Source organism: Centruroides vittatus, unplaced genomic scaffold (genome assembly GCF_030686945.1).
Source record: "Centruroides vittatus isolate TY-2023 unplaced genomic scaffold, ASM3068694v2 contig_400, whole genome shotgun sequence".
Lineage (NCBI taxonomy): Eukaryota > Metazoa > Arthropoda > Arachnida > Scorpiones > Buthidae > Centruroides > Centruroides vittatus.
The window spans coordinates 1,057,287-1,345,644 of record NW_027122215.1 but is presented as its reverse complement, the minus strand read 5'-3'; the positions used below and the strand labels follow the sequence as shown (position 1 = coordinate 1,345,644).

Genomic DNA, 288,358 nt, shown 5'->3' with positions numbered 1-288,358 from the left:
GCTAATTTCAGCATCAGTTCAGCTAATTTAGCATTCCATGGGATGATACAGCATTCAGCATTAAATTAATTTTTCATTTTAGTAGATATATCAAATGTAGAAGTGAAGGAAGAAGTTGAGAGGAAAAATGTTGGAATTCAAACTGACCAAATTGACCCACGATTCGTAACAGTAGAACCCGAACACCAAACAGAATCAACTATTTCTCAAAAACACTATTTACTTTTTGGTCTACTAATACTAATAATAGCCTTTATTTTTAATATGAACAATACAAAAGGTAATTCTTTAAATTATTGATTTTCTATTACCACTCTAAATGAAGTGATTAAAAACATATTTACTATAATTTCTAGAAAACACACCAGAAATTGCACTGCTACAAGATTTAAGTATCATGCTCAAAGAATTGTCTAGAGATGTGAAATGTCAAATGAGAGGGCTACAAAAATCTGTAAATTGATTTTTTTTTTACAAAATCAAATGAAATTTATATTATATAATAAATGTAATTCTAAAATTGTTTATTTAGGATGTTCTTTTTAATAAAATCTTAAATCGTAACGAAAACTTCACATCTTTAATGAGGGATATTACGGAAATGAAAGTGCAGGTTCAAAGATTGAATGAAGATATTAGTGTATTAAATTATAGTTTAATGGAAGAAAATCTAAAGGATTTACAGGATCGTAATGAAAATCTCACCAACGAAGTTAGGAAATTAAGAGAATTATTCAAGGATGGTTTAAATTACTGCATAGATAGCCAAGAAATGTTTTTATATTTAAATCATTCCATTTACAATAATATTCAAGAAAGGATTAACAGAAAACATTGTACATTGTTAAAACAATTAAACTTAAATGAAGAAGAATGCAAATCACTGAATGGCAGAGCTGAATCCAAAGTAGATATTAATTTGAAGAAAGAATCAAAGTTTAAAAATTGGGTTTTTGATAGGGCAAATGCTCGAAGCAAGAAACGAGATGTAAATAATCCACAGGATTGGCAGAGTAATCGTGCTCTCGGCAGAGATTTACTCCGGTGGGTAGATAAAGTATTATTTGCATGGCCATGAAAAATACTCTTAATAAAATAATCACTTGTATAAAGTAATATCTTTGAATTATTATGTTAATTTTGTCAATATGCTTGTAGAAAATTTATATTTTTGTTGATTTTTGCTATTAAGATTAATAAATATATTTCATATTCTGTTTAACAGATAATTTTTCATTATTTCAGCAATATTACCATTTTTTTATTTGTAACATTGATTTTGATGATGGTGCAAGGTTTATTATTTCTTTCTTATTATTATTTTAAAAGGTAATTCACAAATCATTCAATATATTTATAGAGAATATTTATCTATAAAACACATTTTATTTATTTATGTACTCTATAGTGAGCAGACAACAGAACCAAATGAATCATCGTTGAATCCTCCAGTTAGTATCAGAACAGTAACAGTTTACATTCGCAGGACATAATGGTAAATTACAATAAGGAAATCATTTTATCCAGCAATGGCCAAATTAAACTAGTTTTTTTATTACAAAATGTACTTCATTTCTTTCTTTTTAGTAAATAAAAATAAATTTGTTTTGTATATTTTGAGTTTTGTTAATCTGATAAATTTATGATATGCTAGACTGCTTTTATTGTTGGATTTAAGGAGAAGAAAATTATTACAGTAAATATTGCTAAGTTCCATCAGAAATGATGGGTAATCAATTGAATCTGACTTCAAAACAAAAGTATATCAATAGTTTAAATACCAACAAAATTTAATTTCAACTCTTGTTCCTGTGGGCACTGAGCTTCTTTTTCAGAGCCAATTGTGGTTCAGCCAGTCTCACAGTGGGGTAGTCAGATGTTGAGAGATCTGATATATAGTCAAACAATTAAAAATGTTTGAAGATCTAACCTGGATTCAAACCAAAACTCTACAGAGCAGCAGGTTGCTTTCTTTCCTGTCTTGGCCATCTGACATTGAATAATTATGAGAAAAATTTATTAACATATCTTCTGGTCTTGATTAATGATTCATAATGTCAATTGTGAATCATGTGGTTTTTTAATTGCAGCAATGCTGAATGAGCTTTTAGTTCCTATAATCTTTGAAAATATCAAGCAAACAGATCCTTTAATAATAATATACAGCATGTATCTGAACTCCTGTAACAAACTGGTAGGATGATAGTAGGGGCTAATACAAGCAACTTTGGTCTACGAACTGGAGATGCTGCATACTCCTTTAGGAGATACAGGGGGATAAACATTTGGTGCTGCTGCCCCTATTCACTACCTGTGAAACATGTCTGGGAAAGTGCAAGATGCAAAACTTGTTCACATCATATGAATACTAAATGCATAAAAATGTTTCAAAAACTGAAAGATTTGTGTTTTAAATCTCTGCTAAATAGATACAACTTTTCATGTGGCATAAGAAACATCAATTTTACAACAAACAAATTTATTGTTGTTTTTAACAGTTGTAAAAAGAAATAAAAGTTCACAATTATACAAACAAAAATTAAATTATGCAAATTTGTATGTTTGTGCCATTGACATGTTAATAAAAATGAAAATACAAAGTGTAACTGTGTAATATCAGTGCTCCTGCCAGTGGTACAGATCAGAAACGAAAGAGGTTAGGAAAAGGTTTTTTTTTACTTATTTATTTGCTTTTGTGAAACTTTTGCTGTTTACAGAAGGTACTCAAAATGATGGTTATTAACTTTGTTGCATCTTTGAACCATGTTATGGTACTGTACAATACATGTGGAAGAAAAGTCCTAAGATGTCCTAGATTTCAACTCTAATTGTTACAATTGCACTATTAGTTCCTCAGCAGAGTTGACTGGCATCTCATAGACAAGACTTTTCATGTGGCCCATAAAAAAGGAATTGACAAGTGTCACAGGGACCATATGTCCCTCTGTCCCTGAACATGTGGTTTAGGTGGTTTCAAATAACAAGACTGAACTATGCTAGCATCCCATTATGCTGGAAGCACATGCAATGTTAGGTGTTTAAGGTGATGTCTTTCAGAAGTCTAGGCAATGCTTCCTGCAGAAATGTCAAGTATAGTGTGCTATTGAGACAGGAAGGTAGCATATATATATGATTCCACTAGCCACTGCTCTACAATTCCTGTCCACACATTGATGGCAAACCAGCATTGGAATGCTCTGGAATGAGTGCAATAGGCAGATTTTCATAATCCTAAATCTGGTCATTCCATGAATTGAACAGGCTCTCAATGATAAATGATACCCTGTTCAAAAACAACACCAGCTTTGGAAATCTAGGTTCTTGCACTATTGGAGAACCGACAGAGCACAGACCTCTGAGTCAAATATCTGCCAGACACTCATATGGCTCATTACCAATATGAATAACTTGAATAACATACTGGTAATATACCAGTATGTTATTCAAGTGTTCGTGTATTTTTTAATTTATTTGCTGCACTATGTACCAAAACCTGGTCTTTAAAGTCTGGCATTTGAGTTCTCCTTGGCAGCCTCGGATTGCTCTATAATGAAACTGCCTGTTTAGCACAATCGTTGACACATGCAAATACCATGTGCATCAGAACTAGACAATGTGGGTAATAGTCAGGATACAGTTGCTGGGCAGCTCTCCCATTGTTGCCAAGTTTCATCATAAAAGTAGAGATATAAAAACAAGGACGCCACTTACTAAAAATAAACGAAAAACATAAAAACTGTCTATTGGCATTACTGGTAAATATGTTTAATTAACAAGTACGAGCACTTTCAACAGTACATAACTGTCTTCAGGTAATATGGCAGATGGAACATTATAAATCTAGAGATAGAACACATTTTCAAATTGCTCTTTGCACTTGCACATGAGCATCAAACATAGAAATTTAAAAATACAGAATTATACACCATTACAAAACAAACATATTGTATGATGGCAATAGTTAACAAAAATAACAGAATATACACAGAAATAATTGATAAAAATATAAAGAAAACAAAATGTAAACATGAGCCCCCTTTATCACCAGTATGTTCACATAACTGCATGGCATACAATTTTAGCAAATTGAACAATGCTCCATAGCTCTGGAATATCAAGAATGGGAGAGTTGCATGGGAACATTGATGTAATAAACAAAGATGGCATTTTACCTCTGCTAAATGGACATTGAGCATTGTGATAGTGGCACTTATATAATATGTGACTGGAGGGTCAATACCTCTTTGATGCCACGTCAGGATGACACCACTGATGTGTTATCAGAAGCCGCAACAATGAATTGTTTTTGTTAGAAACTAGATCATGAAAACAGTTGCGTGCATAAGCAATTGGATTCCGGGTGGAAGACTATGAGGCAGCACGACGGAAGTAGTGTACTTGGAGACAAGTTATACAAACACATATACCAGGGGTGGCCAACTTTTGTGTACATAAGATCTACTTTTTATCTTAAAAATGTGCCGCGATCGACTTGTTGTCGTAGGCAAGTGGCGAGGGGGGTGTGAAATACATACTATGTTTATACACTGTGCTTCAGTACGAGGTGCACTCCCACGAGCTATGGGTAGATAAGGAAAATATATGTTCAAAACTATCTTTTATTTTTTAAATCACTTATTAAGTTTTCAAGATATAAGCTCATAAAGAAATTAAATTTCCAGACCCAACTTTTGATATTTGCAGTTACGAGTTCATTCCGTACAGGCGGCACCTAAAAAAAATTGATTTTTCCACACTTTTAAGATAGATTTTTATTAACTTAAAATATAATTTAATTTTTTTTATCAATTACAATGTATAAATTGATCGGAAAAGGTAATTACTTTAGGAGAGCTACAAGAGTCCTACAAAAGTCATCATAAGAGTGCTTCAAGAGTGCCTTTGGAGTGCCTCGAGACAATTGCTTCAAGAGTGCTTTAAGAGTGCTTGGAACAGCGAAGTGGCTGATGTGAAAAATGCTTATGAAAGTATTAATCAGGAATGAAACAAAGAAGACATATTGCACATCAGAAGCAGTCAAAAGTGTGACAGAGAAATAACAGAATTTGACGTCATTATTAAAGGTAAAGGTACAAATAGCTGCAAACGTAATTGGACCTAATGGAACTGACGTTAAAAGTCCAATTGCAGCAAAGAGACGACGCAAATTTTACAGAACTATATTATTGCAAGCTCACCGTATCAGCGAAAACGCCTCTAGTTTGTAAGAATTACTTTATTTTTAATTTTATTTTTATTTTATTTTATTTATTTATTTATTTATTTTTTTTTGTTATGTTTTGTATATTATCTGTGCTCTGTGTTAAATCTGTTAATTGTCATTCTACTTGTAGTTGATGTCATGCTTGTATAGATTAGTAGTTATTATTGTGTTATTATTATTTATTATTTGTTATTACCTAGATGTTACTTTATTCTGGTTAAACAATTTTTCCTACTTGTAAATCATATATCCATTGTATCTCTGATGTGTTTTATCCGGTTATGTATTAACGGCACCGGTTATGTACCTATGGTATCTTTTAATTAAATAACTGAACTGAACTGAACTGTATAAATTGTGGTACTATTTGTTCGTAAACTTGAAAAACTTGTTATAAAACTTCACAGTACGGCTGATAATTTGATTATAAGATTTTACTTCCGCGATTTGTTTTTGGGCGAGGAAAATTTATCATGGAAGAATATAAGATTTTTAGACTTATTTTTTGCTAATCTATCAATAGCTCGCGGGAGTGCTCTTTGTACTGAAACACCCTGTATATCTACCTACGTAAAAAACAACGTAATTATTTAACGGGCCAAAAAACTCACGTCCAGGGGAATTAAAACAACACGAGTAATTATTAACAATATTTATTAATTCAAATTAGCTACTGATAAAGACAGATTTAAAATTTATTTTATTACGTTACATTAATGGGAGGACCGAGTTTTCACGTCTCTTACCAAGGAAACATAATTAGGTGTATATCCCGACAAAGATAATAATAATGATTCTTCGGTATGGGAATCAGTCAGGACAGAATGTTTAGTCTTCGTTAACTTTAAGTATGACAATGCCAATTCACACAGGTATGTAGTTCCGAAACAGGAATAAATATATTTGCTACATTTGGTGATACTGGGATATTTTTCTCAATTGACGTATTTCCAAAAATCCAAAAATATAGAGGTCTGTTGCCAAAAACGCTCACTTATCAAGTAAATAGATAGGTAAGAAAAGCCATAATTTAATTTAAAACATAAATAACAGGTACTTACATTTTAAACAAATGAAAAATTGAAACTCAAGGGTGTCACCGTGGATAAATAATAATGATTAATAATAATAATATTGTTAATACTAAAGAAAAGAAACTACCGCCTGACAGTATCAAATATTCAAGCTAAATAGCTGTGTTTTCTACGAGTCCAGTGATAACTGCATGCATATTGTTGCTTTTGCGCGTTACGTTCACGAGTTGCGTTCAGTTACAAGTGTAACACATTTAAGTCAAGACATCGCGAGCGATCGACCAAAATTGGCATTGTGATCGACTTGTTGGCCACCCCTGACATATACCCATTTATTTGTTCTTAAAAGTTTACACATAAGATTAGTAAACTAAGACTACTGAGTCAATTAGGAAATTCTAGGCATGTAGACACGATAACTCAATTGCGCATGAGAGAGAGAGTTCACGAGGATAAATACCTTGTAGAGGAGTAGGGATCTGGTGTTTGCAGGTTAGGTTGATAATATAAAAGTTCTTGAAGATAGTTCATATTCCATAAATCCACCATAGAAAGTGTGGTTGCAGACAAGAGGGGTGAAGTATCTGTAGCCAAGGTTGTGGAAATATCCATTTCCAATGCAAAGCCAATGTATCTGGCAATAGAGTAATTTGATGTTTCTGAAAGAAGTAACTGAAGCGCACACAAACAATTGACCCACTTGAGGAACTGGCAAAAACTGACTCAACTGGCTGGTAGTTGTCATATTAAATGACAAAATCATCAAGACAGCAGATCAGAAGGTCACAGGAAAGCATCTTTTTTGGCAACGAGAACTTAAAGGAAGATATACTCCCAGGTGTGAAAGTTGACAGATATCCTGGCCAACAAAGTTATATTATCATCTAATTTACGTTGTTTAAATAGAAGATCGGGTTCTCACATATATAATAAATTTAACCCAGTTAGTGTATTTTATAAAGGTATAATGTAAATCCAGACTTTTCAAAAAGTGTAACCCCATCTCTATCATTGCAAAGTATCTACACAATGTGGGATGGGGAGCTAGTAGTAGTATATACCCGAATTTTATAAAGGCATTCCATATACGTAAAGGGGGCCTTCTACCATTTTTCTCTGAATTATTCCATAAAATTATCTGTGAATAGCAAAATATATGCTTCACAGGAAAGTGAACATAGACATCAGCATCAAATGCTAATCCCCATATTTCCTAAGGAGTCTATGGCACCTTCATAGTACCAAAATTGCTTATATTGATCCATAATATCATCTCAATCAGTTTGTTACACAAGTTTAGATATAATCTATATAATTTCAAAATCCTTTATAGTTTGAGGGACAATTATATATTTTCAAAATTGCATAAGTAATCAAGTTATGTTAAGTTTTGAAAAAGGAAAAATTATTATTTTTGAATTCATATGCTTTCCTTTTTGGCATATTCTGTAAAATGTTCCTGCAGTTTTGAAATGTGATTTTAAACTCATCTAGGAAAGTAGCAATAATAAAGAATACATTTTGGTACAGAACCTGATATTTGTTGTTTTGTCTTTTTATAGAGGCAATAAATTTTATTCATTATTACTGTAATAAGTTGTTAGATGACAACATTTGTTTATAATAAAATATATCTTAAAGATTTTTAACATTTCATTCTTCTCTTATAATGTTACTTATTTGTTTAAATAGGTCCCATATTTCAGTTGTTTGAAATCGAAAAGTCTGGAATGAGCATTCCTACAATATATATATATATATATATATATAGAAATTTAAATGACAGAAGTTTCTTATAAAGTACTAGATTTATTATTTGATGAAATATTTCTCTTTCAATTGCAAATATGCTGATGACATAGTATGTGATTTATTTTATAGGTGGGGCCATCACCAAAATGCACTTTAACTAAAACAACATAATCATGATATGAAGTTAATTATAAATAAAGTTTACTAGTTACACAAATCATCATTACCTCATAATATAACAGCTTTCTTTATAAAAACAAACTATAGTCATCCCTTGATATTGTGTTCTTCTAACTAGCACCAAAGAATAATTTTGAATAGATCTTTATCATAAATATTTTATAATAGAGAACTTTTACAATTAAACATATGCTTTTGTGTTGTGAATGGCATCACAAAATCATGATTTTCAACCTCTCAGCCTCAAAACTATTATGTAGATGTCATTGCTAAATAATATACAGGTTAAACCTCTTTAATTCAGCATTTTGTGATCTGGCAACTCTTATGGTCTGTCACATTTTGAATCTGCCACTACTAGTTTGTAGATCTGTTGTCTGTTTATATGATTCAAAGAAAATTAATTAAGGAAAAACCAAAGTCACAATGCCAGGCTACAATTTTTAATCATCCTTTAATTGAAAGAAAAAAAAATCATGATTTCCAGTCCAGACCAGAAATTCATATGTAGTTAATTGGGATCTCTGGCCTCCAAGTTTTCCATATCTAGTACAAATTTTAATGATGCCTCACCTCTGTACATCATACTTCTCTTGATAAGAATCAAGTCATTCTGGTCATCTAACTGCACTGGAGAAAATTTTGAATTGAAATCACATTACTTCTGGTCTAGACCGGAAGTTCTATATAGTTAATCAAGGCCTCCGACCCATAAGTTTTCTATATCTAGTCTTGATTTTCATCTATCTAACTCCATTCTTTAGATTAATGAAGGACAGATATAGAGACAGACAGGTGGATGGACAATATTGGGAATTCATAGGTCTGCAATTTGAAAATTGCAGCCAAATAAGCTTATAGTTATGTAGGGTGATTTTCTTAGCCATCTTAAAGATCAGATTTTCTGTGAGGTAATGGCCATTCTCAGGTTGCTTCTTGATTTTGATCTGTATTCTGGATTGTTGAATCGAAATGCATTTATCACAATAAAGATACTGAAGAGAAGTAAATTAAGTTTTATTTAGTTATTTTTTAGTCTCTCTCTTTTAAAATAGTTTTGTCTCAGATAAACAGCCAGTAAAGAAGTTTGGATCTTAACAACTAACTACCTTTTTTTATATATTTACATAACAACCGAATGAGGTTTTTTTTAAAAAAGTTCTAAGTTTTATTTTATTACTTTTTAGTGTTTTCAAAACAATGTTTTCAGCCTAATTCATTAAGAATGGTGAGATAAATGAGAACCTTGCCCAAGCAGAGAAATATTAAAGAAGCAAAACACTAAAATTGATATTATATTCTACACAACATAAGCAGGATTACTAGCATTACTAGGATTTTATGAACTTGAAGTTCATAAAATCCTAATATGGATATACATCTTTACAATTTCTTATTTGTACAAAAATTAAACTAATTGTACTTGCTATGTGGTGTATATGTTTTGAAAGTTAACAAACTTTTTACTATTTGTTACTTATAGTAATTAAACATTACCTTCAAAATATTATATAAATTTATTTTATAATATGCTGAATTGCTTACGTATATAGCAAGTCTTGTGATTTTGAATCATTTTATACAGTCATATACAGGGTGTTCATAATTAAAGTTCACATTTCAAAAAGATATAACTCAGGAGCTGATCTTTCTGTGGTGGTGAAATTTTACACAAAAACAAAAATCTAGTTACAAAACTGGCACTGCTATACCCTAATGAATAACTCAAAACTCACAATACACGTGGTATGCTGTGTTGTCATGCAACAGTATACTTAATATGTTAACCTCCAAAAATCTGGCAATTTCAGTATGTTGCCAATAATGGAGGCCATATATTGATCATAGCCACACACTTTACCTTGTGTATCGCAAATTTTGAGTTATTCACTAGTGTTGCAGTACCACTTACTGCACTAGCAGACATTTTTGTAACTAACTTTTTTTTTCATTTTCAAATAAAATTCCATCACTATAGATGTCTGTGTGTAAAATATATCGTCATTTTGCTGATTACTTCCAGAGTTATAGCTTCTTGAAATGTGAACTTTAATTATGAACACACTGTATAGTATGAGTTACAAAAAGAAATGATTCAAAGTAAATCTTTTTATCAATTCTACTTTTTTTCAAAGCTTGCATTTGATTCTCACTTTAATTTATGTAAGAATCAATTAAATACTAAGCATGTCATTGAATGGATAGTAAAATTTAAGAACATTGAATTTATTTTATTGTGTAAAAACATCTAAACAAGAGAAAAAAAACTATGGTATTCCAAGATTTTAGATGTTTTACTAAATAAAATCATAAGCATCTGAACCAATTATATCAGAGTTGCATCTGTCATTTCACTAGTCTACATATTATAGTTTAACAATGAATGAACAGATGAGACATACACAATCATTGGAAAGATGCAGATTTAATGTAAGGATGTAAATATTTCTTCAGAACTTGCTATGATTAGAATCATTAAAAACTAAGCTCATCCAGAAAGTAAGTACTTGTTCGGGTATGTTGCAATTAGCACCAAGATATGACACATGCCTTAATTTGCATGGTGAATATGTCAAAAAGTAGTTTCAGGTATATACATTTTTCTGTAACAAAATACAAATGAAAACAAATTCCAAATCTTTTTTAATACCCAAATGGTATTTACTTTCTGGATGAGCTTAGTATTTTTGTCATTACCATGTTAAACTGCATATTAATTTTTCAAAGATTTGCTGTATAAATAATATTTCTTGATCATTGAAGATAAGGATAATGTAAGAAACTACTTTTCAGAGACAGACATGAGAAAACATTTTGTCTTTTAATGTCCAAATACTTTTCAGTCAGTCAAGTTCACCAGCAATGGCTTCCCCCTAACTGCAACTTTTGGTTTTAATAAGTTAAATGCCAGAGGAACTCAATGTTGTACACATTTTCAAAACTTTTTGTTTTCATAAACATTCTAAACTGTAAAAGTCAAAATAGGAAAATTTGTCTGTGTATCTATGTATCTACAAACACAAGAACAACCCACGACAAGAAAAGCAAAAAATATACCAGGAAGACTTCAGGCTCATAAGCTCTAACAGACACCATATGGACAGCCATTAAAAGATCTCTAGAGTATCTCACTGGCATATTTACTACAGAAGGAATCCTTCCATATATGGTCATCTAAGAAACAATAAAGATGAAGTAGAGCCTATGTATAAACCAGGTGTGTACAACATACCAATAAATGATAACAGGTTGGGCAGGTAATGGAATATATGGAGATCATTTCCTGGTCACTATTAACAAGAATCAAGGAGCATGCATACAACACATGAAGGAGACAACTCACTATTACAAACATCCATTTCCACCTTAAGATGTTTGGAACTGAGGATTTACAAAGCCAAGGGACCATTTCCAACTTAGAACAAAAAAAAAAAAAAAAAAAAAAAAAAAAAAAAAAAAATGCTTAGCAGTTACTACAATAAGGTCTGAACCCTAGTTCCACCCTACTCGACCAACCAAACCTTGTCCAAACTCAGGATGAAAAAGAAGAAAAGCCTGCCACTCCACTTCCAAGCTCCATTTTTTTTTTTTTTTTTGTTTCTTTCTTGTATGCCTAAAACTAGCTGACAATAGCATATACATTTGATATAATACAAATATATTATATAGTAATATATATTATGAATTATTGCCAAGTTATGGTTAAAGGTCATGTACAAAAAACATTCCTACTGCCTGCCATTTGATCACAATCAGTTGTAATGGCTCCTCCAAAGTATCCATATACATCATATATTATAAAATATAAAAATATAAAAACAGTAAGTAAAAGAGTTAAAATACTTGTAAAAAAAGCCAAACATATGGAACTTCAAAATGACATTATTGAATGTATTGGAAACACAGTTCAAGACAAAATAGAGGGAGAAGTAAAGAAGTCCAAATTTGTTGCAATCATGCTCAACGAAACAATAGATATTGCAAAACTATCTGAACTTTACACTGTTATTTGGTATGTATAAGAAGGGAAAATTGAGGAGAGATTTATTGGATTTACAAATGTTAGTAAGCAACCATATGTTTAAAGGGCTTTTAGATTTTGGATGTAAAGACAAATTAGTGGTGCAGGGTTATGATGGAGTTGCAACAGTAATTGATCATTCGAATAGTCTGCAGACTCTTGTAAAGATAAAATGCCCCAAAGCACTATTATGCACACACTTAACTTAATCTTCTCACAATCTGAATTTCATAAAAAATGCCTTGCATGCTTTCTTTTAAGACATTGAGTGGCCTTCAGTCATTTTTCTCACACACTACAAAGCATGTAAATGCATTGAAGAGTCAGAAGTGAAAAAGGATTTCCTACAGTTGTAAATATACGATGGAACTACAACTCAAGAATTGTGAATGTGATCTACGAAAATAAAACAGAGCTGATTAGTTTTTTGAAGATATTGTCCAGAAAAACAGAATGCTGATCATTCATAACTGCCAAAGAGTATTTAACATCTTTTAAGGATTTTAACTTCTAACTAATTTATACTTACCACAGATTTTTAACTTCTCTTTCTACCTGGAAATTTTCAGCCATATTTTTTCCCTTATTAATACATTGTTCAATATTCTCCAAACTAAAACTTGACATTAAGTACTGTATTGAGAAAGTGAAGGAAACAATTTATGTCTTCCAAGAAGCTCAAAATAACTTTGAAGAAATTTATGCAAATGTGAAAGAAAAATATGATATAATTGAACCACTGAGAAAGCATCACAGAGAAAATGAATTAGAAGACACTAGAATGAGATACTTGCATCTCTACAATGAGATTTCCGATACAATTGTTAGACAGATGCAAATAAGATTTAGTGATCTGAAAGAACTTCAATTATTGGAATTAATTGACTCAAAGAATGTTCAATTTTGAAAATTTGAGGAGTTAATGTCTGTGTACAGGTCATCAGGTTTCTCAAACAAAACAATGACTGAAATTAGGGAGTCTCCCAGAAATGTACCAAGTTAGCTGAAGAAGCATATACAGAAACACAAACACTTGTCTTGTGAGCACTTCTACAGTGGAATGCATGTTTTCTATATTAAAACTAATTAAAAAGCTATGTTCAAAACACTCAAGGTGGTGAGAGACTTTCCCAGCTTTCCTTGTTGTCAATTGAAAAAACTTTGATTAAAGATCTCCAAAGACAAAGAAATTTTTATGATCTTGTTATAGAAAAAGGAGTTAGGAAGATTCCATTAATATACAAATAAATAATGAAAGACTGCTACTAAATGTTGTACAATATTTTACTATTGTGAAAACCTACTGTGTTTTCCCCCACAAAATAAAATGAAAAAATTAAACATAATATGACAAAATGAAAGCTTTGTTTTTTCAGTGCTTGAGGTGTTTAAATAATAATTGTTATAATATACAAAACATGAGTTTTCTCATGTCTGGTCCCCTTTGAAAACCGTCACTGCATGCTGCTGGGTGGGATTGTGTGAAGATATCTTAAGTAAATAAACCAATGATCTATAGGTTTGTTTACTTTCACAGATTCTCCAGCACCTGACAGATGCTGTCCCCATGTCAAATTTTATTTTTATTTTTTATAAAATTAATTTGAGAAATGCTGAAAAATGTGCCACTCAAAACTTATGCTTGCTTTGTTAGTGCCTACAGCTAGCCCTGTTTACATACTTGCTAACTTGCACTGTTTAATTCATGTTGTGTGCAAGGTTTATCAAGGTTTATTAGTTCTATATTGCCCATACTCTCGGCATTGGTCCACCACAAGAGCCAGTGACTGCATGGGTAGTTTGAACCATTAGCCTTAGAGTTGCTTTACGACTGTTAAGTGCTGGACAGGGATAGTCTCGTCATCCAAGAAAGAGAGCAACAAGTCAGTTACGTAATGCTATCTGTAAACCACAGTCACTATCTAATGGTCTTAACAAATAAATGTAGATATAGAAAAAGTCTCTTATGGTTGAGAAAGGAAAAAATTCTTGTTGCTAAAAATATGAAAACTATCAGTTCTGATTAAAAGTAACTTACTCATATAGATATGAATTTAATTTCTATATGGGTGAGTGACTTTTACACTTACATATAAATGAGTTTCAACTGTTAAAAGATGGATACTAGTAGCTGGTCCAGCAAGAGGGTACAATTACTCCCTTGCACCTCCCTGACTGTATCACTGTCACATGAGATAAGATGTTTTTAAGCTGTATAAAAGATGCTCACAAGCAGAAAGCAACAGATCAACATCAAACTCAGTTAACAAACTTCTTTTATTAATGAAATGAATATTTTATTATTTTTTAAGCGAGTCAAAATGTATTGTTTATATCTCATTAACATAGTGATAATTTCCATAACTTAAAATTTCATTAACTCAAAAATTCTTCTTTATTTCTTCTATTTTGAGTTATTGAGTGTCAACTGTATAAAATTGCAAAAAATTAACTTGTTTGCTGCCTGAAATATGATATTTTTCAGAAAAAAATAAAACAAGTTAAATTTTCAATAAATTTATTTATATTTAAAATATGTATAGTTTATATTTATCATTACATTAAAATTTCTTTTTACATTGGATAATTAACATAGAGTAATAAATTATAAAAAAAGTCATAAAATTTTCATAACAAATTATATTGATTAATATTTATTATTAAATAAACAAACAGATGATTCTATAATGCTGACATGACAATCAATTTTTTAATTATAAAATAATAATAATAATAATAGTAATAGGATTCTTGTAATTAAATCATACATTAAAAATTAAAAATGCTAATTTATCCAATTTGTCCATAATAATTAAAATTAGAAAATATTTGTATATTAAAAGTAGTACTCACAACTTCTCACTATGCTTATACATTCATTTTCACATGCATAATAAATATATATATATATATTTAAATTATTAATATAGTAGAATAAGATTATGAATAAATTAACTATAGAGTAATTTAATAATTTATTAAAGTTGGTTCTCTTTTTTTGTGATTATGAAGAAAAATTATAAATTTGTTACATTAAGTTTTCAAATTATTGACTTCATAAATTAAAATATTCGGATCTGAATTATGAAGTAGCAGCTGTATTTTCTTTCTCCTTTAAACAAAAAAAAAAAAAAAAAAAAAATTTATTGGAAAAATACACTTGTAAAATTATTTTTTTGTTATGTTCTTCATAAAAACTACACTAAAATTCATAAAAGCATGTACAGTACAAGATATAGAATTTGAAATTAAAAACAGTTGATCTTATTTTTTAAATTAAAATTTTGGGAAAAATTAATATAATTGTACAGTGTAATTGTAAATTCTATCAGTAAACTTGATTTAATCTTTTTATATTAAGATGAGAAAGTGCATTTACTAGTTAAAATTCATAAGTTTAATAGAAACACCAAAAATTACAGTGAAATTGAGTTCACGACTCATCTCTTTATATCTCAGGATTGCAAATTGAACTTTAAGAACATCTGCTGTTTCGCTTTATTTTGAGACTCATCAGCCTCAATATGCAAATAAGGTGATAAAAATCTCTCTTGAGATGACAATTATAAAAATGATATTAATTTAGTAGTTATATATTAATATCTAATTTTAGTTTTTATTTTTAATTTAAGAATTTTAATTAATATATTTACTAGTGTTTGCAAAATTTATTGTTGTTATGAACATAAAAAGCTGAATTTCACAATACACTTTTTTAATTAATATGACGATTTTAGTCTCTGTAATCCAAATTCTTGGTAGACAAATCTCACAGCAATTTTCACAGCTTGTCTACCAAGAATTTGGATTACAGAGACTAAAATCGTCATATTAGCTAATATACAGCAAACCATTTATATACAATTTTTTAATGTTTATGAATTAAAAATTGTGTGTATCAATTTTATTTTTGTAGATAAACATATGTTGGGTTTATAATTAGTTACATATCTTCACATCTAACACACAAAAAATATGTTTTAAAAAAGAAATTAACCTTGTTTTAAAAACTTATTTTAAGTGTTCATCTTGAGTTTTCATTTCTATAATCGAATAACATTTAAATTTTCAAATAGACACTTTTTTCTTTAAATTAAATTTTCAAATAGTCACTTTTTTCTTTAAATATAACAAATATAAAATACTCTTGCTATGTTATTTAAGTATAACATGTTTCTCAAAGAATATATTTATTTCATATAGCAAATATTTGGATCTGTTAGATCCATTTTAGAATTTCTTATGAAGTTAAATACAATTTTAAACTTTTCATAAACAACAACAAAACTCTATCAATCTCTGACAATATATATAAATTTCTTTAGATCTGGCTTCTTTATATATAATGTTTAACTAATCCTTTAACAAGATTACATAGACAGACATTGATGAAATCACAAAACCATTGCATCAGATTAAAACTAAAGAATTCTGGAAGATCAAAAATTGAAAAATATTTTTAGCCGATACTAATTTTAATTTAAAATTTTAAACTCATTCAAATTTTCAAACTAACTTTAAAGATTTATTTTATGAAGTATAGCCAAATAAATACTTGCGAGTAACCTAACGAATTTGGTGATGCTTCAAGTCAAACTTGGAGCTATGAGCAAGTGGTGCAATAAGCACAATCAGCTCACAGCATCAACAAATTTGATTTGCAGTCATCAACCTTCTCATGCTATTTTATTGTCAATTATCTAAGAAATTGAAAATTGATGTTAAGGTTCCAGAAATATTAGATATTTAAATAACTATATTCCACAAGAAACATTGTTTAAATTGTTAATTTTATTAAACAAAATCGATAATCTTTAAAAAATATTGTATACAGTGATTTATTTACTTAAAATATTTTTGTTCTTATTAATAATTATGTATTATGCAATATATACAGTGTATATATATGTTGTATGTATGTATCCTTGATTTTGGACAACTCTCCCTTTTGTACATGATACTTTGACATCCCTATAACACTTTTTTATACACCAAATTTAAACTTTCGTACATTGTCAGACAACAAAGATTTTGAGTACAACGTAATGGCACTTTTATTTACTAGTTTTGGTTTCAATATCAAAATTATTTGTAAAAATTCATTTTTTTTTAATCTTTTATGGTTAATGTATGGTTTTAACATTTTGAATAATGTTTTATGCAATGTAATGTATTTGCTGTCAAAAACTAAAAGTTTTCTATTTTAATAAAAGATTTTATAACATGTCTTAGCTAACTGGGAAGCAAAATTCCCTCTTCATAGCATGCAATTCTACACCTCAGCTTCCAGACATTTTACTTTCATATATAACACCTTATTTTCAAAAACATATTAAATTCAAAAGTTTGGGACTGCCTATTTCAGATTTATTTTATAAATTTTCTTTAAAATTATATACACCCAACCTTCCCTCTTTTTGTGTGTGGTGGATATGTTCCAAAGAATATCATGTAAAAAGTATGGCACATGCATCCTGTAGAAAAATGCTTGATAGGAGCCACAACTTCAATCGTATGTAAAAGTAAGCAATTTACAAAAGAAACACCAGCTTTTTTATTCTAACATCATTTCTACATAAATATACTAAACACATGGTAGCATAGGAAACAGAAAATATACATACAGTACTGTACTGTGCTTAAAAAATATAAATGAACTCTTAATTTTAAGGAAAACAGTAACTTTTTTAACAAAGTTAATTAAAAAATTTTCAAACTAACTGATTTTTTACACAAAAAAAAAATTATGTAAAAAGAGGATTAGTTTTCTTTTGTCAACTGCATTATTTCAAAATTGCATAAAAATAGACCACGTAAAAAGAGGAATAGCATTATATGTTATGAATGTGATCATCGTATTATACATAAAATATTAAAATTTATAACTTTATTTTCTAATTTATAATAAGAATTTTTTTTTATTTATCTGATGTGATTTTATCTAAAATTACAGTAGAGCATTGTTTATCTGAAAGCCAAAAGCTTTCCAGTCGGACTGTGTTGTGCCGAATCTAACATTTTTGATACTAGATTAACTTCTAAAGTATAATTTTTTTGTTTTTATATTTTTCAATATATTTATTTTGTTTGTAAAAAAATAAAGAAATAATTTTTAATGATACAATAGCCTTGATTATTATTATAAAAATTTTTGTTAGGCTTAAAATCAATGAAAATTCAACACAAAGCAACACGCAATGGAGAAAATTTTCAACATGGGATAGGTTAATATATTTTTTCGTACATAATCAGTTATCCGAACAACCCCAGTCCCCAATTGATTCAGATAAACAATGCTCTACTGTATTTCTATAATCTAAAGAAAAGAAATTAGAAAAATATAGTTATAAATTTTATAAATCACATAGTCTTAAAAATAAAATAATTGATTTTAAATGGAAAATTTTACAACAATTTAATATAAAATTAATTTTATCTACAAATTTTTTGCTTTTGAAATTATCATAAAAAATTTTTTCTTATAAATACAAACTAGAAAAAAAAATTTTTAATTCAAATCATATTACCTGTTATTCTTCGTAAAATTTAGATCAGTTTTTATTTTAAATCTTTACGTGGATTTAACTTTAAGTTTGAAAATGATTTTGTATTTTTTGAGAGAGTATTTCTAAAAAGAAAAATTCATTATTATTAAAACTGTACATACACACACAATTTTTCATTTATAAAATATATTAATATAACTTTTTAATAGTTACATAAGTCATCAATTAAGGAATAAATATGTTTGGAAAACAAAAGGAAGGCAAAACATTTCTAATACTGGTATATTTTCATTTATAATGACAAACCAAAGATTATTAAGTTATAAAAATATCATTTGCTGAAGTTACAATTTCTGAAAATATCTTAAATAAAAAAACACATATTAATGTTAAAAAAATGCTTAATGAATCATCAAACACCTGATGCTGAGAAACGTTTATTAAACAAGCATTAACATTTTCGACCCAATATGATAGGCCACCTTCAGATGCAACTGAAATTCGAACATTTTTAACTTAACATTTAAATGACAGAACGTTCGAACACTTTTACATTTAAATTTAAAACAAAATACTAGATAAATTAACAAATAAATAATAAAATAAAACAAAATATGTTTGTTTAATAAATGTTTCTCAGCATCAGGTATTTGATGATTCATTAAGTATTTTAAAGAGCAAAATAGGATATTCAGTTAGTTAAAAAATGCTTTTATTTGCACACAATTATTGATATGCAAATATTATAGATGATATAAATCTGTTCCAAAAACCAACTTTTTGTTCAGTATGTTTAATTATAAAGTTTATCTTTCAAATGGAAGAACAGCATCTATAATGTTCACATTAGATCCTCTATAAAAAATAGAAATCTTACTCATTAACTGTTTCTATCATACTTAAATAAATTTATATATCACAATTTGACAAATGAATAAATGCAAATAACTGATAATACTGCAGTTTCCACTTTGTGATTTCATTACTTTACATTGATTCATAATCCTAAATGTTAGATCACGTTATACTTTTCATTTATTCTAAAATTATGTAAATTTAAGTTAAAAAAATATTGTGATTTACAATATTAAAAGATTTATTTTTTGTAGTTGTTATTTCTCATTCTATAAGGAAAATTTATATAGACAATTTACTCATCTTAAAGTTTACATACTTTTAAGATTTATAAAAGAACCAATTGTTCTTCAGAAATATTTTAACATAGGAGAATGAACTTTGTGTGTGTCAAAGGTACTGCATATTTCAAAAGGCGAGACAAATGAAAATTGTTAGTTGATAACAGTAACCATTAATAAAAATTTACCATTAATTGTACAGAAGTAAAAGATGTAGTTTTTTTCATTGTGTTAACAAAAATTATAGCAACTGACACTTATGTAGGCCACAGGGTGGCCTACATAAAAAAAAGCAAAGACCAAAGTCCACAAAATTAATTTACTAAAACGAAAAAATTGATAATTCAGCTACATCAACTTAACTTATTGATGTTAAGTGTGATGTATATTCTCAATCAAAAATTTTTTCATATTTCAAGAAGACCATTGACTAATCTTTTCTTCCATTATAGCACAAGACAATTCTATTTAGTAGATTTTGTACATCTCAAAATTTGCAAATACTGTTAATTGCAAAGGGCTATATACATTCCTACATCTTCAAATATAATCAAGAAAACTGCAGATAAAATTAAGAATTGAATAATTGACAAAATATCACAACATAGCTATAAAGCATTTAACCTAACACTAAGTAAGCAGATGTCTGTTAAAAATCACAGATAGATGAAAGTTAATGTCCATTTAAGTGATGATAAATTTTGGAACCTTGGATTATTCCATAATCATAGATCTATGCCTATTGACAAGTACTTAATTTTCATTAAAAATAAATTAAAAGAATTTGATATTTATTTCAGAAATATTGTATCAATTACTACAGATTGAGCTTTCGTGTAATGACAAAAGTAGGAAAATTGATGAAAGCAATTTATCGAATTTTCCTCACATAGAATAGTTGACTGTAATCAAAGTACATTTATACTAAACATAATTTAGAAGAAATCAACAAAGACCAGGAGCCTGCTGAATTAATTTAAACAGCTGATCATGACCGATAACAATGAAAATAATGATATGCCTTGTACTATCACTACTAAAGAATTCTCTAATGATTCTTTAATCAATGAAGAATTCAAATTAGAATCAAATATATAGTTGAGTTCTCTGATAGCAAAAATATTCATAACAGTAAAACTATTCCACAAATCAACTGAAACAATGATAATCTATGAATAAATGAAAATGACATTAAAAAAAATTTGGTAAAGACGTTTCATTAACAATAGATTCTAATACTCATCAGAGTAGTTTGTTGATTATGTTGAAATGTATTTTTGATGATTAAAAACTGTGTTAGTCTCATACAATAAATTTGAAATCAAATATTATCTTTACAGACAATGAGGTTACATTGCTAATACAATGTTAGCATTACAACCACTAAAAGTTCCTGTAGATGTATTATGTTGTAAAAATGTTAATTTGCATGTCGTGATGTTATATTTATGCTTGATGAACTAACAAATCAAAACACCTCTTTAAGTAATGAATTTAAAAATGCCTTATATATTATATAAAACAACAAACTTCTTATTCTGATTTTATGATTTTGATCTCAAGTACTCAAATGATGAAAACTATAGAATTTTTAATAAACTAACAAATCTATAATAATGAAGATGATAATAGTTAATTGAGCACATTTATAATAAACAATGAAACAGAAAATACTACTTAACTAAGTGAAATTAATGAAGCCAAATCCAGATTCAAGTGTAATTTATACTCCTTTAGCCTTCTGCATTTAAGGCAGCATGTAAGACCATGCAGAGAAGTCTTATACAGCCTTATTTCCCCCACCTATTTTTTGATAATGTCCAGCCACTTACTCTTTGAGTATTTTAACCTGACAAAAATGTTTTCTGTATTAATTTTGAGACACTCTTTGACTTTGTAATTTAAACTGTGCTTCTATCTTTCATAGAAGCAGACAGGATTTGGCCCCATGCAGGAGAGGGGTCATGGTTGTGTGGCAATTACACTATCAACTATAGTCAATAGTTACAAGCATTATTATTAAACATTTTCATGCAACTATTTTCTGAAAATAAACTAATTTAAATATACATCTAAGACTGATGACAAATAAATTATATTACCTCTTAATTTAAGCTATTTGGTCTATTACCAGTTTTTCATTTTTAGTTCAAATTAAATAACTAAAGAAGTCTTACTTTCATTTAATCAGTAATTTTTTCTCCCAGATATTTTTATCCTTTAATACCATGTAAACATGTAAACTGACCACTTCCTTATTGAATGCTACAAAACAGTAAGAGCAAAGGTTGCTACTGTGTTATAATCATAAACAAGTAAAATTTTTTAATAGGTAATAAATTAAACTGATCAAGTTTTTTTCTCAATTTTTTAAAACCAGTATCTTAAAAAATGGGTGGGAAGATTACTCAAGGTTGAAAATTACTCAAGTAAATAAGGTATTATCTTTATTGTAAAAATATTGTATATACAAATTATTATTTCAATATCATATTACAAGTTGCAACTAATTTACCTTTTAGTATCATTCAATTTATGAAAGATATTTATTGGTTTCTGATAGAAAAGCACTTGGTCAGATAATGGAAGAGTAGTCAATACATTTTTAGAATCTACAAATAATTCAAAACTTTTTGTTAAAAATTGTCTTATTTTATTAATACAGTAAGAAAATTTTTAAATCAAACCTTTTATATTATATTTCTTAAGAAGTTCAGTTTCATTTCCTGTTTTATATGTATGAGTATTCTTATTTGAAGTAATAAATGATTGCATTGTTGAAGTTTTGGATACAGATTGCTTTTGTTGGTAATTTAACAAGAAACTGGAATGGGCATTTGATATCGTTTGCAATTTAAATTTAGATTTTATATTTTCTTTTTTGGGAAGATAAGGCTGCTTCACCATTTCAAGTAATTTCTCTTTTTTAGCAGGAACTGATTGTCCAGAAATTGCTTTTAGCATAGACATCCTTGAAAGTCTTCTATGATCTTCCAATTCTTTTCTTAGACTTGTTATTTTTTCTATTTCTAATTCTTCTGTTGACTTGATGTGTTTCTTTAAATTAGTATTTTGTGATCTTCTATAAATAAAATTTTATATTAAATATCAACAATTTAGTAATAAAAATTTAAATAATGAGAAAATAAAAATTATAATTGATCAATTAATTAATGCAAAACACCAGCACATTGTAGGCTAAGTGACAAGCCTTAATTATGCCTCAAATGAGCAAGCCTGGCCCACACTAGAATTGATTATTAGTGTGAATGAGGAGGGAAAAATGCATAGAAGCCCAAAATTATAACCTATTTTAATAGGTTATAATTTTAGTTTACAAACCTCCATAATTATATAAACTTTATGTCATATGTCTAGTGGGTAATGATCTGGTAGTGGATCCTATGTATATTAGTCATCATTGGAATCTTCCATCTGTGATTAGCATTGAATTCCATATTACACAATTGCAGGATGGCAACAATATGAAAAGAACATCAGGGATTTATTGGTAATTAGAATGGAAGATTCCAATGACAGCTGATGCAAGTAGGATCTACTACCAGACTCTGAGAACCACTGTTGTGGAGTCAGACGTTTTTGGGCAGAGCTGGAGTTGATAAAATTCTTTCGACTCTAGTGACTCCAACCTCAAAGTTTACTATCAGTAAAATGCAAAGTAAGAAAAATATTTTTTAATTAACTAGTATTTAAAGAAGCCCACCAGTGGCTGAGCAGTTCTGTCACTAAACACTGGGAGTTCGGTCTCAGGTTCATCCCATGCTCGGACAAGCTGGCCACGTGGAGTTTTCTGGGTTTTCTCTACATTTGTAACACCTGAATAGGGGCCAGTTTCCCTTACAAGACCTTTCGGAAAGTATTTTCCCTCACATAACATCGCGCACCAGAGAAGGCAACAGGGAACCATTCTGGTTGTAACTTTCCCCAGGATACACCTTGGTGCCTTAACTAACCACTTATTAACCTGTGCCAGGAGCTTGCTGACGTCAGGTTTTCTGATATGGCACAGAGAGAGAGAGAGAGAGAGAGAGAGAATTTAAAGAAATTTCTTAGAAAATGGACACTTCGATAAATGTAGATATCAAAATGATATTAATTCATAAAGACCATTTCATAGGAAAAGGTTAAGCATATCTCACACAACATGCTCTATACTTTCAGAGAATAGTTTTTATTAATTTAAGACCCACCAATGACCAAGTGAATAAAACCACCAAACACCTGTAGTTACTTGACTTCCCAACACACCGGACTGAATATATATCGACTTACTTTAACCAAATAACCAGTGTTTATGTTCTATTATTGCAAACATTTTTGATGCCCTCTTCTTCAGGCTTCTACGCATATTCATTACAAGCTGGCCATTAAATTTCAGACTTTATTTGAAAGGTATTTAATTTGGGATACCAAATGTGCATGCGTTCCAAGACATTCAAATATCGAAAAATACAATGAGTTTTGAAATGCACATAGGTTCAATTTAAATTAAAATTTGATAGTGAAATTAAATGCTATTGTCCAGTAGGACCTGCCACGCCATAGAAAGGGACATATCTTCTTTAAAATTAATGCAGGCGGTCCTGCATTCAGCCTTAAATATTTCCATTACCTCCAACCATTTGAGGTGTTCCGGATGCAGAGTGGTGAGGATAGGGTCCATCACATAAGTTGACAGGGCTGTTGAACACTTATCATGTTGTATGTTGATTTATGTTGTAGTTAGTCATGGGATTGCACCTGGCAAGTAAACACTTATAATATAGCCTCAAAGCACTAAGCTTATCTTTACCAAAGATAAGCTCCCAACAAAAAATTTGACTTTCATTTTGGGTGCCATAATTTTTATATCTCAGATGTTTTACTTTGGTTATCAATTGTCTTTTTGACCGATTTAACTAATTAATTTTTTCACACTCTTTGATTGGTTTTTGAGGTATTTATAACTGTTATAGCTTCAATAACATAATTTGATTTTAAAACAGTCAGCAAAAAACAATGAAAAAAATAAAACAGATCAGAATCTAAATGCAACAAACTAAAAGAGGAAGAGAAAACTGAAAAATGTAATTATAATTAATAGGATTGTTTCAGCTTATTATTCACTGGTTTATGTTCTTGGGGCACAATTGCACCCATTGGTTTAAAGATGAGTGATTTTTATCCAAATTTCATATTTTAAAATTCAAAATTCTACTGTGTACTTCAGTTTAGTCAACTGCCACATTGGTAGGAAATTAACTATTCCTGCTAGTAGCCAGTGGGAGAAACTATTTTATGGACCAATTTATTACGTTCATCAAAATCATTATTTTTTGCATTTTATTGTATTTAATATTTTTTCTTGAAAATAATTAAATTTAAATCAATTTTTCAGAATTAGCTAATAAAAGTGGAATTCTTTTGGTTATTAAGATGTAGTGTGTTTCATTATGTACTCTAAAGTTTTCATTATATCCATTTTTTGATTCTCACCATCAATTTTAGTAGGACTTTTTAATAGAGAAATTTTACGTAAAAATATTCAGATACTCAGTGGTATCGTTCTTATAAAAGGAATCGCAGTGTGACATTTGAAAAAGGGTAAAGTTGGAGTCAGAGTCACACATTGCAAATTTGCCAAATCAGAGTCAGACTGTTTACCAACTCCACCACACTGCTGAGAACACAAATACATCATCAACCATAACAAGAGAACTGCTTTGGCCAATTATACAACAGTGCCCAGAGTGGCAGCAAATCTGAGTGATGCCAAATTGATAAAACAAGTTCTTAATGAACAATACCCAAGACATTTAGAAACCCTGGAGATATATAAAGTCTCTATAAAAGAAGTTTGCATAAACCAAGAGTACGAATCTTTATCAGCAGTCTGAGATTGTTTTATGATGACCCGAATAAGAATTTCAACTAAGGACTCACAATGTATTATAGCATATGAAAATTACTATTAGAAACATATAGATAAACCATCATACTCCGGAAGTTAGAAAATACACAGTCACAGAAAACCTAGTCATTACATCATTTTCAAAATTTAAAATCCATAGAAGACACATCATTATATAAGCTAGTATTCCAATTCAGAACATTGAAACTAGGAATCTTTGACAGACCTGAGGCAGGCATATCAAGGGAGCCAAAAAGGAAAACATTGCTGGAAAAGTACTCAAAGGTGTGTTTTTTGTGTGATTGAAGAAAATAGTTACTTCTAATCCTATGAACCAGTTTAAAATTGATAAGTTTCATTTCTTCTACAATCAGTTTTGATAAGTTACAGCTAGTATAAAATATTTAACAAACTATTTATGTTTTGATAGTTAAATTAAGTTTTAAGAAATTTAATTTCAAAATTTTTTAAATTGATCTACATCTATGACTGCAGGGTGTTGCATGTAAAATATTACAAGCTAATAACTCAACAACAACTTGACCAATGCAAATCATATTTTTTTCATTTTTTAGTGTATGGTTTCAAATTATGTTGTAAAAGGCTTTGTAATAATAATAATAATAATAAAATTATGTTTCTCTTTGCCCTCTTCCATGATGAGACAAGTCAAGAGTTTGCATTTCTTTCTTCATAAGTTAGACAACTGAAGCTTTGAATTGATTCAACCTGTTACAAGATATAACTGAAAACAATGCAAAATTACACTATTTTGTCTGTTTATTTTATAAGTGCTCAAATTATTAATTATTCATTTATAAACATTTAATTAATTTTTTTTCTTTTTTTACAAAACTAACTCTGCACAACATTTCAGTGATCACTGTAGTTCAGACTTTAACATGTTCTCTGTTTCATATCTTCTCTCATAGTAGGTGGTAGGAATATCACCTATTGTGTGAGAAGCTACTATTTTCCTTGTCATATCATCATAAAAATAATTGTGTGAAATTAGATAAACAAAAGAGCCATCAAACAAGTCCTCCAGGATACATCTGTCACCAAATTCTTGGTTTAATAATAGTGTATATATACAGGGTGGGCCAGCGAAAACGAAACGGCAGAGTGTTCGTGTTCGTCCAAGCAAAGCGCTCGGACAGGTCGATTTTACTCTCGAGGGGACATCTTTTGCAATAAAGTTTTTGCAATTCTGAATATTAACTAAACAAACATTTTTTTCGAAATAAATGTTTGTTTAGTTAATACAAAATAAATGAGTTTTTAAAATTTTTTGTTGTCTGTTGTATTCAGAATCGCAAAAACTTTATTGCAAAAGATGTCCCCTCGAGAGTAAAATCGACCTGTCGAGCGCTTTGCTTGGACGAACACGAACACTCTGTTGTTTCGTTTTCGCTGGCCCACCCTGTATATATATGTGTGTGTGTGTGTGTGTGTGTGTGGTGTGTGTGTGTGTGTGTGTGTGTGTGTGTGTGTGTGTGGTGTGTAACAAAATAATATAGATCACCATCTCCCTGACACCATACTTTCTCTTGTCAATTTAGTAGTACATCTTTTATAGTCAGTTACATGATAAGAGGGAACTGAAGAATTTGAAATACATTATTAAATATTGCTTTAGATGAGTTTCTTCTTTTTTGTATAATCCAAAAATACACACTTTTCTCTAGGATTCCATTTAGAATTTCAAAGCTTCCTGTTTCCCTATGAAAGAATGCAAGGAGCAACACAATTTCATCATTATTACAAATTCTTTAAAACCATTAAAAAAATAATAATAAATGAAAAAGAGTTTGCATCAGTCACGTTGTTCTTGAGTTATTAGCTTGTAACACTTTACATGGGACACCCTGTATATAGAAGAATAAACATTACATTTTATAAAAAATATTTATAAGTATCATACTTACTTCAAACATTCAGGAGTAATTATTTTAGAACTTTTTGGATAATTTGAAGTTTTAGATTTTTGTAAATTACTGAAGCTTCTTACATTACTTTCCTCATTTGTCTTGATTTTAGTTTTTGCAACATTTTTTTCTAACTTATTGGAATTTTGCAGTGTATGCATTTTTCCTAAACTTCCTTGGTTAACTTTTTGTTCAACTTTCCTTCTTGAGACAGCCTGAATATTCTTTATCACATCTTCCTGATTCTTCCTTTGCACAACTTTTTTGTTTGTGTTATTCTGTTGTATATGATTCTTTCCAAAATTTTTTGGATCATTTTTTTGTAAAAATTTTCTCTCTGAAATATTTGCTGTGTAGAGTTCATTATATTCAATTTAGTACTTTGTAAATTCTTCACAGCAGCATTCTGTAACTTGGATTTATTTGAAAGATTTTGTTTGCTGGTATTTTTTATCATTTCTTTCTTCATGACATTTTGTTGCACAGATTTTCCAGAAATATTTTCTTTGTTAATAATCTGTGCATTTTTATTTCTTAAAATATTTTTTTCTATAGGCCTCTTTGTCAGATTTTGATTTTTAGTTTGTAATACATTTCTGTTTTGAATGATAGAACATTTTATCTGATTTTCTTTATTCTTTTTCAAAATGACTTTTGAATTTAAAGGATCTTTAATTTTAATGATAGGATCTTTCAAATTTGAATTTTTCTGTTGTATATTTATTTTTAAAGTTACATGTGTATTTTTAGTGATATTTATATCATGAATACTATGAGACTGTTTTTCTTCTACATTATTATGATGAAGACATTTAATATTTTTCTGTAATTTAGGAATTTTACTACTGAATTTGGAATGAGAAGAATGTTTCTTTTTCTCTGAATTTTTTCTATAAAAGAATGGAATCTGTCAGAAAAATAAATAAGAAATCTATATTTTGATTTAAAACATTACTTACAATTTGATTAAATTTTTCTGATTGTCATTTGATGATTTTATTTCATTATTTAATTCATTCTTGAATTCAGACTCTATAGTTTATAAAAATATTAAAATAAATTAAATCAATTTCAACTACCAATTATCACAAATTAAAATATCTAAATTAAGAATAAATTTTTTATGTTTTACATGAGAAATTGTGCCAATAAATAATTACAATAACTTTTTATAATAAATTTAAATTTAAGATGTTTAAAAATGGTTTGTTAGCTTTAGTAAAACTCATAAGAGTATAAGCTAGCATTAAATTATAAAATTTGAAATTGTGCAAATCATTGAGGTGGGTGTTAGTGAAGCCTCTTTTATGTGACTTATAAAACTGAGTTCATTCTCAAAATTTGATTAAATTTTGTCATTTTACATAATATGAGACGAGGAATTTAAAATAAAAATCAGTGATCCATGATTTCATTTTTACGATACTCTGGTGTCAAAGTGACAATATGCAAGGTCACTAGCATAAGTGTGTGCAATTTTTTTTATTCTTTATTTTATATTCAATTCTTGCTAGTGCTTCAACTCAATTTTTAGTTCATGTTCAGACAGAAAATGAACTGTACCTAATAAAATCTTTAAGATATCATGCAAAGTTTCATAACAGATGAGACATATAAAAAATTTAATAACTACAGTAAAGTCCCGAAACTCAATTCTCAACAACTGGACATTTTGTAAAACTTGTCATGTCATGTCACTACACTATGAATATCACTAACTCAAAAGTAGCCACTGAATAGTCAATTGTTTTATTTTTTAAATAAAATTTAACTACAAATAGAAATAGTTACTAGTGGTACATAGTTAATACATATATGAATTTGTACATCTAATACCTTTATGAAAATTCCATTATTTAGACTAGAAGCATTGCTATGCCTAAAACTCATCACCTTCTCAGTTCATATTGACTGAGAAGGTGACGAGTTACTGAACATGATACAAGCTTAGCAAAATGCCAAGTTATCCAGAATTGAGTTTGTGGGACTCTCCTGTACTAAGATCAAAATGATACTATTTATTTTGGAAAAAATTAGCTTGACTTAGAATTATCCAATGGCAGCATTACTCATTAAATTAATGCTTTTATTGTTTTTGAGTAGTTCAAAATAAATTTTACAATCCAATACTCTACAGAGCAGGGTAGAAAACTTTCTTTAAACAGTAAACCAAATAAAATATCTCTAAAGTTATACCAAACCTCTTTTTATCTTTCTATGATTTTTAAGATTTTTTTTAGAATTATTAAAATGGTGTAAGAATGAAAAATTATCATAAACAGTTTTATATTATAGGAAAAACAAAATTCAAATTCAATATATTTTGTTTGTTATATACTGTATATTATATAAAGAATCATGGACTGAATTATACACATTCATGACCCAAAATTAGTCTGCAGGCCAACTTTGAGTCATAGTTTTCTGCTCCTGCAATAGTATGATGGTCTTTTTTTATTAAGAATTTTATTGTTGGAATAAAAGATGTATCTCATTTATATCATTGCTTTGTTATACTATTGACAGAATAAATGAAAGCATGTAAACTTTTGAGACAGTCTGATATATACTATTATATACACACAGTACCTCACTAAGTTGAACTGCATTAACTTAAAGCTGTCTACAGGTCCTCGGTACAAGAAGGCAGCAGTGGGCAACCTTTCTAAGTGTGCCAAAATTGCCAAACCTATGATGCAAAATTTTCTCACATGCCAACTGAAATTTTTGGAAGCCTATTATTATTTGGCCTAGTGACTAGATGAGGCTATAAGAAAGCTAGGTTTAGTGGATTTTCTGCTTGTCAGTATATCACAGAAGTAGGATATTTGTTTCCTTCTGTTACTGTTTACTATAACAGTTGACAGTGCTTGTTTCTTTATTGCATTTTTATTTAATATTGCTCTACTTAATAAAATTGTATTCTATTAATTTAAACTCAGTGAAAATGTCAGATACTGTATTTATTTAAGGTGAGCCCTGAGTTGTATGCTAGAAGAAAATCCTTGGTTTGCTAAGGGTTGCCAACTCTTGTTATAGGTTTTACTATATAATATGGTCTTGTTAAGTTAAAATTGTTGGTATATATAACTTGAACCTATTTTCCCATGTACTCTTCCACCCTTTGGTAAGTCCATGATTTCCATCTTTAGGCAATTAAGCTATGTTAAGCTAATTACGAATATAGGCAATTAAGATAAACACTATGGCTCCATGCTGAATACAACACCATGCCATTACAACTTCATGTCAACATTCTTTTACTGATATATGTAGCTGGTGTTCTGATTAGGACACAAGAGGACACCTTGACAGTGCACCATAAATTATATACAATTTTGTAATCATTCTGCAGTGATCACTCTGAAAAATTTTTTAAAAATTGCCAACCATTTTGCCAATTTTAAATTTTTTTGCCACTTTAAATTATTTACTTTAAATTACTTACTTACTTTAAATTACTTTAATACTTTAAAATTTAAAAGTAAGTAAATAATTTAAAATACTTTAAATTATTTACTTACTAATTAATGCAGGTGCTGATAGCCTTATCAGCTTGGAGTCTGGAAAGCAAAAGTGACACGGTAAGCTGTCACTTATAAATAGGAATCATTTTCCGAGCTCTGTTATAACATATATAACGGGGGAGTATGGCAATTGGTCAAAAAGTCACCCCCAAGATTTTTCTATTTTTGGACTTGGGACCTAGAAACATTGAGAAATGCAATATTTGGGGTTTTTTTCTTGTATGTATAGATGTTCATGTGTGCACGTGCATGCATGACACAATTTTGTTTACCCTCTTTGAAGCTTAATAACTCCTGTACTTTTTGTCAAAAATTTCTGAAATTTTGCAGGGAAGTTTGTGTATTAGGGGACTGATGATATTAAATTTTGGAGGTCAAAGGTCAACAGGGTGGAGAAATAAAGGTGGGGGTTGTATGTCATATCTCAAGTAGAGTTGGACTTAATGACGATTTTACTCGTTATTAGCATTTACAATTTTTTTATAAAACCCATCCCTACCTCAAAATTAAACTTTTTCCATTTTATAATAATTAAAAATATAAAAAGTTTTTAAATAAAATATCATAACAGATGGCACCACCAAAATTTTCAGTGTTGCTGGGAAAGTTAAGCAACTCGTTGCTGAATTTTTTAATAATTTTTTTAATGAATGATTCTGAATAACACATTTGATCACAATGCTTAAACAGTATTTCACAGGTTCTGTCATGTCAAAATATTTATGCTTTAGTCTAATGAAATAAGATCAAAGTGTAAAAAATGTCACCCCACAAAATTTCCCAAACTTTTGTCAGTCAATAAAAAACTCTCCAATCTGGAAACATTGGATGACATTCTTTGAAAACTGCCTTCTCAACGTCACTTCCTGCTTTCCTGTCTGAACTGGCTGCATAATGTCACGACATTGCTAAGTGTGTGTTATACAGGTATCACATCACACAGGAATGCAATATTCTGCTGTTTTTTTCCAAAGCATGCTTTGTGATTCAATTTTATGCTGAACATCAAAATAAGTGGACTAGGTATTTTATCACCAGTATTATAGTTTTATTGCCACTTTAATAAAAATATCACCAAGTGGCAATTTTGGCACTATTCAGTGCAACCCATTTTTGTGAACATGTTCTTGAGAAACAGCTTGATAATGGAAATTTGAGAAAAAACAAAGTATTAAACCCCTTTTACCCCCTTAAACTCTGACTTAATGAGGTTCTACTGTATGTAATGGTATATATATAAAAAAGTTGTATTTTAAAAACATAAAAAAAATATATATATATATAAAATAGTAGAACATGGTTAATTTGAAGTAAAATTGTGAGAAGTTTATGAAAAATCACCTGCAATATTGAGATATGAGATAAAATGTCTGTTTAGACACCAACATTGGTAGCATTGATTAGGAAATTCCAGAGTATAGTATTCAGTGTGTTTCTTAGCATCAACTTACTTAAAAATTTATTTTTAGCTTTAAGGACAGAGAAATTGAGAATGAGGGTAAACCACAGAACATGGGTAATACAAACCTGAAGATTCCACTACTTAATTAGTTTTTATTTCAAAGGCCAGTAAGTACAGGTATGGCAGTTTTAATACTAATGTTTTTTTTTTCACCAGGTAAACCTCTTAGCATGTTTAAATATAGTACTGTATATATATTATCTATAAAAAGACAATACAATACTGTTTTTGGAACATCTAAATAAATTGGTCATTTTGAACAACTTCCACTGCAATTTTTTGTGATTTTAGTTCCTAAAATACTGGCAAGACTGACAGTATTTATGATTGGACTTGTGTGTGGTTCAATTGTGTTAAACTATGTTTGTGGGTGTATGATGAAATTTTCTGTACACATTCCTATGTCTACGTATGTACTGTACACACGTTACTGTGAAAGACCGAAATCTGGCGAATGTCAGCATTCACACAGTTGTTTCGTGTATGTACAAAATATTTGCTAAATATCATTATTTCTCACTTACACCGACATTCAGCATGCACTGATGTGAATGTTGAATAAAAATATTGTTCCTAGTATTTAGTCGTGGAACACTTCTTTTTGCAATTACAGCATCTATAGCCTTGCCTTCCACTTCTTGAAATAATTGCAGCTGCTTCTCTCGGGGACATTTTTTACCTAACCTAATTTAACATTAATAATATTACCAAATATTCGGTTTTTCATATGTGTCGACATTCTCTAATTTTGGTCTTTCACGGTGACATATACACTAAACATACTGCACTGTATGCTTTTTTTTTATTTTTCATTATGTCTCTGTCCAAATCCATCCATTCTCAATACAAAATTAACAGTCAGCTCAACTATTCAAAATTTTGAGCTTTAAAAAAATGTAATAATAAAAGTACCATATATAACATTTAAAAACTATAATATAATACAATACCTGTACTGTACTGTACTGTACTGTAATGTAATTGTAATGAATACTAAAATAACTTTAGTTTACTGTTACAGTATTATATTTTATTTACCTATTTTTAATGCCAATATTCAAGCTTACCTAATTTGAATTTTTTTTGTGGTACCTTCAACTTCAAATTGTCCAAGTTCTCAAGTTCTACTATATATATATCATACATACATTATTATAATTATTATTTTGCTTTTCTAAATTTAAATTTATCTTTACCATTTTCATTAATACTGAATAGAGCACATTTCCATTCAGGATTATTTAAAGAATGTATATCCTCAAATGATTTATTCTCAGCAGATAAATGTGATGGTGGTGTAATATATTCACATGAAGTAACACTCTCTTCACTTTGTTTTCTGGAAACTAAAATTTTAAAAAATAGTTTTTATCATATTCAATTTTATTTTCATAATTTTATCTTCATTGTTTTTATACTATAAAAATCAAGATAATACAGGTTGACATTCTAAAATCTGGCCATAGATAATCCAGTTCCTTCAGATTTCCAGCATGGATTTCGGAGTGCATTTTCAAATTTACAGTGTTGGCGCACCACTGTATTCTGGAGGCACCTAACTAAAATTCTGTAGAACTGTTTTATTTAGTTGAACATTAAAATTTTGTTTACTTTAACTACTGTTTAATTTTCTTTCTTTAAAGGATTATATTTTCTGTTAAATATATACAGCATATATAACCATAAAAAAACCGGCATTTTCAAAAATCCAGCAACCTCCAGACCTGAGAGTGCTAGATTTTTGAATGTCAACCTGTATATTAAAAACATATTGTCTTGATTTTTCTCAATCATTTACATTTCATTTAATGAAATTTAAACAATAATTTATAAAGAATTCTTTTTTATTATAATAAATCAAAATGCATCTTTAAGTAAGTGACCTTAAGCACATACTGAATATACAAATCAACCATTTTATTTTAAATAATTTCTTTTTTGGAGTACTTTACCAAAGAAAAACTCCTAAGAAAAAAAATTTGACTCATCTAAATTGTCATAAGTTTTTACCTTGCACAATTTTTTACATTTCAAATGTTTTTGTTTGGATATCAATTCTTTTTTTGGTTAATGATTGTGTTATTACATCAAGACCTAAAACAATAACACAGTTCAGTTGGTGCTTGATGACAGCCTCCAGCTAAACACTTTCAATATACTGTTAGTAAAATTATTATAAAAGTTTCAGTTTGCATAAATTTAGCTTTTGTTATTCTGGATAACATTTTTAATGAAAATCATTCATTTTGATGCAATTTTATCCTTATAAGTACAGTACATGAAATTAAGCAATAAAAGTAAAATTGCTCTATGAGGAATCCTGTGAACTTTGACCTATCAACCCAGAAGTTTTGCAAGCATCTCACTGATAACAAGAAAGATTCAAGTTTAAAATTTGAGCTTTCTAGATATGTTAGTTTTTCTCTAGGAATGTCTGCAGTGTTGGATGAAGAATAAGAAAAAGAAAATAGTTTTTTTGGCAATTTTTGCACTTTTCAATTGCTTATATTTCAGCAATCCCTTTAAACAAAAATCTGAAATTTTGCAGACTACCTAAGAAAACCATTATACTTTGAATGAGATATTCAGAATTACTGTACTTTAGGCATTTGGGGACAGAGAAACCAACCCCTGAAAATTAGTAACTCTGATTCCTGTGTATACAGTATAGTCAGTCAATGACATGAATCTCAATCTACAATTTGTTAAATAATTAATACTCTGGAAACAAAGATTGAATAGGAGTCTAGGAAGTGTAACTGGCAATATCTCTGCACAGTAAGGAAGAGTTGCAAGTTCAAGTCCCACTCCAAGCCAATCTTTTCTTCTAGAATATTTTGAGTTTAATCTAAAAATTAAATTATCATCAGATGGCAACCAAACCACCTTTCTATAGACAAACCGCTTATAACTAATTATTAAATTAGCCTCGCCACAGCTTGATTTATATTCCAATTCATTTGGCATCATCAATTTGAATCAGGCTGATGTATATGCTATTATGTTTTCAAGCTGGTTTACAGCTCTTCATCAGGTTTAAACTTAAACATTAAGATTCCATCAAAGGAATATCAGTGTTCAGATATTGGTGTTTACTAGTATCCAAACACTGGCATTCCTTCATTAACATTTAGTCAAATTTATGTTGTTTTGAATAATTTTTTCTGATGTTATAACTTATAATATAATTATGTTAAATCTGTTAAAATTTATTTAAGTATAAACATTAACCAACTTTAAAGACTAAATGTAATATTCTATTTAAAAATGCATACAATTGTCAAATATCATCATTTACATTTATATACATTCTGTCAAATAAATAGTGGGAATTGTCTATTTTAAAAAGTCAGTAAAAGATATGAAAACAAACTTTTTGCTGTAAGTTAGCACTAGTGTACTTAATGTTCACATGAATTTATAGCATCATATGTCAACCAGTTTATTTACACCTGTTAGTTATGTCATTGAATGTGAAGTGTGCTTTGCAATTTTTAAAATGGACAAAAATATTGAACAAAGAGTTTGTCTAAAAGTTTGTGTTGCCAACGAAATTTCTTGTGCTGACTCATTGACAATGTTGCAGAAGGTGTATGGTGAGTCAGCTTTATCCAAAACACATGCATACAAGTAGTACAAAGCATTTAAAGATGGCCAAGAAGTAGTGAAAGACTTGCCTCATTCTGGTCGACCTTCAACATCTTTAACTGACAAAAACATCGAGAAAGTGAAGGAAATGGTAATGGAAAATTGTCATTCAAACTTGAGAGAGATGGCTCATAACCTAAACATGTCTCAAGAATCCGTTTGCACCATTTTAGTCAATGTTTTGGGCATGAGACGTGTCACAGCACTTGTTCTGAAGAAGTTGAATTTTCTTCAAAAAGAGCACTGGAAAAAGGTTGCTGAAACATGCTTAAATGAGCTAATTCAGACCCTACATTCATGAAACACATCATAACAGGTGACGAGACATGGGTTTATGAGTTTGACATGCAAACCAGCCAACAAGCTTTGGAATGGCGCTTCAAGAATGAGCCGAATCTGAAAAACCATGTCAAAGTCACCCAAAAATCAAAGTCATGTTGACTGTTTTCTTTGACTGCCACGGTGTTGCCACTTGGAATTTCTTCCAAAGGGACAAACAGTCAACAAACAATATTACCTGGCATTATGAGGCAATTCACCTCACAAGACATCCAAGAATTGTTCTTCCACAAATCTGGCCTTTGAGAGAGAATGTTTGCCAGAAAAGGGCAGATTTGTGGAAGAACAATTCTTGGATGTTTCACCATGATAACATGCTGTCTCACACACTGACCCTTGTAGGCAAATTTTTAACACAATGTATGTCATCAACCAAGCACTTTATTCACCAGATATGGCCCCATGTGACTTTTTACTTCTTCCCCAAACTCAAATTACCACTTTGTGGAAAATGTTTTGAGTTGATTGAAGAAATGAAACAAAATTCGCAGAGGGAGCTGCAGGCCACACCAGAAAGTGCTTATAAGAAGTGTTTTGATGACTGGATTGTTCGTTGGCAGAAGTGTTTTACATCAAATGGGACCTATTTTGAAGGCAACAAAATAAATTTGAATGATTAAACCAATATTTTGTATTTTATTTAACAATTCCCAGTATTTATTTGACAGAATGTATATAAATATATACATGCTCATACACACACTAGTTTTGTTTAACATGCATCATTTTTACAAGAAGTATGATTTATCTCATTTTAATTAAAAAAATTGCTGTCTTTAAGAATTTCACTGATAATTTTATATATTTCTAAATTTTTTAAATTTATTATACTGAAAATATAAGTTTTATCAATGTAATACATACCAATACTTTGAGATGGTCCAACATTTTCTTTATTAACAATGACTGATTTATCATTTCTTTTTTTCAAAATACCTTTAATATGATCTTCATGATCTATTTCTGAAAGTTAAAAAATTATTTCAGATTAACATAATTCATTTAGATTACATTATTTGAGGCCAAATGGCCTCCAAATTGATGATCATTTGGACCATAGCCATCAATTGTAACAGTGGTGATACTGTATCAGGCCTGGAAATCTATTTGAAATAACCTGAAAAATCTTTCTTTTCATTATGTTATGTAACCAAGGTGATGTACATGCCATTATCCAATTAATTTTTATGTTCCATCCACTTCAAATTTTTGTTCCATGTTTTGCTTGACAATAGAATGGCTGTAACCTAATGATGTGTTAGTTATTCAACTGCATATTTAATCAGTAAACAAACATGTTCGACCATTAAAAGCAGTCAAACATGTTTGTTTGACTGTTTACCAATTAAATATTTTTCTTTTGCTAAATTTTTCATGATATTACTTTTGTATATCATTTAAAAGCATTAATGGCATTAAAAATTAATAGGTTGCTTAATTTTAATAGATTTTATACAATACACAGTGGTATAAAATCTATTCACATTATATACACATTAAAAAAATAATTACTATTTGTCAGATTAATTAATAATGCAGGATGATAACTGCTTAGTATAAAATAAAGTTTACTTAAAACTTCTATATACATTTTTTTTCTTTAATTTTCTAATACAGTTAAACCTGTTTATCTCAAATCTCACAGGAACGAGGAAAAAAAATACAATCTGAGACATAGGGGTTCTTACACATTAAACAGTAATAGGTTTGATTACAGGTACAGTTTTTTATTAATATAATTGCAAGTACAGTACATATCTGTATTAGCTATAAATAAAACATTTTTGATATATCTTAATAGAAATAGTTTGTCAATAGTTTCTGATGCCTGACTTTCTGTGATGAACAAGATGCAAGCCAAACTTGTAGCCAATCTGAAAAAAGTAGTGTTACTTGCAACTACAGTATATACTGTATTGCTAAAGATGTTTCTCAACTACAATTTTATGCTACAAAAACATAGTCACTGAGTTTTGAATTTGTAATTGACACTTCAGTCTGTAATTTGAGATTGAGATTTTGGGAAAATTATTTGAGATAAACATGGAAAATATATTGAATTTAGGCTGAAAATGCAGGGAAAAAAATAAATTTCAAGACAAACATGTTTGAGATAGACAGATTAAACTGTATATCAATAAGGTCCCCCTTCAATGTAATGTTTCATCAAGAACAAATTCATGGTGTACAGTACTTCAAATCTCAAAATAAAAGTCACTGTCTTGATTTCTGGTTGAGCTTTATTTTTTTAGGTCTTGTCTCACCTTCTATTGTTCACTTTGCACTTCAACATAAACAGAATTCAACATTTCATAAATCTCAGACACCATCCTTCTTGAGTTTTACTAGAAACTTTACATTAAATTTTCTGTTCAGTCAAAAGATTACATTCATTTCAAATGATGGTTTTGACATGCTTACACTAAAAGTTCACAATAAAATCAATGATATAAAACTTCACACTTGTATCAGTAGATAACAAACATAGTGATTCATCCAGGCATCCACTGCAACTTTTCCAAGCAAAACAAAGGGATACACTCCCATTATCACAATTATTGCTTAAATCAAGCTAATCAAGCTTGTATCAGGTACATATATTACAGTACTTGTACTGTAATATTGAGTGAAATAGAAAGTAGAATTTTCTGATACTACTTAGAAATCAGCATCTGTTGTTTTTACATAGATAAAATATCTCTTAGACATTTTTTTCACTATATTCATTCAATGAAAAAAAATCCAATTATCCAATTTTCCAATCATCTATATCAGCGGTTGGCAACCTTTCTGACCTCACAGACCACTAAACTCACAATTTTGAATCCCACAGACCACTATCATGAATTTTTTTAAACGATACAAAATCTGTAGAATAACAATCATAAAAGTTCAATTTTACTATAATAATTATTAATATAAAACTTGCGTGTTTAATTATAACAAATTAATGCAAGCCTGAAGTTCATTGCTGCTTGTTTGAAATAAGTTTATGGATTCTTAGAGCTTTTCCACGAAGGATGACAATCTCACTCACAATATTGTTTATTGTTCATTATTTATTGATAACAGTCATTTCGTATTTGGTTTTAGATTCGAATAAAAATTCCCCATGAGTGAAAAAAAGCAACTAAGCATTTTGCATTTCTTTCGTAATAACCGTCAGTTGATCAATGTCCAAATTTTCTCGCAGACCGTTGATGATCCACGAACCTTCGGTTACCGACCGCTGATCTAGATCACCCGATCCCATGCAATTCAGATGGTTGAAGTCCTACTGTATGAGTATTTTGAAATTATAACAGCTATAATTATTAGTATCAACATATCTAAGAAGTTTTATGTATTTTAAATATATATTGTAACAAAAATTGTCTTGTTACTACAGTCCCACTAAAATACCATCTCAGTACTACATAAATCATTACATAACAGGATCCAGTTTTCCTTTGTAGTTGAAAACATCAGAGAGAGTAGACAATAGCATCTTCATTTATTGTAATTAACTTTGTATATGTAAACGGTTTCTGTAATATTTTTGTATATTAAGTCTTTTGCTTATAATTTACTTGATTTTGACAATAAAAAAGTCCTATCTCTCTACACCAGTAAAGCATTATCAAAGTATTTCTTCCTAATACAGTGACAACAAGTAATTTTACGATGTAACTTGTATTCATATTACATAAATCTTTAGCTTATAGCGACAATTGCGATAATTAAACTACCCAATTCTGTGTGTACGAGAACGGAGAAAGAGGATGGCCTACTTAGTACGAGTCATCCATCTCTGTCGACAAGCCTTGTATTATAGGTGGCGTTGCTTCAAGGCCCATAACGACAGACGAAGAAGAATTACCCTTGAACAGATGATTACTTACCAAAAAACAAATCAGCATCGTCGTCATCATCTAACGGCTTCCTAAAATCAACGTATTGCGGGCAATTAAACTCCCATTTAGCGCAATCATCCATATTTTCTTTCGTAAATATTCAGAAACGAATAAATAAAACATCTAACTCTCAAATCTTCCGCCAATTTTAAGAAATCGATAAACCGACCAATAGAATTGAATCTTTCATTTGATAATAAATTGACCAATAGGAAACCAGATATTAAAACAAAAGAAAAAATAAACTGTATATAGATGGCGCTCTTGAATTTTTATTATATATTTTTTTAAAAATCTATCGTCGATTGAGTTATATTATCGATTTCAAATCCATTCAGAATTATCGAATAATATACATGAAAATAATAAAAATGTCGATTAAATATTTTAATTCGTCTTCGACACTTATATTGCAAATAGAGTATATTAAATATTTTTAAAAATTATTCTATTTGCTTTGTACAGGATATCCCAAAAAATTTATGAACACTTCGATAATATATATATATATATATATATATATTTTAGTAGGAAACCTGTAATACTTAGAAGAGGCGGGCCGGATGGCCGAGCGGTCAAGGTGTCAGCCTACCGCTCTGGGGGACCCGGGATCGAATCCGAACTGAGCCAAATAATCCTCAGGAATTTTTCGGGGGTGGTCCGTTCGATTATGTCGTGCCCATCCCTCACCACCCGGTCACTACTCCATTGTGGGCCTGGCCGAACCCATAATGGACCTACTAAAAAAGGCCCTCTTAGTGCCCGCAGGGCGGAAAGAGTTTATAAAAAATAAATAAAAAACTCAGAAGAGGCAAACAATAGAAGATACTCTACAAGTTTACGTGGCTTTAAGTTGTTTCCGCTTTTCAATTATTAACCTTTAGATTTTTATGTCGTAAAAACAGCAAAATACTGGTATATATGTCTTTATGTTAAAAAATTAAAAGAATGTGTACACTTCACAGCTGAAATTTGTTTTATTTGTTTCACAAGGTGTACATTATTAAAAACTTTTCGTTTTTATTAAAGTTTCGTTCACTAATTAGCATTATTTCTGTAAAAAGTTTTTTTGATTTATTTTTAAACTCTTTCCGCCCTGTGGACACTAAGAGGGCCTCTTTTAGTAGGCCCAGTATGGTTTCGACCAGTCCCATAATGGGGCGACCGGTGGCGAAGGACGGGGCCCGACATATCTGAACGGACCACTCCCCGAAAAATTCCTGGGATTATTCGACCCATCCGGCCACAAAGTTTTCTGATTAAAAATAATAATAATAATAATTTTTTTTTGTCTGAATTAAAGGTCTCAGAGGAAAAGCTTTCTAAGTTGCACGATGTCGGAACGGGATTTCAGTTATTTTCGTACGTTCTATAGAAATTTCGTGATCAAGGAATTCATCAGAAAGAATTGTATCAGTATCTTGAAACTTCTGAAGATTCGCGTTCAGGATTCTTCTGAAGAACTCGCGTTAACTTTTTCAGTATTCTCTCTACTTCTCCAGTTAACAGACTCAGCACACCAGAAAAATATGATTTCGTACAGCAACCTTAATTAAAATGTGAACAAATAAGTTTGTGTTTCAAAAATACTTTTGAAAAGATGTTGGTATTCGTAAAGGATCAATAAAAAGTCCTGTTTTTACAAAATTGTCCTTCTATGCATCCTCCATTTTGAATTTTTCCTACAGGAATTGTCTTTCTTTCGCATCAGGTTATTTGGTAACCCTAACGTACAGTACAATACAATAGCGAGGTTGAGGCCGAAGTTTTCAACGCAAAAACGTGTACGTCAGACGTTCAGCGCCGCTTTCCTGTAAGCCTAGAAGTTTGACAATGGTGTTTGGAATGTCGAGCATGATTCCACTGACATTCCAAACGCCATTGTCAAACTTCTAGGCTTACAGAAAAGCGGCGCTGAACGTCTGACGTACACGTTTTTGCGTTGAAAACTTCGGCCTCAACCTCGCTATTATAATTTTTCGTAGTAGCGAGATCTTGTGAGCAGCTTTTCCACATTAGCAACTAATCGTTCGGTAATTCTTTGCTACGTTACATCATTTCCTGCGCACCGAAGAACTAGTACCAAAAAATAGGGGCATTTTATATACCATATTTACTTGCATATAAGATGAGGTTTTTATTCATTTATCACAGCTTCAAATTCCTAGTTCATCCTATACATGTGAGTGAAAGATTCTTTGTGTTTTTGCAAATAATTTTTGTGAACACTGTGTTTGCTTGGCAAAAAAGGTTCCTGATTGTCCAGCTTTACATGAACAAATTATGTTGTTATTTTACAAGATTTTTCCTTAAAGTTTAGTATGCCAGTAATTTTTGCGGGGCAATGTGTGCATTTATGTTCATTTGATATTTTACTTGCGATTAAACGAAATAAAATTAGAATTGTATTAACAAATCTAATTTTCTTTATTTTGATCTTTAAAGTCGCACCTCATCTTATATGCGAGTAAATACGATATGTATGTATGTGTATATATATATATATACATTTTTTTGCTAGGAGTTACTAAAATTTTGTTGTAAAATTTGTTATATTTATTTTATTGTACACTAATGCATACAGTGATGATGATATTAATATTTTTCTAATTATTTCAAGAAAAATCATTAAAACAAAATAGATTTACTACGCTAAGTTTCAGTAGATGTTAAGAACTAAATTTTAAAATTTTTAAAAATCAATTTTCGTTTAAATCTTTTGTACCATAACACGGCTTACTTTAGTTTATTTGTTGGTTTTAGCTTACAAACAAGCTTTAAAAAGAAAAAACAGAAAATTAAAAATGTTAATTTCAGTTTTTTGTTTTTAAAGTTTGTTTTTAAACTAAACCAACAAATAGTATTAAATCCATTCCATTGTATTTTTTATTTAGTTTGATTATAAAAAATCACAAATATATTTATTTTTACTTCTTATAAAATTAGATAAATAGATTTAAGTGGAAATTGGATAGTAGCTAAGAAGCTTTATTAACAACATTATTACTTGTATGCATTAGTTTTGAATAAAATAAATATACCAAATTTTACAGCAAAATTTTAACAATTCTTTTTAGCAAGAAAAAAATACACTCCAAAAAAACAGAATTCTAATAATCACTTTTGTTCTGAAATTGTTTCTTAAGTTTTCAGAAATCCTCTTGAACAATAACCTCCTGAATAGTAGACATGGCTACTATTCAAGAGAAGTTATTGTTCAAGCTGTGAGGACAAGGAGCAGTTCATACTGTATTTGAATGTGATTAATATTTACATAAAATATGTATATTCATATTATAATGTGTTGGATAACTCAGGAAAATTTCTTGTATAATTTTTGCATGTGATTTAACTGCAAATTTTTTCATTTAGGGTCATTTTCATCGATTTTCAGATTTTATTTTATTTTATTTTTTAATTACATTGCATTTGGCAAATGAAATCAGACATTTTTTTTAAATAGATAGTACAGGATAATATAAAGATTTTTAAAAACTTTTGAAATTGTCATCTTGTTCTAAATCAGTGAAATTACCATCTGAAAACTTTATTATTTTTTTCCATTTTAATGACTTGCCAAAAAATATTTTAATATACATCATCTTATGCGTGTGATTTTTTTATTTGTGATTCATGGCAAAGAAACAGTAATATAAAGAAAAGTTCAAAAATTACATTTTCCTACTATGGCCTTTGAAGAATCAATTTATTTCTGTTACATTTGGAAAAATATTTTTATGAAAAAGCAGTTGATTTGTATAATTACATGAAAATGACAAAAATGATTATTTTTTTCTTTAACTTTTTTAGATGTTTTAAGGATTATGTTTGATCTGCTGTATGATGAAGAACTAATATCAGAAGATGCTTTCACACAGTGGGAACAGAGTACTGATCCAGCTGAACAAGAAGGCAAAGGCGTAGCATTAAAATCCGTATCTTCTTTCTTTTCTTGGTTAAAACAAGCAGATGGAGATTTTTCAGAAGAGAACTGACTGATTAGGAAAATTAGAAATAAGAAAACTGCAGTGCACACAGCAAAGAGGGAGAATGTGGATTTATTGTGTTTTAACAATTTTACTCATTTATCCTTGTTAAAAGTATTGCTCACAGAGATCACATTTGTGTGACATACTTTGCAATGTGTAGTGCCTCCTTTCCTTTATTCCATTTTATCTGTTAGTTATTATAAACAGAAGAAATGGAAATTTTTTCCGTTCAGACCAGATGGATCATGTATACCTACAATTTTTTGACAAAGGGGGGTTGTTATGTTATGGGTCAAGCCCCTAAATTTTTTTACCCAAAACTTGTATTGTTGCTATGATATTCTTTATATATATACATTACAAGTAAATAAATAATTATATATATATATATATATATATATATATATATATATAATTATTTATTTACTTATGTATATATATATATATATATATATATATATATAAATATATCACCTTTATGTTCTTTCTGCAAGAACATTCCTGTTTGTCTTAGTATTCACTTTGAATGTATTCACTTTGTCTCATGAAGGAGAGACCTTTGATGCTTCCTTGCCAGACATGCTTGTGTTTATAGATTCAAATAGATGTTCAGCAGGAAGTGCAATTTTGCGTGAGTAAAATTTAGAACATATTTATATTTCTTCTCTTCATGACCAGGAAGAAAGAAACAATGTTGGAAATGAATTTCTTGCCTGTGAGAATAAATATTCAAAGAAAAAATAAAACAGTTATATACATTCTGTTGTAAATTGAAAGTTAGGTAGTTATTTAATTCTGATGTGTAAATTATTGCAAGCATTGTCCAGTTTCCATATTAAAAAATGTTTATAAATTTACGCATCTAACTGGGCAGCAGTTATTATTATGCCTGAGACGGTCTGTTATGCAACTGTACTCTTTGTGACCACTTGGAGTTATAATCATTAAAAGGAGACTGAACTGCATTATTTTTAATACCTGCCATCTTCTCAGTTCTCCATCTAATCTTTAAAATGACTGTGGAAACCGACTTACCTGTCGGAGAGGGTCACAAGCGTGTAATAGATGTAAAATGTGTACTCCTATTGTACATAAGGGAAAAACAAAGACTGAGACGTGGAAGACTGCTACGCGCTGATTGGTCCATCAGCGATTGCTACAATCCGTATAAAAGAAAAGGTTTTGGCGCAAAAGTCAAGTTTTTGCTGGAACTTCAAGGCGGATGTTTGTGTTTCGTCTACTTTTGCCGTGACGAGTGACGGGAGGAGTGTTCCGAGTAACTGTATCCGAAGTATACGTCGCAAGGTGTCTTTTCGACGGATCTGTTCAGGAATAGTGACTTTTGGAACTTTGACTGTTTGTGTGAATCTGCTTTGTAAACGTTGTAATTTTTGTGATTTGTAAATCTCGTAAACCTTGTAAGTTCATGTAACGTCAAATAGTTGTCATAAACGTTTTGTTTAATTTGAAAAGAGGTATTTAAAATTTGACTAACTTCAAGACCAATGAGTAAGAAAAGGTCAATTGAAGAGGTACAGTACATCGTAATTTTCAAGAAAAATGGGAATTGCAATATTTTTGTGTCCAAAACAAGAATAAAATATTATGCTTGATACGTAAAAACGCTATTTCAGTTCCTAAGGAATATAATCTTAAAAGGCACTATGACAGAAATCATAAAAGAAACTGACCAATACGTTGCAAAACTTCGTGAAGACAAATTGTCGGAATTGAAATCACTTCTTCAAAAACAACAAAGTGTATTCGTTTCGCGGATGCGATGTTAATTTAAAAATAAATGAAGAACTTTTGGAAATCATTCCTACGCATAATACAACCACTGGAGCTGATATTTTTGATGCACTTATGGAAGTTTTGAAGAAGTATAAGTTACCATTGGAAAAGTTGGTTTGTCTCGCAACTGATGGTGCACCTACCACGACCGGTATTACTAAAGGAGTTGTTGCAAGATTAAAAGAAACATGCAAACAGCATGGTAATAATAATTTTGAACATTTTCATTGTATTATTCACCAGCAAGTACTGCGCTCCAAAGTTTTAAATATCGGACATGTTTTAAAAATAGTCACCAAAATTGTAAATTATATTCAAGCACGTGGACTTAATAATCGTCAATTTGCTTCATTTCTGGAAGATATTGAATGTGAATACACCGATCTACCACATTATACGGAAGTTCGTTGGCTTTCGAGTCATAAAGTGCTAAAACGATTCTTCACATTGCTGGACGAAATCATAATTTTCTTGAAAACAAAAAATTATGAATGTGCTGAATTAAAAAATGGATAAAGGACCTGGCTTTCTCGGTTGATATTACGAGTCATCTTAATCAACTTAATCTTAAGCTTCGAGGCAAAAATCATGTTGTTACAACGCTATTTGATAATATTAACGCCTTCAAACAAAAATTGTCACTTTCGCAAAAACAAATAGCAAAAGAAAACTTGTCTCACTTTGAAAGCTGTCAATATCTATTGCCTAAATCACCTAAATTAAAATTTACAGAATATGCTCACCAAATTAAATTGTTAGAAACGGAATTCGATCGAAGATTTTCTGATTTTAAAAGCTGTGAATTACAATTTAGTCTTTTTACTTCGCCTCTATCTATCGATATTGAAACTGTTGATGAAAACTTACAAATGGAATTAATTGAAATCCAATGTGATAATTTGCTGAAGCAAAAATACATGGATGTTGGAATTCCAGATTTTTATACAGATTTATCTGTAGATCGGTTTCCTAAAATGTTATCGTTTGTTACCCGTATACTGGCTATGTTAGGAAGCACTTATTTATGCGAGCAACTATTTTCTTTAATGAAAAATAAAAATTCAGAAAGGTCGAGGTTAACCGATCAACATTTATCATCAGTTTTAAAAATTGCATCAGCTCAATATATTCAACCAAATTTTGATGACTCGCTTTGTGAAAAACGTTGTCAAATATCTTCTAAAAAGTAATATTAAACTGTGATTTTGTTTATTTTTTATTATAACTTTTATTTTTGTTTTTTATAAAAAATATAAAATATTTATAGTTTAAGTTTAAAAAATAATATGAAATATAAAATGTCTATGTACAGTACGTATAATATACAATACATTGAGTCTAATAAATACATAATCATTCTAAAAACCGTATTTTATTAATTTTTTGAACATTGAAAACATGCGGCCCCGACTTATACAAAATAGATCATGTGGCCGCAATATCATATGAGTTTGACATGCTGGGTTAGAGGAACACGAAGTCTGAAATTTCCAAAATTATATTCGTACAAGCAATGGTCTTGGAAAAGAGATATGGTAAAACATAAGCTATTATTCTGGCAATAGGGATAACCAGATAGTTGACATTTCATATGTCGATACGGATGCGAAATACTACCGCAAGTAAAACTAATGCAGTAATTAATTTTATTTATTAACCAGTAGTAAACTTTAGATTCAAGACCGGGAATGACTTGTACTTAATCTATAAATTTCTCCGGTTCGAAAATGGAGACGATTTCTTTCCAATATTCGCAAAAGACGTTTCTGGAGTTGTTGGTTGTCTTCCAATATTTCTTTAAAATATTCAAGTGCGTGCCTTTCTTCAATTTCGAATTCCTGCACCGACAGAAGAAACTGCAGCACTCATTTTCCTCTTGTTGAAATATGTCTTTCAAAAATTCTTAAAATATACAAAAGAAAATTCTTTAATTTTAAATAATCTTAAAATTATTTAATTTCTTAATTTAAATTATATAAATTCAATACTTTTTATGATGTGTCTTGCTTGTCTTTCTTCGAAATCGTATGAAAAAACTAAAATTATAGAGAATAAAACGACGAATAACCAAAATAATTCGAACGGATCATTCTTCTGCTCTTGTAAGTAAACAATATTGTAATTTGTTGATATAGTGATTGTTAAAGTAATAATTTATGTTTAATTGTTACGAAGTTCGAATGTTAAAAAATTTTTTTAAATTACAGATTGGAGGATTTCGCTTTCAGAATTAAATTGAATTGGATCGATGGAAGAAGATAGTGCAATACACGGATGATCATCCAAGGGATATATGCCACCTTCTGATAGAAAGCCTTCCGAGCTGACTTCTATACGAAGCTGGCTCCTATTGAGATAAAGAAAACCAGAAAAACTCTATGCGGCTAGGATGTTGGTCAGGCGCGAAAACTCGACCAACTATCAGTGTTCAGTGGTTTTATCCGCTCGCCCACTGATAGACCTCTTTCAAGTATCAGAAGGAATGGTGATGCAGCCTTTCGTTGTTTGTCGGAACAATACAGGACTATTTATTGCATAAATTAAAATGTTGCCAGCCGGATGTCCAAGGGGTTAAGGCGTCAGCCTGCCGCTCTGGGTACCCGAGATCTAATTAGGGCGATCGAAAAATTCCAAAATTTTTCGGGGTGGTCCGTCTCGGATATGTTGGATCCCATCCCTCAGTACTGGCCGAACTCACGATTGGCCTGAAAAAGGTCCTCTTAATGCCCACAGGGCGTGGGAAAAAAATAAATTAATGTCAAGTTCACAGATATGACGATTATTATTCCTTTTGTATTTTAAAATTTGTTCATATTAATATATCCGACAAAAAATATTTACGAAAATAACTAATAAATTTCTTCATTGTCGAACATGTTTCATTATTTGGCAATGAAGAAATTATGAGAAACAAAAAGAATGTAGGTTAATGCCATCGTCAGAATCTAATCAAAAATGCTTCGAAACCTAAGCAGAATTATATCAATATTACTGCAGTTTAGTTGATTAATTTACCGAGCTCGTCTAAATTATCTCGAAGATCAATTTTCTCGAGAATTTCTTTATTTTCCAGAATCCTATCACTAGACACAAATACGAGATGCCTTCAAACGCGCGCGCTCTCAAGCCACGGCGATTACCATTGGCTAGAGGACGGAGAAGTCCCAATCCGTTCGAGTTTGCTTCGCCTTAGAGTAAATGCTTAATACTTTGAGTCAGGTTTACAAGTTTACAGCGAAAGCGGCGAACGCTCGGCGGCGAAGAAGTAGAACATTATTCCATCAAAAGCGGTAGCGTTGGCGGCTACGCGTTAGAAGCCAATCGGAAACGCTAATACATCGGCCAATTATATGAACCGTCACACTTGCGAGTGCGGGATAGAATCTATCGTTTCGATGTCAGATGTAAGCTATGCAGCCGTTTACGCTCGTACTATCGCTTGTGTTTGTGGTCTAGCCATCGGTAGCAGCGTCCCGAAGTATCCGCTGCCACCGACGCCTCCCGGAAATCCGGTCAAAACGGCTGTCCTGGACGTTTCGGGAAATTCGACCAAAGGCCCGTCTCACTTTCTCCCACCCCAAAACGCGCGCTTTGTCCGACTCCGTCGACCTAGAGCGATGTCTTAGGGCTGTTTCACACTATGACCGACTAGACCGACCGGTCCGATCCGACCGATCCCATAATCGGACCGACTAGTAGTAAAAGCATTCACACTGACTTGTGAGTACGATTATATGTCGGTGGCCGACTCGTAAGGACCAATCGGAACGCGTGTTAGAAATCGTTTTAAGTTTTTCTAATTTTCAAAATATTTTTGTAATCTACCTGGTTAAACTTTGCGGATATAATCTTACTTCGTTTATAAATTCTTACGAAAAGTCTAAATAATACCATCTTTTCTCATTACGTCGATAATGTTTTTTAATATATATGTTAAAGTCATATATGTTCCCATATAAAATTTAAGCAGATATGAAAGAAATAAGGTACAAGGGAAATTTTAAATAAATTAGCAATATATATATAATGTAAAGTTATGTTTGATTGATTCGATAGTTTTCATATATCCAAAGTCTGATTGGTTGTAGTTTCGAAGCTTTCATTGGCTATAGCTCACCGACTGCTCCGACCCGACTACAAATATTTAACTTTTTAAATCTGTCCGACTGGAACGACCAGTCGGTGGGCCGACTGCTGTTGCCATGGCAACACGACTTGCAGTCGGACCGGTCGGTCCATTTGGTCATAGAGTGAAACAGCCCTTAGAGTGCGTCATATGGACGTGCCCGGCGCTCCAAGACCCGCAAACGACTGATGCGCCGATGACAGCGAAGGCGGCGAGCCTCTGTCATCTTTTTTTAATGTAAGGATAACAATTTGAAAGCACTCTTACGTCATTATCCTGGCGCGCAATATGACCGCGACAGTAATCTTTACACGCTTGTTGAAAGATAGCCGCGAGCCGGGTTTTGCGTAACTTTTTATCGACGAAAGTATTTAGAATTTACATAAAATTTCATTTGTTCAAATAAAATTAATTATATTTTAAATTTATCTATTTAAATTATTAATGTTTTTATACACATAAGCACAAAATTGTAATTACTTCTGTATAAATTCAAATTTTTAAACTTCGTAATATACAGTATTTTAACACGTTTAAAATAATTTACGTTTTAGATAATTTATTTATCCGAGCTTTATATATACATTATTTCTTTGTTTATTAATATTTAATATTATATAATTTTAATGTAAATTTAGAGGTTTTCAAAGAGATTAGTAGGCGTCGGAAGAATTAAACTTTTTTCATCCCCACGTGGTACCCTACTAAAACGCAGTTAAAAACGAAAAATTGCATCTAAAATATTACAGTAGAAGCCGAGTTCTTCTGGGTAAGCCTTAATCCTCTCCCTCTTCTCCGTGGGGAAATTTCGAAAAATCCCTTCTTAGTGTACGTTCTCGTGACGTACTGTACCATAACTGTGTACCAAATTTCAACTTTCAACTCCTAACCGTTTGGGGTCTGCGCTTATTATTATCATAAATTTTAATAATAATAATCAGCACAGTCGATTATTATTTTTTTTATTATTATTCCTGTGTAAATAATTAATAAAAGGAATAATAATCGACTGTGCTGATTATTATTATTATTAAAATTTTTAATTTATAAACAAACTGTTCAAACTTTTCTAGAAAAACTAAAATTTATTGTTGTATATTAAATATTTTTTATTAATAAAAATTTAAGATTTGTTTTAGTTTTTCACATTATTTAGTGTTGTTTTATTTATTGTTTTATATTTTTTGTGCGCTCTATTTCTTGTGGGAGAGAGAGGGAGCCCGATAAGAAGGAAATGTCTAGGGCCCCAAAGTGGATTAATCCGGCCCTGAATATAAACAAAGTTTAAGCAAACACATGAGAGAAAAACACGAAAAGGATTACAGCAAAGATAGTTTTAAAAATATTTAAATGTAGTTTGTGTTTAAGTGAATATCAGAAAAAAAATATTGTCAAATTTCGGCAAGGTACTGTACATGACATTTTTATATCTAATAATATTCAGACATAAAATTCATTTAGTGATTTTAAGGAATGGAAACAGAAATATGAAATGGAAAATATCATTAAGTACATTATAATGAGTGGTTCAAAAAGGAAAATTAAACCTAATAGTTTTATATATTACTAGCAGACCCGGCCACGCGTTGCTGTGGCTCAAAATGTATCTATTATAAATGTATAACGCCTCCCCGTGGGGGGAATTTCAAAAAATCCCTTCTTAGTGTACATTCTCTTGACGTACCCTATTAAAACGCAATCAAACACGCATCTAAAATAGTATAATAAAAGTCGAGTTCTTCACAGTAAGCCTTAATCCTGTCCCTCTCCCCCGCAGGGAAATATCGAAAAATCCATTTTTAGTGTATATTCTGTTGACGTAACCTATTAAAACGCAATTAAAAACGCAAAAAACCGCATCTAAAATAGTATAATAGAAGCCAAGTTTTTCACGGTAAGCCTTAATCCTGTCCCTCTCCGTCGCAAGGAAATATCGAAAAATCCCTTTTTAGTGTATATTCTGTTGACGTAACCTATTAAAATGCAATCAAAAACGCAAAAAACCGCATGTAAAATAGTATAATAGAAGCCGAGTTCTTCACGGTAAGCCTTAATCCCGTCCATTTCCCCCAGTAGGGGGAATTTAGACGTGTATATTATATACAAACACTTGCGTATTCGAATGCAACGTTGTGTCAAAATTCAAAAGGAATCGGTAGGAACAAACAAACGTTATATTTTATTTATATAGATAGATAGAAAATGATCTGCTTTAGTCCATTCTAACAGAAAAGCATAATGCCTCACAGAAAAGCCAACTTAGGTTGTCAGAAGTTAGCGCCATCTGTTGGACATGAAAGCCTTAATCCATATATAAATATATTTTTGAAAGGGGGGAAATAGTGGTCTTCACATATGCCACAAACCTTCGCGGGAGTGTATTAAACAACTTTCCAAAGTTTCATGGCAATCGGATAAATGGTGTGGTAATGCATGAAGGACAGACACACAGACACACACACAGACAGACATACATTCGTTTTTATATATATAGATAACTGTCATAGATCTGGTTATTTCTAAGTATCCTTTCCAAAATAATATCCAGACAATATTATGGTTGCGTATGTCATGTAAGTAATGAACTTATAATTAATGCAAACAGTAATGTTTTTAGGCTATATACTTATGTATATTACAGAACGTTCAATTACTACTAATAATAGCACTTCTCTCAGTGGAAAAATATCAAATTTTAAGACTTCCTGTGTTTTATTTTATTCGTAGTTTCATCTGATAATCTTACAATATTAATTTTTTATAGAATAGAGTTTATTTTTAGCAAGGTGTCTGTTCATAAATTTATTTTATTTTCACTTTTATCTAATAATTTCGAACAAAGCATTTATAATTTATAATTATGGATAAAAAACACAAGTATTGTACCGGTATATTTTAAACCCACAAACTACATTCCATTTTATTTAACGTGTAACGAGTTCGACAACGTTGACAGTATGACAAACAAATGATAAGCATATACTGTACTAATGCAGTACATTATTAAGCAGTAGCATTATTAATCAAGACTGAACAAAGACAAGACCCACGTGTAACCACGACAAATCCAATTCCCGCGACTGGTGCTGTTCGCCGTAGCGGCATAATTTAGAACTAAGATTGACTAGAGCTCTAGACCTTTGTACAAGGATGATGAAGCATTTTGTCCAATTTGTAACCAAACTCTGAATATTGCTTATAATGGGAAGACATCATTAGAGCAACATCTGGAAACAGATTGTCGCAAGAAAAATATTACATCAACTGGAAGCAATGTTCGGATTGAGAAATGTATTCCAGAATTGTAGAACGTCTCTGCCACACAGCCATACGTCATTTCAGCTTTAAACTTGTAGATTCACAAATAAATTGAACTCCAAAATTTTCAATGACTCGATAGTAGCAACGCGAATTTCTTCTGCCGGTTAATTAAAGGTGTTTGGCATCCTATTCATTAGAAAAGACATTACAGGTAGAAGAGTTAAAAAATATTCCATTCATAAAAATTACAACTGATAGTAGCAATCACAAAGATGCAAAGATATTTCCAGTTATAATTCATTATTTTATTCACAAAACTATTGGAATTGAATATAAACTTGTCCAGATGACATCAGTCTCAAACAAAAAAGCAGCTACCATTAAAGACTTGTTAACAAATACACTGAGAAAAATTAATTGTTCTCAAAAATGTGTTGCTTTTGAAGGAGACAACTGTAACAAATTTTGGGTCATGTGGACATGTCGGAAAAAATAATGTATTTGCATTGCTAAGACAAGACATTAAGCATTTAGAAGGTAGCAGATGTACAGTGCATATTGTATTCAGCATATTGTAGATTCTTTACTCATTGATATTAAGAGCATTCTTGTAAAAATTTTAAAATATTTTTCTATTTATACTGTCCAGGTTGAAAAGTTAAATATTATACTTATATGTATGACGGAAACACCATGTATTGTATATATTGCACTTCAGATGTGTTTGAAAGGCTTTATTTTAAATTAAAGATTTCCTTTGTTGTTGGAATTTTAGTACTTTTAATTTCATTAACTTTTTTCATTGAGAAATGAACCAGCAACGAGTTGCTCAATTTCTCGGCTACATTAAAAAGTTTGGTGGCTGTTATCATATTTTATTAAAATATTTCTTATATTTTTAACTATTATAAAATGGCAGAAAGCTGTAATTTTGGGGTATAGGCGAGTATTTTTTAAAAAATTGTAAATGCTAATAACGAGTAAAATCGTCACTAAGTCTGACCCTACCGACCCCCATTATCTTTCCATTCCTCGACCTTTAACCGCCAAAATTTGATGTCATCGATTACTTTAATAATCAAATCACCCTGCAAAATTTCAGAAATTTTGTTTGCCCACTTTCAAGCTTAAGCACCTTTTGTCGAACATTTCTGAAATTTGTGAATTACTAAGACATTCTGATAGCATTACCTGGCGTGCAAAGGGCCACAATCATTACAAATTCCTCTTTGGATTTTCAAAAATACAGATAACATTACTTTAGAATAAATGAATGATTCGACATTTTTATAATTTTATTTATTAGAAAACAGAAAGCATTATTTTAACTTAAAAAACATAAAGTAATCCTGTTTCTAATGAACATTATTATAATAAAATAATCCTTTCTGAAATATTTCTAATCGATTAATGTTTTTACGTAACGCGTGACGTAAAAATATTACGGAATCATAATACCTCACGCGTTCTAAACAATACATTCTAACAATACGTAACGAATTTTTAGAATGCATTTGGCGTTTTCTATTGTAGGAGGCTATTGTTAAACGTAAATTTGTTCTAAAGTTCCGCGTTTCTTTGAGATTTGAGAAAAAAATGTGATTAAGTAAACTTCAGTAATGTACGGGAGGCAGAAAGGGCTCTCTGTGTCGCCTTTCTCTTAGGCCCGCTCGAGTAGAGATGAAATTTCCCGTCGGCCTTTTTATTCGAGTTACTCTTTACTCTTTACTCAAACTAACTGTGTTCTGCATCCTTAAGGTTCGCTCGGATGAAGACGAAGACAGCAACCCGTTCTAATAAAGCCCGCGTAAGGCGAAGAGGCCCGCGTAGAGCGAAAAGGCCCGAGCAGGGCGAAGAGGCCCGCGTAGGGCGAAGAAGGAAGATACAAGAACGGGAGGATCCAAGGCTCCCTGTGTTTTGCATCTTTAGGCCCACTCGGGTGAGGACAAAAGACGGTGAGGCTTTTTGTGTTTCGTTTCTTTAAGGCCCGCTCGAGTGAAGAGGCCGATCGGAGATGGAGAAGGCTTTCTGTGTCCCGGTTTATTAAATCGCGCGCAGGGCGAGTATTTTTTTTATATTGTTTTTGGTTAATGAGGTTCGGTATGAGATTGAACTAAATTTTGTGACCCTAACGTGCATTTTATTACGACCAGGTGTATTTATAGATTTCCGTCTTTCTTTATTACTAGTTGTTGTAATATTGCATTTCTTAGTTCAGATAGTAATAATATAGTGAGTTTCGAATAGCTGAATTCAGAGGTAATTATGAATATTTTCATCGTGCGAGTTAGGAAGAATTCGACTCGACAAGTGATGTTCGTCACTTGTGGAGTTAGATTCTTTCCAACTCTTGGTGGAACTCTGTAGCAGCCACCTCCACGTGGTGAGTTCTGGGTTGTCGTTCGTCTGGTAATGACGAACGGCAGGCGAAGAGCTGCTCGTTCCATTTTATCCATTCGGCGCTGCTGCGCAGCTTTCTTATGCCGATTGACGTTGAAAACCCAAAGTGTTTTGGTGTTTCGTTGAAAAAGTCGAGTACAAAATCAAATTTAAACTTATTATAAACTGCTGATAAGTAATTTACAATTGCCCTTTTTGTGATTTATTAATTGTAAAATTGAAATATTTTGTTAAATATTTCAATTTTATTATATTAACTCAGGGTTTCTTGACGGAGTCGGTAGGGTCGATGAAAGTTTGCGGGAATGGCTAAAACTTTGCAAATATTTAAAATTTTACACAATTTTCCTGCTCTCAATAAATGCTTTTTAAAAATTATATCAGAGGTTATATTATATATAATATTGTATAATATACCACGTATAAAGTACATAACATTGAATGAGTGGACAGAAAAAATACTTTTTTAAAAGGGGACAATATACGAAAAAGATTAGGAACCCTTATCCTTGCATTTATGTTTTTAATTCCCGCACACAATGCCACCACCGAAAGAGTATTTATCTCAGTGGACAGATGAACGAAACAGAATGGCAATTGAAACAGTAAAAAGTCTGGTTATAGTGAAATTCAACTTCAACAATCGTAATTGTTTAGAATTTTACGATGAAATCTGAAGAAACAAATAACTGCTTAATTTTTGCATTTTTGTCAAGCCTCAAAACCATTTCCAAGGACTCTATTACTTCTATTCCAAATTTCCAGTTCCTGTATAGCCTTTAAAATACGAGAAAATGAGCTTTCTACCTATTTAAGATGTTACTAGTAATAACCATTTTTTGTGTAACTGGAATATGGCGAGTAACCTCTCGATTCAAGCTGTCTGTCACCTGTGTTAAAATTAAATATTTTTTTATAATTGTAATAAAATTAAACTAGAATATGCAATTATAAAAAACACATTTTTTTATAAATACAGTACATTCTACAAAATGTTGCTATAGAATAAAACTGCCTCTAAACAAATACTATACAAAGTTATGACTGATTGGCCGGATAACCAAGCGGTTAATTAAAGTGTCAACCTTGAGGTTTGAGAGATTCGAAAGCCAGGTGGGTCGAAAAAAACAACAGAAATTTTTCGGAAAACTGCAGGTGGCTAGCTCGTTGATGAGACTTGAATCCACGACCAGTGTTTGGCGGTTTTATCCACTCGGTCACTGGTAAGCATTAAGAATCTCATAGGGGTATTTTTTTTTTTTTTTTTTTTTTTAACTCTTTCCGCCCTGTGGGCACTAAGAGGGCCTCTTATAGTAGGCCCATTATGGGTTCGGCCAGGCCCACAATGGGGTGACCGGGTGGCGAGGGACGGGGCCCGACATATCCGAACGGACCACCCTCCGAAAAATTCCTGGGGATTTTTCGACTCGTTCGGATTCGATCCCGGGTCCCCCAGAGCGGTAGGCTGCCACCTTGACCGCTCGGCCATCCGGCCTCCTCATAGGGGTATTGTAACTAGTTACTCTGAAAAGTAACTAACTGCGATTCCTAATTAATTTTAAAAAGTAATTTAGTTAAATTACTTGTTTAATAAGTATTTTGATTAATTGTACAACTTTTACTGTTATTTTTCTTTTTCTTTGTAAACTGACCTCGCTTTTGTATCCTCAAAAGCAGCACCGGAAAGATAACAATTTTTTTTTTTAAATTATCTCAGCCGAGCTGGCCGAGGCAGTTAATGTCAGACTGCGGCTATGGGTGACCCGGGACCAGAACCGAGTTTTTAAGAACTTCGCGAATTTTCGGGGATGACCACTTCGGATATGTCGGTTCCCGTTCCTCAACACCGGCCGCTCCATTGTGAGCCTGGCTGAATCAACGATTGGCATGAAAAAAAGCTCTCTTAGTGTCCACAGAGCGGAGAGAGTTTTAAAATATCCATTACCTCTACAATTACATATCAAATCGCAAAATAGGAAGAAAATATTTCTAAAATATGATGTAACCAAAAAAAGTTCGCTCGAAAAAAAAATTGTAGACAAATAATTCTTTATGATGGAGAACATAAATTTACACTGTTTCCAAGATCATCCTTAGTCAGTTGAAGTTTTTTAATTAATGAAAGCATGGCTGGATGGCCGAGCAGTCAAGGTTAGCAGTCTGCCGCCCTGGGGGACCCGAGATCGAATCGGGACGGGTCGAAAAATCCCCAGAAATTTTTCGGGGGTGGTCCATCCGGATATGTCAGTCCCCGTCTTTCACCACCCAGCCGCCCTATTGTCGGCCTGGCCGAACCCATAATGGGCTTGTTATAAGAGGTCCTCTGAGTGCCCACAGGGCAGAGAGAGTTACAAAAACAATAAAGCATGAAATTTAATTTTTTAAAACTGTTTATTTTTCAAATTTAAGTTTTAAATATACAGTTGACAGCCAATGATATGCATATTTTCAACCACGGAATTGAGCGGGAAATCCAACAAAATCAGTTAGAAATCGTTCAACTGTTGATAATGGGTCAGAAATACGATTTAAAATTTAAATTATAAATTAATAAAACTCGTTAAAGATTTAAATGCTTAAGTTCGTTAACTTTGGGCCGATTTAAGTATATAAGTATAATAAGTTCAATTATATGTCAAAATCTGCAGTAAATATTTAACAACATTTTAGATATAACTGTATTTGTAAAAAACAATAATAATACTCAAATGAGCATGGCACATTGTAAAAAGTAACAGCATTGGTTTCGAAATTATTGAAGTTTTTCATAAAAGTTCATAGAATATTTTAAAGAACAAACTCTTCTCTGAGTGTCTTAATCCGCGAAACCGGCAACCCCGACGGCGACCGAGAAATCTTTATGTATCGTGGCAAAACAAAAGAACAAATTGTTGAATATAGTAAATGTCAAACAAAGATGATACAAATATCTATCTTGAGGAAACCGTGTTTTGTATTTTCGTTTCTTTTCTTTTCTTTCGAAGACACAATGTAGTGACGTAAACTTAAACACTGGGCGAATTTTTCATCCTTTTTATTCGGTTGGAACGCTTTTTTATTACATAACGCGTTTCGGGCCGATGCCCCTCTTCAGCCAACTAAACATTAAAAAGTGAGAGATGACTATATACAAATATTTAAAATAAATATCGTGACAGTATACATAATTAGTTTTTTAGAGGTTGTTACCTTCTAAATCCTGGTAAGAGCTTGTATACCGTTAAAAGCTGGTCCGTACCTCATTCGGTAGTTTAGACGGATGTAATAGTCCAAGGGTACGAATCTTGATAAAAATTCCATAAAAAAGGAAGGTTTAGTATCAATCTGTAGAGGTATACGGGGTTATTCTTTCACAAATCATATTCGTGAAACCATACCTGAGATTCGTCTTCCGGTGTGTTGTCTAACACTGAGCTCGTACTCCTCCACCTCAACTGCGGAGCACGATCTATTTTTAATTTGCATATGTCTGGTCGAGCATTAGCAGGGGAATGTTCCTTTTTTTTAATAGGTTTCTTTTCCGATAAAATTATTCGGGGGGTTTAGCGGTGATTTTTTTAGAACATAGCACGTGGCCATTGCTATTTTTTCCCGCTTTTAGTATTTTTAATATTTGTCGCTATGCAAATGACGTAACAGATCGTAAAACAGTTTTTTATTTTATAGTATTTTATTTTCGGCCCGAAACGCGTTATGTAATAAAAAAGCGTTCCAACCGAATAAAAAGGATGAAAAATTCGCCCAGTGTTTAAGTTTTTTTTTTTTTTTTTTTTTTTTTTTTAACTCTTTCCGCCCTGTGGGCACTAAGAGGGCCTCTTTTAGAAAGCCCATTATGGGTTCGGCCAGGCCCACAATGGGGCGACCGGGTGGTGAGGGACGGGGCCCGACATATTCGAACGGACCACCCCCCGAAAAATTCCTGGGATATTCGACCCGCTCGGATTCGATCCCGGGTCCCCCAGAGCGGTAGGCTGCCACCACTACATTGTGTCTTCGAAAGAAAAGAAAAGAAATGATACAAATATGTTAAACAAACTTGATGTTGCAGGTGTAATTTATAAATTATCTTGTACTTGTCCACAAACGAAGTCTTACGTTGGAGAAACCGGAAGGAAGTTGGAAACACGTTTAAAAGAGCACGAGGCAGCAATAAGATTAAAATGAGAAGAATCGCCGTGGTACCTACATTATAAAAATAAATTTTGTAAAATAGATAGAAATAATGTGAAAATACTTTATAAAAAGAAGATTGTTTAAAACGTAGAATAATAGAACATTTTTGTAGAAAAGAATATGCAAATTTAATTAACCTGAATGACGGACGGCCGGATGCCGAGCGGTAAAGGTGGCAGCCTACCGCTCTGGGGGACCGGGATCGAATCCGAACGGGTCGAATAATCCCCAGGAATTTTTCGGGGGTGGTCCGTTCGGATATGTCGGGCCCCGTCCCTCACCACCCGCTCACCCCATTGTGGGCCTGGCCGAACCCATAATGGGCCTACTAAAAGAGGCCCTCTTAGTGCCCACAGGGCGGAAAGAGTTAAAAAAAAAAAAAAAAAAGCAAAAAAACCTGAATGACGGTATGCAGATAGATGCATGCTGGGAAAACATCACCCAGCATAAAAGGAATGGGTTACCGAGACTCAACTACCCATTGATGAGGCGTTGCGAAATGCATGTGGTAAATGAAATAAAGAAGTTGATCAAAGTATAGCATTTTTTCGTTCTTTATTGTCTAAATAACTCACTCGAAGTCGGAGCTAAAGAGTAGTTTATTTTACTTGGATTATAACCTAAAGTTTTTTAGTGTTTTTAAAGAATTAATTTGTTTTAGTTGTGCTTGGTCTTAATACTGTATTTTATATTGTACGGGTATTATTCACCTGCTGAGATTGTATGGAAATTTGGCTCGGAGATTTGATCGATTGATGTGATATTTAATTTTTAAGTTCTTGAAAATTACAAGATTTGTTTTTTGATACAATAAATTTTGTTGTAATCCTGATGTCTTGCTTTACTCCAGAATCATAGCCAATCATGGGCCGAATTCGCAAACACTACGTTACTAAGAGAAATGTGTTTATTAAAGCAATTGATAATTTATTTCCAATTAATAATTAATTAACAACCCCAATATTGTATTATGCATTAATATTAATTGTAGTTAAACGCAAGCGTTTTCTTTTTACGAGAAGTACAGTCGTCATCTCAGCTTTTTTGTTGATGTTGATCGGAAGTATCAGCAACATTCTCATATTTTTTATTTTTATCATAAGAAATTGCTATAGATGACAAAATATGTTATTAATTAACTGATAATTTGTTTTAGCAGGTCACGTTTGTTCAGTCAAGTACCGAGCGACTGTTTGCCAAAATTTGTGTTCGAACACCGAATTGTTCGAGTACCGAGATATAGCCGTATTTCGTTCGTTATTTTACTCATGATTAAAAAAGTTTAATAACACTTATCTAAAAGTGTTTATAAACTTGTATTAAATACGAAGGTTAATCTATAAGTATAAAAACAAAACATAATGACGGTCTGAAAGCAACGACAACAGCATCGGTGAATAGAAGAGCTAGTGCAAGGAAGAAAAAATTATACTATCAGTTTTCATTAAAGCAAACCCGACAAAAGGCACAAAACAAACTGAAAATTTCAATATTCTAAAATCTATGGGCAAATTTTAGACGACACACGTGCTTGCTTGAATAAAAAGAAAATCGAATAACGGAGTTTACACTTAAAAATTGTGAAATTTTGTACGGATTTTCCAAACTGTGTCAGAGCGAAACCGAAAGTCGTATTTTACGTGGGATATCCCCAATTTTCCTACCGTGTTAGAGAGAAACCGTGTTGTAGAAGTTACCGTGTGGTATGAGAAATACCTGCAATTTAATGTTATTCCACTTTTAAACGAAAAACTATTATTTTGCCAATTTCTTTCAAACTTCACTTTCACTTCAGTTCCGTTCATACGGAGGTTCTAACCCTTGGTCTTATCCCCCAAAATTGACGCTCAAGCAAGTATGAAGCAGCCTATATGGCAATAAAGAGCTCTGGCACAGTTCTATGCTTACCAGATAATCACAAAACACTACCTCCATCCATATCTTCCCATCATACTCAATGTGCAAACTGAAAATCGTGAACACTATAATCGAATAACGGAGTTTACACTTAAAAATTGTGAAATTTTGTACGGATTTTCCAAACTGTGTCAGAGCGAAACCGAAAGTCGTATTTTACGTGGGATATCCCCAATTTTCCTACCGTGTTAGAGAGAAACCGTGTTGTAGAAGTTACCGTGTGGTATGAGGAATAACTGCAATTTAATGTTATTCCACTTTTAAACGAAAAACTATTATTTTGCCAATTTCTTTCAAACTTCACTTTCACTTCAGTTCCGTTCATACGGAGGTTCTAACCCTTTTTTATTTGTAATATATATACATAGGGTCTAACTCATAATCCCTCGAGTTAACTGGAAAAGACTCGTCTTAATTTCTTCCATATACACTCTGGTGAACGTATACCCTTCGAGTGTTATATTTGTTTAAATATTTCTTGTCGCTTCCCATTTTCTGCCGTCTTGTTTATTACTATCCACGTACAGAACCACCATATCGGCTCTTCAGTCCGATGGTCTTGATTTTGTAATTCTGGACTCGTCTACAATATATCAGACTTTCGGTTTCAACATCAACTGTTAAACTCAAAAATTCCTATCGACACATCGGAGAGGTCGCAACCGTCGTATTCAGCCTAAAACGTGAACGGCGGGTCGATAAATCCCCAGAAATTTTTCAAAGGATGGTCCGTCCGAATATGTCGGGCCCCGTCCCTCACCACTCGGTCGCCCCATTGTGGGACTGGTTAAACCCATAATAGGATTGCTTACGGCAGTGGCGTGCCGTCATTGGAAGCGGTGGAAGCAGCGCTTCCACCGAATTTTCTAAAATATAAATTTTCATATTTTAACGTAGTTTGAATTAATTAAAATTAATATTTTATTATAATTGCATTATGTATCTTATTACAAATTTCTATACTACATGTGAAATAAATGATAAGATTCAGTGGCGTGCCGTGTTTGATGGCAGGGAAGCTGCGTTGCTGTAAAAAGCCGACTTCTAGAGGCAATCAGTTAATTGCGCGTCAGTGATGGTCTAGGGCAGGGATGAGCAACCTGCGGTCCTCGGGCCGCATTCATATATTTTGCGGCCCGCGACGCATAAAATGTGAATAAATATATCAATTTTCCAGCTTAAGACAGTTCTCGATGAACAAAACCAGCTGCCATGATGCTTGCAAGTATGATGAAATATACGATAAGCACGAAGATCTTTAACGAGTTAGCAATACTGAAATACGAGCGAGATTTGTGCGCAGATAATTTCTTACCACACTAAATTTAACAGAAAAATTCATCACAAAACGATTATTTATGCTAATGTGTGAAATTCCATTTAATCCATGCAAGAAGTGTGATTACCAGAGCCCCTTCGGCCGCCAATTTAAAGTACTTTAATCTTTAAAATTGGCGTTTCCACTTCCCGGGACGAGGACCCAGGGGTTGGATTTGTGGGAAGCGAGTGTTCGGGTTGTTTCATTGTGTCGAATTACATACACAGAACGAGGCGCTTGATGTGTAAGTGCGTGAGTGCGAGAATTCGAGTAAAGGTTAAACGGTGTATATCTTCGTGTACAGTGATGTTATGTCCGTGTGTGTGTGTGTGCGTGTGATCGAAGAACATCTTCGGCATGTCTAAAAACAGAAAAACAGTAAATTACGTACGAGAATAAGATGTGTTGAAAATGAAACGAAAGAGATCTTACCATCGAAGACTTCGGAAAATATTCACTTTTACGATAAATGGCCACTTCGTCCTCTTCGTGGTAAAGTTGGGGAGGGAGAAGTATCTCCCTCCCAAATGTTCCTACAAAACACAAAGACAGTGAGAAAAGAAGAAGTTCATTCATTTATTATCTAAGGTCAACATTATTACCTGTATCAGCTAGTCTTTCTTCCCGAACAGTGTCATGAGGAGAGCGAAGGACCTGACCTAACCTAACCGGAAGCTCAATCCTCGTAACAGCTGTTTGGGAAGAAAGGTCGGTCAAATGTCACGTCCGGGTGGTCAGAATCGGGAGTCAAATCCGTTGTCGTCTATCGAGTGTCACGTTCGGGAGACAAGTCCGTGGGTCACGTCCGGGTAGGAGACAGTCACGTCCGGGAAAAGGTGTCGAGTCCGGGAGAAAAGTGTCGAATCCGGTCAGAATGTCGCATCCGGGTGCAAAGGACGAGTTGGGGAAAATCGAAGAGGATCACCGCCTAGGCCAAGGGAAACGCAGCCACCCGCAGCAACAAAACCGCGGTCCCTCGACTTCGGCGGCGCTCTCCTCCGATTCTTCCCCGTTCCGACTTCCGAAAGACGATGGCGACGACGTCGCGAGCGTGGACGAAGAGGCAGACAACCCGAACATACGAAGTAACAACGAAATCCGAGAAGCCTCGAAGGTGTTGTCACGCCGTACTTCTTCCACAACAAGGTCTGTGGCTGGCTGATCCCTGACGACCTTGGCCAAGTGGAATGGACTCAGAACTCTCCCGCCTCCGGGAGAGTGCCACGCCACACGCACTGGGGGAAGGTCGTCACCACCCGCTGCCTCTCGCTCGACGGTCTCCAACGACACCGAACATTCGGCAGAGACCAAGTCCACCACCGGATCCTCGAACGTCTCATCGGAGCCGTCCGAGGAACCCCCTCCCTCCGGCGCCACCGCATTCTTCCGTCGGAACCTCCGGCGAAACCACTCCAACATCTTCATTCTGAAAAAAAAAGTTTGCAATTAGTCGATTAAAACAAAAGCTTAAAAAAATTAATGTCTAAATTCTTCCGAGAAAAGCAAAATGCTCACCGCAGCTGCCTTTTTAAATCTAAAAGATTCGAATCCGAAGCGCAAACGGACGACCATCGAACGATGTGCCGAGATGTCTTCTGGGACCGATTAGCGCAGAAAAAGTCCAAGATTATACTCACGACGAATCGGAATTCGGATAGTTTGCGTTAGATCCTACCGGAAATTGCTAGAACGTTCCAACTGTATTTGCAGTAGAGACGACCGACCCGAAACGAAGAAACTCTCTTACGTGTAATTTGTATTTGTACGACAGTAAATTAAAGACACGCCGCACGTAGCCACGAGGAAAAGGCACTCGAGCCAGAGTCGTAACAAGTGTTTCCTTCTAGAGCAATTTACCCTAACGTGTACGTCACATAAACGCAACGACGGCATTTAAGAGTTTCGTACAAAGAAATTGCCAACGAGTCGACCAAAACACAAGAGAAACGTACGAAGAAGCGAAACGTGCCCACATCCCAACTCGCCATTCGGGACACGAACGTTTAACTGGCACAAAGCATTGGCAGATCGACTGTACTCAGAAAAGACCACCTCGTGGAAAGAGACAAAGAGCCTAAGGAAAAGAATTCTTTGTGTCCAGCCTGTATAGATAACTGTTAAGTGTATTAGTATTAGATGTGTTTGCAGACAATTTAATTCTGACAAAATAAGCCATTGAAAAGCGTTGTAAGTAGTACATAAATTGCATGGAAAAGTCGGAGGTCAAAGGGCGAAAGTTTTGACCTGTCCAAGGAACATCCCATGCTTCGGAATACGGTCTCCGTCCATCAATGTTACCAGAGTATATTTCAGTTAAAATTACGAGGAATTCTATTTAAACTTAGTATTAAATAATTTTTAATTGAATTTCTATAAATAATCCTTATTCTTTGACCGTGTTTATAAAATATAAAAGAATTAATTACGAAAATAAACCAATGAGCAAATACTTAATCCGTTTCCGGCGCTTCGGTCGCTTTCCAATGTGGCGGCTCGTTTAAAAGTCATTTGGGATCCTGATTCACAAGCGACGTCTGTTCGGAGAAAGAGCATACAAGGCTAACATCTCCATATAAACCAGGAAGAAGAAGAAGAATTCACAAGCGACGGCACAATTAAACGCAAATACGCCGGCCGATGTCGTCTTTGAAAGTTGGACTAAACGAAACGAAAATAAAATCTTACAGCTAGCTAAATTCTAATTAAAATCTTACTTGGTATAATGTAGGCGTCCAATGCGGCCGGATGGCCGAGCGGTCAAGGTGGCAGCCTACCGCTCTGGGGGACCCGGGATCGAATCCGAACGGGTCGAAAAATCCCCAGGAATTTTTCGGGGGGTGGTCCGTTCGGATATGTCGGGCCCCGTCCCTCACCACCCGGTCGCCCCATTGTGGGCCTGGCCGAACCCATAATGGGCCTACTAAAAGAGGCCCTCTTAGTGCCCACAGGGCGGAAAGAGTTAAAAAAAAAAAAAAATGTAGGCGTCCAAAAGTCTTCTTAAAACCACGTTCCGGTAGCAAAAAACACTGACGAAAGGCAAAAAACACAGCGAAAACAAGAGCACAGAGCGCACACGTCCGTCCGGCAAGCGAAAAACGTGCAAAGTGAGGCAAAATCGTGTTGCAACAATAGAAACGGCAATTGTTGCCGTTTCTATGGAGATTAGAAAGCGCCTAACGAATTCGAATGCGATTGACGTAATGGATTCTTTTTGAATTTTAAGGCTAAATATCTGCATTTTTTACGTTTCTATCCCCCGAGTGACGACGGATTGGGATCGAGAGACTCCCTACCACCCTCCGCCTTCGGTTTCCATTCTCCACAAGGGGTTAGAAGCAAGATTTTCTATAATCGAACGTCATCTTTACCTCGCCACCCCCAAAACTAGAACAAATCATTCCTCTCGTTCGTCCAGTATTCTCCGATCGACCGACAACGCTATTGTTACCAAATTTCCTAATATTTCGTTTGTTCAACGCCATTTTAAAAGCACATAAGGAAGAACATATAAAATTAACACGAAATAAACTTGAAAAATCTTTTAAAAAATATCATAAATCTTCCGATAAACTAATTCGAGCTTAAATTAATCCTTAAATTCTTCCGAGAAAAGTAAAATGCTCACCGCAGCTGCCTTTTTAAATCTAAAAGATTCGAATCCGAAGCGCAAACGGACGACCATCGAACGATGTCTTCTGGGACCGATTCTCCAAGTAATATTAAATAAATTCTTACGTCTAGGGTCAATATGGACTAAGACTTACCTCAAAAATCTTCAGTCTTCTCCGCAACAGTCCGCAAACCGCAAAAAAATCCAACGCAATCCAAGAGCACAAGAAAAGCACGTCCGACCACAACCAGAAACACAATCGAACTGCGAATCGTCATGCGTGACGTTTTTCGAACAAACGTTAAAAGACGCGTCAACAATGTTCGAATAACGTAAAAATTCGAATTTAAAAAATCAATTTTATTTTTTTTAATTAATTTATATATATATTTTTTTTCTTTTTAAATTTTGCTTCAGTCATTTTCTTGTGTTCGGAATTTGATAAATAAATTATCTTCTGCATTTACATAGTGCAGAATGTCCAACGTGGAGATCTTTTTCAATTCTACGTCTGGAGGCTTGACCATCTCCGAAAATCGCCCGAAATTCGTTTGAATAAACATCTTTTTCGTTCATTTTCGGCCATGGCGTGAAATAAATCAAATTCCTAGGATTTCGCCCAATATTATTTCGATTTTCGGAAAGATTTCTCGGTCGCCGTCGGGGTTGCCGGTTTCGCGGATTAATGTAACATCAAACTGGATAAAGTTAATATTAAAAATACCGAAAAACCTTTATAATACGGCCAAACGAAAATGAAGTCCGACACATAGGATTTTTTTTAAAGCCAGAAATTCGAGGAGAAAGAATGGTGGCTTGTCCCTGGCTCAATCTGTTTATCCTATGTGTCGGACTTCATTTTCGTTTGGCCGTATTATAAAGGTTTTTCGGTATTTTTAATATTAACTTTATCCAGTTTGATGTTGCATTAATTTTTATTTTTCGTTAGAATATTCACCGCTAGAAGTTATTCAGTGATTTTACTTAAAACAAGAAGTGTTGTTGAATTTAACCTTTAATTTCCAATTACATCAAAAATTCTCAAGCAGGCTTCATTCTGATTGCTACAGCAATATTTCTAGCACGTATGTATACTGTTTACTTTAACCATAACAGTATAAATCAGTGGTTTCCAAACTTTTTACTTACTGCGCACTTTAGTAGTTGTAAAAATATTTTGGCGCACTTTGTACATAAATTCGAAAATTTATTGAAAAGTGGTTTTAACGTGTATTAAGCAGCACAGCGATTGCATAAAGCTAGAAATGTGGATAACTTAAAATACAGGGAAGTTGTATTAACTTACCTGTATTCAATAAATAGCGAGGTTGAGGCCGAAGTTTTCAACGCGAAAACATGTACGTCGGACGTGCGTGCCGCTTTCCTGTAAGCCTAGAAGTTTGGCAATGGCGTTTGAAAAATCAGTGGGATCATGCTCGACATTTCAAACGCCATTGCCAAACTTCTAAGCTTACAGGAAAGCGGCACGCACGTCCGACGTACATGTTTTCGCGTTGAAAACTTCGGCCTCAACCTTTCTATTGAAACAAAATTATCAACGAGAAATACGCACTTAATGTTTCTTGACAACGTTTTCAATGCTGAGACGTATTTGAGAAAGACAAATCCTCATATATGATGTAAATAACTAAAATTTTCATTGAAACGACGTTATAAGCTACATGAACTTTCTTACGAATTTCACTTGGCATTTTTCAGATTTTTAAGTCTCTTTCGCGGCGCACGGTTTGGGAACGACTGGTATGTTAGGCGCAGTGGCGTAGCGTAGTGGGGGCGGCAGGGGCGGCCTGCCCCGGGCGGCACTTTTAGGGGGCGACATTTTTTCACAATAAATAATAATAATATCTTGTAAAAATTTGAACTATTTCATTTCATATTTTTATCGCACCTAATATTCGGACCGATTGAAATGAGCACGGAATTTTTCATTACTTATTCTGTGACGAAACTGGGGAATCTCCCTTTTTTAAATGAATGTATAATAATGACATTTTGCTCATTGTAGCGACTGATAACACCATCTGTACAGTACATCCCTACAAGTCAGTACTGTACTGACTTGTAGGGATTTCCCGTATTTTATTTAAGAGGGGGCGAAATTTTCCTCCGCTCGGGCGGCTGACACCTACGCTACGCCACTGGTTAGGCGTGCACATATATGGCAATTTACGATAACTGGTTTCATATGAAATACTTCTATATTAAAATATGGAAGGAAAATCATATATTTTGCAGACTGCTTCATAGAAAATTTCAAAATAGGTCGAGAATTTTTAAAAAACATTTTATCTACTTACTATTCAATAGTTTGCATTAGTCTTTTTAAATGCAGAATTTAAAATTTAGTCATTCGAAAAACGCATCGATTTAAAACACAAATTTCAAAGACGGTTGTTTTTGTTATTTTACAGCCGAAATTTGCAACGTTCTATAAGATAAAAAGGTTTACACAGTATTTAAAAAAAAAGGTAAAAGTTAAAAAAATTCTTTAAATATTTTTGCCACGTTCTCTATAACAAGTCAAACATTTCCTTTACTCTGTCTAGTTTCAGTTTAGCGCTTTCTCGCGTTTTTTCTCAACCACTTTTATTTAACCATGTTAAAACGGATACTTATTTTAAACTTCTACCATATTTCAGAATTTTTACATTAGTAAATGAGATAATTTCAATGAAATTCAACTTTTCAATCCACGTTTGTAAAAACGTTTTTACTCACGTAAGTTCTACATAATGTAGTTAGTGCAATTTCAAGAAAAATATGTAATAAACATTTTGCTCAATATTCTAAAGGTAAGAACTGAATTTTGTATTCATTATTCTTAACACTTTTTATCATTCAATTATTTATTGCACATTATGATGTGTATAATAAAATATGACAAAAGGTACTGTAAACATTTTAATATTTAATTAAATTTTAGAAAGATTTCCTTATACATTAATTTAAACACATTTTTTGCATAGTTTCTTCCAATCTAAAACACATCTATTTCATTTAGTACAAGCTTACTATATAAATGACACTTCAACTCCATCTATAATGAGCATAAGCTTTATTAGCTTCACAATTCCTATGAATGTCCTGCTTTTTCTTCACCACTTTTCCGGTATTATTCGATGCATCGATTAATTCTTTGGCTAATTGTTCGGTAAAACGTATTTTTCTGTCTTTTTCTTTGCCAGCCATCACCAACCATTTCATACCATAAAAGGTACCTTTACTCGGCTTAAGTGGTGTCGGCACTCTGTAATTGATTCCTCCTCTTTTCACTGATGTCAGGATAACAATAGGAGTAGAATTTTCCACAGCTCGATAGAGAATCTTCAGAGGGTCGCACTCTATAGAATCCCTACTTTCTTCTTTCGCCGAGTGATATTTTTCCAGTTGAATTCTTTTTATGCGTGTGAAAGTTTCATCCAACAACTCTCTAGCTAACACTTTATTACTGTATTTCATGATTGAATTAATGAATTTGTGTCTTAATGGATCATAGAAGACAGAACTAGTTTCGTAATTAGTAGCAGCTTTTACTGGACGAAAGGCAAGTTCACTTAATTTTCCTTCCTCTTTTAATTCTTTCTGATAATCTTTATCGTAAATAGGATCGATGTATATAGGAGGATAACGGTTCCATCTAACGCTATTCACAGAATTAAAATTACTAAACCAATTCAAAAATTCTTTACGAAAGTAAACATTTACCCTTCTCAGCGCCATGCTTGTACGATTTACCTTATCTTATTCGCCCCCTTGCGTCAAACATTATCCGCCCATTTATACTTTAATCGATTTTTAATTTATAAATAATATTTTAACGATTTGATGTAAAAATATTTAATTCGCTTACAAAAGATAATTTTAAAAAACATGAAACTAACAAATTATTATCTTTAAAACTCAAAACTTAAAAAAAAAGACGCGCAAGAAATCGACGTAACGTATAAAAATATTACCGGTCGAAAAACATTATAAAAAATAAAAAAAATTTATATAAGTTAGTTTTATATTGATAAAATTATTACATAAAATAAATAATTATATTTTAATACGAATTTTAAAATTAGAAAATTTTATTTGATAGGAAAATAATTCAGAATCGAGCGTGTCGTTGTTGTGGCGTGCGGGTTTTGACAAGACGCAGACGAAAGGTTTGTTTGCTTTTTTTGAATGGTAAATTAGATTTGAAAAAAAAAGATCTGATGAATGATAAAGCATATCAAAGTTACTATATCAATAATAACGTAAATGAAAGATAAAGTTCTTAAAGAATTGTTTTTAGTTGCACGTTAGAAATTTATCCCTAAGTGTCATCATGTCCATAAATGATTTGGTATTTTGGTCCTTAGTGATCGATGGCTTGATTTTTATAAAATTTTAATATTTTTCTACGTATTTTATATTTAATTAAACAACGCCAATTATATTATTAATATTAACATATTACATGGTGATTGTTGTGTATTTTTAATTTATAAACTTATAGCTATATATATATATATATATATATAAATTTTTTTTAAAATTTAAAATATATGCTTATATTTTGATATTGTTTTTTAAATTTTAAGTAATATATATGTATTGATTCTTGATATAATATTAAGATTAGCATTGAAAAGTAATTAAGGATTTTAAATGGAAAAATAATAATGCATTTTGTAAAATAATATTAAAGCAGTGCATGAAATTCTATATTTAAAGTATAGATTTTCAATATAACCATTGATAAGTGTCTACTGATTTATTTTAAGATCAAATAAGAAATTAGCTTTATTATATTGATGTTAGTTTCTTGTTTCTGCAATGTAAACTCATTGTTGAATTTCTTTTTGTTTAGTGTTTTGAATTTTATAAATCTTCTTACTCGAGATGATTTTAAATGCAATTTAAAATAAACTTTGGCACCCGTATTATATATTATTATTATTTATATCGTGATGAATATAAATATATATTTTAACTAAATTTAACTTCTGCTGTTGTGTATATGTATATAAAATAATAGAAGTTACTTTTTTATATACTGTAAATGTCCATATAAATAAATTTTCTTAAATGATGTAATACAATGTCTGAGTTTTGAAATGTAGTAAAAAATAAGAGACTGATTTATGAGTAAAATGTAATAAAATTATTTGAAATTTTTATATGTATTTAGTATCAATTTTTTGTGATTTCTGGAAGGATATGTTTTATTAGTGATATACAAACTAGCAAGAACCTGTCGAAATCGGCGGTGTTATTCGATTATACAATATAAAATACAATCAATGAGTTCGTTTAAAATTTGGCTTTCTACACAAAATCATTGGTATGGCAAATGTTTTCCGGTCCATCTTGCAGGTGATTTGTGTCAATCTGTTCTCCGGTACCATGTGACGCCTCGCACTGATCCTGTCTCTTGATGGCTTCTTTCAATTTTGCATCTGGATCCCAGGGTGGCAAATTAGCATTCTTAAGGCTGATCAACTTCAGCTGGTGGGGCTTTGGATTAGCAGTGATGATAATGGCAGCTTGCCTGTTGGCAATCACCTTCTGAGTAAAACTCTGACCTATCAACAGTAGGATGTTCGAATGTACTCTTCTTTTTGTGGGTGGGTTTGTTGAGAAATCTATCTATAGGTACTAAGTAGAGAATTGGACAGTTATAATCATATTTTGGTTTCATAATAATGGTAAAATAAAACAAAGATTGGCATTAAAAGTTGGTACTGTATTCAATATTAACAAAACTAATTTATTTGAAAAACGTCTATTGTCTTTTTTAGTGTTGAAAAGTATATGCATTTATTTTACTAATACATACTTTTTTACTACATATTCTAAAAAATGAAAATAGTTTAGTTCGAGAATAAAAGTGATTCTTAATTTAATTTTATTATTATTTAAATAGATAGTGAAAGTGTTTAAATATAAATAACCTCAACTAGACATAAATTTACCAATAAATCAGCAAAAATAAAACAAAAATAAATGTTTTTTTTTCTGTTTTAAATGGTCATCCTCAGGTTTGAAGAATGCAGATATAAACAAATGCATTTTTTAAAAATAGAACAGGAATTTAAAAGTTGTATATGTCATGAAATATGCACATGTTTAAATTTATTAAATTTAAAAATAAATGATGCAAAAAGACTTTTAATTCACATGTAATTAGCAAAAAAATTAGTAATTCAGAATAGAGTTTGAGCAATGGATTGTTCTAATAGATAAAAAACTAAATTGCTAGATGGTGCACAAGTGTCTGACATGTTTGTCTTGTAGACTTAACATTATTTGCCATTCTTTTGTGCTTGAATCAGTGCAGTTTTTCCAAATCTCTCTTCAGTAACATCATTTACTTGGTAAGAGCTTTAATTTGATACCTGAACTGTGTTTTTAGCCCCAGCTGTTTTATTTACTCAAACTAAGTCAGACAAACTGAAATCCTCTTTTAATTAATATATAGATATGAAATTGAAAGATAGTTTAAATTATTTTATGGTAATTAATACTTCATTACCAAAATGTATTTTTTTTTACACATACTCCAATGTAAAATATATTTTACTTGGATAATCCTGATAGCAAAAATTATTGAAATAAGTTTTATTGTTTATGAAATATATGCTTTTGAATTAAAAATGGGAAACACATTGCATTTGTTCTTACACCTCAGAAACAATAAAGTTATATAAAGATATCTGAAAACACTAGCACATAAAAATTAAAGCCATTGCTAGAGAAATAAGGTATCATTTCCAATAGATTGTATTGTACTGTAATTACATAGCAGAGCCGACTATTTTTTAGAGGTTCTCTTTTGTTTCAGCATGCCAAAATTGTCTGTGAATGTTCCTCCGATGGCTGTATAAAGTTAAAATTACAACTAATAATACTAAAAATCAGGATGACAAATTACTGTTGAATTTAATTCATTAGTGATTTATTTTCCTGGTTTTTAATATTATATGAAAAATGCATTTCAATAAACTCTTATTAAACAAGAAAAAAAACTAATATTTATTTCTGATATTTAAATAGCTATAAAATAATAAAAATTTTGTTAGGTAAGGATATTTAGAAAATTACTTTTAGAAAAAATAATTTATCATAAAGTACCAAGAATAGAATTTGCTATTTATTTATTAATCTGTAACACTTTTAGATATTTATTTTCCACCCTTATTAATTTCATTGTTTTATCACTTATCTTATAAAGAACAATTAATGAACAATCTTCAGTTTTCAAAAACTGAAAATTAAAGTTTGTTGTAAACTGTTAATTGTCAAGTAATAGTTAGGCATTTGCTAGGTATTAAATAATAAAAAAAAATGATAATATATTGAAGATGGAGAAGTAATTTCCAAAAAATTTTAGATTAATAAACAAATTGATATTGTTACAATTTTAATTCAAGTTTCGATCAATCAGTTTTTATAGTGCAGAAACTTGTTTGTAATATTTTTAAAATAAGTTATGTATATTATCATTGTTTATACTAGAAAAAGCATATAAATATGCACGATAAATTGCTGAGACAAAAGATCTTGAAAAATGTTTTATCCAAACAAAATTTTGAATCCTAAAATTATTTAATTGCCTGTGCTTTAGATTATATGTCCTTTTTAGAGTGCAATTGTTTGTATCATGAGATATTTTACATTACACTCTAATTATAAATCTTTGCAATTATTATTAATGCTCTCTAAAATATATAATAATAAGTAAAAATATGATGTAGTTACCAGGGTAAAATCTAAATAAATAAGATTATTTTCCATTATGGATATGAGTACTTGAGTTTAGCATTTGATTTTTACTTATGAGCATTGCATATACATATATGTTTTAGTATTGTATACTATTTGTTTTAGTGTAAGTTTATATGCATTTCAGTAGTTCTCAAATTTTATTTTCTTTGTGAATGCTGTTTTTAATAAAAAAAATTATTGAGTAAAACAACTTCAGGTTTTATTAAAGTAAATATGAAAGTTTTCAATGTTTTGATTATGACTTTTTGCCAAAAACCATAAAATTTCTTGAAATAAACATTTATAAATTATAATCAAGACAACAAATTATTTCATCAGCAATATAGTTACTGATTAATCAGTAAGAATGATTATATGAAGTACAATAAAATTATAAATTTTACTATGCATACTTTTACTAAACTTTGTAATAAACATTTTTCCATTTTAATGACTCAATTTGTAATATTTAAATGTTATAAACTAACATATGTTATGAATAATAATTAAACAAGAATTATTTGGGATATAGTCAGTTTATGAATTAACTTTGTTTATTTTTTAACATATAGTGCATCGAAATGCTGCCTGAAACAATATTATCTGAATGAATAAAAAATTACAGTAGCATGTTTTTTTAACTATGGTCAATTAAATTTTTAGTACTATTTCCATTTTGTTGTCTTCTGTATTGTCAGTTCTATAAAATTGAATATGTTATATGTAATATAAAAACATAACGAATGTTAGATATTATTGATGACTTTTGTTTTTCTAATTATAGTGATGAACTTCTAATACAGTCATAGAATTTTTTTGTATCTTTGATATCATCAAAACTATTTGATAGCTGTTCATGATTTATTTTGATTAGTATATCCAATAACACTAATACACCAACAACCTTTGTGTCCAGCAATTAGTTTATTCTGCATAAACTCTTTGACTGTGGACAGAGAGTACATCGGTGTTCATTTCTGAGGGAGAGAAAGAACACAAATCATATATCAAAAGAAAGTAACTAGTTACAGCTCTGGCAATCCATGCAATGGAACAGGCAGTTGATGTATGTATGTACTGTACACTTAAAGTATGCCAAGATCATTAAGCCAATACAGAACCTACACCATTTGAGATTATTAGAACAAATCGAGATTTACAAATCCATTCTCAAGGGCACTTCAATAAATTATAAGGACAATGATACCATCTCTCTACCTGAAGATTGGATTTTGAAATACAGCAATAAAACTTGAACAATGGTTAACTCCTTAAAACTCCTTCCATCCCACATGTGTGTTAAAACTTTATTTTTCATTTATTGGATAGTACTTCATGTGCGATAAACTTGATATCTAATAACAATAATAATTTTGTAGATACTCAGCAATTTTGGTAGCATCATTCTCACATAATTGAAACATAAGTTCCATCATTTTTTAAATAATTTCACCTTGAAATATGCTTTGTAGTAATTTTTCCTGAAGCTTAATTATAACTTTTAACTTTGTATTTTATGTATTGGAATTCTGTAATTCAGTTCTATTAGATTGGAATTTTGATGATGTTTTGTTCTTAAAAGCCCGACAATGGCCAGTAAAGAAGGCAAAAAACATTTGGCAGAATAAACTAATTGCTTGACATGAAGTCTGTTGATGTAAATATTAATAATTTCTAATTTGGATATTAGAAATTATTAATATTTCAGATTTCTATTAAATTATGATTTTTCAAATTGAGAAATCATAATCTTTTAATTTGTAAATTATAATAATTCTGAAAATAAAGTTAAAACTGAATTTTAATATTAAAGTAATCTTCCAATAACAAAGCATTAATCAATGTAAATAAAACTCACAAACCTTATTGTGCTTTGCATTTAATTGCAATAACTGTTACTAATGTTTTCGGTCCACACCTAGGACGTTCCTCAGGTAGAATTCCTTAAAAAATTGAATCTTGCCAATGTTAGCATTGTCTTGGAATGCATATAAAACTCTGATTAATTCAAATTCCAATGTTTTCTTTTAACATTTTTCATTCATTGACTATCCAATAAGATGTGTCTGCATTGTTTGCTATAATAAGGTTTATGAGTTTTATTTACTATGATACGCTTCTTGTCTAGTTTTCTTAATGGCTTGTGAGTACTAAGATTGGCTTTACTTTACTGCTAGACTTATTACACCACCACAGGACATAAAATTAGACTTAGAAAAACACTATTTTATTTTCAGAATGCATTTCGGACATGGAGTCCCTCATCAGCTTTTTTGCTACAAAAGTTTGTAGCAAAAAAGCTGATGAGGGACTCCAGTAATAAGTCTAGCAGTAAAGTAAAGCCAATCTTAGTACTCACAAGCCAGTTTTATTTACGTTTTAATATTGATTTATAAAAAGTGTAGATATTTTAAAACAAATTTTTGATATGATACAAATTCTTAATATTCTTATAACTTGATGTAAATAAAAAAACTGAATAGTGAAAATTGAAATACTGTATAAAACTTGCATTGAAATAGGATAAACTTATTTATATATATATCTCATTCTTTATAATTAAATTTGTCATTGAATATTGAGCATCAGTCTTAGCTACTTTAATCATCTTGAATTCATTTTGTTTAAACAAAATTAAAAAAGGAACAAGTCTTACATGTTAAAATAGAAATTTCTACATTTCTGTAAATTTCAGGTTGGAAGGAAGATAAAGATAATCATTGGAGATTTGTTAAATATAATATTGTAAATATGTTTCTAACCCATTAACTCGTGTGTATTCTGAGAAATTCTGTGCTGCATAACATATTTTTTTCCATTGTCTAAGCCAGGGATGGGAACCTTTTTCTATGTAAGGGCCACATTTTATAGTAGCAGCAATATACAATGTTGTTTTGCTGCTATGCAAATCATCCTGTTTGTTTATTGCAGAGATGTTATGCTGACATCTATAATTATTTAAAAGTACAAATTAGCAATTTAGATGTTAAAAAAAGTTACTTACTTTAATACAAATGAAAATTAATGAGAAATATGAGTTTTTTTCATTAATTTTCATTTTGGGTAGGCAAGTAACTGTAATTGTACTTTCTATATCATTTTTAATTTCTTTAATTGCAGCTATATGCTTAGTCTTTTCAAGTAAAATTCCTTTCTTTCATTTTGAAGGTTGAGAAAAAGCTATCAGTGTGGACTGGTTGAAAACTACATGTTAAAATTACATCAGGTGTTATTGACTGAAAGAGAAAAAATTACACTTCAGTTAATGAAAGTTGTTTTTTAATTATATGTTTTTATTTAAAACATTTAAAAACTGTAAGAATTTTCAATTGAAACATACCAATTAATTGATTCTCTGAGGAGAAAAATCCAAGAAATTCCTTTGGCTTTTTCTCCTATGTGTTATGTAAATATTTGCCACTCGGGTGATCATGATTGCACTTTGGGTCTATAAGGAATAACATACTTTTTTTCAGATATAAACAAACTTCCTGTTAGGGTAACCTGCATTTCATGAAATTATTTTTATGATATAGAGTTTATTATTTAAAAGTGCTTGAGAGGAAGAAATAAATTCATATATATATATATATATATATATGAATTTAATATATATATATATATATATATATATATATATATATATATGAGGTGGTAAGATTTATTGGGAAAGATTTGTAAGAGTGGTGGAATTTATGAAATGCACTAAACTGTAATTTCTGTTTTCCATGCATAATATTAATATTAATGAATAAGATTTTACTATTTTCAGCCTCATACTTAACAATAAATTTAATAGACAGGTCGGTATTATTTATGAAAGTTATAAACTCCCAGAACTCATGATCTGAACTTATGTAATGAGAGCATTATCTATATAAGAGGGCAAGCATAATATAAGAGGATTAAAGTCATTATCATCATAAAATAAGCAAAGCACATGAAACCAATCTCCAGCACAATTTGAGTAGTTGAATATTGAATTATCATCAGACTTCTGTTCAAACATATCGGAATTTATCTAACAAGTAAGATAGACAACAGTGGGACCACATTGAGAGACCTTGTTGTTAAAATATTTTATTGCTAAATACTAAGAAATTATTACTGATTATTAATTTCATGATTTTCATAATTAAAAGTGTTAATGTATTAAATGGATATTGGATGGATTGGATCGAATTTGAAAATCTTTGCTAAGTAACTTTGGTTGGAAGTAAATTTTTGGACAATAGTGTTCCCTCAAAAATTGTAAATTGAAGGGAACAAAGAAACATCAATTTAAAAGAATTTATAAGAATCTATACTGTTGTTATACAGTATATTTTAGACTTTTATCTTTGCATCCAAAATAGATGAGCAAACAGGTGTGTACCCATCCAGAATCTGCCAGAAAAAACGAAGAGAGTGCACTCAACATTATAGATGGGATGAGTATGCTTATTGACCAATGGCATAAGAGGCCATTGATGATATTTTGGAATGATGGAAATATATGATCTATTAAAAATGTTTAACATAAAAAACTTTTTTTTTTCTTTTTTTGAATTAAGTTTCAGTTAAGAATATATAATATATAACTTTGTAAATTGCTGTCCTAGTACAAGTAATTTTTTCTGCCTGAAATATGTAACTATTTTAGCAATTTATGCAGGATAATTAAAGTGATATATTAATAATGTTTATCAATTTTTATTAGTTTTATTTTTACACACTATATTTGTATTAAATTAAAACAATTTTATTGAAAACAAAAGAATATATACAATAGTCCCCACTGAACTTAAACACACCTTCCATACATTTCGGCATGCTTTGACTAGGTGTTCACATTCATCTGTCGTTATGGAATTATAGTTAGGATGGAAACTTTTAGTCCTTCAACTGACCGAGGGCATGTTTTTCGCAGATGTCTCCATAATGTTCCATACGTTCTCAATTGGTGAAAGATCTGGGCTGTTGGAATGCCAAGGAAGAACTTCTGTGTTCTATTCTGCAAGCCACTGTTTTGTTTTTCTGCTTGTATGACATGTGGCCCCATCTTGCTGAAAAATGCAGATTCTATTTGGATATAACTTTGCTATGACGGAAGTAAATACTGTTGTAGAATGTTAATGTATTGCTCTGAAGCAAGTGTTCCATCAACAAATGTCAACTGATCTATACCACTGGTACTCAAACATCCCTAAACCATTAAACTTCACTGAGCGGTATAACAACAATGGCTCATTAGCTTGACTGGCAGATTGAATGACAAGTTTGCTTTTGTCTGTTGCTGATAATTCAAAGTTTGATTTATCAGATCACAGAATTTCATGCCACTTTTGTTGAGAGTAGGAAAGATGTTCTTTGGCTTACTTTACCCATTTCTTCTTTTGATGTGCTGTTAGCAAAGGTTTTTCACATGCTTGCATAGAACTGGAAATGCATTTCTTGCAGTCTCCTGTGTGTTGTTGAAACAGATACAGTCTTTCTAGTTGTATCATTCCATATTATAGTTACATTCAATATCTGTGGCATGGTGGTTGTTTTTTATGATTCTTTTAAAATTCCTATCATCAACTTTTGAAGTTTTTCTCTGATGTCCAGCAGCTTTGTTAGGTATAACATGGCTGTGGTTAGTGTAATAAACAATAATCTGGTGCACTGTTGTCTTGCTTAGCATTAGCTCTTTTTTAATAGCTCTCTCAGACATGCCACGACTTTGTTTAGCAATGATAGCATTTCTTAAATCTTTGGAAACAGCTTTTTCACTGGTCTTGGTAGACAAAATGCAAAGGTTCGTAAATAAAACTAAAAAAGCATCTTATATCATTCACAGGATTACTGCAGGTTAAAGTGAGGCTAAAATAATCAGTTCTTTCAGAAATACTGCAATTGTAACATTATTTAAATACAAATTATCGGCTGATCTATGTTCATTGACATGGGTGATGCAGCGGTCTTTGTTTTTTGATGCCTGTGACTCGAGTTTGACTGATTCAATTTTGTTAAACTTGCAAGATTTGAAGTTGATATTTATCAAAAATAAAGATAACAGTAATTTATTTGTTTTAAATTATGTAAAACATTCATGCAATGAATCAAAGCTACTTTTTTTTAAACCTATTTATTGGATGACATGTTAACCGCGGTCTGGTCTAAGTTCAGTGGTGACTACTGTATACATACATATATATTACTTTCATAATTTGACGAAGTTTTAGTCTTTGGAAATTTATCTTGTAAATTTTTAATTTTGCAAAATTATAATGGTTAAAAATAGAATAATTACTATTTAAAAAGTATTTTTAAGTAAATTAATATATAAATAAACTGTCACAATAAAAATTTAAGACAAATTTAAATTACATAATATACAAGGGCAATTTGACTTCTGTTCAGAATTCAGTAATTATGGAATGGTAAATGTTACATAGTCCCAATTTATGTTTTTTTCTCTAGGTACACTGAGACTTCTCCCATTGTTTTGGCAACGATGTTATACCTGCAGAATAGTCTTTGGCTGGTGTTGGAACCACTTCATGATGAACTCTGATTTCAGAGAGTTTGTCATGCTAAAATCAAGAGAGATTTCAGAGTTATGGATGTCTTTCCTATTTCCTAAAGTGTCTTTCAAAGGACCAAACAGGTAATAATCACAGAGTGACAGATCTGGACTGTAGGACACATGATCCAAAATTCTCCAACGAAGGCCATTGATTACTTTCACCATGCTCAGGGCTGTGCTCTGACACCAGCAAAAGTCTTCAATTTTGCAGGCATAATATTGTTGCTAGAATAATGTGAGAAATGTCAACATATGGAGGGAAAGTATCTAGAGAAAAAAACATAAATTGGGATTTTATAACATACAATTCTGTAACATTACTGAAATTCTGAACCCTAGTATAAAATGTTAGAGAAGTAAAAAAGTGGGTGGCTAGATTGTGTTTCTTCTTCACATGTGCAGTACATCACTTCAACACCCCAGTTGACACAGCCTTAGCTGTGTCAACTGGGGTGTTGAAGTGTCAACTGGGGTGTTGTACTCAGTGACAACTTGCATGTGACATATTGGAGTCCTGGATATATGTGTTGTGCATGTGTTTTGCCTGGTGCCATATTTGTGATGTTCTCCTTTTAACCTCACCTGATACATGACAGAGTAACCAAACTTTAAATGGGAGAAAGTGTAAACTTTGAGTGGTTCACCAAATAAAGAGATACAGAGTAGTTAAATTTTACAACAGAATAAAACGAATTCGACAATTACAAAAAGAAAAAAAAAAAAAAATTACCACATAGCACTTAGAAGTGATGCTATGCAATGGTCAATAAAAATATCATAAAATGTTTATTTTTAGTTAGTACAATGATACACTGACCAAGTGTCATAGTTTGTTTTAATATACAATGGTGCCTCATATAACGTACTTAATCCGTTCCAGGTGCACATCCGTTAAGTGAAACGTCCGTTATACGAAACGCATTTTCCCATAGAAATACATGTTAAAACATCTAATTCGTTCCGCAGCATAAAATAACTGTACTGTATCATAAAAAAAATGAACATGGGGTGCGTTCTTTTATTTCTCCGCGTAACTCTGCGCGAGCGACATTCGTTTAAAAATTCCTGAGGAACGCGTTCCTAAATTCCAGTGGGAGTGCGCGCCGTCGAACAGCAAAAACGGCCGCTTGTCAGTGGCGTAGCGTGGGAGGAAAATTTCTCCGCCCCTTATTTAGGTATTTTTTACAAGATATTATTATTTTTTGTAAAATTTTGCCGTCTCCTATAAGTGCCGCCCGGGGCGGGCCGCCACTGCCGCTTGTAGCAGTAGTTTACGGTGGAAAGCAACATGGCGTCCTCCATGGCTCAGATAGTTTTGTTTCCGGGTCCATTATGTGGTTTTATGAATGAAAATTTAGAAATTGTGAAAGCGCGAGTTAGCGCACGCGGTGATGTAAGTGTCTTCATGAATTTTTTTCAAATGGTAGCTGGCGTTCTATTTTCTTTTTTTTTTTTTCTATTTTTAATTTTATGTTGAAACAGTCAAATTGCTGTGTTTTGCCTGTATGTCGTGCCAGTTGTAGATAGCAGTTGAATGGGTTCATGTCATAGTAATGTAAAGTTTACTGTATTTGTGATTGCTTGCAGTTCATGTTGTTAAGCATTTTATGTATGTTTATATGTGAGTATGTATTGGAGTACACTGAAACTTTGATGTCATGAAGATGAGGTTAATCAGAATAATGACTTCTGACTATGCTACCCAGTTTTTATCAAAAGGCATATTACATTTGGAATCATCATATGCTTAGATCTTTGTGTAGCTAGAAAGTGTTTCTTGTTTGTTAGTGTAAGGCAGGGGTCAGCAATCTTTTTTCATAAAGAGCCATTTTAAGAATTACAAGGGCTGTTCGGAAAGTTTGCGGCCTCAAATAGAACAACAAACAAAATAATGTTAAAACTTTTTTTATTTTTCAATATATAGTTTCCTTTATTAGCAATGCACTTATTCCATCGATGTTCTAGCTTTTTTATGCCATCACAATAGGTCGATTTGTCAAGGTGTGCAAAATACTCATTCACTTCAGAGATGACTTTGTCATTTGAGTGGAACCTCTTTCCAGCCAAAAATTTTTTTAGGTTTGGAAAAAGGTGGAAGTCACTGGGGGCCAAATCAGGTGAGTACGGTGGATGTGGAACTAATTGGAAGCGAAGTTTGTTTATCTTTTGTTCGGAGATTCTGGCGGAATATGCAGGTGCATTATCGTGGTGGAACGGAACCCTTTTTCTTCTTCAAGTGTTGCCTCTTTTCTTCGATTTCTTTCTTCAGTTTTTCCAAAAGTTCACAGTAATAGACAGCATTGATGGTCTTTCCTCTTTCTAGGTAGTCAATAAAGATGATGCCTTTAGCATCCCAAAAAACCGAAGCTATCACTTTCCCTGCTGATGGAACTGTTTTTGCCTTCTTTGGTGGTGGCGAACTGTGGTGTTTCCACTGCTTCGACTGTTCTTTTGTTTCAGGAGTGTAGTAATGGATCCACATTTCATCAGTAGTCACAAACCAATGCAAGAAATCCTGTGGATTTTTCTGATAGAAGTCCAAACACTCCTTTGACATCAAAGTGCGAACACAATTTTGCTCGGCGGTCAGCAGATGCAGCAACAAACTTGCTGAGACCTTCGTCATACCCAAATTTTCGGTTAAGATGTGGTGCACTCGGTCGACAGAGATGCCTGTTGTCTCAGCTATCTCATGCGTTTTCAAACGGTGATCTGCTAACACAAAATTGTGAACTTTGTTGATATTTTCTTCAGTGACAGCAGTTGACGGCCGTCCGCTGCAAGGGTCATCTTCCACACTCTCTCTGCCAGATTTAAAAAAGGCTGTCCATTTTTTCACAGTGTTGTACGAAGGAGCAGACTCTTCCAAAACTTCATCCATGTCACCTTTGATTTGAGATGGAGTCAACCCTTTTTTCGTCAGGTATTTTATGACCGCACGAGTCTCCATCTTCTCCATTTTTGACAAAGCACTTGCACACTAACTATCTGCTAAGCGGTCGTGGCAAAACTTTATTACAAATCAAGAGGAAATTGGTATTGTATCTTTAGCAAAGATGTCCGAATAATTCCCGCCAAAAATTAAATTGATCGCAGCGCCACATATAGGCAAGGCCGTGGAACTTTCCGAACAGCCCTTGTATATTTACCAAAATAATACTTACAGAGCCGCAAGTCAGCAACTTGAATTATGAAATATACATTTTTGAAAATTGAGCCAAAAAAATATATATATATATATATTTTTTTTTTTTGTTAAAATGGGTTTATTTGTGCTTTGCTTAAAGATGCTGTAATAAAATACACTGCAATTCAATTATTTATTATCAATGTTACAATAGTCATAATTATAAAATATAATTATTAATTTAAAGTAAAAAATAAGTGATTTTAAACATCTTTACATATAAATTAACATTTTTCTTTGGTCAAACAGTATGCTGGGATTTCAAATATTTTAAAATATATTTAACTTGTATGAATAATAAAATTAAAATAGAAAATTTCATAAAAAAATAAAAACAATACAGTCAAACCTGTTTTTATGCGCTCTTTTTATGTGCGATTTTTATTTGTGCGATTTTTTTAATGCGAATTTTTAATTTGTGCGGTATAGTTGGCGACTAGTCTCGTGCGATTCGTCATGTCTCATGTTGACTTATTATAGCTAAATAAACTTATTATAGCATAAATGCACTTATTATAGTAATATTATTGCATGAATATGCGAAAAATGAAATAATTTACTTTTTAAGTCAACAAAACACCACCTGGACAAAAATATGTAAAACAGACGATAGACCAGACGATGCAGTCAAGTGCTGACATCTGTTGTCAATAAATTCTATTTCGTACGGTTTTGAGTTATTTTCTATGTGAGACTTCTTTTATGCGGTCCCTATTGACCGCATAAAAAAAATATTTTTTTAATTGTGTTGCGAAAACTATTTTTTACAGCCATTCGTGAAGTTTCGTGCAAATTTTTTTTTAATGCGTCTTTTTTAATGCGGTCCCTATCCCCCGCATAAAAACAGGTTTGACTGTATATAGTTTCTAATGAGATTTTTGTTGCCAAATTTCTCGAGAAAGTTTTTCAAAATTCAGTAAATACGACATTACTTTCATTTTCAAACAAGACTGCAGACTCACACCGTTCAGCTGATTTCTTAGTTTATTTTTAATAAAATTCATGTTCGAAAATGTCTGTTCACAAAAATATAGTTGATCCGAAAATCGACAGAAGTCCAAATGCATAAGTTTTTAATTGAATGTAAGTATCAGGCAAACTGTTCCAAGTGTCAAAACCAACTCTTGATCTTGCCTTTTAAGATTTTCCATCTCAGACCATTTATGTTGTGCAGAAAAAGTAGATTTCTGTCTTTAAATTTTCTAATTCACTTTTAAGATTTACAAATTTTGAACTTCACATTTCCTTGATTTTTAAATCTGCTAGTTCTAGTTGAAAAACTGCTTGATCAATATTACTAAAAAGTGAAATATTCAAATCAATAGAATTGATTTCGAATGGTCTCAATAAAAACGATAAGGTTGCCTTTTTCTTTCTAAACTCTTTAAATCTCTCACCAAATTCCAATTTCATATTTACCACCATTTGTACAAAATATTTAAATCTATTGAAATATGATCCTGTTGATATTTCTTCAACATAGGAAAATGTAGCAATGTACTATTTTCTGCAGTAACAAACATAACTTTTGTTCAAAAGCAAGTACGTCTTCTAAAAGCAAAATAGCTGTATTTCCCTTCCCTTGCAGTTTCTTGTTCAGTGGGTTTAAAGGTGAGGTCATGTCTGTCATAAAATAAAATTTATGTAACCAATTGTGATTATTGAGCTCAATGTATTCAAGATCTTTTTGGTTTAAAAATAATTTTATTTCTTCAATGCAAGCAGAAAATTGCATTAACACTGCTCCTCTGGAAAGCCACCTTACTTTATTGTCTAAAAGAAGATCAGAATATTGGCCATTGACTTTGTTAAGAAGTTCACAAAATTACTGACGATATAGTGGTCTTGCCATTATTTTGTTCACAATTTGTACAACCGGGTCCACAACTAATGTCATTTCCTTTGGAAAACTTTGCTAATGAAGTGCCTCTTGATGGATTATGCAGTGAAAAGGAAAAACGTCATGTATAGTTTGTTTTTTAAATGTAGAAACGAAACATTTCTTTTCACCTTTTATACTTGGTGTTCCATCGGTTGCAATTGATACTATTTTATTAATATCAATATTTTTATTTTTCAAACAATTGTTAACAGAAGATTCTATATCCTTACCTCGAGTTTGTCCTGTAAGTGGCAGTATATCGAGTAACTCTTCTTGAGGTCCATCAGAGTTAACGTATCTACAAATAAGTACAACCTGTGCAATAACATATATACAATAAATGTAAAATTAAAAAAATGTATTAAAATAGTGAGAGCTTTTTTTGTTTGTAACAAACTTTTTGGTGGGGGTCGTCGATGTGAGGTTTTGAAAATTTGTAGGGGGTTGATGATCAAAAAACATTTGGCAAACTCTGATCTAACATAAGTTTGCAAGCCATCTGTGTCAGACTATATTAATTTACATCAAATTTTTTGACTAGAGATAGGTAGTTAGGCCACCATTTCATGATAAATTTAATTATAAGTAAATAAATTTTTAATTTAGAATGTTCTGGAAGGAAAAAATCAGCCTGGAGTTGGACTCAAATCTACAAGTCCTGCTTACTGTCTCAGATGCATTGTCAGTAATGCTACATGGATCTCTATCTGATATTCCTCCTGAACTATTATATTAATTAATTTAAATAATACCATACTGGCTGTTCATGGTACCAATTGGGTACAACTTTAGGTCCCATGGCCCTTCATGACTCTCAGCCAGCTATGGTGTATATAATAATTAATGTTAATAAAAAATTGGGTTAATGGATTTATTGTTTTATATATATAAAACAATAAATCCATTAATCCAATTTTTGATTAACATTAAACAATATCCCAGATTATTGTACTACGTTAAGGCTAATTTAATAATTAGATACAAAATGATTTGACTGGAGGTAGGCAATTAGGCTACCAAGTAGCTGGCTAAGAGCCATGCCTATCTCTACTCAAATTCTTTATATCTAATTATTAATATAACCCAATAATCTGGCAGATTGGCATTAATTAAAGATTAGATTAATCAATTTATTTCTACCATGCTTCAGCATGAAGAATATTTTGGTTACCTAAAATTGCAGTTTAATTTTGGTCATTAATAATGGAAATGATTTTTGTATGGTTTTATTCCAATTTTAAAGATTTTCTCCTGAAAGGAGTTAGTTAGAGGACTAGCATGACTCTCTTGCTAACAGGAAAAGTATGATGTACAGGGCTTGCTAACAAAAAAAGTATAATGTACTGTACCTCTGTACATTATACTTTTTTGTTAGCAAGCCCTGTTAGCAAGCCCAAGAGGCAAGGCACTATTAATTTGAGGTGGAGAGCACATATTTTAAATTAAATAACTTTTTAAAATATGATTAAAAATCATAGCCTGGCATTGTGATGATATCACAATAAATAATTGCTCGTGTAGATTATTACTTTTGTTATAATATATGATTTTAGTAATTTGCATGATTTACAAGAAGATTGATTTAATTAAATAAATGAATAAGTGAAAAATAGTCAGTGATCAACTCAGGTGAACTTACTTCTCTTTATTTGAGTAAGATTTCATAAAGTTTAAACAATTAATCTAAAAGTAATATAATAGCTATAAATTGATAAATTTTGAGCAGAAATATTTACTTTGGAGTATACTATTCTTATGTTATTTAGTTCTGTTTGTTACATTGCTTGATGATGTTGTTACTGCATGTTAAATCACAAGATCAATCACAAAAATGTTTTATTAAACCGTAATTATAGATTATAATTTCATTCAAATTTGAGAAACTACACAGAAGAAAAATGACTGAAGAAAAAGGAATATGATTTCTCTATTACTAAAGAAAATTTTAATGAATAGATTCTATTAAAATTTTACAAATTTTAGTAGAAATTATTCATTGAAAATTTCTTTCAAGATTGGTTCCAGTTTGATTTTTTTTTGGATTTATTTTCATTGGCACTTAGGATGTTGAATTTTTTAATATTTTTTTCAAGGCATTTCTTGAAGGTGCTGTTTTGTTGCCCTATTGTCCTTTTTCTCTTGCTGCAAGAGAAAAAGGACAATAGGGCAAAATCCCAAGCAAATCCTGAGATGGAATCTCAGGATTTGCTTGGGCAATCCTTCCTTGCTCATTCTTAGCATATTATCAATCAATTTCTATCCTTTATACAAAGCTGTAAGCAGCCATTTTTAATAATTTATTGAATTATGAATTTTAATATTTGTCAAAAGATTAATTAAGCCAAATGTTGTGTTAATGAATTTTTATCAACTTCTAACTTCCTTTCAACTATAACATATCTTCCTGAAATTGCTACTCATCCAAGGAAGTTTTTGTTAAAATTTAAGATTGGATGACAGTTGGGAACCACATTGGTGTATCAATACCTGACCAAATTTGGTCAGGTATTGATTCACTGATGAAAGGAAGAATATAAAAGAGAAACAACAAGAGGGAAGGAGGTTTACTCTCTCATCTGTCTAAAGGGTTCTCTCTTGTTCACCTCAGAGAGTTCCCATGTCTCTCAGTCTTTCCTAATTCACCTCAGAAAGTTCCCTTATTTGTCTCATTTGTCAGAGGATTGTATAGTGCTCTCTTTTTGTGAAGGATTACCTTCGAGGTGTTATAAGAGCGTTTTGCATCAATCAAGACTAAGATCTTCAATAAAGACTAAGATAGGTCAGCTATCAAGGATCATATTCATTTGGATGTCAGGTATCATCTTGCACTAGCAATTGTAAGTCTCCAAATTTGGAAAATATTACAAAATTTCCTATGAATGAACTGAAAAGTGTCCTCCTTCCTTTGTTTCCTTTGTACACCAGTAGGAAATAACAATTCTTGTGGCAGAGTCAACCTTTATCTGGAGGCTACTTCCCTGCCTTGGCATGCAAAACATTACAAATTATCCTCTTATGGCAGCAAAATCACTTATAAAAATTATACATTTAATAAAATTTACTACCAGGACAACAATTATAAATTTGAAAAAAAAATTACAAAATTTCCTATGGACAAACTCTAAAAGTGTCCCGGCAGTAAATTTTATTAAATGCATAATTTTTATAAGTGATTTTGCTGCCACAAGAGGATAAGTTGTAACGTTTTGCATGCTGAGGTGTGAAGTAGCCTCCTGGTAAAGATTGACTCTTCCACAAGAATTGTTATTTCCTGCTGGTGTATGAAGGGACGAAGGAAGAAGGACACTTTTAGAGTTTGTCCATAGGAAAGTTTGTAATTTTTTCCAAATTTATAATTGTTGTTCCAGAAGTAAATTTTAATAAATGTAATTCTCTCTCTTCAACTTGCTTATGTGCAACTTTGGTGAATGATTGTCAATAGATCTATCAGTTTGTTATTTTCTTGTTTAATTTAAATGTGAAATGATTATTTAATGTTTAAATAAATCTTTTCATTATTATCTAATACCATATTGAGTGATTTACTTCCATGTTGCCTCTTAAATTCCTCTTCCATTCACTTACCTTGAGTTCCTGTACAAGACTGCTTGCTGGTAAAATCCCCATATGTTGTGCTTGTAAGGTTTGGTATCCATATCTTAGAGAAAGAAGGTTTATGTGAACTGATAATCGTAAGTGGTATCAGAACATCCTGATGTTATTCCAAATATAATTACTTACATTTAGCAATCATTTATATTTCTTCATCCTGAAATAGGGAAGGTGAGTCAGTCTTCCTACACCTTACAAAGTTAATTCATTCTTATCTTTTTTTCAATTCTTCATTAATTTTTGTTTGATAAATTTCTTTATTAGTAATCTTATGGACCATTTGTTTCCAAATGTGTATCTTAAATACCATATTTATTTGCATATAAGATGAGATTTTTATTCATTTCTCACTGCTTCAAAAACCTAGGTTGTCCTATACATGCAAGCGAAGGATTCTTTACGTTTTTACAGTAATTTCTGTGAACCATATATACTTCATGTTGTCATTATAGGTGTACAGTACAGTCTATTTAGCATAAGTTGGCACCTACTGTAAACAAATTAAGACATGCTTTCCTTTGTTTATTGGTTTAATCCTATGTCCATTAGTTAAAAACCGCATTGCATCTTATTCGTTCGCAGAAAATAATTTCTAGTTATTTATAAAGACATTAATGAAATACAGGTCACTTAGCAATAATTATAAATGTAGTTATTTTACATTAGTTAAATTGTTATTTTTAATAAATATTAGCATATTCTGAATCATTAAAAATAAACTTTTTCTGGTCATGTGCATTATAATGTTTTGGTTTTGTTTTCCATTCATCACGTATTAAGGCAAACAACCATGTTTGTCTTAATACGTGCATTTGATAATATTTTAGTTGTGATTAAATGAAATAAAATTAGAACTGTATTAATAAATCTAATTTTCTTTATTTTGATTTCTGAAGTCACACCTCATCCTATATGTGAGATCGTCTTACACCAAGTAAATATGGTATTTGTTTCAAAGGAAGATAACTTATTTGAATTGTTCGTTTATATTTTCCTATTCTATATAAAAAATACTAGTTCAAACAAATAAAATATAGAGCTTTATTTTTGTCTTATATGAATAATGGCTATATTTTCCAATGTATTATTTAATGTATAGGAAAACATAGATTACATTAAGCATTAAGATTTGATTGTTGAACTATTTTTAGAAATGTTTAATATTTAATAATTATGGATAAATATACAAAGTAATTTTTTGATGATGTTTCAATTATTTATAGATCAACTGTGAGCACTAAGAATATGTAAAGGAAAACTTTAGTCAGTTAATTTATGTCAGTTATAAAATTTTTGAATTTATTTTGATGCCAGAAAATATGGATCAATGTGCATTTAATGTTGCAAAGAAAACACATTTTAAATAGATACTAAACTGAATTTTTCACATGTTTCCAGCAATTTCGACATACCGTATACATAAAGCAAAAGTTTTTGGCCTCGTTCAGGGTCCAGTATCAGGCTTTTTATTGAAGATTTTATAGCCGAACTTTTCAATTTGGAACACTTTTTGAAAGTCTTGTGTCTTGCATTAAGGTATATAATTTTTGTATATAATAATGTTTAGAATGTTTCTCTCCCTACCTTTTTGTAAAACATCATTGTTCTTTATTACCACATCCAGCACTGATGTATCATATTACTGCTTAATTGATAGCTGTTGTCAATTTTATTCAAGTGTACACTATTTCTCTTGTAATTTAAACAATAATTTTTAAATTATATATATCTTGCAGGTTGTATGTATGTATCTTACCAAATCATATATAAGGTTTATATAATTTTATATATTTATATTTTGAATATTTTCTTCTCTCCTTTTTGTAATATGTCACTGTTCTTTATTACATTCCAATTTTGGAACATTGAAGAGACCTGAAGATGATCTTACAGAAACCTAAAGATGATCTTAGTAGTAGATTGAAAAGGTTTGAAAATTAAATACATTAAAGTTCTTTACTGATGATTTAAGGTTTTTATGGTGAGTAGTTATAATTTATATCAATTGAATCTGATGTAGAAGTTGAACTTTGTTCTGAGTGAAATATGTCATCTTATATGATATTTACTATATTATGATTTTGAAACAGTTGGAAATACTGTTATGGTAGAAATTTTAATTCTGTTATTTGTTTTTGAATACATATCATTTATGATTTTTTGAAGTTAATGATTAATCCATAACTTTTAGAATAAAGCAAAAATCATCATTTACAAACTCGAATTTGAAATGTTCATATCTTATTAATTTTAAATTAAAATTTTTCAGATTTAATGATTTAAAATCAGTAAACACAACAGAAAATTTCTATATTATTTGATAGAATTACACTAACAAAGTATTGATGAGATTTACATTCAGTTGAGCACTGTTGCATTTCAACTGGATTCTCCCAATCAAAGAGCACAGACTCAAGATATTCAAGGGCGTCGCCAGGGGGAGGGGCAGAGGGGCAGTTGCCCTCCCCTAGAAATTCGAAAAAGTTATTTAAATGCTAAGTTTTAATTAAAATAATTTTCTTAGGCTTCTTGTAAGTTAAAGAAAATGTTTTATTTGAGATATTTCTTTTCCGGTACATAGTAAATGATTAAAACTTTATGAATCGTTTCTATTTTACCTACATACAATTCATATCCTCTATCAATTTACATCATCTTGCCCCCCCTTACTCATTGGCTGGCGTCGTCCTTGAAGATATTTGAATGAAATTTTGTGTTTATTGATGCATTCATTGGTGCATTTTTTGCAAAGATCATACAGCCAGTCAAAACATTTTCAAAAATTCATTGCAAGTGAGATTGCTTAAAATGTTCATATATACTTGATGCCCTCAAATTCCACATTGTGCTGCCAGAAAGTCAGCTGGAGCCAAATTGAGTAAGTAGGGCAGGTTATCAAGTATGATGACCATTTTTTTCTGTCATCTTGGACACACTGTTGGCCATTTCAGAAATGCCTGTGTCACTTAAAGACTTGTGTTTGGCTAAAGGCACTAGCCCAATTGCTAAAGGCATTTGTAGCTCTCCATAGGGGACCTTTTTTTTTATTGCTACAAATTTGATAAAGTAACATTTCTCAGGTTTTTGCAAGTCCACTTTTTTCTGTAAAAATAAAAATTTGATGAAATTCACTTAATATGTCTTCCAAATATGTTCCACCTGGTATGTCATAATGATACAAATGTGAAATAACAATATTATCATTTATTATTTTTCTATCAAATGAATCCATCTGCATATGCATGCTTCTTGTTTTCCTTTATCAAGCTACCAGAACATAAATCCAGCTGTTATCCAAATGCACAGTATATAAAAGCATTAAATATTTCTATAAATTCACAGAAATTTACATATTTTGTTTATTTACTTGAAATTATTTCATGTAGTTTTAAATTTTATTCTAAAATAAAAAAATATTAAAATTATCAACAAATTGTGTGAAAATTCGTACCATTTTATAAATTATATCAATAAAACTTTTGTCTTTAGGAAGCCAAATTTACCTGTTACAACAGAAATGTTTTCAACCTATTTTAAACCATCTTCAGCTTGATATCAAAATGTTCAAAAATGGAATGTTTGGTACAAAGTTACATAAAATTATCTTTAGTTTTTTGTTGCATATTTAATTTTTAACATTTTGTAATTATACCAATATTGGCTAATAGATATAATTATTATGGTTTTGGATGGATAGTCCGTGACAGCATATACCCTGCAGAAGATTACTAGAATGGTGATAAAATCTTCATATAACTTTCCTCATTATATATCTCTGCGCTTTAAGCAGCTGTTAAAAGCAAGACACTTAATGGTTGGCAGTTTAGAAGGTACCAACTCAAACATTAAAGCATTGCTTTTCTGTTAATTTTATTTATCACTAGATGTAATTATAAAATAATCAAAACACAAAAAAATAAATAAATGGAATATTGAAAAGGAACTTACATCATGTATCAACTGGCAACGACGACAATCTTTTTCCAAATCACTTCATTTTCTGTAAAAAATATATTGACATCCTAAACTTCCAACAAATCAAGTGAATCAAATCATTTGTTAAAACAGTGTATATAGAACAGCTTTAATAGTGTGCTATTAAAGCATTTATTGCTGAAATTGTTGATATATTTTGTAACAAGTTCCATTTGGGTGAAAAGTAGTTTCATTTCTCTGTTTTATTTATCAATTAATAACAATAAAATATAAAATAAAAGATAAAATAAGCTTAGAAAAAATTAAATAAAAAATACTGTCCACAATGACTAATGACATGGATTTGAGAGTCAATCACTCAGTTGTTATATGCTATGGAAAACTCTAAACTTGATTCAGATAGACGTTTGCTAGCAAAAATGAAAGCAGAATGTGAAAAATGATTTATTTTCACATAGCAAATTGTATTTCCACTGCAGTTTTACAAAATTAGAACAGCAAAAATGAGAAATTATATGTGAAAAGGACAGCAAACATTAAAGCAAGATTACAACTGATATGTAAAAACTCACTACCTTGATATTCACCCAACTGATTTTCCAGAAAGTAAAGCAGCATGTTGTTTTCTAAGAGTTCTCATTTGTTTGGAGGTGAAAACAATCTACGATTTTAGAAATGTTAAAAATATTAAAAGCATACTTCTAATATCAAGTTATTGAATTATTAAATAACTTTATAACCAATCAGTAACCTAACATAATTTCAGCAAAATATTAGTCTTGTAGTAAAACTATATCAATTAATTAAATTTACTTTCAAAAGAATAATTTAACCATTTTATTTTATTTGTTTATTTAAAGAATACATGTGCACATGCATGTGCAAATGCACATGCACAGACAGAATATATAATGTAATTATAACATTTACAGTTATTATAAGTATACAAAATAAAATAAAATTAAATTATTTTTCAAAATTTTGTCTCATACAAGTTTATTGGAAATTTAAATATTTGCAATTTTCTAATTGTTAGAATAATATGAAGGATGGCTGATGATATGAATTTATCAGAAGATAATTTAAATAATGAAGAATGCAAACAAGATAGTTCCAAGACAGAAAATGAAGACGTCTCTAAAGATACACATAAAGAATGGTAAATTTTAACTTTCTATTATAGACTTTAAATATTTATTAAAAGTTTTTGCTTGAAAATAAAACTGTAAATTTACTAACATAAAAATATTCATAATCCATATTTTTCTCTTCTAATAATAATTTTTAAGAGTATAGTCGTTCTAAAAATTTGCTATTTTTATACTTTTGTAAAGTTTTTTTTTAATATATTCCTATTTTTTAACTAGAAATTAATGCAGTATGTATTTTGCTTTTGAATATTATCATTTTGATATTATATTGTCTATGGCAGTGTTTTTCAACCTTTTTCATTGAGTGGCACCCCTGATTGAAAAACAAAAAATTGTGACACCTTTGACTAGCAGTAGATCTAGAATCTAAATAAGGGGAGGCTAATGGGACAGATGAACCTTTTGTGAAAACGAATATTATGTGCATCGCTGGGGTGGGATCCAGGGACTCCCTCCCTGAGAAGAAAAATTTTAAAAATTGACAGTTTGAAGTAGCATTTTAATGCAAAAAAAACATTTCTACATGTTCAAAATCAAAATTTAAGTCCATTGAATTTTGTCGAATTACCTACATGTAAAATAATAGTCTTGCTATTGTTTTTTAAATCTACTTTTATTATCAGTCCTAAACTTTGCGACACCCCAATCGTGGCGCTGTGGCACCCTAAGGTGCCGCGGCATCCCGGTTGAAAAACACTGGTCTATGGCATAAGAATTAGACTTCAGTTGATAATATTCAATAGTTTCAGCTGATTATTGGCTATTTTAATTATTGATATTACACTTGGTTACTATAGTAAACATATTGTATTTTTGTGCTATAATTTGTTGGTTATCTCTGTTTAAAAGACATTTTGAAAGACATCTTTCAAAATGTCTTTTAAACAGAGATAACCAACAAATTGGGTTATGCAATGGAATGAGTCATATGCCGATTTTAAATTGCAGATACGAACTTGAAACTATGGAGCATTATCTACAGATCATACCTGTGAAAATATGATAAATAAGAAATAAATATTTACTAATTTAATAATTTAGAAGTAAATATTCACTAATATTAGTGAATGTTTAAACTTAATATTAAATGATTTATTTAATAATAAGTGTAATATTCCAATATTGAAAATTTCAATATTAATTTATTTAAAAATTGATTGATTATAAATTATTTTTATAGTTAAACTAAAAAATAAAGACAATTAAAGAATACACTTTTTAATTTTAGACTGATTTGAATTAGATAATTCTAAATCAGAGAACTATAAAATATGCATAATTCCGTTCAATGACAATTGTGGCATGTCATATTCAGCAGTCTAAATAGTTTTGCTTCCAACTTGGTTTTTTAACTATTAATATTTGTTATAAAAAGGAAATAGAATATATTGAAACTTCATATTTAATTAAGTTCAAAGATAAATTAGATATACTACTTATTTATTGAAAGATTATTAAAAATACTATAAATACACACAATAAGTTCCAGGAGTATAATTTACATTGCAAATGTTTTTGAGCATTTTAAATGACCAACATTGAGCAAAATCTAAACAAACAAAATAATTGAACAAATTATTGGAATTCTACTCAAATTTTGTTGGAATTCTAATAATTTTGAATCAATGATGGTTGTTTAAAATGATCTAAAACATTTGCAATTTAAATTACACTGTTGGGACTTAAAAGTTGTATGTTTCTATAGTATATTGTATTCCAGTTTTTTATTTTATTATTAAAAATAAAACTCTTACTAAGAGGGTCTTCCTTCCATGCCTATCATGACTTTATCAAGCATATTATATAGGGCTAGATGGTAGCTAAAATATCTGAGCTAACCTGGACTCAAAATCAGATTCTCAAACAGCAGACTAATTCCTTTACTACTTTATTTATCTGGCTAGTTTGTTGAAGCATGTCAATAAATATATTAAAAACAACAAAATGTATCCAATTTTTAATTTTCATAAATATTTTTAGTTATTACTGTTTGAGGACATTTAAATAACTCACTACTCACCACACTGGAATTACTTCCAAAAAATTATGTACCCAGAACCTTTTATGGTGTGGTAACCCATAATTCACAGCACACTCTAGTCAACCCGTTATACACAGACGGCTGACTTGTCGTGCATGCGTGACGTGGATTTTTTGTAAATCCTTTCGAAATTACGATTGAACTGATATTTCAACGACATGCCAATCGAACGGATTTTTAATTAATGGCAATCAAAAATCCATCTAGAAACGATTTAGAGCCTGAAGCAGAGCCCAAAAGGGGTTCGAAAACATTTGTGTGACGATATTTATGAGTTACCACATCATAAAAGGTTCTGTGTACATAATTTTTTGAGGACATTTATCTTCAAGTGTTACATGTATTGTAAACTTAAAAAAAGAAATTTAAAAATCAAAAATAAAGATTTGAAAAAACAAATATAGATGTAAAGAACAATTTAAAAAAAGAAAAACTCTTTATAATGACTCTAGATACAAAATTAATTTTTAAAAGAAAACAGTTAAATAAAGAAATGTAAATAGAATACAAACAAATAACTTATTTAACTGCTTAACAAATTTGAACCTAGTAATATGTGTGCAAAAAGCCATGACTAACATTATTTACTTGATATCTTTTCTTTGTTGTGTCTCTGATGAAATTTTTGAGGTAGGAGTTACCTGTGCATTCTCATTCTGATTCCATGCTTTAACTAGGGGTGTATGTGTGACCTGATTTAACCACTGCTCAAATATCATCTCACAGACAAGTCAGAATGATCCTGATGGCAAACAGTTTGGCAAAATACTCATCCTGCTTCCCTCAGCCCAATGATGCAGCATTTCTCAAACTCCATGAAGAGTGTATAATGTCTTTTAACTGCATTGTACAGGCATGCCTAGTGTTTGAAAATTTTCAAACAACAGATATACTGAAAATTTTGAACATGGTGAGCTTTTGTGAGCCTTTTTACAGAATACTGGGTAGCAATTTTAATGTCTGTGGTGGTATTATCCAGTGTGCAATTGGACCACAACTGTAATCATTTACATCCTTGTCTGAGACATCATAGGCTGAGTTTTGCAGTAATCAGACAATTCTATTTGGGTGTTTTAACTTTTATTGTCAGTGAGTGTAAAGTTTTCTATTCATTAAAACTAAACAATTGCCAGATTATATCAGGCTATATTACTACTACTATTATTAATTATATACTAAGAAATTTGACACTAGAGGCAGGCATTAGGTGCCATCTCTTGCTAAATTTAATAATTATAATTAAATTAATATTTTAATAATTAACTTAGAAGTTCTGTAAGAAAAGTATAGTAGTAGTGATATAGCCTGATATAATCTGGCAATTGTTTGGCTTTAATATATTACTATTGGGTTTAAGATGTCTATATTTAATTTAAATTAAATTAAATATCTACTAATGTGAGGTAGATAATAATAAGGGCTTATCACACCAGTGATAATAAGCACAAACACTCAGGAAATAATGTAGATCTTTTTAATTTAAACATAAAAGGATGTACAGTAAAAAAGAACTACGTGAGTATGAGTAAACAACATAAATATAAACCAAAATGCATTTTGGACTATTGGAATAGTCCCTCTTCAGTTGGTATTAATATAAAAAGTTATTATACATGAAACTATGCAAACCAAACAAATGCTGTAACAGTATGAGCAGTCAATGTTTGATAGTTGCTAAGGAGACAGGCATAAAACATTTTCATAATATTACAAGATGGCTTGATGTAAAGGGTTTTAATACAAACAACAATACAGTCATAAATTAGCAGAATGAAAAGTAAGTAATGCTATACAAGCAAAAACAATACAGTGCAAAAACAATACAGCTAAGGACTTGTTCAACTGATGTCACCTATGCCACATGTTCTTTGTGCATGCACAAAGAACATGTGACATAGGCGACATCAGTTGAACAAGTGGTGACTAACATACGATACATTAACAAGTTTCACAACAGTTTTGATTAGATAGAGTAAAAAATGTTACAAAAAAAATATTCAGTTTTTATAGATATAATTGTACTATCCTTCATCAATTTTAACACTTGAATTATCATTAATTCTTCTATTTTTATTAATTTTTAAAATTTCTATATGTTCATAATATTTCTGTTTATAGGTGTTAGTTTCAAATTTTAGCATTTTTATTGTCCAATAGTTTGAAATGCATTTTGGTTTATGTTTATGTTGTTTACTCATACTCACGTAGTTGGTTTTTTTTACTGTACACTCTTCTATGTTTAATTAAAAGGTTCTACACTATTTCCTGAGCATTTGTGCTTATTATCAGTGGTGTGATAAGCCCTTATTATTATCTATCTCACATTAGTAGATATTTTATTTTATTTAATTATACCAAGGGCTAAAAGCAGTTCCTTTGTAATAATTATGTCTATATTTGTATATATAATTTTTCTATTCAATGTTCAAGTTTTACTTATTGTTTATAACTTGTGAAGGCTGAAGTCTGTTTAATCTTGGACAAAAAGTACTTGTTTAAGTTAAAGAAAAGATTAAATCTCAACTTTTAGAGGTTTTTTTTATTATTCATGAGTTTAACAACAATAAGAATTTTTTACTGCAACTTGAACACTAACTATATGGTGTATTTTCTCGGACACATGGCAAATTTCATCACTAGTTTTTCTTCAGTTGAATAAATTCCGTTTTTCATGACCATTGTACTCTAAACGGTTGCAAAATAGATAAAGATAATGTGGAAATCCTTCATAAGGAAAAAGAAACATATAAAAGAAAGTTTAAAGAAAGCATAGAAATTATAAAAAGTAAGAAATGTATAAATAAAAACTTTAGTATAAAAATAAACAAAAATTGGCTCAGCATATTATAAATGGGAACTAAGTAAATTATTTCTACATAAACTAAAAAGTAAATTATTTTTATGTAAAATAATAAAATAAAATTAATGCTTTTAAACAAGAGTTTGCCACGAGGTGGCCCATCTACCACATCACTATGTAAATGAATACAGTCATACGCAACAAAACCAATAAGAATTCGTTTGTACAATAGAGCCTCTGGCTTCGATGAAAAAAGATCGACTAGATGACAAAAATTAATTAATGTACAGAGAAGTTTTAAAAACAATTTTATGTTTGCAAAGATCTGGGATTTGAAGTTGGCTGAAGAGGGGCGTCAACAGCCCGAAACGTGTACAAAACTTAATACACGTATCAACTGAAGAAAAATTAGTGATGAAATTTGCCATGTGTCCGAGAAAATACACCATATAGTTAGTGTTCAAGTTGCAGAATAAGCACCGGCACGGTTTCATAAATACTACAATAAGAATTTTTTATTTTTACTTTTTATGGCTTACTGCAGAAAATTGCATATGATGTATATAAACTAGAAAATGTAAAGAAACTAAAAAAGTTCAGTAAGTCATAAATGCATAAAATATCTATATTATTATTAATCTACTTTATTACTTACTACCATATATATACACAAATTTATCATAAAAAGTTTCAATGCAGTGTGCTAAGGAACTGAGGTCTATATACTCTGTTTGAGGACAGTGAATCGACATTCCAAAGGCCATTGCAAACTTCTAGGCTTACAGGAAAGCGGCGCCAAATGTCTGACATACACATTTTTGCGTTGAAAACTTTGGCCTCAACCTCGCTATTAAGTCTTAATTTGCATCTAAACGTGGCATGATAATTACCTTTAGAAACCTGCCCAATGTCCCACTGTTTCTAAATTTGAACTAAATATGGGTAGCTATAGATAAATTTTTGATTTAAAGAAAATTTTATTTTAAATGAAATAACCTGGTGTTATGCTCATATATTTTGCTTGTGAATACAGTAATACCCCGAACTTATGCGATAGGTGGGACCGAGCAATAACTACATAAGTTGAATTCGCATAAGTCGGGGTATAATTTTGCATGTAAATACATACAAATTATTTTAATTGGGGCTGGAGACTAAAGAAAACAATAATTTAGAAAAAAACGTTTAATAAAATTTTAGATAATACATATGTATAACAAATTATATTATTAAAATCGTAAACCGAAGTTATTGTGATGTAGAAGGCTTCGTAAAATCTAACAAATTCGTCTGATGGCTGAAAGATTTTTTTTTCTCCTGCAAAATTTCCTCGTAGCATGCTAATAATTTTTTTTATTTCTCATTTTGTAGAAGAAATGCACTCTTCATTGGAGTCTACATTTTCTAAAATTTGTAACCCCTTTTCAATTGAATTGAGACCGTCTGTCAAGTTTTCACAGCTTCAAGAATTTTTCTTTACCTTTTATAATTGTTCTGACCATCGATTCTAGTAGATCAAACTTCTTTGCCAATTCACAAATTTTCATTTTTGTATCAAAGTCTTTAATAGTGTTAACTTTACATTCCAAAGATAAAGTTTTTCTTTTCTTGTTTGATGCAGAAGAATCAGTTCTACTTCATTTGGATGACAAAGTAGAGTCTCTCAAGTCTCTGTAGATATAACAAACACAGAAATAAATAACACAAAATAAATTGTAGCTATGCGTTGATTCCGCGTGACAAGTCCGAACATGTAAGCTGAACAATAGTGTGGGGGGAGTGAGTAATCAAGAGTTGCGTGGCACTCAAACAAAAGACGAATCGACGAGATTTGAAAATTGCGTAGCTCCAGGTTCACGTAAGTCAGGGTAGCATAAGTTGAGGTATTACTGTATATATTTTTTACTACATTATGTATATGTTTATTCATTATAACAATGAAAATCTCATATAATCAATTTAAAGTGGTTTTAATTTTGACATGTGCACTCAGTGTTTTTTGGGCTTCTTTCCAAAATAGTTTATTTAATAGCCTTCAAAAATTTAACAGCACACCTAGGATCCTCTCCTCTAATGATTTTAAACCAGTGTCCTGCAGCACTTCAGTTGAAAATTACTGGTCTAGTGTATGGTGTATAGTTTTATTAAAAGTTTATAAAACACATTACTGTATATAACTGTATTTTATGAACTTTAATCATTTTACTGTCTGCTTACTATACATATATTGCATCACACACTGTACAAGTACTGTATTGTCTTTCTTTCTTTCTTTCTTTGTGTGTGTGTGTAATAGTTATGGTTTGGGCAGCTTGGAGATATTTGTGGATTTTTCACTTCTGCAGAGGATCCTGCTCCTCTTCCCCTCATGAATGTGGAGTATTGACTGCTATGTAGTGTAGATACTATACCAATTTTATCATAATTTGTATTTTTACAATGTTTTCATAGCTGACCAATGAATCAATCATTAAATTAAACAGATATTAATAAAAAAACAGAGAAAAAAATGATTATGAAATTTATATATAAAATGAAAAAATTTATTATTATATACAATTAGGATTGCTGAGTCTCAATTATTTTTGTTTTGGTGAATGAGATTATTTTAAGTCTTAGGAACCCATGACTGTAATTTCAATAACGAAAATTATTTTTTAATTATATTCAAAGCATTTTATTGCCATTTTTATATATTAATGCGGAAAATTAAATACAGATTTTAAATTAAAATAATAATTACTGTTATAACAAATTTTATTTTGAATTAATGCATAAAAAGTAAGCATAAAGTAAATTAAAAAAAGCAAAAATTATTTTTCGTACATAACAAAAAGATATATATGAAAATTGTGTGCATTTGATATACTTTAAAGTGTTTACATTTAACTAACAAACTGCCTGGTAAGAAGGAAATTGTGTAAATGAAGTGATTTAGAAGTGGCAAATATAATGAGTATATCCATTGAATCTAGTTATTTCATTGTACTTGATTTAGAATGTAATCTGAACTGGTAATTGTAAAGATTTTAATAGTATTATTTTTATGATTTTATGATAAAACTTGATTGATCCTTATTTCAAGAATAGATTGTTTTATGTGGAATGAAATCTATGGTTACAGAGTAGAAACTATAAATAACTATACTGTTTCATTACTGTTTGATTTCTTATAAGTTTTAAAATTATTTTTTGGTAAATAATGATAAAATTTTAAAAAATTCTTTTAAAAAGCTACTTTGGTTTAAAATTATCAAAAAACGAAAACAAATAATATTCTTTTACTAAAATAATTTAAAAAATTGTTTTTAACTGATGAAATAATTATTTAATGCTACATATTTATATTTAGTTTGGAAAAAAAACCTGTTTGCGAAGATGTAAGCCAGACTGAGAAAGGTATGTTAAGTTTTAAAACAATTATATCACAGTATTATCATGGGATATTAAGCAATAATAAACAACTTAAACATGAAACTTGAATGATTAAATGAACTTCATTTTTCTGAAATGAAAATCAGAAAAATGAAGTTCATTTAATGATGGTCTCATTTAAAAATATTCAATGGATAAAAGTATAAACTATAACTTCTTGTTATTTTTGAGTTATAATTTTTTACATCAATAACCAATTGAGTCAATTATAAGAGTGATTTCTATCACCATCAAAGTAATCAGTTTGGAAAAACAATAAAATAATCAATAAATTAAGTTATTTTTACAAATATTAAGCAAAAGTACAATGAACTATTTTCAAAGGCAAAGCTCGAGGTACGGCCTCTTAATTCTTTACTTGTATTGTATTGTATTTTCTGTAATATACTAAAAACAGCATGTCAGTTCTGTTCACAGCGAGCACCATTGCTGACTGTGAGAGAACAGCTTTATGAATGAGTTTATTGAACTTCACAAATAGCTCATTCAATTTTTTTAAAATTCTATTTTGTACTGTTAGGTTAGGGTCTAAAAATTAATTAGGTTAAAATTAATTAAGTGAATTAAGTATATTTGATAAATATTTTGACTGAAAAATATAATTGGTTGAATTCCGGAATAAATGATACAAAGGATTGTGGAGAAATTACAGTAGAAGCTCAATTATTCAAAACTCTGGGTTATCTGAAATGGTTTTCAAGAAAAAGATAGCATTATACATATCACAGAGTATAATGCACAGAGACCAAACTCTCTATGTAACTGGAAATCAGTATGCAATCTGTTGATTTTAGCACCCAAAATTAGGTCATGCACATAACATTATGTTACATTTTGAGTAAATTAATTTAATTTCAAATACAGTAATTGCATTACAGTACTTATTGTTCATGAAACTTTAAATCTGTCATAAGCAACCTGTGGCCCTAGGACACGTGTCCCTTAGGATTTCAATATGTGGCCCCTGTGGCTTTGGCAATATATTTTTATTCTGTTTTTTGTCTTGTGCCATTATGTAACTCTAATTAAGCTGATATTTGTGATCAAGAACATTCCAGCTAAAGTTGATTAGTAAAAGATGAGAATATAAACTATATATTAGTAGTTTGCATATCATTAGGATATATTGTTTTAGCATCTAGTGTGCTGGAGGTTATGGAGTATGTTGATATTTAGCAAACTTAAAACCTGCAACTCCATAAGAAAAAAGGTATGTGATCTGCTGGAATCTTTCAAAGTTCCCTTGTGGCCCACATCTAGAAAAGGCTGCTCATCACTGCTTTAAATGCTCAGTGCTTGATGTTGAATCCAAAACAAAAACAAATGAGTTTCTTGATTATTTGAAATTTGTTTATCTGAATAACCTCTGGTCCTAACAAGTTCAGATAAGTTTCCATTGTATTTCATTTTTCTAAATAAAAGCAAAACATTATTCCTTAATAAGTCAGTTTATTTTCAAAACTTGAGCAAAAAGAATTTTATAAACCCAAAGTAGAGCAAGGATTAATCATTTTACCTTTCCATTCTGTCTCTGTTCTAATGAGTTCACTCATATTTATTTTATTATTTTGAACTGACCTTACCTCTAAATTGCAGCATTATTTTTCAGACTATATTGAAGTTAACTTTAATTAATAAAATAAATACATTTTATATTATGCTTAAAACTCAAAGATGAATAATCAATACAGTCAAAAATGTGTTTTTTAACTAAATTAATATGAATATCTCTTAATAAATATCCAAATTTTTGGCCTAAAGATGGGCAGTTAAGTCATATTTTTGTATAAAGATTAATGATTAGAAATTAGTTTTAAATGTAATTAACAAAATTCTTGGAAGATGTTGGAAAATTTTTGAAGAAAATGTCAACCCTGAATGAGTGTTGAATTCTTCTCTGGATCAATAGTATTTTTGAAAAATAGACAGTTCAGGCTTAAGTTTAACTAATTATTTGAGTTTAAATTAAATTATAATATAATTAAATTAAATTATGTATATTCTTGATTTCTTTCGTTATTCTATGGATGATCATTCACATACAGTATTGTAACTATCCAACAAGACTTTCCATGTTATCATTGGATATACTTGAATAAATGTCATTATCTAGTCTTAACAAAATTTTATCCAGTTTAGCACAGTTCTCTGGGCAGTTCTCAATTGATTAGACTGGTTTATCTATAAGTAAATTTACATCTGTTTGTGATAGCTATTTTCTTACTGTTTGTTACATATATAAATCACAGATTAAGAAACAAATAAATAATGAAATTCAAACATTCAGTTTTGGTAATGAATGCTATTTTCAGTTTAAGACAAAGTATTCTAAAATGTTTCTTATAAGGATTCTACACATTAAAAAATAAAATAAAATTATAATAAATATTATGATTTTTGTAATAAAATTTTTTAAGTGTATCATAAAGTTTAAGTTTATTGTAATAATTTAAATTTTATTTTGGATTCTATGTAATGAATTCTTTTTATACTTATATTTAGATTCAAAATCACAAAATGACCCTGTTTCTGTTCTTCAGCTATCCTGTGAATCAGAAGTTGATGATAGGTAACAAAATAAATATGATTAAATAGAAATTATCACTAAGTGATGTAATATTTTATTTCTTGATTTTTTTTCCAGCAATTTTATCATTACATTATCACCAAGTTATACTTCAAGTCCAGTCTTGGCAGCAAGTACTCCTATACAGTCAAATGGTATGATTATACCTTTATAGATTGTGTGTTCTTCATTTTAAATACATTGAAAATTTAAAATATTTGAATAAATTAAACTTTTAAAATATTGAAAAATTTTAAGAAATGTTTTGATTTTTTGAATGTTAGTAGATGCATATTTCTTTATTGATAATTAAAAATTAAAGTAATTTAGTTATTTCTTAAAGATATGTAATGGTTTCATAAAAAAGAAAATGGAAAGTACTGTAATTTTGTTTTTAGTCTATTATTTATTTCTGTATCAGAGATCTTACAGATGTTTGTCATCAGGGGTAGAAGTTACAGAAGAAATTTTGTAAACACTAGATAGTATGCTATCTGTTTTTAAAATCAGTTTTTCTATCAAACATTTTTATTTTGAGGAAATGATCACTTCCATCGAATGCCTTTACTTTAAAGAGATAATTTAATATCATGTCTCCTACCAGATAGAAGTTATTATTTATTTTTTATAAAAATATATCATTATTGATACAAAATTAAGCAAATCCAATGCTTATGAATCTAAGTGGAATTTTTGTTATAGTTATTTAAATTTTTTTCACTATTCACATGGATTAGAACTAGTTTTTTTAATTTTTTATTTAAGTTTTCCTTATTATCTCCGTTATTAAGTTTTACAATTGTTGGGCTAATAGATTTCTTTGGAATAGGTAACTAATTATGATTACTCTGTATATAAAAATAACTAGATGTAAACAGATCCTTACTAATAACTGCAGAATTAGAATAGTTTTTAATAAAATTTTGTATAAATTTTTTGTATTATTTTTTTCCTAGGAACAAAGGACAACTTTGAACCAGAGAATATAAAAAAGGTTTAGTATTTTATTTATATATTAAAAATAATTCAAATTAATATTGTTTATTTTAAGTAATATACTTATTATTTAATTTATGCAGTTTAATTTAACGTAGTGAAGGAAATGTATCTTTTCAAATGTAAGTTATAATAAAATCTATAATATACAATAGACTGTTGATAACTTAAAGTGAAAGGTATAGATATGAATTTTCAAGTTAACAAAATTTTGAGTTAAAAAAATTACCATTACTTTAATAAAATCATAAATACAGACAATGCAGATAGACTGTAAGATTCCAATTTGTTTATGCATGCTTTGTAATCTGTTTGAAGATGATACAGTACATGACTGTACTGTTTGAAAAAGTTGCAGAAAACATTAATGAACATGTTATTGCAAAAATAAACATTTACAATGATTCATATGCACAAATAAACATCCACTAACCCTTTAATATAGTAACCTATATAAATACACACCCACAGGCCGGCTGAGTTGCCCGTGTGGAGGCGGGCCAAGGGCGCAGAGGCATCCCCAGTCAGCGCCATAACAGCCGTCGATGGTCGTTGGCTTATATGGGCTGGAAGAGGAGATTGGAACAAAGGTCCGGGTAGCATAACTGGCAACGCGTCCGCATGGTAAGCGGGAGTTGCGGGTTTGAGTCCCGCTTCAGACTGATTCTTTTCTTCCAGATTATTCTAAATTAAATTTATTTACTAGTTGGTGCAAGAGATGGCGCCACTAGATTGTAACCCGTTCATAACGGTTGTGGGTGTGTATTTATATAGATTCATATGCATATAATAATTACTTTCTTGACTTGTACTGTATTTATGTACAGGGTCTTAATGCATCATATCCAAACAAATTTTGATTTGCAGGATATTTGCATGCAAAATTATTGTCGGACAGCATATAATAACAACTCATAACCTGATTTACTTAATTAATGCCAAATGATCTGCCAAATAAATTAATGTAGCCCAAAAATAGCCCGATAATTCAGCAGATTGTTTGGCATTAATTTGTCAGACAGTTCTAGATTATTGACTAATTCTCAGAGGTGTTAATTTTCAATCAGTTTTTTTTAAGAAAGTTTTTCATACAGTACATATAAGTCTTTATAATAAATTTTATTTAACTTTATCTTATTTATGTTAATAAATTATTCTTTATACTTGATATAAATTGAAAAATTGAAGCAATGTTTTGGGTTACTGGACATTTTGGATTTTCAGGTGTTGGATTGACAAACTTTTACTGTATATATGTAGAACAAAGTAACAAGATATACTTAGCATTAATGAAAAAAATTATAAATACTCATGCTTATGCTTTCTTTTCTGTTTTATATGATGCCATTGCTCATTGAAAGCTTTTAAAATGCTTTTCATGTTTTGCAGATAATCACATAGAGAGGGTGCTCAATGGAATATCAAATTCTTTTGTGATATCAGATTTTTTTTAAATACATTTCTTGACAACTTAAATTATAGACACTTCTACTATTATTAACAGATGTTTAGTTTTTTTTTGTTACTTATCATTTCTTTTTGCTTCAAAATGAAAATGGTTCATACAATGATGTACTGCTTTCTGATGTTGATAAAAAATGGGTACATATAATACAAATTTTTTGACTATTTGTGAGGGTATGTCCAAGAAAGAAAGTATAGATGAATGTTTAGATTTGGTTAGCCAATAAATTATTAATTTGTTAATATGTAGGTGCTTTATTAAATTTTAAAAATTTATTGAAATGGGTTTGGAAAATTTAAAAAAGAATATTAGCTGTAAGATTTCATTGATCCAATTTGTATCTAAGGATAAAATCATTACTATAGGTCTTAAATGCCATTAGATATTTTGTACATCTGTTCTGTAGATTTTGGAGGTTGTAATATGTCAAGTAACTACAGTATATACAAGTATCTCTTGTAGAACACAGTATTTCTACAACACGGTTTTGAAAATCCTTCATACAAAGTTTCACAATTTTTAAGTGTAAACTTTGTTATTTGATACTTTTTTTACTCAAGTAAGCATGCATGTCTCAAATTTGCCCATGGATTTTAGAATATTAAAATTTTCAAATTATTTTGTACTGTACTTTACATCAGGTTTACTTTAATGAAAACTAATAGGACAAGGAAGAAAAAAATTGCACTAACTTTCCTATCATCCAGGTGTCATTGTCATTATTTCAGACTTTAGCCCTTAAAGCTGTCATTGTGCTTTCTTTTTATAGATTAATTTTTGTATTTAGTAAAGTTTATTTAAACATTTTTAGGTAAGTGTTATTAAACTTTTTTAACTGTAGGTAAGCAATCATTTGTAAAATGATGAATGAAATATGGTGGTATCTTTGTACTTGAACTGTTTCCAACTCCAACGATTTGGTATTCAAACAAATTCTGGAAAAAATTCATTTGGTACGCAACTGAACAAATGCAACTTGCTAGAACAAACTCTCGATTAATAACATATTTTTATTTTGTCATCCATGAAAAAATTTTTATGATAAAAATAAAAAATATGAAAATGTTGCTGATACTTCTGCTCAAGATCAACAATAAAGCTGAGGTGATGATGATATTTTGGAAAAAAAGAAAACTCCTTTGTTTAACTAAAATTAATATTAATGCATAATACAGTACTTTTGATTGTGATTGTTAATTAATTATTGATTGGAAATAAATTATAGATTGCTTTAATAAACATATTTCTCTTACTAACAAAAAAGAATAATATAATTTTGCTAACTTCTGGAACGTAACCTCATGTTTTGTATTAGTCGTTTGTTTTGTATAGCATAGATTCACGTAACAGGGCAATCTTTTGGAACAAAACTACCATGTTATATGAGTGATACCTGTACATTGTTAAATGTTTGCATTTATTTTGAGTCTGTCTTAATGCAATCTATTCTCTCATGAACACTATAGAAAGCATACAGAATTAAACCTAAACTAAATTCACAGAAACTGGATTTCAAGTTGAGAAAAAATGCTTTCAAAACTGTTTTGATTTACAAACATAAAAAGTGTATTGAGTTTATGGAAATTATGTTAGGATATAAATAAAATTTAACATAGCAAGATATTTGATTTAACAAAGTTGGCTTATAAAGCTAAAACTGTAATGATTAAAATAAAATTATATACTTTATTACATACAGATATTTGTGATTCTCTTTAGCTTGCAAATATTTTTAAATGTATAAAAGTATAAAATAGTTTAATAATATATGAGTATTACAGAATTTTAGTATTATATTTAACTATGTAAAACTATTGCTTTTTAAACCTTTTACAACTATTGATGTATACAAAATGCCTCATATATATTCAGAATTTTAATTTTTATTGGTGCTATTTGGTAATATTTATATATATGTACTGAAAAATATTGACATCTGTTGTAGTATTTTTGGAAAACTTTTGATACATACTATGTGGGACAGAATAGTAATCCCTGAAAATTTCTTGTTTGTTCAATTTATATTTGAATTTAGCATTTTGTATGTGTATGTATTGTGTATATGTAACATTACAACTTGCTTGAATTTAGCATACAATAGACATATCATTTCTTCAATTACATGATTGTTTTTGTTGATTTAATCAATGCATCTTTTAACAGTGAGTGAAGTTTAAAGAACAGATCCAAAGAAAAATATACAATAAAAAATTCTGTATAATATAATAAACACTAAAAAAAAATGAAAATAATGTCTTCATAATCTGTCCTTTTTTTCACAACTCAAAAACACAACAGTCCCACAGCAAAATTGACCTTTATTTTGAGATTCTTCTTTCCCTCAGTACATAAAATTTAAAATTGTTCCTCTGGTGGTTACACAATGTAAAAATATATTGATAAAAAAAAATATATTTTATTATATATTTTTACATTGTGCCACCTCCAGGGGCCGTATTCTGGTCACTGTCTCTGGTCTCTGGTCTCTTGTCTCTCATAAGCCGGTTGCTGATTGGCTAATCATTTTGATTAGCCAATCAGCAACTGGCTTGTGAGAGACAAGAGACCAGAGACAGTGACCAGAATATGGCCCCAGGACAACTTTAACAAGTTTTACATACTGAGCAGAGAAGAGTCTGTCTCTGCTATGTAATTGTGTTTCTGAAGTATGTAAAAAAGAATAGATTATGATGATATGCATTTAATTTTTGTTTTGAATGTTTCTTCTTTTAGTCAGAATAGTTACAATACTTAATTTGCTTCTTTTTTTTTTTTTGTTTTTTAGAATCATTGTAAAGTAGCCAATTTGGATGTAAAGATTTATGATAAAGAATAAACTTATGAAATGTTTTAATATAATGAGTAGTATACTTCTGTATTAAATATTCTGAAATAATTTTTCACAAAAGGATTCCCATATCTATTTATATAAATAGTTTTTCATTTAGATATGAGAGACATGTTTCCAAAGCTTTGTAAGATATTCTATATGGTAAATGTTTTGGAATGTAATATGTTATTTTCTACTGATTATTGATTCTGATTTACAGGTTTGTTCTATGTAAATTGAGAGACAAATATTACTAAGCCAAACAACAACTGGATTACATTTATTAAATTTAATAAGAGATGCTGTCTAACATCTCCCTCTAGTAACAAATTATTTAGAAATTAATTAAAAAATAATTGCAGAAAAGTAGCCCGATGTAATCTGGTAGTTGTTTGGCTTATTATTAATATATAGGGTTTTAAGATGTTTGTATATACAAATATTATTACATTGTTAAATTTAAACAATATGTTATTACAATCAATATAAAATTATAACTAATAAAATATTTTATTATAACATATGAATTATTGAGAAATACAGATTTAAATATAAATGCTGTAAATATAATTATAATAAAATTATAAATTGCTTGAATTTTTACGTATTACATCTCAAATTTGTTTTAATACAGAATGAAGATTCTTTAGATACCACTGAAACCGAAAAGAAAGATTTAAATTCACATTCTGAAATTACTTCAAATTCAGAATGTGTAGATAATACAGATAAGTCAATGAGTATTCCATCAGAACAAAAAACATTATCAGAAGGTGAACCAATGTCACCTCCAGCAAAGAGAAGACATATAGATGATAATTTAAGTACAAAAAATTCTGTGTCTGATAATTCAAAAGATTTAGTAGATCAGATAGATAGGAGTGATGAGAATTCAGCTAATAAAACTGAAAGCATATCTGAAATACTTGATGGTGAAAATCAGACAAGTAAAGTAAGCACTAATGAAGAATCTAGTGGCATTTCACCTGATTCTACTTCTGAATTAAAAACTGCATGTACATATTTACAAGAAGATAATGAACAAAATGATTGGTGTTTACAACTCTCGGCTGCTACTCAACCTATTGAGACTGAAAAAAGTCCATCTCCAGTTGATAAAGATGCTGAAAATGCTACAGAAAATCTTACAGAAAATAAAAGTGAAGAAGGTAAGTAAAAAAAATATTTAGAAAATTTATGAAATTTTATTGAATAGAAGTATTCATAGTTATGTTATCAATACAAATTGTCTAATAAACAAACAGCATTGCTGAATTTTATCCTAGCTATAATATGGCTAATTGATTATAAGATGTTATGTAATTTGGACTAAAGGTAGACAGTGAAGCTGCTATTTTGTATTAAATTTAATAATTACAAATGAAATTATTACAAAAATTGCTTTTAGCCCTTGTTATAATAAAATAAAATATCTACAAATATGAGGCAGGTAATAGTAAGGGCTTATCACACCAGTGATAATAGGCATAAATACTCAGGAATCAAAATAAAAACATTTAATAAAAACAAAAAAGGAATTGTATAGTAAAATTGAGTACATGAGTGAAAACAAAAAGACCCAAAATACATTTCGGACTATTTTCCAATAGAAAATAGTCCCTCTTCAATTGGTAATATACTTAAAACTATACAAGATAAAGATAAACACACTACTATAACTGTATGAGCAGTAAGCATCATCAATGTAGACAAGTGTAAAAAATCTTCATAACATTGCCGTGGCATGATGTACAGGGTACTGATACAAACAGTTATAAGTTAGTGCAATAATAGGTTAACAGTTATGTAATAATGTTATACAGGCAAATTATATACATACCAAAAACAGTAAGACAACAGAGTTGAAGGTGGCATTACAAGGTGTAGGAAGCAGTTACAAAGGAGGTGTGTTACATTCAACATCTGGTGCACATGTGGTGACAACATATGTTACAATTACAATTATACAACAGTTTTAACAAGATAGAGTCATAACACAAAGATATTTTGTTTTTTAAAAAATATAATTGAGCCATCCTTCATAAATTTTAACACCTAACCATATAGATTGCAGTGTTTAGTAACAGCAGAGTATTCACAATTGTATTTGATGGCATTAATGTGTTCTTTTATATGAACATCAAGGCATCTTTTTGTTTCACCAGCATAGGTCATAGAATTAGTACAGTTGCAGTTAAACCTGTATATCACATTACTTTTTTAAGGGCTTTAACCATATTGTTTGGGTGGTTTGGTTGTATGTGTTTTTGAGTTTTGTTACAAAGTTCAGGGATCAAATTGATGTTGGTTTTATTTAAGACTGTTTTAATTTTCTCAAACATATTTTTGACATATGTAAATTTATAAAACTTTTTTGTACAATTGTTGTTAATAAGAATAACAGTATGGACATTAGTGTTATTATTATACTTAGATTGTTTTAGCCATTTGTCTGGAAGTACTTTTGGGTGATTATTTAATAAGAAGATCTTAACAACATCTGTGATCTCAATGTTTTTATAATCAGAGGTAGTTGTATTAAATAAATATCTTTTTGATGAAATTGACGAAAATGTTTCTTTTTATGAATACAGGAGTAAATAACAACACATAACACTAGGGTGTATTAAATAATGTACCCTGAGAACCTATATCCAGTGTGTGACAAAAAAACAAAAGAAAAAAGTTCACACAAACATTTTTGAACTGCTCTGAGTTCTTAATCAGGTGTTAAACAGAATTTCTGATGGAACATAGAACATACAGATTACAAAAAACCATCGAATCTGCTACGCAAGCCGCGCCTGCATATTTGTAAGGCTTAAGATCTTGACATTTAAAGATTGGCATCCATCAATGCCTGCCAGACTACCAACAAAATCAATTCGTCTTTATAATTGATGCACGTGGAGTTGAGGCTCGATTTATATATGTGAATGGCCTCTAGCCATTTTAGCTGTTCCGTGTGGGATGAAGTGCGGATGAGCTTCACCTGGTTAAAGGCCGCCACAATGTCATGATCATCAGCGTAAGTGGCAAGAGCAGTAGTATTTCTCGCATGATGTATGTCTGCTATGCGCTCCTGTAATCTTACTCCCAAGGAGTGTTTCGTCGATCTGATGTAAACGAGGTCCCTATCAAATCTGTTGTACCTAATGGGGATACTGTACATGCCAGGTAGTCTGTTCTGGTTGGGGGGGTCTTTCCCATTGCAGAGGATGTCAAAGATGATCGGACATCTCCTAAATGTGATCTGAACACGGTGTTTCTTGGTAATCTCGGTACATAGCATTTTTACATACAGATTATACATGATAAGGACCCGTTCTACAACATCAGGATGGTTGTTGCTTCGCAAGTCAGCTGTGTCGGTGTGTTGCAAGCGTGTGCGGTGATAGTGTTCAATTAATTTATGGGTAAGCTTTGGGTACCCATGTGCGGAGGCAACACGCTGTATAAGCAATAACTTGCAATTGCTCAGTTTATTCATTCATCTACTGCACAAGCTCTTGCAGCAGCAAGAACTTTCGCAGTAAATGAATGAGTAAACGCCCTTCTAATTAAAGCGTTGTATGCTTCAATCTTATATGAAAATGGTCACACGACCTGACAGGTATGTAGGTGGACATGGAACATGGTTTGCAGAAAATGGATGTGTGGATGCCCGTCCCCTCCTTTCTAATATTTATGTCCAGGAAGTGGACCTGCTTGCAACTGGCTTGTTTGAGTTCTAAGGTCAAGCTGTAAGGGTTGACATTAACAATGTTGACAAAGGCCTTTATATCTGGTACTGTCCTTCAGAAAACTATGATATCGTCAATGTACCTCCTATATAAAAGAATGTTGGGGAGGAACCATGGAAGGACTTTGCTCTCTAGCTGTCTTATTACCATTTCAGATTGAAAATGTTTGTGGTGAACTTTTTTCTTTTGGTTTTTTTTTGTCATATACCGGATAAAGGTTTTCAGGGTACATTATTTAACAAAGGAGTACGTGAGTGGTAGTTCGTAACCTTATTAACATTACATAATTTTTTGTAATTTTCTATTTTAAGGATATTAGAATGTCTTATAACTAAAACATCCAGGAATGGTAATTTATTGCAAAGTTCGTTCTCAACTTCAAATTTAATGTTATTATCAAAACCATTAACAGTCATAACCAAATCATTAGGGTCTAAGATTACAGGATCATACATTATAAAACAATTGTCAACATATCTGTTGAAGAATTTGATGCCATGGATATTATTAATGGAGGTATCAATATCAATAACACTTAGTTCAGCTAAGATAGAGCCAATAATGGACCCCATAGGTATACCAGAGTTTTGAGTATAGTATTTTCCATTAAATTGGAAATGGTTGTTCGATAAAATAGAGATGACAAGGTCAATGAGCCAATCAGCACAATTTATAGACCTGAGGGAATTAACAATTTTATCAATGATAATACAGTAGAGCATCGTTTATCCGAATCAGTTGGGGACTGGGGTTGTTCGGATAACTTATTTTTCAGATAACTGATTATGTACGAAAAAATTTATTAACCTATCCCATGTTGAAAATTTTCTCCATTGCGTGTCACTTCACTTAGAATTTTCATCAATGTTAAGCCTAATGTAAATTTTTTAAAATAATAATCATGGCTATTGTATCATTAAAAATTATTTCTTTATATTTTACAAACAAAATAAATATATTGAAAAATATAAAAACAAAAAAATTTTATTTTGGAAGTTAATCGATTATCAAAAATGTTTGATTCAGCACGACACAGTCTGACTGGAACGCTTTCAGTTAACCGACATTTTGGTTGATCAGCTTTCGGATAAATGAAGCTCTACTGTACTAGGGTACATATTCTTGATATCCAAAGACAACATTTTAAACCTATTTTCTATTTTGACTTCCTTTAGGTTATTTAGAAATTCTTCAGTGCTCTTAATGCTGTGTTTATAAATTACAAGGGATTTTATTTTAGATTTGACAAATAATTCTAAATTATATAAGCAATAAAATTTGATGTCAACAAGAGGTCTATTAACCAGTTGTTTGCGGAGTACTGCTATTGGAGTAACCAGTTTTCGTTAAACTGTTGCGGAGTACTTCAGTTGGAGTAACTGTCAATTTTCTTTCGTAATTAACTAGTTGGTGGCGATTTAAGCACTGATTGGCTTTTATCTATATAGACTAAGTCTGTTTCAACGAATAAGATATTTGTTACCACCCCGTATTTTTAAATTTAGGCACAAAACTCCTCCATTCCATGTTAAGTCTATGGGAGACCTTTCTTTTGTTCATTTGACAATAAAATCCTATTTAGCATGCCCGTTAAGTTCTAATTGGTATATTATAGCTAAATGACTATTCTTTGACCAATAAGCATTGACTTGGGTTTGTGGGGTGGGAACTTTCTTAGAAAAAGTTATACCAACTTCGAGCTACATTGTCAGCTACAAACGTAAACAAACAATTATAAATCGTTATTCTTATCTATTTTTAGCATGAATTTAACAAATTTTTATGTATATTTATCGTATTTAACAAATAAGCTTGTTTTTAAAGCCATTCAGCCATAAATCTTTCAAAAAACAAAGTACTTCCGGTTATGGTGGTACTTCCATAATACATAAGATATATATGTATAGTCGCTAATATAATAAAGTAATAATCGCTTATTATAGTCTACTATTAGTACAATAAATTAAATAACGTATAAATAGAATCAAATACACATCATCAGTAATAAAAGTGTATTAACCTAGATTTAGAAAGGCCACCACCCCCCACGCCGATCGGCGTTATAATCTATAGGCCGTATTATTTCTCTACGTTGATTTAAAAAGCTGCAGTTTTTTTTATTTGACAGAAAATATACATGTCTAAGTAACGTATGTAACAAATTAATGGAAAATTTATAAAAAAACGATTTTTTTAAATATTTTAAAATCTTAAATTTTATTAATTTTTTTAAACGTACATAATATTTTGAAATTAACAATCGTAAAGTGTAATATGTACGTGATAGAAAACTGCAAACAGATTATATCTACTACGATTTTTAAGCGAGATATCGCAAATTGAAAAACCACTTTAAAAACCACAAAACCTGTACGCAACAGCGGTGTTGTTTCGGATTATCGAGTGCGCAGCTGACAGGTTAAGCAATAGGTGTTTTATGGGTTTTGATCCTTATGTTAAACTTTGGAGTACAATGACCATAACTGGTGATAAACTTAATATCATCTTTATCAATAATCTTGATAGTTGATAGCCCTTACTATTATCTGCCTCATGTTTGTAGATATTTAATTTAATTACAAATGAGTTAATAAATTTACAATATTCTGAAGAGAGAGCAATTCAAAATATGACTCTTGTGATATCAGAGCCATATTATATTCTGATTAAGATCTGTTTATATCATTTATTGCTATTTGTCAGGCTTGGTTTAAGTGTAATTAGAAATTTAGAAAAGTTTTGATGTATTTAAGTTTTATTTCATTAAAAAATCTCTATAATATAAAAAAACATTCTATTGTTAATATTATTATTAGTTTATTTTATATACTAAATAAAATAAAATCTCATTTGAAAAGTTGAATGTATTTTTGTTTACTTGTATTTGAGTAATAAACAGAAGTAAATAATAAGTTATATATTGTGGACGCTGTTTTTATAGTAGTGTTGTGTTTTTGTAATTCGTATACGGTATTGTGTATACGTGTATGTGGGTGTCACAACCAGAAGTAAATAATAATTTATTTTGGATGATGATCTATTTCAACAAACAAAAGTATTTGAATTTTTTCTAAATTTATTTATATATTCAGCTGTCAAATTTCAATAGTCAACAGTTATATTTCACTTTACCAACCAGTCATAAATATAACAAATAAAATAAAGGTTTTACTAATATATACTTGAAATATGATGAATTTAGCACAAACCTAAATGGATTTATCTGAGATAAGGTCCTCTACTTTGGAAAGATCAAGGTCAACTGGTTACATGGCTTGTGGTTAGTGTATATACACATACAGTCAAATGCAATTATAATGAACATTAGGGAACTGGCAAGATTTCCTCATTACAACCATTACTCATTATATTCATGAAGAGCAGGATGAACTAGGGAGAGAATGGATGGCTGCTTTGGGTGCAAACAGATAGGGGGCATTCCACGGGCAACAAAATTTGTAGCTACGCCACTGATAATTATACTGTATTTTTATTAATAGTTATATAAACTACAATATAATTAATATTTAACAATTTATCTTTTTGTAATTAAAGATAATACTAATTAATAATATATGCAATTTCAGTTAGTCTTTTTAGCTACAAATCTTAAAATTGATGATTGCTGACACCAAAAATATAACGCTTACCTAGATGATGTCTTTTAATTTATATAAATGTTTATTGGAATAATATACAGCCTATGTCCACCCTAAAGGTCCATTCTAAATATTGGTAAAAGAATTTTTGAAATCCGATGAGTAGTTTTAGAGATTACATCCTACATCCAAACTTACAAACTCTACGTCTTTATAATATTATATTATATTATTTCATAATGTTGATACTGTTGAAGATGACAAAGCAAACTATCTACATACTTTGATGTTTTTAGCACCATGTTTTAACTCGTGAATAGTTTCTACTTTTTCATAAGCATTTGTTTCTAACTAGAGTATACAGTAATTTTACAATCGTAGTGTTGATTAGGTAAATTTGCAGAGTAGGGCAGGAAGTTAGTCAAGAAAGAGGGAGACAGTCCAGAAAGAAAATTAAGTGATAAATGGCCTATAATCAATGCAGGTCATAAAACTAATTATCCAGTGGTCATAAAATTAAGTAACCCTTTCAGTTTTATCTCTTCCAAGAATTTTGTATCACATTTCTTACTACTTGAACAATTAAGAATGTTTGTGTGTTTGCATAGCTACCAAAAATTTTCTCAATATATCGTGAAGTACCCTCATTATAACCATAAGAAAATGTTTGGAAATACACACAAATTAAAATTGTGGTAATTTACTTGTTATAACCAGGATCTCATATCAGAGTTCAACTTTGTGTTCGTTATAACTGAGTTTGACTGTGTATCATTTTCTAAATGAAAAAAGCCTTGAATCTGGGCAAGTTTGCATTCATTTCAGCTTCCTTAGCTTTGTTTCTCTCTAATTTCTTAGATCACTAGCTTATACTGTCGCTTCTTTAAAGGCTAAAAATCACAAATTTGGTGACTTATCTGATTATATTAGACATAGTCTCTGTACCAGTGGTTGTAGTGTTATATTGGGGTCAGCACTGAACAGATCTGAGTAATAAGGGATACATTAAAGACAGTTGTTAATAACAACTATTTTCATTATAACAATCATTTTTATTTGAAAAAACAAGGGGGTACCAATGGGTGTGCTTCTGTCTGTAGTTTTTGAAGAAATTGTTGTGAGAATAACAGATCAATGAATGCTCTTCAAACATCTACTCTTCATACACAGGAACTAATAAGCTAACAACTACTGGATTATATTGAGCTAAGTAAAACCTTTATTTTATTTGCTGTATTATTTATACATTGTATTCTATACACTATACAGTCAATTCATGTTAATATGAATCTATAGGGGAACGATAGGTTATTCGCCTTATTGAAAATTTGTATTAATGATTTACAGGGTCAAGGTCAAGCTTGTATAATTTAGGGAGTTAAGGCTTAATAGATGATTGAAATCTCTAAATTATAATATTTTGAATTAAAGTTAAATAAGATTCATTTCTTTTTGTAAATAAATTTTATGTTCTGAATGATTTTCAAATCAAACAGAGTTAGAAGGAGATGATATTTGCCATTGAAGCTTGGAGCGGTATATCAGAGTGGTTAAACAAAACAAAAAACTAAAAAAAACCTTGATTTTTTTTTCTGTTGAAGATTGTTTGAAAAAATAGGAAATATTTTTTGATTTTAAGAGCCACCACAAAGCTGTAGTTTGCAGCAACTCTAAAAGAGTAAAAAAGTAGCAAAATTTGGCATAAAGTAGCTAAATTTGGCATCACTGCATGCACTCCCCAATATACAAACTAGCTCATGTTTGCATGGGACTACATCTATTTAAAGGTGTGGGCATCTGTAAACTTTAAACCCTATTTTATGAGTACAGTAGAATGATCTGCTAAAACCAGATGTTTGAATTGCTCTACAATTGGAGGCTGAACCTGTCTTTGTTTACTAGGACAAGAAATCTATTCTATACAACATAGAACATTTATTATAGTACCACTTATTGTTTATATTGAAAAATGTAAAAAGCAACCATTATTGGAAATAGGATTATTTCTTGGGGTTGTGAAGGTAAATTACAGTTTGGTTTAACAAAGTCTGGTAAAATTTTTGTTCACTTCATTGCATGAAAATTAACATTGCTTTAAAGTGAGAATTTGCTTTATTGATGTTCATTTTAAGGCTAGTCGACTGTATTAATATTGTATGTTTTCTTAGGTAATCAACGAAATGTGTTTTTAAAAATGGAGCATTATTTTGAATTTAAAATAAATTTTTTTCTGTTCTAATCTAAAATGCTTGAAAATGATAATTGTAATTTTATCAAAGAACTTGCAAAGTATGTCTGGATTGTTTTATCAAGTTTGTATTATTTTCTTGATAAAAAAAAAAGCTATTAGAAGAGCAGAGCTGAAAGACATTTTAAAAAATAGAGTAGAATAGAGTATTACGGAATATATGTATAAAGTTGAATTGCATTTGTGTCTGTATATGCCTGAAAGAATTTTCTCTTGGATGTTTTGCTGTAATATTTGATTGAACTGATGATAAAAATTGCATTTTTGAAAATATATTTTGTTTTAAACAAATTGATGCCAAAATAAAGCTGTAGTTTTGTCTTTTATAATTAAATGAAAATCATTAATTTATATAATTACAAATATTTAGAATTATGTTCTATATTAGACTGTTAATAAATATATTTATTTAATAATAGAACTATTTGAAAAATTTTTAAAAGAATTTTCTAATTTATTAATTCTTTTTAATTTTTTGTAGCTACTTCAGATAAAAATAATGAAGTTAAAGAATCTCTAAAGGACATGTCTGAAAATAATAACAATAGTGATGATTTACAGAAATCAGATCCATCAAAGCCTTTATTTCAAATACACAGTATGTAAATTATAAATATATTTAAAAAAATTTTGTTTATGTGTATACACATATATGTAATGTGTGGCCAAAAGTAATGGGACAACTCTAAATAAATGAAAGTGCAACATTACATTGGTAACAATATCTTGTTGACCCATCTTTTGCAGTGATAACAGCTTCTGCCTTTTAGGAAAGACTTGCTAACAATTGTTATAGAAATTTGGCACAATTTTTCCAAAGTAGCTGCATTGAGGTTATCCATCAATGTTGGACAATTTGTTCTGGTTCTCAGTCCATGCTTTATAATACATCCCAGATGTATTCAGTTGGGTTCAGACCCATGCAGACCATTTTATTTCTTGAACATCATTGTCCTCAAATCACTCTTATAGACTATACTTTGTGGATAAGAATGTTAGCAAGTCTGTTTATGATTGATCAGTCCTCAAACTGAGTCATAATGTGGGATGTACAGTACAAAATTATCCAGAATGTTACATAACTGTGTTGAATGTTCCCATTACAGGAACAAGTGGATACAAGGCTTAATTCTGAAAAACAGTCCCATACTAAAATTCCATCAACACCAAAACTCGAAAAGGAAGCATTCACATGATATCCTCTGAGTACTGGATAGTGTGGCATGATTTGTCATGCATTTTCAGTCATCTATGGTCCAGTAACAGACTGCCTTAAGCCACATGGTATCACTGGTAGCTATTTTCTTGCCATGAATCATTATTTTCTCTCAGTTGTTTACAGCCTTGTTTTAGCTGTATGTTATCTTTTGCTATAACATTTAGGGCAGTCATTCAAGACATATTTGAGAGCTTTTGCCATGTGTGTGTGTGTGTGTACAATACAAATGAACATCCAATATTATATCAAACACAAAAATAAGATCAATTGTTAAATTAATAAGATTACATAATGGTATAAAAAGAGTATTAAATTATAAATTGTCCAGTTGGTAACATATTTGTCTGCAATGTTTGATTCATAATAAACAATTTATAATTTTGAATGCATTAGACCATTAAATATAGTCCAATTAATTTTACAGTTGCTTTCATTTTTTATTTTGCATTAATTTTAAATGTTTAAGTAGGTTTTTTGAAATGTATAAAGTAACATAAATTAAAGGGTTATAATAATTAAAGTTAACATGTACTTATAGGGAGTTTGCACACACTTCTTGTAAGGTTTCTTAATCTTACTTAATGACATCATTACGTAAGGTTAAGAGACTTTATTTAAGCAGACAAAAGAGAAGTTGTGCAAGTTTTTATAATTGTAATATTTTTCTTTTGCTGTCATATGTATGGAAAATAAATAAACATGGTTTCTATACCAAATTAGTTATTGTTATTTGGCTCACAACAAGAAATTGAAATATATTTATTAGTATCTTTGATTAAAAAAGCTTTTGAAGGATCATGAACAACTTGATAATCCTGTGTCTTTTAAAATACACAAAACAATAATTTAATTGATAATTGTTATCAATTTATGTTAATGTGAAAAGATAATTTCAAATGAATATGTTTATGAAATTATTTTCATAATTCATTTACTTTAAGTAAAAAATTTTAAGTAAAAAAACAAACAAAAGTGTAAAATTCTCAATCATACAAAGAGAAAATGGCAACTGACAAGTGCTTGAAGTGTAGCAAGAGAAGGAGGGGTTTAGTGTGTATCATTATGTACTACTCTGTGATTGGTCTAAAATACAGACCTTACATTATTTTTGTAAGAAACATTCTTTATAATTTTTACCCTTAAAGTAGCTCAACTAACCTTGTGACATTATAGAGTAAGGTTAAGGGATAACTTTTTGTGCTGTGCAAACTCTCTAATAATTGATAGTAAAATTTTTCTAAATAAGTTTGAAATTTATAATATTAACATTATATCATTTTATTTTCATATTATATATAATACATTAAAATAAATAGTTTTTAAAGTTTTAGTAAATATATTCCATAGGAACTCTATGTATTGTATTTAATTTTCTAAAACAAATTTTTAATTTAATAACTTTTGAGGTTGATGTTATCAATTTTGATGTAGAACCTTCTTGCATTCAAGAAATTAATTCAAATACTAATAATCAAGAAGAATCAACTGTGTTTTCCTGTGTTCAGAAGTTAAATGCAAATACAGTACAAAGTTCTGAAAGATCACCTGAGGAATGGTAAGATATTTAAACTAATTTAATATTTGATATTAACTTTAATTTTAATTTTTTGTAAGTTAAATTAAAAAAGTTAATTATTATTAATTTTCATATTTTATCGTAAGAAAATTTTCTAGTATTTTACTAATGTTTATCTGTTAGTGTTTCATGAAATAATCTGGAATGTTCTACAGTATATCTGAGAAGAAATTTAAATACAGTAGCTCCTCATTATATTGTGCTTGTTGAGAGAGAAAGAAGCACAATACATCTGGCTGCATGATATAACCGAGTACTAAATATTCTGGGCTTTTACTAAACAGATTATACATTCTATGGAATCTCTATCCTCTATTCTTTCATCAGCAAGTGTTTTTGATATAAAATAAGCTTAGTTTTGCAATATTGAATTTTATTCATGGTTATATCAATTTAATTGATGTTTATGTAAATATCAATATCATGAATGCTCATTTAGCATTATTGTTTCTTTTAACAAAGACCTTTAAAGCAAATACTGTTGATATAAAAACAAAATATCAGTTGCCATTTTATTACACAGATTTCACTTATTACAAATTCATGTAATTTATATTTTTCAATAAAAATTGTAAATACAGTACTTGAAAATTTAAAAAATAAATATTGAGCATATAATAGAACATCAAAACTTATAAAATTACAGAGTAAAAATTCTCTAAAAAACAAAGTTACTACTGTATAAAAATTTTAGACCTTTCTGTTTAAAAATAAAGAAATCTTTTCCCCTACACATTAGGCAGGTAAATTCGAAATTTCACACAAAAATGTGAATTGGCACAATACTGTCAATTCATATAAAGGTGTGAAATTTACAATTCACAGAAACTTGTTTATTTATTGGTTTTAAGTATTGTCTCCTCATTTACAACTTTTAATATCAAAAGGAAACATTTGATACAGATAATTGATCTGTCCGCCTGTTTTGCTTATTTAGATCTTGACTAATTTATTGTTTCACCTTCAGTGATAGTTTCAAGAACAATGGTAGGAATAAAATTCAGTACTTCATTGCAAAAAGAAATTCAGTGACAATTGATAACTTAAAATTTATTGATTCCAATGCTTTTAAATTTTGGGGACCAAAAAAAGTACTATGTATCCAAATCTGCAATATAACAAGTGGCTACTGTATATAATTAAATTTAAATAAAATTCAATATAAATAATTCAAATACCAATCTTTATATATTAATAATGTAGTATAAAAATGATTAATTATTAACTCTTTCCTATTTTCCAGAAATTAGTAGTGGTTGATTTGATTCTGAAAGTTAATACAGTCAAACCTCATTACAATAATATTTTGGGGGCAAGGAAAATAGTATTGTTATATCAGGATTATTGTTGTAGTGAGGTCTTGAAATTTAAGAACAGAGATCATTAAGAAAAGTGTAGATTAGTTTAAATATTAATCATTATAATTTGAATAATACTCTCTTCTGTATTATTTATTAATCAGGATATTGTATTACATTGTTTTGAACTTTATGATGTCTTAAAAAGTTTATTTTGCTTTGGCTCATTTTTTGCAAGCTGTGGTTTACAAAAACTGAATGAACTGCATCAAGAGCAACCAGATGTTCATTTCCAATACCAGGAATTGTGGTTGCCATGTGTTTAATTGTTTTCATTTGAGAAATAACTTCTAAGATACTGGGGAATTTACATGGAACTGATTTTTTTCCATTTTCTAAATCTTGGACATCAGTTCCTAACTCTGCAATTCCTAACTCTTCCTAACTCTTCATCTGTTCAGTCTAAATAAATATGGTTCCTTATCAACAGAAACATATTTTTCTGCCACAATGTCTATGCTGTTTCCTGTAATACTAGAAGATTTTTGGAGTAGTTCCTGGAGGTCTCTGCTTTGTGACACCACAGGCATGTTACTAGCCTCACTATTTGATACCAGGTCGTCATTCTCATTGTTAGATAAGACAGGCATGTTGTCCCTTTCAATGAAGACAAGTTTTGCATCTTTCCAGCATTTCTTGATTGTAACAGGTTTCAAATTCCACTAGCAGTTGGCAATCATCTCACATACTTGTTTTAAATTTATGTTATAGGGATTTGTGAACTCCTTTCAATGTTTATTAACACTGCCTGCACTAAATGGAATTTGTGCTTGGTTTTAGAACTCTGAATTATTCCCATATCTAGTTGTTGCAGCACTGATGTACTGTACAATTGGAAGGAAACTAGAATATTTCACCATTATAGTATACTGTTATGAGCAGTATAGTCATCTACTAGAAGAGCTATTTTCTTCTTCTGTATCATCTGGCTGTCCACCATAAGCAGCCACTGATTGAAGATGCCTGCAATCATCCAACATTTTCCATTGGCCTTATAATAGACTGAAATAAGGAGTAATTATGAGTGCACCAGGAGATAGAAAAATCAACTAAAGAAAATTAATTTGAGAAAAGAAATCTTACCTGGCATACTTCTCGTGTTCTTCAGATATCTGGATTTTGCCAAAATTCCAATTACAAGAGGTGTTAATTTGTCCATCTCTGTTGAGTTGCAACACAGAAGAACAGTGATGCACTGTTTTGATTATTTACTACTATTGCATGTTGCTTCTTTAAATGCAAATATTTTTCAGGCATCAATTGGAAAAGTAATCTAGTATTATCTGCATTATAGATGTCAGGTTGATACTTTTCAAGAATTTCTTTCATTTTTTTCACATTAAGAATTTGCTTCTTCAAGTGGAACTGATTTTTCCTCTCCCAAGGCAACCTTGAAGATAATGCCATGTCTTTGAAGTGATACAGCCATCTGTTGCTTACTTTAAATTCCATGTGTCCAATCATTCTGGCAACTTGTGTTGTTGCTTTTTGGCATAAGACTGGCCCGTTAATTGGTAAATTCTGTGCCTGCATCTCAGTAAGCCAGCGGAATGTTGCACTGTTGACATCATCACAATTAGATGTCTTCAGATATTTCTGAGAAGGATCTAATTTTTCACCTGTTGCACTGCACTCAATTTTCTTCTATTTTTTAAAAAATGTCACTAGGGTTGACTGAGAAAAGCCATACTTCTGTTTATTTCATTGATCTACAATTTGAAAAAATTGTAGACCTATAAATTCCCACTGTTGTCCATCTGGTCGGCGTTTCGACCATTTGGTTAAGAATTGTATCATTGTTTTTTGTTAAAGGACACCGATTCCTCAAATAAAAGGTCGGCGTTTTGATCAATTTTAACTTTTTTTTTTTTTAATTATGTGTCCTAGTGAAGTTTATTTAAGCCAATATACTGTTACTTCTGTGGTAGTGTTAAAAGAACGAAAGATAGAATCGAAAATTTTATAATTTTTGTAAATAGTCCTAATTCAATTTTTAATTGAAGATATCCTGGGTTATTATCATGTTATCATATAAATTTAAGATTTATGTAGCAAAATGAGTTGCACCCTTTCATGAAATTGGCAATTCAAATTTCCTGATCATAGCACTTTCGAAACCTATCAATAAAGAAATATTACAGGCAGAATCACAAAAATTTAGCAAGTACTTGAGAATTTGTGATAAATCTCAGTGTATTACAAGTAAACCTCATTAAAACCATTCATTGTCTAAAATGATTGCAAAAAAACAATGTGTAGGTTTTGCATGTGTTAAATGAAAAAAAAAAAACAAAAAAAAAACAAATTGGATTGAATGTCAAAGTGTATTGTACTATCAAATTATTATAAAACAAGAACCCAGCATTTTATATTTTAATCTAAAAAAGACTAAGTGAAAACTTTCATTTGGCTCAAAAAACTCCAATAACTTGAAGTTTTAGAGCAATAATTAGGATTTTAGCATCAAATCAATACCCACAATAACTCGAGAACTACATTAATCAAAACACAATAACCAGGGTTTTCCTTTATACACATATATAAGGTCAGGTAAAGTAATGGCATCTTTCTATAATATCTCATCAGCCAATCGAAACTAAGCTGATACCAATATGTTGATTTGTAGATTATAAGTACAGGTATTCAGGGCCCGGATCATCACATAGACAAATGAGACAAATGTCTAGGGCCTGGTCAAATAGTTTTGGAAGTGCATGCCGAAAGCTACAACTTTAATTTTAAAACAATGTTGCCATTCCCGAGTTTTTCAGTTACAACAGTGCATGTTAGTTATAATGAAGATGATATTTCTATATTTCTAAAGTGGTAAGGCAAGAAAGAATAATAAGCTAACTTAGTGTTGTAATTGTAAATGAAAATCATTCTCTGCTCTTTTAATATTTTGAACAATTAAATATGTTACAATTGTGACCATAAACAAGTAATAGTAAAACAAAACTGTTTTGGAGAAACTGGTGGCATTTCCAAAGCACAGGATTTTTAAAATATTAAACTTTTATATTCTATTGGATGTATTGTTTAAATACAAAGTGTAATTTGAAGAGTTTTCAAATGGGCAAAAACATTTGTTGTTTAAAATTTTTTGCTGGATATTAAATATTTTTTGGAATTTTTCATTTTATTTAAACTTTAAAATAGCAAATTAGTATTTCATTTACATTAATATGATTGAAATATTTGAGAAAACATTAAGAAATACAAAGACTTCTAACTGATTAAATGAAGAAAAGGTTTAGATTTCAATATTAGTTTAATTTACAAAATAAACAATAATAAAAAAGTAATTGTTTATCTTTGCTTTAAAATAAATAAAGCAGTATATGAACATTTTAAAGTATTGTTTTTAATATTCATTTAAATATTTATATCTGGCAATGATTTTGTTACTTGGTGTTAATAAATATGTTGAACAATTTGTTTTGAATATTCTTATTTTAGTAGTAATAAACACAATTTTACTCAGTGGAAATTGTTTAATATGTTAACATTTTTGACTAGCCTTTATCAGCCATCATCATGCTTCAAATACAAATTTAAATAGAAACAAACAGAAACAATGTTTGATGAATAGAATGTACAGTACACACTAATTACTTGAAATGAACAGAAAAGAATGTGCTGTTTTCAAATATTAAAAATTAATTAGAAGAAAGTAATTTCAAGAGAGAAGTTGGTAAATGCATATTTCCAAGTATTTTCCCAGATTCCACATTCCTGTAGTTGATGAACCTTATAAACTTTTTTTTTTTTTTTTTGAAAATTTTGAGTCAAGATTCATGCTTTCTCAAGAGAGTTAATTGGTTTAACAATATTGACTTTGTCTCACTATACACATATATTGTCTTGTGTTGCAAAGCAGGTTAGTGCTATTTTATGCTTGTTCTTTCTAATGTCTTGTTGACGTTCTGCCAGTCATGTTCTAAAATTTCAGCATGCATATGCCACATATAAAGTGCTAAAGGCCTATGGAGTCATTGCTGGTCAGTATCCCGAAAACATTTTGTTAAGAGGACTCTCACTATTGCGTAAGATACCATATATTTTAGGGTTTCTTTTAAGTACTAGCTCCTTTTCATTCCATCTAGTCAATCTCATATAAAGAGATCACAACACCTCTGAGTATGTAAATTTAGTATGTCCAGTCTTAGTGTTTCTGAGAATTGTAGCTGCTGTTGTTGGAAAGGACTTGTATCAGAACATGTATGTAACTATGCTTATGCAACTACAAACTCAGCTCAAATCATGAATGATCTAACTAAAGCAAATCATGCTGTTTGATGAAGAAATTGCAACCACCTTTGAGATCAAGTTACTGTTTTTGTCAGTTAAATTGGAGTACTGTTTTAGGTTTAAAGATTTTCTTCAGGAACATGTACAAAGGACACAACAGGACAGTGAATAGATTAAAGGAGCATATGATATTGTATGTTACCCTTTGTTCTTTTCCTGTAATGAACATAACTGTAAACAGAACTATGGAGTCCCAATAGGTAGTCCATTAGTAGGAGTGCTTTGTGAAATTTGATCAGATAGCTTGAACAGCAGTTCCTTTAGGCAATGGACATTATCTTTTACAAGATACAGAGATCACATTCTAATTATTCAACATAAATATATTTACTTTTGGCAGCTATTTTTGGAGTTGGCCAACTCTTACCTATATGGGCTCATTCTGGAGTTGGAGCAAGAAAGTAAGTAATAAAGTAATCCATTTTTGGATATCTTCCTGTTTCTTATGGAAAGTAGAATACACATACTGCAGTTTATGTAAAACTGACTGGTACTGACACTGTATGTACCGTATTTACTCACATATAAGATGACCTTACACATAGGACAAGGTGTGACTTTAAAGATCAAAATAAAGAAAATTAGATTTATTAATACAATTCTAATTTTATTTCATTTAATCACAAGTAAAATATCAAATGAACATAAATGTACACATTGTCCCACAAAAATTACTGGCATTTTAAACTTTAAGGAAAAATCTTGTAAAATCGACAACATAATTTGTTCATGTAAAGCTGGACAATTGGGAACCTTTTTTTGCCAATTCTTAACAGTTAAATCCACTCTCCATCGATTACACTTATGAGTTTCTCCAAATTCTGATTTCCGAATAATCATCTGTTTTCATGTGGGAATGGATTAAAACTTATATCAAACTCCCATGTGATTTTGGAATTTCAATCTGGAATTCAATTCAAAAGCTTTGCTTTTCCTATTGCTATTCATCTTTACTTCTGACAATATACAAGAACGATTCATATGACCCAGATAAAATACTTATGTTTTTAAATACAAGAGGGTAAGCATCCGGTAAAAATTGCAAATATGCTGTTCACAAAAATTATTTACAAAAACACAAAAGAATCTTTTACTCAAATTTCTAGGTCGTCCTATACGACGTATAGGACGACCTAGGAATTTGAAGCTGTAATAAATAAATAAAAACCTAGTCTTATATGCGAGTAAATACGGTACTCATAATTCTTGATCTTAGGAAGAACAAACTCTCTGCTTTCAAAGTACTAGTTAAACATGCTTTAACACATTCTTGTTGGTATTTGGATTTAAGTTCAGAGTTGAATAGAATTAAGGAAGTTACAGCTGCACTTGGGTTCACAGAATGACTCCATAGGCCTTAGCACTTCATACATGGGATATTTTCAAACAAAATTTCACTTATGCATAGGAATGTGGAATCTTTGGAGAATACTTGGAAATATACAGTTATCAACTTCTCTTGAAATTACTTTCTAATTAATTTTTAAGTTTTGTAGTTTTAACTTTATATTAAGATTTAACATTTGAAAACACACACATTCTTTTCTGTCCATTTCAAGTAATTAGTGTGTACATTCTATTCATCAAACATTGTTTCTATTGGTTTCTATTTAAATTTGTATTTAAAGGATTATGATAGCTGATAAAATGTTAACATATTAAAAAATTTTCACTGAGTAAAGGTGTGTTTCTTATTAGTTTTATCACACAGTGGCTCCTGACTTACTGTTTAATCTTAGTTTAGCTTTATATTTTTATTTTTTATTTTGATGAAGGAATATCAGTTTATTTTTATCAGAGAATGCTATGAAAGTTCTTCACTGGACACTTGCTTACTAAGTTATCATAATGAAGTATATCGTCATGGTTTTATTTGGCTGAGAGAACCAGGAAGGATGCTCCTTCCGTATTTAAAATTTAGCCCTTAGTGGACACAAAGTGAACTACTCGTGCCATTTTTTTGGTAACCACTAAAATGGAGTTTATAGATGAATAAACAAATTTATGTCTTTCTAATTCAACATTTACCAGAAGTCAAGAACCACTCAGAAGACAGTTTTAATTCACAAAATTGGTTGTCGAGAGGAAATGTCTTGACAAGGCTTTTTGAACTTTGAGATGAAGTATATCTTTTTTTCCAAAGATAAGGAAGGCACCTCTTGCAGAAAAGTTTGAAAATGTATCTTGGGTTTCCCGTCTTGCATACCTTTTGGACATATTCGAGAAACTAAACAAACTGAATCTGTCTCTGCACAGATATGGACACAACATTTTTACAATGGAAGAAAAAGTTTTGGCATTTCACAAGAAACTGTTTTTCTGGAAGAATCGTGAAACACATGCAAATCTAGACATGTTCCATATTTTGTCCAAATTTCTTGAGCTGAATTCAATCACTGTCATTTATAGGCAGGTAATACAAGCTGTTATTGTGGAACATTGCAGAGACTGCACTCTGAGTTTTTGTCATGTTTTTCATTCTTATGTAAGGGAAGTGACACCAAGAGTCACTGGGTTATGTTGATGTTTGTAATGGATAATGTGGTGCATGCAATCCAAGCTTTCTGTCCAGCAGCAAGAAACACTGATAGATATGGTATCAGATCATCATATATATGAACTTTTTCAAGAAAAATCACTAACACAATTTTGGAGTAAACCTAAAAAAATGTATTCTTTGGTTTCAAGCAAAGCAATACATCTCTTGTTCCATTTTGATCATCATACTTGTGTGAGAAAGCATTTTCCACCATGGCTAATATAAAGACTAAACCCAGGATCTGCCATCATCTTGAACTGGATTTAATTGTCTGTGAGCATGCTTTCACCAAGGATGTGGACCTTAATGTCAAAAAACAATCACACATTTCCCACTAAAATTGGCTAGCAGGGAAGTTATGTTTCAGCTGAAATGTATTATTTGCATCTTACGTGCATGTTACTTGCATGTTTGCTGAAACATTAGGGCTACTGTTGTTGTTATTTTATTGGACGGATGAGTATCGTGAAGTTAATGGTATACCAGGCTTTCTGTTTTCAGCAACTGGTACTTAAAAGAAAAAGTTCGAAAACCTTTATTCTAGCAGGTTAATTTTACTTGTTATTCAGGTTAGTTTAGTAACTAAAATTTTAAAAAATTACAAACATCAACCAAATGCCGAAATTCTATCTGGCTAGATTAAGGCTAATAACTAAATGAATTACGTAAGCAATTTGGCAATTCGGCATTTGGTTGATGTTTAGCTTTAATATGTCGGGTTTAGAGATGTTGTTTATATAATTTTAGTTACATCACTAAAGTATAAAAATTTGAATAAGTTTTGAAGATTTTGTGGTGGAATAATGGAATGACATATCTATACATTGACCATAATCTCTTGATATCAAAATGAAATGGGGATAAATACAGTCTCTTGTGTTAAAATTTTGTCAAGAAATATAGATGGGCATTATAAATAATTGGGTTGCAATTTGAAAAAATTGTAGACCTACTGTTGTCCATCCATTCGTCTTTCGTTAATCTTGAGAATGGAGTTAGTTAGATGAAATCTGAGACCAGATATGAAATACTTGGGGGCAGGAGGCCCTGATTAACTGTATACAAACTTTCAATGCAAGCCAGAAGTCATGTTATTTCAATTTAAAGATTTTTCCCTGTAAGCAGTTATATAGATGATGGCATGACTCTATTGCTAATGGGAGAGGTATGATGTACAAGGAAAAAACACTACTAATTTGAGGTGGAGAGCATATATTTTAAATTATTTATTACATTGTTACTGATATTGATTTGGTGGTGTAAAAAAGAATATGTAAATTTTTCTAAAAGATTTTAATTTTGAATATCTAATAACAAAAAAAGTGATATTTTTATCAACATGATATCAAATTTAATAGTTAGGTTGATATAGGTCTCCTAGAGTCAAACCAGGCATATTTTTCAAATGAACATATCAAGTTCTAGTCACTTACAGTTTTATCATAAAACTTATTACGTTGTAAGTTGCAGTTTTGCTTTATAATTAACATTACTTTCATGATTTCAATATTTAATTTTGACTTCTCTTTTGACCATAGGGAATTCACAAATGAAAATATTCTTTGTACTGAAGCTGTAATTCCCCCAAAAAACAAAAGACTAATTTTGTCAAATTATAAAAATCTTGAATTCAAGATTTTTTTTGTGCATTTCATTAAATATTTTGACCCAGCTGTCAGATACATTGGCTTTTTTCCCTCCATCTCTCTACATTTTTGGTTATTTTTATCTTTATTAACATTCATTAATCAAATTGTCAACTTTCACCAGTTTCTGTTTATGTAATATATTCCTTAAATTTGATGAAACTATTCCGTAAGCTATATTTTATGTCTTTCTTTCCTCAGTAATATTCATTCAAATGCTTGACCAGTTCAGAATACAATATACAAATGTGTTTAGTACATAAACTAGAGAGCTAAGCTTCTTGATTATTAAAAAATGGGACAAATTTTACTAAAATGGCCAGGACTGATTAAAAAATGGTGTCATCTGGTATGTATGGTTCACTACATTCATTTTACTGTAAATGATCAGGAATCTCATGCTGTACATAACTCAAAATTATGTCAGTAATGTTCTCAGCAGGCAATATAAAGTTTAAAACAAATATGCACTATGCAATAGAGCTGTTATGAACTAAGGACTGTTATGCATTACTCAGATTAAAATTATAAAACATATATCCTACAAAATATTGGGCAATGTAGATCACCTGTGAATGATGCATCTAGTGATTAAAAAAGTAATAGAAAATAGGATTTCCTACATATTAATATTTTGAAATAATATATAAAAGAAATTAAATAAAAAGTGGTTGATGTGATTGATGTCTGGGTGACTAGTTAAAAATGGATTATACATCATATAGGAGGATAGATTTGTTATAAACATGGGATTTATTTCATGTTTTTCTTTTCTGGATGATTCCTTTATGCATATATGGAAAGCAAAAGCTACTTATAATGAAGAATATCTACATCTAAATTATGGTCCCAAACTGAATATATTAAACATAAAGAATTGTGAATATGATGTCCATGAAGAAGTTTTTTTTTTGTATTATGTTTTATAGCTTTATATTTTATTAAGTTTTTAGCATATTGAAAATGAAGTTTTAATTCTTAAATTTATGAAAGCATCTTTATTATTTTCTTAAATTGTGATATCTTTACTAAATTTAATCTTAAATCTTCAGGATTTTCTATAAAGAGAAATATTTCCTTAATAAAGGATTTTTGTAAATTTTAAAGCTTTGAAAATGGAAATGGATGGATGCACTTCTGAAAATTGCACTTGTCGTGAACCATAGTATTACTACTCAAAACTTTAAAGTGCAGTACAATTTTAATTTTCAAACATGTTTGGTTGTCTTAAATGACCTGTTAAACCTTTTTCTCTTTAAATTGATATTTGTTTTTTTCTATGCTGAAGAAGGCCATTTAAGATGACCAAAAACATTTGAAAATTAAAATTATACTGCATTTTAAAGGTTTCAGAAGTAGTACTGTAGAAACAGATAGATATTGTAAGATTAATAATAATTTAATTCTATGTCTCTAAGCTGATTGTTTGTTAGTTTAAATTGTTGAAAAAAGAAGTAAAAAATTTAACCAGTGTCTTCTCCAAGCTATAGGATGGATATTCTGGTTTTTTTTAAGTTAATGCACTGCAATCTTGTTTAACTGTCTTGATATTAAAAAATAATCTATAGTAATAGATATTTGGGAAAGAGTCAATTATCGTTAATTCAATTACAGAATTTGAAATGTATTTATTGTGAACTAATTTTTAAACATTAGTTAATCAGAAAACAACAATTTTAACAGGTACAATTAAAAGAAAATATTTTACTCTCCCGTATTCAAAATCAACAAGTGCTTTGAAATTTTGAATGACAATATACTTTGTTTTTAAAAGATGTCATAAATGCAGGAATAATTTACACTCCAAGAAAGTAAGAAAGTTCATGGATGTGTGTGTTGCAATGTACATTAATTACTGACCCCTATTAATATTTTTGATTGTTAAAAATATGAAATAACTTTTAAATGATTACAGGAACTCTCCTACTTACAAACAGGTTAGGATCCCAAGTTTTGTCTTAAGTTGAAAACTGACCTAGAAAGTACATTTGTACACACAATAACTACTTATTGTTAGTGTTTGATCCTTCAATGTACTTAATAGAATACATTATGCTTGTTTACCCACTTGCTACTGCTTATTAGTGAGTGTTACAAATGTGATTTTTTCACCTTAATGCACTTAGTTTTATGTCCAGTTTAGTTTCTACAGTAATAGAATTTCCACTTCTTGCATTTATCTCCACTGCTAGAGTTACTATTATGTTTTGGAGGCATTTTTGAAGCATTAATCGTAAAAGTTTATAAAATTGCAAACAGAAGCAAAAAAATGTCATTACACTGACATTACCGACTTCGACATCACCTCGTGAACGGCTATGGAACCTCAGAATTCATGCAAAAATGAAAAATGACAATATGCAATAGAGATAAGCTCACATTAATTATTTATTAAAAACATATTTTACATTACTGGCCAAAGACTGACTGAAACGCCAAGAGAAGCAGCCTGTACTTTGATATGACTGCATGCCATATATTGCTGTAAGGGTCGTTAAAATTCAAACTTAATTTTGATCTATTATACAGTATATATATGTTTCAAAAAGTTTGCTTTTTTTATGGAATTTTTATAGAAGTTTTAGAAACTCATAGGGGTGATTGACCATCTGAAAATTTCTGTAAACTTTAATAAAATATATTTTTGATTCTTCATTATAAAAAAAGTACTGTCACATTGGTTTCATTTGAATTGGATTAGTGTTTCTGTATGAAGCTGTAAAAATCACTGCTTGGCAGACTAAACTTTGAGGACTGATTTCATCCATAAAAATATTTTCTGCCAATTGAAAAAAACTATCTCTCTCTTAGTTTTTGATATTCTACAGTTAAGAATTATCAAAATTGGAGAGGGACATTTATGTAATATTTCTTATTAGATTATTTTTAAAATTAAAATATATAAGCATGCTTGGTCATTACATCTGTTAGTTAATAAATAATCATATCCATCTTGTAATTTGGAAATGAATTTAACATTGGCTTAGTTATCCATTGCTGTTTTGAAAATTCTATTCTAGTAACAACATTTTTTCTTTGCATAAAAAAAATGCTGTTGTTACTAGACTAGAATTTTAAGTAGTTAATAAAATCTTTAACCCCTGTTAATGCTCTAAACTGATTTCCTTCAGTTCTCACTTTTAAAATCTGATGTTGCAAAGACACTTGTTAAGAAAAACTTTCTAAACAAATAAATTCAACTCTAAAATATTACTATACAATCAGTCAGCTGTTGCATTAAACGAAGCTTTAAAAGCTAATACTAAGTATTTTTGGGCCTATTTTAACTCATTCTATTCTCCTTCCAAAATTTACAAATAAAAAAAGCCTAGAAGAAAGAATAATTAGTAAGGAAGCTAGTACAAAGTTGACCAGTACATAGAAATGGCTAGTTAAAAGATAGAAAAAATAGATTGCAACTTTTTAAAAATATTGAAAATAATCTAAAAAACAAAAGAAGGTTGTTAGGAGAAGTAAAACTTAATGTACAATTTGTCATATTTTTAAAGTTTAAATTTTAATGTTTTGATTTTAATTTTGTTAGAAACTGTTGTAATTAAGTCACAAGAAGGTAAGATTGTCTGTTCATATTAAATATAGAAGTGTAAATTTGATATTTTAGAATTCAAAAGTTTTTTAGATGTTATGTGCCAAAAAATCTATATCCCCGATTTGCCAAAGCGGTAATAAGCAACCCACAGGCCACACACAGCCCTTGAAATCCTAATTTGTGGCTCTCGGAGCTTTGGCAATGTAATTTTATTTTCCCATTTTCTGCCTCATGCCGAATGCAAGCCTAATTAAACAGATATTTGTGACAAAGAACATTCAAACTAAACTTGACCAGTGAAAAGATGAGAATAAACTATATATTACTAGTTTGAATATCATTAATATATATTATTTTAGTACCTAGTGTACCAGGCATTATGGAGTATTTTATTGCTTGGCAGATTGCTAGCCTGCACTTCTACAAGAAAAAAATGCATGCAGTGTGCCAGGAGCTAGAGTTCACTTGTGACCTACATACAGAAAAGATTGCTCATCATTGAGCTAATGTAAGCTCAGAAATGTTTGAATATTTGAATTTTTAAAGATTTTTCTTTAAAACAAGTTCTATATAATAGTGATCAGTTAAACCAAAGATTTTCAACTTATTTTTGTCATACAACCCTTTTCACCTTAATAAAAAATGTTGGAACCCTGCATATATCAATGAATTAAAGCCATGGTTCCCAATTAATGGTACACGTACCCCTGGGGGTACGCGAAATTGCATGAAGAGGTTCGCGCGGCAATCTAAAATCGGTTGATTTAAAATTGAAATGCATGAGATGAAGCAATCAAAAAACTAATGGATGGACCATCAAAAATTCGGCAATTTACAACATGATGTCAAATGCAAAAATTTGTTTATTTATAACTAAAAATATTCTCGAAATTTCATCAAAAAAATGCATTTGTGACAATACCTAATTGAAATTCTTACGCAAGAAACAACAATTGTACAATTAACACAATTTGTGTTTGCGAAATTAATTTTAAAAATTTTTGTTGCTGTTATTTCTCGCGTGCGACAACGCGACTTCTCACAGGGTATAATGAGACTTCACAGAGTTTAATAATCAGTTGCAACATCTCGCTTCTAAATTGGACTAGAATCGATCTTTTTCTTGAAATAAAAAAAAATTATTGGGAGAAAAGAATTGATTCTCGTCGGAATAAGATATTTTCTTGCAGTAAAATGTAGCTTATGTCCATCTCCAACAGGTAAGCTATCTCTGTGCCAAATTTTATTAAAACCTGTTCAGCGATTTAGACGTGAAAAGGTGACAGACAGACAGGCAGAATTACCTTCGAATTTATAATATTAGTATAAATTAATATGAATTTCTGCTATAAGGGGTACGCAAGTTTGGGCTCTTTCTTGAAGTGGTACGCAGGAAAAACTAATTGGGAACCACTGAATTAAAGCATACTAGGTAGCCACTTTACGTTAAAACCGAAAACAAAACTACAATTAAAAATAAAATCAAAATTAATTAATTAAAACTGAAATCAAATCAATTGAAAATTAAAACATTGTTTTTAAAAATCTTTTAAAAAGTTGTTTTGAAATATTCAAATTGTAAATCAAATTTATTTTTAAATTTACATTAATTGCATGCAGTAGTGAAAGATCATTTTGCTTCAATATATATACAGATTTAATGATTGTATTTTTATTAATACGTTCGATCCTTTTTAAGGTTATGATTTTTTGAATGATTTTCTAGCTGTATTTTTACTGTTTTTATGGTTTCCATTACTTTGTCAAACATTATATCATGATTTCAATTTATTTTGTTACCAGTAAATTGTTTCCCACTGTTTATAAAGCTATAAATAACTTTAGCATGTATAGTCTTTGATCGAGTTCTTGCATCGTCATACAAGGACTTTATCCGAGACTACAACAATTACACCTCACATCCCAAATCTGCATTCATACATCACTAGACTCAACGGATTTTATTGTGGAACCCCAAGTTTTTATTGATTTGGGAACCTGTTGGGAATCCATGTTAAACAAATCTCATCTTATTGATATATTTTTTATTACGCTTTCTTGTAAAATTAAATGGTTTTATTTGCTCAATTGCTTCAGAAGATGGAATATTAATTCTGAAAACATTTAAGTCATAAATGAAACTGTTTTATGAAATGAAATGAAGTTTTATTTAGATATTTATTTTTATAAAAATAGCAGCATTTTTAAAATATTAATTGATATAACTAATTAATTTGTATTTCTTTCACAATGAAAATCGTAAATATAAACATTGCTCGAGTTTCATTCTGTTAGTTATATACAATTAATATTTAAGAATTAAATTGTTGTAATAATTCATTTCCCTCAAAAGAAAATGATTGAAAATTCATGCACAGTATGTGTAAATAATAGTTAAGAAAAAGTAAGTTGTAAACACCATGAAAAATTTTTAGCAGCAATAAACTATTTGTTTAGTTAATGCAAACATTTTTGGCCATTTTAAACCAAAAAACGTTTGCATTAACTAAAATGGCAGCCAACCAAAAATCAAATTCAACAAACTTGCTGATAAAAGGTCTTCACGGTATTTATTTTGTTGTATTTTTATATGGCAATTTAATACGATTCAATGAGCAAATTGTAATTTCTGCTGATTAAGAGCAATTTTTGTATAGCAGTTTATAACTTAATATAAAGACGGTTTAGACGAAGCAAAAAATATTAAATAACTACAGTTTTCCCTATCATTTAATCTCTGGTTTCACCAGAAAAATAAACTAAAATGATGATCTAATTATTTATAAATTTTTTTTCTAATATAAAAATTGACTAATTAAATCCATATTATTCTATAGAATTTTAATGTATGCTTAACCAAATAATAATACTACTAAATGCATATATATATGTTATATAGAAAGTAGGGTAGGCATTTGTTAGTCTAATTACTAACTACTTTGAAGAAAAATTTATCACATTAAAAATTTAATTTATTTTAATTTTAAATTATTAATTTAAAAATATGATTTATAATTAATAAGCCAAGAGAAAAATATTTAGTAATTTCTAATTTATCTCAGACAATTTTTTTTTGATAAAATATCAGAAATTCAAATTGAAAGCTGTATAAAATATCTTTTCATTTGTATTTTGGTAGAATCAGAAATTTTTAAAAGTAATCTAAACAATATTTTTATTAATAGAATAATTTTATAGAAGTTTAAAGAATAAATTTTATCATTTCTTATGTTGATTTTTTTTATAGATGCTTACAATTTAATTTATAGTGTAATAATAATAAAAAATATTCACATAGAATAGCAAAAAAGTTTCTATTTTATAACTTGAATAATATTTTTGAACTTTTTAAATTCTCTCTCGTTAAAGTGCTGTTATTGATTCGAACTTTTGATTCTATGATTAATGGGTGTAGTATGAAATGTAAATATTTGATAATATAACTGTGTAAAAATATTGTTTGGTGAATACTGTTGTTTCTATCTATATTTTATGCTTTCAGCGGTAATTATTACACCAGAATAAAGTAAATATTTTACAACTATCTACAAGTCTGAATAATAAGTATACAGTTCCAGGGATCAGGAGCGGAACTGGAAGCAGGAAACCCCAATAAATTTATGTTTTATCAGTTCACTTGGCAAGCTTATTAACTTGCTTTTGTAAAGTCCATTGAATATTTGTTCTCCTGATATTAATTTAGCTAGTAGATGTTTTTAGTTTTAATTTTCTTCATAATTGTGAATTTTCTTGTAGTTGTAATATCATCAGCTTAAAATTTGTATATTATATTTAGAAAAGTGACATTTTTTGTTAAGAAACTGAGTGGATTTACCCTTTGAACAGTAAATATTTCTCCATTTTTTCTTTCAAAAATTATAAATTTTTTAACATAGTGATATCATAAATATACATAATTAATAGCTATAAATTTATCTAGAAAAACATTTAATTAGTTAATTTATTTAATATGATAATTTATATATTAATTATAATGAAATAGATAATATAATTTACTTTTTATTGTGGCAATGTAACCTTATTAATGTTGATATTGTTAATATTTTTTTCTGTAAATTTAAATAATTATTATTAGTTTATTAATTACTGAACACTAAAATTTGTTTTATTAGGATATATTAAATTTTTTTGTTAATACATGGTGTAAAAATTATAAAAAAATAAATATATTTTAATTAAAATAATCATTTAAAACTCATTTATTTAAAAATTTTCAACAGTTCTGGAATGAAATTGTTTTGAATATTAAATGCAAAAATTCTAAAAATTGAATTAAATATTCAAATTAATTTAAAGCGAATTTTTGGGAAATATTTAATAAATAAATTCGAAGTTTATGTAAATACAATAAATTTTTGCAGTTATTAATATTTTTATGCATTTTTTTTCTTTACATTTGTAAAATTACATTTTTTTAAAAACAAATTCTGTTGATAAATTATTCATTTCAGATAAATTACGTGTTTAAATTTTTAAAAATTTGAATAAAATTTAATCTTTATTCTCTTAAGTGATATAGAACTAGAATATTCTTATGTTGATCAAATGTAGAACAAGCTCTGTATTCAATACTTATCTTTCTAATATATTGTGTTTCTATAAATGTATCATAATTTACACAGAAAGAATAATTGTAACATATTTGTTTGTTATGATATATAAATATATACTTTGAAATAAATAGTTGTATTTGAAAACATTTAATTCTTGTTAAAAAAATAATTCTTTTAAAAATAAATAGCTTTATTATAATGTCACTATCCCAATATAAGTGTAAATATCTGGATAAGATAGATGAAAATAGTTATTTGAGCAATATTATACAGGAGAAGGTTCATTTTTGTATGTAAAATGTATAGTTATATTGCTCAAATGCTGTAGAAATATATATATATATAAAGCATTTTAGTTTTAAGGATTTCCATACTGTTTTCCAGAATGTCTTAGAAACGAGCATATCATCTGGACGAATATAAAGTGACCAGATATTTATAATTACAGTAAGACCCCGCTAAGGCCGTGACTCCACTAGCCATAAAAGGGCCGTAAAACCCCTCGCCGTAAAAGCTAATCATGTGACCATGATATTTTACGCCTGAGCAGGTCGTAAAACCAACATAAAAGCGAGTTGAGCAGTGTTCAACTTTCGAAGTGAATACGACCGTAAACCGGTACCATCCACCAATCAGAAGTCAATTAAATCTAGGTCATCGTGACACGGTGCGAAAATGGCAGAAAACGAGCTTTTGTGTACGTTCTCTCGTGGCTACTCTAGAAGATCTGGAAAGATTTATCAAAAACATCCGAAAGTATTCATGTATCTACGACAAGAGGTATCCCGATTATAATAATGGATCCCTAAAACACGCGATATGAACGGCCAAAGGAAAATCCATCAATTTAGAGGAGTATATAATAAAAAAGCTAAGCTTATAAGTGCTGTATATTATCTTAATAATATAATAATAAAAGTCAATATATGAAAGTAAAGATATTACTTTTACTACATTTGTAATTATAGTACAGAAAAAACTCGTAGAATATAATTATTGTCTTTATATCGATATATCACGTATACACGGTAATAGTACCGTTGCCGTAAAAAAGCTTCGCTAGCCGGACCTCCATTGCAATCCGAGCGCAAACGCAAATAGGTCACGTGATTAAAAGCTTTTACGGCGAGGAGTTTTACGGCTGTTTTTGCGCTAGTGGAGTCGCGGCCTTAATGCTGATTTGATATAACACAGTCTGCTCAAAGCCTAAAAATAGCTCAAAATTTACACTGATTCAAATTATAATGGCATTTTATTTATTTGTATATAATACAATTATTTACAAACATGAACAAATCAGCAAAAGATGGCAATTTGTCATAGTGCTGTGCTTCCCTTAAATATATGTTTGTTTTGTGCAATTTTGGAAAAATATAACATCATGGATGCCATAGGAAATATCGACTTCTCTTCACAAGAATTAACTGACAAATGCATGAACGGAGTATGGAAGAAGGTATTGCCGGAGGTATTTAAGAATTCTCAACGAGAAGAGCCTATCGCTGTATCTTTAGGTTGACAAAATTGTCAACCTTATTGATACAGGACTAGGAGATGTAGACGAGCAGGATATTGAGGAGTTACTGCAGGTTTCTGGCAAGTGCCTTACCAATGACAACCTTCAAGAACTGGCAGAACAAGGAATTTGTGTAGATCTGAAAAATAGTGATTCTGAAAACGAAGAACCCAAAGAATTTCTCTACAGATTTCTTTAGTAAAAGTTTGGTAATGATAACCGAAATCGTTGATCAAATTGTAGCGAATGATCCAGATTTTGACAGGAGTACAAAAGCAAAATGATGCATTTTGGATGCAATCTTCTGCAACCGACATTTTCATTTCTAGTTAATAGTTAATTTAAGCAAACAGATGGAATAACTTTATTCCCAGGACCATAATCTGGTCATCGTCTCTCATCTCTGAGGAATGGTGTCTACATCATAAGCCAGTCACTGATTAGCCAATCAGCGATCGGCTCTTAAATACAGTATAATCTCTGAATAGCAGACACCATTTGGACCAAGATGTTGGGCTGCTATTTAGGGGTAAATGTAATAGATGTTCTGTTTGAAGGGTCTAGGGATTGTAAAAGTAGAGGTTAAGTAGAGATGTCCACTATTCAGGAGTGTCCTTTAATGGAGGTTTCATTGTAATTTGTAAAATAATAAAATAATCATTTATAAATTATTTTTCAATCATTATTTATAAATGTTTTAATTTTCTCAATTTCTGTAGTTTTTTATATTATTTTTAAGTTAAAAAAATGTTTTCTAAAATTCTAATTTATGTTTCTATGTTAATCAAATTTTATCAAGAAGTTTCTTATAAGTAATCATTATTTTAGTGCTGTTACTCCAATGGAATGTGATATTCCAGCAGAAAATGCTGAGCAAAGCAATAACAACACAGAAACAGAAGATTTTGTTTTAAACTTATCAGAAACTGCCACACAAAATGCAACAGATGAAAATAAAATTCCAGAAGATGACAAAGAATTATTTGAAGATGAACACAATAGTGATGTATCAATGCAAGCACAAGAAGTAAATTTTTATTTTCAAAATATATCATTTGAAAGTGCTTTTTTTATTAAGTCTTCTATTACAGGATGCCGAGAAAATGAAAGCTCCTATTTGTCCTGAATTATTACAACCTAATTATTCCTGTAAAGGTATTTTTTCAAATTTTTTTGCATTATATCCAGTGTTATGACATTATATTGAAAACTGTAATATACCTATTTTATAAAACTGAAAATTTAAAAGTTAAAGATTAATTTATAGGATTTACATATTCTCTGATCACTTATTTAAATACAGCAATAACAATATGAATTTTTCAAAAGAAACAGAAGAATAAATGACTAGAATAAAGTTACTAATAAGACAAAATATTTCAGAAAAATAATTTAATCCAAAATTTTTCTTAACAGGGTAGAAGTTTTATTCTATAATTTTATTTTAAAATTTAATCATAACATAATAAATTCTTACATTAGAATGCAGTATTCCTTGTATATCTCTGGTGATGCATTTCAAACTTCTCTGCAGATGGTTGAAATTGTGGCTAATATCGAACACTACATGTTCTCTAATATACATACATACATACAATACCTATTATATAGTTTAATTTAAAACTTACACAGTCATATTAAGCAAGCTTTATAAAGCACTGCACAGTATTTGTAGCAATACTGCAAGCATGGATATTGCTTACATTATGTTGTGGATGCTGTAGGATGACTGTAAGTGGGAGATTAGGGAGACAGTTGACAAAGGAAAATTCTTGACAATGTCCAGGTGGGCACAAGTGAAATTTATAAGTGTCTAATTTTTAAATTATATTTATTTAATATTTTCTTACTGTAGATAACTGAAACCACAGTTGATGAAACAGCAGTTAAGGGGATATATTTCATAAATAGTTTAAAGTAAATACAGGAAATTTGTTATTTATAAATCAAAATTATTAATGCTAAACAAACCACTGGATTATTTATTGGGCTGTAACAAGGCCTTGTACAGCCTGTGAAATAATTAGGTTGATGTATATGTTATCAAAATTATTTAAGTTACCTTGAAGTGGATTATTGTAATTTTTCATTAAAAATATTTATTTTATTTTATTTTTTTGCTATTTTTCTTTTTGTTAGTAATACAATTTTAATAATATGTTAATAACCAAAGTTTTTCCAATAAATTTGTTTATTGACATCTGTTGTTATTTCATTCAGTTTTATATCTTTTAAATAAAACAGTAGATATATATTTTCATATATAGCATGGTCATAAAATCTTTTTCTTATATAAAATTTTATTTTTCAAAATCTGTCAACTTTAACAGTGTTTCATTTGCATCAAAAGATAAAAGGAACATTTAAATTATTTTTTGTTTTTCTTTTCTGATGTTTACCTTTTTTCCCCATCACCTTTTACTTCTTTGCTGAATCAACAATAATAGTTAGTGTGTACCTGGATATGTTGGTGCTTTTTGTGGCATCTCAACTGAACAAGTTGGTGATTTTCTAACAAAATGGTGCATCATCACCTTGAGTTTGAGACTTCCTCAATGCCACATTTTCTGATAGACATGACAATCCAATATCCTTGCCACCATGACCACCAGACATAATAGATGCTATTGCTTCTTTCTGTCTCTGCAGAGATGTTGAAGGAAACTTGGGAAAAAATTGAATATCAGTTAGATGTACTCAGGGTTACAAAGGGTTTACATGAAGTTTATTAGCATGTCAATGAAAAACTTTATATTTGATATCTTGTCTTACATTTTGGTAAAATCTGTTTATTGTATCTGTGATAGTTGTTGTTTAATAAAATTTTATAATAAGGTAAAAACTCTATTCTTACTCTGTATATCAATATCTTAGATTTTTATCAAGTGGTAGTCTCTTTAATCCGAATAACGGTAGGCAGCCTTGTTAATGAAACCGTTGATCAGGATTTAATAGCTCTTATAGAATTCGCCTATAAAAACAATTATTTTGAAGTTTATAATGAATTTTACAGACAAACAGATGGGGTCAGTATGGGGTCAAAAATGGGGCCAAAGCTGGCTGAATTAGTAATAAAAGATATAGATAATAATATACAAAATATTCCAGGCGTGAAAAGAGTAATGAGATATGTAGATGATTACTTATTAATTTTTAACAACCAGATAACCAATGAAAAAATAATTTTTGATAAAATAAATAGCATAAACCAATATATAAAATTTGATATAGAATTAGAAAAATATAATAAAATTAACTTTTTAGATATAACTATAATAAAAGAAAAAGAAAATTTCTCATTTAAAACATACAAAAAACCATCGAACGTAAACAAAACAATCAGTTATTATTCCTGCATCCCAGATACCATTAAAAAGAATACATATATAATGGAAATATAATAGAATAATGGAAATATAATGGAAATATAAAGAAAATATATACAAGAACGAGTCAACAAAGCGAGTGTCAAACTGAATTAAAAAAATTAAATTATAAATACATACTTAATAACTACCCAAAACATCTATTAAATAGTTGGCAAACACAATATTACAAACATAGATTTAATATTAAAAACAAGAAAGACACCAACCATAAACCTTTCCCTTATATAACTAAACATATTTTTGAAAAGTGCTCTAAATCCCTAAAAAATGACAATATTACTTTGGCCCCATTGTTGACAAACAAAATATCGCAACAAATCTTTAGGGTTACAAAACAAAGTAATAGTAATATATGGAAAAAAACGGGGGTAGTTTACAAAATCAACTGCAATTGTCAACACCCGAAATATTACATAGGAGAAACAGGGCGTACGTTAGAATCACGGATCAAAGAACATGAGGCTGCAATCTGGTTGAAACATAATACCTCCCCATGGTTTAACCACATAATAAACAATAATTGCCAAATAGTTAAAAATAACACCAAAATTTTACATTCCAAAAAAAATATATATAAACGAAAATTTAAAGAACACGTAGAAATAATAAAACATAACAATAATAATGATTTAGTAAATCTGTCAAATGGGATGCAAATCGACCAGCAGTTGTATTACGTAATAGAGGGCGCAACAGGCTAATAGTTTATGAAAGTGTTATTGTAGAAGTATGAAAATTGTACTGTGGAATTGTAAAAAGTAGTGCTTGTTGAATTATTTTGAAAGTGTTTATGGAACTACTTTGAGAGAGTTTGGAATATTTTTAAAGAAAGCCAGTACGTACGTATTTTTATAAAAAACTTTGTATAAAATATATGGAATTTTTAAACTAGTTTTTAAAATAATTTTATACTTACTTGTAGTATTACTGTAGATACACTGGTGTAAGGGAAATAAACAATATTGTCAAAACGGATATGTAAACAGAACTCGGAGAGTGCTGTATGGGTGTTGGGGAGTATATGAAGAACTTAAAGGTACTGGGGAAAGTTTTTAAGAGTTTTATTGTTTCTTACTCGCGTCACTTATGTTAATAAAAAACCTCTGTTTTTTGTAGCACTGAGGAGGGATCAGGAGTGTTAACACTGATCCGAAATGCATATGTTAAAAAGCCAATAAAGGAGTTATTAAACCTGTTTAGCTGTGAGACAGTCTACCGTTATTCGGATTAAAGAGACTACCACTTGATAAACATAAAATACAGTTACTAAAGAAAATTATTTAATAATCTTAGATTTTTTTAAACATCTTTATTTATAGTAATTTGTCTTAAAATAACATTATGTTTACAGGCATTTATTACTACACACAAAAAATATTTATCTTGAATAAACTGCTGATTCAAGAAAATTGTATGGCCTCATGTGGTCTGTACACTCAAAGAAAATGTTTAGTAATATTTTTGTTATATGATCACATGATGTTGTTATCATCAATTACATAATTAGAAATAATTTTATTCTTTTACTTTTGCTTTTAGTACATTTGTTTAATGTCAAAATTGATCAAATCCCAAAATTATTAAATATGTTTTTCCTTACATCACTTGTATGACAAACAGACACATATGTATATACAGAAAAAATATTTCTATTCGACTATACATACATAGATGAGTCTAGCTGATTTGTCTATTCACACGCTGTATGAGGCAATAACAGTTCCACTGGTGAAGTCGACCTTTCTTTGTAGGCTACCATTCGTTGCATAATGTGAAATAGTTAAAAAGTTTTCTAGCGGTGGCACAGCATAATTAAAATTAAAAAATTACATTTAATAAAAATTGCTGGGACCAATATGACTTTACAGAAAAAATATTTCTATTCGACTATACGCTAGAGGACTTTTTAACTATTTTACATTATGTGGCGAATGGTAGCATACAAAGAAAGGTCGACTTCACCAGTGGAACTGTTATTGCCTCGTACAGTGTGTGAAGGGACAAATCAGCTAGACTCATTTATGTATGTATAGTCGAATAGAAATATTTTTTCTGTAAAGTCATATTGGTCCTGGCAATTTTTATTAGACACATATGTATGTTTGTGTGAGTGTTCTTTCTTATATTTATAAAATTGGATTTTCTCTTAGCTGTTTTCAAAACAAATTTAAGTACAAAATATTTTTGAAATATCTCAATGGATTAATTAGATTAATTACTTGTTATTTGCATTACAACAAATATATCAATGTCAAAGATATTAAAAATAAATAATAATATATGTTCTAATAGACTTTTGCCTAAGACAATATAAAGCAGGAATTACAAGTTTTTATTAAATTGTAAAATATGTTTGAAGAAGCTTGAAAAAAGATCAAGTGAAAATATTTAGATTTAGAATTAGTGTTTTTATTTCAGCAGCATTGCTATAACAAGTTGCTTTTAATAGACAAGAATCCAATGTTTTTATAATTTAGTTCAGATATATTGATTGATTTTATTTTATTTATTTATTTATTTTTTTTTGTATTTTGTTGGAAAGATTTTTTGGTTAAGTTTAAATAAAATTTGATTTCATCATTAAAATGAAAAACTTTTTAAAATATTTTATTTAAATGTTAGAATCTGACATCACTAAATTTTTGATGCATTACAAACAAAATGAATCAGTCTATCCTGCATGCTTATGTAAGATCTTTTCTATTTTCAGAAACTCAAACTGACATTGCAGTAAATAATAGCAGTAAATCTGTTGAAACTGAAACAACAAATCAGCAAGAAAAAGAAAAAGAAACAACTGAAGAAGTAACAAAGGAAAAAGTAGGTTATAATGAATATCTAATTAAAATTTGCAGAAATATTAGTGCAAACAAATCAGACTTACTGTATATAATATTATAAGAAGCTATATTTATTTAATTTATAAATGTTTTGAAATATTGTGATGATGGTGATCATCTTTGTACTTCAAATTAATTTGAATACCCTGCAGTTAAACATTTTCAAATACCAGTGTTTCTTCATTTGATTTAAGCTTATACCTAATGGAGAGCTATAGAATTAGCTTGAAAAAGTTAGTTGAAAAATATAATATGTTCTGGATTTAAAAGGTTTTATTTGTGTACTTTATAAAATAACAATTTCCTTTATTTTGAAAATATACAGTAACTTTATTTATATTAACTAGGACATTGTGTGACTTTGTCATATCATGACAGAATTGAGATGGAGTCAAAAAGAAAGAAGCAATCCTTGCAGTTGTTAGACACAGAAAAGACAATCCCTGTACCTGACAGTCACAAACAGGTGAACTTTACACTTGCTGCCACGAAAGAGGCATCTTTACATATGCTAGCCAAGAGAGAGGCAGTCCTTGTACTGACTAGCACACAGAGATGATCCTTGCCCATACCGACATGGATAAACAATTTAAGAACAAAGTAATTGATGGCAATGTTCACCAATGACGATGTGGATAAAACCACTGAACACTTGTAGTTGGTTGTGATTCCGTGCCTGCCAACAGGTTGGCTACATGGTGTTTTTCAGGTTTTATTCACATTAGTAACACCTTAATAGAGGGGACCAATTTCCCATAAAATACCTCCCAAGAGGTATTTCCTTTTGGAAAATTGCCCACATGTTGCAATAAAACCAAAACTAAAAGCAATCAATGCCAATTGCTTTGTTCTTGTATTCTGTTCATTTTTTGCATCTATTTTCTGTTAGGTGCATGTAATGCTGTTTTTTTATTTGACCCCTAAATTCTATTAGGTGTGCTCAAGGAGCATGGACATTGTCACTTTGACCTCGCTTTATATTGATAATGAAATCATGGACCATTGTTTTCTACTTCTACATTTATTTCATTTCTAGATTCTTCATCACAATCAATAGAAAATGGCAAAGTTTTATCGAAATTAGCTCATCAAATTTTGAGAAAAAACTCAGTTCTATAAGCCACATGTGTGTTTCAGACATCACACAACAAAGTTTCTCAATATTGCTTCGTCGTGCACGTTCGTGAAGAAACCTTATATCTCAAAAACAAAATTGTGGACCCCATTTTATTACATTTTTGGATTCCTCATCACAATTAATGGAAAATGGAAAAGTTTAATCAAAACCTATCGAACAGATTTTGAGAATGAACACAATTTTGTAAGCCACTTAGAAGAGGCTCTGCCACAAATATTTATTGCATTCAAAAGTATTTAATTTCTCAAACTTTAATTTGATATTGCTTACTTCATTTTGTTTATTTCTTTGTATTTTTCAAAATTTTCAAACATTTATTGCTATAATTTTTATTAGTTAGTTATTAGGATTGTTAATACATATATTGTAGTTTTCAAATTTAAAAATTTGATTTTTTTAAAACTATTATTTGTATCTTTTTGTTTGTTAAGATGTGTTTTGCTAATTTGTGTTTGTTAGGATTGTGTACAGTGAATTTAAAAGAATGGAACATTTTTTGATTTTGAAAACTTAGATTATGTTCTGAAAGAAACCACATGACATATTTTTAGAGTTTTGAATTCTTAAGGAGAGTAAATTTATGTTCTTTGGTTATTGTTGTCATACTCAACTCTGAAGAACATCACACATTCTTCTTGAATTTATAGTCATTTGTATAAAAACAGTAGCTAAAAATTTATTTACAGTCTTGCAGTCACTGAGATTCAAAAGTTCTAGTAGAAGAGGAAACAAGAGGAACAAAATGTTGCTAATAGAATTTTGCTTTGATTATTGCATGAAAATTTTGTTATATTTGTGCAGATGATCTGCCTAGTGTGAAGAAGATTTTTAGAACATGTTCTAACCATGAAGAGCTTTGTTCGTCTGCTAACTTTGTAGAACTTAGAAACTGAACAAATTGAATTTAACCTGAATTTTTCTAGAATAGCTGTGTTCAAGAAACTTAACTATGTCCAATTACAATAATAGTTAGAATATGTAATATGTCTGAAATATATCAGAATGCTAAAGGTGGTCTATTTGGCAGTAACTGAGAGTTGTAGATGTAGTATATAGCATGTGACCTAATATATTTGTTTCTAATGGTTCAGCAACCCAAATGTTTATAATATAAAATTATGCATTATTGATAATAACTTCTGTGTGTGAAATGTAACATTGAGTACATTTCTGTTAAGAGCAATTCAGACCAATTTCAATTTGTAACAAATAACTTACTTCAATTTCAGTTTTTATTATTGAAATTTAACTCTAAAGTTAAATTTCAATAATAAAAACTGAAATTGAATTATAAATATGTAAGACTGACGATTGTAAATAAAACAGACTGTTTCAGAATTATACAGGAATGTATTTTACTTTGAAAAATATTACAAATTTTTTTATGAACTTAATGAACCCTTTAATTATTATGCCTTTGTGTTCTTTCTATCATAATTTAAAATTTACTTTTGTATACTAGTACTTTTTTATATATTAACAGGTGAACTAAATAAAAAACATTATTTCTGATCTGTAAGACTAAATATCTGCATCCATAGTTTCCAGTATAATAAGTCCTGTTAATATATAAAAAAGTACTAGTATACAAAAATAAATTTTAAATTAATGTACCCTTTTTTGTACTTTTCAGATTGTAAGATTTTGTCAGTTTCATTTTGTATATATACAAGAAAAAAAATTTTTTTTAATTATTTATTGATCCACTTGTGCCAAAATTTATCTGTTATTTATTGTTACATATGATTATCAAGCTTTGAATAAACAAGGAAATATTTTTAAAACCATTTCAACTTAAATCACTATGACCTTATATAAAATATTTATTTTGATGTTATTAAAAATAGAAGAGAGAAATAAATTTCATATACACACATTCTTTAATCTTAATTTTATTATTGTATACAGGCACAATGAAGTGACATTTTTCTCAACACTAGGCTAGTTGAATCTTTTATTTAATTTTATTACTAAATGACAATAATAATTATAAGAGAAAAACTTGTTAAAAATTTTCAGTACTTAACAGATGCATCTATTGTGCCTAATTCTTAGAGAATATTTTAGTAATGCAAGTATTACAAGTATTTCTGTGGAAGGTAATATCATTGCACAACCCATTAAAATTTTAACATGACCCAATATTGGGTTGAAATTCATAGTTTGAGAAATGCTGGTATATAGTATAGATGTACATTTAGTAACTAAGAGTTGAATATAAATGACTAGATTGAATATAGGTATTTTATTAGAGGCTAGACTGAAAATGCATAATCAAATTTATTTGAACACTTTGTCAAAAATTTCATCTTAAAAACTTAAATGTAACCATCCAAGCTTTTATTACCAATGCTAAGTGAATCATAAAATTCTTATAATAATTTACACACATCTTCAGGTCCATGCAGTTGGAAGAGTATTATTCCATTTGTGTAACTATGTTTATTATAATTTAATGAATTTATTTAATATTGGTAATGAATACAAAGAATATCAAAAACATTATAAAAATAAAATTGATTGCTTTATTAAATTATTTTCCAGTGATGGAATGTATGATGTATCAAATGGATTATCCTATTGATATAAATTTCTGTTTAAAAAAAATAATAAAACTAAAAATTTGCTGTTATAAATTACATAAAATTTTTCAGATTAAATTTTTTCCATTATAATTCTTTTTATGTATATATATTTTCATAGTAATAATAGTAATTTTTAATTAATATATCTGTGAGATAAAACTTTTATTTTATTCAGTTGTTCCAGAAATAGTAATTAAAAACACAAATAATGGAAATTTATTATTTTGCAAACGTTTTTTACATACAAATTACATACGTACAAACATACATAAACATTTAAACCCGATAGTTAAATATTAAAGCCAAACAATTGCCAAATTATATCTGTCTATATTACTACTACTATTATTAATTTAATGCTAAGTAATTTGGCACTAGAGACAGGCATTAAACACCATCTATTGCTAAATTCAATAATTATAATTAAATTAATATTTCAATAATTAATTTAGAAGGTTCTGGAAGAAAATATTTTTGCATATAATAATCAACAAAAAATTTTTTAATATGTACAGAACAGAATAAAATAAATATCTTAACTAGTATTTTTTAAATCTATGAACAGTTATCTATATTTGCTTCATTCCAAGATGTAAAACTCATTACTGCTTTATAAAATTTTATTTTTTTTCTTCTATTTTTCAGGGGGATTCAACTGAAACAATGCTACTTGATAAATCATTTTTAACTGAAAAATTAGAATTTGGAATACAAGTAGATACACTCTGCTCAAAATGTGGTGGCCATCAAAATGTAAGAATTAAAATTACTTTTTTTTATGTCATTATAAAATATATTATTTATAAGTTTCTCTTATTTTTGATTACAAAATTGTAAATGGTTCTAAAAATAAAATTTTTTTATTACTTAATGTATGAACCAAGGAATAACAACTTTATTTTAAAATCTAACAACGTTTAAATTGTTAATTGTTTTATTTTGTATTAAAACATAATGAAATTTATTATTGGGCTTCAATTTGAAAAACTATAGACCTATAAATTCCTACTGTTGTTTGTCTGGTGTCAATCTTGAGAACAGTGTTAGATAGATGAAAGTCAGATATGGAAAGTTTAGGAGCAGGAGACCCTGATTAAATATATATGAACGTCTGCTTTGGGCTGGAACTCATGTTATTTCAATTTAAAACTTTTCTCCTGAATAAAGTTAGATACATAACTGGCATGACTTCATTGTTAACAGGAAAATTATGGTGTACAGAGGCAAGACACTACTAAACTTAAATGCATTGTGATGATGTCATAATAAATTACTCTTTTTTTATAAAACTTGTATGTATAATATAATTATAGATACAAGTTTTATAAAAAAGAGTAGTTATTAGTGATATAATATAAATAGCACAGAATTTTATTAAACTGTTAAAATTTGATACAGAAATCTGTATATCTATGTAAAATAAAAATGTACTATTTAATTAAGCCAGACAAATCTGTCAAAAAATGATATGATTCTGTAAAAGAATCATATTGAACTGGAAAAGGTTTAATATGTCATTTCACACATTTCTATTAGTTTGTTTTGCTGGATTTACATAATATTAAATTAAATATGATACTTGTGATTTTTTTTTTTTAATACAGAATGCATTATTTATTATTGAAAATTGTAAAAAATTTTCAGTTACAGGCATACCTCACTTTACAGCATTTTCCTAACATAACATTTTACAGTTACATTCATGTTTATTATTTTTAGTGCTATCTTTGCACTTAAAGAATGTTTTGAATATTTTATTTAGCATTTTTATTTTGTTTTTTTTTTTTAGGCCTAGCACTATTGCACATTTAATAAATGGTAGTATATGCTTTTGATCTTTTATTTGCATTAACAAGTGAAAAAGACTGTGCTTTGCTTTAATGTGTTATTTCTTTTATGATGTTAGTCTGATAGGCCGGTGTATTGATTTTAATAGTTTTAATTAAGCAAAATTTTGTTTTTTGTGTTTGTAAACACCATAAAATACATCAGAACAAAAATATTTAGTATAGAAATGAAGTGTTTAATTGGAAAGTTTAGGAACAGGAAACCCCAATTAACTATATATGAACTTCTGCTTTGAACTGGGAGTCACAAATTAGTTGATTTTTTTTATTATTATTTCTATTAATGCAAGTATCTGTCTTTTTGTAATAAAAAGATAAGCATTTAAATGAGTTAAAAATAAATACATTAAAAAACTTATTTAATGAAATAAAAAACCTATTAATTTACTTAAAATTTAATTGAATATTAACATAACAAAAATTAATTATTAAAAATAGATCAAACTTTTTAAACATTCAAATTTAATCAAAAAATAATAAGAGAATTTGCTTGATTCAATATTTGTAAATAAAAACGATATTTTTAATATTAATTAATTTTTGTAAAATGATATTAAGTTACATTGACGTATTTGTACATTCAATTTAAAGGTAAGAAAACTGAAAGACAGTGGAATCTGTAAAAAGATTGTCACTGTGGTACGACATATTACAACAAAACAAATTATAATTGACGGAAAAGTTGTCAAAACTCTAGTCGTTGAGGTAAGTCTATTTAAAAAACTGTAAAATTATTAAAATTAGAAAATATTTATATATATTATAATTGATATGAATTTTGTAAATAATTTAATTTAAATTAGATATTAAACTAAAATAATTTTAGTTCTGATTTTTCTTCTATTCTTGAAATATTCAGTTACAAAAAACTTGTTGATTTTTTTTCCTCAATAGCTGTTGTAAACAGGCTCTCCTTCTTTCAGTTAATAATGTTAGCTAAAATATAATGTAATTACTTATATACATTTTAATAAAGCAACAACCACTGCCATATGACATTGGGCTAAATATCTGGTTCAGGGTAGTGTAGTTGGTAATCTCCTCTTCCAGTATACTTAATATTACAATATAACCATTGTCAGTTATTACGGTGTTAACTGGGGATAAATTTACAGGACGAGGGCACTGAATGCATCCCCAGTCGGCACTGTAATAACTGACAATTGTTATATCATAATGTTAAATATACTGGAAGAGGAGATTGAACTGGAGGTCCAGATAGTGTAATTGGCAATGCATCCACACAGCAAGCAACAGTTGCAGGCTCAAGTCCCGCTCTGGGCTGATTCTTTTTTCTAGTTTAATCTAAAATTATTTAATTATTAAATTTAATACGATATGGCACCTAACACCTCCCTTTCTGGTCAAATTTATCAGTAATTTATAATTATTATAGCTGATATTTAGCCCGTAATAATGTGCAACTGGTTAAGTTGTGTTGTTATCATTTAATCAGTGTCTCTTCACTAATAAATATTGCTTATTCATAAATATAAATATAAACATTTTTTATTTTTTGATGTTTTTCCATATTTCTTTAAAAACTTTACATTTTATGACACAAAATTAATTTGTCATTCATAATCAAGGCACAAATTAGCCACATTTGTAGTATATTTATAATGAAAATGTTTGTATTTGGCAATCAAAACAGAAAACTCTTATTGCATTTTAAAATTCTGTATGGTTTGTTCTATAACACCCAATTGATGTGTTGTTCTTATTCCTGACGCCTGCTCGTCAGTTATAACGACTATGGTACTTACTATGGGTAAAGGCATATGAGGAAAAACCTGCCAGACAACATTATACAAGTTATCTTGTAGATAGCACTATGCAAACTACGAGATAATTCATTGTTGACAGTCACCATGTTAAAAGAAAATTGTTAATATTTACAAATAGCAATTCCATAATCATGTATCATAAGAAAAATAAACCAATATAAATCCAAAATTTTTTATTTCAGAATTCTAAAATATAAAAAAAAATGTTCAGGATTTTTTTCAGACTTTTCCTCTTTTCTATTTGAAGTTAGAAGTGGAGACTTTTATTTTATAAATATAAAACATTTCACAATTCCTCGTGATTGAAATAATAGCCATTTGTAGATTTTATATCAAAATGTAATGTTTAAAATGTCTACACAAAAAAACTTCAGTGTTTGGAAAAGACATCAAATTATTATACAGTGATAGTTTCTCATTTAAATTATTAATTTGTTAATGACCTTACAATATATTAAGTTTCTATTTTGTTCATTGTTAAATGCATTTTTGTAGAGAATTGCATTATCCTTTATAGCTTTATTACATTGTTTTTAGGTTTTTTGACATAATGGTTTGCATTATGGTTTTAAGTACAGAATGTAAACTGCAAACATTTTACTTTAGTTACGAGTAGTTTTTTTGCTTCAAGATGATAAAATTTTAATTCTTCTATATACATACAGCTATATCCTAGTATCGAAATTTCTACTACAAGAATGATGTTTGTTGATATTCATTAGGATATCCAAATTGAATAATTCTGATATTACAAATTTATTCAAAGCACATTTGTCAAAAATTTGAAAGTGGAAAGTATGGAATGACTTTGGTCCCAGCATCTGTTTCATTTGTTTTAAGAATGATATCTGTATGTTTCTGCAGTTGTCAAGTTTATTGATTTTTATAACAAAATTTCAGTACAGTTTTAAGAGCTTATTCTTAACAGTTCATTTCAGTAGATTCACTATCGCATTTGTTTATTTTCATTGTTGTTTCTTTTCATACAGTAATATTTAAAAATAGAATGAAAAGTGTTATTACAGTATTTTATTTCTGTGTATTGTTTCTTAAAGAAAACACAAACCAAAGTTTTTGTTTTCAGAAATATTTTCAGAATTTTTAATAGGGGATACTATAAAAACTTGTTCGTTATGTTACCATTAATAAAAATATCTTAATGATCTGATTAAATGTTTATTAAACAGGTAGTTGGAGTTTGTAATGTTTAATATCATGGTAAAATTGTGGATTGATAGGTAAATAAGTATTTTTGCAATGTTTTAGTGTCATTCAGGAAAATTTGTTGTCGTGTTCAAACGGACTAGTAACGAGTTAAAATTTTTCCTATAAAAAATAATAAGCTTTTTGGTATCTGATTTCCTGGTATTTAAAATATTTTTGGGAATGCATCAGATTTGGATAATGAACTTATTAATTTACCAGTTTTGATTTTATTATATTTTTTCTCAATTTTAAATAGTATTTAAACAAAATGTAAAATACCAAAAAATTCAGCAGCAAAGTAATACTTTTTGCTGGATTTTTTGTTACTTGTGTTGTTTGCATTTAGTTATTCAAGCTTTTTATTGAATAATATATATGATATAAACAAGCAGAATTAAAAAATAAATAAACTATTTGAGTATTTCAATGTTAAACGTTTTCTTGTGATACAAAATTATACTTTTTAGGAAGAAGATGATCCATGTGTAGAATTTATAGAAGGCACTGGGTCTCCAATTGCTTGTTCTAGTCATTCTCATAGTCCCACATTAATTTCTCATTCATCTCTAACATCAGGAGAATTAACAGATGTTAGTTCTCTTATTACTTCCAAATCAGCAAACAGCAGTAATTCTTCAACATTTTTTACATTACCAGCTCATTCTTCTGTAAGTATTGAATTCTTAATAAAAATCCTGATACTATTGTCTATACCAGTGGTTTTGAAAATTATTGATACATGGACCACTTAAACCAAATCATAGATAAACTGTGGACTACCTACCTCTTATCCTGTAAATATCACTCTAGATAATGCTAGATTGTGTCAAAGTATTTTGTCTATTTAATAGAATAATGTAAGAAATATGCAATGCATGAAAATGGTCTTTTTTCTGGCTAAACAGCATAAAATTGCATTTTGGAAAAATGACTACGTCAGTCTACAGACCATTTGGCACATGCTTACAGCCACATTTTGAGAATCACTGGTTTATACAAAACATCCATAAAGGAGAAAGTTAAAAAAAAGTACTGTTTACAGACTATATAAAATTTGATGGCTGGATCATTTACAGTATTCCAAAAAAATGTTTTCTGTAGAAACATAGGCTATTTTTTGGATTATCATTTATTTTTATTAATTATATTAATAATATATATTAGAAAGAATTGAAATACTAAAAAAAAAAGTCAAAAATGCATAATCGAAATAAATTACAAGATATACAGCATTTTCAACAAATTGAACAAAATAAATTATAATAAAATTAATGCAATAACAATATTATGAAAGTTTTCACTTGTTTTTCTATAACTGTATGTTGTATTAAGCAGGAAGTCCATTTAATTTTGGATGAAAATACTTGCTTAGTTTAAATATAACTCTTAAATTTTTATAAGTTTGTTATTTTATTATAATTTATATTGTATCATGTTTCAGTTGATTAAAATAAAAATCATGTTACTTCTTTAGTTTAATCTTAAATAAAAAAAAAGAGTTAATTTGAAATGCAGGTAAATATAAAGAAATTTTGTGAAATCAATTATGAATGATAATTGTCAGTTTAAGTTGTAAATTTTAAATCTGGAATTCTTACAACACTTGAGCAGTAGGGACTGTTTGTAATGAAAAAAAATTCTTCTTTATTCCTTAATTTTAAATCTAGTAATGCTCTAATGAACAAGAAAGTACCACTCACAAACAATACCCTGATTAAAAACTAAACAATAAAACAGCCAAACAATAACAAAGTAAAAAGTTGTTTAATTTGTGTGTTATAATGGCAGTCAAGCATCTAGTACATTTAATTTTGTTATGTTATTTTGATAAATGAGTTAATAGTTTGGAAATAAAATGCAACAAATAAATTGATATGGATGGATGTGTGAGGAAATCACCCAGCACTGAGGCCTATACCAGCATTGTGCCAAGATCAGCCAGAAGTTAAGAAGTAGAACCATATCCAGTACAACGTCCACCTGGGGATCTGCAAAGGCAGTTGCAGCCTCTCTAACCAGTTCATCAGCTGCCACGTGATGTAGAGTCTCATTGGGGCAATTGCCTTGTCTGCAGTTGAAGTTTTAGAATCATCATTTGTGAAAATACAAATGATTACAGCTTAGGCTTGATTCTAGGCCTTCAAAATGGCAAGCCAAAACAATCACTTAATTCATTGAACTATTGAAAATTGTACTGTTCAATAAAGTTAATGAAATTTGATACCATTATCATAAATAAAGTATTCACTACCTCTTTTTAAGGTAATATGTAATTTAAAAAAAAAAATTGTATTAAGTAGTAAGGTTATGTACTGTAGTTAAATATTTTGTTAAGTTTGAATATAACTGTCGATTTCATGCAAGCATTTAAAATTGTTCTTCTTATTTAGTGCATTTTTTCAGTTTTTAAAATATCATTGTTCAAAAATTCCTTTCCATAAGCTGTTTTTGGAATATAGGTGTCTAAACTTTGAAATGTTAAATTGATGATGGCTCAAGAGGAGTTGAAAATGATCTTTTAATTAAAGAACTGTGACAACTTTAAAAAGCAGTAGTGGATACTTTATTTATAATTTGCTAGTTTGATAATATTGAAAATTTCTTCTATTGCTGACATAGTACAAACTTTCCAAAATTAAAATTTATAGCCTATGTAGAAAGTAACCATTTATATGTCATTTTTGAGTTGTGGTTCACTTCTAGTTTTGATATTCAGTGTACAATTTGATTAAATTTTTTTATTATTATTTAAAGTCAAATTTACAACTAATATATATATATTTTGTGTTTATTTGAAAGAAGTAAATGATAAATTTGATGTTACAAGTTATAACATATTTCAATTAAAAGTACATATTTTTATTTTAACTGCATTTACAATTATTACAGTTTAACTAAATAAGTGATAATGTAAAAATATCTATGATAACAAAGAAAACATTTCTTTCCTTAGAGAAACTAATCTTCTCTTCAAATGTCATAAGCATGAATAAATATCTTCCAAATTTTACTTTCTCCCTTATTGAGTATTCAACTATATAATTTTTTACAATGTAAAAAAAATTATTGATTTATATAGATCAATTTTGTGTGTGTTTCAGCTAAGTAGAAATACTTTTGGTGATAAAAGTGTAATATCACCAAAGAGTGTACAATTTCAAGATCTTTCCAATATAGAAACAACACCAAAAAGAAAGTCGGCAAACACTTACGTCAGCTGTAATGAAGATCAATCAAAATTGTCCAGTTCAAACTTAACAAGCTCTTCACGGTGAAACAGAATTTCTTTTATTTATTACAATTTATTAAATATTTTCCAAAAAAATGAATTTATTTAATTTCTATTTTTTTTTTTTTTTTTTTTTTGTTTGTTTTAGTTCTTACAGTCCTGAAATCTCTTATCCTGAAACAGTTAGTTCAAATGTATCAAGATCTGTTTTGCCAGGCAAGTATAAGAAATTATAAAACAATTTTTAATGATTTCATTAATAATGAACAGATATATTTTAATCTAATTTTTATTTGTAGGACTCAGGGTTATGGCAAAATGGAAAGATGGTTACTATTATCCAGGAACAATTTGCTCACAGATCAGTGATACAAGGTACATCTTTATTTTAAAACTGGTTATTTTTATTTTTAGAAAATTTTAATAATTTAAATTCTTTAATTTCTTAGATGGACAGTATTGTTTGATGATGGAGATAGCAAACCTATTTGGGAAAAAGATTTGATTGCCATTTCACTCTTAAAAAAGGGACAAGCTGTGTATGCTTTATCAGAAGATGGTTGTTATGATCAAGGAATCATCAGAGACTATTACAGAGATGGAAAGGAAATTGGATATATTATTGAAAAGGAATTTAATGAATTTGAAAAGTAAAATATATAACAAAAATTTTTTGCATGTAATGAAAACAATTTTTATATAAAAATATAACATTTTAATAATTAAAAATTTCTTTGATATAGATATCCCAGATCATCTGTAACTTTATCAAGTGAACAAGCTAATTCTCTCATAAAATCAAATTCAGAAATCACCGAATCGCCTAGTGGAATAAATTTAGATAATATAATAGAAGGAAAGCGTAGGCATTCATCGAGATCAAATAGTTCACGTGAAAAGAAACAAAAGTCACCACGAAATTTAGATTATAACAAATATAGGAATATATTAGAAAGAAAGAGTAGTAGCGAAGAAATAAACAATATTGGTAAAAGTCTGAAACAAAGTGGTATGAAGCAAAATACTAGATCATCAAGAAGTTCTGACAGTAAAAGTGATATTATATCAGATTTTAAACAGGAAACTCCACAAAAAAAGAAAGTATCTGATTGTAAAAGAATTTTATCTTGGAAATCTTCAATGAATGAAGGATCTGATGAAAATATCAAAGTCTTGCAAAAATCTAGTTTTCTGTCAAATAATCAAAGTAGTAAGTCACATTTGTATATTTATAAAATTTTTTCATGTAAACTTAAAAAGTCATCAAATTTTTATGTAATATTTTTGAATAGGTCAATATTAAAAAATATATTTTCTTCCTATTTTTTCAAACTTATGAAGTTTGAAAATTTGTGAATTTTGGTGATCTATATGAGCTGTGACCGCAGGGTTGGCACCTCTTTGATGCCTGTCAGGACTGACACCACTGTGTCTTTTATGGACAGACAGAAACTGAGTTGGCTCAAATTTCGTTCTTGCATGAGCAGTCACGTATGTAGAAGCTTAGGCTCGGAATCGGAGAGGGAGAATTCTGGAAGAAGTACACTCCACAAGGTTATTCATTTAACAAATACCCTTTTATTCATAGAGGCTATTTACAGGGTGGCTTATCGCTACAATTAATAAGGAGTTAAGAGGAATCTTAGCAGCTTGTGAGAGAGAGTTTACAAAACTTTCGTGCAACAACAAATACCTGGAGTCCAAGTGGGTCTTCATTGACGGATCTTCGCTGAGGTTGAGTTCAGGAGCTAGTAAGATGAGAGTTCAAATGTTTGCATTCAGGTGTTAATCTAAGTTGTGTTCAGGTACAAATCCAGGTTGATTTCAGGTACAAATTCAGGTTGGTTTCAGGTACAAATTCAGGTTGGTTTCAGGTACAAATTCTGATGTAGGGTTAAGAAGCAGCAAGTGTGTGGTGGGACACACACATTAAAGGGTTCACAACCGATGACGAAAAAGGCCTGATCGTCATCATCCCCTCCTTTTTATATGGAGGTCTCTCCTGGGTTTTTTCCATTATTTCACTCGAAGTTTAGTATTTTGGGTCCAATCAACATGTTTCACCTGTTGAGTCAAAGTGACATTTGATGTGTCACTCTCAACATGGAACTACATTCATGGGAAACAGTTTAATCGCCGAGTTAATCAGTAATTTTTTGAAAAAAATTTATTTTGGTTTGAACAACAAAATATTACAATAATTTAAAATAATTTTTCCTAAAATCTTTCTTTGATAATAAATTTTTCTTCAAATTCGGCTCTCACATGAGCCAAATTACTGTTTTGGGCTCATGTAGATTTTCTTTATACTTTGATTCAGCTCACAGTTCATTGTTTTTAAAATAGAATTAAAAAATACTGAAAATTTTGTATATTGGCCTGGCTGTTGTCAAAACTATAAAAAATAAGATTTATTATAATAATATCATCTTTCATTTTCTATTACTCTGTAAAACAAAAATTAAAATTTATAATCCATACATGACATTTAAACAAATTTTTTTCATATTTTCAGAGATCAATTAACCATTCATTCATATTTTAATATATAAATTAAAACACCTATATAATCTCTTAGATCAGCGTTTCTCAAAGTGGGCGATAACGCCCCCTTGTGGGCGGTGAGTAAATCTAGGGGGGGTGCTAGAGGCAGTACTGAACAGTGACCAAAGGCAAAAGTCGGGGTCACTGACAGCCGTTCCGTTTCCTCTGTTAAACTGATAAGAGAAAACATTGCGTTTAATGGTTTCCAGATGTCGAGAACAATGTACGGTAAGGGCACAAAGTATGAGATTCATAGAAAAGTTTTCCTAAGAATATTTCCAATCCTTTCTCACACAAGAGAAAATGGGTTAGGGGCATTGGGTATAACTTTATGGAACAAAGGGGGCGGTGGATCAAAAAAGTTTGAGAATCACTGTCTTAGATTATATTTAAGAGATTAAATATCTAATATTTACTATATAATATATGTTACTTATACTTATTACATTATATGAGCGTTATATTATTAAAACTTTTTTATATAAAATGTCTTAAGTGGTATATTCATTTACCATCAATTGTGCCATTATTTTAATGTATAACGATTATATAATTATGAATATAAACCAGGTAAAACTTTCTTGTATGAAAATTTTTGTCAAATACTGTGTTATGTAGGTCTAATTGGCACAGTTTACAAAAGTACTGTTAATATATGTTTTATTTTGATTATCATAAAGATTTTTATTTATTTTAATCTGTAAATAAATTTCATTTAAATAATATATTTGATAATATCTAATTTAGTAGAGTTAACAAAAATATGTGAGGGTTTGGTTCTTGCAAAATGCAAATTAATTTTATTGATTACTAATAATATATTCCATAGAAAAATTAAATGGACTTCTGCAAATCCTTTATGAAATATATATAATATACTAGTTAATTATAAGTGAACCATCACCATTCAGTCTATTAGAAGCAAGCTCTAATGAATACTGTCTTATTGTAAAATTTTAAAGTTTTCTTACAAAACATGCAGAAAGCACATGTACTTAAAAAATCCTGTAACTGCCAATATTGGCATTATAGAACTATTATTTTTTATACAGTAAATTAACTGTTGTTTAAATCAGAACATGTGTATATGCAATTAATTTACTACATAAAAGACATTGTCAACTTCCTGGAAAACATGTCCATCAGGGCTGCCACTTTGTTCTTTTTTTAAAGAAAGTCCCTAAAAAGTATTTTTTGTATGCTGCAATTTTATTTGATTTATTTATTATATATTTCAAATGCAATTATTTAATATATTTCTTATATATACTGCAACTTTGAGATAATGAATGTGCACACATACATATACATACAAGTAGGCTGGTTTTTTTTTTTTTCAAGCTTCGATGGTCCATAAAAAAAAAAAAAAGACAAGGGTAAATAACAAAATGAATTATATTACCAAAAGTTAGGTACGAACATGGTTACTTTTTGACATAATCACCGTGAAGATTGAGGAATTTGTCATATCTGTGGATGAGCTTTTCCATACCCTTGTCGTAGAATGTTGCCGCCAGTGAATTGAGATGGCCTTAACATTGTTTGGAAGATCATTAGTCTCGAACTGCTGCCCTCCTAGCCTCTTTTCCTGTTTAGGAAAGAGGTGAAGTCGCTCGGCACTAAATCGGGGCTATACACTGGGTGTTTTAAGGTGGTGGAGACTTCCACCCAGCTTAAAACTTTTTAATGTGTGAAGACTTCCACCTCTTTCCTAAACTGAAAATGTGGCTAGCAGGGCAGAGGTTTGAGACTAATGAACTAATGACAATCTTCAAAACAAAGTTGTTAAGGCCATCTCAATTCACTGGCAGCAACATTCTATGACAAGGGGATGGAAAAGCTCATCCACAGATATGACAAATTCCTCAATCTTCACGGTGATTATGTCAAAAAGTAACCATGTTTGTACCTAACTTTTGATAATATAATTCATTTTGTTATTTACACTTGTTTTTTTTTTTTATGGATCATTGGAGCTTTGGAAAAAAATAGCCCTTGTATGTATGTATGTATGTATGTATGTATGTATATAATATATATATGTTTAACTAGTTGAAACTAGTTTTTACTGGATGTCATTGTTATAACTAGAATTTACTGCTAGTCAAAAATGAATTTGAGTTAAAACGGGTTTTAACAAAATGGCTTAGTAAAAACTGTTTCGACCAAGGTCATTCAGCTAACACGTTCCTATAGTGTATGATGAATTTCGTATCGCTTTAACCCTTTTCCCCCGACATCTTGTTTACGTTTATTTTGCGATCCCTCCTAAGGCAATATAGGACAGTCAGGCAATATTATTTTAAAAATTCACCAAAAATCAAATTATCATTATATCTATATGAAAAAAGTCACTTACATTTATTAATATCTTTAGTTTTAAATACGATATTTTCCAATACATTTTATTAGAAAAATTTATAAGAAAAAAAATAATATATATCAGAACTGACACAAACTTGATAATTTGTAACATTTTGTGAAAATTAACATTGTCTAGTTACATAGTTGTTTGCTGGCACTGAGCCAGAAAGATGTAGAATATTGTTTTGTTTAATTCGATATAACACTTATGCATGTATGTTTATTCGTTGTGAAATTATCACACATTATATCAAACATTTGTTTGAAATCAAAATTTTATACTGCTATCAACTAATATAATGAATTATTATACTTTGTTCACTTCATATCGAATGAGATTATATCTGTTGTTAATAAATTTTACAAAACTCCGAATTTTACAAAAATCGGTACCCTCGAAATTTTGCTTAAAAAGCCAGGGTATCGATCGATCGGTGCCTTCAGGGACAAAGGGTTAATTAATGTTAATAACACAGATATGTGACCAATATTTTCAATAAATATCATATTAAATAATACAAATGTTTTAATCCCAATCATCACTTTACTTATTTTTCCCAAACATATTTATGTAGCTAAAATTAGTTTTAACTAATGTTAAAAGTTAAAAAGTTAATGTTTGATTTTAGTTTTATCTAAAATCAAAACATGTACAGCAGTAAATTCTAGTTTTAACTAGACAAAACGGGTTTTAACAATGACATCCAGTAAAAACTAGTCTCAACTAGTTAAAACGGGTTTTTACTGTAACATATATATATATATATATAAGTCGAAACTATGACTTACATCATAACTACACAAGTGAATTCGACTTATGTCCTTTTTCGACTTATGTCACCTCTCCTGGAACCAATTACCGACGTAAGATGAGGTTACCTGTAGTAGTAAGTGTAGAATGAAATTTTTACAGGTTAATCATAAAATTTACTTAACTAATAGTTAAATATTAATTTAATGACTTTTTTAGTAAAAATGACAATTTTAATTAACTGTTTTTATATATATAGACGATCAACCAACTCATACTTTTAAATCTCCTAGAATACAAAAAGCTGAGAAATGCAAATTATCAAAATTGACAGGTATGTATGAAGGTTTAAAAAATTTAAGTAAATATTAATATATACAATATATCATGGTGTAGAACCATCCGTAGCTAATTACGAAACTATAATTTTTAGCTGACAGATTTGAAAATTGGATTAACCAAAAATATCAAATTTTTGGTGACAATTACCAAAAATTTGCTATTTTATATAACTGTTTGTAAAAGCAGATATGTAAAATTCCAGTCTTAAATAGAATGTGTTGAATATAATAGAATACTCTACTATTGAAAAACTGCAAAATTTAGAATTAGTCACTTATGGTTCTATACCAATAATATACAGTGGTGCCTCGTATAACGTACGCCTCGAATAACGGACGCTGCGAATAATGGACTTTCTGTTTGGCCGTTACGTGACTCGAGCAATGGACTGGCTGCGAACAACGGACTTTCCAGCATAATTGGTGACTGCTCCATGGGTGCGTTCTTTAATAGCGGTCGCTCTGCTTCTCCGCTACTACGGGAGTGCGCTGCTGTTTGTAGGCATTTAGGAACGACGGTGAAAGAAAGATAGATGGCGGCGCCCGCACTATCGATAGTATCGTGATGGAGGAATGCATAATTTTAAAATATAAGCTTTTAAAGGCAAAAGAAGAGTCCCAATTGTAAAATTAAACCATAAAAATGGATTATTTGTTGAAAGAGCATTCAAAATAGCCACAAAAAAAAATTAGAATGCCGGCTACCATTCGAAAAAATTTGTAAAGACACTTACATTACCGCATGCGCTAACTCGCGCTTTCACAATTTCTAAATTTTTATTCATAAAACCACATAATGGACCCGGAAACGAAACTATCTGAGCCATGGAGGACGCCATGTTGCTTTCCATCGTAAACTACTGCTACAAGCGGCCGTTTTTGCCGTTCGACGACACGCGCTCCCACCGGAATTTAGGAACGCGTTCCGCAGGAATTTTTAAACGGATGTCACTCGCGCTGAGTTACGCGGAGGAATAAAAGAACGCACCCCATGTTCATTTTTTTATGATACAGCACAGTTATTTTATGCTGCGGAACGAATTAGATGTTTTAACATGTATTTATATGGGAAAATGCGTTTCATATAACGGACGTTTCACTTAACGGACGTGCACCTGGAACGGATTAAGTACGTTATATGAGGCACCACTGTATATAAAATATTCATTTTAATATACAGGTCATTTCATTTACTGTAAGTGTGTAAACTGAGAATCTAGAATATGAAAATGAATTGATTTTAGAAATTGTGGTGTTACAAAATAAACAATGCACATAAAATAAAGAAAATATGTTTGAGCTTTCTGTTGTTGTAACAAAATCAAATCTCCATGGTCTGCTGCCTTTGAAATTTTTTTTTCACACATGTTAAAAGGTTCTGGAAGCCTTCGTTCATAAATTGGTAAAGCTTGTTTTGAATTCTTTTGTGAAGTCCTGTGGTAAAATTGGCCTCCCATCCACTGTCACTTTCTGTTTTAATTGATACTAAAATCATTCAATTGGTCTCAGTTGTGGCACACTAGACACGTTGTTTTTGTGAGAATGCCAGGGGTAGAGGCAGTAACTTTTTTCTCACTAACGCCACATCTATTCAGGATGGTTTATATCTTAAGTAAAAAACTGAGAGATTGCAAAATCTCCATCTATGTCAGGTCCTGACACTAGTTAGGATTATTGTTGATTTTGCATCCTAACTTGCGAGTAAACATTAGTTTGTGATCTGAATAGTATTAAGTAAGTATCTAGGAGGGTATATGCTTTTATGTTGGTAGTCAACGGAAGTAGGTTAAAGACGAATTATAATAAATCAAACACATTTATTTATATGTAAAGAAAAGGATTAAATTACAATTAAAATATTATTTGAATGATTAATATGAACTGATTATTGAGGGATTAAGAATACAATGAATTAAATATATAATGATCCAAATGATTCTAACTCGAATTACAAAAATCTTCACAAGCAAGAGAGCTTACATGACAAAATTATATTTGTTTCCTGTTTGACTGTGGAGGCGACTAGAGAATCTTTTACATTTGGGAGACGGTGAGTAAAGTTCAGTTGACATATAATCTAGTACTTGGTGAAGGCACCAAACATATATCAGGAACTTTATCCAATATTTAAGGCTAACTATTCTCCGTGGCTAGTAGCATATTGAACTATGACTAAAAGCATTCATTCAAGGTGATCTTCACCTTATATATGAATTTGATGGCCCAATGAGAATGTCTACAGTTTCTTTCTTACATTCTGTTACTAAGAGAACTATGAAGTGAGACTTTCACTTCTAAAGGAACTACAGTATTCCCTTCTCTCTTGACTCAAAGGAAGTTGAAGATGGCAGACATTGATAAAATTTCTATCTTTTCAAAATGAAATAATATTTTAAACAATATTAATTTTAAAACAATTTTAAAATACTAAAACATTCCCTAATAAACTCCTAGTTATCAAATTTTCACAAAGAATGTACTGTATCCCATGTTGGTCAAAGGCAGCAATTGTACAGTACCTTGAGCATAATGAGATGATGACATATCTGGCAAAAATACATTATCTTCATTTGGATAGTGCTTTTTCAAGAATGAGACTAATCTCTTCTTCATACACTCTGTACCATATTCATATTTGATATATCCATGTTAATGAAAAATTTAGATGGTGTGATGAAGGTCTGAGACTGCTCAAGAGGGTTTATGCCATACCAAAATCTTCACAGGAGCTTTGTGTGATATTTTAATTTCACTTCTGGTATGACAGCCTTTTCTTAATTTATCATATATTATGCATTTGGAATGTCTGTACATTTAAAATGTTTTATTGAAAAGTTTATTCACTATCAGATTTCTAGTATAAAAATTTTCAATGATTTTTTGCATTTGTCTTCTTTTAGGCCTTCCATTCCTAAAAGTTGAACAATTCTTACAGAAAGAACATGGGAATTGAATTAGCAATTCATATGCAACAGAAAATTTTCACATTCAATTTCTTTTCATATGCACATGTGTCAAGTAAAAATCTCAAGAAACAAAGTTATTTTGGATTTTTACTTTGTATACTTATAAATTAATCAACATTTTACTTTATTTTAAAGTATTTGTTCAAATTTAATGTAAATAATTAAAATTGAGTATTTGTACAAAAGTGATACAAGGATCCAGGATTTTATATAGGTCTCCCTAGCATTTTAAATTATTATAATTTATATTAATTATTAGCAGATGAGCCCAGTGTTGCTCAGGCAAAAAATAACAACAGCAAAGATTAAGATTATTAGATTATTTCATACTTCTAACTCTTTTATTATATTATATAATAGTATTTGATTTATATCTACAAAGATTATCTTACGTAAGGATTTATCACACAAAGTGACCAATCTAATACATTTTAAAAATTTTTTAAATTGTGTACAGTAGAGGAATAAAGAATTTTTAAAATGTATTAGATTGGTCACTTTGTGTGATAAATCCTTACGTAAGATAATCTTTGTAGTTATATAAATCAAATACTATTATATAACAAACATTAAAATGAAAACCATATAAAGAATTTGGTTATTTTGGCCTGCCACTGTCACGTTTATCGCGATACTTGGATGGTACAATTTCATTGGTCAAGTAGATATACTTGACCAATGAAAATATTATATATTAAAAATTTAAGATATATTTTTTCCTAATGTTAACTCTAAGAAACTGTACCATTCACAGCCAAATATCAAACGGTAATTGCCAACCAATCAAATTTCGCAAAAAAAAAAAAAAAAAAAAAAACAAAAGAGGACCAAATATATAAACTCGGCACCCTGGAAAACCACTTAAAACATGTTTTGTGCTTGTTGGTAACCTCATATTATGCAATTTTCCTATTTGAATGCCATCATACTGCTGTTCCAATAGAAAGGGCTGTTGTGGAAGAGGGTTGAAGTAATTCGACCACCAGGAGGAAGTCAATGGCTACTTTTAGTTGTTGACTTCTTCCTAGAAGAGAGGATGGTCAGCGACTACTAATTAATACTTGTCTACTGTTAACATTTGAAAAGCGATTCATGTTAGACAGGTTGTGATGGCCCTGTATGTGATTGAAGTTGCTAACCTTAACATCTGAAAGGCTTCATATAAAACTTGTTTAAAAAAAAAAAAAAAAAAAAAACTGATAAAAATGCTAGAATAATTCCTTTTATGTGTTGATAGCATTTAAATTTTGGCAACAGATTGTATAAACTACGTGGGAAGTATGTTCTCATAACTATTGCATTTATAGAAAAATTATTGGGCTGCAATTTGAAAGAAGTTAGACTTATAAATTTCAACTGTCATCTCCTGTCTGCTTGTCTGTCTGTCTTTCCTTAATCTTAAGAAAACAGATAGATGAAAGTTGAGACCAGGTGTGGAAAGCTTAGGGGCAAGGAGGCCCAGTTTATATACAAACTTCTGGTTTAAACCAGAAGTCACATTACTTTAATTCAAAATTTTCCTCAAACGGAGTTACATAGATGACCAACACGATTCTATTGATAACAAGAATAGTATGATGTGCAGGAGCAAGACACCACTAAAAGAATTGAGAACATTGTGACAAAAAGTTGCAGCCTGGCATTGTGATGAAGTTGCAATAAATAATCACTTGTTAGAATTAATTTGATTTATTTGGTTACGGCAATGCAACATGTGAGCGATCCGCTGAGGGGAGTGCATCCCAGGAAGGCTTATGGGGAGTGGACTCTATTTAGGTGTTACTAATATGAAAAAATCCCAGAAAACTCCACATGGCCAACCCATTGGCTATGCCTGAACCTACAAGTAACTAACTACCAGAGTTTGGTGGTTTTATGCACTCAGCTACTGGAGGACACTTATTAGAATTAAGAAAGTGCTGTTCAGAAATGAAAAACCCAAGTCGTTAGATGACAAAAATTAAATACTCATAGACTTTCAAGGGGTAACACTTTCAATTCCATGCAGGCAAGTGCTATATGCTACTGTCTCAGTAACGATATAGTTTGAGATAGATGCACTGTATTATTGTCACAGTGATTAAGTGAATGTAATATATATATTTTAAAATTAAATCCTTTTTTAAGAATTATATTTAGTTTATTATTTTGTTAGATTCTTTGCCAATAGATAGCACTACATGTAAATCAGCAAATCAAATGTAGATAGAAATTAATTGATTTACAGAAATCCCATAGATATTTTGGGATGGAATGTATGACATTATCTAAGTTGGAAGTATGTAGGTGTAACTGCTGAGTTTTGTAGCAATCAGTTGAACAGCCTAGGAATCAGGGCTGCGGAGTCGGAGTCTGGAGGAATTTCTGACCAGAGGAGTCAGGAAAAATGTGTCGACTCCAACTCTGACATTTTAAATTTAATTTAGTTTTTTTTTTTTTTTTCTTTTTGTTTAAATGAAAGAAAATTTATTTTATATTTAATAATTTTTTAAAAGTTTTTGTATTTTGTTATAATTTATTTATTTTAAATACAAAATGCAACAATTTAATTTATTAAATATGTATCAATAGTTTTCTTTGTAGTTTTTGTGTTTAGTAGTTAAATTATTTTGACTCAATTGAATTTGAATATTTTTGATTTATCCCCGCTCTAAATAAGTACTCTATTTTCTTTCATTGTTAAGTTTAGCAATAAAAGCAATATTTAAAATATTTACTATTATAATGACATTAATGTTTGTGCTTAAAATCAAAATGATTTAACAGAAAGGGAAATCTTTCTGTACAACTATAAAGCTTTTGAATGAGCCAGACTAATTGATCAAAGTATATATTTTTCTTTTCTGAACAAGGGGCTGAAGTAGCTAGGTCGCACACTTTTTTTAGTTGGACTAACTTTTCTGGAAAGGTGAAATTGAAATGCAAAAGCTGTAGAATAAAGATATGTAGATGTAGAATTTTATCGCTCCCCCTTTTTTCTCTTATTAAATATTTGTTGAAAATTAATCTTTTTATACACTCAAACCTGTTTTTGTGTGATTTGTTTTGTGCAATTTTTTTGTGCGGTATACCAATTTGATTGAAATTCATATACCACACAAAAAAAATCGCACAAAAAAAGACTGCACAAAAACAGGTTTGAGTGTGTGTACAAATAAATATTAACGTAAGTTAAATATTAAAATTACTAACTATAAAAGTATTTTGGTAAATGCTTGGGGCTCTTTTTAAAGTTCACAGTAGAGTAACCCCTATGAGTGCCTCTGTCCCCCATAAAATGACTTGGTATTTAATTTTGCCGGAGTCGGAGTCAAGTGTTTTTTTACCAACTCCGCAGCCCTACTAGGAATACTCCTAGGTCATTTGACTGATTGCTATGAAACTTGATAGTAAATAAACAAACAAACATTATCATTTATATATACATATTATCTGAGAATGTTTTATATTTAATGTAATGTACATTAAAACATTAGAAAACTGTTCCCAAGTTTCATATTTTCCATTATAATTTCTCAATGTGTGCATTTGTGTCATAGACAGTTAATATCACTTAATATTCACATTGACCAATATATCACTACACTTGAGCATCAGCTTATTTAAATGATTTAAATGAGCTGAAGCTGGACCAAGGAAAGGACCAGAAACATTTTTATTAAACTTTTGCTTTCTCTCTTATTAAACTTTAACACAGTTATGTTTAAAGCCTTAAATGTAGTTGTGCTTTACTCTTCTTTTCAGTGTTTAATGTCAGAAACAAATTTTTTTTAGATTTCATAAAATTAACATTTATGTTGCTTAAGTAACACATATGTTATAATAAAGTGTATATTCAACAGGAGAGATTGGAAAGGTAGAAAAGAAAAGACTATTTGTAGGATATGCATTCCTACTTACTTCTGCAGAAAAGAAAACAGATAATAAGGAGTTTCTTTCTTCAGATTCTTGTGTAGATATATCAGAAGGTAGGTATCAAATAGTTTAGTAGTTAGTACTTTGATTTACTAGTTAATCCATATAAAACAATTCCTAAAATCATTATGTAAAGTTTAACTTTAAAACATTTTTTTTGTATAATTTATTTTAAATTGTTTTTAGAAACAATCTTTTTAAAATTTTGTAATAATACAATTATAAATACATTTTTTTGATAATTGTAAAATAAAAACATTGACTTACAAATTAATATTTTAACACTTTAGGAGTTGAATTATATATAATATAATATAATAATGTGTAAATTTCTGAAATCTTCAACACTGTTTGATGATTCAAAATACAATATCTTTTTTCAAAATCTTTGTGACATTCAGTAATTGCTTACAGAAATGAAGAAGCCATAATATCATTGAATATTGATATTGCCAGAATATATTCATTAATTTTTTAAAAATTATTACTTTTTACACACTTTCTGTTCTGTGGGCACTGTGGGCTTTTTTAGCAAGCCCATTATGGGTTCAGTCAGTCCCAAAATGGCATGGCTGGGTGGTAAGGAGAAGAAAAATTCCTGGTGTATTTTGACCTGTCTGAATTTAGTCCTGGTCCCCCAGTGGTAGGCTGCCATCTTAACCGCTTAGCCATCCATTTGTCGTAATATATTCATTATAAGTAACTAGATTTGTCATGAAAATGGTTGGTCACAAATGCGATAATGAAGCAAGAAATAGACTCAAGGTTGTTTTAATCAAAAATATTTTTGGAATCTCAAAATTGAAATCAAAGAAATTGAGAAATTGAAATGCTTCAAGTGTTATTCTTTTTTTCTTTCTTTCTTTCTTTCTTTTTAAGATTCTCATTCTGTAGGCACTGTGAAAGTTATTTTAGAGATTCCTTTCATTGTCACTGGATTATCATTTTTTTGGTTAAAAGCTTCATGTGTTCATTTAACTCATCATGATGATTTTCATCTTTCTTACTGTGGAAAATTCAACAGAATAACTGAATGATGAATTCAACATCTCCATGGTTACTAGAAGAAAAATAATCTTGTACCGAGTTAAACCATTTCACTGATACAACTCATAATTTGTCTGTGTAATTTGCTTTCACCCTGTAGAGTCTTTATCATGAACTAAATATTAAAACTCTTACAAATAAATTTCAATAAATTAATTAGTGGGTAAGTTTCTAACATGTAACAAGACATTTTTAAACAAATAGTTTAACTCTTGTCAACTTTAAAGCTGACAAAGCAGAAAGCTTTGACTTTTTCTTATCAGTTTATAAAGTTGTTATTTTTGTTTTTTTTAATAATTAATTTGTATCCCGAAGTCTCAAGATCCCTGTACTTTTGTATCTTTATTTAAAGGAAACCTTACCAGTTTATTTAATATTAAAAATTTTTTCCTTATATTTTTAGTAATTTAAAAGATTGTTCTGGATTGAATCTTTCTTGATTGTCGTCATAGTGACGAGATTTTTAGTGTGCATGTGCTTTGTGTTTGGGCCGTGGGATTATGCAAATTGTTTTTCTTTTTTAAGATGAAGCTAGAGTTGTACATGCCAGCAAGGAGCTAGAATGTTGTAGTTTTCTGAGGACCTCATGATCAAATAAATTTTGAATGTTTTATTTAAATCATTTAAATTTCTGACTAGAGTATGAGGTTTCATTAGAATGTTTAGATTTAAATAGATTGAGTATTAGGATAACTGAAACTGAACCATCTTAGAATTTATTTAAAACTACAAACTGAGAATCGGCACAAATAAAGATTATAATATTACTTGAATGTTTAAAAATTTTCAGGATTGATAGTTAAGAAACATATTGTTACATTTGCTTTGATTTAATTATTAATTTTTTTTTTATTATAGAAGAAGTTATAGATGAATATCCATTTGAAAAATCAGTAGTGCAAAATCAGATAGAGGCTAGAGGTGGAATAGTATTAGAATCAATAGAAGAAATACAGGTATCTAAATATTTCATTTGCTCAAAGAATTTCTAACAATAATTCATATACTTTATGAAAATGTTGTAATTAAAACTATTTAATTATTGATAAAGAAAATTGATAATTTACAAATATGATAACAAGATGTTTCTAGCTTATTACCTTTTTCTCCTTTTTACTTAAAATTAATAAGAGGAAAAAAATATAATGTGTCTATATCATATGACATAGCATACATACAAAGATGTTACAATCTTAATTATTTAAAAATCATTTTAAATATTATGTTCATAATTATTACTTTTTAAAATTATTTGATTAATAATCTGTTTTACTATTATAGAGTAAGTGCTATAAGTTGTGGTACAAAGTGTGGTACAAATTCATAAATAAATTACACCTTCAGTCATAATCAGAATTGTATATTATTACTATTGAATAATTGAAAAATCCTAAAAAAGCAAAAGTTTTCTGTGGATGATCATCTGATTATGGTTATTTTTGAGATTTAGGGACAGTCTTTTAACCCTGATTTATAATGACAACTCTTGAAAGCATTTAATGATCAATGTACACTGAAGAGCAATTGAATTAGGGATACCTGTCTAGAAGTGTGTAGCATCACCTTTCGCCTTGATGACTGCTGCAATTTGTCTTGGCATGGACTCCACAAGACACTGGAAGCGATGGGAAGCCATATGTATCCACGAGTCCTGAATAATCTCCCACAAATCAAGATTAGATGGAAGGTGGTCAGAGCCTTGAACATCTCTCTCAATTGTATCCCAGACGTGCTCAATTGGATTGAGATCAGGTGACCATGATGGTGAGGAAAGCGCGTGCAGGTCTGTGGAATGTTCATCCAACCATTCCAATACAATTCAGGAGCATGATGCATTGTCTTGTTGAAAGACAATCTCTGTAGTGGACTGTCAAGAACGAACAAACGGGAGCAGATGGCCGTCAAGAATATCCCGGTAATGTTCACCTGTCAGTGACGATGTCACATGTACCAGGGGTCCCATTTCAGTCCATGTGAACAGTCCCCACACAAGAATGACACCTCTGCCAGCTTGAAGAGTCTCCTGCTGGCAGGAAGGATTCATTGCTTCATGTGGTTTATGGCGTACACGTACTCTGCCATCAGCACGTACCAAAGTGAATCTTGACTTATCACTCCAGGCAACATTTTTCCACATCTCAATGGTCCATTAGCAATGTTTCCATGCCCATGCTAATCGTTTCGCCCTGTTTTGTGCAGTCAGCAGGGGGACTCTCGTAGGACGATGACTCCTGTACCCCATTGAGAGGAGATGGTTTTGTATGGTGTGGCAGCTTACACCTTGCTGTGCACCAGCGTTAAATCAACGGGTGATCTGTTGCAATGTGGCCTGTCTATCGCTATTACAATGTGGGCTAGCCACCGATGACCTCGCTCATCCACACACTGTTGTCCATGACAGTTGACCCTGGCAGCGATGGTTTTACCATAATCAATGTACTCACGGTACACCCTTGACACAGTGGTGCATGAAAATCCCAGTGTTTCCACTACTTCCGAAATGGAGTGACCCATTTGTCAGGCCCTGACAATTTGTCCATGATCAAATGCGCTTAGATCTTTACTCTTACCCATTTTGCTTCTGACTATTATTGATACCATTAGCAGCACTCCTTATCTTGTCAAACTGCTGCTTACCTCATCTGCAAATCACTTTCATGCTTATGCATAACTCAAAATTTGTGTAACGCCAGCTATCCCTAATTCAATTGCTCTTCAGTGTGTATTGGATATAAAATCTACAATATAATAAATAAGAGATTTAAATAATAATCTAATTATAAATAATAGTTAAGCAATTTTGACTGTTAAAAGAATTACTAAAATTAATTTATCTAGCCCAAATTCGTTAATCAAAAACATATGATATAATGTAGTAATTATAGTGATAGTTATTAGTACACAGTATATTTCATCTATCTAAACTTAAATATCTGTTGTTATCATTAGCACATTGCTTTAGAAATTTTACTTCTTTTTATTTGCTTGATTCTAAGCAAATTTTCTTTTTATCCAATACTTTTAATGCTAGCATATTTTACGTAATAAAACCTACATAAATTGAAAGTTAATTGGATAATACATATCTGAAAGTATATGTAATAGAATATACATTTAAAAAATATATATACAGTCAGACTCATTTACCCAAATCAGACAGGACTGGACCCAGTCTAGATTAACTGGAGTATTGAAATAAAAGTCTAAAATTCCATACTGAAAATACTTTTTAATGATTGAAAATAAATTTACATGCTTTACTGTCTTGAAAATAATAGGAACATAAAAATTACTTCATACATACAAACAGTATGTATTTTTATCCTTGCAAACATAAGATTGCTACATGGATAGTATTAAGGTCGTAAATAGTGCTTCAGTGATGTCACAAACATAACAAAGATAATAATTTTTCCACAAAACATGTAAAAATTTAAAAAGAAATAACTATTCAAACCAATCTGGAATTCCAGAAATTTGGATGAACAGGGTTTGATTGTGTGTTTCTACTATATTAGTTATTTGTTAAAATTACATTATTAGTTTTTAATTATTTCAATGTTTTAATTATTATATATAATTATTTTGTAATTATTACAGACAGTAAAGGCAAATCAAATTTTCCTTTTATCCAATACTTATCTCAGAACAATTAAGTATATCCATTGTTTGGCAGCAAGCATTCCTTGTATATCACATTTGTGGGTTCGGGATTGTTGCAAAACTGTAAGTATTTATATTTCTTCTATTTTTTTTTTTTTTTTTTTTTTTTTTATTTATGAAACTAAAATGTACATTGTTTTAACTTTAGAATAAAATTCAAAGTTTTAAAACTTACTTATTACCTGCTGGATTCAACATTATTGAAAAGTGTGAAATTGAATGGTAAGTTGGCTTTATAAAATTAATTTCCATATGTTTATGTAATAGTTATTTAATTTTTTTTCATTACAAAAATATTGAAATCATTAATTTTTGTATTAATATAATTTCTGTATTATGTTTGAGTATATTTTGCTTATTACTTTAAATTTCTATAAGTTGAACATCCTTAACTCAAATTTAATCTTTGTCTCAACTTAACTCCCAGAGACAGAGGAATTCTGTGTTTCCATGAGTTAAAATAGTTTTGAAATCACATCTTGCTAACTTTAAATTTAAGATCTGGAGACTTTATTTTAGATCTATTTTTGTGTCTGTTTTTTAAGAGGATGGACAATATTATCAAAAAGTTGAAGGTTAATATTGTATAGAATTGTGCCTTGATTGTTAAAATTTTGATTTTATGTTATGCAATGTTTTGTGCCAAAAGTAGTGATCTTTATTCTTAAACACAAATTGACCAATCAAATCTTAGCATTTTAAAATCATTGTTTTTAAAATTTTTAAATACAGCAATTTCAAAACATAACAAACACATCTGTGATTTGACAATTTACTGAGTTATTGGTTAACCAAATTTAGGAATTTGTCTATGTACATCTAATTTGGAACTAAACATTCATAGTGTATAAATTTATAAAGTTTGAACTGTATGTTGACATTGTCATCACTGATACAACAAGTACATTGACCATTTTCATTTTGAAGTAGATTGAAATGGCAAACAAGAGGAAACTAAAGATTTTGTCAATAGCTGAAAAAAGTATCCATCATAAAACTGGAGGAAAGCAGAAAGAAAAAATTAGAAATTGCAAAAGAAGTTGGCATTTCATCAAGTACTCCCTCTACATATTTGAAAAACAAGGAGAGGATTTTGGAGAGCTTTAATGAATGACAGAATCAGACAGAACAGAAATCATAAATGTAATTATTCAAATACTGAAAAATACATGCTGAAATGTACAGTGTAGAGACAAGAATATTCTTGTAAATGGAAATTTAGAGAAAAACCTGAAAAATTTTTACAACAGTTACATACCAGATTCAAAACGAGTACTAAAAGCACCAGGCATGGTATAGTTTTCAATAAATTCTGCAGTATAAGAGAAAGATTGGATGAAGTGATTTGAAAAGTTTACCAGAAATTATACAGAACTATAACTTTGATGACATTTTCAACCTGACAAAATAGGTTTATTTTTGAAATGGTGTTCAAAGCTAATTGATGTCATGGAGGTAAAATCAAAGAACATGTAATTTTTCTTTTGGAAACAAACATTACAAGTAATTGAAAACTGCCATCATTATTAATTAGAAAATCTTTAAAATTATGAGTTTCTGCAATGCCAAGTCATTGCCTATACAATATGCAGCAAATAAGAAAATGTGAATGGCATCAGAGCTTTTTTCTTAACAAGATAGAAAGTTAGACACAAAAATGACTGTAAAAAGCAAAAATTATTCTTTTTATCAACAATTGCCATGCATGTTTGGTGATTCTCATTGTGAAAGCTATAATAGTGCAATTTTTACCATCAAATATAACTTATAGATTTGCAACCTTTAGATCAGGGAATCATTCAAAACCCTTTAAATTATGAAATATAGAAAGCTTATCATATGAGAGATGTTGCATGTTATTGGAAACAACCTTGCTAAATGTAATGCAAATGAATAACAAAGATTAAAGTTCCACAAAATACCATTGCAAATAGCTTTACAAAAGCAGTTTTGGTTAACAGTTTGTTGATGCTTTGAATAAGTTTGAATTTTTGTCAGAATTCTTTGACTATATTGAAGACTGGGCTGATTTTATTACAGAATAAATGATGAATAAATGTTATTCAAAGATTTTTTTTTTGTCAACATTTACAATGAACTAGCTGTCTGCACACACTTATGTGAAGACTACATTATTGCTTAAATAAAGAACCAAGCTTAAGAAACAAGCAATGAGGATGAGAAAGAACTAAATCCTCTCAATGGAAAATATCCTGGTTTCTCTAAAAGTTGGAAAGTCATAAAAGCTCTCAGGCTTTGAAGGAGGCTTTCTAAAAACTACGTCATTCATAAAACTATGTTTTCAAGCAGCCAACCATATCAAAAATATTGTTGGAAGGAAGCAATGAATCATCAATGACAAACTCATGTAATAGACTTTCTTCACTAATAGTGTTAATGTTTTGTTATTTTATACATATTTAAAAAGTAATAAAATATAAAATATTTAATTCTAACTATATTGTTTATATTATGATATTTGTGATGTAATTAAAATAACAGTTTCTTTCACTCAAAATTTTGTTAACTTGAAATTTTTCCCTGCTCCTTCCATATTGAGTTTTGAGAGTCCTTACTGTTTTAGGAATTTTGTAAACTATAATGCAAATTCACACTTCTGATAAGTTCCTTAATAATGAAAATGTATCAATTCACAGCAGTAATTTCATATTAAGGGATTATTTTATTAAAAGTGTGAACTTATGTTTTATGGTTCACTAAATTCTTAGAATTTTAAAATTAAAAATATTAATGTCAATTTTTACAATTTTGTGAATATTTATTTATTATTATTATGTTTCATTAGGCACGGGAAGAAAGGAGTTTTGAAAGATATACATATTTTACTAGCTTCTTCAAAAGAAAATTTTGCAGAAGTTTGGACACCTGTTTTATTGGCTGCACAAGCTGAAATTGTACATAGATTTCCTCCACCTAGAAATACTTCAGGTACATTTTAATAATTTAAATATAGAAAACAAATTATACAAATTACATTGTCAGTGATTTTTATCTTATTATTTCTAATAAAAATGAATTGTGTTATTTTATATTAATTGTTTATTTAATTTTTATTTTTGTTTCAAGTTTTATATTTGTAGCTATAGTATTTAGATTGAAAAACTATTAATTTATATCATTAACTAATTTCTTAAATATTATATTTATATATACACAAATTAAGAAATTTTGTATGACTTTAGGTTCTGTCTGTAACATAGACATCGTTCTGACAGACCCTTCCTGTCCTCAGAGTATTGTGCGGCGGGCCAATCAAATGAAAGTTCCATTAGTTTCAATTGAATGGGTTGTCCAGTGTCTTATCTCAGGCTATAAACTTCCAATTGATTTACATCCCAAGTTCAGTTATGACGCATAAAAGATGTATGCATTCGAATTGCATCAAAATGTTGACATTTTGTGATTTTCTTGATGTAGAATGTTACACATGTAATGTCTTCTTAGAGACGTGGCTATAATGGCTTGTGAAAATATGAAATTTTGTAATTATTTGTTTTTGTTATTTTCATGTCATTGTATATTTTAATTTTTGGGGGTATATAATTATTTTAAAAATCTTTATATATATATATATATATATAAAAATGAAATTGGGTATTTTTAAATTGGTTTGATTTTGTATAAATTTTACAGTTTTTAAAAAATCTCCAGACAATAATTGAGAATATTTACATTTTAATAAGAGATGGAGAAGAGATTTTAATTATTGAAATTGTCAACTTACACAAAAATTTCAAAATATGTAAGTGGTATTTCTGGTAATTAAAATTGCATAATGATTATTGACAATTTCAAATTAATGAATTCTTATTATAAGTATGATGGCAGTGATTTTACACAGTCTAACTTTTTTTATTCATTTGGATACGAATCCAAAAAATTTTTGCTTAGAAATCGAATAAGTACATTTGTAATAGGCATTGCCCTCTATCTATAAAAAGTAAACAGATTACATACTTTACAAGATATGTAACAATTGTAAAGAGACCATTTCATTTTGTAACATACTTATGTTATATATTAAAGAGGAAAAAAAGGAAAGAATTTCTAATTTAATATTTTATTTCCATCAGCTCGATTTTATATGAAGTCACACAAAGTCAAGCACTAAATTATTTTTTGTAGGTGCTTTCATGTCTTTAATATTGTTCCATTGATATAATTGATGTATAAATGTATTCGTACAAATATGCTAGCAATATAGAATCATCATGTAATTCCATTATCTTGTCTTGTTTTAGGAAGGAATTGTCATTCTCTGATTTGTCATGTATAATATCATATTTTAATAAAGTAGTGAATTGTCAAATTTGGTAATAAACATCTTTACATATCATTCTACTTCTTTTTTTTTGTCTCCAATTAAAGATTCACGTTTAAAATTCATTAATTTTCATATTATAATAAACAAATTTCTCTTTTCTAGTAATAAAATTACTTTAAATAAATCTATTTTAATGCCAAACATATTTTACATGTTTCAGTATAAAACTAAATCATCACAGTATGTAAATGTTGTTACAGGCCTTATATCTGGAGTAACACATTGATTAAAGCTATAACGTAACAGTAAATGATATTGTTATTCTTTATTTTAAGGGGTAACACACAATATTTACTAAAAATTTCTATTCATTAGACTGATCATTTTCATATACAGTGGAAAATAGAAGTGAAGAATATTAACTATGTAATTGATATTCCAATACAAATTCAAGTGAGTAAATATGTTGTACTTGCAATTCTTAATTAATAACGCAACAAAACTATGCCATAGTTTTGTACCTAAAACAATAAAGTACTACACCATAGCTGAAAATTAAGCAATACTGATTTCATCGTTAGTGCACAACCCCACTGTTTTTATGGATCGTACCCGGTAATGCAGTAAGAGATGCTAATTGTTCACTTTATGTAACGGTAGGGTAACCAGATTTTTTTCGGAAAATCCGGGGACACACGTCAAACATCACTTTTTAGGGTACACAGTAGCAGCCTATATGTATAAGTATTGTCAAATGGGTACTGTACAAATAAGCATGATAGATTGAGCATGTTCACTTCAATTAAATAGCTTCCCTTAAATAAGGTTTATAGCTATTTACTATTGGCTATATTTTTTATTCGCGTATTAAAATTTGACCCCTTTTTGAAATTTTCTCAAAAAGTTAGTTGTTTCATTAAAAAATTATATGGCAACTGTGAAGACATTGGACATGTCCTCTGGCGGAAAAACTATGGCAGCGATAATATTACAGTAACCACAATTTTTAATTAAATTGATAGAAGAGTAGGGTAAACTATTTTGAAGGTCAAGATGACCTTCAAAAGAAACTTGAAAATTGTGGTATGAGATATCTTATCTCATACCACAATTTTCAAGTTTCTAAACATCTAAATAAAATATTTAGATGTTTTTCACTGAGCTTTACTGAATACTTTTTAAGCTGGTTCTGCCATTTTTATGGCATTATAATGGGTTGTTCGGAAAGTAATTTGGTTTTTTCCATACAAAAATAAACGCAATGTTCTTATAATAAATAAATATTTTATTGAATTATATATTGACCATTTTGATCAAATACCTGTTGTCATTGTTTCTGGTAGTAGCAAGATTTCATATTCATAGAAATTTTGATCGTTATTTACAAAAAACTGATCCAAGTGATTTTTGACATTGTCATTTCAAGTAAATGTTTTACAGTTAAAAAAAAATTTGTATAGACCGGAACAAGTAATAATCTGAGTGTGCCCGATCTGGCGAATATGGTTGGTGTAATAACACATCCCATCTAAGCTATAACAGTTTCTGACAAGTTACCAAACTTGTGTGAAATTTGGCATTATGATGGTAAAACATACTTTGTTTGTTGATCAATTCTGGCCTTTTCTGTTTGATGATATTACTCAATTTGTTTACTCCATGGCAGTACATTTTCGAATCAATTGTTAAATTGTCTGGTAAAAGCTCAAAAAAAAATTTCTTTATTAAAATCCCACCATAGAGAGCTTCTCTCTTTAATAACATGTGGAACCCATACATCGAGCATTGAAACGAAACCAATTCGTTTTAAGTAATAATAAACGGTTCAATTTAACAGATTTAGTCTTGTAGTGATTTCACGTGTACGCAGTGGTGATATTCAGCGGGTGATATTTTAACAACGGCCGAACCCGTTGTTAAAATTTTCAGTTTTCCGAACCTTGTTAAACACACGGAACATTTCTCAGTGGTTTTGTTTTTTTTAATATATTAAAATATACGTATTATACTCTGTAATACTACTAAACTAGAGCCTTATACCCCGTTCGCACCGAGCATTTCAATCTAGATTGTGAGCAAGGTCGGGGACTATGTCTTGGTGCGATCTCTCTCGATCTTTTCAATCTCGACCGAAACGAGGTTTAATCGCGATCGATTCAAGAGAGTTCTTGAAACTAGATCCAGTCATAAGAGAGATCCCACAATCTCACGCGCGCGAGATAATACAAGATGGCTGTGGAAGACGTGTCGGGCTATAGACTACGAAATAAAAAGGATATTGTATTACGAGAGATGATGACATCTGTCTGCTATGAGTAGTGCGATTCGGGGTGAAAAATTTCTCTGCCTAAAAAAAATAAAAGGTCGACAGCACTAATATACTATTGTTACCTGGTCTTCGCCCAGGGCTCGTTACGTTCCAAATACGCCACTGATTATTAAATATTTCCCAAGAAAAGGTATTGTATTTATTTCTAGCCAAAACTTCCATTTCGTTTGTCGGTGATTGTCAGGGAAAAATTTTCTGCTAGCGAACCCTTTGTTAACTATTTCGAATATCACCACTGCGTGTACGGCAGATTGCTTCAATCAGTACCTTTGTTTTCATTGGCTTCAAATGGTCATCCAGAATGTGGTGTATCTTCGATATTAAAATTGCCAATTTTGTAAACCAGTTTTGGCACTGTCTTTCTCTCAACACATCTTCTCCAAACATGTACCAAAATTTTTTTCTTGTTTGAACAGCATTTTGATTTTTTAGTTATAAAAAAGCAAAATATGCCGAAAATGATGCTTTCGATTTTCCATATTTGATGGGTCACCAAAAAAAAAAAAACAATTGTACAGAATGAAACAAAATTTTTTACGAATAAGCCTTAAAATGTCAGCTGTCGAAGTATATAATGAAAATGTGGTTTAAAATAAAATTGGTAAAAATACATCTAATTCCGCTAGTAATAAAAAAACGAAATTACTTTCCGAACAACCCAATAATTTAATGCTTAACTACAGTTAAATACATTAAGACAACACAAACTCGTCAAAACATAAATTGTCCTACTTGTCTGATATTAAATGAATCAAACATCTAATGTAATTATGAGAATACTTTGTATATAGTCGCAATCGTTATTCATTGAGATTGTTTTTCTCAATAATTATTAAGGTAATCCATTTTTCTAAGTAACTCTCTGATATATATATTTTTTATTTTTTCTATTTGTTTTCCTTTTTACAAGCACCAAGGAACTCTGTGGAAAAGACTTAGAAGAAACTACTATAACTGACTAAGAAAAAGAGAACGGGATAACACAGTGAAAAAGTAATTTAAATTACTTTGCCATTCTTTTCGACCCCCCTTAAATATTAGAATATCAAAAACAATTTTTAATTAAAATGATAGAAAAGTAGAGAAAACTATTTTAAAGTTTACACTCTACAAAAGAATAAATTATAAAAATGTTAAGACGAAGCATGTTGAATTGCCAACAACAAAAGGCAAGTCGGAAACTACATACGACGCAGGAAAAGAAAAATTCAAAAGATGCATAAGAATTAATTATTAAAACGAAAATGATTTTGAAAAATCCAAAAAGAATCGCAAAATTATTTGCAAAAGTTGATTTTATCACAATTCGAACAAATCACAAATTGTATTTACATTTATCAATCAGAATCAAAGAAATCTAATCAAATTAAAATGTGCTTGGATCTCTTTGATTCTGATTGATCCAGTTTATACTTTGATATTCGTAATTATTATCGCTAATAAATGATTCAGAATATTAATTTTTCAGAACTTATATTTCTTAAATTAAAATACAAATAAAATGTTAAATGAATATAAACATTAAAATATGCGCAAGTCACAATTATGATTCGCATAAATTCCAGTCCGTTTCTGAAGAGTTTGAAACTAAGACCATGGATGGAATCACGAGCACAAGCACAATGTAGCAAATGACTATTCACAGTTAAAACACAAAAACCGGGTTATAGCGTCAAGTTTGGGAGAAAGGTCTCAAATTGGTAAAATTTGTCGCACTTTCGTCCTAATGAACTGGAGGACTGTAGATTGACTTTGTTCTAAATTCCATCTCCAACTGCTAAATTCTCACAATCGACTTCCGTGAGACAAGGCCTGCAATATAAAATTCAAGATTAAATATATAGAGCAGGAATTCAGTTAAAACAACATTTATTCTACGAGAATTGCGCTTACCCGAAACAGCAGCAAGATAATTCCTTGTCTTTCTTCAATTGTGGAGGTGGACCTCCGACGAAATGACCCGGATGAAGCCGATTGCGGTTGAATTCGAAATCTTCCGGCCACATTTCGGCCTCGAGCTGCTCGTGGCTGATATAAGCCAGTCTCAATCTGAATCTGGTTGCCTCGTTAATATAAATGTTCGGTTGCACCCATTCGATGCGTCTGCGATGCTCCGAAAAATCGGGCAAAGATGGACTAGCTTCGGGACCCTCTGGATGTTGAAGATGCTCCGGGAATTCGGGCCCAGATCCAATGATCTGAGGATCTTCTGGATGTACTACGGGACGATGGTGCAATTCTTCACCTTTCTCCTCCATCTCCATACACTTCTCTCCGCTTGTAGGTCTTCGTCTAAAAATCGCACTCCAAAATCTCTTTTTCACTTCGCCCATCTCCTAACTGGAAAATATCAGAATAACTCAGAAAATCAAACGAACTCGCTTCGAACTTCCTAGTCTTAAATGGTTCTGTGAAATCCATTTGTTCAGATGTGTGAATAAAATGTGTCGGAATAAAATGTCGGTCAGTATTCCAAGTTTCACGTGAATAGGATTGAAAGGGACGCTGTTGCCACGCGGTGGCGATCATCGACTGCCGCACTATCTACATCGCTGGGGCTCCATTTCTTGGTCCGCCCGATCACCCGACATCATTTCTTTGAGTTTTTTTTTCTTTGTCAGCATGTCATGTGTATGCTACAAAAGTGCTCCGTGGATGCCATTAAGAGCATGACTCCCAACGTGTCAAAATCAAGTACAAACTGGATATTAATTCAAATGCCCTTGTGTTCTTATTTCATACTATTTTCATTATATTCGTTTCATTTATATATAAAAACATATACAGGTGAAACGAAAAGGAAATTAAAAATACGTATAAAAGAACATATCAGAGCCATCAAAGTAAATTATGCAAATTCGGCAGTGCAAATAAAGAAGGATGTGAAATAGATTTAAACACGATAAAAATAAAGAAAAAGGAAAGAAATAATTTTAAAAGACCTATACGAACATATCTATATAAAAAGACAAAATAAAAACAACAATAACTTGGGACGGGAAATCCACCAATCATGGAACAATATAATCGATAGAGGGAGTAAAGGGTTGAGGCAGTGGTTTCCAACCTGTGGGGCGCGCCCCCTAGGGGGGCGAAGCTGTTGCAAGGGGGGCATGCTGCTCAACCATCGCATTAAATTTTTATAATGTTGTATTAATTATATATTCTTTTTTTGTATTTTTGTAAGATTTGTTTTTATTACATTTAAAATTATTATTTCTTATAATAAATAATTATTTTTTTATATATATATATTTTTACATAATATTGTATATTATTTTGTAGCCCATTAAATAAATTATAATATCAGTTGAGTATTTATGAAATTAGATTGTTAGAAAAATTAGGGGGGCGCAACAATTTTTTTTGTTTAAAGGGGGCGAAGGTACAAAAAGGTTGGAAACCACTGGGTTGAGGGGTTTATAAAAGGAAACCGTTAAGTGAAAAATGTAATTGTACAGTACATACAACGGAAAATAGTGGATATGTAAGTAATAACTGTTTTAACAAACCTTTTTTGTAATTTTAAATGCGTGTTCGTTAATTTTTATACAGGAATAATTATACACTAGAAATCCTCCTGGAAATAATTTATATATATTTTGATGTAATTAATTACAATGAAACCGTAAGTTGCTCAAATGTATACATTATTTTTTATAAAGTATTGTTGTAATTTTATAAATCTTGTGTTTAGCACCTTGTTGATGTAAACCTGCTGAAGGTTTACATTAACAAGGGACCTTTTAGAGCCCGAAACAAATCTTGTGTGTACAGGTGAAATACCAGGTGAACAATAAAGATTTGTTTTTTTCTGAATAAGATTTCCTCCTTTTTGCAGAAACGGAACACCGGTATAATAAGTCCTAATAATATGCTAAATCCTAAGTAAACAAAATATAATGAAAAACAAACCGGATATCTTCAGGATCATAAGTGGAAATGTGCTGATTTAAGGTAACGACCGGCGACTCCATATTTCAGAAGATATTGAAAGCATTTCCTGAGATCAGCACGTCCTAATCAACCAGTGAAACACAACGTTGTGTGGCATATAGAAATCCTCGGTCTGCCCGTAACTGCGAAACCATGTCGCCTTGTACCCGACAGGCTTAAAATCGCCGACTGAATTCGACAAGATGATAGCTCTTGACCATATGCGAACATCAAAAAGTAATTACCCATCATCACTCCACATGGTCACCAAGAAAGACAGTTCAGATTGGCGACCCGTGGGCGATTATCGCGCCCTAACCGCATAAACCATAAAGGGCAGATACGGCGCGCCGTATCTGTCCTTTATGGTTGTAGTGATAGTAGTAGGTCATCCGAATCTTGCGATCCAATCCGAGAAAAAAGTTCGGCATACCGTCTCTGCAGATATGTAGGAAATTGAAATGACCTCTGGCCATCTGGTGAAACGGTCGATCACTGTAAGGCAGTAGTGTTTCCCGTCAGCTGGCGGAAGTGGTCCTATCAGATTCATGTGAGATTCCATCTTCACATTGGTGCGATGTTTGGAACGCCGCGGTGTTCCAAACATCTCAGATTTCACATCAAAACTGCACGGAACACAAATCTTCTCGCACATAGATTTAATCAAGGCCTATCATCAAATACCCGTTTATCCGCCGAACGTGCACAAAACAGCTATGACGACACCGTTTGTTCTTTTCGAGCACCAGGATGTAATTCGGATTGTGCAACGCATCCCCAACCTCTCAACGGTTTATTGACGAGAGGATACTCCTTCGTACATGCTTTTGTCGATGATATATTAATAGCATCACGCTCCCAGGAAGAACACGTCTCGCATCTCCGCGCCATTATACTAACGCCTACAAGAGTATGGGTTGACCATAAATCCTTCGAAATGCAGCTTTGGCGTACCATTAATCGAATTTCTCTGATTCAAGGTTTTGGTCATCCGAGAATTTACTAAACCCCCGTCTCTCATCCAACTTTAGACGGTTCTTAGGCATAATGAATTTCTACAGGAGATGTATTCCTTGAGCGGCACACATCCTCGCCTGTTAGTGCAGCTGTTAAAAGGATAAAAAGAACGGAAAACGTACGTCACTCACTCGGAAAACAGAATCACATCTCTGCAATAATCTGAAGCGACACAACAATCCTTCGTATCAGCTAAGGCCACACTCCTCCATCATCCCAATATCCGGAGCTAAACTATGCGTATGGGTAGATGCGTCAGAGGCAGCGGTTGGTGGAGCACTGATACAACACAACAGGAAATGGGAATCCATCATCTTCATCTCAGCAAAATTGACATCAAATCAACGCAACTGGTCAGCTTACGACAGAGAGCTTGTTGGCAATATACACATCAATAAAACGATTTCGCCATAAGTTAGAAGCCCGAGAATTCGCGATCTATACGGATTAAAAACCCCTTATATACACCTTCAAACAGAAACCAGATAAGTGTTCACCACGACAAATGCGGCATCTCGATTTTCTATCCCAATTTTCTACGGACATATGTCATATTCCGCGCACAGCCAACACGATAGCAGATGCTCTCTCCCGCATCGAGATAGATTCTATTACCTCTGCTTCTCCTCTAGACTTCCGAGAGTTAGCTACAACGCAATCTAGATTCGGAGCTTCATCAATTGTTAAAGGCTCCTATGTTGCTCAGACTAGAGTTGAAATTCTTTCCACCTAACGAAATCGACGTATATTGCGAAACATCATCCGAAATCGCTCGCCCTTTCGGGCCACACAATCTCCGACGAACCATATTCGATCACCTACATGGACTTTCGCATCCAGGAGCGACAGCAACCACTAAGCTAATTTCGAGCCGTTATGTTTGGCCGGGCATGCGGAAGAACACCCGTCAGTGGAGATGAACTTGCATCCCCTACCAGAAATCAAACCCGGACACCAATAGGAAAGTTTACACTTCCGGAAGAAACATTTTTCCATCTTCACATGAATCTGACGGGAAACACCACTGCCTTACAGTGATCGACCGTTTTACCAGATGGCCAGAGGTCATCCCAATTTCCTACATATCTGCAGAAACTGTATGCCGAACTTTTTTCTCGGATTGGATCGCAAGATTCGGATGCCCTACTACCATCGCCAATGATCAAGGACACCAGTTCGAGTCAAACCTTTTCCAAGAACTGACCGGACTTCTCGGCACCAATCACATCCATTCAGCAGCATGTAATTCCCGATCAAACGGATTAATAGAACGATTACACAGATACCTGAAGCATCGCTAATGGCACACGAATCCTCCAAATGGACCGATGCTCTTTCGGTAGTCTTCCTGGGTATTCGTTCAGCACTTAAAGCCGATATAGGCACAATAGCAACCGAACTGTTATATGGCACCCCGTTAAAATTATCGTCTGATATCATCAGCCCCGATACCCCCACCGATTCCTTGCGGATCTTTCGTCAGTCAACTGAAACATCACATGGCCAATCTGAAACCGCTAGCAACCGTCTCCAATTCCACAGAAAAAATTTTCATTTGTCCTGAGCTGAAAGAATGTACACATGTTTTGTTAAAATTCGACGCAAACCGACCACCTCTTCGCCAGCCTTATCTTACAGCATATATCTTACAGGATGAATTACCCCAGAAATCCAATATCGAATACATTCAGTCAAAACCATCACAGACAACATTGTCATCTGCAATAGCAGACAACAAAAACTGGAAACGTCCTCCAAAGAAGATTGGACCGTAAACTCAAGATAAGGCCGTCATGTTCATTTTCCTAAAAGACTAGCGACAAAAGTTTCAATCAAAAAATTTAATATATTTAATCTAAACATTTCAAAGAAATATTTGAGCTTTTGAGTTAAGAATTTAGACTAAATACTGCTTTTTTGTCTGTTTAAAATCAACATTGTAACAAAATTCGAATTAAAATTTCTAATATACATATGCTTATTGTAAATTCAAACACGAACATAATATTTTCTTATCTAAAAAAACTAGCAACGAGTTGCTTACCTTTCCCGACAACATTTGGTGACGCCATCTGTTATCATATTTTATTTTAAAAACTTTTATATTTTTAACTATTATAGAATGGTAAAAAGCTTAATTTTGAGGATCGGGTGGGTTTTATAAAAAAATCTTTCGGTCGCCTTTCTTCATCTCACTTTCCTAGAAATGGCAAAACCAAAAACTACAGACAAGAAGAACCCAAATCAAACTGGCTGTCCGGTAACCGTCAGAATTACCAAAAAGATGACTTTTCTCGGCTGTCCAGTCTCAAATCTGCCAACACATTTGCCTGGTATTGGACGAGTCTACGGAGCACTTCTTGCAGAAACAAGCTATGGATTGGTCCACGAACCATCATGAGAATTTTGAGGCTGAGAGGTAACGAAGCTAAATTTGTGACTCGACTTCGTTGCAAAACTAGAGCCATTAGATACCATGCGTATCAATTCTATGACAGCCTACTGCAATGGTGTCAAGAACACAACTTCTTGTAAATTGCTATTTAAGAAGAGAGAGTGATCGGCAAAATTCACTCATCAATTAAAGAACGTATCGACGATTTAAAAAATTTTAATTTAAATTATTATGATGCCACTATTGAAGATAATAATTATTCTACTGTAAAATTAACGAATTACTGTGTTTAAATTCTGAGATTTATTGTTTTAATTTTTTATAAGTATTTGTTTATTTGGTAAGTTTTGGCAACGCGCAATACTTGGGCGATGCCTTCCGGGAGGTCTTTTTAAGGGAAACTGGCCCCTATTTAGGCGTTACAGACGTGGAGAACACCCGGAAAACTCCACGTAGCCAGCCCGCCCGTCCGTGCGAGGTGCGAACCCACGACCGAACTACCAGTGTTCAGGGTACGAAGACCACTTGGCCATTGATGTGTCTTAAAAACATTTGCTTTATTGTCGTTCTCTTTTCGATAAATGACCTAAATTTTCAATTTGGCATTTAATAAATTGAAATATATTCAGTAAATATAAATGTCCGTATTTAATCAATCATTTAACATTATGTAAGTAACTGGAATATTTTTCGTGTAGCAAAATTACGGCCCAAAATGGTCAAGCTGAACACTGGGAGTTCGGTCGTGGGTTTGCGTCTGGACAACGGGCTGGCCACATGAAGTTTTCTGGGCATGTTAATAACACCTAAATAGAGTTCAGTTTACAATAAAAGACTTCCCGAGAGTCATTCCCCTCGGCAGATCGTCACGTGTCGCGTTGCCGTATATGAATAAAACAAAACAAAACAAAACCATTTATTAGTAACTAGTAGACATGTCCGGCATTTCCTTACCAAAAAGTAAGAAGACTAAACGTTAAAATGAAAACCACGTTACAAGTTTTGTTATTTTAGCCTACGGTTACGTCTATCACGAAGTGTTGAGATCAAATCGGAGGAAGAGCGGAGTGTCCGGATTTCATGAAAGTCTATATTTTTCTCATGGTTCCAGAGAATAAGTACGAAAAATTTGGCGCAGTTCGGACAAAGGGTTTAGGAGTTAATAAGGCGGGATAAAATCTGGGTTTTTTAACTCTCCACCGTGTGGGCATTAAGAGGGCCTCTTTTAGCAAGCCCATCATGGATTCGGCCAGGTGGTGAGGGATGGAGCCCAACATATCCGGACCACCACCTGAAAAATTCCTTAGGCTTTTTCAATCCGTTCTGATTTGATCCCGGATCCCCACAGCGGTGGGTTACCACCTTGGGCGCTCGGCCATCCGGTCATCTATATCAGGGGTGGCCAACTTTTGTGCACGTAAGATCTACTTTTTATCGTAAAAATGTGTCACGATCGACTTGTTGTCATAGGCATAGTCTAAGTGGGGAGGGGGAAGTGTGAAATACATACTAAGTTTATGCACTGTTTCAGTACGAAGTGCACTCACTGCTTATAAGTCGAGTCATAACTGCATGCACACAGTTGCGTTTGGTTACAAATATAATACATTAAGTCAAGACATCGCTAGCGATCGACCAAAATTGGCTTGGCGATCGACTTGTTGGCCACCCCTGATCTATATCGAGGGATAGTGTCCAGGTTTCGTGATAGTCTATATTTCCTCACAGTCTGAGTGAAGCAAGAATATTTTGGAGCAGATTGACCAAAAACCTAAGAACAGAGAAGCAAACATTCTATATCCTATATAAAACCGACGGGGGTCCGTCTACTCCAACTGTTCCGAGGAACCATCTAGCTTAACAGTTCCTCATTCGGGTCAGTTCCAACAGTTCCAGTTCCAGAAGCGAAACTGGATTTCCCACCTCTAATAATTACGTAGACGCCGAACGGTCGAAGCGGTTAAGGCATCGACCTATCGCCCCACGACAATAACAAGCTTAAGCAATAGCGTCTCGAACGGGGTACAATCGATACGAGTTTTTATTTATAGTACTTTATATGCGGTTGGCCCGGAAAAACAAGTCCGTATATTTTGGAAATATCTATTAAATACGCCTCTTTTTAAAATAAATTAAATAAACACACGTCGCGGTGGTCATAATAGAAAAAATTACCTTAATTTGAATTTTCTTATAAATTTTTAAATAAAATTCTATAATTCGAAAAAGAAAAATCGTCACATCTGGCAACGTTCGAAATGTTGTCGTGACTTCCGGTTCCGTATAGCATATAAGATGTTTAAATGGCTAAGTAATTTCTTTCGGTAAAATGATGAATTTTAATTACGTCAAAGACGTAGATCCTGGAATTATTTATAGAATACAACGTCTTTTATCGGTAGGCGACAAATGGAAGAAATTATTGAATGTTTCCTCTATAGACAGGTTAGTCACGTGTGAAGATATTCTTCCAAACATCTGATAGCCTGAGTAATTTTATCAACGTGACACTTAATATATATTATTTATTCACTTCTTACTTAACTGAAATTCAAAGACAGGCCTTCGTTCTCTGAGGTTAAAATTTAAAAATCCTTAAGAGTCCTGTAAGTAGAATTATTTGGCGAACTTCCGTTTTGTTATCCACGAGGTTGCAACCGTCGCATGCGCCGCGCGATGCCAGGGTGACGGCGCGCGCTAAATGCTGATTTCGGTACTTACGGGAACACCGTTCGCTCCAGTATGGACTCTTGCGAAAGGGATTTCTATTTGGGGATTTAACAGAAAAAAAGACCAAATAAAACTAAACAGCAAATTAAAGAAAAAATGGAGAAAATGTATGCAATATGGTACAATTACATCTCTGAATGAGACAGTTGGGATCTTGCCAGAGCTGTAGACTGTATCCGTAGGAGCAAAAATCAAAGGAACAGTATCTCTACGTGTGACCTTGGCGAAATACAGCCTCCCAAAATCAGCCTACGTCTAAGATTTGTGTTGCGTGCTCTGCTAAGACTATCACATTTAACTATTTAGCCATACAACTATGTTGGCTTTGTGTATCTTGCAAAGGATTGCATGTACAGATATGGTTTCATTTGCTTGTATAAGGGGGACAATAATTCTGGGGATGGCAAATTCTTCATTCAGCATTCACATCTTACCAAATTTTAACAGAATGGATAACAAGATAGAGATTAAAAAGCCTGTTTTGTTACTCATTGTATTTGCATGATACTTTTATTGCTAAACATAATGATTAACCAAAACAGACATTGCTATGACTTTCCTGTTTTCAGTCTTTAAAAATTAGCCAGAATGATTAATTATAAAATCAGTCAAGAAAACAGATGATTTTATACACGTTTTGCTTTTTTCACTCCAGGTGAGAAGGAATAAAAAAATATAACGGCTAACAGAAAGGATGCTTTTGTGTATTGCTGTGCTTAAGTATTTTGACCTTGTGGTCTAAATACTTAAGCATAGCATATCAGAGCAAAAGGGTCTAAGTGGATTATGAAAAAACACCCTAATTGTCAGAATAATAATGATAAATACAATCAAGTTAAAAAGTATTTTTAAAAAAATAGAAAAATAAGTTTCATAAAAGAGTAATGGATTTAAAAACAATTTTCCCAACTTGCACATTGTGAGCTCCTATTTTTATTTAATCAGAAAACACACAAAAACTTACTTACTCCAAAAACTTTTATTACTTCCATTTTGTTCTGCCCTCCTTCTTGATCATGCTCACCATCAATGAGATAAGAAATAATTTATCTAAAATTTTGCAATAACTTAACATGGTATTATATTTCCATAATTTGTTTACCCTTTTGAAAGTGTTGTCACTTTGCTAAAAAAAAAAGCAAGAAAATCTAAAAAATGGCAGAAATAATTGACAAAGATATTAAGCATGATTCCCAAAAAATAACTTTTTAACCGAAACAGACTTTAATAAAAGTCTGTTTTGTTATCTATTTAGGTATTTAGGTAGTTTTAGTAAATTTTCTAAATTTTATTTCATCAGATGTGCAGATTTTTATTTAATACACTTTCCAAAAATTTGAGCTTTTTATTTCACTAAATTCCCAAAAGGAAACCCTGTTTCCAAAGATTCCATACCAAGGCAAATAGCTTATATACCTTTGCTTCTATAATTACAATTAAAATGCCATTGCACACATGCCATTTACTCTTGTGTCATGTGACATGCATGGCAGCCACAAACATTGTCATATTGCATGTAGATAGAAGAGTACTAAATGGTTTTATGCAAAGAAACACAAATTATTAGACATCCATGAACCATACTACAAGTATATTCCACAGACAGTATTGGAAAACAACACACGCAAAATGTACTACGACAGAGCCATAATCACAGATAAAACAATTTATCACAACAGATCAGACATCACACTCACTGACAAACACAATAAAATCACATACATTATAGACATATTCATTCCAAACACTGACAATGTACAAAACAAATGCACTGAAAAAAATCAGCAAGTATGCAGGAAATCAGGCATCTGTGGAGGATGGATAAAGTGCTTATTGTACCTGTACCCAGTGGTGATATTCAGCGGGTTCGCACAGGTTCGGCCGAACCCGTTGGTAAAATTTTCAGTTTTCCGAACCTTGTTAAACACATGTAACATTTCTCAGTGGTTTTGTTTCTTTTAAAAAATATATTAAAATATACGTATTATACTCTGTAACACTACTAAACTAGAGCCTTATACTCCGTTCGCACTGAGCATTTCAATCTAGATTGTGAACAAGGTTGGGGACTATGCCTTGGTGCAATCTCTCTTGACCGAAACGAGGTTTAATCGCGATCGATTCAAGAGAGTTCTTGAAACTAGATCCAGTCATAAGAGAGACCCCACAATCTCACGCGCGTGAGATAATACAAGATAGCTGTGGAACACGGGCTATGGACAGCGAAATAAAAAGGATATTGTATTTCGAGAGATGATGACATCTGTCTATTATCAGCAGTGCCATTCGGGGTGAAAAATTTCTGCTAGTGAACCCTTTGTTAAATATTTCGAATATCACCACTGCCTGTACCTGTTGTTCTCTTCTCTACAGGTGTGATACCACACACACTACACAAAAGTTTGGGAACATTACAATTGAATAGAAATGCATACATCACACTACAAAAAGCCACTATATTGAATACGTGTCATATTGTTAGGAAATTCCAGAATACAGACAATGACACACTTATTTAATTTTAGTTTTGTTTTGGTTGCTATGCCTTGACTCTGGTCCAGCATAGTACACATAATCAGTTGACACTGGTGGCTAACCCACTAAACCAGGGGTGCCCAACAGTTTTTGCCCCCGGGCTGAATTGGAAAGAAAAATTTTTTCACAGGCCGAACGAAATATTAAAATTAAATCACGTTAAATACAAATACACTGACCCAGGCGGCAGGTCAGGTTTGTTTGAACAGAAGTTCCTGATGCATGCGCAATGTCATTTTACAATGCGAAGAAACATACAAGCAAAAAAAAAGTTGACAGGCAGGCGGCACTGTGCGTCACACGTCAGCATAAACAGAGTGACATGGCGGAATGACAGATCAGTTTCAGTGAATGTGGGGTCTTTTGTTCTTCAAATAGTGTAAATTTATAACAGACAAATACAAAAGTTGTAAATCTCTACAATGGAATTTTTTTTAAAAATGAAGAAGTATCGTGAATCATCCATTCGACCAATTATTGGAAGTTAAGTAGCTAATATTGAAAGATTAATCATGGGCCGCATAAACTCATTAGGCAGGCCAGATCCGGCCGCGGGCCATATGTTGGCCACCCCTGCACTAAACCCAACATAATAATAATGGTTAGTGGCATTATGTAATTCTGTTAATAGTATCATATCGTACGTTTTTGAGGGGAATAACATTTTGGTGTGCTGCAAGTAGAAAAAGGTTGCTGAACACTGCTCTAAAGAATGGTGGATACAGGTAAGGGCTACAGGGGCTTATGTCTTTCCTATTGACACAAAATAATTAAAATTTGAACTTCAAAACATTTTTAAAAACATTTAGGATAGTAAATGTGATTAATTGGACCAGCCACAAATCAATTGTTGTGCACATGTTAATAAAAGGTACTGTACCTATTAATTAAATATTTTTAATGTTTGAATTAGATCCGTCTTTGGGTACTTGTGAATGTTACTGGATCCAAATCCCATTATTAATCAAGGATATTGTATATCCAGAGTTGCCAGATGTCCCAATTTTAGCAGGGTTGTTCTGTTACATAACAGTATGTTACCATTTCACATTAAAGTAGAAAGGTTGTTAATCCAACACCTATGGGACCAGAATGGTGCCAGATTATCAAAATATGTCACATTACCAGATGTTTTTGTATTTATGAAAAAAAATCTAATAAGTTACAGACAATCTGATTATTACAGCATTGTTGTACATTTTGTACCAGTACATACTGCTTCTAATTTGTTTATGCATTTTCTTTAATAAGTTTAATTAAAGGTGTTACAGTGCCTGATTGTACTGTTACAATTGATTGAAAACCTGCAAAAACATTAATGAACATGTTAATGCACAAAATAAACATGTATAATTATTCATTTGCATATATCCTAATAATTATTTTCCAGTTCACTTATGATTTACAAAACCTACACGTGCATAGAATAATGGTATATTGGATTATCATCGGATAATTTCAGATGATCAACTACTTTTCAGAGGGTGTTGGACTAACAAACGTGTACTTATAACAATTACTATCATCTACTTTCATTTTGAAAACTAGAAAATTTAGAAAGGATGTAATTTTCATATAACTTTTGTTACATATAAATGCTAAACATTAACTATAACTAAATATTTTTTTTATTGCTAGGATATATAATGATGACCATTTATTCATTAATTGATTAATTCTCATTTCAGTGAAAAATTTAATAATTATGTTGAAAAACTTAAATACAAGGAAGATATGCTTTTTGCAAGAACAGTTTTAGATTTTTGTGAAGATATTCCTATTGATGATTTCATATTTTGGTTAGAAGAGATATCTCTTGAAGAAGCTCTTTTAATGCTAAAGAAAGATGGTAAATATATTTAAAATTATACTACTTAATAATGAAAAACATAAGCATTGAGTTAAATATTTCAAAACACATTCTGGAAAATTTAAGAATCTATTATAAATTAAATCAATAAATAACAATTGCAGCTAAAATTTAATTGTAATTTTTGTGTATTAAATTGCATAATTTATAAAAATAAACCTTATACCATTGAATCTCCATTAACAGCCACTTCTAAATGACCCATTTTTTCAGGAACATTTCTGTTTGAACAAAAATATATCAACACAATCTCCAAACAGTGTTTGCTTCAAAACATGCAGAAAACAACATGCAAAAAATAATGCACTATACAAAATTAGTCATTACCAAGGTCAACACCGAGGTCTAACTACATTTTAAATGTTTTCTAAGAATCTGAAGAAAGTTTTAATTATTACTGCTAGCTGAGGACAGTTTCATTTTATACATATTTAGATGTAGATTGAAACCTACAATAAAAGATTAATCTAAGTGAGTTTTTTAAGGGTTCTCTTTACATTAGAGAAGAACTTTTGTACAAAAACTCTTTTCTGATTTTCTACAATGTTAAAAGTAATAAATTAAGTTTTCCTTCAATTTATATGATCTGTGCAATTTTCATCTCACTTCCCAACAATGGCAAATTTTTGTTCACATTCAAACATGATAATTATATATTAAATCCAAATGATTGCCAGATTATATCGGGTGATATTACTATTATTAATTAAATGCTAGGTAATTTGGCACTAGAAGCAGGTGTTAGGCATTAGGCAAATTACTTAGCATTTAATTAATAATAATAATAGTAATATTATTCCAATATAATTTGGAATTGTTTGGCTTTATTATATCTTTATTCAGTATGCATTATTTATCATATAGTACTGAGCACACTATAGACTCAATGGCCAGGCTCAATTTTTTTCTGTTTTGAACTAGTCAAACTTGCAGTAAGACTGATCAGCATGGATGAAGAATGGAAATTATACTCTGATCTTGAATTATCAGGACAGATTATGCATATTCTCCTGAGAGTTAGGGTAATTGTATATTTTGAGAAACCTGAATAACATAAATCAGTTAAAGTTTTCATTATAATTAAATTATCCTTAATTATAATTGATTTTGTTTAATAAACAAACATTTGATATGGAAAAGTGAAGACAATAAATACTATTGCTCAATTCAACTCATCATAACAGAATTTTTGATGATGATATTAAATTTATTAAGAAGTTTACCAGAATAATTAATAATAGGATATTTATGTAGTAGTATTAAGCAGTAATTTCAGTAGAAATATAATTAAAACTGTCACAAGATATAGTTCTCTTATGTAGTCCTACCTTTCCTACATTCTCTATAAGTATACTAGGACATCATGCAACTTTGTCATATCATAATAGAATTGAGGTGGAGCCAGAAGAAGCAATCCCTGCACCTGTTAGGCATAGGAAGAGGCAATCCTTGTGCTTGCTGGCCATGGGAGACATGATCCTTGCACTGGCCAAGTACGGAGAGACGATCCAAGAACAAATCAATCACCATTGATTGCTATGTTGTTGTATTTTGTTCATTTTTGTGCCTATTTTCCATTAGGCGTATGCTTTGTTGTTTTTAATTTTGGCCCCTAGGCCAAAATTCCATTAGGTGTGCTTAGTCATTTCAGGAAGCACTGATATTGAACCCACTTTGACTTCACTGTATATTGAAAACGAAGTCATAGACCTGTATTTTTTATATTTTAACCTCATTACATTTTTGGATTCCCCATTGCAATTAATTGAAAATGGCAAAGTTTAATCAAAATTGATCAAACAGATTTTGAGAACAAACACAATTTTGTAAGCCCTATAGAAGAGATTTTGCTAACACTTTGCCTCAATAAAATTGTACCAATATGTTTAGGTACTGTTCCTTTTTTATATTTATATTTTGATGCATAATAGATTGTTTAGGTCATTAATGACTAGCAGATAAGCCCAGCATTGCTCAGGCAAAAAATAACAATAGCAAATATTAAGATTATTACATTATAGCCAATCTTACCCGTTTTCACAGAATGCAAGAATTAGGTTCCCCTGTTCCAGACTAATTAGAAAATTTTTAGATGGGTCTAAAAATATGTTTGATTTCTGGCAAAAATGCAAAAAACCGCATTTGCACCTGTAAATCTTGCACATCGCTTTCTCTTAACACTTCCATCGTTAATACGTCCCCTGTGGGGGGAAGTGAAAATAAATTGACACTTTAAGAACATATTAATAAAATAATAAAAGATCTTTCTATATGCAGGATATGAAGAGATTCTATAACTCTACATAACTCCTAATCTTTGTACTCTCTACCTTTATCTTCAACTTTTTTATTTAAACTTTGTAAAAATTATCAATAACAAGCAATTTATTGTGACATTGTCAAAATTCCAGGCTGCAATTTTTTGTCACAATACTTTCAAGTTTAGCAGAGTCTTGCCCCTGTACATCATACTTTTCCTGTCAACAATGAAGTCATGCCAGTCATCTGACTAATTCCATTCAAGAGAAAATTTTTGTATTGAAATAACATGACTTCTGGTCCAAATTGGAAGTTTGTATATAGTTAATCAGGGTCTCCTGCCCTAAGTTTTTCATGTCTTATCTCAACTTTCATCTATCTGTTCTGTTCTCGAGATTAAAGGAGGAGATACAGATGGACACCAATGGGAATTTATAGGTGTACAATTTTCGAAAATTGCAGCCCAGAAATAAATTTTATTTAAAGTGCATATCATTCTGAAAGCTGGTTTACACAATACAGCTACTGCTGACATTTTTTCACATCTAAAAACGTGGTCAAGATTTGCTGGCAATTCAGATGCATTGAAATGCAACTTACATGTCATTTTGAACATGCGTAGTTGCATCCATTTCTTTTGGTTAGAATATTTGGTTCGACAATGTGACAATGAGTCAAAAATCTGCCAGAATGGATTTTCTGCAACACTATTGCAACTTGTCAAACCAAGGCTGCCAACAAGCCAAGTTTGTTCAAATGAGTAAATCTGTAAATGTTGGAGTTTTGAGCAACAAAATATTGACAATAGTCATATCATGTAAACTAAGCACACTAGTTTCAATAAAGTGTTTAAATAACAATATAGTAAATTAACAGATGTAAAAAAATGATTATTATTTTTTATTCTGATTAATCTTTTGATATCAAAATGTATATATATGTTGATAGTTTTACAAATAATTAATAAATTTGGGTAGAAAGAAAAATTTCAAATGTATTTGCTTTAAAATTTAAACATATATAAAAATTTTAAGGTTTAACTTTGAAATTTTAGCAGTAGCTTTGTATAAAATTTAAATTCTTATTGCAGTTATTTATATTTGTATTTTGTTGTTATAGAGCCATTGGAAATCATTGAAAGACCAAAAAAATTAATAACTGTAGATGCTGATCAGGAAAAAGAGATAATTCTGTCATGTAAAGCAAAAGGGTTTCCTACGCCAAAATATCGGTGGTATCACAATAATGTTCCAGTATCAGAAGGTTCAGTTTTAAAATTATCAGCAGAGTATGTATATTATATATAATTTTTATTAATTTAATAATAATCTTGCTAATTTTTTCTAAGTAAACTTTTCATTTATATTTTTATTATTTAGAAAATATATTAACATTTTCAGATTAAAAAACAATGGATGCTATTATTGTGAGGTATACAATACCAGTCGTTCAAGAATAAAAACTTTTCTTAGGACTTCTAAAACAAAAGTTATAATTTCTAAGAGTAAGAATATAAATTTGTTTTATTTTTTAAATTTGACTTAATAATTTATGTTAATGTGAAGAATGATCCAAACACTTACACACAAAAACAAAATCAAAATGTGTTTAAATAATAATGTATATAAGAGACTGTCCTTACACTGTATAATGGGTGCAACCAGGGTTGGTTCATTTTTGTGTCTTTAAGGGGTGATGAGAATTGTTTACAAATGCATGTGTACTCTCTTGGGCTTCATTTAGCCTCGAAAAGGAGTCAGTTGCATGTGGACTGTAAATAGTGGTTCGGGGAGGTTCTTAGAACGATACGTCTTTTGTTAATTTGTAATCAAGAATTTTAATAAATGTAAATATTTCATAGAAAATGAAAATGCTGATGTAATTAACTATATTAACCAAATTATTCAATTCATGCAAATACAGTCAAACCTGTTTTTATGCGGGGGATAGGGACCGCATTAAAAAAAACGCATAAAAAAAATCACACGAAACTTCACGAGTGGCTATAAAAAATAGTTTTCGCAACACAATTAAAAAAAATATTTTTTTTATGCGGTCAATAGGGACCGCATAAAAGAAGTCTCACATAGAAAATAACTCAAAACCGTACGAAATAGAATTTATTGACAACAGATGTCAGCACTTGACTGCATCGTCTGGTCTATCGTCTGTTTTACATATTTTTGTCCAGGTGGTGTTTTGTTGACTTAAAAAGTAAATTATTTCATTTTTCGCATATTCATGCAATAATATTACTATAATAAGTTCGTTTATGCTATAATAAGTTTATTTAGCTATAATAAGTCAACGTGAGACATGACAAATCGCACGAGACTAGTCGCCAACTATACCGCACAAAAAAAACCGCACAAATTAAAAATTCGCATTAAAAAAATCGCACATAAAAAGAGCGCATAAAAACAGGTTTGACTGTATATAGAAAAGCTAGTCAAATACAAAGAAAAGGGAGAAATGACACGGTTTTAACTTGTTGTCATTTCAAGGTTGACAACTGAAAAAAATTTTTTTTTTTAACATTATAAGGAAAAAAATGCATTTCTGATCTGTTAACTACTCTGCATATTGCAATAGCCTTGTTAATTGGCATAAAACAATAGATAGCAGATTAGTTTGTTTCACCAATAAACAATTGAAGAGCAACAAGTAAAATATTGTTGTATCAATTGAAAGTTGACAACAAAGAAAACATTGTAAATACAGTAAGAAATTAATTTCAAATTAGTTATAACATAAAATTCAATTCTAGAGTTGTCAATTAAATAGTTTTTTTAGTATCAATAAGAAAGTATGTTAAAGAAGAGAAAATTGAGTCTTGAAGAAAGAGCACAGATTGTACATAAGCAGAAAAAATGGCAAATCTTCTATTATTGTAAAAAAGCATCAAATATCACAAGAAGGAGTCAGAAAAATAGTGGTCAAATATTTAAATAACAATACAGTGAGAAATTTACAATGGGGACACTGCCCTAAGGCCACAACATCAAGAGAAAATGCAATGATTTTCTGTGAGACCACCAAAAACTCTTTTATAACAGCTAAAGAAATAAAAGAAGAGCTTATGCTTGAAGCCAGTCTTTCAACTATTAAGAGAAGAATAAATAAAAGTTTCCATGGAAGGGTGGCTTGTAGAAAACCAATGATTTCAGCAGTGAATCAGAGAAAAAGATTATAGCTTTTACCAAAAAATTTGTGGACAAGCTCCTAGAGTTTTGGAAGCATGTTATTTGGAGTGATGAGTTAAAACAAGAGTTGCAGGATGCTAAAGGATGGAAGTTTGTTTCGAGAAAGAAAAATCAAGCATTCGATAAAAATAAAACTGTGGGAACAATAAAACACTTGCCTTACGTAATGGTTTGGGGGTGTTTTTCAGGGTTCAAAATGGGCAATATTGTTCAAAATCATGATCGCATGAAAGCAGTAGATTACAAACAGATACTTAAAGACAATTTAATAGCATCAGCAAGGAAAATGGGGATTGAAAATAAATTTGTCTTTCAGCAAGACAATGATCCCAAACATACAGCATTGCTTCTCAGAAAATATTTTAATGAAAATGATATCAAAGTTCTTGAATGACCACCGCAGTCACCAGACTTAAATTTAATAGAACATCTGTGGGACAAATTAGACTGCTGTATTCCTCTTAGCCATAAATAATCTTTATCATTGTACAGTACAAAGAAGAATTATTTAAGATTTGGTCAGAAATTGGGCAGGATATCATTTGTAAATTAATTAACAGTATGCAAAGAGACTTCTTCGTGTAATTCAAATCAAAGGTGGTCCAACAAAGTTCTGATTCGATTCTTTCTGAATGTTTTATTTTGCGTCAACTTTGAAATGGTTTTACCATATGACACAAATTTACAATTTGTAAAACATACATATTTTCTTCAAAATTTTTTGATGGATATGGTAAAAAAATTAAGTCTTAAAAGTAAAATTAAGGTTAATTTAATTTTTACATATTGATAAGATGATGATAAACTCAAAAGTTCAAAAAACAGGCTATGTCAACTTTGAAATGATCTTGACTGTATCTGGACTGTTGGCAGGTTATTCTAAATGCTGTATGTTCTGTTTTTGAAATCATTGCTTAATTTGTCTAGCTCTATGGCATGATGTGTTGTCATCCTGGTAGATGAAATCCTCATCACCAAAATGATCTTTGGATGTTTTAATGACCAAAGATTCTAATAACTCCAAATAACCATCAGCATTCAATGTACTATTAAGGATTGCCTTCTAATCAACTCCTTTACAGGTTATACATTACACTTTTAGGAAATTTTATTGATGAATTTAAACAGTCAGAATGAAATTTTTTTCTGATCTTCTGTATACTGATCTACTATCTCATCACCATAGTCAATACATATTTTTGATTCACCTGTGAATATAAATCATTGCCACTCATTAACATTCCAGTCTTTATGACTTTTGGACCATTTCAAATTATCTTGTTCTTTTTTATTTTGTCTTATAGGGCTTTGTTTTAGCTTTAGTTTTAGTGGAAACATTATTCTGTTAGCCTCCTCCATATTGTCATATCCGATACATTAACACCTGTTGAAAATGTTTGAAATATTCTGAAGAAAATTGCAGCTCTTTTTTAGATACTATCATAGAAGAATTAAAGAAGACAGTCAAAGAATCATGGTCAGAAATTGATCCAGAAATATGTAAAAATACTTATTTTTATAATACCACAAAAAATTATGGCTGTAATTAGAGCCCTGCAAAATACTAATCATCAGTATTCCATACTTTTGTTCAACTCTTACTTTGAAATGCTGTAACTCTGTAATTTAAAGAATATCTTTACAACATTTGGTGCATAAATCCTTTAATATGTCTACAACATTTGTCCATTGTTAAAAGTTCAACAATATTTTTGTGTATTTGATTATTTCAAGATAAAAATAATTTTCCCACAACAATTACAAAAATATTCCATACTTTTGTTCAGGGATTATAGTAGTACTTTATCATTTTGTATAATGATAATGTACTACTACATTTTTTGCTAGCAAGTTAGACATTATAAAGCTAAAGAAATAGTGTGTAAGTGGCTTATGAAATAACCAAAAACTTTATTGATAGCATTAGGATAGTTATGAACCAATGTGATAAATGTTTAGAGAATCAAGAGGGTACAGTACAGTACATATTAAGGATAATTGAAAATATTTTACACGTGTCCTTAATTTAATAAAACAAATAGGTTTTATTTTTGGTTTAACTTTGTATATTAATGTTTTAAAAAAAAATAAATTTAATAATATTGATCATAAAATTTAGTATAATATATTCACTTTTAGATGAAAAAGCTTACAATGGAAATACAGATGAGGTAGATCATCAAAACTGGGATGAGAAATGTTCAGCAAGTGATAAATATGATTCTGCTACATCAAGTAGAAATGAAGAAATGGAATGTGAAAATGTAACATATTTTGGTAAAGTTATGAACTTTTTCATTATATTTAAGTTTTAAAGGATTTTCCAAACTTCATATCTTTTGTTTTTTTTTTTTTTTTTTTTTTTTTTTTTAGCAACAGATAAATTTGCCCTTTTAATTGGCATCAATCAATATGAACACTTTACCAATTTAAATCAGGCAACTCAAGATGTATATGAGTTATCAAAATTATTAAAAGAAGTTGGTTTTAAAACATTCTTATTTCAAAATCTGACCCGAAAAGAAATTATAGAAGCTGTTAATTTATTTTGTACATTTTTAAGACCTGGCACCTATAGTAAGTATGTTGAATATAAAAACAAATTATAACAAAATGCATTAATTCAATTTTTAATTCTGTACTTAACTAATTTCAGGTTTATTTTATTTTGCTGGACATGGCTTTGAACAGTACAAACAATGTTATTTATTACCAAAAGATGCTAAAATGGCTCTACCAAAAGAAAGTATAAATGTTGATTTTGTTGTGAAATGCCTACAAGAACGCATTACAGCTATGAATTTAATTCTTTTCGATATTTGCCGTTCACCTCCAGAGTAAGAAAATTAGATACAAACTTATTTTATTATCTAAATTAGTATTTTTCAACCTTTTCCTCATAGCAGACCAGTAAAATTATTGATAATTTGAATAGACCAAGTAATTACATGAAATTATGAATTATGCTTATTTATTAAGCTTATACAGTAAGACCCCAATTAATGCAGAGGATGCATTCCTAGACGACAAAGCACTAAATGAAACAGCGTTAAAATGAGGTCATTTTAACATAGAGTAAATAGGGAAAGGGGAACATGTGACCAAAAATAAACAGATTTTACTTTAATTTTAAGTTATATTAGTATTCAAATTAATATAAAAATGTTAAATAACACCCAAGCATATGCACACAGAAATGTAAAGTTCATTTTTTGTGATGAAGGTTCTGGATTTTCTGAAATTCTTGTTTTTTGCGATAAAGTTGTGTAGTTTTATTTGTCGCTTTTTCCCCCTTTCCTTAAGCAAATGTCGGTAGCAGGAGATTGCATCTAAAATGCCTCGTTTTGCTTTTTAACTCCTTTCAAAATTTGGATCATTCACTACAGTTTGATCAATGATTTTGGTTATTGTTACCAAACTTTTACTAAGGATATCTGTAGCAAGTTCTTTGGAGTTTTTTTTTTTTTTTTAGGATTACTGTTTTCAAGTTCTACATGAATTCCTTGTTCTTCCAGTTCTTGAAGGTTGTCATTGGTAAGGCTCTCACCAGAAACCTGCAGTAACTCCTCAATATTCTGCTCGTCTACATCTCCTAGTCCTGCTGTATCAATTAGGTTGACAATTTGGTGAATGATAGGCTCTTCTGATTTGAGAGTTCTTGGATACCTTCAGCCATAACTTCTTCCACACACTGTTCATGCATTTATCAGTTAATTCTTGCCAAGGGAAATCGATATTGCCTATGGCATCCATGATGTTATATTTTTTCCAAAATTGCACAAAGCAAACATAGATTTAAGGAAAGTACAGCGCTACAACAAATTGCCACCTTTTGCTGATTGGTTGGTGTTCGTAAATAATCATATTATATACAAATCAATGAAATTTCATGATAATTTGAATTAGCATAAATCTTAAGCTCTATTTTTTTAGGCTTCAAGCAGACCGCATTATATTGAATCAGTGTTAATTGAGGCAGTGTTAAGCAGAGTCTTACTGTATATGCTAATACAGGGTTATTGTACATAACAAAGTATGTACAGTAACTCTAGCTTACTATTTAAATGTCACCCATAATCAACTATCAGTTTCAATAGTCAAATATTTTTTCACAGATTGGCAGTTGAAGAACACTGGTCTAAATGATAACATGGTATTATATACATTACCTTATTAAAAGTACCTGATCATCTACTTGTTTACTATCTATTAAATATAACACACAAATTATTCTAACACACAAGGAATACAGGCTCCATCCTTTCTTACTATTGCAGCCTGTACTCTTCTTAGATTTTCACTAAATGTTTCAGTTGGCATTGTTTTCCATTCCATCTTCTATGAGAGCATTAGTGAAGTTGAATCAATTTATAATTCATTCTAAAGATTAAGTGGGATTTAGGTCAGGATTTTATGAAGATCAATTAATTTCTTCTATATTCATCTCGTTGCTGTAATCCAAAAAACTCATCTCTTGGCCTGAGCTTCACAGCAAAATGTTTATGGGTTTTGTAGATAGATGTTAGGTGAAAATTTCTTTATATAGACACAAAATTTGAGAATGTTGTCTGCAATAGGCATACCTTTAATCTGTAATAATATCAATTTTGGAATAATCTTAATTTTGCAACAGCTTAGGAATTGCAATCAGTTTAGACCAGTGTTTTTCAATCTTCTTCTCATTGTGGACCAGTATAAATTACTTAAGTAATTCCTCTGTCTTTTTTCACTTGAACCTAATTTGATTCCAGAGAGCTACGTATGATTGTAAAAAAAACTAGTGAATGACTTCTCAAACACAATGAAATTGATACTAACAAGAGGTTGCCATTTCTAAAATAATATTAATACAAAGTGTATTTGCTTTGGCTGATTTACTTTTAGCATATTTTTCATGATTGTTTCAGAAAGGTATGCTTCAGGACAAAAAGTCAAGAAATTTCTTCACAAAAACAAAGATGTTGGTAATAAAATGAAGCTGTCATTTACAATATATTAATACTGCACTAAAAATGTTTATTTTACTCTAACTGGCTGATTTATTTTTTAGTTTGACATTTAAAAGCAGGGTTTCTCATTTTCCCTGTATTGGGAATTTGGTTGAGTCAAGTCTGAAATCCCCTGTAATTTGAGAATATGATCTGACAAGTAGTGCTCATTTGGTTGACTCTCATTTTTATGATTTTTATGCATTGTTTTAGAGATCACTGATGACATAACAGATGCCACATACAGAGTATAATTTTAGCAGTAGAGAGGGCAATTACAAGAATCTGTAAGTTATTGCATGTAAAAGTTAATGTTTATTATTTTATATTATTTTACATCTATCTATAATTATCTTTTTATTATAAATATTTAGTAATATATTTATTTATTTAATAATAATTAATAATGATGATAATTTTTGGCTGCAAGAGGACCAGAAGAAAAGAGCCTCAAAAAGATAACTGCTTCAAAAAGAAAACTCGAATGCACTGAACATTGATTTTTTTTCCACATTCAGGGCATTTACACTAAAGCATAAATTTTCCCTTCAAGCATGATGGACTACTATTTACAAGAAAGTAGATATTGAAGAATTGAGAAGAGTAGAGATTTCAGGAAATTTAAGAAGAGTAGCTAATATTTCTACAAATTAAATAGCCTATACTGTCTACCAGAACAGAATTATTGTGCAATAATAAATTTTAAACAACAGGCTTGTAGGATCATTCCTTCCAATTGAATAATTGTATGCAAGTGGTCATCACAAAGTTTTTAAAAAAATTTGTTGTAAAAGTGACATGATATGGCTATTTTTTTTTTTTAATTAAATAAAGTAACTTTAAAATTATGCCATTTGACAAAATATTTAAAAATACAACTTAAAGTAAATGGTGTCACTGAGCTGAAATAAATAAATAAATCTTTTTTTAATAGATAATAGCTAATATTTCCACAAAATTAGTAGTCCGTACTTTCTATTAGAACATAAAAAGAATGTAATCAAAATTTCGTTTGGATTGGACAAAAATAGCAGGAGTTTTAGGGAATTTGCATGCATGAAAACACAAACACGCAAACATGTGCGTGACAGCTTCTTTTATTATTAATATTTTCACATCTTAAAATTTTTGAAAATCATAAAGAATTTATTTTCTTAATATTACTGAGAAGATCAAGAATAAAAAATATTTTTTATTATAATCTCTACTAAAGTTTATTTTGTATCTTGGAAATGAATTGTAATGTATTTACAGTTACTATTAAAGAAAAGAAGATTGTTATACTAATTTACATAATAACAGTATTTAATGTTTAATTTAATACCAATAATTCTCTAATTTATTTTTGTATATTATAATGTATAATTTTTTTACATAAATCTTAAAAGATTAACAATATGAATTATGTTATCAGACATATTTAATATATTTTTAGTGAATATTTTGAAGGAAAATCAAATCTTGGAAGAATGTTTAATCTACAACCCTCAAGAAATACAGTTATTGGATATGCAACGTAAGTGTTATTTAGTGGTAATAATTGTATATTTTTACAATTTAATAATTTTTTCTTTATAATTTTATATAGCTCATTTGCTTGTTCTTGCATTGAAGTTAAAAACAGAAGTAGTGTGTATGTACAGTATCTTAAAAAATACATTAGGAAGCCTTTATCAGTTTGGGAATTGTTAAGAAAAGTAAATGAAGGTGAGATTTTTTTACACTAATCATTATATTTCATTGATTACATTAAATTTTCACATCATTATATATAAATATATGAATTTCTTTGTTTAAAGGATATTGATAACATACTACTCTTTCCTTGAAACTTCAGTTAAAATTAATTAATTTCTTGGGAAATTATTATTTTCATGTGGCAAATATTTGATTTGAAAATAAATTAAATGTTTGTCACAAAATTTCTGTTTACTTTTTATACGGTATGTATGATCAGTGTGAGAAACTTACCACTATTTCAGAAAGAAAAGATAAATATTTAACTATAATTAAAATAAATTTATTCCTATATGACTTGTAATGAAATAAACTTCTGTTTACCATACACTTTTCTTTAATACATACACATTTACTTTAGTTTTTAAGAAAAATTCCTAATTGTTTGTTATAGTTAATTCTCAAGTAACCCAATAGTTAGATTCCTATAAAATCTTGTGTACTACAAAACCACATTATTATACAGGGCTATGAACCAAAGGGGGATTGCTAAAGTTAATAAAAATAAAATGGGTGTGCTTTTGTTAAAAATAGCAATAATCTGAACAAATATCAGATAATGTACAGTACATTCAGTTAATTTTCTTTCAGGAATATTTTCTCTGCTGTAGAATATCTGCTCCTCCTATATTTTCCATATTTCTGCTTTTAAACAAAAGCATTATTACTAATTTTTTTAACAGTTCTCTTTAAATTTCATGCTGTGGAGTGGAGCACTTTTTTTCTTTTGTCAAAGTTCAAAAAGTAAGATTCTAATTACTTGGCTAAGTAATATATCTTCCATATACTTTTTAATATAAAATTTAGAAACAATCTTCACCTGTGCCTTCATCCTCTGAATTGATTTGATTTACCTCCAATGAATTTTTACCAAATCTGTTTGTCATTTTCATTTCTCTCACTAACTGTTGATTATCTTCAAAATCTTCCAACTTAACGAGTTCAACTATTATTCTGATTTCATTTTCTGCCAGGTTAACCATGTTTCCTAAATAAATTGACTCTGACCACACAGTTTTCCATTTACGGTTATGACTACTCGGAAAGTCTGTAACATTCATAGATAACTGTCACGAATTTTAAATATGAAATCTATAATGGGTAAAAAATAACTGTCTGGATGCTTTTAAATTCCAGTATATAAAAGATAATACAAGAAAATCATAAAAGCATATATAAATGTTATATATTTAATTGCTTTTCAGTCTTCAATAGCTTTGTGACAATGTGCAAAGTGCTTCCTATGCTTCAGCACCACTTGACTGAAGGGTCAACATTGCCTTGGCAATGACTATGTCAGGATAGAAGACACTGCATGGCAACTAGGGCTATTTTTGTTTGCTGTCAGGGTGGTTGTGAGGTCATACAAGCAATCAGATCCGGGATGGGGGAGATCTGAGAGACAGCGTGCCTGAAGTGAATCACTCGGAGGCCAGGTTAACAACTAATAACGGTTTAATTTTAAAGAAAAACATGATACAATTTACAATTTAGTAAGACATTAAATTTAAGGGATCTACATACGTAAGTGATGGGAGAGAGACAGAGTTTACGAGATTCTCTTGGCAATAGATACCTGTAGTTTGAAGGATTTGTTTATAGACCTGATGCAGGAGAGGATTTGGTTTGTCCCTTAGGAAGGTTGAATAAACCAGGAGGTTGCAGATTAGAAGAGTTCTTGATAATGTTCCGGGTCAGAGTTGATTGTATCTTCTTTTTGGAGGCACAAAGTTAATGGTATCAGTCGAAGAATTGGTGGCAACTTCCATTATAGGACTGGGTGATGACTGTAACCATTGGAAGAACGAGTGGCAACCTTTTATCCTGTAGGGACTGGTATCAACTGCCCTCTTGGACTGTCACTTCCGATGTTAAAACAGTAGTGCACAGCCAGGAGATCAAGGGATCACGGGAAAGCGTTGGTTTTTGCTGCCGAGAATATGTTAACTGAGAAGTTCTCAGATGGTAAAAGACAATATATAAATTTAATCAAAATGTAGATGACAAAATAGTGTTAAAGTTTTTCATTAAAGTCCAGATTCTCACAGCTTCTTCGGCATCCATAAATCACACAAACCGATCTTTGATTTTTTAGCATTAGATCTTATTGACTCACCAGCTTCACTTAAAACACTTATTTTATCCTTTTCAAAATCTGAAAATATTTTGCCCTTTCCAAAATAACAATGTCATTTGCCATATCAATAGTTAGATGACTCGGTTTCACAGATACATAGTGAAACATATAAGTTAAAAATTTAGAGTATTCTTTTATCATTGTTGAACACTAAAAAAATCCTTTTCTTATGAATAATTAGCCTGTTAATTTATTGTATGAATTTCATTTATCATTTAGTTTATCATTATCCTTTCTTCAGTCAGATATTCTGAATTTATTGTAATTAAAGTATATTTGCCTTATTTCTTAATGAAGCATTTTGAGCAAATATTTTTAATCATTTTGCTTTATTAGTTAGGTCTTTTAATTCATGTAATTTCCACATCTAATAAACTTTAATTATCATTAAAATATAATGAGCCCCACCATACATGGACTCCCCACATGCAGTTTCAGGCTTACAGTTTTTTTAGATTGACAATAATGTCAGTTTTAAAATGAAGTTCAAATAATAGTGTCTAATAATGTCAATTTAGATGTGGATTGACACACAAAATGAGTGGAAAGACTAAAGGTGAGGCATATGTAATATGCAATGGATGGTTTTGGGAAAAATCACAATGGTAGATGAATATGCCTGCAATGTGCAAGGATTTTTTTTTTTTTTGCAGTTTTTAAAGACACACTCAGTAAGCTTAGACAAAGGAAAAACAGACAAATTTGTAATTTAAGTTAAAACACTAATTTCGTGTGGATTATTTCATACATTTTTGCTGAAACTTTTGCTCATAATTCTCTATTCTAATTGCAGGATATATTTTGATTTTAGACAGTATTTGCATGTTGTTTTATGCATAATTTTTGATGAATATATATCTTATAATAATAATTTTTCAATTAATAGTAACAACTAAAATTTCCCATGTTTTAATGTCAGAATAAATTTTTTTTAAATATTCCACAGTCCCATTCGGGCAATGTCTAGCTCACGGCTAAGAATCGTGAATTGACCTGTATAAATCATTGCACGTTTTAATATTTGTATGAAAATTCAATTCTCATTCTTACTGCATTTGTACTTCCTGTAATATGATTCATCTTTAATGTGGAACAGAGAATTTATAAATAAAATATCGAATACAGATATAACAAGGTAGTTACGTTGCAAAAAAAGTGCCATGTTATGCAAATCTGTGCTATACAAAACAAAGGACTAATATAAAACATGGGGTTAGGTTCCAAAAGTTATTAACAAAAGCATACTATTTTTTTTTATTAACAGAAGTATGTTTGTAAATGAATTATTGATTGCTTTAAAAGTACTGTATTATGCACTTGTAAAAAGAAAATGTCCTCGTTTGACAAAAAACTCTGATGACGACAATACTTTAATCAATCTTGATCAGAAATATCAGCACCAACATTCTTTTTTTATTTTTATGGATGACAAAAAAAATGTTATTAATTGAAAACTTGTTCTAGAGGATTGCATTTGTTCGGTCAAGTACCAAGCAATTTTTTCCAGAATTTGTGTTTAACACCAAGATACTGCTGTATTTCATCCATCATTTTTACGAATTAAGTAATACCTACGGTTAAAAAAGTTTAATAACAATTACCTAAAAAGGTTTAAATAAATTTTACTAAATACGAAGATTAATCTATAAAAATAAAACTTAGTGACAGTCTTAAGGGCTAAAGTCTGAAAGCAACAACAACACCTGGTTGATGGTACAATTTTTTTCTTCCTTATCCTAGTTTTCATTAAAGTAAACCTGATTAAAGGCACAAAACAAATTGAAAATTTCAATATTCTAAAATCTAAGGGAAAGTTTGAGAGGACAACACTTTTTTTATTCAAGCAAGCATATCATATAATGAAATTTACACTTAAAAATTGTGAATTTTGTATGGCAGTTTTCCAAAACAGTGTTAGAGTGAAACCGAAAATCATGTTGTTCTGGGGATTTCCCCAATTTTCTAACCATGTTAGAGCAAAACAGTGTTGTACAAGGGATACCTGTATAAATGCATAAAATTTTTAATCCATATAATAACTTGCAATTTATATATAACAAAATTGTTCTGCACTTTGAGAATTTAAATACCACAAAAAACAAAAATTTCATGTTTACTGCATTAAAATTTTTAACTAACAAAAATTATATATTTGTTATTTTATTACTCGCAGAATAGATGATTTGTGAAATTTTAATTGATAAATACACCATTAATTGTGAAGAAAGCAAATATGATAATTATAAATACAAATCATAGTTTAAATTATTGATATCCAAGAAGTCATTTGTTTCATTTATACAGGGTCTTCCAAAAAGAAAGTTACTGTAATTTAAAATGGTAGCAATGTATTGTACATCAATTGATAGCATAACTCCAAGCATTTTTATCTCCCATCTGCAGTCAAACGTCTTGTTGTCTATTACCTCTAGAAAGTACCGTAAACCAAAATGGCAACTCCACAATAGAGGTGTTTTGTGTTCTGCAGTTCACAAGGCTAAAATTAAACATCATTGTCCAACATGAGTAATCTGCAGGAGCTGCAGAATTGAGTTGCTGTGGGAGGGTGACAATAGATATGCTGTAGTAAGCATAGGAAGGGTTTGAGTATTGGTTGGATGTGTGCTGTGTGACATGAGGTGCACACAAATGAGAAATTGGAAAACTAACAGGCAAATGTGAAACTTGGGCAATGTTTTAATGTACATTGCAACCATTTTAAAATAGTGATACCTTGGTTGTCGATAATTCATTTGAAAACAATCGAAGAAATCCGAAACCAACAAAAACCGAGGCAATTATTTCCATATGAATCAATGTAAATCCAATTAATTCATTCTAGACAGTCCAAAATATATACCAAAAATACATTTTATAGAGAATTAATATAATGTTAAATACTAAAAGCAATAAGAAATTAATATAAAAAATCTAATCTAAAGGAAAGCAATGGAATTGTTTGGCTAGATGTGCGGGGTAATGTCTTGTCTTGTAGAAGTTAGTTGGACACGAGCTTCTAGCCTATATCGCCCCATGGTAAAGTGTGACGTAATTGTCATGTAATAGCAGTTGTATGCAGTGGTGATATTCGAAATAGTTAACAAAGGGTTCGCTAGCAGAAAATTTTTCCCCGACAATCACCGACAAACGAAATGGAAGTTTTGGCTAGAAATAAATACAATACCTTTTCTTGGGAAATATCTAATAATCAGTGGCGTATTTGGAACGTAACGAGCCCTGGGCGAAGACCAGGTAACAATAGTATATTAGTGCTGTTGACCTTTTATTTTTTTTAGGCAGAGAAATTTTTCACCCCAAATCGCACTACTCATAGCAGACAGATGTCATCATCTCTCGTAATACAATATCCTTTTTATTTCGCAGTCCATAGCCCGACACGTCTTCCACAGCCATCTTGTATTATCTCGCGCACGAGATTGTGGGATCTCTCTTATGACTGGATCTAGTTTCAAGAACTCTCTTGAATCTATTGTGATTGAACCTCGTTTCGGTCGAGATTGAAACAGTCGAGAGAAATCTCACCAAGACATAGTTTCCGACCTTGCTCACAATCTAGATTGAAATGCTCTGTGCGAACGGGGTATAAGGCTCTAGTTTAATAGTATTACAGAGTATAATAAGTATATTTTAATATATTAAAAAAAACAAAACCACTGAGAAATGTTCCATGTGTTTAACAAGGTTCGGAAAAGTGTAAATTTTACCAACGGGTTCGGGCGAACCCATTCAAAAAAACTGAAAATTTTAACAACGGATTCGGCCGAACCTGTGCAAACCCGCTGAATATCACCACTGGTTGTATGAGTTTATGATGGTCGTATCCCGGAATAATACCTTCCGGGAGGTCTGTTTAAGGGTAACTGGCCCCTTTTCAGGCATTACAGATGTGGAGAAAACCCAGAAAACTCCACATGACCAGCCGGTCCTGGCAAAGCACGAACTCACAACTGAACTCCCAGTGTTCAGGGAATGAAACTGTTGGCCAATGGTGGGTTGTCGTGGGGTAATGCTCACACAACGAGAAATAATGCCACACTGAGTTGGAAAATGCATAGGTTGCCCTTTCTTTTCGAAAAATTAGCAGCAAGGTTACTTAAGCACGTCGACGAAATCCGAGGCAATTGACGCAAACTGAGACAAATTTTTTGCAAAAAAAAATTGACGAAAACCAAAACCAATGAAAACTGAGGTATTACTGTATTGTAATTTTCTTTTTTGGAAGACCCTGTATATAAAGGCTTATTTTCAATGCTATAATTTTAATAAATTATTTTGCACTAATGGTAGGTCATTGTCTTACAGTAAAATTTAAATAATCAAGAAATATTTTAATTATAAATTAAATTTCAAAGTAAGTTGATGACACCTACTTGTATTAGTAATTATCAGTTGTATAAAAGGTGGATAATTTATTCAATACAATAGCATAATTTTGGGATGTTGGAAGAAATAATGCAACCTCAGCAAATTAACCAACAGTTATTTATTGTGACATCGTCACAATGCCAGGCCGCAATTTTTAATCATATTTTAAATTAAATAAATTTAAAATATACTCTCCACTCAAATTAGTAGTGGCTTTCCCTGTACATCATACTTCTTTGTTTAACAGATAATGCCCTGCACGACTCTATTAACTCCTTTCAGAGGAAAATTTTGAATTGAAATAACATGACTTCCAGTTTGCATCTGAAGTTCGTATACAGTTAGTTGGGACCTCCTGCCCCTAAGGTTTCCACATTTGGCCTTGTCTTTCATCTACCTAACTCTGTTCTCGAGATTAGGGAAAGACAAAGACGACAGTGGGAATTTACAGATCTACAATTTTTTCAAATTGCAGTCCAACTAGACAATGCATCCATTAAGCGATTTTTGCTTTTAAAGGAAATGAACATAAAACACAATATCTAGTTGCATACTTAAATATAAACGAGGAAATCATCATCAATGATCATCCAGAAAATTTAATCATATCACAGGACAGATAGTATTTCTTTTATTATGCTCCGAAGTAGCATAATAAAATGATAAAATACTAGACAGATGTAATCATTTTTAGCCAGCCTGGCTATTAAAGTAAGCTTAGTGAATTATAAAGTAACACTAAAATTTTAATGGTTAATATATTAAATATTTAAACAGATTTCTGAAGTGATCTTCAGAAAAATTGGTTAATTTTTCAATTGTTTAGTTTTGTATTTTGAATTTGTAGATGTATTTATGTTTAATATACCATGTAAATGATATTTTTTTTTTTTTTTTTTTGATAGATATAGAAATGGATTCAACTGTTAATAGTAAACAATATCCGATGAAAACTGGCAATTTAACTCGGCCGTTGAAGCTCACAGACGAGATAAATGGCCAGGGAGAATTATTTGAAATGGAATCAATGCGTTGGAAAAGCCTTACTGGTAATAAAACTATGATGGTAGTAATGACAACAACGTTTTTAATTATTTGAATTGTATTTAGGTGCACCAGAAGATCTGATCTTTAAATGTGGAAAATTTAATATCATTCTGAAGTTTGTTAATTATCAAGATTTCTCCAATGTGTTACAGGCATGTTTTTACATGCAGGTACTTAGCAATGAGGCAATTGAGGACTATGAAGGTGTTTTAGAATTTCCTGATGTATGTATGCATGATGAAATTTTAAATAAATCTAAGATTAGATTATTGAAAATTTACAATTAAAATGTCAATGGATAATATAGGAAAATTCTGTAGATCTGTCATCTAAGTCTGGATAGGAGTTCATAGTCATAGGAGTTATGTTGATCTATGTTTATTTTTTTACAAGTGAAGTGTGGTGCTGAGTGAGAAGGAACAAATTTAACTTATTTTAATGACAGCAACCATATTCAGCATGAAATTGCCAAAGAATTTAATGAGTTTTCCACTAATCGTGTATGGCATTCTTGATTCAGCCCAATAAATTCTTTTGCAACTTCTCACAGCCTGTGGTTCCCCACCATCAAAATAACTTAAATTTGTTTCTCCTCTTTCAGCACCATGCTTTACTTGTAAAAAGAGTAAACAAAGTTCAATGTATAATACTTACAGGGAGGGATGTCCCAATACTGCCGATACCAATACCGTATCAATACTTTCCTTCGATACTTTTGGTCTGATACTGATACTTTACATTGTGGAAAATGTAATGATACCAGATCCAACACTCAAACAGGTAAGGTCTGACAAAACTGGATTTTGCAGCCAAATCGGAAACCAAAATGGAATTTTACACTATTTTTAGTTAAATTAAATTTATATAAATAATATTAATGACCAAAAATTAATAAATGTTTTTGTTAGTTATGGCAATGCAACACTTGGGTGATCTGTCTAGGGAATGCCTTCTGGGAGGGCTTTTAAGGTAACTGGCCCTTATTTAGGTGTTAAAGATGTGGAGAAAACCCAAAAAATTCCACATGGTCAGGTGTGAACCCATGACAGAACTACCAGTGTTTAGAGAACGGAACCACATGGCCACTGGTGGACCCTATCAATAAATGTATTATGTCAAATTTCATTTCCACAATCTATATATGCTTAGAGTCTGATTACTATATATATATATATTTGCACTGATATTTGTAAAATTTGAACAACATACACTGTTTTATCTCTTCACCAATGATTCTTATTCATCCCTATCCCACATATATAGTAGTACCCATAGAGCCCATTAGCAAGACTGTAAATCTGGGACTTCTTTTGTGTACATCAGTTTGCATTCATATGATGTCTTAAGTACTGACTGATGCACTGATTTCTGAACCAGATAGCTGCAATTACCCAGAGTAAGCCACAAATTATTAATTGCTACTCTGGGACCTACTCAGCCATCATTGTAATGAGTATAGTATCTTCTCAGTGATGGCTGAGCAGTCGAGGTGGCAGCTCTGGGGATCCAGTATTGAATCCGTTCGGGTCAAAAAATCCCCAGCAATTTTTAGGTGGTGGTCTGTCCAAATATGTTGGGCCCTGATCCCCACCACCCGCCACCCATTGTGGGCTTGGCCAAACCCGTAATAGGCTTGCTAAAAGAGGCCCTCTTAGTGTCCACAGGGGAAAAGAGTTTCAACATTAAAAACTGGAAGACAATGCCACAAACTGAACAGCGACAGCCAGCAAGATTTCCAGTTTCAATATCTGATGCCAAAACTGACCAGTATCGGGACATCCCTACTTATAGGACGCCCTATATATTAACCACTTTGCACTAAACTTATTTAATCATTAGTTTAGAAATGCTTCTTATCAGTAAATTTATGTTTTATAGAGGGAGACTAAACTTGATCAGAAAAATGACAAATTAAATGACACACTCAAGTTATGTTGCAGCGTGATTATTTTCAATATACAGCAACAGGTAACATTTTTTAAAAAATATCTTAATTTTGTTAAAATTCCTGTATAATTCTTGATTTTTACTTTTAGGTGCTTCTCAAAGGAAGCTTAAAAGTGATTAAGAAAAATGAAAATTGTTGCTTTGAAGAAAGCATTTGCATTCCATTACCTTTAGCCCAATATATGAGGAAACATTTGTATAAAAAGCATTAAGTGTAAATATTGTTTATTTTATATTAAATTTTTTAAAAATTTAAAAAATTTCTGCACTTTTTAATTTATTGGTACTAAAAAAATTTATTTAGGATTAAAGGACATCTTTTAAGAAGTATAAGAAATGTTTCAGCAAAAAATAGTATAAATAAAACATGGCCAATGGTAGTTTACACTTAATAAATATACAAAACATATAAATACATTTTTCACAAAGATCACAAAGAGTAAAAACCTTTGCCATCATTTGTCTTCCTGTCGTTCACACCATCAATAGTCCATTAAAATTTACAAACAGTACGGAGACAATCTTCCTTTTTAGGCTACTGCCTCTGCAATAAAATATGCAAAGTATGGTAAAGTGTCCTCTGGTGCTCTGCCATACTTTGCATTTATTAAATAGAAGTAATGTTGTTTGGATCATTTTTTTAAAAGAATACATTTTGGTTTCTGAGGATTTATTGTTCATTAACTAAAAGACCAGTCTTAAAATATTATTAGTTATGGTTAGTTCTATATAACAAAAACATCTTAAGTTACAATCTGATAAATTGATTTTTCCAAAGGTCTTCAATTATGACCACCTACCTAATATCTATATCCTTGGTAGATTACAGTCTGATGTCCATATCTATCTCATAATTCCCAGATGTTATGATAATGTTGCTCAAGTTGTCTTAACCACCAGTCCAAATGGTCCCATATATTCAACAGGCAACAAATCAAAGTTTGAGGGGTAGAATAACATTTGAAAGTCAATATTGTATTTACAAACCATTCTCAGATCACATGAGCCATGTGGCAACAAGCATTATCCTGTTGAAAAATGCCATTACTATTTTCAAAGACAGTAACCGTAAAGTGCAATATCTGATCTGATAGAATGGTAAGATAACTAATAGCATTCGGAGAGTCTTCTATATCAACTAAGGCCATAAAGCTCACAATCCTCCATATGATAACTGACCTCCAAGCCCAGCACAGCAAGATTAACTTGCTGTGCTGGGATTTGGGTATCAGGATGGTCTATTTCAGCAGCTGTGCACCCCCACTCTCCAATGCCCATCAACCTGATGCAACAGAAATCTTGATTTGTCCAAAAAACAAGTTTTCCACTCATCAATGATTTTTATTGAGATGTCAAACTGGAGGCACAAGTTCCAATGTCAGGGAATTGACAAAATAGTCTTGATGGGTTTTATTGGCTGCATAATCTCTTACCTAGCAGTGTCTGTTAAATAGTTATATCTGGCATCGGTCATGGATTATTGTAAAGAGTCTATTGCTCTTAATAAAGCAGGTTAAAGTTTCTGCTGGTCTTGGACAATGATAATTCTTGACTGCCCACAATACAATTGCTTGGTGGAAACTTTTGTGTGGCTTTGCCATTATTTGAAGACTGTCATCACTATTAGAGCAGCAGTGGATGGAACAATACACAAAGTCATTGGTTATAGAGATGCTTGCACCCTTCCATCTGGCCCTTATAATCATCTCCTTCAGAACTCTTCAGATCCTTGCCTTTGTTCATTTTCTGTGTAAAAATAGATGCAGTATTCCTGTATTTATCTGCTTATGACTAATACCTGTTAATCATGTGGCTACTTCTCCCAAAAAGTGCAATTTACTTCATTTGCATAGGTGGTCATAATAAATCTAAACAACAATGCATATTGGAAATCAATCCTACTGCAGAAAGATAAGCAAAAGTAAGTTTTTCATGCCAGCATAGTTTTGCATTACTTCTGAATTCTTAAAGCCCTCTTCTCACTTAAAAGATCAGATAACTACCAACCTGTGAAGATGGAATTAGTTTCCTAATTGATCCCTAGTCACACTTTAAGAACAGGTTCAATCTGTATTTGAGTGAGTGATTGGGTATACTGATGCAAGGTTAACTGATTTGTAAAATTTTAAGAAATTTAAATAATAAAATGAATAAATAATATAATTGTAAGGAACTGAGTCCGAGCATTATTTTTATTTTATTATTATTTCCGTTTTATTATCTTTTGTTTGGGGCTTATGTTTATTTAGGACAAAGGTTCCCCACCACTCTCTTGTTAATAATGAAAAATGAAGATAAAACAACTCATGGAGAAATAAGCGCCGTAGGAAAAATCTTGCGCACTTGCGCTGCCCGGCGGAAGTAACAGTCCGCAGAAAAAAAATGGAGGGGGGAGTCCCCACAATCACTAGTAGAGAAATACTTGATAAACCGTCTTAACATCCCAGAAAATTATGATAAATATTTTGTAAACGGTTTATAAGCTTTGTCGGAAACTTAAAGCTGCCAGAAAAGAAAATTAATGTTAGCAACTAAGTATGTAAATAAGGGGAGTAACTCAGCTCAAGTGTGACGTCACCTCACAGTATAAAACCCGTACGTTAACCGAAGAAGAGAGAGGTGAATTCCAAATCAAGGCGACTTTGAGAGCGAGGTTAATTCGAAAGCGAAGTATTTTCTGATAGAAGTCCAGATTGATAATTGGACGATCCAAGGTGTTAAAGAGGAGTGTCGATTGACGATATCGAAAGGATTGAGGAAATAGTTTCTTCGTATAGTGAGGTGACGGATAGACGTTTAATTAGTAAGAGATTTTGTTCATAGTTTCTAAGTATTTGATTGTCGAATATTCAAAGGGGAATTACTATTAAGTTAAGCTAAGTAGCTGAGTTTATTGTCGGGTTGACTTGTTGAATTTCGTTAATAAATTTTGTTTGGATTATTGACATTTGTACGTAGTACATTCTAGTTGCCAATTAAATATATTTGAACTTTTGATCTGACTTGATATTTATCGTTATTATTACTAATTTTTCGGTGCACGCTTAAAAGCCCAGGCCTGGCAAACTAATCTCGAATCCGCGTAAAGTACCTGTTAGGTTAACGGAAGTTTTACTGACCGCAATTATAGTCGGTTTCCTAAGATACTAAAAATAGTACTTTACATAATTTAAACAAGATGTAACGATGAACATGAAATACACAAAGCAATATTAAATTTTAGCAAATAAAGAAAAAGATTATAAAATAATTTTAAAATGAAAACCAACACACAGTGGAACCTCGCTTAACAAGCATAATTCGTTCCAGAACCTTACTCATAATGCAAAACACTTGTTAACCAGCGAAACAATTTTTTCCACAGAAATTAACGTAAAATACAATAATGTGTTCCATGCCAAAAAAAAATACTCAAATACCGTATTTACTTGCATATAAGATGAGGTTTTCATACATTTTTCACTGCTTCAAAAACCTAGGTCATCTTATATGTGCGAGCAAAGGATCCTTTGTGTTTTTGCAATAATTTTTGTGAACTGTGTATAGTTCATGCTGCCGTTATAGCAGAGTGTTATCAAGGTCAAGGTGAATGTAGCTTTTAAAGAGATGATCCGAAAATAGCTGGTCACTTAGCAATGATTATAAATGTAGTTATTTCATATTTCTTAAATTGGTATTTTTAATGAATATTTGTACATTCTGCATCATTAAAAATAAACTTTTTCCTGTCATGTGCATTATATTTTGGTTTTGCTACATAGGTATCAGGTGCGTGGAAAAGCATTATTCAAAATCTGATAGCAGTCGTTCGGGAAATACTGCATTTTAAATTCACTCGACGGATCAGAGGACGATGCTTTGTGGAGTAAGAGTGGAAAAGAGGAGAATTGTAATGAAGCTTTGGAGGGTGAGTCCGAGTAGACAAAAGATGATAGCATCAAGAAAACATGGTTGTTTGCCTTAATACATGCATTTGATGATAAGTTATTTGTGATTAAATGTATTAATACAATTCTTTCATTTAATTTTCTTTATTTTGATCTTTAAAGTCACACCTCGTCCTATATGCAAGATTGTCTTATACGTGAGTAAATACGGTATTTTACATATAATGTTTATTCAAAGAAAATTATACAATGTACAGTACATTGTTAAGGAGCGTGAATCATCATCATCATTCCTTCTAGCACGGAATGAGCCAACCTGGAATGCGAATTCAATTTGCAGAAAATAAAAAAAATCACAGATAATAGCATGATTGAACATGCGCATGATCTGGGACTTCCCCTCTCCTCATCACTCGTTATGCGAAACTTTGCTCATTAACACGTTGACTGCCAACTACGAGATGACTCGTAGTTACCGTTCCTGCCTAGGACGCTACTTACGAGTTATATTGTAGTTTGTTTCCTTGCCATATTTGTGCAGCTACGATATAATTTGTAGTATATCAGTGTAAATATGAATAGGTAGCTTCAGGGGCAAGAACAAAAAAATCAAGTTTGGCTTACAGGAACAGAAAATATCAAAAAGTTTATTCAAAATCGAAAGCAAAACAATATTTTTATTGTTTGTGATAATTTTTAAAACAATCTTCTACGCAAAGGGGCTGGCTTCTCTGAACAGATTGGACAGAAATAACGCATTTCTCGGCGTTTTTTAGCTTTGGTACAAATTTGACATGGCTTTGTCGGATGTTGTTTTTCCTGAGTAGGTGGGATACTCTGTAAATAGTGAAGCTGTCGCAATCTAATTTTTTTTGAAACTGGTTGAATCTCTTCTCCAATCAACGCTTTGACGAATGCTTCTCTAAACTTTATAAGTTTTATTTTAGAAGTTGCTTTTTGAAAGAGTTTGTGCGCATTATGTATATATATATCTATAATATGTAATGCAACCTTTTTGGGCCATCTAAGTCTTTCTTAGAGCTGTGTAGTACGATAGCATTTGATCTGATCGGTCAATGCCAGACATTTCATGATTATAATCTCGAATTATATTCGGTTTCATTGAACATTTTCCATTGTGATTGAACACCTCTACCATTTCGACAACGTGCATGTTTGAAATGGTAAGGACTTCTCGTTTCTCTTTCCATTTACATACAGTAACAGGACCATTTTGCTGCCAAATAAACTCCCCCTTTTTCAGTTTTTGATTTACCACATCTCTGGGATTCCCCTTTCTGTTATTTCGCAGAGTTCCACACACACAAGTTTTTCGTGTAGTCAGTAATTTCGTAAGAGAAACAGAATTATAAAAATTATCCATGTATACTTTATATCCCTTATCAAGATAGTCTTCAAGTAAGTGTAAGACAACATCAGTAGTGTGGCCTAAATTACTGTCAATTCCTTCAGATTTTCCGCTGTAAATTGATATTTTCATAACAATACCATCGGATTCACATAGTTCATACAGTTTGACACCGTATTTGTTTTTTTTATTTTTTATGTACTGGCGAAAATGCAATCTTCCATGCCACAACATCATTGATTCATAGATACACACATTTTTATCAGGCGCACAGTTTTGGTGCGTATTATTATTGAAATGATTTAGTATAGGTCTTACCTTATATAATCTGTCAGAAGATGGTATTGAGCTATCAACTAAATGAAAATAATGCAGTAACAATTGGAATTTATTTTGACTCTCATGTGATTGCCAAAACATTATATTATACAATTTGTTTGTGCTCCAGTAATGTTCTATTGAAGGAAAAGAACAAGGGCCCATTTGTAATACAAGTCCAATAAAAACTTTCATTTCTGCAGTGCTGACATCTTTCCAGTGTGATACCCTTTTAGATTTTTTTATTTCTTTATGTTTTACAATTTCTTGTGCAGCATACAAATTGGTTTGTTCGACCAGTAATGCAAGAAATTCTTCCGAAAAAATAAGTCTACCAGCATTTGCACTGTAAGATTTGTCATATCCAATTTCAAACCAACATTTTCTTGGAAAATAAATAGTTCAGGATTTTGTTGAGTTCCTGTCCACAAATTATCGTTTGGATTTGATGTGGTTGCTTGAGACGCATCGTCATTGCCTTCAGGTTCGAGAATAGTCTCATCTTCAGGTTCGGAGACGACATCATAATCACTGTCCTCACTTGAATCCTCAGATGATACATAATCGCTACTGTCGTTACCATCCTCACCAAAAATTTTGTTGGATTCTGAATCACTTAGATTAGTGTAGTAATCAAGTTGTTTTTTAGTCAGTGGTCTTTTCTTATCCATATTGGGATATTTATAATTTGATTATAAAAATAAATAAAAAATAACACACTCAAAAAAGACGTAAACGTGATGTGCTCGCCTCTATATCCGATTTATTACTAATGAATTTAGATGCACATCTCTGATTGGCTGTAGCGAAGTGACAAAACAAATCGTGTCTGTGCACAAATTAACTCATAGTTTGGCTTTAGCGAAGAGCTTTCTGTTACATAAGCCAACTACGAGATAATTCATACCACCTTTATTTTAAGAAAAACGCATTCTATATGCTTTTTGATTATTACTATGTACTCTGAGTAGAGTTTTTAATAATATAATATAATTAAATTAAGTTGGTGTTTTACAACAGAATCCTGAAAAGTCACGTGGCAGTCAACATGTTAAGTGAGGTTCCACTGTATGGTGATTTTAAAATATTCCTAAATAGTAATTGAAGAATAATGTAATAGATAAAAATTATGAAAGAATGCTGAAAGAAAAATCAAAAATATTAATAAATATTAGCAAAAAATAAAATAATACAGAACAAAGATACAGAACCATATTTATAGTCCTTAAAAATCAGTCCATCCAAAGAATTTAAACTGGACACTAGGATTAAGAAAATCAGGTTTCTCGAGACATGTACTTCTTGTTCGCTATCAATTCAAAACATCTGGAGACAGTCCATAGAGAGTTAAGGGATAATATACCATTAACATATTGAAAAATAAACTACCAACAATCAGGTTTTTGAATTTCATATTCTAATCATTTTAATTTGAAATCGATTTACATATTTACTAATAAAAATGACTCAAACCATATGTAGAAAAACACACAATTATTATTTGGCATGCAAGTACAAATAAATTAATCTCATTATATATCCATATGAAATGACATTTCAGTATGTAATATGATTTCCTCAGATAGAAATGCAACACTTAATGCCGAGCAAGCCCCAGTAGCATATTTTTTCAGGCTGTCAGATACAGATACAGTGACGAAAAAGTTTAAGGAAAAATTATAAATTTGTACAATTACATAAAGTTTTAATCAATTTATGTCATATTTATAGATAAAGTAGCACTTAAAATTACAAAACATTAAAATATCTTTAATGTCAAATTATAACAATAGTAATACAGTGCCGTTTCACAAAATTGTGTATGGAACGAAACTTAAGAAAAAGCATGACAACTTCAATTACATTCCGTAAACATGTTAATAATTAAGAAAATCACCCTTTTCGATTATCTTAATCATTTGTGCAGTCATGGATTGAGAAAGTCTAGTTACAGTTTGATTGGGGATTTTCTCCCAGACAAATTTTATCAGATTGTGCTTGTTTTCATATTATGTGCCATTTTTAATGTTTCATGGATGAGAATGCCCCACAGGTTTCCACGGAGTTTAAATCAGGACTTCTGGCTGGCCGCTCAAGCAATTTCACTGAACTGGCTTGAAATCATGATTTTGATGTAGCAGACACGTGGATTGAGGCATTCTCCTGCTGAAGCAAATAGTCTCCAGAGACAGCAATAGTGCCTCTTAAGTTTTCGGCTAGGATACTGAGATAAGTCTGTGAAATGGTTTTACACTGTATGAAAATAATTGGGGTGGTTTCTTTTGCTGCAAAACAACTCAATTTCATCACAGAGCCACCTTCAAATTCATGCTTCCAAAAAGGCTTTGTCTTTATGAATGCCAATGGAAACCATCTAGTCAATCTAAGTTGAATTTATTTTCATCCAAAAACACATCTTTCCACTGAGGTCTAAAAGCAATGTGTTTCTTGGCAAATTTTTCTCTCTCATGCTGTTTTGCAAGAGAAAGATGCGACTTCACTTTTGCATACTGAACATTCTTTTGTAAAATATTACACACAATTTGACTAGTGCCAAGATTTCCTTTCTAATTTGATAACTTGATTGTTTCTTTTTTAGAAATAAGCTCCATGAACAACTGCTCTTTTTTTGATGAGCGGTAAGTAGTGTTAATGCTGTCAAACAAAAATCAATAAATCTTTACAATGTTGACATCAATATTCTAGAAATTTATAAATTATTGATATGTTGAATGAATCTTGGTTTCAAGCCCAATATCAAAATTTTGGTTTAGCAAAGCCCAAATGATAAGAGAAGATGGTCTATCTCTGCATTTTTGCTGGCCATATTTTTAATTCTTCAGATAATTATACACTACAGTCTTAGATTTTAATTTTAAAATTTCATGTCCAGTCATTCTGCAATTTCTAAAAGCAAGTATTTTGCCCCTTTCAGTCTCAAAGCTTTTTAGCATTTTGAAAATTCAAAGAACACAGCATAAAAGTTTGTAAGATACTCAAAGCTCCCAAACAGATAATAAAAGATGCAAATTTTTTTATGACATCAGAAAAAACATTTGACTTTATACTTCTTCCCAAGCTGTATTCTATTAATTAAATAGTTATTAAACAACATATCTAAATAGTTTTAAAATTATTAAAATGAATTCCACCAAAAAGTGTTGATTTTCTCCTCTAGTTACTGATTTGAATTTTCTACAATTGGTCAGGTTTTTGCCTATCCTTAAACTTTTTTCCATTGCTGTAATTTTCCCACTCTTCTTGTAGAGATATTTTTGAGATCTCCTGAGATATACTAGGAATGTCTTAAGATTTCCCCTATAGCATGTGTGGATTGCTCTTGTACATCTCATTCTCTACAGACTTATCTGATAAATATCCTCATTTTCCACACTGAACTGCTATTGTTGAATGTGGAAAGACATTGTTGTTTATAAAACAAAAAGAAGTTTGGTTCAAAAGTACCAAAGAACAGGCAAATATAACCTCTGATGACCTCCTTGCAATATCTTCCTGTGGTAACTGACATTATGTTATATATGGTCCTAGATCAAATCTCAAATTATTTTCTGGAATTACCTTTAGACCTATTTCACCAACAGATGATGATACAAATTGCAGAATTGACAACTTACTATATTAAATCCAAGATTAGTGACTTTGTGTTCCATCATTTTAAGAGTAGACATGATTAGTGCTTTAATTATTTTCAAGTCATAAATCAAAGTCACTGTTAATGCATTCAAGTTTCAAGTCAAGTCACCTTGGCAACTTAAAGACTTCCTGGAATTTAAGCCAATCTACTAAAGTCAACAACACTGGGTCCTAGTACAAACCATAATACTTTCATCTCTCAATTTTGTCTGTTTTTTAATTTATATCAAATGACAACCAGAATCCAACATCAAAGAAAAGCAGCACTGCTCAAAACATGAACATCTTTGTGCTGCTAACATGAATCATACCCGGTTTATTTACAGGACAGTATAAGATTTTTGATTAAACATTCCTGCTTTGTTCAGATTTAATTTTGACAGTTTAATACAGCATTCATGTCCTGTGATATCAACAATTTGCTGCTGTCGCACCATCAGAGACAGAAAGTAACATTCCTTAGTACAGCATATCTTGTGCATCTGTTAGAGAGAGAGAGATAAAGCTGCACAAGTTTCTTTCATGGATAACAAAACTATTTTTCTATTTTTAGAATCTGCAGCTTCCTAACAATCTGTCTGTGTATAAATTTTAAATTATAATTTCAATGTTAATGATTTATCCAGATGACATCTGTACATTTACATACATTGAACAAGTATAGTATATCTTACAAATGTCAGCTGCCATTTGTAAGATGTACTGCAACATCATGAACTGATTTTATTATATGGAGTGGAAAGGTTAGATATACGTGGTACGATCCAAAAGTTCGGGGAATGCAGTAATCTACGACAACAAAAGCATGTATTTGAAGTTACAGCATATGAAATGGATTCTACCAAACCATTTCTACGTGTTCAGGTTAATTTCACCCATGTCATGTGATTAAACCGCAAGCACTGCTGTTTTTTTCCGGAGATAGTTACCTTTGTCCTGCGACGTAATCAAAGTGGAGTTTCAAGAACAACCTCCAACATTTCGACTTCACCGTGACCTTTCATCGTAGAATCACCATACACTTTTCTTAGCAATTTTGAAATCTCCATAGGTGTTTTACCTAAACGCTGACAAAATTTAATATTGGAGGTTGTTCTTGAAACTCCACTTTGATTACGTTGCAGGACAAAGGTAACTATCTCCGGAAAAAAACAGCAGCGCTCGCGGTTTAATCACATGACATGGGTGAAATTAACCTGAACATGTAGAAATGGTTTGGTAGAATCCATTTCATACACTGTAACTTCAAATACATACTTTTGTTGTCGTAGATTACTGCATTCCCCGAACTTTTGGATCGTACCACGTATAAGTGGCTCTTGTGGTGATGTAATTTTTTTTGAAGATCTGATATTATAAATTCAAATAATGTAAGGGTAAGATAATTCTATAATATATGTATTTGAATAAAAAAAAATATGAACAAACATTAGATTAAAAGAGCTGAAATTTATTTACTCAACAAGCAAATTTCTTGAAATATACCAATTACAATTTTGACGGTAATTATCACATTACTCTTTTGTCCAGATAGAAACTGGAAATTTAAAACTTTTGACAACATAATGGACAGATTTTAAAAATCTAAAGTATTTTCATACAAAGGGGGTTGTTTAACAAGTAATATTGTGTTATTTCTGTGAAAATCTCTCTCAAATTTATTGTTAACTTCTTATAAACAATATGTACAAAAGTATACAAATAGTATTCCATTAATAAATTAGTCACGAATTCTTGTAGTCAATCAAAGCTTAGAGATGATCTAAATAAAGTATTTTTCGAACTTCTGAAGTTACATCTATGACATTTTTATGACTATACGAAATTACACAATAATTTTTAAAATTAGTCAATTAAAACTAATTAGCTGCAATTATATAAATCTACAATTTTAAATACATGATAAAAATCTAATAATTTTTATATACTTACATTTGTATATTATTTACAACAAAAATTATTTTTGTGATTAATGTAAATCACTTGCATTTTATTCAGTTATTATACACAAATATATGTTGGAAAATGCTAAGTGCAGATTAACGAAACGAATGACACTCCAATGACGTAAAAAGAATTGTGACAAATAAGATACCGAGGAGTGTCGTATCAAAATGCTTGGCGGAGAGCATTTGGAAGAATTACTATCATCAAAATACAACTTGTATAAAGTGCATACATATTTAGTTATACATATGTATATATAAAAAAAAATCCATTAGAAAGAATTGTCTATGTTTGTGGAGAAATCTGCAGCTATTGCATAGCTCTTAAAATAGAAGAATCTGTATTAGAGAATACAAAAGATCATCATTGGGCTTCTGTACTCCTTAATGTGACTGTCAAAAAAATGTTAGACAATTACCTGTTGGCCTTTGGCAGCATCGATTGGAATTTAACTTTTGCATCATGAATTTTGAAGATATGGCAATGGTGCAAAAATAGTAAATTACATTTGTAATTTAATTATCTCAAATCACTGTTCAAAGAATGGCAAAATGCTACAATCAGCATTAAAATTGACATAATCTTAAAATTCTATTAAATAGTTTATGCAAAATGATAGAAATTAACAAATAAATTACATTTTTGTGATAACTTTGTTAATCCTTATAATTACGATATTTATAATGTTAAAAGTTTTAAACTTAAGTCTCAGGAAGGTGTGGAAGTGTTTCTTCCTCTATTCTTGGACACCACTTAACAACATATACATTATTATCATCTAATCCGGCCGCTAGCAAGACACCTTGATCGTTCTTGCCATCCAAACCATCTAACCATCTGCAATCTCCCAATGTCATTTGAGAACAATCTGGTGTAGACGGACTGAAAAAAAATAAAAACAGAAATGCAAAAAGATTTTTAATCTTTCTAAACAATAATTTTCTACTTACCGTGAAGGTGGCAGATGCCATAAGGCTACATTTTCCAATGTCATCAAATCAAATACTATAAAGTTAGGCACCCCTTTACTTGGCCAGGGTGTCATAATGGCAGCATATTTTTGTCCAACTCCCAGCAATACTTTTACATTACATTTTAAAGAAACTTCTAAATCCATTTTCTTTAAATTTACATCCCACTTACAAAGGTAAGCACTAGCATTTGCATCTTGTTTCATAAAAAATAGGAAATTTCCATCAAAATGCAAACCTGGTGTGAATAAGTTGGCTTCTTTTCCACAAGTTGGAATTGTATATAATGAAGTAACTGTTAATGTTTTTGGTTGATGTGCCTGTAACATCCAGACCATGATGTTGGCTTTGTCCATGCTGAACAGGTGATAAATTTGTTCATTGTTGATTCCCGTTTGATTGAAAGGTCTTAACAATACCTTCAATACCCAGAGAGAATGACCCTGCAATGTTGTAATCATATTTCCTTGCTGCAAAGACCAAATTTTAATCCTTGTATCTGCTGAGCCACTAACTACTATATTTAGATCTTTACAGTAATCGAAAGTAAAAACTGCTCCCACGTGACGAAAATATTCCATTAGACGTTGTCCTGTTGCAAGATCCCACGATACCAGATGACCCAAATAGGAAGAGACAATGAGAAGCTCCTCATCAAACATGATTGCTGCAACACTGGCATCTGTTCTAAGTGTCAGCAAACATTCATCTTTATGGCAATCCCAAAGCTGAATAGTTTTACTATCTGAAGCTACAATTAAACATAAATTATTGATTATAGTGCTTTTAAATTAAATTATAAAATACTTACCAGTTGCCAGCCTTCCTGCAGAATAATACACGGCTGTCACTCTTCTCAAATGGCGTTCATATATTTTAGAGATAAAACAATTTCCCATCTTCATCTCGGCAATACGATTCATCATTTCTATAAAATAGGATTTCCAATACGAACTGTCTGTGCTGTTGAGATAATTATTGATCACGAGTCCAAGTGATATGCAGGCATGTTGCCAAGTCCTCGTAGAAGAACTTATTAATTGGTTCCACGTTCGACTGACACAGCATGCTTTTAGGAGAGATTTTCCATCTAAATAGCATAAGACATATTCCCTTAGTTCTGGAGGCAGTAGTTTTATAAAATCTCTGTAGCGTAGTTGTTCTATATGGTTGCATAAATGCCATAACTGAGAAGCTCCACTAGTAGAAATTAAACAGTCCAGGGTAAGATTACGCTCTTCATCAGAAAGTTGCTGATATTGTATTTTTAATAAATTTAACCACTCTGAAAAATCTAAAATTATTAAAGTTAGTTTTGAAATTTAGCAAAAGAGAAAAAGAAATATATTTATTGTAATCACTTACTATCCATGCATGAATTTTGAAATAACTCTACAACAAAGAAATGTATTTCTTCGAAAATAGTTGTCGTCGTCTCAACTGATGGAGCCCTTTCCTTTATTCATTGCATAGCTATAAATATAAATATTTAAACATATTAAACATAACAATAAAATAATTAAATTCAAAAACTTTTTACAACTCCAATTAATAATAATATTCTGATCAGTAGTGTGATTAATCCTTTGTATTTTATTCAAAATAGTTATTCAACACTATCTTCACTTATTCAGTTATATGAAATTTAATCACCTTTTAAGTATTGCATATTCCAATTTTAATTTTACAGCATGATAATTTTAGTTTTCCTATAAAATGATTTATATTTTATATTCTTAAGTGTTAAAGAATACATCTTGATTAGTTATCCACACCACACAGTCTAGTTAATTTAACATAATCATTGCATATTTAAACTAATTATCTGTCAATAGTGCTTGAAATATTATATTTCAATAAATGAGTCATGGAAACTAAAAAATTTTCACCTTAATGCAACTCTGGCAATATAAGTTTAATAAACAAGAACATTTTTGACCTAATTTGATAGGTCTTCTTCAGTTGTGGAATACACAACTTCCAGTTTGTATTCAATAACTGAGTAAGACCTATCAAATTAGGTTGAAAATGTTATTTATTAAACTTATATTGATGGAGTTACCTTAAGGTGTGAATTTTTTTAGTTATTGTGACATTTTCTCCATTTCTGCAATTATTTAATTCATATATCTCTTTAAGAATCAGCACACTATTACCTGTTGTCTTTAAGTAACTATAAAAAATAAACCGTGATAAGAAATTCAATCATGATATCTGCATAGTATAATGTAAAAATAATATTCAATATAATAAACCTGTACTTTATAATCATTCACTTTGTTTTCTGTAGAAGTGGAATACCATAAAGTTTTCTGTTATGACTATAAAATGTTGCATTTAAGCACCCTTTTTATGTTGACTAGTGAGATATTGTATAACTAAAACTATCTTGAGGAATACAATCTAAATTTACAACACTGAACTTAAGGGAAACAACTGACATGCCTTATGATTCTGGAGTAGTTGAGTATTTTTGTTGTATGCCTCAATAACAACATTATTTCAGAATACACTGAGTGTTTTTATGTCACATTTAACAACAATTTATTTAAGCTACCATTTAGTAGCACCATACAACAGTATTAATGCACTTACTGAAAACACAGTCAGCTTCTACTAGTACTAATGTCATCTTTTGCAATGTAATCCATATGCAAACAGAAGCCTCTATCATGTCACCAACCTGTTGCTTCAACTTGTAATTCATTATTCAGTAAATCCAACACCATTAACATAGCAGATATCACTGCTACCTCTACTCAATTAGTTTAGTCTGATGAATGAAGCCATTGGTTCACTTAAGTTTTCTAAGAACCAATCAGATCACAAAAAACACAGTCTACTGTATATTTACTGTATATGTGTATACATATATTATATATATACATACACAGACATACAGAAGACCCTATTTATAGTACACAATATATTTATAAATAAATACAACAGTTGGAAAAAATTAAAAAATTTAAAACTAAAGAACATAAAAACACATTCAAATTCAATCTTATTTATGAAAAATTAATCTGTACTTTTAAAATTTATTGTTTTAATAAAATTTTTAAAGCTACATCACATAATTTAATGTATGTATTTTAAAATAAATTAAAAAGCTTTAAGATATTTTCAATTTAGTAAAACAAACATAATGGTCTTCTATTCATTAAAAATGACTAAATAAAAAAAAATCATAGATTGAAAAAATATAATGAACATTCAATAATAAAACAACATATTTTTCATTATTATTATTATTATTATATGGACTACTGAAAATTTAAAGTGTTTCTGCATTGGTGCTGAATGATCACAACAATGACCTTGATCTAATTTTGGAGGCAAACTGTTCCTAACTTTCAACTGTTGAAAGTTAAGAGGAAAAAAAATAATGAAATTAAAAAATTATAGAATGTATAAATGTCCATTTGTGCATAAAGTAAGCCTTGTTTCAAAATTATAAATAGAAGTGGTTAAGAAATGGACTTATGAAACACATTTTAAGCTGTGTTTACAAAAGAGTAAACTGTTTGTCATTTAAGTTTTTTTATAATTGCAGCCCTTACTAAACATTATAATGTAGAAATAAATAATATTTTTCAGTTGGATTATTTTCTAACCACTCTTTGTTTTTAGAAATTGATATATAATAAATTTATCTATTTATGAAAAACTATAAGATTATGCCTCTAAACTTATTCCAATTTGATTTCTTTTAAGTAAAAAAAAAATTCCATATATTTTTAATGTAGAGAAATAGGTTATATGGCTTCAAAATTTCATATTGAAATCGACATTTTCAAACACTAAACTACCTTTATTAAATAAGTATTATCAACAAGAATATAACTAAAATGCTCTAATATAAGAGAAAAGTGTGAATTAAAGTTAATTTAGATATACAGTACATATTAATCTACTAAATTCCTTTTGTTAAATATCTTCATTTAATAAAGTCAACCACTGCCGTATGCCGTTGGGCATTACGTAGCCTGACGGCATACGGCAGTGGTTGACTTTATTATTATAATGTCTTGGGTTCTCATAGAGTTGTTTGTTATTCTTCATTTAGTCTAGAATAAATGCAATATTTTATTTTTATGTATAAACTATTAGCTAGATTATTTCAAATGTATTTATTTTACTATTCAAGGTTTGTGTAAAGATACCCATTTTCTATTTAAATCATGTACTTTTTTCTGAACTTTTGATATAATTCAACACACTGAGATTTAAATAAATATATTTTCAGATTAATGTATATCTAAAACTACAATATAAATTTGTCTCTGCAATTTCAAAAACTTGCAATTTTATAAACTTTTTAAACATTTAAATGCAAATATTAGCTATTTTTCATCATAAAATATTCAATTTTGCTTGACCTAATTACAATATTAAATACATTTAGAAAAAAAAACCCAAATAAAGAAAGCCAGATTTTCAGTTTTGTAAATATTTGACCTGAATTTTTTTCGAGATTTACCTGAAACAATCTGTCCAGAAATTAGTATTTCAATAACAATCATTCTACTTTTTATTCCTTCTTTTATTTTCTACTTGAATTTAGTGGAATTTTTGTACAGGAAATTTTATTTCGACCCATATAATTTTATTTAACAGAATTATAGTTAAAAAAGTTATTAGTTTCAACACTGACACAAAAATACAAATTACGACATACAAAATGAATTACAGACTAAGAAAAATTGATAGAAAGTAAGCTTTAATCTTATAAAATATGCTAGATATTCACAATTCATGTATGTATAGATCAAAAGTTACACCCAAAAAACTGGATGAGATTACTATAAAAATATTCAAAAAAACAAATAGTCCAACAAGTAGAAATTAATTTATTAGAAGAACAGATGTTTTCAACCATGTTTAAGTCATCATCAGATTTATAGAATTATACATAGAACAAAATTTAAATATATGGAACTCGTTAACTCTGTATTGGTGGCTGCATCCATAGGAGACTGGCAAAGAAAAATTAAAATAAAATACAAAGCAAACAAAAAAATCCAGCAGTGAGTTGCTTAACTTCCTTGGCAACATTTAAAACTGCACGTGTGGTGCATCTGTTATGATATTTTATTAAAAATACTTTTTATATAATTAATTATCATAAAATAACAAAATACTTAATTTTAAGGGTGGGGACAAGTTTCATAAAAAACTGTAAATGGTAATAAAGAGTAAAATCATCATTAAGTCCGACCGTACTCGAGATACGACACACGACCCCCTTTATCTCCCTGCCCCTTCGACCTTTAGTCATCAAAATTTAATAGCATCAGTCCCCCAATATATAAACCTCCCTGCAAAATTTCAGAAATTTTTGACAAAAAGCACAGGAGTTATTAAGCTTCAAAAAAGGGTAAACAAAATTGTGTCGTGCACACACAAACATCCATACATACAGAAAAAAAAATCCCAAATATTTTTGCATTTCTCTATGTTTCAAGGTCCCGAGTCCAAGTATGTAAAAAATCTTGGGGGTTATTTTTTGATTGATTGCCATACTTTTCCTCTGTTATATATAACACAGCCAGAAAAGTAACAAGGAGTAAATAGTGTACATAAAAATAAATAAGTAATACAAATACAAAAAAAGAAAGATAAATTTAAAAAAATAAATAAGGAAAATATGACAAAAAACATGAGATTATGAGTTACAAATCATCATAAATAGCTTTCTATGCATGTGATACCAAAGTTGTGTCCTTAAAATTGATGACAATGCCTTTCTTAGTTGCGTTATAAATTTCAAGGTCTTCAAGATATTTGAGTTGTGAAGGAACAGATGCACTATGTATCAGATGCATGTTATCAAAAGCCACTCGGACATCATTGTCGTATGCAAAAGCTGCAAGTGCGGTTGTGTACAAACCCTTTCTAATGGTATATATAGTGTGGTCCAAAAGTTCACAGAGATATATTTTAATGATTCATTGATTCAGTCACCTCACTAGTAATAGTTTAATTATACGTAACAGCATACAACTGTTCCAAAACAGTTGTATGCTGTTACTTATAATTAAATTTAATTTTGGAATAACGAAACTTGTCATTAACCATTTTTAAAATACAGTAATCTTTAAAATATATTTCAGTTATCTGACTTTTCAGCCATCCTGTAAAACTGAGAAATTATTAAAATGTGAACTACAATATGAAAATTTCCTTATATAGTACATTCACAATCATCTGGCCTGATCAGCCATGTCAATTTTTTTATATGAACAAAAAGTATAAAATAATTAAATTTTTCAATTATTTTGTACTTTTTATTACAATACAGTATTATTAAATAATAATAATGTGTAAAAATATACATAAAACACAGTTATTACATGGATAACATATCATGGTATCTTACTGGTTTACTTTTGCTGAAATTTTACATTAAAACATTATCTCATGCACTATAAAAATTACAGCTGTCAAACCACATATGGGATGCACTGACATGCTTGACTACACAGGAAATGACTTATCTTCAATCTCATGTTATCTGCTTTCTCCTTATCTGACTTAGCTGTCCACCACATTAAGCCAGATATTAGTCTACTACGTGTATGTTATAAATAATAGATTTAATCGAAGACAAAATAATTAATTTTTATACACAATTAGAAACTTAAGTAACAGTAAAAATACTTTGTAAAGCTTCGATTTTTTTTAAAAAAATTATAAATTTATTTATTACAACTATAACTATTATAAATTTATAATTAACAAATAAAATAATCAAATTTATAGTAAGTGAATCAAGTTTTTTCTATAAAGTATGTAATAATAATAAAATAATTTTGCTTATTTCAGATCAGTAATTAAAATTATTTTTCATTGCATTTAAGTGATTAAAAAACATGGCTGACGTAAATATCAAGACAGGAAGATAATTTTACCTTAGAGATCACCTTAAAATAGAGATCTCTTGCATTGCAGGGAATCTTAAAAATTTGATGAATGCAAGTCCTTTGTGGTAAATTAAAAATTTTAAATCTGCACCAGCCATTGTATTTTAATTTAATTTCAATAAAAGATTTAATAGATTGTAAAACAGATCACAATACTTACTTCAATTACTTTTCTATTAATAGGTGACTTCCTCATCCAAATGTAATATAAGATCAAGTATAAAGTGAAGTAAGTGAGCGTATAATGATTTTGGAGTTTTGTCATAATCATTACTTTCTATAAGAATAAACTCCAATTCATATTTAACACTGAACAGCTATTATCCATTCAGCAATAAATTTAATAAAAATAAAATATAATTACTTAATGACTTTTGTTTATTTGTCTTCTTTCAAAAGATTTCTGCTGATGCAATCATCATTAGTGCAGAAAATAAGCAATAATATATAATATTTTCACTGAAAGAAAGACAGTTTCTAATAATATTTTGCTTTGTAAGAATTCTTAATTATAACACCAGCACATATCTGAAAGTATGAATAAATTATCCATGTTTTATGAATAAATTCTGCTTATATCTACTGCAATTCATATTGCATATTATAATTTTATATTTATATTGAAGTTTGGAATGTAAATATTCACAGTTACTTTTTAAAATTATATACATATAAAAAATTAACTATATTGGGTGAAGGCTTCAACCTGATAGGTGATAGTATCTTGTAATAGAAGTAAACATTCACATCTTAAAATATGCTCCAGCAACAAATTTTAATGAAACAAAAATATTTTTGACCTAAGTTTATAGGTGTTCATCAGTTGAACATTTGAACATAGAATATTTTTGAATGAAATGAAGATTCGAAATACAAAATAGAACAAATATTTACATACAATGGAAATTAAAAGTAAATGTAATTAACAATAAATAACAAAAGTATGAAAAAAAGAATATTTTTGAATGAAAAGAATCATTTTTTCATACTTTTGTTATTTATTGTTAATTACATTTACTTTTAATTTCCATTGTATGTAAATATTTGTTCTATTTTGTATTTCGATACAAAATAGAACAAATTTCATTTCATTCATTCAAAATTTCAAACTTCATTTCATTCAAAAATATTCTATGTTCAAATGTTCAACTGATGAACACCTATAAACTTAGGTCAAAAATATTTTTGTTTCATTAAAATTTGTTGCTGGAGCATATTTTAAGATGTGAATTTTTATTTCTGGCATTCCCTCCTGTTCCTAAAATAGTTATATTGTATCTTACTAATAGTATTTACTGCTTAAAGAATTGGCACAGGAACTTCTCAGAGAGACCTGGTCAAGGGATGGGAACATAAGCCCAAGTTAAGTGTCCAGAATGGCAAAGGACTTAGTTCTGATGGGCATTCTGTTGTTTAGTTCTTCACTTTCACTGTGCATGCCTGGGTCAGATTGTAAGTCTCTAAGCTAGTATAGACTGAGGTTGCATAATCAGTTGTCCCCAGAACAGTTGGCAATAAAGTACCCACAGGGACCACTACATGTCAGCTGTAAGAAGGAAAAATGGTAAGTATCCAGTTGTCTCTTGCCAAGAGTTGTTTTAAGCAACATAAAGCAGATACTTGCTCAGCAAATAATTAGTCTAATTCACAAACTGTTTTAAGCAACTGTTATGTAAGGCAACAACTGATCTCATTGGCAATGGTTAATGTTGACATCCATCCAGTACCCAGTTGAATTTCTTGGTTAAACTGTCGGTTTGCATATGGTAAACCATTGCCTGGCAGTAAACAGTGCTGAAGATGACAAGCACTTCTGCACTATCTAGTCAAGAAAGGGATGACCTCAATCACTGATTAATTTTTTCAGTGCATCATGCTTAAAGACAGTTTTATAAACCAAAATTTACTGATATCAATTGCTGTATGAACTGTTGCCTGCGTGATGGCAGAGTGACTCAAGTAATCAATGACAATAATTGTCCATTTTTTTCCTGAACACAATGTCACAAATTAGTTCAAATGACTGATATGAACAGTGTTGAAGAATTGGTACAATTCTCCAACCAGTGCTTGTAAGGATGTAGGTTTTCAGCATTGATACTACCAACAGCCTTGTATATATCATCAATGTGACCCTCTGCAATAATGGTTATGACTGATTTTTTCATACATTCAGTTATAACTTAGAAGGACAGTGAGCATCAAGGTACTGTGATATGTCTTCAAAATGGATCAACACAGAGATTATGGAATATTGAGGCACCAAGGCAGCCTTTTTGAGTCATAGCTCAGTGCAGTATTTGACTGAAGGCCCAGTAATGCTGCAATAATACTGGCAATTACATTCTGGTGTGGTTGTTCAGAAGGAGATATTTGTGGGTCCGCGAGTAACGGTTACAAATAACAACGTAGAGATAAAAATTCACACGACGAATATTCCTTTTTATTTCCTCTGAACGCGGTTCTTTTAATACATGGATCCCAACTCGACAGAATTTCACTTCTATATCTTTACAGGGGAGTGAGTCGCCTCCTATTATTTTTACAGGTGGATTCCACACGCATGTGTAACAAAGAACAAACGAATAACCTTAATGACTAAACTTACATCTAACTTAAAATAATAAGGAAAAAAAAAGGGATAGACTTGAGAAAGCAAGGGAACGATAGGAAAGAAAGTAGTAAGTACCCGGGTCCAAGTTGTCTGATCGATGTCCCTAATGATTCTCGTCCTCACAATCGTGATTCTTTCTCTTTCTCTAATAAACAAGCTATGTTCTATGTCTGGATTATCTCTCTCTCTTAGTGTCCTATGGATCCTCGTATCTCTTTCTCTCCCTGGTCTTCTCAGGTTCTCTGTCTCGTTGACTGCAGTCTCCTCTCTTTCACCCTCTTTCAAGTCTGGAGCGCTGCGTCCGACGTCTGTCTTCCTCGAGGTCCAACCCAAAAAAGTGACTACTCTCCACTCTTACGCTGCTTTGGGCTCATACTTCCTTTGTCTATTTCCCCAAATTCCTGGAAGTCTTAAACTCCTCCCTCTTTGTTTAACTCACGATTCTAGAAAAGGGTAATCCTTTCCCTCAAGCAGTGATAGTTTACATATGAATTGCTTTGAGACAAAGGAAAGGAATAAGAAGGTAGAAACGAAGGAAGAAGAAAATATATATACAGTATATATATAGAACTTACGAACTATAAAAAAAACAAAAAAAACAACCACAATATGGCTGACAGCCACACTGGATTGCTTCATTGACTCATTGATATTGCCTCCAATTCACAGAGATTGTATTGTTGTAATCTCCTTAGTAGCCAAAATGTCTTTGATCAAGCTCCAGGAAAAAGGGTCAGCATCTAAATGCTTTCAACCAGACCTGTATTTAATGCTTATATCATACTCATATACAGATGCAGTAGGGCCCATTGGGTGAGCCAGACAGACAGACTACATAAATTACAAGATAGCACAACAAATGATGATTGATAACTATTTTGAATGGATGCCATACAATAAGGCCACAATTTTTTAATAGCCAATACAATGTCAAGGTATCCCTTTTCTATCACCAAATACTGTCTTTTCTGCATTGGTAAATGTTTGGCTTGGTGAGGAGATGACATGATGATCAGCTTAACTCTGAACGAGTACAGTTCTGAATCACAGCAAAGCATCCACATGTCCTTGGTAGGCTGTCAAGAGGGGGAAGCTGGGGATTTTTTCCCCAGGCTGAGAGAAAATTTATTGAACCATTATGGTTCCTATCCTTATAAATTAATGTTATTCTTACTAACAAAATAAAAGCTTTAAGACTGCTTTTTATTCATAAAGAAACAGTCTATATATTTTATTTGATTAAAAAACAATAATTTATTTAGCGTATGGCTTATACATGACACGAACAAAGCGTAACAAAATGGAGTAATACAAAACCATAAGTGAAATAAAAGAACAAGAAGCAGTAAGTCTATAAGCAATTAAACTATTGTAAAACTTAATTATTGAATAAACTTTGAATTATTTAAATGAAATTAAACTAATGTAAAACTGTACAAAAGTGTGACTGCACATGTACACAAAGATATAGAGAGCATTCAGAGTTGTAGATCTAACTCGCTTATCCACTTCAAGGCCTCTGAAGTGGACATTAATATGTCGCTCCAGTCTCCCAGGTATGCCCGGAGGCTACATTCGCGTGCAATGTGCTCAACATTCTGACGTGGAGCACCACAGTCACACCCCGGGCTCGGAACCTTCTTCCATTTGAACAGAGTCCCTACACCTGCCATGGCCCGTCCTGACACGGTTTAGCGCGGACCATGTTTTGCGAGGTAAGTCGAAACCTTGGACTTTTCCCCTATGACAGAACAGGCCATGCAAGTGGGACCCCATTCCTGTTTCCCAGCGGTTTTTCCACAATGTCATATAGTCATCATCAGTTATAGCCATGTCTTGAGCTGCCCGGAGGGTTGGATTCCGAGATTTCAAGCGATTAATGCTCAAGGATGGAATGTCTTGGTGAATTTGGAGTTGAGGATTTTTGCTTATCTTTAGGGACTCGCGAGCAAGGGCCCTAGATCGACGCAGGTCAGGTGGCATGACTCCTGCCAACAATGGTAGCCAAAGTACTGGTGTAGATCGTATGGTAGCAGAAATCAGGCGCATTGTAACATTAAGCTGTGTATCTACCAATCTTGTATGGGAGCTATTCATCCAGACAGGGGCACAATACTCAGCACACGAATAAACCAGTCCTAAAGCTGAGCAGCGCAGCGTGCTAGCAGTTGATCCCCACGTGGTGCCACAAAGCTTCTGTATTATATTGTTCCTGCTCTTAAGCTTGCCAGCGACATTTTGTAGATGCGTCTTGAAAGACAGAGTGCGATCAAGGGTGATTCCCAGGTATTTGGGGTACATATTATGTCTAAGAGGTTGATTACAGAAAGAGACATTCAGCCTTGTATTTGCCAGTTGATTATTCAGGTGGAAACAGGACACTTCTGTTTTGGTGGCACTTGGAGACAATCGCCATTTTTTGAAGTAGTGCCCCAAGCTCTCCAGGTCATGTTCCAAAGTTTCCTCAATTTGCTCTAATTGACTGTGTTGTGCAGCTATTGTGATATCATCTGCATAGCAGAACTTTCTTGATGCAGTAATTGGAAGATCAGAAATGTACAAGTTAAATAGCAAAGGTGAGAGCACTGATCCTTGAGGGAGTCCATTGTGTATCTTCCTATCGGCGCTCATTCCATCCCCTAGAAAGACTTGAAATTTCCTATCGCAGAGCATGCTGTTGATGGTATGGGCTGTTGCTCTGCATGGTATAATCTGTAGAAACTTGTACACCACACCCTCTCTCCAGACGGTGTCAAATGCCGCAGTAAGATCAATAAACACAGCACCAGTCTTCAAGCGCTTTTGGAAGCCTGCCTCTATATGAGTTGTAAGAGAAAGTACTTGATCGCAACAGCTCCTGTTAGGTCTAAAACCCGCCTGATCCATTGGTACATGTTCCAGAATAGTGTTGCTGATTCTATTGTAGATGAGCCTCTCAAAGAGCTTGTAGCAACAGCTGAGAAGTGCTATGGGTCGGTAGCTTTCTGGTTTTTCGCATGATTTTCCAGGCTTTAAAATGGCTATTATTTTAGATTTCTTAAATTCTTGTGGAAGTATACCATTCCGGAGTATGTCTGTGAAAAATAGTGCTAGCCATGCTCTTGTGTTCTTGCCAGTATGTATTAAGAACTCAGGATGTATTCCGTCAAAGCCAGGGGCCTTACTAGGTTTTAGTTTCTTCAGAGCCGTATCTATCTCTTCAACTGAGAAAGGTCGGGCGTAGCTTGATACAGATGCTGCCTTTCTTTTCAGAGCTCTAAGTTGACGTTTCACAAATTTAGTGTGGTTTTTATCAGGATGTACTCGAGATTTTAAGATAATATGGTTGGCTATTTGGTCAGGTATGACTTTGGGCTGTTCTTTAGTTACAGCTGTACTCCCTCCTAGCTTTCTAAGAAGGCTCCAAGCTGCTCGGCTGGAATGAGTGAAGTTTAGATTTTCAACAGGTTGATCCATTTTTGTCTGCGGATGGTATCGAGACTGGACAAGAGTGCAGTAGCAATTTCTGGGTCGTTGTTCTCCCGAAACTCATTGAAGAGTATTTCACTCTCTTCTGTCCATCCAGGAATGTATTCCCTTCGAAATCCCCTTGGTATACTACACTTCGCAGCACACAGTACTGCTCCAATGAAACGTTTGTAGCCATTGCTTTTTGGTGGGATCCAACGTATGCACCTCTCTAGCTTAGTGGAGAACAGCTCCCAGTTAGCTTTTAAAAAGTTCCATCTCGGGTGAGGGGTAGATTTTATCAAAGGGATAGTGATGCCGATTTCAAGCAATACTGGCCTATGTTGGCTGTGTGGGAAGCCCTCAAGTACCCTCCTCATGATGGGCAGAGGGTGGCCTCTATCATCACAGCTCACAAAGCACAGATCTGGATTATAATCTCTTCTCCAGGCTGCTGATCGAAATGTACCTTTGTCCTTGGCATCAAATATCAATACTAGATTGTTTATTTCCGCCCATTCAGTGAGTCTCAAGCCACACTCATCGCTAGTAGCATAGTTCCACTCTTCACTGTGGCTGTTAAAGTCCCCTACATAGATGGAAGGATGCACAGTGGAGGGTAGAACAATTTCCGGCCAGGGGAGACCAGGAGGCTTGTAGACATTTGTAATTGACACATTGTTCACTTTCGTTACGACCATGTGGATGTTTTCTTTTATGCCCTGTGATAGTAAGTTAACGTTTTTGATGGTATTGCGTACATATGTTGCAACACCATAAGAACTGTCATATGTTACTGCCTATTGCAGTGAATCCCGGGATGTGGCATCTTTTCCGGAACTGGTCTTCATTTGAGACATGTGTCTCTTGGACGGCAACCACATCAACATCGTTGTCCAACAGCAATTTTGACAAGTATTCACATTTTGCTTTGCTCATACCCTCTATGTTAAGCTGGCAGATCTGCATGGTGGTTCTGAGTACACGGGAGTGTGACCCTGAGCTCTTAAAAGAGCTGTTTTTGAAAGTTTGCGGTGTCATGTATGAGTAGCCAGGAGATCTTTTCAGATAGACTGGCTGCCAAAAGATTGCTGCTGGTTTAGCACCACCCAGGGGTCACGTGTAGGGCACTTAATGGTTAAACCTACGGACGTGAGCAACACCAACCCAAAACAATAATAATAATAATAAATAAAGTTATTACCTGAATTGATAACAACCTGCTTGATTTGAAAGCTGAAAATTCTTTGACTTTCAAATCAAGATCTTTTGTATAAGCCTGAAGTTAGCCCCTAAACAATGTCAAAAATATTTCCATTTCAGACATTAAATGTTTTACTGCTGAAGAAGAGTGGAAGGTTGTCATCAATTCAGGTAATTGAAATAATAATTTAATTTGACTTTCAAAAAGAAGCTAGCAGGGGCTCTTGCTTAATCTTATGTTCAAGTGCTGAGAAAGTTAAAGGAACAATGAAGGAAGTCCTATAATTTTCAATTATACTATAATAAAAAATTTAAATACAAACAAAAGCTTAAAAGGATCAAGCACAAACTGGAATAAATACAAAACCTTTACATTCCAGAAAACTTTGGTGGACTAACAACCATCATCATCAGCATTTTCACTATTTTAAGAAATATATTGCTGGAATTTAAAGATTGCGTATTTCTTCTTTTTCTTCTGAAACAGTGTTATTTAATTCTAGTGTTGAAAAAATAATGCACCTTGTGTTTGTGAATTAACAAAATTGTGTATTTCTTTGTCAAACTTAAAAGGAGTAATTTTGTTGAATTATGATACATTTCTCTATTTAAAAAATATATAAAACTAATATCAGCAATATTCACTGGATACAATCTCTTATTTTTGTAAGTACCAAAAAGGGGTGTAGGCAAATAAATTTGTTATGTCCTTCCAATCTGATGTTCACCAGAGTTCAAAAACCTGTGAATAAAGATCTGTGAATTAAAATTGTCTTCTGAGTGGTTCTTGACCTCTGGTGCATGTCGGATTCGAAGGACATAACAAATTTGCCTACACCCCTTTTTGGTACTTACAAAAATAATATACATATAAGTTTAAAAGAAAAACACTAAGCTACTAGCTCAAAGTAAAAATTGTATATGGTGTCATACTTACAATAATGTAGTAGTTAGTTTTTAATAATATTATTATAAAAAAGGCAAAAGGTGTAACTTTGAGAATAGAGACGATTTAAAACAAAAAATGTAAATGCCAATAACAAATAAACTTTTTGTTAAGTCTGGCCCCACTCAACATATGACACATGATCACCCCTATCTCCTCACACCCTTGACCTTTAATTACCAAAATTTAATAGCATTAATGCTTCATATATAGAAACATTTGCCAAATTTCAAAATTTTTGGTTTATCCAGTACTGAGATGTAATGCAAAATAAATGCTAACACATGCACATCACTACAAAATTTTTAAATGGTTTTTTATATTTTTGGGCTGGAGTTTCAATATGTTGAGAAATGCAAAAAAAAAACTAGGGAGGTCAAAATTTCTGGTCAAAAAAAGTCTGAATATTTCCGTTTTGGTTACGAGAACAATAGCAGCATAACTTACGGCTCTATTCTTACCATCATTGCTATGAACAGTGCAGTGATTAGTCCAATAAGTTATCCCAGTGGCTAGTATACCATCTTCATTGCTATGAGTGATAGTAGTATATGCAGAGTCCCAGGAAATTTCTTATTTGCAGCAAGTTCAATGGCCTAGGAGTGCCCTGCTGGTAGTTTGCTAGAATTGAGTCAGATTTCAGGATCCAAAATGGCACTTTTATGGATTTAGTTGCAAATACCCAGAAGTTTGTTTGGGTATTTACATAATCGCTCATCTGTGTTGCCTCTGTCGTGCTTATCAAGTTTTAACTTGTTTAGATGGACATTACAAATATTTGCATATTTAATAAATAAGTTTAGTTACAGCTATTTTTAAAAATTCTGTTATCTTTTAAGAAAAATAAAAAAAAAACATTAAAATGGAAGAAGGTGCATTTTCAACATCTCATGCTCTATTATTTCTGAAAAAGAAAAATGCGACAAAAAAATTCAAAAGAAGATATGTGTTGTATATGGGGAGGATGCAGTTACTGATCAAACATGCCAGAAATGGTTTTCAAAATTTAAGACGAGATTTTTCTCTCGAAGATGCACCTCGATCAAGACAGTCTTTGACCACAGAAGATGAGTCCATAATAGCTTTAATTTAAAATGATTGGGGTAGAATAACACAAGAGATAGCAGACACCTTAAAAATATCCCAAATATCTGTTGCCAGACATTTGGCCAACCTTGGATGCACTTCCTGTTATGACGTTTGGGTTCCCCATCAGTTAAGTGAACGAAACTTTATTGGGCATGTTTTCGTTTGTGATTCACTTTTAAAATGCAATGAAGACGATCCATTTTTTAAAGCAATTAATAACAGGCAATGAAAAATGAATCATTTATAACAATATTCAACACAACAGACCTTGGAGTAAGCCAGGTGATATGCCAGTGCAGCAACCTAAAGCTGGTTTGCATCCCAGAAAAGTAATGATTTCAGTTTGGTGGGATTGGAAAGGGGTTCTTTATTACGAGCTTTTACCCAACAGTCAAACAATTAATCCCAATAAATATTGTCTCCAACTGGATGAACTGAAGGCTGCAATGTATCAAAAATGTCCAGAACTTGCAAATTGATGGGGAGTGGTATTTCATCATGATAATGCAAGGCAGCACATATCATTAAACATGTGCTAAAAACTTCTAGACTAACTGGGATGTTTCGAGCACAGACTATCCCTCAGACTATCATCTTTTGTTCCCTCAGACTATCATCTTTTTCATTTGTTGCAGAATAATTTAAATGGCATATAATTTCAATCTTTAGAAGATATCAAAAATCACATTGATAATTTCTTCAATCTGAAACCCACCCAATTCTAAACAGATGGAATTATGAAACTACCTGTCAGATTGCATAAGGTTATCGAACAGAAGGGTGAATACATTGTGGATTAAAGGTTTTTATTTATTCCAAAACAGTATATTTTATTTATTTCTTTCTAAAAACCAAACAAACTTTCGGTTCAACCCAACATTTATTTTGTGCGCCATTTTTGAATGTTTATCCTGATGATGACCATTAAAAACAGTAGAAAACATTTGTTTTTTTCATTAAAATCTCGTTCTTTGCTGGTTTATTGTAATATTAGTGTTACTTATATTCTGCCAAAAGCATAAAAATAAATAAAGTATTTTAATCTAATATGTAATAATATAACAGGTAAAAACATTGTGAAAATAATTTTAATAATTAATTTATTTAACTTCTAAAATTATCAGTTAGTTTCTAGCAAATTTTGTTACAAAACTGAACTAATCATATTTTGATCATTTTATGAAAAATTTATTACTGGAATTAAATTGCTTGGTGATATGCAGTTGAATATAAAATTGCAGTTTTTTTTAATAGAAATGTCAATTCATATTATTTGACACCTTTAATTGATCTGAAATAGTAAAAATAAATGAGAGATGATGTGAATGGACTTGTCAATAGAATATTTGAAATCAATTAATTTATAGATCTATTGAAATCATTTAAAGTTAAAATATTATGGGTTTCAGAAATATTTTAAATGACTTTATAAATTCTATGTTTGACATCTTTAAGTACTGTATTAATTAGAACCAACAAAAATAACACGAATTCAATTAAAATTGTCATAATTCAATTTTAAAACAGTCAATCATTTAACGTATGATGTGGCAATAGCTTTGGTCGTACATCCAAAGGTTGCCACCAGGTGGAACACGGAACTCAACAAACTGGCAACCTGACCTTCGACCTTTTTTTGGCTTGTGACCTCACTTTGGATTTGGACCTCACTGTGTACACACGTTTTCCATTCTATGTCCAACTTGTACAATCGCGCCATATATCGTATATGTAATAAATTTAAGTTTTTCGTACGTAGCCTTGTTTTGTATATCGTAAATAATTAAGTACATATGGTAATACTGTAATTCTAAATAACTTTATTGTTTTACACTTTTATCTAAAATAAAGTTATATTTTGAGTTGAAAATTTTATCTTAAAATATACAAATATGAAAGTAATTATCAATCAAAAGCTCATTTCCTTTGCATAAATATTAATTCTTACAAAAATCACATATTTTTTAGAAATTCAATAAATTAACATTTCAAATTATTAATTCAGAATGGATTTATCTATCTAAATTACAAATTCCAAAACTCATTTACTCTTACTAAAACTCAAAATCATGCTTTAATGAGCACTGATGTCAATTTAATCATTTTTTAGAATTATCTCCCATTTCCCTGTTCTGAAATTGTGCTTCTTAAAACATGTTTTGATTAACAAAAGGAGGAACAAATAACTGCTAACTTTTTGGAAACCAAACACAATAAATGTTATGGTTTCTCAATCAAAGTACCAAATTTCAGATACTGTAAAATGATAATATAAAATATGTTCTATAATAATTGTCTAAGCTGAAACAGAGATAAACAAACTGAACACCATAAATACTTTCCCAACAAACAATTTATCAAGAAATATGAACATTTTCAGCTTATTTAAGAAGCCTGTTTCAGATCTAGCTGGTGAATTTGAAATTTTCTGAGATTCCGAAATGGAATGATCTAAGCATTCTACGATGTACTACATATTTTGAATAAAATTAGTATTCAGTTTAACGAATATCTTATTTTAAAAATTAAATATGAATAATAATACAATATATCAAAAATATTATACAAGATTATACAAGAAACAGGATAATTATAAATTATACACAGGCTAATGACTGTGGCTTCATTGCATATAAAGTAAATTTTGGTATTTTTTTTAGTGCAGTATATTATCATCTTGAAAATTATAATAATATCCTTTGTTTTCCTCAGTACTTTGAAAATTCTACACTGTGCTCTTGCTACTAAAAAAGATCTCTGAATGCATTACTTGGAATATGAACAAGAAAAACAAGTGTACTGAATGGATAACTACTCATAGTAGAAACTTTTGGTTTTTTAAATTAAACTGCGTATATATTTAATATATACAATACTCAAATGAGTATATCTTACATACAATTACCTATGCAGTATATTATTGTATGCAGTAGTGGCTTTTTCATACAATAAATTTATTCTCAAATTTCTTTTTTATGAAGTTTAATATCATAAATTTTTTAATCTTCTGTGCTACCTCATAGTGACTTATTACAGAAGTTAGATGATATTTATCCTGATCAGAATCTATCCTGACAGGATTTATTCTATTATAAATGAAGTCAGGACCCTCAAGAGGGGAGAAGTTGGGAATTTTCTCCAGATCCAGAAAATACTTAACAGCCTGTAGTGATTTATACCCCTATAAATTAATCTTGTTTTTACTAAAAAAAAATTTAAGACTGGTTTTTATTAATAAAGAAACATTTTAAATAATTTATTTGTTCAAACAAAAAAAAAAGAAAGGCAAAAGGGACAGAGTGCACCAGCTTTATCTTGGGCCTATACAAACTCTCAGCAACCCTGAATGGAGTCAATGCAATGCTGTCTTACTACTATGTTATGCAGGAAAGACTGCCTTTTTTCTGCAAACAATTATTTTAAAAGAAATATGAAGAGCTTCCATTTAATCTGAATATGGCAGATTATGATCCAATCAATTCTGATTTGTAGCCAAGACCTTCCTTTCATAGAAATATCTATTTACTTATATTTTATTTGAAATAAATTCAATATAAATCCATAAACATGATATTTATGTTTAAGACTAATTTTTTTTTTATGAGTCAATTTTTGTATATCAGGAATCCCATTGAAATATTTACATATAACAGTACTGTGTCTTTCGTTTATGTTAATTTGAAATAAGCTACCATTTCCAGCTATCTAATCCCAAATATAAATAAATACTGTATACATTATAAACATTGTATAGAGCTAGAGTAAGCAATAGGCATTTTTAAGTTCACTTTTCATATTATTCACCTCAATATGTAACTGATGACGGGCAATTACTATCAACTGTTATTTCCTGATAATTAAGTAGTTTAAATTACTGGCATTTCTTGCTTCACTTATACTCTAGCTGTTATCAAAAGTGGTAACAGGCAAACAATACTAAATAAATTATACAGAATTTAACATCATATATAATTTAATCTGTAAAATCCTGTAAAAAAATTTAGCATTTATGATACACACATTTACTAAGATTTTTTATCAATAAGTCAAAAACTTAACTGTTTCCAAAGTAAATAAAATCCAACAAAGACCTAGAATTTTCAAGAGAGCTTATGACTCTTCAAGATGATGCCAAGCATATATGAAAATGGGAAGAGGATGTGTAAAACACCTTTTGTACATATTAAGTTAAAGATTTGGAAAAATTATCCTCTTTTCATGTTACATGTAGAGGCAAATAACTGTCACGATACTAACAAAAAAATTGTTAATATCCTAGAAACAGTTGAGATTTTGGTGGTTTACTAAGGTGATTTTTATTTGCTTTGATTAGGTTACTTTTACTTTTCCTACATATGAACTGTAACTAATAGTGATGGTTGGTAATAGTCATTCGTCACAACCTTATTATCTTTGTGTCATGCTTAAGTTTTAATTTTTTATTGTGCATCCAACCCTTGTCCCTTACATCATCAGACAGTGTAAACTTATTTTCAACACATTAAATTAATATTAATCACCCATACCAAGCTTGGAAAACAAGGAAAATTAAAATAATAAATGGAAAGTGTTCATGTAGGCAGTCTTACTAATATAGGGCCTACACAGGTTGTCTAAAAAGAAACCAAACTTTTTCTCTAGAAATGTAACTAGATGGCACAACTAGTATTAACAGTCAAATTCAAAATTTTGAATGCTATATTATCAATCATGTGCAATAGCATTTAAATCAGTTCATAACAATCTTTTGTGTGGCATGAAACATAAGGGTTATTTTGTTATCCTCATTAGAAAATTGCAATGGAGCAATGTGCCAACATTAATTTCTGCATAAAACTAAGGAAAATTTTTACCAAAACGTTTAAATTACTGAAACAAGTATATGGGAGATGATTGACCAAGTCAAACACAAGTTTATGACTGGTTCAGTTGATTCAAAGATGGCTGGGAGTCAATTGAAAACAATCCAAAAAACGTCAACTACAAACAGTAACATTGATAAAATGAGTCAAATATTAAGAAAGAATCCAAATGTAACTTGTAGAATGTTGTCAGAGAAGTTGGGAGTGTCAAAGGACTCTGTCCACATAATTTTACATAATTATTTGAACAAATGTAAAGTCTGTTCAACTTTGTTCTGCACTCACTCACACAGAACAAAAACAGGTATAAATCATCAAAACGATTCATTGCAATCCAAATTTTCTCAATAATAGTGTCACAGGTGATGAGACATTGTGCTACAAATATGACCCAATGACAAAACGGCAAAGTTCCACATGGAAGTCATCAGATGAGCCCACACTGAAAAAACTTTGTTTCCAAAAATCACAGATCAAGACTATGCTTGTCTGCTTTTATGATTCCAAGGGTATCATGCACAAAGAATTTGTCCCAAATGGCCAGAATGTTAACAGAGATTATTATTTGGGTATTTTGGAATATCTTTGAAACTGAATTTTACATGTATGGCTAGTGTGTCAAGGAAGCTGGACACTACTGCAAGACAACACATCCTCGCACAAGAGTACAGCCATTCATCAATTTTTGGCTGGAAAAGGTATTGTAATGTAGAGTAATTGTAGAGTAATTGTAATGTATTGCATATTGTAACACTAGAGCATCCACCCTATTCTCCCAATCTGGCTCCCTGTGACTATTTTCTGTTCCAAAATTTAAAATTCCAATGAAAGGGACTCATTAGAAGGGCATTTCCAAGATTGAGGCTACTGTGACTGCAGTACTGAACCAGATGCCAAAACAGCTGAAAAAGTCCTTTGAAATGCTCATTACTCATTATGAATGCTGTATTGCTGCAAAGGGATCTTATTTTCAATAAATAAACATTTATAAAAATATTTCTTGTAGTTTTTCTTCCTATAGCAAACACTCAGTTTCTTTTTAGACAACCTGAGTATATACAAGCTGATAGAATTTTTTCAGCATGCTCCTCATTTATAAATATAACCTCCAATGATTTATTCCTGATTATAGGATTGGTCTTACCTTAATCTTTTGCCATCAAGTATTAGACTTACAATTTTCTTAACTGGTGCCTAGTCAGATCTTCATTGAATATGCCCAAACCAATGCAACTGCTTCTCTTCTTCTGTATCTTGTTTTGGATTGAGGTCACTTTCAGACTTCCTCTAATATGAATATTTCTTATTTTATCTTTCCTTGTGAGTCTGCACACAAGGAAATTTCCATTACCATCATTTTTTTCCTACTGTATTATAATATTTTATACTAATATCATTAATAATACAAGTTATAAAGTTTGCATAAGATATGACACATTATTCATCCATTAGTTGATAATCTATTAATCATTTATTATGTTTGATCTTATTAAAGATGTCTTCTGCACCATATCACTATGATAGAAGATACACTATGTTGTTATATCTCAATACTATGTAGGCCCTATATATTTTTTAAATATTTCTTGCATTAATTTAAATATCGGAGATAGAATGAATAGTAATAATTAAACAATTTAAATAAAACTAATGGCTTCTTAGGAGGATAATTTCAGTAGTGAACAATATTTCATCTTTTCATATTCACTACAAACTATTAAAAACAAATTAAATAGTTTAATGCAGCCATACATTATTTACTAGATTATTACAAAGGCATAAATAGAATCAGAGAATAATGAGTATTAACAACAAAGGAATTGTTACGAACAATCCGACACGATTTTAAATAGAGAAATAAGGGAATATTTATCAAACTATTTAGCCGTTTACTTACAATAGTCCTAACAGTACATTACGCCCAATTATCCACTTTTAAGCACAACAATATAATACGTAACTCATTAAGTAAAAGAATATGTAAATAATCTAAATCTTAAAACACGCATTTAAAAAAGAAACTTCAATTAAAATGATAAAAACTCTACTGCAAGTAATGCATCTGTGCCATACACATCTGCATTAATTTGCAATGGAAATTAATATTTTGCTGTTAACAAAAATGCAAAATCAAGGTTAACTTCCAATATTTTCAATACAAAACTAAATTAGCTGATATCCCATTAATTTCAAATTTAAAAAATAATTATTATTATTATTTTATTGGAAAGTTTATAAATTTTATATACGTATACATATACATTAAATGGAACTTTTAAAATATAATTTAATCAATCTTAAAACATTGAAGAATGTTTTGATCCTATGCAAAAAACCGAGGAGCATTTCGTCAATTTTACATCGAGAAAAAATGATGTTTATATGAACTTATGCAATTTTCTTTATATTTTAAAGAATTATAAAGCACTTTATTGCAATCAATATCGTTTTTACACCTACCAAAGCTTCCTCCCTCGTCGTAAACAAGAAAATAAATTCAAAACAGAAAACAAACGTCAAACCTCCTTCTCACTAATCCTTTAACCTAGGCCATCTGGCGGAAATAAACAAACATTTTCCCTGCAGGGAAAAAAAATAATAAATAAAAAAAAGAGAGAGCGAGCGAGAGAGAAACTAACCTTGTCGATTTTTGACAAGCTTATTGATTTTGCTAGGTTTTTAAAAGAAATTTTCGAATATATTCGAATATTAATTCCTCTTTAAACATCAAATTACCTTTAAAAATAATTCTAATATTTTTCTGATTAAAATGTATGCGGTAATACCCCGCTCTTACGACGTAATTGGATCGTGAGAAAATGTCGTTAAGCGAGCGCATCACCTATAAGTGTAATGTCTCGAACCGAAGTTTCGTTCTCAGAAATGTCTCTTGGATTTTATGGCAATAGTCTATAAAAAAACAAAAAAACATTGAATTTCTTGCAATCATAAAAAATTATGCGTAAATGTCGTAAAAGCGGGAGTATATTCTATATAATAAATCTAAACGCTTTCGCTTTCTTGTTTAAATTCGTCATTAAAGTTTTCGGTTTTACTTACGATGATAATTAGAAGCATTAATGTTCATTTATAAAATAGTTTAAATTTGATTGTACAACTACAGTTATATGTAAAAGTAATTTTGCTTTTAGAAATATGTTCTTTCTGGTTTTAATTTTATAATTTTATAATTTTATAAATTTAAAGTTACTAATTTAAGTGTTTCTATTGAAGGAATTTAATGTAAAAGTTTAAAAATTAATTAAGTCATATTTTCAACTAAATATTTCATAATTTTCCCGGCGAAAAATATTTATGTTTAAGGAAAACTAAGGCATAATAGTACATAGTTAAAATTGTATGTGGCGCCATCTGTTATGAGATTAATAATAAAAAAAGTTATTTTTTACTGAAATTATCATAGAAAGGCAAAAAGACGGAAGGAATAAATTTTATAAAAATTGTAAATGTTAACGAGTGAAATCTTCATTAAGTCCGATTCCACTCGAGATATGAAACGTGACCCCCCCCCTCTCTATTTCCCAGCTCGTTTATAAAGGGTATTGACTATTAAATTTTGCTGGTTAAAAGTCGAGAGGGTGGGGAAATAAGAGGGGTGACAGCAGGGCCGGTTCTAGGGTTTTGAGCGCCCCGGGCAAAACAAAATTTGGCGCCCTTTCATACAAGAATATACAAATTTACTGCAAATAAAAAAAATAGTAAAAAAAGGCAAAAAATCAAAATTACACAATAAAGAACTGTGTAAAAAATGTGTATGTAACGTAAAAATAATAAAAATTAATTAATTCCACAACGAATACGTCTGGCTTGTGTGAGAAGCTCTCTGGTGGTTATTTTCGTGGCATTTTTCCTGAAATTTTTCAAAAAATTTAAGTGACCTTTATTTGGTACTAGCTGACCCGGCCACGCGTTGTTGTGGCTCAAAATGTATCTATTATAAATGTGTAACACTTCCCCCATGGGGGAATTTTAAAAAATCCCTTTTTAGTGTATATTCTGTTGACGTCACCTATTAAAACGCAATTAAAAACGCAAAAAACCGCATGTAAAATAGTATAAATAGAAGCCGAGTTCTTCACGGTGTGGCCGTCGGCCATGATATTGTATATTTTGTATATTTTATATTGAATTAGTCTTAGATTTTCTTTGTTCCTTTGTCTAACTCTTTCTAGAACTTTCTTTGTCTAACTCTTTCTAGAACTTTCTTTTGTCTAACTCTTCCTAGAACTCTCTTTGTCTAACTCTTTGCCCTTGGGGGAGGATTATCTTTCCCTCAATAGTAAAAACAAAAGAGGGAGTGAGGCCCTGAAGCAAGACAGACAGAAAGAGTGCCAGTCTGGGTTGGAATCCCGAAGAGGTAGGAGCTGAAAAGGAGTGCTCCAGAAAGGGAGAAGGGTGATCTAAGAGGATAAAATGCAGAGAGAGATCATCGAGGAAAGACGACCCAGTCTGAAAGAAAAAAAGATTATAGACGAAAGATCTATAAGGAAAAGGGCTACAAACGTAACAAAAGAGAGAGATCCGAAGTTGTTCCCCACCAAAAGACACATCGCAAAGAAACCCGGGTATTTCCACTACTTTTCTTATCTTTCCTTATTTCTTCTATTCTTCCAATTTCTTTTAGTTTTAAGTTAGTATAAGTTAGTGTAAGTGAATACGGTCCTCGTCAGATTGTCGCGTGTGTGCAAGATAACTGTTTTTGAGGACAAACTTTAATTCCTGTATATATAAAATTCTAGAAGTTGTAAAGTTGGGATCCTATGTAAGAACCTGTTCAGAGAGAATAAAACTACTTTGTATTAAGTTTTATTTTGTACCATTTCGCTCGCGGGATCGTGTACCTCTTGTTACGAACACCACAACGGTAAGCCTTAATCCCGTCCCTCTCCCCGCTGGGAAATATCGAAAAATCCCTTTTTAGTGTATATTCTGTTAACGTCACCTATTAAAACGCAATTAAAAACGCAAAAAACCGCATGTAAAATAGTATAAATAGAAGCCGAGTTCTTCACTGTAAGCCTTAATCCTGTCCCTCTCCCCGCTGGGGAATATCGAAAAATCCCTTTTTAGTGTATATTCTGTTGACGTCACCTATTCAAACGCAATTAAAAACGCAAAAAACCGCATGTAAAATAGTACAAATAGAAGCCGAATTCTTCACGGTAAACCTTAATCCCGTCCATCTCCCCCAGTAGGGGAATTTCGACATGTATATTATATAAAAACACGTGCATATTCGAATGCAACGTTGTGTCAAAATTTCAAAGGAATCGGTAGGAACAAATAAACGTTGTATTTTATTTATATAGATAGGTAGAAAATGATCTGCTTAGGTCCATTCTCACTGAAAAGCATAATGCCTTACAGAAAAGCAAACTTAGGTCGTCTGAAGTTAGCGCCATCTGTTGGACATAAAAGCCTTAATCCATATATAAATATATTTTTGAAAGGGGGGAAATGGTGAACTTCACATATGCCACAAACCTTCGCGGGAGTGTATTAAACAACTTCCCAAAGTTTCATGGCAATCGGATAAATGGTGTGGTAATGCATGAAGGACAAACACACACACACACACACACACAGACATACATTCGTTTTTATATATATAGATTATTAAAGAAAAAACAATTTATTGCTTGCTAAAAAATGCTTCGATGTCTCATGAAAAATGATCAATTTTAATTTATAAAATCTAAAAAAATAAATGTAAAAAAATATTTTATTTTTATATCGGCGCCCCTCAAAATTTGGCGCCCCGGGCAGTCGCCCGGCTTGCCCGCCCCTTTATCCGGCCCTGGGTGACAGGTACCACATGTCATTTTTCGACAGGGGTCGGACTTAATGAAGATGTTATTCGTTATTAGCATTTATTTTTTATAAAGCTCATCTCTACCCTCAAAATTAAGCTTTTCGCTATTTTATTACAATTAATGATATGAGATTTTGTGATAATATATTTTGGTATTATCTTTCTATGACAGATGGCGGTCCCATGATGTCTGGCATAGAAAGATAGTACCAAAATGATATTTTGGTACTATCTTTCTATGACAGACACACAATTTTATTTATTAATAATTAATAATATAAAAGTTATTTTTAAAAAAATTTTATTAGCCTGATAAGTTAAGCAACTCGTTGCTGGATTTTTTAAATTCTGATACGTACATTACTTTGTAACCCCCTATTCCCATTTTTCACCGGATGCTCTCCCTCTGGTAATTAAAAACAAAACTATTCTATCTGGGTCGTTTGATTAATTCTTGTGTATTATCAGCAGTAAAGATGAATAGCAATAAAAAACCAAAGCTTTCTGTTGCGTTCCAAATTGCAATTTTAAAGATTTACGGGAGCTTAATATAAGTTTTCGTCTATTCCCACATTAAAAAACAGATGATTATTCGGAAATTGGTTGAATATATTTATCAGCTTCTCTGAATTCTGTAAGAGCGGATTTAGATTGTTAAGAATTGGCAGTTTCCCGATTGTCCAGCTTTACGTAAACAAGTTATGCTGAGAATTTTAAAAGATATTTTCTTAGTTTAAAATGCCAGTAATTTTGTGTGGGACACAGGATTGGATTTAAGCATTTCGAAGCCCTAAGCTGAACTCTGTAAGGCCCCTTACCAACCCTTTACAATTTTAGAAGTCAATTATAAAAAGAAAAGAATTAAATCCGACTATCTCTGATTCAATACGGTTATTGGAAGAAAAAAATGTGAGGTTTCACTAGTCTTATGTTTTATAACTGAATTTAATCCATGCAAGATGTGTAATTACCAGAGCCCCTTCGGCCGCCAATTTAAAGTCTTTTAATCTTAAAAATTGGCGTTTCCACTTCCCGGGACGAGGACCCAGGGGTTGGATTTGTGGGAAGCGAGTGTTCGGGTTGTTTCATTGTGTCGAATTACACAGAACAAGGCGCTTGGCGTATAAGTGCGTGAGTGCGAGAATTCGAGTAAAGGTTAAACGGTGTATATCTTCGTGTACAGTGGGGTGTGTGTGTGTGTGATCGAAGAACGTCTTCGGCATGTCTATAAACAGAAAAATAGTAAATTACAATACGAGAATAAGATGTGTTAAAAAATGAAACGAAAGAGTTCTTACCATCGGCGATTTCGAAAAATATTCACTTGTCCACTTGGTCCTCTTCGTGGTAAAGTTGGGGAGAGAGAAGAATCTCCCTCCTAAATGTTCCTAGAAAACACAAAGGCAGTGAGAAAACGAGAAGTTCATTCATTTATTACCTAAGGTTAATATTACTACCTTTATCAGACAGTCTTTCTTCCCGAACAGTGTTATGAGAAGAGCGAAGGACCTGACCTAGCCTAACCTAACCCACCCTAACCGGAAGCTCAATCCTCATAACAGCTGTTTGGGAAGAAAGGTCGGCCGAATGTCGCGTCCGGTGAAGAAACGTGTCACGTCCGGGTGGTCACAATCGGGAGTCAAATCCGTTGTCGTCGGACTTGTCTCCCGAGTGTCACGTTCGGGAGACAAGTCCGTGGGTCACGTCCGGGTAAAGGTGTCGAGTCCGAGTGGAAAGTCGAATCCGGTGAAAATGTCGCATCCGAGTGGAGAAGAGGAAATCGAAGAGGATCACCGCCTAAGCCAAGGGATCCGCAGCCGTCCGCAGCGACAAAACGGACACGGACAGCACGATCCCTCAACTTCGGCGGCTCTCTCCTCCGATTCCTCCTCGTTCCGACTTCCGCAAGGCAGTGGCGTCGCCGCGGCGGACGAACAGGAAGAACGCGACCGAGCAGAAAGTGTCACCTCGGACGAGCTGTCACTTTCGACATCCTGCACAACAAGGTCTGTGGCCGGATGACTCCCGAAGACCTTGGCCAAGTGCACTGGACCCAGGGTGTAGCGTCGCATCATCCCGACTCCGGGAGGATGCCACGCCACGCGCACTTGGGGAAGGCCTTCTTCACCCGCTTCCTCTCGCTCGTCCAGCCCCCGCTCCTCCACGTCCGAGGAACCCCCTCGGACGTGGCCGGCGGAGGCAGACGGTGGCTCCCTCCGGCGCCACCGCCTGCCTCCGCCGGAACCGCCTCCAAAGCCGCACCAACGTCGTCATTCTGTAAAAAAGAAAATTTGCAATTAGTCTAGTGAAAACAAAAGCTTAAATTAATGCTTAAATTCTAACGAGAAAAGCAAAATTCTCGCCGCAGCCTTCTTTTTAAATCTAAAAGATTGGAATTCGACCATCGAACGACGTGCCGAGACGTTCTGGGACCGATTAACGCAGAAAACGTTGAAGATTATACTCACGACGAGAAGAATCGGAATTCGGATAGCTCGCGTTAGATCCTACCGGAAATTGCTAGAACGTTCCAACTGTATTTGCAGTAGAGACGACCGACCCGGAACGAAGAAACTCTCTTACGTGTAATTTGTATTTGTACGACAGTAAATTAAAGACACGCCGCACGTAGCCATGAGGAAAAGGCACTCGAGCCCAAGTCGTAACAAGCGTTTCCTTCTAGAGCAATTTACCCTAACGTGTACGTCCACATAAACGCAACGACGGCATTTAAAAGAGTTTCGTGCAAAGAAATTGCCAACGAGTCGACCAAAACACAAGACAAACGTACGAAGAAGCGAAACGTGCCCACAGCCCAACTCGACATTCGAGACACGAACGTTTAAGTGGCACGAAGAATTGGCAGAGGATTACGTAAGTGTGGAAGATCGACTGCACTCAGAAAAGACCCAAAGAGAAAGGAAAAGAATTCTTTGTGTCCATCCTGTATAGATAAGTCTGAAGTGTATTAGTATCGGTGCAGACAATTTAATTCTGGCAAAATAAGCCATTGAAAAACGTTGTAACTAATACATAAATTGCATGGAGAAGTCTGAGATCAAAAGGCGAAATTTTTGACCTATCCAAGGAACATCCAATGCCTCGGAATACGGTCTCCGTCCATCAATGTTACCAGAGTATATTTTAGTTTAAATACGAATTTCATCGTAATTTTAAGTTAGCATTAAATAATTTTTAATTAAATTTCTATAAATAATCCTTATTCTTTGACCGTGTTAATAAAATATAAATGAATTAATTACGAAAATAAACCAATGAGCAAATACTTAATCCGTTTTCGGCGCTTCGGTCGCTTTCCAATGTGGCGGCTCGTTTAAAAGTCGTTTCGGATGGTAATTCACAAGCGACGGCAGATTTAAACGCAAATACGCCGGCCGATGTCGTCTCCGAAAGTTGGACTAAACGAAGCGAAAATAAAATCTTACAGCTAGCTAAATTCTAATTAAAATCTTACTTGGTGTAATGTCGGCGTCCAAAAGTCTTCTTAAAACCACGTTCCGGTAGCAAAGAACACTGACAAAAGGCAAAAAACACAGCGAAAACAAGAGAAGAGCACAGAGCGCACACGTCCGTTCGGCAAGCGAAAAACGTGCAAAGTGACGCAAAATCGTGTTGCAACAATAAGCGTTTCCATAGAAACAGCAATTGTTGCGGTTTCTATGGAGATTAGAAAGCGCGTAACGAATTCGAATGCGATTGACGTAATGGATTCTTTTTGAATTTTAAGGCTAAATATCTGCATTTTTTACGTTTCTATCCCCCGAGTGACGACGGATTGGGATCAAGAGACTCCCTATCACCCTCCACCTTCGGTTTCCATTCTCCACAAGGGGTTAGAAGCAAGATTTTCTATAATCGAACGTCATCTTTACCTCGCCACCCCCAAAACTAGAACAAATCATTCCTCTCGTTCGTCCAGTGTTCTCCGATTGACCGACAGCGCTATTGTTACTAAATTTCCTAATATTTCGTTTGTTCAACGCCATTTTAAAAACACATAAGGAAAAACATATAAAATTAACACGAAATAAACTTGAAAAATCTTTTAAAAAATATCATAAATCTTCCGATAAACTAATTCGAGCTTAAATTAATCCTTAAATTCTTCCGAGAAAAGTAAAATGCTCACCGCAGCTGCCTTTTTAAATCTAAAAGATTCGAATCCGAAGCGCAAACGGACGACCATCGAACGATGTCTTCTGGAGACCGATTCTCCAAGTAATATTAAATAAATTCTTACGTCTAGGGTCAATATGGACTAAGACTTACCTGAAAAATCTTCAGTCTTCTCTGCAAAAGTCCGCAAACCGCAAAAAACAGCACGCAATCGAAGAGCACAACAAGAAACACAATCGAACTGCGAATCGTCATGTGTGACGTTTTTCGAACAAACGTTAAAAGACGCGTCAACAATGTTCGAATTACGTAAAAATTCGAATTAAAAAAAACCGGTTATGTCTTTTAAATTAATTTATAACTTTTCTTTTTAAATTTTGCTTCAATCATTTTCTTGTGTTCGGAATTTGATAAATAGATCATCTTCTGCATTTACATGGTGCAGAATGTCCAACGTGAAGAACTTTTTTCGATTCTACGTCTCGAGGCTTGACCATCTCCGAAAATCGCCCGAAATTCGTTTGAATAAACATCTTTTTCGTTCATTTTCGGCCATAGCATGAAATAAATCAAATTCTTAGGATTTCGCCCAATATTATTTCGCTTTTAGGAAAGATTCCTCGGTCGCCATCGGGTTGCGGGTTTCGCATATTAATGCAACATCAAAGTGGATAAAGTTAATATTAAAAATACCGAAAAACCTTTATAATACGGCCGAACGAAAATGAAGGCCGACATAGAGGATAAACAGATTGAGCCAGGGAGAAGCCACCATTCTTTCTCCTCGAATTTCTGGCTTTTAAAAGGATCTCTCCCCTAAATTCTTAATTTGATGGATTAATCAATTTGACACCTCCGTTCGTCTTGGTCCGCGAGTGTTGATTTAAATTTGAAACTTTCGCTGGTATCTCACGCCATGATATTTTCTTTTCTGAGCGCTAAAAATTTTCCTTTGTCTTCAATACTTAGAACGCGACAATTTTGCTTTCGAAGGAATGCTACATTTATTTTCAAATTTTATCATGTCTACGAGAGTCAGAATCGAAGCTGGATTTTTCTGATTGACATTTTAGAGATTCCAATCCATTAGTTCGTGTCGACCAGCGACCTCACGCTGCTGCAAATAGAAAATTTTGTAGACATAAATTCCCACTGTCGTCCGTCCGCTGTCTTAACAGTGGTCGTTCACTGATGGCCCGCTCGCCATTTGCCCCTGGTCCTAAGCTCATAGGCATCGAACTCAAGAGACCTTGATATACGTTACGCGTTACCCCCCTTTCTCTTGTTAACGTCTATTCCCCACATGGCGTCCAGCCGGCTGTACCGCTGGACTCCCTCTTGCGAGATTACTACTACTCTCGCATTGTGTGTGGGGATTGGAACGCTCATCATCCCTATTGGGATACTTCGGCCTCAACCTCGCTATTATAGTTGTTCTTGTACGGGAATGGAGAAAAGTTATGAGCCTACTGCTCGAAACGAACGATTTAATTTTCTTTTTATAGTCAAAAAGCCCGGCAACGAGTTTTTTTTTTTTTTTTTTTTAACTCTTTCCGCCCTGTGGGCACTAAGAGGGCCTCTTTTAGAAGGCCCATTATGGATTCGGCCAGGCCCACAATGGGGCGACCGGGTGGTGAGGGACGGGGCCCGACATATCCGAACGGACCACCCCCCGAAAAATTCCTGGGGATTATTCGAACCGTTCGGATTCGATCCCGGGTCCCCCAAAGCGGTAGGCTGCCACCTTGACCGCTCGGCCATCCGGCCTCCGGCAACGAGTTGCGCAACTTTCTCGGCTGTTGTGAGATTTTATTTAGAAAATAACTTTTGTGTTTTTAACTACGATATAATAAATAGAATCGAGTGTGGCACCATCTGTTATGTGATTTTGTTATAAAAACAATTTCTGATCTTATTAATATTTTATATAGTTCGGAAAATTTCTTAAGAGATAAATTCAATAAATATATACTTTTGTGCGTGGATCAATAAATAATGGCTTTTTATTTTTTTCAAAGCCACATAGGTTTATGGTTGTGGATTAACTTAATAAAAAACATTTTAATTTTAATTTTAATTATTCAGCAATTATATAAATTATGAAACTGTTAGAAAAAATAACTGACTAAAAGGTCAAAGAAGCAATAGCATATTTGCATAGTAAGTCGTATGCTGTTTTATTTTGTCCGTGTGCTGTACTCTCCAAGAATTTGTACAAAGTTGGTCAGTGGATGTCATGGAATTTAAAACAAAAATTTGAGTAGGAACCCTGTACGTAGTTAATCATGCCCCTTTAATATCAAACCAAGATAGAGGACAGCTTCGTTATCCGAGACCAACATTATTTTATATAGTAAGTATAATTGTAATGCTTCTTATTTCTTAAAATTATATTTTTTTTCTGATTTTGCTACTTGCAATAATTTTTTTTTGGTCATGTTGAAATAAATAAGAATGAAAAGCTTCGCAGCGTTGGTGGGAGTGATTAGAATTCTTAGAGATTTTTTGATGATGTAATGACATACACAAATCCTTGTCAGGCTAGTTTGAAAGTTAAGCTGATAAAGGTCATTTTGCCATACTTGAAAAACTGCCCTGTACTGTGGTGTAAGGTTAACACTGATGGTGCACATTCAAATCACAATAATCGCATGTGCAATATTATAGCAACAAAGTTTGTTAGCCCTTTACTAACCAATTGGACTGGACAATTAAGTCAAACTGTGGAAAAAGTTCTCAGACTGTATCATAAGCCCACTTCTAGAAAAATATTAAAAGTCTAATGTAATTAAATGTAAATATTAAGTCTAATTCATATTGTAAATTTCTGATGAGGAGGAAGCTAAGTACATTTCTGTTTTCTGCAGTTTGTAAAATTCATTCAAAAACAGTGTACACTTTATTCAATAAATTAATTTTTTTTATGTAATAAACTTCTGCTTTTTCTATAAAGAATTTTATTTATATTAGAGATGTAAACTGAAGCAATGTTACTTTTACCATAGCTATACTTTTAATTTCAACTTTAAAACAATATATGTTGCTTTTGTTCACAATTCTACGTACTTCTCCAATATTAATTATAATAAATTCTTACCTTCAATATTACCATATTTCCGCGAAAATTTTTCGAAACTTTTTTACTAATCTAAAAAAACGTGCTTATTTTTGCGAAAAAATAAACAAATTTTTTCGAAAGGTTATATCAATATTTATTCTTACAGTTAGTCTTAATTAACAAAAGTAATAATTTTATAACATTTAGTACACAGCATTTTAATAAATTATCATATATGGTCCGAAAATGTGAAATTTTTTATAGTAGACACTATAGGTAATCTAGTTTTGCTAAGTTTGCGTACTTTTCGAGTAAAAAAAAAATATTTAAATTAACGATTAACTACTGGTATCTTTAAGAATCGAAAGAGATCTAAATAGTATTAGTGTGAAAAAGTTTGTATTTTCCATGCCAATAATACTCGGTTATTATTTCTTCCTAAAAAGTCTTATAAAAATAAAGGTGTGAAAAATACTGTATTATTATTTTGCTTTTTTCGAAGCATTCCCATGCTTTTTTCACGAACTAGGGAACATCGTTTGCAGCAGCTCATTTCTTGATTGTCAAAAGTTTTCATCCTGCATTAATGAGAAAAATACTTAACGCAACGACGTCTCCAAACTCCTCTATACTGAAACGCTGACGATGGACGGTCACCGATCGTCAGCGCCACAAGCGGAGAAAATATCAACTAGCGTCTATACGCTCGGTAGACAGAGAGAATTGGTGGACGGCCTTACTAGCGAAGCGATCAACTGGCCTTGTCTAGGTACTTTCCAGAATTCCGTGGTACACCTAGGGTTGCCAACATTTGCCAACTACTCGCCTGGAGGATTGCCCCCCCCAAAATAAACAGTCACAATATTTTATTTATTCAACAATTATATTATCATATACGAGTACAGTATATATATTTATATATAGTATTACACAGTTAACAATCCAACATTATTTTATATAGTAAGTATAATTGTAATGCTTCTTATTTCTTAAAATTATATTTTTTTTTCTGATTTTGCTACTTGCAATAATTTTTTTTGGTCATGTTGAAATAAATAAGAATGAAAAGCTTCGCAGCTCATGTCGAAATTAATTCGAATGCCTAACTCTGCTTTAACGAGCTCCACTCTCATTCTACTTCTATCATTTCTCCAAGCAGATTCCATTATAAAAAAAATTCTTTCCACAAATGCATTGCTTACAGGTACGCTTAGAACTTTGCCAACAATTTGTTTGATTTCAGTCACATCAAGGGTTTTAAAAATAGACACCCATATTTTTTCTGTTGATAACTCCTCATTTCAAAGTTTTTTTAAATTGTTATTTTGAATTAAAATTATTTTGTCGTATAGAATATCTTCATTATAGTAATAAGTATTAAAACTTTATCACAAAAAAAAGGATATTTAAAAAAATTACTTCTACAGACAATTTCAATTTTTACTTAGAAATAAATAAATTCATTTATCATAAAGGAGACAAACAAAACTTTATTTGAAAAACACAAATATTTGTTTTATTTGGGTCTCTAATTAGTAAAAAACGACGAAACACCATTTTAAAGTGCATTTTTATTCAAATAATATATTTATAAATAATATGTAGCCAAAAACGCAGCCAAGTCAAATTTCTGTAGCCCAAAAAGTAGCCAATGCGCCAAATGATATTTTTTATGCCAAACTGATAAAAGGATAACCAAATTTTGCACAAGGTAGCCAAATCTGGCGACCCTTCCAGTAATCTCGACGACATGAGTGTTTAGTAATGAAATGTAGATGGCGCTTATCGTAATGATGATTTTGTATGTAAATTTTCAACAAAAGTTTTCGATCTGGAAATATGAGGAATAATGTGAATGTTACAGAATAATTAACAAACCGATTTTAAATTTTAATATTAAACAATAATAAGTAAAACATTGATATTCCTGGTGAAATTACTAGTAAAACTGGAGACTGGATAAATGTCACCAAAACTGGAGTCTCCAGGCGAAAATGACACGGTTGGTAACCCTAGGTACACCACAAGTAAAAATACAGTAAGTCCTCTACTTACGAATTTAATCCGTTCGTAGCGGTCGTTCGCAAGTCGAAAAGTTCGTAACTTGAAAAGACGATGCTTGGCGCAAAAACTCAAAGCCTAAACATTAAATAATTGTTGTTTTTACAATTATTTAATGTTTAGGCTACTTGAATAATGTTGAATTAAGATTGTTAAAGGGAAGTATAAATTCAAATCAATCACATGCACAGTACATTATTTATTAAAATTACTCATTTAAAACAACTACAAATGTACTGTACATATGCATGTACTGTAAATGTTTTAACGTAAAACTTCAAAAATAAACTTGACTATACATAAAAAAATAACCAACTGCACTTTAACCCGCCATCTGTCGGCTTTGTTCGTAACTTCGAAAGTTCGTAAGTCGAATGTTCGTGAAGTAGAAGGAACTGCATCTGGACACATCCTATGGCTATTCGCGTTTTTCATGAACTATAGAGGGCGCTGCATTTTTACAAAATGGCTACTTTATCTGGGTCGCGTGTAACTAGTAATGTAAAATTAATCATATATTTCTGTCCGATATAATGATATATGCTTCTTGTAGCTGTTTATCGAGAAATTTTATAGTAGGAGAACAATTATTGCTAGCGGGACACGTTATTATGTGGTATCGAAACAAGTGAGTGAGATCGTTCTATACATATTTGTTCCTTTTGTGTTAAAAAACATCAGCTACAAAATCTGTCGTATCAGGGCCGGATTTACAAGTAAAAAGTTATGTAAGTTGTTGCTTAGGGCTTCGACTTTCAACGGGATCAAACATTTGTACAAAAAAAAAAAAAAAATTAAAGTCGAATTTTGTAATAAACATTTTTTTACAAACCAACAAAATATACTTTACTTTTTATTTTGTGTAGTATTTCATTAATTTTTTTCTAAGAACTAGCTGACCCGGCCACGCGTTGTTGTGGCTCAAAATGTATCTATTATAAATGTATAACATTTCCCCTGTGGAGTGAATTTCAAAAAATCCCTTCTTAGTGTACAGTACATTCTCTTGACGTACCCTATTAATTAAAACGCAATCAAAAACGCATCTAAGATAGTATAAATAGAAGCCGAGTTCTTCACAGTAAGCCTTAATCTCGTCCCTCTTCCCCACAAGGAAATATCGAAAAATCCCTTTTTAGTGTATATTCTGTTGACGTAACCTATTAAAACGCAATTAAAAACGCAAAAAACCGCATGTAAAATAGTATAATAGAAGCCGAATTCTTCACGGTAAACCTTAATCCCGTCCATCTCCCCCCAGTAGGGGAATTTCGACATGTATATTATATAAAAACACGTGCGTATTCGAATGCAACGTTGTGTCAAAATTTCAAAGGAATCGGTAGGAACAAACAAACGTTATATTTTATTTATATAGATAGATAGAAAATGATCTGCTTTAGTCCATTCTCACAGAAAAGCAAACTTAAGTCGTCTGAAGTTAGCGCCATCTGTTGGGCATGAAAGCCTTAATCCATACATAAATATATTTTTGAAAGGGGGGAAAACAATAATTGTTGTTTTAATCTGGTGGTCTTCACATATGCCACAAACCTTCGCGGGAGTGTATTAAACAACTTCCCGAAGTTTCATGGCAATCGGATAAATGGTGTGGTAATGCATGAAGGACAAACACACACACAGACACACAGACAGACATACATTCGTTTTTATATATATAGACTAACATAAGGTATTTAAAAAAATTGATTAAACCAATTTTAAAAAAGATTTTTAATGGAATGAGTACAATTGGATGGCAATTTTTCCTACAGCGATTTTGCTAAATTGTGTCATAATAGGCCTGCAGTAACATATAAATGGACTATGTATGTTCATGCTGCCTTATTTCGAACGGTTTGTAGATATCTATCCTTTTCAAATTTTCAGCCCAGGCAATTCTATCACACGGTGTGGTAGTCACATATCACAAGGCCCTCTGTTCCATCTATAAAGAAATAGAATTCTGTGCTTACTATATTGGGCTAAGGACTGAGGAAATTGTAGGGTTTTAGAAGAACCCTACAATTTCCTCACTCCTTAAAAAGGAGAAGGACGCCATCGAGAGAAAATAGTGCCTCGGCCGAAACAATTTGAAAGGTTAGAAATGTACAAAGCCTTCGGGAGATAGGCGGTAGTTAACTTCGAGGAGACAGACACTATTTCGTCAGGCTGGAGAACGTATAAAAAGTTATAAGTGAAGGTTTCTTCTTCCAATTGTCAGACTAGTAATATTTATCACGTATTTCTTAATTATACACAACTAGCAGAGACCGAGATTAAAACAGTTCTCTTTATTTCGCCTATTTAATCATTTTGGGTTGGTAATTTTCTAATCCCTATTCGGACTCACGGCTTCAGTGTCTCCAACATAACGAACAAAAGGTTAGTTCGCCTTAATATACTTGTGTTATCCACAATGATGGATATAGTGCACAATTTGTACACATCTTAATGGTGTAGTTTCTACATATCAGTCTCTTGCACTACTTTGTTTATTTTTTATGGGAAAATGCAACGCTTCTTCCATTTCCCACAATTATTAACTCCTTATTACCTCTTAGAAGGATTTTAACTTCAATATTGTGGTTCATAACACGACAAAATGTAGTTTGTCATTGTAAATATTTTCACCAGTTGAAACCAAAGTTTTCACAGACAAACTACAACTACGAGCAATTGTTTACAGTATTGTGACGCCGTCACAATGCCGGGGATGCAAATTTTAATCATAATTATAATTAATAATTAATTATTATACGAACATTAATAATTAATATACGTTTTATATTAATATATATTTATCAATATATATATTAATATTTATTATTATTATTATTATTAATATATTATTAATATTTATTAATAATATATTAATATATATTCATATATTTTATATTAATAATTATACGAACATTTAAACATAAAGAAAGAAAGAAATAGAGTAAACGAATTTGGGTCGTATAATCCACCAATCCTGGAGCACCATACTTGATGACGTTTATAAATAAGCATAGTTAACAGTCTCCCTATTATAACACCGTTGAATGGTGGCAAGCGAAACCTTGATGTGAGTTTTTTTCTTACATGATGATGTTAGATTTTAATAATTTACAGCCTTTATTTACTATATTTATTTAATTTTAATTATACAGCGAAATGTTTAATTGTAAAACGAGAAATATCAATTTATACTCGGAATTTACAGTAAGTTTTGAAATTGTATTTTATTGCTAAGAAAAAATTTTTTAAGTTATACAGTAACTTATTTGTTTTGTTGTTACTTTTTAGTGTTTGGTAGTAATACTGCTGATGAGGGGCATGCTAGCCCGAAACACGTATAATATGTGTACAGAAATTATTACTACAGGTGATATAATAAAGAAATTTTGTTCTTTCCTGAACTAACTTTCATTACTGTGCCAATCTTTAAACACCAGTATAAAGTCCTATTAATAAGTAAAGTCTAAGTAGACAATTAACAATAAAATCATATTTTTAAATCATTTAATTTAAAACATGTGCTTTTCACCTCAAATTAGTAGTGGCTTGCCCCTGTACATCATACTTTTTCTTTAATAATAGAGTCGTACCGGTCATCTATTAACTGCTTTCGGGGAGGTGGAGTTTTGAATTGAAAAAACGTAACTTCCGGTTAGCATCGGAAGTTCTTGTATAGTTAACTTGTCCTCCCGTTTTCAAGGTTTCCATATCTGGTCTCGGATTTCATCTAACTCCGTTCTCGAGATTAAAACAGTGGGAATTTAGAGGTCTACAATTTTTTCCAATTGCAGTCTCCTGAGGTCACGGGTCGACGCGAACTAACGGATTGCAATGCCGATGGGAAACATCCAGCTTTGACTCTGACTCTCGTAGACATGACAAAATTTGGAAACAAATGTAGATTCCTTCGAAAGCAAAACTGTCGCGTTGTAAGTAATGAAGACAAAAAAAAAAAAAAAAAAAAAAAGAAAATTCTTAGCCGTCAAAAAATAAAATATCATGGCGAGCAAAAGTTTCAAAGTTGGATCAATACTCGCGGACAAAGTCGAGCGGAAGTGTCAAATTGATTAACCGATCAAATTAAGAATTTAGGGAGAGATCCTTTAAAAAGCCAGAAATTCAAGGAGAAAGAATGGTGGCTTCTCCCCGGCTCAGACAACGGGGAAACCGACACGGAGGAAAACAGACTGAGCCGGGGAGAAGCCACCATTCTTTCTCCTTGAATTTCTGGCTTTTTAAAGGATCTCTCCCTAAATTCATTTTCGTTCATTATAAAGGTTTTTCGGTATTTTTAATATTAACTTTATCCAGTTTGACGTTGCGTTAATATGCGAAACCCGCAACCCCGACGGCGACCGATGAATCTTTCCGTAAAGCGAAATAATTATGTGGGAAATAAATCAAAATCCTAAGAATTTGATTGATTTCATCCGATGGCCGAAGACGGACGAAAAAGATATTTATCAACGTATTCAAACGAATTTCGGGCAATTTTCGGAGATTGTCAAGCCTCGAGACGTAAAATTTCAAAAGTTCGTTTTTTACCTCTCCACCGTGGCCATTCTGCACCATGTAAATGCAGAAGATAATTTATCAAATTCCAAGCACAAGAAAATGGTTGAAGCAAAATTTAAAAAGAAAAGTTATAAATTAATTTAAAAGACATAACCGTTTTTTTTTTAATTCGAATTTTTACGTAATTCGAACATTGTTGACGCGTCTTTTAACGTTTGTTCGAAATTCGTCACGCATGACGATTCGCAGTTCGATTGTGTTTCTTGTTGTGGTAGGGCATGCTTTTGTTGTGCTCTTCGATTGCGTGCTGTTTTTTGCGGTTTGCGGACTTTTGCAGAGAAGACTGAAGATTTTTCAGGTAAGTCTTAGTCCATATTAACCCTAGACGTAAGAATTTATTTAATATTACTTGGAGGAATCAGGAGACATCTCGGCACATCGTTCGATGGTCGGCCGTTTGCGCTTCGGATTCGAATCTTTTAGATTTAAAAAAGCAGCTGCGGTCAGCATTTTGCTTTTCTCGGAAGAATTTAAGGATTCATTCAAGCTCGAATTAGTTTATTGGAAGATTTATGATATTTTTTATTTTCAAGTTTATTTCGTGTTAATTTTATGTTCTTTCCTATGTGCTTTTAAAATGGTGTTGGACAAACGAAATATTAGGAAATTTAGTAACAATAGCGCTGTCGGTCAATCGGAGAACACTGGACGAACGAGAGGAATGATTTGTTCTAGTTTTGGGGGTGGCGAGGTAAAGATGACGTTCGATTATAGAAAATCTTGCTTCTAACCCCTTGTGGAGAATGGAAACCGAAGGTGGAGGGTGATAGGGAGTCTCTTGATCCCAATCCGTCGTCACTCGGGGGATAGAAACGTAAAAAATGCAGATATTTAGCCTTAAAATTCAAAAAGAATCCATTACGTCAATCGCATTCGAATTCGTTACGCGCTTTCTAATCTCCATAGAAACCGCAACAATTGCTGTTTCTATGGAAACGCTTATTGTTGCAACACGATTTTGCGTCACTTTGCACGTTTTTCGCTTGCCGAACGGACGTGTGCGCTCTGTGCTCTTCTCTTGTTTTCGCTGTGTTTTTTGCCTTTTGTCAGTGTTCTTTGCTACCGGAACGTGGTTTTAAGAAGACTTTTGGACGCCGACATTACACCAAGTAAGATTTTAATTAGAATTTAGCTAGCTGTAAGATTTTATTTTCGCTTCGTTTAGTCCAACTTTCGGAGACGACATCGGCCGGCGTATTTGCGTTTAAATCTGCCGTCGCTTGTGAATTACCATCCGAAACGACTTTTAAACGAGCCGCCACATTGGAAAGCGACCGAAGCGCCGAAAACGGATTAAGTATTTGCTCATTGGTTTATTTTCGTAATTAATTCATTTATATTTTATTAACACGGTCAAAGAATAAGGATTATTTATAGAAATTTAATTAAAAATTATTTAATGCTAACTTAAAATTACGATGAAATTCGTATTTAAACTAAAATATACTCTGGTAACATTGATGGACGGAGACCGTATTCCGAGGCATTGGATGTTCCTTGGATAGGTCAAAAATTTCGCCTTTTGATCTCAGACTTCTCCATGCAATTTATGTATTAGTTACAACGTTTTTCAATGGCTTATTTTGCCAGAATTAAATTGTCTGCACCGATACTAATACACTTCAGACTTATCTATACAGGATGGACACAAAGAATTCTTTTCCTTTCTCTTTGGGTCTTTTCTGAGTGCAGTCGATCTTCCACACTTACGTAATCCTCTGCCAATTCTTCGTGCCACTTAAACGTTCGTGTCTCGAATGTCGAGTTGGGCTGTGGGCACGTTTCGCTTCTTCGTACGTTTGTCTTGTGTTTTGGTCGACTCGTTGGCAATTTCTTTGCACGAAACTCTTTTAAATGCCGTCGTTGCGTTTATGTGACGTACACGTTAGGGTAAATTGCTCTAGAAGGAAACGCTTGTTACGAGTTGGGCTCGAGTGCCTTTTCCTCATGGCTACGTGCGGCGTGTCTTTAATTTACTGTCGTACAAATACAAATTACACGTAAGAGAGTTTCTTCGTTCCGGGTCGGTCGTCTCTACTGCAAATACAGTTGGAACGTTCTAGCAATTTCCGGTAGGATCTAACGCGAGCTATCCGAATTCCGATTCTTCTCGTCGTGAGTATAATCTTCAACGTTTTCTGCGTTAATCGGTCCCAGAACGTCTCGGCACGTCGTTCGATGGTCGAATTCCAATCTTTTAGATTTAAAAAGAAGGCTGCGGCGAGAATTTTGCTTTTCTCGTTAGAATTTAAGCATTAATTTAAGCTTTTGTTTTCACTAGACTAATTGCAAATTTTCTTTTTTACAGAATGACGACGTTGGTGCGGCTTTGGAGGCGGTTCCGGCGGAGGCAGGCGGTGGCGCCGGAGGGAGCCACCGTCTGCCTCCGCCGGCCACGTCCGAGGGGGTTCCTCGGACGTGGAGGAGCGGGGGCTGGACGAGCGAGAGGAAGCGGGTGAAGAAGGCCTTCCCCAAGTGCGCGTGGCGTGGCATCCTCCCGGAGTCGGGATGATGCGACGCTACACCCTGGGTCCAGTGCACTTGGCCAAGGTCTTCGGGAGTCATCCGGCCACAGACCTTGTTGTGCAGGATGTCGAAAGTGACAGCTCGTCCGAGGTGACACTTTCTGCTCGGTCGCGTTCTTCCTGTTCGTCCGCCGCGGCGACGCCACTGCCTTGCGGAAGTCGGAACGAGGAGGAATCGGAGGAGAGAGCCGCCGAAGTTGAGGGATCGTGCTGTCCGTGTCCGTTTTGTCGCTGCGGACGGCTGCGGATCCCTTGGCTTAGGCGGTGATCCTCTTCGATTTCCTCTTCTCCACTCGGATGCGACATTTTCACCGGATTCGACTTTCCACTCGGACTCGACACCTTTACCCGGACGTGACCCACGGACTTGTCTCCCGAACGTGACACTCGGAGACAAGTCCGACGACAACGGATTTGACTCCCGATTGTGACCACCCGGACGTGACACGTTTCTTCACCGGACGCGACATTCGGCCGACCTTTCTTCCCAAACAGCTGTTATGAGGATTGAGCTTCCGGTTAGGGTGGGTTAGGTTAGGCTAGGTCAGGTCCTTCGCTCTTCTCATAACACTGTTCGGGAAGAAAGACTGTCTGATAAAGGTAATAATATTAACCTTAGGTAATAAATGAATGAACTTCTCGTTTTCTCACTGCCTTTGTGTTTTCTAGGAACATTTGGGAGGGAGATTCTTCTCTCTCCCCAACTTTACCACGAAGAGGATCAAGTGGACAAGTGAATTTTTTTCGAAATCGCCGATGGTAAGAACTCTTTCGTTTCATTTTTTAACACATCTTATTTTCGTATTGTAATTTACTGTTTTTCTGTTTATAGACATGCCGAAGACGTTCTTCGATCACACACACACACACACACACACACGGACACGGACACACACACACGGACACGGACACACACACGGACACACGGACACAACATCACTGTACACAAGATATACACCGTTTAACCTTTACTCGAATTCTCGCACTCACGCACTTACATGTCAAGCGCCACGTTCTGTGTAATTCCACACAATGAAACAACCCGAACACTCGCTTCCCACAAATCCAACCCCTGGGTCCTCGTCCCGGGAAGTGGAAACGCCAATTTTAAAGATTAAAAGACTTTAAATTGGCGGCCGACGGGGCTCTGGTATCACACATCTTGCATGGATTAAATAGAATTTCAGACAGCATCAATAATCGTTTTGTGATAAATTTTTCTGTTAAATTTAGTGTGGTAAGAAATTATGTGCGCACAAATCTCGCTCGTATTTTAGTATTGCTAACTCTTACCTAAGATAATTAATTAAAGATCTTCGTGCTCATCGTATATTTCATCACACTTGCAATATGGCAGCTGGTGATTCTTTGTTTTGTTTATAGAGGGCCGTTTTAATCTTACCCATCGTCGGTTTCTGAAGATCCACAATTTGGGCTGCTGGACTGTCTTGACACATCAGGTACAGATAGCCCTGGGTTTTTCAACAGCCCGAAATCGATCTCAGACATCTTAATCGCTCAAACATCCGTCACCTTGTTATACTAGGTGTTGAAAGTAGCAGACTATCTGGGACCAGTATGGGACCAGATAGAAATATCGAAGAAAATCAGGGAGGTACTAGAAAAAGGCCCTAACTTTGTTACAGATGTTGTAAATAGTTAGGAAACCTCCATACAGGAGATTGAAAGAGGGGTAGTTGGTACGGATCCCTTGGATAAAGAATTCTTTAGATGGAAAACGGTCATCAGTAACCGTCCAAAGAAAAAAGCAACTAGTATTAAGAATAGAGACATATGGCTTACGTTCAGAACGAATGACTTAGTGATGACCAAAGCAGACAAAACTAGGCATTTAGTTGTCATGAAAAGGCATACTTTTGACAAGGAATTACATGCTTACATCAAGAAGACCGAGTGTGACATTGTTGATGACAAGATTTTCGGGTCTTTGGACAGAAGGGTCAAGAGGTTAGAACGCTCAAGTCTTGCTGCCGTTTTACCTTTTCTGAAAAAATGTCACAATCCAAACGCAGGAGCTCCAAGATTGTTTGCGTTTGCTAAGACGCACAAAGCCGAAAACGAATTAAGACCAGTGGTAGAGAAATGTAGGGGGCCCACCTTTGTCTTAGAGAAAAGATTCTGTTGTCGTAGTTAATGAAGTACAAAATATTTCTTTAATGGAAGATGAAGTAGCGACCGTTTTGGATTATGAAAAGCATGTATCCTTCAGTAATGATTGAATCTTGTGTGGAGACATTATTGAATTTCATGTACAACAACAAACCACAGTTCCTTAATTACACCCAAGACCTAGAAGAGCTGGCTAGCCTTGTATGCCATCAATCTTCTTTTACTTTTTGTGGTCAAATGTACAGGCAGAAAAGAGGGGTTCCGATGGGAAGTCCCCTCTCTGGAATTCTTTGCGAGTTAGTAGTTAGAAGATTAGAAAGAGCCCTGCGTGATTTTAAAGAAGATACTATACTATCTATCTTGAGGAAACCGTGTTTTGTATTTTCTTTTCTTTTCTTTTCTTTCGAAGACACAATGTAGTGACGTAAACTTAAACACTGGGCGAATTTTTCATCCTTTTTATTCGGTTGGAACGCTTTTTATTACATAACGCGTTTCGGGCCGATGCCCCTCTTCAGCCAACTTCTAAATCCTGGTGGTGAGAGCTTGTATACCATTAAAAGCTGGTCCGTACCTCATTCGGTAGTTTAGACGGATGTGAATAGTCCAAGGGTACGAATCTGAGATTCGTCTACCGGTGTGTTGTCTAACGCTGATCTGGGGAGGAGTACGAGATTACATTCTACGAGTTTTTTCTGTACTACAATTACAAATGTAGTAAAAATAATATCTTTACTTTCATATATTAACATTTATTATTGTATTACTAAAATAATACAGTATACATACAGTGACCATATTTTTTGGGGGAAAATAAAGGACATATCGAAGAAAATAAAAAAATACTTTATAAAATTCATAAGTTTATAACATTTATTACGAAAATAGTAGCATACAACATTGCATACATTAAAATTTTAAACAATCTTAATTATTACACATACACACACATTGTAAAAAATTTAAATAACATTAATTTTGATACTTTTCAGTAAAATTAACTTTTTTCAGTAGCACCGGTTCATGTTTTAAAAAATCATAAAATTCTATACAGTTCATTTGAAAGTTGTATTTGACAGAAATACATGCTTCTAATGTGCTTACTTTTAACTGGGTTTTTTCATTTATCCACATATTATTCACTAGTGAAAATATTCGTTCGACAGGGGCATTAGATTCAGGGAGACATAAAGAAAATTCTACAATTTTACAAATGTTTTTGAAAGCAATTTCTTTTGCTGTAAAATGTTCAAAAATCTCAACCTACCTTTGATGGCAGGGCTTGTTATTCTGTTGCCATTCGTTGATCTTTTCATTTGTGACATATTTTTTTACACACGAAACTTCATCAAATAATTCACCGTCAAGTATATTTATGGACCAATGATTCGAAATAAAAATATAGCTTTTCTCTACCTTTGCCCACAAAGGGATTTCGCGTAATGTGACCCATTCAAATACCTCTATTTGAATAAAACACATGTTCCAATTATTTAGATAATCTATGCACGTTTGATAAAATGTGTGCACAGCATCATTGAATTTTTTGGCTTGTATATTTTCTGATTTTTCTAATGCTAAAATCACTTTTCTAATAATAATAGGAAGAAACACCTCATTTTTTCTTTCAACTAACTTTAACTTTAATTCCTTTAGAAGTATGGATGTTTCGCACATTGAGATTTCTTGTGATTCAACTTTCGATATATATTGGTGAAATATTGAGGCTTGGTTATGAATAAATAATAACCATTCCTCTGCTAATGTTTCATTGAAAAAGTTTTTCAGAATTGTGGGACATTTTTCCAGATTCAAAAAGTATGATTTTAATGGATTAAATAGTTGTAAAATTCTATTTAAAGCTTGTAAAAGAGTTAGCCAGCGTGTTTTGCTGTAACCAAGAAGCTTTTTATATTGAACCTCTGCATCATCACAAAATTCTTTCAAATCTTCTACTCATATTGTATAAATATAGAAATGTGAATAAATTTTTACTAATATCACTTCAATATCTATCGGAAGACAATCTACAGCAGTGCTTATGCAATTGTTCAATATGTGGGCAGCGCAATTAACTCCTATCAATTTATGTTTACTTGATTGTTGCATTTTAAATAAAACATTATTCTTTCCTTTTCTCTGGGAACCACCAAAATTGCTGTTGGTATTGTCAGCACACTAAACGAGTAATTTATTGGTAATTTCAAATTTTGACAGTGAATTCTTGATGCAATTTGTTAATATATCTGAAGTTTCTCCAGAAAGATTATTTATATTCAAAACTTTTACTCTGACACTGCAATTGGGTAAAAAATATCTGACCAGAATTGTGCACAATTTAGTATTACCATGATTCGAACAATTCGAATAAATAGTTATATAATTTTGCTGATCTGCCACTATTCGCAATATTAAAGCTGGCTAAACATTTGTTGCATTTGACGTCACTATTTGTTATTCCTTTCTTAATAAATGGAAATTCTTCTTGTAATGTTTGATTAAAAATGCATTTTCTTTTGGGTGCCATGATAAATGGTCTACAAAATATAAATTAAATAATACCTAAATATAAAAAATTAAAAATAATAGACTAAAAATTCACATGCAGTCCCTGTGTAACTAATTAACGTTTCGTAAAAGTGTAGTAACTGATGTGAGGTCCACGTGTGTACTGTCCAGAGAAAAGGAGTGTACTATAAAGAAAAGGGAAACTCAAAAATGTCACATGCTCAAGCCCCTGAAGATTGCTGACAAGTGGCGATGAATGCTCACCAATGATCCAAGTGTATTATCCACCAACTAGAGAGTTAAAAAAACTATCACAAAAATTCCCATAAGAGTGTCTACCCCCTGGTACTTTCAAAGGCCGTTTGATTGGCGACACACTGCACTACCACGCTCTATGTAGCAATGCATGACACGATGACAACACTGGTCGTGATGGCGTACGAAACTAACTTGTTCAATATATTATTAAAAAAAATTTTTTTTTTAAACTTTGCGTCGACTTTACAAAATAAAAGACAAAATGCTTATTTTAGAAAATAAATAAAGTTAGAGGACAGAGCAGTGAAATAAAGGACGTATGGTCACTGTAAGTATACAGTACTTATAAGCATAGCTTTTTTATTATATACTCCTCTAAACGAAGGATTTTCCTTTGGCCGTCCATATCTCGTGTTTTAGGCATTCATTATTGTAATCGGGATACCTCTTGTGGTAGATATATGAATATTTTCGATAAATCTTTCCGGATCTATTCTAGTTCTTTTCCAAGTAGCCACGAGAGAACGTACACAAAAGCTCGTTTTCCGCCATTTTCGCACGTGTCACAATGACCTTTTTTTTAAAAAACTCTTTCCGCCCTGTGGGCACTAAGAGGGCCTCTTTTAGTATGCCCATTATGGGTTCGGCCAGGCCCACAATGGGGCGACCGGGTGGTGATGGACGGGGCCCGACATATCCGAACGGACCACCCCCCGAAAAATTCCTGGGAATTATTCGACCCGTTAGGAATCGATCCCGGGTCCCCAGAGCGGTAGGCTGCCACCTTGACTGCTCGGCCATCCGGCCTGTCACAATGACCTAGATTTCATTGACTTCTGATTGGTGGATGGTACAGTTTTACGGCCGTATTCGTGTCGAAAGTTGAACACTACTCAACTTGTTTTTACGCTGGTTTTACGACCTGCTCAGGCGTAAAATATCTTGGTCACGTGATTAAAAGCTTTTGCGGCCGTTTTTGCGCTAGTGGAGTCGCGGCCTAAGATGGCAATCGATAGTATCCGTCATTGCAACGAAGAGCACTGTATCTAAGGTCACAGTCACTCTATATAGTATATTCTAGCTCGTTGGATTGAAAAATATATTGAAATTTTAAAATATATTACCTCTGCTCTATTCCATTGTCTACATACTTAATACTAATGAGTTATAAAAAAATTCTATAGACATTTTTGTTATTAGGTTTTGAAAATAAAATCTTTCAGAAAAATTCACGTATTCTTTTTTTTTAAGAGACCACATCAATATCAGTAATAATGCTCAACTATCTCGCTTGACGAAACTTTAATTAATGAGAGGCTATATTTATTAGCTGCGGCTCCCGTCCCGTTTTGTATAAAGAAATTAACATATTAAGACAAGGGGTGCATATACTTTTGGAATCAAACTGATCCAAGATCACTTCGATCGTTCAAATCGTGTATACAAAGGAACTACTGCGATCCGATCAATCTCTATTTGCGTATACAAACGCCATCTAGGATCAGCTGGATCGCGATCAAACTAATCCGAGCGGAGGGTAGGATCGTTTGGATCGGATAAAAGACATTAAAGATGGCGGTTTCCATGGTTGAAGTTGAGCTTACAGTAAATAACGAAGAAACACGTTTAATTGTTGACAAGGAAACTTATTTAAAACTTATAAATGACAAGTAAAAACATCATTATTAAAATATCCGATAAACTGAGATGAAAAAATAAGTACAGTATTTAGAGACAATTTTGCGAAGTTGTACCTCAAGAATGTATGGCGTGCACGTTCATCTTTTCTGCAAGTTTTATTTTTAATTTTGTGGAAAACAATTTTATTCATAGAGTAATACGAATTAAAATTCGTATGAATGAGCACAAACAATTTTGTCAAATAAAGGATAATTCATAACAACGTATGTCGTTTAGTACTAACTAATAGTTTTAATATCGAGAGATAAAATGGATAATTTTAATTTAATTAATTGATCCTTGTTAGTTAACATATACAGAGTTACAAAGATATTATACGTATAATATTTTTAAAACTCAGTATATGTTAACTAACGAGGAGAGACTATTAATAACTAACAAATGTTTGCCGCCATCTTCGATCCTACTTGTATACTTCCGCCATGACAGAAGCTATCTGTATCACGTGACAAGGACTGATCCGCTTTACAGATCGATCCATACAAAACGAAAAGTATATGCACCCTGGGATGACCATTTAGCGGCCGGATGGCCGAGCGGTCAAGGTTAGCAGCTTGCCGCCTTGGGGGACCCGGGATCGAATCCGGACGGGTCGAGAAATCCCCAGGAATTTTTCGGGGGGGTGGTCCGTCTGGATATGTCGGTCCCCGTCCCTCACCACCCGGCCGCCTCATTGTGGGCCTGGCCGAACCCATAATGGGCTTACTATAAGAGGCCCTCTTAGTGCCCACTGGGCGGAAAGAGTTTTAAAAAAAAAAAAAAAAAAAAAAAAAGATGACCATAATCAGCGTGTTGTTTAATTCTTATCTCACTAAGAAAAACTAGATGACTTAAATAGCCAATTAATCTAAACAGAATGCTATCGAATAGATATTTACATAAACAACAAATACGTATTGAATATTGGTACCGTATCTAACTTGTAAGATGCTGATTAAGTGATAAAATCCAACTAATCCAGTATTATTCAAAACTATTGAAAGCCTTTACGATTAATGTAATCGATAATAAAACGTTTGTGTATCCTATTTCTATGGAAGATAATCAATCTTGCATACTAGCTTATTTGCAATTTTTTAGTGTGGAGTGAATTGTGTCCACTGTTTCAAGACATAGATTCCTAGTAAAATACTAAAAAAGTTGAGATACTAATATAAATACCATACTTATTAAATGAATTATTATTCGGGATAATATTCCTTACTGTCTTTATATAAATTTATGATTAATGTTACCTATGGTTCCAAAATGGCGGCTCGTCTCTGATTCCAGCAAATAGAAGAAAGGAAACAGTGGGGACGCACGTTCTAAACTAACCTATTCTAATAAATCACCATAATAACCACCAAACAAAATTAATAATTTTGTTGGTAATAATTATGGTGATTTATTAGAATAGGTTAGTTTAGAACGTGCGTCCCCACTGTTTCCTTTCTTCTATTTGCTGGAATCAGAGACGAGCCGCCAGTTTGGAACCATAGGTAACATTAACCAAATTTATTAAGCCAAAGTAAACGGAATTTATTCTAGAAACAATTTTTTAAAGAGCTGTTTTGATCGCAAGTAACACGGCCCATCCTATAATACAGAGATCATCCAGTCGCTACCAGGATCCCACTATATACAGGCAAATGATGTAGTTAATAAAAATTAAGCAATTACAAATAATACAAAACTTTATTCATTGCAAAACTATAAATACTAGGTCGATACATTTTTTAAAAAATTATTGAAAAATTTAATCTTGAGAGCGCCTCTACTGACAAAAAGGTAAACTAAAAGCGAACTTGCGCCTCGTGTCCAATCGTAAATAAACATCACGTTCTAGCAGTGAGTTGTAGACTGTCAGTAGACTGTCAGTAGACATCATTGTAGACTGTCAGTAGAAGATAGCTGATGTCTCCTTTTTGCAGCATAATAAAGAAGAAAATGAGAAAGATATGATCACATTTTCGAATAAATTAGTGAAAAGATTGAAAGTAATGTAAGTATTTAGTATTTAGTTATGACAATCAAATGTAGAATATACAACTTTGTTATATAACCACTTGTGAATGTTATTTTAATATTAACTTTATACATTTATCAAGATTTTAAATCTAATTATTTCATTTATAATTCAGCATTCTCAAATGAAAAATAATTGACACCGTTTACTTAGTTTGCTCCACTTTTGAATTTGATTATCAAGTGTATTAAGTGTTTTCGTAGTGTGTTTGTTTATGATAAATTTTAGCCTTGTGATAATAAAAAGTATTTCAAAACTAAACTGTAAATGAATTTTGCCCCTGAAGATCCTGAAATTTGTATGAATCAAGGTTACAGTTACAATTAATTTGTGATAAAGAAAAAGTGGATCAATTCAAGCTCTGAATGAGATGTGGGACTTCATCAGAGCTGTAGAAAATACCCATAGGAGCAAAAAAGTCAAAGGAACCATACCTCTACAAGTGACCCTTTGCAAGTTACAGCCCCCTAAAATTTGGTTGCGCGAGATTGTGAGTTGTGTCACTCTGCTAAAACTATCGCATTTAACTATTTAGCCCACGTGACTATATTGGCTTCGAGTAGCCCACTTGACTGTTTGTGGAGTACTTGATGTTATATAGTTTTAGGGGGTATAAGGCTCACCCCCACCTGGGTGCTTCGGTGCAAGTGATAGCAAGCACATAGTACACATAGATAGTACACATGTGGAATGTCAATCAAAGTGAGCGATAGCAAGACTTGATGACGTGGAACATTTAGAATAGGCAGTATACTAATACATGCTAAAAATTGGCCTTTAGAGGTGAATATCTCGTGAAGGGTCTCATGTACAGGTATGGTTCCTCTGACATTTTGCTCGTATAGGAGGGTCTAAAATTCTTAGGGGACGCGAAACCTCTCATTCAGAGCTTGAATCTTACCACTAACTGATCAGTAGTTTTCACATCAAATATTAGAAAAGAGTTTTAGATTACTAAAACAGTAATTAATTAATTAGAACTTATTAATATTTGTATGTTCATAACTCATGAATACGTAAATGCCAATATAATATAGTATTTTATATCAGCAGTTGCCAATCAGTGGTCTATGGACTGCTAATGGTCTGCGAGAAATTTTTAGTGGTCCATGGAGAAATTTGGACAATGATCTACTCAAGGTTATGCAAAGTATTATGAAAGAAATGCAAAATGTTTGGTTCCTTATTTTCGCTCATTGGGGTTTTTTATTCGAGTCCAAAACCAAATGTGAAATGATTGTTATCAATAAATAATAATGTCAATAAATAATGTGTGCAATTGTTGTCCTTAATGGAAAAGAGCCAAGAATCCATAGACTTATTTCAAACAAGCAGCAACAAACTTCACACTAATTTGTTATAATTAAACAAGTGAATTTCATATTAATAAAGTAAAATGGAACTTTTATGATCATTGTTCTATAGATGTTTGTACTGTTTAAAAAAAAATTCATGACAGTAGGCTGTGGGATTCAAAATTGTGAGTTTAGTGGTCCATAAGGTCAGAAAGGTTGACGACCACTTTTATATATTATACTAATATAATATTTATGAATATTAACAAAAATGATTAAATTTAGTTTTTATACAAATACATAATATTTAATTTTTCATAAACAAAAACTATTTTGAAATTTCAATGTTTCAAAAGCTCACAAACCAAACAAATACATGAAAACATAATAATAAATTATTTTTATTCCACTATTTAATATAATGTCCAGATATAAAAATTATCAATCAGTTAATAGTACCAAAGCAATGCCACCTGTTTGTCTGGAAAGGTTTGCAATAAGTTTGCTTATGATTAAATTATTTTTGTAGAATAAAATTCAAATTTGCTTATTAATTAATAGAAAAACAAATGACAAAAATATTTTATAAATTTTGCTTTAAAAAAATGGAACCATAAATGAGAACTGAATTGTATTTTGAAATGGCCAAAATTAATGGAATAAATATGATAAACATTTACATATGAAAATTTCTATTTCTTATATATGAATTCTATTTCATTCTAAATTTTAGATATTTTTTTAATGTATTTACTAAATCTTGATAATTTGGTTTTGTTAATTTTAATTGTTGAAAGAGTTTTTAATTAAATTTTGTATAAAAACTTCTTTTATCTTTATATAAAATTAAATTTTCTTAAGAATTTACTTTTAGAGTAGTTTTAAACAGAGTTAGAGTACTTTTAGAGAAGAGTTAGTAAAGTTTTAGAGTAGAAAATTGACATTTACAGTACATCCCAAACAGGAATAAAATGTAAAATTTGTATATATAAAATTACTCTCATACCTTAATAAGTTATAAAATCAAAATTAATCTAATTAAAGAATTAATAAGCTATATTGATATTGAGGTAATTAAAAACAGTTTAAAAAATTAATGATTGAAACAAGTGTCAGCTTTTAAAACTGAAAATTTGCATTTTTAAAGCCATCACAGCATATGTTGTTATGTTTCCATTGAAAAAACTATTTTATTTCAGTATTCCTCTATAATTGTAAAATCATAATAATTAATTTGAAAAATATTTAGTTGATAAAATGCACAAAATTATTTAAAAAGATGTTTAGTAAAAACCAAAGAATATTATCTAATAAAATGTACCTAATAAGAAAAAACAAAATTATTTTGAAATACAATAAATTATATAAATTTAAAAATTCGTT

At 31.2% G+C, this 288,358-nt stretch overlaps 7 protein-coding genes and 2 long non-coding RNA genes across 18 annotated transcripts in view; 3 read left to right on the top strand and 6 right to left on the bottom strand.

Annotated features, from left to right (window-relative positions):
* The window catches only part of LOC136976392 (rho GTPase-activating protein gacN-like), a 13,691-nt gene extending 12,079 nt beyond the window's left edge, over positions 1-1,612 (top strand). For 2 of the 4 annotated variants that reach the window (XM_067271649.1, XM_067271646.1), the window contains exons 4-8: positions 83-280; positions 357-454; positions 533-1,044; positions 1,246-1,329; positions 1,409-1,612. In XM_067271649.1, coding sequence (XP_067127750.1) covers positions 83-280; positions 357-454; positions 533-1,044; positions 1,246-1,329; positions 1,409-1,493 — 977 coding nt within the window. In that variant the 3' untranslated portion in view covers positions 1,494-1,612. The remainder of the gene's footprint in view (positions 1-82; positions 281-356; positions 455-532; positions 1,045-1,245; positions 1,330-1,408) is intronic. The other 2 variants (XM_067271648.1, XM_067271650.1) reach the window with 2 other exon arrangements.
* Positions 1,613-14,999: 13,387 nt separating this feature from the next.
* LOC136976493 (arrestin domain-containing protein F-like) lies at positions 15,000-40,775 on the bottom strand. Its single transcript, XM_067271797.1, has 9 exons — positions 40,550-40,775; positions 37,533-37,631; positions 33,878-34,027; positions 28,652-28,724; positions 27,693-28,582; positions 22,541-22,935; positions 22,369-22,465; positions 18,739-18,839; positions 15,000-15,323 (listed from the first exon to the last, which is right to left on the bottom strand). Exons 1-5 carry the CDS (start codon positions 40,641-40,643, stop codon positions 27,922-27,924), a joined length of 1,077 nt encoding a protein of 358 aa, XP_067127898.1. The 5' UTR covers positions 40,644-40,775; the 3' UTR covers positions 15,000-15,323; positions 18,739-18,839; positions 22,369-22,465; positions 22,541-22,935; positions 27,693-27,921.
* A 22,950-nt stretch (positions 40,776-63,725) lies between these two features.
* Positions 63,726-262,364, bottom strand: LOC136976413 (uncharacterized). 2 transcript variants are annotated; one of them, XR_010880926.1, is made up of 3 exons: positions 262,174-262,364; positions 63,972-64,072; positions 63,726-63,900 (listed from the first exon to the last, which is right to left on the bottom strand). It is a non-coding gene; the product is annotated as an uncharacterized lncRNA (long non-coding RNA). The 2 variants fall into 2 exon arrangements; XR_010880927.1 differs by having other exon boundaries at positions 63,972-64,203; positions 262,226-262,331.
* mRpS7 (mitochondrial ribosomal protein S7) lies at positions 70,059-70,909 on the bottom strand. The gene has a single exon (XM_067271796.1). The coding sequence runs from the start codon at positions 70,888-70,890 to the stop codon at positions 70,198-70,200; it is 693 nt and encodes a 230-aa protein (XP_067127897.1). The 5' UTR covers positions 70,891-70,909; the 3' UTR covers positions 70,059-70,197.
* Positions 71,156-183,206, top strand: LOC136976395 (TP53-binding protein 1-like). The gene is made up of 28 exons (XM_067271654.1): positions 71,156-71,167; positions 71,255-71,321; positions 95,111-95,233; positions 103,419-103,465; positions 106,004-106,070; positions 106,146-106,222; positions 107,024-107,061; positions 111,993-112,527; positions 121,430-121,546; positions 123,599-123,722; positions 144,066-144,264; positions 144,329-144,392; positions 149,337-149,446; positions 153,835-153,942; positions 155,628-155,741; positions 158,497-158,697; positions 161,131-161,300; positions 161,407-161,474; positions 161,558-161,633; positions 161,708-161,908; positions 162,002-162,468; positions 167,177-167,251; positions 174,067-174,192; positions 176,045-176,142; positions 178,787-178,912; positions 178,998-179,071; positions 181,656-181,798; positions 182,053-183,206. The coding sequence occupies exons 3-28, from the start codon at positions 95,124-95,126 to the stop codon at positions 182,226-182,228; spliced, it is 3,711 nt and encodes a 1,236-aa protein (XP_067127755.1). The 5' UTR covers positions 71,156-71,167; positions 71,255-71,321; positions 95,111-95,123; the 3' UTR covers positions 182,229-183,206.
* On the bottom strand, positions 186,977-195,103 carry LOC136976410 (uncharacterized). 2 transcript variants are annotated; one of them, XM_067271675.1, is made up of 3 exons: positions 194,987-195,103; positions 187,357-187,803; positions 186,977-187,275 (listed from the first exon to the last, which is right to left on the bottom strand). In XM_067271675.1, the coding sequence occupies exons 2-3, from the start codon at positions 187,794-187,796 to the stop codon at positions 187,221-187,223; spliced, it is 495 nt and encodes a 164-aa protein (XP_067127776.1). In that variant the 5' UTR covers positions 187,797-187,803; positions 194,987-195,103; the 3' UTR covers positions 186,977-187,220. The 2 variants fall into 2 exon arrangements, with proteins under 2 accessions (XP_067127776.1, XP_067127777.1); XM_067271676.1 differs by lacking the exon at positions 194,987-195,103 and adding an exon at positions 194,735-194,813.
* Positions 195,109-221,904, top strand: LOC136976401 (mucosa-associated lymphoid tissue lymphoma translocation protein 1-like). Of its 2 annotated transcripts, XM_067271663.1 has the most exons (13): positions 195,109-195,256; positions 199,765-199,925; positions 203,325-203,493; positions 203,606-203,709; positions 207,548-207,685; positions 207,782-207,985; positions 208,065-208,245; positions 211,832-211,912; positions 211,985-212,103; positions 219,562-219,705; positions 219,767-219,927; positions 221,582-221,671; positions 221,740-221,904. In XM_067271663.1, the coding sequence occupies exons 1-13, from the start codon at positions 195,141-195,143 to the stop codon at positions 221,860-221,862; spliced, it is 1,791 nt and encodes a 596-aa protein (XP_067127764.1). In that variant the 5' UTR covers positions 195,109-195,140; the 3' UTR covers positions 221,863-221,904. The 2 variants fall into 2 exon arrangements, with proteins under 2 accessions (XP_067127764.1, XP_067127765.1); XM_067271664.1 differs by lacking the exon at positions 207,782-207,985.
* On the bottom strand, positions 232,308-257,780 carry LOC136976390 (F-box/WD repeat-containing protein 2-like). 4 transcript variants are annotated; one of them, XM_067271642.1, is made up of 8 exons: positions 257,620-257,778; positions 257,344-257,463; positions 241,087-241,250; positions 240,883-240,999; positions 235,162-235,269; positions 234,608-235,090; positions 233,776-234,547; positions 232,308-233,707 (listed from the first exon to the last, which is right to left on the bottom strand). In XM_067271642.1, the coding sequence occupies exons 5-8, from the start codon at positions 235,166-235,168 to the stop codon at positions 233,527-233,529; spliced, it is 1,443 nt and encodes a 480-aa protein (XP_067127743.1). In that variant the 5' UTR covers positions 235,169-235,269; positions 240,883-240,999; positions 241,087-241,250; positions 257,344-257,463; positions 257,620-257,778; the 3' UTR covers positions 232,308-233,526. The 4 variants fall into 4 exon arrangements, with proteins under 4 accessions (XP_067127743.1, XP_067127744.1, XP_067127745.1 ...); XM_067271645.1 differs by having other exon boundaries at positions 233,554-233,693; positions 257,620-257,780; XM_067271643.1 differs by lacking the exon at positions 257,344-257,463 and having other exon boundaries at positions 257,523-257,778.
* Positions 262,365-262,599: 235 nt separating the features above from the next.
* LOC136976414 (uncharacterized) lies at positions 262,600-265,080 on the bottom strand. Its single transcript, XR_010880928.1, has 3 exons — positions 265,007-265,080; positions 262,922-262,991; positions 262,600-262,875 (listed from the first exon to the last, which is right to left on the bottom strand). It is a non-coding gene; the product is annotated as an uncharacterized lncRNA (long non-coding RNA).
* Between the last annotated feature and the right edge of the window lie 23,278 nt (positions 265,081-288,358).

Coding starts and splice junctions, on each gene's coding strand:
- LOC136976390 (XM_067271643.1), bottom strand. Junction 234,548..234,607: donor TGCAGGAAGGCTGGCAACTG/GTAAGTATTTTA, acceptor GTTTAATTGTAG/CTTCAGATAGTAAAACTATT. Junction 233,708..233,775: donor TGGCATCTGCCACCTTCACG/GTAAGTAGAAAA, acceptor ATTTTTTTTCAG/TCCGTCTACACCAGATTGTT.
- LOC136976493 (XM_067271797.1), bottom strand. CDS start 40,643: ATGGATGATTGCGCTAAATGGGAGTTTAATTGCCCGCAATACGTTGAT. Junction 28,725..33,877: donor ATTCAGTATTAATGAAAATG/GTAAAGATAAAT, acceptor TATAAACTATAG/AGTCTGAATTCAAGAATGAA. Junction 28,583..28,651: donor CAGAAAAATTTAATCAAATT/GTAAGTAATGTT, acceptor ATTCTTTTATAG/AAAAAATTCAGAGAAAAAGA.
- LOC136976395 (XM_067271654.1), top strand. CDS start 95,124: ATGGCTGATGATATGAATTTATCAGAAGATAATTTAAATAATGAAGAA. Junction 106,223..107,023: donor TACTCCTATACAGTCAAATG/GTATGATTATAC, acceptor TTTTTTTCCTAG/GAACAAAGGACAACTTTGAA. Junction 161,475..161,557: donor ATCAAGATCTGTTTTGCCAG/GCAAGTATAAGA, acceptor TTTTATTTGTAG/GACTCAGGGTTATGGCAAAA.
- LOC136976401 (XM_067271663.1), top strand. CDS start 195,141: ATGATGAATTTTAATTACGTCAAAGACGTAGATCCTGGAATTATTTAT. Junction 207,986..208,064: donor TTTAAGACCTGGCACCTATA/GTAAGTATGTTG, acceptor AACTAATTTCAG/GTTTATTTTATTTTGCTGGA. Junction 219,706..219,766: donor GCGTTGGAAAAGCCTTACTG/GTAATAAAACTA, acceptor AATTGTATTTAG/GTGCACCAGAAGATCTGATC.
- LOC136976410 (XM_067271675.1), bottom strand. CDS start 187,796: ATGGGCGAAGTGAAAAAGAGATTTTGGAGTGCGATTTTTAGACGAAGA. Junction 187,276..187,356: donor TTATCTTGCTGCTGTTTCGG/GTAAGCGCAATT, acceptor TTTATATTGCAG/GCCTTGTCTCACGGAAGTCG.
- mRpS7 (XM_067271796.1), bottom strand. CDS start 70,890: ATGGCGCTGAGAAGGGTAAATGTTTACTTTCGTAAAGAATTTTTGAAT.